At 47.6% G+C, this 280,193-nt stretch overlaps 13 protein-coding genes and 3 pseudogenes across 36 annotated transcripts in view; 9 read left to right on the forward strand and 7 right to left on the reverse strand.

Annotated features, from left to right (window-relative positions):
- Positions 1–504, forward strand: part of G6PC1 (glucose-6-phosphatase catalytic subunit 1) — a gene marked incomplete at both ends in the record, with an annotated part of 8,076 nt that extends 7,572 nt beyond the window's left edge. The window contains one exon of the mRNA XM_079905283.1: positions 1–504. This exon is cut by the window's left edge and continues 8 nt beyond it. Within this exon, the coding sequence (XP_079761409.1) occupies positions 1–504 (504 nt within the window).
- Positions 505–31,118: 30,614 nt separating this feature from the next.
- Positions 31,119–40,949, reverse strand: AARSD1 (alanyl-tRNA synthetase domain containing 1). Its single transcript, XM_079903811.1, has 12 exons — positions 40,866–40,949; positions 40,584–40,715; positions 38,651–38,810; positions 37,116–37,173; positions 36,553–36,709; positions 36,340–36,456; positions 35,934–36,064; positions 35,562–35,628; positions 35,279–35,370; positions 34,572–34,626; positions 33,343–33,437; positions 31,119–31,459 (listed from the first exon to the last, which is right to left on the reverse strand). Exons 1-12 carry the CDS (start codon positions 40,902–40,904, stop codon positions 31,324–31,326), a joined length of 1,239 nt encoding a protein of 412 aa, XP_079759937.1. The 5' UTR covers positions 40,905–40,949; the 3' UTR covers positions 31,119–31,323.
- Positions 40,950–40,975: 26 nt separating this feature from the next.
- On the reverse strand, positions 40,976–50,685 carry PTGES3L (prostaglandin E synthase 3 like). 6 transcript variants are annotated; one of them, XM_079903816.1, is made up of 8 exons: positions 50,557–50,685; positions 50,071–50,184; positions 49,884–49,950; positions 49,681–49,779; positions 46,436–46,525; positions 45,474–45,527; positions 44,942–44,969; positions 40,976–41,000 (listed from the first exon to the last, which is right to left on the reverse strand). In XM_079903816.1, the coding sequence occupies exons 1-8, from the start codon at positions 50,562–50,564 to the stop codon at positions 40,984–40,986; spliced, it is 477 nt and encodes a 158-aa protein (XP_079759942.1). In that variant the 5' UTR covers positions 50,565–50,685; the 3' UTR covers positions 40,976–40,983. The 6 variants fall into 6 exon arrangements, with proteins under 6 accessions (XP_079759942.1, XP_079759938.1, XP_079759939.1 ...); XM_079903812.1 differs by lacking the exon at positions 40,976–41,000 and adding an exon at positions 43,552–44,159; XM_079903813.1 differs by lacking the exon at positions 40,976–41,000 and adding an exon at positions 43,552–44,159 and having other exon boundaries at positions 50,071–50,363; positions 50,557–50,648.
- On the reverse strand, positions 47,995–48,650 carry LOC307177723 (large ribosomal subunit protein eL21-like; annotated as a pseudogene). Its single transcript has one exon. The product of its transcript is annotated as a large ribosomal subunit protein eL21-like (transcript).
- RUNDC1 (RUN domain containing 1) lies at positions 50,680–58,868 on the forward strand. Its single transcript, XM_079903808.1, has 5 exons — positions 50,680–51,591; positions 54,709–54,867; positions 55,869–56,067; positions 56,538–56,657; positions 57,050–58,868. The coding sequence occupies exons 1-5, from the start codon at positions 51,097–51,099 to the stop codon at positions 57,913–57,915; spliced, it is 1,839 nt and encodes a 612-aa protein (XP_079759934.1). The 5' UTR covers positions 50,680–51,096; the 3' UTR covers positions 57,916–58,868.
- A 4,232-nt stretch (positions 58,869–63,100) lies between these two features.
- Positions 63,101–65,624, forward strand: RPL27 (ribosomal protein L27). The gene is made up of 5 exons (XM_079905598.1): positions 63,101–63,175; positions 63,415–63,497; positions 64,461–64,630; positions 65,253–65,363; positions 65,476–65,624. The coding sequence occupies exons 2-5, from the start codon at positions 63,417–63,419 to the stop codon at positions 65,522–65,524; spliced, it is 411 nt and encodes a 136-aa protein (XP_079761724.1). The 5' UTR covers positions 63,101–63,175; positions 63,415–63,416; the 3' UTR covers positions 65,525–65,624.
- A 1,704-nt stretch (positions 65,625–67,328) lies between these two features.
- On the forward strand, positions 67,329–77,504 carry IFI35 (interferon induced protein 35). Of its 2 annotated transcripts, none has more exons than XM_079905450.1 (7): positions 67,329–67,480; positions 75,614–75,703; positions 76,068–76,215; positions 76,286–76,392; positions 76,494–76,680; positions 76,776–76,882; positions 77,124–77,504. In XM_079905450.1, exons 1-7 carry the CDS (start codon positions 67,478–67,480, stop codon positions 77,424–77,426), a joined length of 945 nt encoding a protein of 314 aa, XP_079761576.1. In that variant the 5' UTR covers positions 67,329–67,477; the 3' UTR covers positions 77,427–77,504. The 2 variants fall into 2 exon arrangements, with proteins under 2 accessions (XP_079761576.1, XP_079761577.1); XM_079905451.1 differs by having other exon boundaries at positions 77,119–77,452.
- Positions 77,505–77,623: 119 nt separating this feature from the next.
- Positions 77,624–84,546, reverse strand: VAT1 (vesicle amine transport 1). The gene is made up of 6 exons (XM_079905449.1): positions 84,038–84,546; positions 80,875–81,082; positions 80,302–80,472; positions 80,108–80,197; positions 79,308–79,549; positions 77,624–79,150 (listed from the first exon to the last, which is right to left on the reverse strand). The coding sequence occupies exons 1-6, from the start codon at positions 84,446–84,448 to the stop codon at positions 79,067–79,069; spliced, it is 1,206 nt and encodes a 401-aa protein (XP_079761575.1). The 5' UTR covers positions 84,449–84,546; the 3' UTR covers positions 77,624–79,066.
- Positions 84,547–86,659: 2,113 nt separating this feature from the next.
- RND2 (Rho family GTPase 2) lies at positions 86,660–91,431 on the forward strand. 2 transcript variants are annotated; one of them, XM_079905043.1, is made up of 5 exons: positions 86,660–86,773; positions 87,252–87,339; positions 88,154–88,263; positions 88,940–89,074; positions 89,283–91,431. In XM_079905043.1, exons 1-5 carry the CDS (start codon positions 86,672–86,674, stop codon positions 89,547–89,549), a joined length of 702 nt encoding a protein of 233 aa, XP_079761169.1. In that variant the 5' UTR covers positions 86,660–86,671; the 3' UTR covers positions 89,550–91,431. The 2 variants fall into 2 exon arrangements, with proteins under 2 accessions (XP_079761169.1, XP_079761170.1); XM_079905044.1 differs by lacking the exon at positions 88,940–89,074.
- Positions 91,432–102,022: 10,591 nt separating this feature from the next.
- On the reverse strand, positions 102,023–164,449 carry BRCA1 (BRCA1 DNA repair associated). Of its 9 annotated transcripts, none has more exons than XM_079904266.1 (23): positions 164,439–164,449; positions 162,923–163,035; positions 155,241–155,294; positions 147,333–147,410; positions 146,288–146,376; positions 145,684–145,823; positions 143,712–143,817; positions 142,721–142,766; positions 140,301–140,377; positions 135,764–139,168; positions 135,265–135,353; positions 129,040–129,211; positions 122,377–122,503; positions 120,553–120,740; positions 118,292–118,602; positions 115,895–115,982; positions 113,567–113,644; positions 113,034–113,074; positions 110,186–110,269; positions 106,171–106,225; positions 104,562–104,635; positions 104,123–104,183; positions 102,023–103,281 (listed from the first exon to the last, which is right to left on the reverse strand). In XM_079904266.1, the coding sequence occupies exons 2-23, from the start codon at positions 163,000–163,002 to the stop codon at positions 103,136–103,138; spliced, it is 5,589 nt and encodes a 1,862-aa protein (XP_079760392.1). In that variant the 5' UTR covers positions 163,003–163,035; positions 164,439–164,449; the 3' UTR covers positions 102,023–103,135. The 9 variants fall into 9 exon arrangements, with proteins under 9 accessions (XP_079760392.1, XP_079760399.1, XP_079760397.1 ...); XM_079904273.1 differs by having other exon boundaries at positions 122,377–122,500; positions 139,052–139,168; positions 143,712–143,814; positions 164,307–164,440; XM_079904271.1 differs by having other exon boundaries at positions 139,052–139,168; positions 143,712–143,814; positions 164,307–164,440.
- LOC307177260 (NADH dehydrogenase [ubiquinone] 1 alpha subcomplex subunit 6-like) lies at positions 122,822–123,561 on the forward strand (annotated as a pseudogene). Its single transcript has one exon. The product of its transcript is annotated as an NADH dehydrogenase [ubiquinone] 1 alpha subcomplex subunit 6-like (transcript).
- Positions 164,450–164,537: 88 nt separating the features above from the next.
- On the forward strand, positions 164,538–191,449 carry NBR1 (NBR1 autophagy cargo receptor). Of its 2 annotated transcripts, none has more exons than XM_079904275.1 (22): positions 164,538–164,785; positions 167,823–167,933; positions 170,753–170,815; positions 171,756–171,774; positions 172,562–172,584; positions 178,191–178,385; positions 178,714–178,791; positions 179,280–179,494; positions 179,968–180,135; positions 180,776–180,985; positions 181,630–181,789; positions 181,884–182,174; positions 182,835–182,984; positions 183,478–183,553; positions 184,081–184,191; positions 184,449–184,613; positions 184,855–184,932; positions 185,871–186,294; positions 187,062–187,156; positions 187,844–187,901; positions 188,650–188,755; positions 189,866–191,449. In XM_079904275.1, exons 2-22 carry the CDS (start codon positions 167,832–167,834, stop codon positions 190,037–190,039), a joined length of 2,961 nt encoding a protein of 986 aa, XP_079760401.1. In that variant the 5' UTR covers positions 164,538–164,785; positions 167,823–167,831; the 3' UTR covers positions 190,040–191,449. The 2 variants fall into 2 exon arrangements, with proteins under 2 accessions (XP_079760401.1, XP_079760400.1); XM_079904274.1 differs by lacking the exon at positions 164,538–164,785 and adding an exon at positions 165,029–165,134.
- Positions 172,609–177,563, reverse strand: LOC307177368 (thyroid transcription factor 1-associated protein 26-like; annotated as a pseudogene). The gene is made up of 2 exons: positions 177,558–177,563; positions 172,609–176,495 (listed from the first exon to the last, which is right to left on the reverse strand). The product of its transcript is annotated as a thyroid transcription factor 1-associated protein 26-like (transcript).
- A 380-nt stretch (positions 191,450–191,829) lies between the features above and the next one.
- Positions 191,830–198,182, forward strand: TMEM106A (transmembrane protein 106A). Of its 4 annotated transcripts, none has more exons than XM_079905887.1 (8): positions 191,830–191,920; positions 193,202–193,428; positions 193,967–194,030; positions 195,224–195,377; positions 195,887–196,027; positions 196,119–196,162; positions 196,681–196,734; positions 197,309–198,182. In XM_079905887.1, exons 2-8 carry the CDS (start codon positions 193,221–193,223, stop codon positions 197,427–197,429), a joined length of 786 nt encoding a protein of 261 aa, XP_079762013.1. In that variant the 5' UTR covers positions 191,830–191,920; positions 193,202–193,220; the 3' UTR covers positions 197,430–198,182. The 4 variants fall into 4 exon arrangements, with proteins under 4 accessions (XP_079762013.1, XP_079762015.1, XP_079762016.1 ...); XM_079905889.1 differs by having other exon boundaries at positions 197,292–197,405; XM_079905890.1 differs by lacking the exon at positions 197,309–198,182 and having other exon boundaries at positions 196,681–196,873.
- A 50,485-nt stretch (positions 198,183–248,667) lies between these two features.
- Positions 248,668–254,720, reverse strand: LOC307177724 (transmembrane protein 106A-like). Its single transcript, XM_079905102.1, has 8 exons — positions 254,630–254,720; positions 253,102–253,328; positions 252,505–252,568; positions 251,160–251,313; positions 250,511–250,651; positions 250,376–250,419; positions 249,804–249,857; positions 248,668–249,229 (listed from the first exon to the last, which is right to left on the reverse strand). The coding sequence occupies exons 2-8, from the start codon at positions 253,307–253,309 to the stop codon at positions 249,109–249,111; spliced, it is 786 nt and encodes a 261-aa protein (XP_079761228.1). The 5' UTR covers positions 253,310–253,328; positions 254,630–254,720; the 3' UTR covers positions 248,668–249,108.
- Positions 254,721–262,459: 7,739 nt separating this feature from the next.
- ARL4D (ARF like GTPase 4D) lies at positions 262,460–264,433 on the forward strand. Of its 2 annotated transcripts, none has more exons than XM_079905599.1 (2): positions 262,460–262,552; positions 263,114–264,433. In XM_079905599.1, exon 2 carries the CDS (start codon positions 263,209–263,211, stop codon positions 263,809–263,811), a length of 603 nt encoding a protein of 200 aa, XP_079761725.1. In that variant the 5' UTR covers positions 262,460–262,552; positions 263,114–263,208; the 3' UTR covers positions 263,812–264,433. The 2 variants fall into 2 exon arrangements, with proteins under 2 accessions (XP_079761725.1, XP_079761726.1); XM_079905600.1 differs by having other exon boundaries at positions 262,478–262,552; positions 263,118–264,433.
- The last annotated feature ends 15,760 nt before the right edge of the window (positions 264,434–280,193 follow it).

Consider the following 280,193-nt stretch of genomic DNA (forward strand, 5'->3'; position numbering starts at 1 on the left):
GTTGCTGAGACTTTCCGCCACATCCGGAGCATCTACAACGCCAATCTCAAGAAATACTTTCTCATTACCTTCTTCCTGTTCAGTTTTGCCATTGGATTTTACCTGCTGCTAAAGGGGCTGGGGGTCGACCTCCTGTGGACCGTAGAGAAAGCCAAGCGAAGGTGTGAGCGGCCAGAATGGGTCCACATTGACACTACGCCCTTTGCCAGCCTCCTCAAGAACCTGGGGACACTCTTTGGCCTGGGTCTGGCTCTCAACTCCAGCATGTACAGGGAGAGCTGCAAAGGCAAGCTTAGCAAGTGGTTCCCGTTCCGCCTCAGCTGCATTGTGGCCTCCCTCGTCCTCCTGCATCTCTTTGACTCTTTGAAACCCCCATCCCACATCGAGCTGATCTTCTATGTCCTGTCCTTCTGCAAGAGTGCGGCAGTGCCCCTGGCGTCTGTCAGTCTCATCCCCTACTGCCTGGCCCAGGTCCTGGGCCAGCCGAACAAGAAGACTTTGTAAAGGGATGTGGAGTCTTCAGAATTTAAAAGTCGATGACTGCACCAAGGATTGAAGGTGGCTAGGGCCTTCTGCCAGCCCGTTGTGAGGCCAGAGGTACTATAGAGTCAGCTCAGGCGACACCCCCTTCCCCCTTTGCAATTCTAATTGCATTGGGTGATGTTTTTTTGAAAAGCTAATAAGGCTCTTTGAGAAAAGCCTTATTGGAGGTTGGGTCATTCTGGCTTTTTTTCCACGAAGATATACTTACTCTTTTGTCCCATACACAAAAGCGAGACTTCTTGGTAGGGCCAGCTCATAAGGCCAGGCTGGGGATCACACTGAATTTTCTACTCATGCTCATCCTTACCCAGAAAAGGAGAAAGGAGCAGTGGATTTGATAGGGAAAGAAGGATTGATTAAGGAGGATTTTTAAATATCTTGCATGTCATGCAAATTGTATGTCAAACAATATCTTAATGGCTTCGATGATATACGAATCTTTAGGTAAAGGGCTCTCAACGGTGGGGGACCCACTTAAAGTACAATGGATAGGTCCTTAGTGGAGTAATTCTGCTTCTTGTATTTTTCTATTATATATCCATGGTCATTGTATTTACTGGGATTTCTGAATGGCTGCAGTGATCTGGGTATTGCACTAGGTCAGAATACTCAGGCAATGTCAGCTTCTCCTCTATAACATTCGATCTTCCTCCTTATTAGCCCAGCTCTGCTTTCCCCAGCATTTTCCACTGATTCCACAACCACCCTGCTGGATCCTCAGATGCCTAAAAGTGACTCTATAGTGGTGCTTTTGTGTGTTTCAGTTAAGCTCTGAAATCTTGGGCAAAATGGCAAGGAGAGGGCCAGGATTTCTCTCTCCAGAAGGTCACTCCAATGTTACTTTTGATTCCTGGAGGTAAATATGACTCCTTTCTCTATCCCAAGCCAATCAAGAGTGCATTCTTGGAGGAAAAGCCAACTCCTCCTCTTTGCCTATTCTCTAGTCTCAACTAATTTGCAGAATATGTCCTTTAAAAAAAATGTTGAAGCCTATTTATTTGAGAGTCCTTGTTTTTTCTACTCATTATATAGCTTACCATATAGTATCATTCACACCAACCATCCTGGTCATAACATCTTTGCAAAGAAAAATATATACGTGCAGTATTTTATTAAAACAACATTTTACTGAAGAATGAAGTCTTGCTGATTACTATATTTTAGAGACAACGTGATCTGAAGGTTCTCATTCTGGCTTAGCTAAATTTCTAGGTCTTTCTCTATTTCCCTAAACAAATAATTTGGTTTCTATATACTTATGTTTTCTTTTTGCAAGAGGAAGGTGCTTTGTCTTGGGTTGCCCAGGAGTCCCAGTAGGGCTGCTGAGACTTACAAAGTGTCCACAGGGGCACAGGTAGAGTCGAGCATATCAACAGAGTCACAATATCATATTCTAGTTGGCCAAGGCTGAACACTATTTACCAGACCACAGTGCAGCGTGAGTTGCTCTATGGGATCAAACTGTGACCGAGTCCAAGCTCGCTCTGCTTGCTACACAACAGGCCAATAAATCGGGAGACGAGGTGCTGGGGCAAGGAATACAAGTTTATTCGGAAAGCTGGCAGACAGAGAAGATGGCAGACTAATGTCTCCCAAAAAACCCATCTTATCAGGGTTTGGATGCCAGTTTCTTTTATAGAACAGAGGGGGAGGAGATGAGGAAGTAAAATTAAAAGGCCATAAGGTTTGCGAATGTCCCTTGGAATGGCCAGCCTTGGGGAGGGGATGTGTTAATTTCTTCTTTCTTGCCGCCATCCACAGGTGGACAGGGTCAGGATGTTTCCCTGAACAAAGGCACTTTGGTTTAACATTCAAGCAGAGGGGACAGGGTTCCCTAAGGCAGGCCACTGTGTATAGACAGTATCCTTTTAATGAACAAAAGCAACCGGAAGCAAAGGTTAAAATAAAAGAAACAGATCCAACATGGAGTCAGGATTGGCTCTCTCCTGTTACAAAACTGCAACTTGGGGGCAGACAGGCAAGATCATTACCAAACTAAGCAATCAGGGAATGTAAATCATAGCAGCAGAACAAGACTGAGCGGGGAATTCCCTGGAGGTCCAGTGGTTAGGACTCTGCGCTTCCACCTCAAGGGGCGCAGGTTCAATCCCTGGTCCTGGCCAAAAATAAACTGAGCAGACTGTGGAATCCGGTAACCCAGTGTCAGCAAGGTTTTGGGTTATAGTTAAAGAAAATATGAACAGGGCAAGTGATAGCACCGAGGGCTGCTCAAGGGAGCTACTGAAAGTATTTCTGCAGGATTTATTTCATCCTGGGCGCAGGGTCCCACCTCCAGAAGCCTTGACTCATCGGCATATCTCCGGATCTACTGAGAGTGAGTCGGATCATTCGCTTCAGAACTTTGGGATGTGAATCTTTAGGGAAAGGTGAGTCCTCCTACCGAATTTTATTTCTTCAGGGGTGGCACCAGGCCCCTCCGAGACACTAACGGTCTCACCAAGGATGAAGGGAAACAGTCTTGTTCTGTCTGAATTGAACCCCACTGCTTGGGCACGGCCTCCAGCATGGATGGTTTATTTGCCCTCAGGGACCAAGTCCAGGTTCCTTGCAGTAGGATTCTGGCAGAAAGTAAATAATGTCCCTGCCCCCAGCAGTTGGTGAGGTTAATAAAGACACATAATAAAAGATGAAATTTGGGCTTAATATATACCAGGCTCTGTTCTAAGTATTTTATTTATTTATAGAGTGAATTCCCTTAATTCTCCCAAGGTTTCTGTGAGGTGGGTGTTAGAATTTATGTTCACATTACATATGAATAGGCACAGAAGGATTAGGTATCTTGCCCAGAATAGAGGAGCCAGTTTAAGAGCTAGGCAGTCTGACTCCAAGTTCATCCTCTATCCTCTACCCCACAGATGCCAGTAAGACTAATGGCTGCATCAAACCATCCTTCCAATACCAGATACAACTCTTCATTCAGACCGCAGAGATTTTGATTTCTTGTGGCCAAAGGACAAATACCGTTGTTGTTGTTGTTGTTGTTTTAATTCTTGGCTATGTTAGGTCTTCTTGCTGTGTGCGGGCTTTCTCTAGTTACAGCAAGCAGGGGCTACTCTTTGTTGTGGTGCACGTGCTTCTCATTGCGGTGGCCTCTCTTGTTGTGGAGCACAGGATCTAGGCGTGCAGGCTTCAGTAGTTGTGGCACATGGGCTCGGCAGTTGTGGCTCGTGGGCTCTAGAGTGCAGGCTCAGTAGTTGTGGCACACGGGCTTCGTTGCTCCGCGGCATGTGGGATCTTCCCGGACCAGGGATCGAACCCGTGTCCCCTGTATTGGCAGGCAGATTCTTAACCACTGCGCCACCAGGGAAGTCCCCAAATAATGTATATTAATGCATATATGTGGAATCTAGAAAAATGGTACAGATGAAACTATTTGCAGGGCAGGAATAGAAACACAGACGTAGAGAATTTACGTGTGGACACAGTGGGGAAGGGGAGGGTGGGATGAATTCGGAGATTAGGTTTGACATAAATACACTACCATGTGTAAAATAGATAGCTAGTGGGAACCTGCTATATAGCACAGGGAGCTCAGCTCGGTGCTCTGTGATGACCTAGAGGTGTGGGAAGGGGGCAGGGGAGGGAGGGAGGTCCAAGAGGGGATTCACTTCATCCTACAGCAGAAACTAACACAACACTGTAAAGCAATTATACTCCAATTAAAAAAAAACACACACAGAGTGATCCTCCCAGCGAGCTAGTATTTATTTCTAAGTATGAAGATACCGTATTTCAAAGTTAATTTCATAAACTAGCTATTGGAACAGGCATGACCATGTTAGATTAACAGCAGTGTCTAAAACAACCTTAGCTATTTCTTTTCTTTCTTTCAAGGAAGAGCTTAAAAGCCATGCTCAGCCTATCTGTGTCAGACAGTAAGTAACTTATTTCTACAATCGAGATAGCACGAGAAGGTAGAATTACCACAAAGAACTTTTGGTATAGAACCATATACAGGAGTAGAAAGTAAAGAGACACCGTGGAAGATTATTTAGATCAGAGACTCCACAAATACAGGACTGCTACCTTTCACTGGGACAGGCAAAGTCTAGAAATGGACAGCCCTAAGGGCTAAGAATTTGTGACGGGTAAAGCCGAGCAGAGTGTCAGGCCATGATCAATTTGTAATATAGCCAATGTACCAGCACATTTTGAACACAGATCTTTTCTCCAAGTTACAGATGTATGTTTGCTTTAGAAACGACTTGTGAAACCTCAGGATGGAAGTAAGTTTAAGTGACCAATGACCGTTTTAAACCAAGGTCCATGTTATATTATAGCATAATTTGATAGATTGGTCTAGCAGTCTATCCGTTTTAGGGGAATAGGTTTGAGGATGATACACACACACACACACACACACACACACACACACACACACACACACACACACTATACAATTGTATTATTGCCCTAGGAAAACAGACCCATTAAGAAAATGCAACTTCTGGGACTTCCCTGGTGGCGCCACTGCCTGCCAATGCAGGGGACACAGATTCAAGCCCTGGTCCAGGAAGATCCCACGTGCCATGGAGCAACTAAGCCCATGTGCCACAACTACTGAGCCTGTGCTCTAGAGCCCGCAAGCCACAACTACTGAGCTCGTGTGCCACAACTACTGAAGCCCATGCGCCTAGAGCCCATGCTCTGCAACAATGGAAGCCACTGTAATGAGAAGTCCGTGCACCACAGCGAAGAGTAGCCCCTGCTCCCCGCAGCTATGGAAAGCCCCACGCAGCAACGAACACCCAACGCAGCCAAAAATAAATAAATAAATTTATTTTTTTAAAAAAGAAAAGGAAATGCAATGTCTGCTGCTTCACTGCAGAGAAACCAAGGGCATAAAATTTTTTTTACTTTTTTTTAACAAAACTTATAATAGCTTTAAAAATTTATAACAGGGCTTCCCTGGTGGCGCAGTGGTTGAGAGTCTGCCTGCTGACGCAGGGGACGCGGGTTCGTGCCCCGGTCCGGGAGGATCCCACGTGCCGTGGGGCGGCTGGGCCCATGGGCCATGGCCGCTGGGCCTGCGCGTCCGGAGCCTGTGCTCCGCGGCGGGAGAGGCCACAGTGGTGAGAGGCCCCCGTACCGCAAAAAAAAAACAAAAACAAAAAAAAATTTTATTGAGATATAATTCACATACTGTACAATTCATCTATTTAAAGTGAACAGTCCAGGGACTTCCCTGGCGGTACAGTGGTTAAGATTTTGCCTTCCAATTCCGGGGGTGGGGTGCGGGTTCGATCCCTGGTTGGGGAGCTAAGATCCCACATGCCTCGAGGCCAAAGAACCAAAACATAAAACAGGAGCAATATTGTAACAAATTCAATAACGACTTTCCAAAAAATGGTCCACATCAAAAAAAAATCTTATAAAAAATAATAAAGTGAACAGTTCAATGGTTTTCAGCATATTCAGAGAATTGTACAACCATTACCACGAATCGATTTTAGAACATTCATTCTCACTCCGTAAAGAAAGCCCACACTCATTAGAAGTCACCTCCATTTCACCCTAACCCATACAGCCCTCGGCAACCACTCATCTATTTTCTGACTCATAGAGCTGCCTATTCTAGACATTTCATATGAATGGAATCACACAACATGTAACCTTTTGGGTCTGGCTTCTCTCACTTACGATGTTTTCAAGGTTCATGTACGTTGTAACACGTATCAGTACTTCATTTCTTCTTATGGCCAAACAATATTTCAGTGTATGGATAAATCTTGTTTATCCATTCATTAGTTGATGGATATCTGGATTGTTCCCACACTGGGGCTCTTATGAACAATACTGCTAGGAACACTTGCGTACAAGTTTTCATGTAGATGCATGATTACATTTCTCTTAAGTATATCCCTAGTTGTGGAACTGCGGGCTCAAATGGTAACTCTATGTTTAAGAAACTAGTGGAAACTAGAAAAAGTTACTAGAAACTTTTAAGGAACGACCAAACTTTTCCCAAGGGGTTAGGAAGGAAAAGTTTTATAGTGTTTTTGGTGTTGCCATCTCTTTTGGTTTCCTAGGATCAGACCCTATATCAAAATTTTGTCTAATTCTTTGCTTTGGAAGAGTTTCAAAGCAAGATTGATCAGGTGCTTAGATTTACATGAAGAAATATCAGTGGGAGCCTCCTTCTTCTGTCGGCAGTGGCTTTATTGCTCCAAGAGCATTTCATTTGAAGACACACCTGGATAGTCGAAGTTCCAGTCCTTAACAATTGACTAGTTGTTTGTAACCTGTCAAACTTTGCTGAGCTGTTTTCTGAAAATCATTACGTTAGCTGTTAAATTTTTAATATTTATTGATTTCACTCTGTCATAATCGCCAAACTAAGACAGACGCCTTTAAGGCCTATATGTGTAAATCAAATAGCAGAATAGAATTTGTATCCAAGAGTTTTTCAAGAGCCTCTTGAGAACAGAAAACACGCTGGCCAAAGAGCCTTCTGATGATGTTGTTAAGGAAAGAATTGACTAGAAACAGTATGAGTAGCAGTCAATAAAAGTTACTTCCATTAGGGAACCAAGGACCTAATTTATCTGGAAGAGAAACTAGCAACAGTCTAGTCCAACGATGGGCAACCCAAAGTCCAAAATCTAATTTCAGAGTGAGAGATAAAAAAGCTGCCTCTGGGTTGCTGGCTTCTTAATAAAAAGAAAAAAGTTTTTAATATTTTTCTTTTTCCTGAATTGGCCCTTATTTTTTTTTAAGTTGTTCATTATTAATTCTATTCAAAAAAATTTTTCATTTCATAGATACAAAAATGCAGATCTACAGAGGTAAAACAGCCCTTCTAAGTCACATGAGTAACCTGTCCTCAGGTCTCCTGGTTCTTAGCAGAGAACTGTCTCCGCTTTGTCTGACTCCGGCATTTACCTGGGCAGCGGGGTCAACAGGCAGCTGTTGACACAGAAGTGAAAGACATAAGTGAATAGCAGAGCCAGCTTATTTGAACCAGGACCAGAGTCTGTTAACCAAATTAAGCCACAGCTAGAATAACTGTGTTCTAGGTAGCCTGTTCCTAATTATGTTATGTGCTCCTCTCTTCCTTTGCTTTCATAAATCTTTCCAGGGCAGGAGTGTAACTACAACAACATGAAACGACTTGATGTTTTTATGGGGTTTGGGGTTTTTTTAGCATGAGGGTATTTTTCCAGTCAGCAAATTTTCAATGCTTTCTTTTCTGCTGTCTTCTGGCTTTCTTCTTTTGATCTTCACATTCCATGGTCATTGCCTTCCGATCAGCTCAACTGCACTTCAACATTTGAAGGCTGGCCAGACTTCTCTCATTCTCTCATTCCGCGCCATCACAGAATTGGGATTCCAGCCTTCAAGAGCTGCAGTTCTTCTCTCCAGAGCAAAAAGAATGAAAATCTAATTCCTTCTCCTCCATGGTGAACCATTTTGGACTCTTTAGCTGAGGACTGCCACCAAAATTCCATCTTTGTTCCTCTGTCTTTCTCTATAATCTCCTCCTTCAACCCCAGCCCATAGGCAACCCTGCCACTGATCCCTACTTGATCCACCCTAGTAATGAACTTAAGTGAGCTTTTGTACAAATGTGATTTGGCTTCACTAACTTAAAAGTCCAAGTGGCATAAATTATTTTTGTTTATTTTGATCACATTGTTACCCACCAGGTTCTTGGCCTTCCCCAAGCAATAGATAATTGACTAGAGGTGAGACAAGAAATTCAGGCAAGGCTTTACTGGGGCCCCTGCTGCAGCAGGGGGGAGTGAAAACAAGTAACAGTTTCCCTTGCTCACTCCTGGAGGAAGGGAGAGTTGGTTCCCTATATGGGGTGAGGAGTAGGGATGTTTCCAGGGGTTGGGCCAGAGGGGCGGCTTAGGTGTTTGCCCACCCCTTTGGTGCTGTTGAGTGCAGGGGTCATGCCCAGTACCCTGCTTTTGCTCCAGACACCGTGTTGTTGCTCCCACCTCTTCAGAAGTGGCAGTTGAGTCTTTTTGGACTTTTTGTATCTTTTATATCTTGTTGTCCAGAATTTGCCCCAACTGCAACATGCACGCAGTTTTTTTAGTCCCTTATATTTTCCTTGTATTTTGTTTGCTCAAAGAGATGTTTGTCCAGGTGCAAGCATTGTAGCACTGCAGCAAAGGGTCTCAGGTCCCAGACTGCCTCAGTGTCTTTAGACTACCAATGCCCTCCTTACCAGTCCATTTTGTCCCACACGATGGCTGCAGTGAAATGACGATGGCATCGCGTCTCCCTGTAGACTGCAGTGAAACCACCGTGGCCACTGCTCCAGAGCCTCCAAAGGGCTCTCTTGCTCTGGGGAGCCTTAGGTGAGGTTCCTTAGGTGAGGCTCTCGACGGGTATCAGAGCTGATTCAGGAAAGGCTGACGCTGCAGCTCCAGGCTTTGATCTGGCTCCCCAAGCGTTGTCAGCAGCCTCCCTACTTACAGCGGCCGCCAAACAGTTATCTCCAGAACTCTGCCCTTTCTCGCTTCCTACCTACAAAGCTCCACACAGCTGCATGATACGCTTCTAAGAAATTCCAAAGGGCAAGTGACCCCAAACGTAATAACTGTCAGACTGGTGAGTTAATTCCTCAAGTTGCGGGGAGTGACTGAACTCGATCCATTTTAAGAAAAACAAAAGACCTGGGGAGGATACGGCTCACTTTGGGCTCTCTCACCTGAAACAGCTCAAGGTTTCCAAGTAGTTCCAAGTGTTCTTTGGAGGGAATGCCTATAATACTCAATCCTTGAGGAAGATTAACTGGGGGAAATGGATTTGAGGAAGAATAAAAAAGTGTTGGAGGGACTTCCCTGGTGGCGCAGTGTTTAAGAATCCGCCTGCCAATGAAGGGGACACGGGTTTGAGGCCTGGTCCAGGAGGATCCCACATGCTGCGGAGCAGTGAAGCCTGTGTGCCACAACTATTGAGCCTGTGCTCTAGAGCCCGCGAGCCACAACTACTGAGCCTGCAAGCCTAGAGCCTGTGCTCCGCACAAGAGAAGACCGCGCGCTGCCCGGAAGTGTAGCCCCCACTCTCGGCAACTAGAGAAAGACCACGTGGGGCAACGAAGACCCAACACAGCCAATAAATAAACAGATTAATTAAAAAAAAAAGTGTTGAGAAGAGCTTGATGAGGGGAAGAGTTAGGAATGAAAACAAGTTTTATTTTGGGCTGAGCCAGCTGGGAAGCCAAGGGCAGAGTAGATGAAGTTGAAATGTTCCATTCATTTCAGAGATGGGGGAGAATCTCACACTATTGCCCAAATACCATCATGTCCACACAAAATATCTAATCAACCAATAGTTCTCCACTGGGTGTGATTTTGCCTCCCAGGTGACATTTGACGGTACCTGGAGACATTTTTGGTTGTCATAATTGGATGAGGTGCTACTGGCATCTAGTACGTAGAAGCCACACAGGCCGTAAAAATCCTATAATGCACAGCTCCCCGTTCCCCCCACCCAACAAAGAATCATCCCGCCCCAAATGTTAATAACGCCAGGATTGAGAAACACTGTGACAAACCAGAGAAGAAGCAGTTCAATCACAGTTTACTTGAAAGAACTTCCCTCCAGTGAATGTTATCCAACTCGGCGTCAGAGCACCTCTGCGCCAAGGGGTGATTCTGGGGTGCCAGGCGGCCCCTCTTTCGGTTCTGTTCGAGGTGGGAGATTTATCACTCTAAATTCTAAAACCTTTCCCTCCAACGAGGTCAACTTGTGAAAGTAACAGGAGTCGTTGCAGCTGGGTTCCTATAAGTAAAACTACCCTTGACTCCAGGACTTTTGTAGAGACCCTGAAGCTGAATGTCTTTCTAGGTATTCATAGATGTGGCCGTCATTAAACACAGGACAAAACGTGTAGACGGGTTGAGAGTTTCAGCCAGCAAGAGGGGCGGTGTCTCGCAGGGAGCCACCAATTGCAAACGTTTGGGAGACAAACCCCACCCTGGTTCCAAAGGCTCTGGATGTACTTAACATTGTTGTTAAATCACCAGGGAGAGGAATGAGTAAAACAAAACACATTCTTAAGAGGGAAGAGGTATGGGAACATATGTATATGTATAACTGATTCACTTTGTTATAAAGCAGAAACTAACACACCATTGTAAAGCAATTATACCCCAATAAAGATGGTAAAAAAAAAAAAAAAAACACATTCTGAGATGAACAAAGACCTTGGTTAAGACACACTGCATAACACGGGCGCTTAACTCTGCTGAGCTTGGACTTGACTTCTTTGGAGAGGATAGAAGACATGGGATACTTTGATGTCTCATCGCTACAAAATTCAGTGTCCAATAGTGTTGGTACAAACTCCTGTTTTAATTTCTGTTAGTGGCTGATGGGAAAAAAATGCAAATTTGATTGTGTCTTACTGCCCAAGTTAAGGCTAAGAAAGAAAAAAATCCATCCCAGGCCAAATAGCCTTCGGATGATGATAAGGTAAAACTTCACTACAAAAAATGACTTTAAATGATGTGTAGGGCTTCCCAGGTGGTGCAGTGGTTAAGAATCTGCCTGCCAGTGCAGGGGACATGGGTTCGAGCCCTGGTCCAGGATGATCCCACATGCCACAGAGCAACTAAGCCCGTGTGCCACAACTACTGAGCCTGCGATCTAGAGCCTGCGAGCCACAACTACTGAGCCCGCACGCCTACAGCCCGTGCTCCACAAGAGAAGCCACTGCAATGAGAAGCCTGTGCACCGCAATGAAGAGTAGCCCCCGCTCGCCACAACTGGAGAAAGCCCGCATGCAGCAACAAAGACCCAGCACAGCCAAAAATAAATAAATAAAATAAATAGAATTTTTTAAAACTGACGTGTAAACTTTAATAACAATTCATTCCAGTGAACGTGTTTCCTTGTTTTCTAGTTGTTAAAAATTAACTCATATCCAAGATATATTATTAAAAAAAAACTCTATACGCCCCTAAAATTGCCACAAATATCTATCCATCACCTTCCTGTTTTTTACAGCGCCTTGATTAACGTCCTCTTAGTTTCTTGCTCTGACTGTCCAGTTTCCTATTCTGAACTCTTGCATTCCTAGTTTTTAAAAAAAGAAGTGAGAGTCTACTGTAGGCCTGAGTCTGTAAATAGTCATTGAAGAGTCTGTGTTACTTTTTGGTAAATGTTTCTTCGGCATGTCTCATACATTCTGGCCTCTGAAATCTAATTTTCTCCTCTCTCCCTGTTAAAAAAATAGGTCCCCTCCGCTCGCCTGGTTATTGGGGAGCCCTCAGCAAGGTCTGAGTATTGATCTGCCAGGGGTCTGATTCCAAACAGCTTTTAATACCCAGCATGTCTTTTCTGCAGCTCTCAGTGTCTCCAGATTCTAGAGCAAAGACTTCTGATGCCAGAGTTCATATTTTCCCAAGCCTTGGCACAGAACTATGAAGATGTTGCCTCCGTGCTTCCACCGCGGGGGGCAAAACATAGCCCACTGGTTGATTTATATTATAATTAGCTATGTTCTATGCTCTTACAGCTGTCAAAAAGGTCAGACCCCAGAAGGTACTGCAATAGATGTTTGCAACATTACGGCAGTTCACAACTTTCCAGTAATTCACACGCAGCTTTACAGCAGAGGTATCACTCAGCTCTGAACTACATTTTCCTTTCCTCAAAATTCACTTCCAAACTTTTCTGCACAACACACATTTTACACAGCTGCAAACTTTTCATTTGTTGTTCTTTGTCCCTTAAAATAATTTAATCTACGCATTCCCCAGAGCCAGCAGAGGCTATACTCCTGTCCTTGAAAATCGTTCCCTGGTGTCTCTCTCCATATGTCACTATACCATAATTTGCCAAGCCATTCCCTTATTTGGCATTTGGATTATTTCCAATTCTTCACTCTTAAAAATAGCTGCACACAAACATCTTTGCACGAGTTACATTTTTTCCCTTTTAGTTTATTTCTTTGGGGTATATTCCCAAAACTGGTAATACTGGGTCAAAGGTTTGAAAAGTTTCATAGCTGTTGTTACCCACTGACAGAATATTCTCTAGGCAGATTGTGGTATATTTGGGCATTTCAAATGACTAACCAGGTTTCCCACGCTCTACAGTAAGAGTAACTTTTATCTTCTCTTATTCTTCCATAATCTTCAGTAGGGGACGGCAGTTACAAAATTTCAAAACAAAACAAAAATAAGGATGGAAGCACTCTTTGTGTAGCCAGAGACGAGCTCTTTTAGGTTAACTTGATAGAATGCTACCCCACAGGTGCTGGAGTGAAGCAGCTGTATTCCAGGCAGAATAGAAAATGCCACCAAGGTTCTGGGAAGTAATGTCAGCTGACGATATCTGAGGCCGAGATAGTTTTGAGGAGAATTTAAAGCTGGCAAGTGACAAGCGATCAGGAAGACTTGGTAAGGAGGATAGGGGAGAAGTGGAAAATAAAAAGAAAGGAGGTAAAAAATTAAAAAAAAAAAAAAAGGGGAATTCCCTGGTGGCCCAGTGTTTAGGACTCCGCTCTTCCACCGCAGGGGGCACGGGTTCGATCCTTGGTTGCAGCCAAAAAAAAAAAAAAAGGAAGGACTTGCTCTCTTGTCATTGCTGCTTTTGGGGTGATGGCACAAGCAGAGAGAGAAATAAGCTGATTCTGTGCCTTTGAGATTCAGATTAATCACTATCTGTAGGTGACTTCTAAGGACTGTGAATGCTTGAGGACCTTGGTCTCTTTGGTTTAAGAATCAAAACCAAAACAAAACAAAAAATAACTTACTGAGTCATCCTTACCACCTGGTTCCTCGAGCTAATAATAGGGATGATGATGATGGTGGTGGTGGTGGTGAAGATGGTGGTGATGGTGATGGTGGTGGTGATGATGGTGATGGTGGTGGTGATGATGATAATGGTGGTGGTGATGATGGTGGTGGTGATGGTGGTGGTGATGATGGTGGTGGTGATGATGGTGGTGATGGTGAGGTAGCTGTCACTTTTCTAAAGACTTTGCACATATAACTTGCTTCATCCTCCCAACACCAATTATTATCAGCACTTTACAGATGAGGAAGCAGAATCATAAAGCTAAGAAACTTCCTCAAGGTCACAGAGCTAGTCTGAGCCAGATTCAAACCCAGGCAATTGACCACCATGCCTGGGCTCTGACCACTGCACCATACTGCCTCAGGTACTGCAATAGAAAAATGGCTCATACATGGTTAAATGATGCACTAGAATATCAAATTTTTTAGGTTCATTTTTTTTTAAGTATTCATTTATTTATTTTATTTACTTGGCTGTGTCGGATCTTAGTTGCCACGTGCAGGATCTTTGCTGTGGCGTGTGGGATCTTTCGTTGGGGCATGTGGGATCTTACCTGCTGCATGCGGGATCTGGTTCCCTGACCAGGGATCGAACCCGGGCCCCCTGCATTGGGAGTGCGGAGTCTCAACCTGTGGACCACCAGGGAAGTCCCCAATTTTAGGTTCTTTTAAAAACTTCTGAATGTTTAGAATTATTTCTGTTGCCTTCTACTCATCTAAATTGAAACAATGTGTTATTCAAATATGTCATTTAAATTTAAACTACCAGGGCTTTCCTGGTGGTGCAGTGGTTGAGAGTCTGCCTGCCGATGCAGGGGACGTGGGTTTGTGCCCCGGTCCGGGAAGATCCCACATGCTGCGGAGCGGCTGGGCCCGTGAGCCATGGCTGCTGAGCCTGCGCATCCGGAGCCTGTGCTTCGCAACGGGAGAGAGGCCACAACAGTGAGAGGCCCGCATACCGCAAAAAAAAACAAAAAAAAAAAAATTAAACTCTCAGTGGGTCTGTGTGTATATATAGTAACATCAAATACAGTTTCTAAGTGCCTAAGAAAAATGAAAGGAAATACACCAAAATGTCAACATTGACTATCTTTAGGTGGTGGAATCATGGGTATTTTCTTCTTTCGTGTTTCTGTTTTTTCTCAATTGTTCTATACTAAGCAGGTGTTAGTTTTTTCCCTACTTTTTATTTTGAAAATTTTTAAAATAAAGTGCAATGAACTTTTATATGCCCTTCGTCTAAATCACCAACTAGTCACATTTTGTCTTATTTGCCTTATCACTCTCTCTCACTAGATATATATACATCTTCTTATTTTTTGGTCATTCATTTAAGAGTAATTTTCAGACATCAGGACTCCTTCAATTCTAAGTACTTCACATAGCTCCTAAGAATAAGGACATTCTCTCTTTTTTAAAAAAATATTTACTTTCTGTTCTGCAAATATAACCCCTCCAGTTATGTACTTTTTTTTTAAAACATGCCACATTTAAATTTATTTTTTTTTATTTGTTTATTTTTGGCTGCTTTGGGTCTTCATTGCAGCGAGTGGGAGCTACTCTTCGATGCGGTGCTCGGGCTTCTTATTGCGGTGGCTCTAGGCGCACGGGCTTCAGTAGTTGTGGCGCACAAGCTTAGTTGCTCCGCGCCATGTGAGATCTTCCCGGACCAGGGCTCGAACCCATGTCCGCTGCATTGGCAGAAGGATTCTTAACCACTGCACCACCAGGAAAGTACCCGCTCTCTTTTTTATTTGATTTCCTTCAACCCTACAACAGCCCCTTTCTTAAACTCTCCTCAAAGCAAGCCGTTGGAGCATACATCTGTTTCCTGCAGGGCCTCTGCCTGTCTTCCGGTGACTGTCAAATTATCTCCTTCCAGACCAGTCTCCACTGCTTTCCAGAGCTGTTCATTCAACTACCCATTTAACCTGAATTTCTCACAGTGCCTCAAACTCAAAACATACCAGCCAGGTATACGATGTAATAAAAAATATACATGATGTTTGTCCCTGGTTTTTGGCACAGAGCTCCTAAAACCCTTGGAGTTTCTAAGTGATATGAGCAATAAAGGTGTCGATATTCATAACAAATTTCTTTCAACCACACCCGAGTTTATGTTAATGAAGTGACTTTTGGAAAGCGCCTAAGGATGGGGGCTGGTTGCTAGGGGAACCAACCACGTGATGAGAAGGTTGGAACTTTCAGTCCCACCCTCCTGACCTCCTGGGAGGGGAGAGGGACTGGAGGTTGAATCAACTGCTAATGGCCAATGATGTAATCCGTCATGCCTATGTAATGACGCCTCCCTAAACCCCAGAAGGGTGGGGTTTGGAGAGCTTCCGGGTTGGTGAACACAAAGAGATTTGGGCAGAGTAGGGTGTGTGGAGAGAGCATAGAAGCTCCACGACTTTTCGCCATACATTGCCCTAGGCATCTCTTCTATCTGGCTGTTTCTGAGTTTATATCCTCTTATAATAAATCGGTAATTTAGTTAAGTAAAATGTTTCTCTGAGTTCTCTGAGCCACTTAGCAAGTTAGTCGAACCCAAGGAGGGGGTCGGTGGAACCTAAGAATCTGCCCGCCAGTGCAGGGGACAGGGGTTCGAGCCCTGGTCAGGGAAGATCCCGCATGATGTGCCGCCAAAAAAAAAAAAAAAAAACAAGACTGGCCTCTGAATGGAGGGTTGGAGGGGAGGGCAGTCTCGGAGAACTGAGCCCTTAACCTCAATGTCCAGGTAGACGGTGTCAGAATTGAGTTGAATTGTAGGACGCCCAGGCTGTGTCCCCATAATTGCTTGTTGGATGTTTGGGGAAACACTCACATACACACATTGAAATTGGGTCCAGAACCCAAATGGGGAGAATGGAGATTACTGCCAAAGACTATAAAGTTTCCTTGGGGGTGGGGGGAGGGTGATGAAAATGTTTTAAAATTGGTTGTAGTGATTATTTAACTTTGTGGATCTACTGAAAACCAATGAACTGTACACGTTAGATAAATAAATTCTATGGTATGTGAATGATCTCAATAAATCTCTTACTACAAAAAAAGAAACAAATCTTTACGTGGCCTCCAGGAGTCAGCTTGAGCTGCGCCTTGGGTGGCGCCTTGCCACCTTCGCCTCGGTCTGTGTACCCCAGCCTGGTTCCTCGGGGCTTTTGCACAGCCCTCTTCTCAGAACACTCTTCCCCCACATCACAAGAAAATTCCTTCCCATTCCGTAGCAGTTTCTCAAGGAAACCACCCCTCACCCCCAGGCTAGATCAAGAGCCCCTGATAAGCCCATGCATAGCTCCCCGGTTACCCTTCCTCTCTAGCAAGTGCCAGGTGTGTGATTTATTGAGCCACGTCTGTCTTCCCCACTAGACCCTTACAAGCCCGGTGAGGGCAGCTCGTGCCTGCTCTGATCACCACCATGCCTCAGGGCCTAACACAGAGGTGGCCTCCGAAAGTCTCTGTTGACTGATACGTGAAAAATAGACAGCTATTTCCTGGAAAATAGTTGGAAAAACCAGCTAACAAATTATAAATTCGAGTTCCACAAATGACTCAATAAAAAGACATTCTTAGGTTCCCAACTGAAAATTAGAAAGAGGTTGAAAACCCAAAGGACAGGGTAGGTTATGGAGAAACTCTGGCCTCTGGGTTCCCAGGAGAGGTTTACTCCCCAGTAGGCGGGGAACAAACTCCTGAAGCAGCTGATGATGAGGAAGTCATGAGTAAGTTTTGCCTTTATTTATTTTATTTTATTTTATTTTATTTTATTTATTTATTTATTTTCTTGCCTTTTTTTTCAAGATAGATTGACTCCCGAAGGTTCTAGGCAGAAAGTGTCAACTGAATCCTGCTTCAACCCCAGGGCTTTCAGGGTGGGACTTTATCTTTTCATTGAAGGTCACAGATCTCTTGGTGTCTTAACCAGCAGTCACCACATTGCCTCAGCCCCTGTGACACTCCAGTTCCCTGTCCCCTTTGTGATGCTTTGAACATCATAAAAGCAGAGAAAACATCCACAGAACGCCACAGCGATAGCAGAACTCATTATTAGGCAGTTACACTTAAGTGGTTACATAAGTCATAATACTGTGGGTGTCAATGTTCACCTTCATCGTCGCTGTATATATTATTCTTACTCTCTTGGGTTCCCTTTCTAGGATTATTTGACACTCTCGTAGGTTCACAGCAATTTTATTTTTCCTTTGTCTTCGAAGGGTTACAGTGATCTTCAGAACCAAGACAGAAAAAAAATACTATCTCTGACCAGCCAAGATTAGGTTTCCACGTTCTAAACCTTCTGGACCAGTATATGGATCTGGTCGTACTTTCCAACCCAAGATCCCGTTTTCTACTTAAACTTGACTTGCTACATCGATAGATTGTACTAATTCATCCCTTGGAACTTGGTGTCTCCCACCAAAATAGTGCATTCTACAATCTTGCTTAGCCAAATCCCACTGTCTCATCATCTGTATGATACGCAGTACTGACCGGGTCTGTTGCAATTATATTTAAAATGTATGTGTGCTTTGTCATATCTCATTATGATTAACAGGGAGCTCCGGAAGTTTCCCCTCTCTCCCGTTTAGAATATTTGGGTAATTCTTCATCTTGGAAAACTTTGGAGTTGCTCCACTGTGAGACCCCCACACATATACTTTCTGTTTATTATGTGTGACCACTAGTCTTGATCAGTCTTTCCTGTTCTTGGTACAATTTCTACCTTTTTCCAGAACTATCTGTCTCACATTAATTTCTTGTAGTCACACTTTCCTGATTACACTGTAAAAAATGCATAAGGCTACTAATTTAATCTTAAAAGTCCAGATTTATTGACACTCTATTGATTAAAGGTAACATATTTGGCTGTATTTATCTTTTTAAGAAATCATACATCAACTTCTTTATCTTGAGGTTTTTCACACACTCAACTCATTTTAGTTAATCATAATTGGTTTTTCTTTTTTGGTGTCAAAATTGTTGCATTTTGGTCCATAGCTTCCTTATCCTTCCACCATTACCTGTCTGAAACCCTTGTTTTCTAAGCCCATCCTAAATTTTCCTTGCTCCAAGATGCAGAATCCTCCTTCAAGAAGTCTCAATTCCTTTCAGTGAGAGTCAGGGGTTGGCAGAAGTGCTGATATTAATGGGCTGCAGTCAGAAAAACATATTTCTGTTAAAGGTCATGCATTCACAATGATTTTCCCTATTAAGATTACATTTTTTTCTAATATAAAATCTTTCATCTATTTTATTTTACCTACAATATTTCTGCTTAAAGTTTTATTCCTTCACCCACAATATAATCGTACTTCCTTCTTCTTTTTATTCCTCATATTCCTTGGCAACTACCATCATGCTGTCTCTTTGTTGACAATGATGTCCACTGGGTTGGTCCCTTTGTTCTAGTTGATCAACCTGTCCTCTTTCCGTTAACAGCAGGAAACACAACCTCCCAACGCACACACACGCACACACGCGCACACGTGGGCGTATGCATTCACTGGCCAGGGCCAGAATTCTTACTGGAGGCAGCCTCCTGAAGCCAGCCATCCTTTTTTTTTTTTCATTTTTTAAAAATTTATTTATTTTTGGCTGTGTTGGGTCTTCATTGCTGCATGCAGGCTTTCTCTAGTTGTGGTGAGCAGGGGCTACTCTTTGTTGCGGAGCACGGGCTCTAGGCTCACGGGCTTCAGTAGTTGTGGCACGAGGGCTCAGTAGTTGTGGCTCGAGGGCTCTAGAGTGCGGGCTCAGTAGTTGTGGTGCACGGGCTTAGCTGCTCCACGGCACGTGGGATCTTCCTGGACCAGGGCTTGAACCCGTGTCCACTGCATTGGCAGGCGGATTCTTAACAACTGCGCCACCAGGGAAGTCCCAAAGTATGTAGCTTTATGAGAAAATGTCTCCTGAGTTACAACACCCTTCCAATCAAAATGTCAGGGTAAAAACTGTGGTGTCCAAAGGTTTCAGGCTTTCCCTAATTTTTTTCTTTTTTGTTTAGTATACTTTAGGTGTTTTTTTTTTTTTTTTTTCCTGTACGAGGGCCTCTCACTGTTGTGGCCTCTCCCGTTGCGGAGCACAGGCTCTGGACGCGCAGGCCCAGCGGCCATGGCTCACGGGCCCAGCCGCTCCGCGGCATGTGGGATCTTCCGGGACCGGGGCACGAACCTGTGTCCCCTGCATCGGCCGGCGGACTCTCAACCACTGCGCCACCAGGGAAGCCCTCGGTATTTTTTTTTTAATTAACTAATGTCTCTTAATGAGTAACATTTGTTTTCAGGTAGTTAAACTTAGTCAACTGTCCCCTAAAAATCAGAAGACCTCTCTGATATCTAACTGGAGAATCAAAAACCTATTTTTTAATTTAAAATAAGTTTAAGATCTAAGCCTACTTTTAGGTTCATTCTCCAAGAGAAACGAATGAGGAAAAGCTGAGCCGGAAGCACAACATCCAGGGCTGCCGATGGCGGGTAAGCACGGAAACAGACATGCGCAGATCTCCCCAAGTGCCCCTGCTGTCCTGGCGCCTCCCGCCCCCCAGGGGACTCCCCTAACACCGCCACAGCATTGAAGGGCCAGCAAGAGGCTCCCAGGGTCCTGCTCCAGCCCCTCTCGGATCGGCACCATCCTCCAAGCCCAGGAGTGGTCCTTCACCCCTCTCCCTCCCTCACTTCCACATCCAGTTGGTCAGGAAATCCCAACGGCTCTAACTTTCAAGTATATCCAGAACCCACCACTGCCCATCTGGATCCAAGGTGCCATCTTCTCTCACCTGGATGGCAGCATCAGCCTCCTGACAGACCCCCTGCTTCCTCCCATGCCTCCTACAGTCTTTTTTCATCAGAACAACCATTGTGATCATTTTTAAATGAAAGTCAGACGCTGGCCTTTGTGCTTAAGATGCTTCAGTGGGTGGGATGTCATTCAGAGTAAGAACTGCACTCCTCTCGGGTTGGTGGAGGGATGGAGGGACAAGGACACTTATCTCGCTCCTCTCCTTCCACTGCAGCCCCCACTCCAGCCACCGTGGCTCCTTGCGGTCCCTGCCGCAGACTAGGCACACTCCAGCCTGAGGGCTTGGCACCAGCTCTCCTCTGCCCCCACACACTGCCCTCAGATACCTGCTTGCCTGATGCCCTCATCTCTGTCAAGTCTTTGCTTGAGTCTCATCTTCTCAATGAAGCCTTCCGTGACGACCCGATTTAAAAGTTCCATCCACACTACTACCTTCCTCTCCCTGTTCCTACCCTCTGCGTTCCCAATCCTGCTTCTCTTTCCTGCTCCCTTTCTTTCGTCCTCTCTTACTGATTTATTGTTTCTGATGTGTCTGCATCACTATAAGGTAAGCTCTACTTGGGCAGAAATTGTTTTGTTCACTGATGTATTCCAAGCACCTAGGATAATGTCTGGCACATGGAGGCACTCAATAAATATTTGTTGAAATTGGTCAGGACTCATGCCATAGCAACTGGTAAATGATTTGAATACATCACCTAAAAAGATCCTATAAAACTATTCTATAAAAGGCAGTCAAAGTGAAAAGAAACAACAAAGTGCATCATGGGGAAACAATTGTGGTTAGCAACTATTATAAATCCAAAATGATGGTTCACAAAATTAGAGCACCCGTCAATCCCACTCCCCACTCCCCACTCCCACCCCGAATTACCTAGCTAACGGAGGCACGGCCTTCGTAGTCTGGAAAATGCTGCTCTTTCTGCTTCTTCAGTTCTCAGAGTCATTTAAAAACTATAGTTTGCTTTATTTTCAGATCGTGACTTTCTTGAACAGTGTGCCTTTGTGATTGTTTAGATGTTTCTAATCAGCTCTTCAATGTTCGTTGCCCCGTAAAGCAGCTTTTCTTTCCCTGCAGTTCTCAGTTTCAGTTTCTTAAATCCTATGTTTTCCTCTTTGTTGAATTCTTCTCTTGTCTGGCTGGAGTTTATCCAACACGTCAAATCAAACATTGTTTGTTCGTCCGGAAAGGGAGCACAGGCAATAACATTTCTGAGTCCTTGTCTGTCTAGCAGTATCTTTGCTTTGTTCAGGTCTAGAATCTTGACAAGTTTATATTCCAGGTGATTGCTGATGCCATCAGAGCCCAGTCTGCCACCACAACTTTTCTCACGCATTGCCCAAGTTCCCTCTGCATCCCCATAGCCCCTTCTCTCACTGTGGTTGTGAAATCGCATAGAAACAGTTGAAGCCAGCTCTCCACGATAGATATATTCTACACTTGTCAGAAATAGCAAATTGAGTGTGTCCATCAGGTTATTTTATGAACTTATCAGCCTATCTTGCCATGAAAGCCTGGTGTGAAGGGTTTTATAAAAATATATCTTATAAAGCAAATTTGCTTAGAGCAAAGGTAACTGAAATAGCCAGAAATACAAAACGTTGCTATTGCTTTCTGTCAATAATCAAGACATGACAGAATGGCCATCATCAAAAAATCTAGAAACAATAAATGCTGGAGAGGGTGTGGAGAAAAGGGAACCCTCTTGCACTGTTGGTGGGAATGTAAATTGATACAGCCACTGTGGAGAACAGTATGGAGGTTCCTTAAAAAACTACAAATAGAACTAGCATATGACCCAGCAATCCCACTACTGGGCATACCCTGAGAAAACCATAATTCAAAAAGAGTCATGTACCAAAATGTTCATTGCAGCTCTATTTACAATAGCCCGGAGATGGAAACAACCTAAGTGTCCATCATCGGATGAATGGATAAAGAAGATGTGGCACATATATACAATGGAATATTACTCAGCCATAAAAAGAAACGAAATTGAGCTATTTGTAATGAGGTGGATAGACCTAGAGTCTGTCATACAGAGTGAAGTAAGTCAGAAAGAGAAAGACAAATACCGTATGCTAACACATATATGTGGAATTTAAGAAAAAAAATGTCATGAAGAACCTAGGGGTAAGACAGGAATAAAGACACAGACCTACTAGAGAATGGACTTGAGGATATGGGGAGAGGGAAGGGTAAGCTGTGACAAAGCGAGAGAGAGGCATGGACATATATACACTACCAAACGTAAGGTAGATAGCTAGTGGGAAGCAGCTGCATAGCACAGGGAGGTCAGCTCGGTGCTTTGTGACCGCCTGGAGGGGTGGGATAGGGAGTGTGGGAGGGAGGGAGATGCAACAGGGAAGAGATATGGGAACATATGTATATGTATAACTGATTCACTTTGTTATAAAGCAGAAACTAACACACCATTGTAAAGCAATTATACTCCAATAAAGATGTAAAAAAATAATAATCAAGACATGAAAAACGTTGTAGGAAGTCAAGAAGCTGGAAAAAAAAAAAGAGTTAAAGATGCAGAATTTCAGGAAGACTGAGAAAAACAGAGATAACCTGGAGGTAGCAGTCAAGCCTCAGCTTACAAAAAGATGAAACAAAGAAAGAAATGTTCCCTGTTGTCTTACTGCAGCCATTGATAGCATCAGTATAGAGGAATTCAGCAGGGGTTTCCAGGGGGTGCTGGAAAATGGGAATCATGAATGCTGTATTCTGTTTTGTGTGTTTGTTACATAAATCAAGCTATTTATTATGAGCTAGCAATGTTTCAAATGGTGGAGCTCTTACTGGCCTTTGCATGTCTTCAGTCTTCTGAGGGCAGACGTTACTGTGACTGCAGAAGTGGGCTGGGAGGTTCCGGCACCACCAGCTACAATTTTCATGCAGGAACCCCAGTGCCTGATCCCCACAACTCAGCTCTTCATTTTGATTTCACCTCAGAAGGAACAAGTGTACTTGGCGTGCTGGCGGACTTCAATTTTCTTCACCATTCTCCTGAGGGAGGCATCAAAACAGGTCCCATGTTTACCCATGATTCTGACCTTAGTGCATTTAGCCTTGTCGTTGCAAACTAAGGCTGAGCCCAGAAAGCGGATGCTGTTTTCTGAATTAAGTTAGGATTCAGCACTATTCAGAATCTCTGGTCTTCATGGAGGTAAGGGCATAAAATATCAAGCATCAATTTGACCAGAGAAGGGTTAAAACTCTCAAAAACACAAATGACAAATCATTTCCAGAAGGCCACAACTTGTCTCTTCCTTCCCTGCTGGCTTTTCGAGAAACGTCTCACTACTCCACGTCCCCCAGGCAAGATCTTCAGTAGCCACAAGGGGCCAAGACAATGAGAAGCCTTCTTCCAGGCTGGCTGAATCAGCGGGGGCTCTTTTATCTTCTTTTTTTCTGGCGGAGGCCTGGGCAACCACAGGCTCACAGCACCCTCTGCTGTTAAATTACAGTCTTGATGTTGGGACTGAGACCACGAGAGAATTCTGGTCTGGGGCAAGAAGCAAATGACAAGAGCAAAAGAAACTCAAAATTAGTTTTCATGCAAAACTTCAGGACGAGTTAATCTTGCTGGTAACAGGCAGCAAAGACACAGCCAAGGAAAACGGGAGGACAGTGGAACTTTTCCAGCAAGACAGCTTTTCAGCCTTTTCCAAAGCTGAATGGAAATCCCTGACTCACCCACACCAAGGATCCAAACAGGCCAAGTACACTTTTTCGAGCACCATTTGTAAAACACATGGAATATTGTCTTCATAGAAATAGAGCCCAGAGTAACAGAAAAGGGGAGACAGACAGGCTTCGAATTAAATGTAGGGAATAAGGGGCTTCTCTTCTGGGCCCTCTGGCTTTCAGCATGATAAGGTATGTACCTGCCCTAACAGAGGTAAAATTAGAAGCTACATGGCAACAGTATAATGGAAGGTTTTCACTTCTCCTTATAGCTTGCTTATTTGATCTTTTTCCTTGCCAAAAGCACCAGACAGCCTTAAGATCCTTAAATGCCCCCGTCCTGAAATCACTTATTTAACCATGAGAGAGATGCTAGTTTATAAAAGAAAAGATGTTGGTCATATATATATATGTATTATACAAATATAATATATTTATATATATATTATATATAATTATATATAATATATTATACAAATATATTATACAAATTATATATATACATTATATATATGTATATATATACACACACATATATATAATTTGTGTGCTCTTTTAAAGTATATTACGAATACTTACATAACTACTTAAATATACTAGCTATGTTACTCAGAGGACACACAACATGGTGGTTAGGCAGATGGGCTCGGGAGCCAGATTGCTAGTTCAAAGTTGTGCCCTGTCATTAACTAGCCGTGTGACCCCAGCAATCTCCTTATCTCTCTGTGCCTCAGTATCCTCATCTGTAAAATGGGGATGACAATGGAATCCATCTCATGGGGTTGTTCTGAGAATTAAATAAGTTGATATTTATAAAGTGCTTAGAACAACACCTGGCAGAACTCTATATGTTTAACAGCAACCAATAATTAAGCAATACCAAACAATAATAAAATAAAAATTAGGCAGTGGCACTGAAATCTGCTTTTCACTGTTTGGAACTGCAATTAGTAGAGGGTTTTATCAAGTGTAACTTCTTTGCCTTTGTGAGGTCTTTTTCAGACTATGTTTTTGTCACCCTCTTCTTGCTGGGGTGTAACACAGGATTTACCTTCTGTTAATGGGGAGGGAGGTGGGCCTCTGGGGACCAGAAGAAATGGCCTAAAATTGGTGGGAGAGGTTCATTTGGGTGAAGAGCAACACAAGCTTCATGTCTGTCTTATTCTTCGCCTCCTTGTAACAGCCAAGTAAAAGGTGCCCAAAATATATGACTCACTCCATCAGCCTTTTTAAGACCCTGTTACTTTCTGGGGCTGAGGACAATTCGCAGTCCAGAATTTCTATAAAGAAGGGGCTTAGCAATGACCATCTGGTTGGAAGGGAAACCAGCAGCTGTCTTAGAATAAACTAGTTTTGTTTGCCTATTAAGCGCACTGCTGTATTTGAGATGGCCTGGATACTGGAGCCCAGGAGCGACTAAATTCCACTCAGTCCTCTGTTGTCTCTGCCACAATCCTCCTCTGCTCTCCTCCCCCCATTATTCTCTCACATCACCCTGTTCTTTTCCTGTTTGACTTAACAGAATGTATAATTTTACATTTATTTGCTTCTCTCTCCCCTTTCTTCTCCAGGACCTCAAATACCATTGAAAACAGTGACCACAGCTGTTTTATCCACCAGTATGGCCCAGTTCTTAGAACAGTGTCTGACGCACACTACACTCTCAATAAATACCTGTTGAATACATGAACAAATGAATTCCATGATGGTTTACCACATACCCAAATCAGCAATAACAACAGAAACAAGTTAGGTGACATGGAAGATAGAGGAACTTTTATTTTCACAGAAGAAAAGGTTGATTCTGAAACACTTGGCTTTGAGGATGTTTGAGGATGAACAGGGATGGTTTACAGGAGGCCTCGGCTGCGGGTGGCTTCTGCAGGGAGTTCACGAAAGGACTCAGCAAAAGAGAGAGAAGGCTCTCATTATCAGCGCCTCTTCTGCTCTGGACACCGGCCAGTTCACCAAGACCCACTCTTGTTCCTTGACATTGAGAGTCTGGCACTCTGCCAGCAGTAGTCTTCACAGAAGGTGCAGACCTTTCTGGAAAAAAGAAGAAAACTTTCCATCACTCTTTCCCAGATAGCCCTGGTTTCCCTCCATCGAAGGCACTTTAGTCATAGTTTGGATCCAATTCAGGAAAGGAATGGGAGACACAGAAGCTTTCTTCAAGAGCATTTCATTAGGGTATGTTGAGCTGTCTGTTTTCCCAGCAGGGCTCTGCAGTTTATTTAAGTTCTTATTAAGGAAAATACCTGGCATTCTAGCATAACTTGGCTGACTCTCTCGTTTCCACTCAGGACTAAAGGGTGGGGTGGAGCTACAAGACATTTAGGCACTACGCCTGCCTGAATTCAGGCTGTCTCCTGCTCTGTGTCCAGCTTTCATCTGATGTCGTTTGTCTTTCGTACTAAAACCTGATCCAGCACCTCCATGTACACACATAGTTACAAAGGAGACCTTCACCTTGGTGTGAGCCACAGCATTGTCTTCAGCAATTTATGGGTACTTAAGTCATAAAACTTTCTTAGCCAAGAGGGAGCCATTTCTCACTATTTCTATGCTGTAAAAGTGGATTCTAGCCATGTTCCAGAATATGCAATCTATGTGTGTATATGTGTACCTAAAACTCTACTACATTTTGTGCTAATTAATACCTATTATTCTCTTGGTCCTCATTTAATGTTACTCTAGTAAATGATCAAACTCACTCTGCTTGATTTTCTGGTGAACCTCACAAAAGATAATCCACCCCATCCCTTGAATACAAACTGTACCTCTCCCCAGGGCATTGGATTAGGGCCCCTTTGACAGGTGTGAATGACATCACCAGTTCAAAATGTGCTGCTTTATTTTCCCTTCCTTTACACAACTAGTTACTGTTTTCACATAATTAGCTCAAATCTTGATGCATTTTCCTAATTATTTCAGAAAATTCCTTCTTTCTTAGGACACCGTGTTCACATCCCCACTTGCCGGTTAAGAAATTGAAGGTAAGGGAGAGTCTCAGCAGGGAAACCATACACCCCGGATTTGCCCGAGACCAACCTGGTTTGTGGTTCTGGAGAGATGTGTGGAGCACCCCTTTCACTCTTAGAAGTCCCCAAGTTCGGGTAATAAATCATATGGTCATTCTAAGCCTACGTGACCAGAACCCACCTGAGTGGTGGCAAGCAAGGGTGGCCCCAGTCCACTGCTTTTTTTTTTTTAATAAATTTATTTTATTCATTTTTGTCTGCGTTGGGTCTTCATTGCTGCGGGCAGTCTTTCTCTAGTTGCAGCGAGCGGGGGCTACTGTTCGTTGCGGTGCGTTGGCTTCTCATTGCAGTGGCTTCTCTTGTTGCGGAGCACGGGCTCTAGGCACACAGGCTTCAGTAGATGTGGTGCACGGCTTTAGTTGCTCCGCAGCACATGAGATCTTCTTGGACCAGGGATCGAATTCGTGTCCCCTGCATCGGCAGGTGGATTCTTAACCACTGCGCCACCAGGGAAGCCCAGTTCACTGCTATTTTTATTACACCCCGATGAAACAGAAACACAGAGGGAGAGAGGGAGATCACACACACAAGAAAATGAACTCATGGGAATTCCTCGGTGGTCCAGGGGTTAGGACTCCACGCTTCCACTGCAGGGGGCCCGGGTTTGATCCCTGGTAGGGGAACTAGGATCCCACAAGCCATGCAGCCAAAAAACAAACAAACAAACAACTCCCTCCTCAAAAAAAAAGAATTCCCTTGGGTCTCTGTTCAAGGGAATCCTGCCTGAGTCCTTCTCTAAGTAGGAACCCTTCTGTGAAGCAAATAATACTTCCCCGTCTCTCATCAACGATTCCATTTTGTACTGCCTAACTTTTACACTATGGTTTTGTTTTAAAACACGATACTCATTTAATTGAGGAAAGCAAGATGCAGAGGAGTGTACATTATGTTTCAAAAGAGGGGAGATTTATACACATCTATGAAAAAAATACTGCCAGAGGATATATAAGAAATTAGTGGCTGTCTCTGGCAAGGAAAATTGGGCAGAGGCAGGGCTGGAGAAAAAAAATTTTTAAATACGTTTTTTAGGGACTTCCCTGGAGGTCCAGTTGTTAAGACTCCCTGTGTCCACTGCACGGGGCGCAGGTTTGATCCCTGGTCGGGGAACTAATATCCCGCATGCTGTGTGGTGCAGCCCAAAATTTTTAAAATACATTTTTTAATTTACTTTTAAAATTTAATTTATTTAATTAATTTATTTAAATTTATTTAAAATAAAATAAAAATACATTTTAAAAATATCTCTCGATGCCTTTCATACCCCCTCCGCAGCCTACTGATGCAACGTCAATGCCTAAATTTTGCCTCAGAAACTCAAATTTCTCTTCCCTCTGGCCACCTGCCTGCAGCCCAGCTCTCCCACTCATCCTCCTCCTGGCTCCAGCTGAAGTCTCAGACTCTGGACTTCTGTCCCTGCCAAGTAGGCTGCCTTGTGGCTTTCAGTCTTACCAGACAAGCTGTTTTAGCTTCTTTCACTTTGGGAGAAAACTAACTGGACACCGTCATTCTCTCCTTAGGAGCTCTTGACACAGGAGGAAAAAATGATTCCACACCAGAGCGGTATCCACCCTGAACTTCTATATCACATGCACATGTAAGCACATAACCTCATCCGGAGACCCAGGATTCAACCATAAGTTTGATTTATAGGACCAGCACAAACATCAAAGCTGACATGCCCTGTGAGGGAGAACACAGGGGCTATTGGGGAGAATTGGTCTATACTTTGAAATGGAATGGCACATCAAAAAATACTTGTTAAGGGCTTCCCTGGTGGCGCAGTGGTTGAGAGTCTGCCTGCCAATGCAGGGCACATGGGTTCGTGCCCCGGTCCGGGAGGATCCCACATGCCGCGGAGCGGCTGGGCCCGTGAGCCATGGCCGCTGAGCCTGTGCGTCCGGAGCCTGTGCTCCGCAACGGGAGAGGCCACAACAGTGAGAGGCCCGCGTACCTAAAAAAAAAAAAAAAAAAAAAAAAAACTTGTTAAATGTGAAGCTAATCTTTTTAACTACCTTGGATGCTTATTGCCCTATGGTACTATTACTAATCATATACCCATTGGCACCTACCTTCCCTGAACCTTCTCATCTATAAAATAGTTACACTACATCAGTGGTTTCCAAATGGTGCCCTGTGGCTCCATGGGGGTACCTCAGGGCCCTCTAAGCTCCTGCAAAACTCCAAGCCTCCACTCCTTTTTCCAACCAGATCAACACAGCTTTCATCCATTTCTGAATTGGGCTGTTATATGTAAGACTCATGAAGAAAAGCTTCCTTTAAATTGAAGACAAAAGTTTGAAAGCCACTACAGTAGGTAACCACTCAATTCCATCCAGCCAAATTCTATGAAGCCACGCTCCCTGCCTGCCTCAGTTTCTCCAGCAGGAACGCAGCAGAAATTCCTCATGTGGGAATTTTACCTGAATAAAGTCCTTGTGTGAACAAGGAGACAGACATCTAATCTGAAGCTATTCACCGGTAGCTGCTGGGTTCAAGAGACGCCTCCCTTGGCCTCAATCATAGCTCCAAAATAACCTGAGGAAGCATAGGAGGTGCCTGCACACACGTCCATCCACAGCGGCACTGCCCAGGGATGCAGCTCACCTGGAGGTGGCAGAAGTGCAGCCACTCCTGCTGTTACAACCCATCCTCGATTCGCAGGTAAAGAGGAACTGAACATTAGGTAATCAGAAATACCCATTCTAGGTCATCTCCAGGAATCCAGTGTTTTCTTGAGCACCTACAGTTGAATATGTTACTTCCCAACACCACAGAGATTGAGGCACCCCCATTACTGCCACGTCACCAGTGAGGAAAGTGAAGGTTGAAAAGGCAAGATAACTCTCCCAAGTGAGCAAACAACAGAACCAGATTTTTTTTAAGTTGTATTCTTACATTGTGAAATATAACCTCATGGAATAAATCATCAATGTAGACTACAGTGCGTAATCACAGAGCAAAGCCCGATGTTTACCTGTCACCCAAGTCAAGAAACAAAACACTGCGGGCACCCCGGAAACCACCCTCCCACCCCCATCTTGGGTCCCTTCTTCGTCCTGCTTCACTCCCCCCCAGAAGTATCAATAAATGTTGTCCTTTTAAAATCAATCCCTCGCTTTTTGTTATATAGTTCTACCACCTATAGATGCACGAAGCCAGGACTACTCAGGTCTGTGAAACTCCAGTCTATGCTCTTAACCTTGAGATAATGCTTCCTCTTGTTCTATCAGCTGCTGAAAGATGACTTTAAATCTTCCATCAACTATGGATTTGTTTCTCCTTTTAGATCTGTCAATGTCTGCTTAATGTATTTTGAGGCTGTTATTAGATACCTATAAATTTAGAACTATTTTATCTTCCTTTTATCACCACACGTCTCTCTTGGTCTCTAATAATGATTCTTTTTTTTTTTTTTTTTGGCCATGCTGTGCAGCTTGCGGGATCTTACTTCCCCCACCAGGGATTGAACCCAGGCCACAGCAGTGAAAGCACCGAGTCCTAACCACTGGACCGCCAGGGAATTCCTTTTTTTTTTTTTCTGGGGGGGCGGAGCCAATAATGATTCTTAAAGTGTTACAGCCTTAAAGTCTCATTTACCTCATATTAATAATGCCCCCAGCTTTCTCTGGGTTAGTCTTGCCTGGTATCTTTTTCCATCCTTTTCCTGCCTCAATAGCAGACTTGGAACATCTTTCAACTATATATTTTCGTGCCCTCTTGACCTATTTACAAAGTCATTGATACCTTTTAATTCTGAAACACAAGACTAGGAAAAGAAATAAGGAAAAAATAAGAGAAAACAAGGAGACGTGAGTCTAAGCCCTAAGCCAAGCCTCTGGTCTGACTCACATCTCCTTAGGCAGCTGCATTTCTACATGAAGAAAGACTGCAGCTGGGTTTAGATAAATTACTACAGTTCATCAACATAACACTCACGGATAGGGTGTGCCTAACAGAAGCTGAATTAGAAGGCTGTTTAAGACTCACAAACAGAGAGAACAGACTTGTGGATGCCATAGTAGGGGTGGGGGTGGGGGGTAGGTAGGGATGGACTGGGAGTTTGGGATTAGCAGATGCAAACTATTATATATAGAATGGATAAACAACAAGGTCCTACTGTATAGCACAGGGAACTATATTCAATATCTTGTGATAAACCATAATGGAAAAATTATGAAAAAGAACATATGTAGCTGAATCACTCTACTGTACAGCAGAAATTAACACAACATTGTATATATCAACTATACTTCAATAAAATAAATGTTAAAAAATAAAGCTGTTTATTCACAAAGACACTGATCACATAAGCACACTGGAATATACTGTATAAATTCAAATCCATCATGTAAATACACATGGTACCACAATCATTTCAAGTCAAACTATTTTATCGTCCAAGAGACTCCTTCTGTGGTCACAGGAGGCCGGCTGTCAACGGACAACCAGGGAGGCACCCGAGCCCTCACTCTTCTGCACTCTGCGTGCTGACGTAGTCCTGGAGAAGCGCCTGCACCTCTGCCCGACGGCTCATCTTGGTGGCCTTGCCCTGAAAGCGGCCTTTCTTCCCCGCTCCCTTGCCTTCTAGCACCTCAGCCACCCTGGGGAGCAGAGAGACAGTCAGGGAGGGTGTCTTTGAGGGAAAAGTCACAGGAAAACCAAGGGCAGCCCTGAGGCTTTCCCCTTGGGCTGGGGGGAGAGAAAAAGTAAATGGCTTCTAGAAATACTTGCACATGTGCACAAAGATATGGGTACCATATTTATTTAACAGCGAATAACTGGGGGCTTCCCTGGTGGCACACTGATTAAGAATCCGCCTGCCAATGCAGGGGACACGGGTTCGAGCCCTGGTCCGGGAAGACACCACATGTCACGGAGCAACTAAGCCCGTGCGCCACAACTACTGAGCCTGTGCTCTAGAGCCCACGGGTCACAACTACTACAGCCCATGCGCCTAGAGCCCGTGCTCTGCAACAAGAGAAGCCACCGCAATGAGAAGCCTGCGCACCACAACGAAGAGTAGCCCCGGTTCGCCGCAACTAGAGAAAGCCCGCGCGCAGCAACGTAGACCCAACGCAGCCAAAAATAAATTAATTAATGATTTAAAAATAAAAAGAGTGAATAACTGGAAACAACAGAAGTGTCTAGAAACAGGCTAAATTACGGCAACCTCCAAGGAACAGGATGAGCGTCATTAGGAGTAAAGAGCTGTAGACACAAAGGCCTGCGGGAGCAGCAGGGAAGCAACTGGGGCTGAGCGAGAAAGGTGGGCCTATGGCACTGGCCGGGCCCGTGCTATCTGAAGAAGCAGGCCCCACTCACGTCCTCGTAGATACTAACCTGCAGGAACGTCAGTCCGGTGTTGCAAGCGTGTGCCTTTTTCTCTTCCTTTTTTGAGAAAAGCTAAAACTCCCTATTTTTAAATAAAAATCTCCTAATTTTAAAATGTAGCAACTAATTTTAAAAATTTAAAGTTGTACACAGGCCAAACCAGTCTATAGGCCACAGCTGGCTGCCTGTCAGGAACCTCTGCTCTGAATACTTCTGTTTTCCTTCAGTGTTTTACAGTGAACACATATTCATCACAGCCAATCAGGACTTCAAAACCCTAAATGCCAGAAAGAATATGGTGCACTCCACCTCCATATCTAATTTAAAATAAGAAAATATAAACAATATAAGAGTAAAAAAGTCCAACACAATTCTAATTTTTCTATAATAACTACATCAATAGGTTTTTTGATTCAGTCTCAAAACCCTAATTTTTTCCCCCCAAGTTTGTCTGTGCCTCTGCTTTGCTGATGCCTTAAGCAGGTGCTTCATCTGCCTAGTGAGAATCCAGCACCTGTATTCATGTATCACTTATGAATCTCAATTTCTAAAAGAAAAAACACAAAGCACGTGAGATTTGGAGCCGAAAGTCCTGGGCTCGAGTCTCAGTTCTGCCACTTTAACCGTGAGATCTCAGGTACACAATGTGCTGTCCCTCATCTCTAAAACTGGGAATGACGGTGGTGATCATTATTTCCGCTAAGGCAACATCACATGACTGTGATGTGAATGAAAATGAGATGCAGGGGCTTCCCTGGTGGCGCAGTAGTTAAGAATCTGCCTGTCAATGCAGGGGACACGGGTTCGTGCCCCGGTCCAGGAAGATCCCACAAGCCGTGGAGCGGCTAGGTCCATGCGCCACAACTACTGAGCCTGCCCATCTAGAGCCTGTGCTCTGCAACGGGAGAGGCCGCGACAGTGAGAGGTCCGCGCACCGCGATGAACAGTGGCCCCCGCTCGCCGCAACTGGAGAAAGCTCTCGCACAGAAACGAAAACCCAACACAGCCAAAAATAAATAAATAAATAAATAAATTTATTAAAAAAAAAAAATGAGATGCAGATGCGGTGGCCCTTTGCATCCAACAAGGGTGCTATTAGTAGGTTAGGCTTACAGGCTCTTCCACCCGTGCAAAGCAGTCCACGGAAGATTACCTGGGCGCCAGGGTCTCCACAGCCTCAGCTGGCCCTGCCAGTAAGAAGAGTCCAGCACCTTTCTCTTCGCCCACAGTTAGGAACAGGAGGGTCTCCTAGGATGGAAGACAAGATGAGCCCTGACACTTAAAAGACGTGCAGTCAATCCCCCCTAAACTGCACTCTCTTCAGTCTCAGGAACAGACTTTTATCATATTGCAATATATAAAGATACCAAATCAACACAGTGTACACCTTACACAGTATTACATACCAATAACATCTCAATTAAAAGGAAAACAGGTTTTCCCTCCTAAACCACAAGTGATGTTCCTCATGAATGTAAGGCAGCCCCTCCACTCTGGGGCCCACTAGGGACAAGAAACTTTGAGAGTGGCCATAGGAACTTAGGTTGAATATTAAGAAGGGGGCAGAAGCCTGCTGACCATGACCAAGCATAGAATGTCTTTCACGATCTGACTCCCGCCAAACTCTGCAGCCTGGTCACCCCACTCCCACACCGCCCCTTGCACCCTGTGACTGCTATCGCCAAAACCTCCGTGTTTCCCTCTGCTTGGCCACCTCGGCTCCCCTGTCTGCCGATGACTGCTAAGCAGTCTTCTAGGCCTCTCCCCTGAAGCCTCCCCAGCCTTTCAGGGAATGCGCTCCTCTGCCTCTAGCACTGACCACCCTAAGTTATAAATGTCGGCATACACGGTTGTCTCCCAGACTCAAGAGTGAGCTCCTTGAGTATCAGTACTCTCTACACAGAAATAAGAGGAGAGATACACACACACTGCTTGGCCCAGAGTAGATATTCCCAAAGGTGTTTCCTGAGTGAATGCAAAAGAGAGACCTGGAAACCACTAAGCTCTGGTCAGGACCGGGACGGGTGGCTGAAGCCAGAGGCAAAGGAACACTGAACGGACGGCCTTCTAAGGGCCTAGCCGACCGCCGTATTTCTGAAATCAGCCCTCAGCACATATAAATGTGGGTGGCACGGAGGAGTTCCAGTTCTGATAAAAGGAGCTCTGAAGCTGGTAAGTGCCACAGCCCCAGAAAGGTCAATACCACTGACTGAGCTTGGCACCTAAAACAGAGTCTAGCTCAGAGTCAGTGCTGAGAAAATAGCGTTGAATGAATTTCTGTTCCCTATTCTTCATGTGTTCATGCGGAGGGACCTCAGCTAACCTGACGCCCCTCATTAGGTCTCCACCCGGGGCGGACAGAGAACCTCATGCTCCTCTTACCTCTGACCCAATCTCGTTGGCGATGATATTCATGAACTCAGAATCACCCTCCTTCCTAAAACAAAGGGCAAAGACATCAGATCCAAGTTGCAACGGGAGCTAGGAAACTGCAGGAAGCCCAGCTCCTCCTCGTGAGGCTGGCCACACCGCTGCCTTTTGTGCAGAGTCCCAGAGAAAGAGCGTGCTCTCTGAGGGCCAGCCTGGCATCTTTCTAAGCCTCGGCACGCTCTAACAAGTTTTGCGTTTGTTTCTGTCTCCCTTAAACAGGATTCACCCAGGTAAGTGGAGACCTGTTAGATGGCAAAGGAAATGAGGGAAGGCTCTAATGAAAGTTATAGTGAAGATGTTTATATCAAACCCAGGAAATCTGCAAGGCAACACACTTCTTCGGGTCTTCTCAGCCTTAAGAACACCGGGGGTGGGACTTCCCTGGTGGCGCAGTGGTTGAGAGTCCGCCTGCCGATGCAGGGGACACGGGTTCGCGCCCCGGTCCGGGAAGATCCCACATACCGCGGAGCGGCTGGGCCCGTGAGCCATGGCCACTGAGCCTGCGCGTCCGGAGCCTGTGCTCCGCAACGGGAGAGACCACAACAGTGAGAGGCCCGCGTACCGCAAAAAAAAAAAGAACTCCTGGGGCGACCCGCCTCCCACTCTGCACTGTGTACAGGGGAGGGGCTGAGCCCTAAGCCTAGCACCCCTGGCCTCACCTGTGTAATGTGACCACACCTCCCCAGTCTGGGCTGTTCCTGAGGCTGTGGGCAACGTGCACAGCCAGGTCTCTGAGCAGATTCAGGTTGCTCTGAAAAGGATGCCATAACTCAGTTGACAGGTGGGGAAAGGGTAACCAGAAAGAATACCGTCTCTCCACCCCTCCCCTCCCCAGTCACTGCCCACTAACATGCTGCACATCCAGTCAGGTGGAGGGGCTGAGTCTGGGGAGCCTTTTCCAGGCAGAGCCCACACCCTCGCCACCCTCCAAGGATAAATCACCTTCTGCAGGAGCTTGTTGGAGTTCTGTAGCTTTTTCACTGCTTCCGCATGATCCTCTGCTCCACACCTGCAAGAGGAAGGTTCATGGAGGCCTGCCCAGTTTTCCAACTGCTTTTGGTGTCAGGCATAAATCAATGGCGCCCTTCCTGATGGGACCCAGGGACATTTCCAAGGAAGCCTCAGGCTGTTGGGGAAGAGGATGTAAAGGAAGAAACCATTTTGTGTGCATCTGCTCGACCACCCAAAGCACCTTAGCATTTCTGGTTGCATCCTACCCCTAAAGATAGAGTATTCTGTCTGCCGCACAGGTGGGAAGGCTAAGCTCCGGGCTGCCCAGGCGCTGAGAAAAGGAGGCAGTGGAAGGGGGCGTACTTCAGCAGAGCTGTCAGTGCTTTCTCAGTGCTGTGACTCTTCTCCATCCACTTCAGCACCCGGTTCCCAGCCAGAAAGGTCACGTTGGTTTTGTTCTTTTTCCCCTTCTCAGAGCCCAGGATTTTAATGACCTACATGAGGCAAGGAAGTAAAACACACACAGACACACACAGACACACACAGACAGACACACACACACACACCCACCCACCCACCCACCCACCCTGCAGCAGGTGCTGGACCCAAGGGTAGGAGAGATCAAGACCTCCCTGCTGGCTCAGAAGCAATAAGGAGTGATTTCACTCAGGACCCCTCACGTGTCCCCCTCTATCACTCTCAGCCCTGTTGTGATCCCCCACCTCCGACACCCTCTCTCCCACCCACTCAAGAGCCCTTCCTCACCTACCTGAAGGTCACTGAGATTGCTCACGTGGGTCCCACAGCACATGTTGGAATCAACGCTCTTGATGGTGACAACTCGAATAGGCCCAGCATGATCATCCGGCAAACCCCGGCCCCTCACCTGGAACGCAAGGGAGGGAGGAGGGCTGTTTGAATTTTGATGAGGAGCCCTTGGAGGGCCACTCTACAGAAGCCAGCCTGCCGGCTCTCCCCTCACCTGCTCCACACCGGGATCATCCAGGCTCAGTTCTCGCACATACACAGGCAGCCGCTCTCTGATTTTCTCATTGACACTCTGCTCAATGGCAGCTACTTGCTCCGCAGTCACAGAAGGGCTGTCCAGCTCGATGACACTCCGGAGTCGCCCTAACTCCCTGCAAGAAGAAGCAGAGTGGTCACAGGATGCTGACGGGGACAATTAATAATAGAAGGAAGTTTATCGTTTACAAAGCATGTTCATGTAAATGCTGGTATTTAATCCTCACAAAAATGTCACAAAGTAGGGACTGTCATTTCCACTTTACAGGTGAGGGGTGATAAGGAACATGATCAAGGTCATGCAAGGGATTCACCCCCTACGTCACTGAGCTTCAAAGTCCATATTCTTTTTTAAGCAAAGGGAGATGTTTCTCAGGGAAAACACAAAGTCATCCACCACCCCATCTTCGAGGGGAACAGGTGAGCACAGATTTTTATCCTTCTACCCCTGACTCACTACTAGGAAAGGAGCCAGCAGTCAGGGACCCATGCCTGACAATTAGTCTTATGCCTCTTGCTCACCATGATGTTGTCTTCAGCCCAAACAGATGATCAGCAACCGCAGTGATGAGATGCTGCCCTGAGCAGAAAGAGGAGATGGGAGAAGAAGTGAGAAGTGATCATGAGTGACACGACCCCAATGCCAACGTCATCACAGAAATTCTACTGCTGAAGACCTGCCTGGCACTGGGTAATACTCTTGAGAGACACTTTATTGAAAACCCTCAGGAGAATTCTGCAAGAGGCTTTATGATGCCATTTCTTTTTTTTTTTTTTTTTGCGGTACGTAGGCCTCTCACTATTGTGGCCTCTCCCGTTGTGGAGCACAGGCTCCGGACGCGCAGGCTCAGCGGCCATGGCTCACAGGCCCAGCCGCTCCGCGGCATGTGGGATCTTCCCGGACCAGGGCACGAACCCATGTCCCCTGCATTGGCAGGTGGACTCTCAACCACTGCGCCACCAGGGGAGCCCTATGATGCCATTTCTTGAATGAGGAAACCAAGGTCTAGAGAAATCAAACAACTTTCCAAGGCAACAGTAGCTCGTCAGAGGCAGGATTTGAACTCGAGTTCTAATTGTGCCAGATTCATTCACTCAACAAAAATTTATCAAGTGCCTACCACGTGCAAGGCACAGGGCTTGGCACTAGAGATGTAGCGCCATCCCTGATCGATGACAGCGAGGAGGAGAAGGAATCAACTGTGAAGGCAAAGGGAACAAGACAGCCAAAGGCCTTGAAGGAGGAAAGAAGCAGGATGTGTTCAAGGAATGGAGAGAAGGCCAGCATGGCCAGGATGCAGGGAGCGGGAGGCAGGAGCACCGGGTGAGGCTGGAGCAGTAGATGAGCGCCAGCCCAGGCAGGCCTTGTGCCCCATGGCAAGACGTTTGCCTTCATCATGAGCTACAGGTAGCCTTTGAAAAGCTTTAAAGCAGGGGAGTGGCCTGATCAGCCTTTCATTTTTAAAAAATATTCTAGCTGCTTTGTGGAGAATGGGTTGCAAAGAGACAAGAATGAACATGGGGAGACTAGCCGGGAGGCTGTTACAGAGGGCTGGGGAGAGACGATGAGAGCTGGGATGAGGATGACTGTGTTGACAGTGGAAGCAGATAGAGAAGTATTTCGAAAATAAACCGACATGACTCAGATTGCCTGGCTATCCCTAAAGCAGTGTCTGAACTGACTTCCAGGATTTGAGCAACTGGGTGGATGCTGGCCATGCACTGAACACAGTGAAGGCGAAGAGAAGACCAGATCTGGGGGAGGGGGTGGCTTTTTAATTCCATTCTGGACATTTTGAGTTTAAGAAGGCTATGAGACATCTACAGATATAGATATCAAGTGGGAAGTTATAATACTTAAATCCAGCAGTTATTCTAATACTTTTACTTTAACTGCTCATTTTGCTTTTATAACATTTATCACATCTTGCCTGAACTGGAGCTGATTCTGAATATGTCTGTCTCTTCCAAAAGGTTAACTCCTAGAGGACCCAAACCACGTCTCAATCATCGTGACATTCCCACACGCAGCAACTGCCCCATCCCACCCCACCTACCTGAATGCTGCTGCATGTGGTCAAACCTCCGTTCCCAGTCCACCCGGACCTGTACCTCAGTCCCAGGGGTCAGAGGTGTCTGGGTGAAATGATCAGCCTGGGCGCCCCGGCGGGTCACTCTCAGCACAGAGATGTCATTGATTGTACCACGGTCATCAGGCTGGGGAAAGAAGTAAAAATAATCGATGGTAGCAGGTAGGGCTCACCCTAACTCCTGGATACAAAGACCCTCTAGCAGAAGTTTGTGAGAAACACACCCAGAATTTGAGATTCCCTAAGGGAGAAGAAGCAATGCCAAGTGAGGTGGTCCACTTTGCTCATGAGGGGACTCTCTCTATACTCTTCACTTGGAACACCTTTTGTTCTTCAGAACAAAATCACAGAATGAATACAAAAATTGTAACTACAGCATAAAATAGATAACTAATGAGAACCTACTGTATAGCACATGAAGCTCGAAAACAAATAAATAAATAAAATTTGAAAAAAAAATGTAACTACAGCAACGAAAATTTTAGTAAAACCCAAACAAACTTAATCCTCACTCTCATTGCCTTGGTTTAGATTTTTATCTTTCAATAGTTTCCAAACTGACCTGAATTTTTCTCCTTTCTTCCACTCTATCTTCTACACTCCTACTAGAATTAAATTCAAAAATATTCATTAAAAATATCAAATATTACAAAATATCAACTGCTTACAAGACACTGTACCTATCCAAGACTATAATGTAAATAAGACATGGTCCCTCATGGAACTGAAAAGTCTGGAGAAGAATAAAGACATGCTAACAGGCAACTGCAATATGATCTACAACATGCCATAGTTCAAAAAAGTACATTGTTTTAGAGGAGCTCAAAGAAAAGGAACCTAACAGTCTTGGGGAATCAGGGAAGACTTCCTGGAAGAGGTGATATATAAAATGAGACCTGCTATGGATACCTGAGGGCACATGTTTTCCTTCAGCAGATCAGAAAACCTCCATGCTGGGAAAAATTGGAAGTTTCTCACAATCAAGTTTACTGAATATGTTCTCTCACATCATTTCTTTGCTTAAGTACTTCCATGGCTCATCATAGCCTCCTGAATGAAGTCCACACACCTTAACACATCCTTCAAGGCCCTCTGAACTGGCCCCCACTTACCTTTACAAAACCATCTCCAGCCTGTCATCAACACACACCAGAGGCTCCAACTATATGGGACTATTTTGCAGTTAACTAGACTTGTCAGAGTCTTACAGGCTTCCCTGTTTCGGCTGGGAAAGCCTCTCCCACAATGCCCACCTTTGGTGTTATTATTCTCCTTTCCCATTTTCTCATTGGACCTTGCCCCTACCCCATCACAGCACTGATACGTCTGCCCTCTGTTGTGCTCCTTCATGGGAAACTTTTTCAGTCCATGCCAATCACCCTAATCGAATTCCTACCTCAGGTCCTTTGCACTTATTCTCCCTCCCCGGAATACTCCCCACCCCCCACCAGCACCACTAGATAATGGCAATGGCTTACCCCCTCACCTCACTTCGTTCTCGACAGAAATAACTTGCCCCCTACCTAGGAGGCCATCCCATCACTCTCTTTCCCTCGACCTTTAATTTTCTTTATAGCATTTATCATACTGATATACTACTTATCTATTCACCGTTTTGTCTGTTTTCTCCAATAAATATTCTACGTATGCAAAGACATTTTCTTGTTCAGCTTTTATCCTTAGGGCTTGAATTAGTACCCAGCATTTGTTACGGACAGATAGATAACCATTTGTTGATAAATACCTGCTGAATGAACAAATGAACTGAATTGAACTAATTTCCATCTGTATTCATTACAGCTAGGACTGAGGACCAGGAGAGCATTTCCGACCTGCTCGGAAAGAATTAGGGGCTTCCTCGGAGAGGGGAGAAGGAAAGGGGAAAGGATGGGCCTGGTACCTGTCCCCCGCCCTCGGGGAAAAGCAGCGTGTCTTCTAGCACCACGTGGAAACCGCTCAGCACTTCCTTCTTGCCGTTGCTTCCTTCGGTCTGCAGCTCCGCGGGACTGCAGGAGACCACGGTGGTGGTGAACTGGGTAAAGAGGGATGCGAGAGTAAGCCCCGACCCCAACCCTCAGCGCACCGGGACTGAATCCAGCTCGGTGCCCCCTCCACGCGGCGCCTTCTTCCCCGCACCGCCGCACCCGCTCGGAGCATCAGGTTTCCCGCCCGCCGGCCGCACCTCCCTGGCGTAGCTGTCCCGCTGACACTGGAACGCCATCGCTGCTGTCTCCCAGTACGCCGGTAACCTTGCACACAGAAACGCCTGGCGCCGGACGGAGAGCGAAGCGGGACAATCTTCATTCCGGGCGCGTCTCTGCGCAGAAGCAAAAGGGCTAAGAACGGCGTGTGGTTTGGACAAATTTATTGAAAACGCGAAGTGCAGGCGCTCAGGGTTGCTGAGGGACTATTTTAAGACTTTGAAGAAAACCAGAAGACAAGACAGAACAAAACTGCGGCCTAAACTTGTCATAGCACTTTGTTTGGCCCCGTTGGACCCCAGGGATGTACGTAATTCGGCCCCGCGGAAGCCTGCCTGATAGAAGTGGGGATGGTACTGGCTTGGATAGACAGCAACGCCGCCCAATGGAAATGTAATGCAAGCCACATGTTAATTTTTCTTTAAAGCTCTTTTTTTTTTTTAATTAAATTAATTATTTATTTGGTTGCACTCGGTCTTAGTTGCGGCAGGCGGGCTCCTTAGCTGTGGCATGCGAACTCTTAGTTGCAGCATGCGTGTGGGATCTAGTTCCCTGACAAGGGATAGAACCCGGCCCCCTGCATTGGGAGTACTGGGATCTTATCCACTGCGCCACCAGGGAAGTCCCTTAATAATGTTTTTATTTAAATCACCATATACAAAATATTATTTCATCATGTAATGTGTATTTTAAAATAAGTATTTTCCCCCCGTACAAGATTTTCGAAACCTGTTATGTATTTTACACTTACAGCACCTCTCAGTTCGGACTAGCAACATTTCAAGTACTCAGTAATCACGTGTGACCATTGCTACGGGATTGGACAGTGCAAATAAAGAGGTTAACAGAAGTTAACAAGTTTAACTGCAATCGGTGCCTTAAAACGTTAAATGGATTAAAAGTTAAGATTAACCTTCTGCTCTTTTAAATCAAGTAATAAAAAGCTTGAAGTTCCCAGATGTTTCAGAATATAGGGTTTTTCTGATTTTAGGCAGTAATGCAGACCATACCCATGTGTTACGTAATGTGTTCCATTTGGAACTCTGGAGCAACTCCGTATTGATATTTATGCTGAGAAATAAATACGCTAAATGGAATAAACAAAGACTATAAATAGCCTCACATCATTTTAGGTCATGTTTTGCTGCCGGATGAGTTTTGGTGTTAACTTTTTTTTTTAGGTCAGTTTTTAGAAATTTTCGGTTTTCAGAATTGTGGGCAAGGGGACATATGCTATAGAAGTTCAAGTCCCAGCTTTGCCACTTATTGTGACCTGTTTGAGCACCTATTAAGAGAAGACTTAATTATTTTACAAGGTTGATATGAAGTTCAAAATTTTTAATGAGATGATATTAAAATACTTAGTAAATTGCAAAGCACGATACAAATACAGATTTGCATTATGTTATTTTTTAAGTTTAAGAACTAATGTCAATATCAAAATGGGCAAAAGACATGGACAGAGCACATTAAAAGAAATATTAATCACTAATAAACAATGAGCCATCTCATAATTTAAAGCAAATTAAACCAGGGAATTCCCTGGTGGTCCAGTGGTTAGGATTCTGTACTCTCATTGCTGAGGGCCCGGGTTCAATCCCTGGTTGGGGAACTAAGATCCTTCAAGTCCCGCGTCATGGCCAGAAAGAAAAAAAATGAAGCAAATTAAACCAAGTATAATTTTATCTTGGCAAATATCTAAAAGGTTTTGGAGAATGGAGCACTCTTGGTGGAAGTGAAAATTGGTATGATTTCATCTAAAAGCAACTTGGCAACAGCTTTCAAAATGTTTATCTGCTCTTTGACCTAGCAATTCTACTTCTAGAAATTTACTCTATAGGAATTCCCTGGTGGTCCAGTGGTTAGGACTTGGTGCTTCCACTGCCAGGGCCCAGGTTCAATCCCTGGTTGGGGAACTAAGATCCTGCAAGCCACGTGGTGTGGCCGGGAAAAAAAAAGAAAGAAATTTACCCTACAGATATTCTTGCCAAACATGTAAGGATCTACTTTTTTTTTTTTTTTTTTTTTTTGTGGTACGCGGACCTCTTACTGTTGTGGCCTCTCCCGTTGCGGAGCACAGGCTCCTGACGCGCAGGCTCAGTGGCCATGGCTCACCGGCCCAGCCGCTCCACGGCATGTGGGATCTTCCTGGACTAGGGCACGAACCCGTGTCCCCTGCATCGGCAGGCGAACTCTCAACCACTGCGCCACCAGGGAAGCCCAAGGATCTACTTTTTAAACTGTTCCTTGCAGCCTTGTTTGAAAACTGAAAAAGACTAACAACAACTTAAATATCCCTTGATAAGGAACCAGTTAAATTATGGAAAATATATTCAACTGAATACCATGTAGCCATAAAGAAAAGTCAGATCTATGTATACTGATTTAGAAAGAGCTCCAATATATATTAAGTGAAAAAAAGCAGGGTACAAGATGCATATTAATAGTATGATTCCCATTGTGTACACACAGACGCATTGCATTTGCCTATATGCGTTAAATTTTAATATATTGATATATTGTACTGTATATAAATAATACATGTACTGTATATAAATAATACATGATTATACTGTATATAAATAATACATTATAAATAATAAATAATAATACTGTATATAAATAATACATAATACATATGTTCCAGATATGTTGTATGTTTTATATATAACCATATATAGTATTAATTATAGGTATTAAGAAATTTATAACAGGTATAAATATAGATATAAAGATCCAGACATAAATATATAAATTTATTGAAGAAATTGTTAACAGTGGTTACAGCTATTGAGGGAGTGCAAATTCTACTTTAAATTTTAGACCCTTCTATACTATTTAATTTTTTAAGCTATGTCCCTATATTACTGAAATAAACTTTAGATTTAATTTTTTTTAACAAATCTCAGTACTTTACCATGAATTCAAGGGCAAAGCCTGAGTGTTGCATTTTGTTTAAGTCACAGTTTAAGTACACACTGGGCCCTCAGAAAATGTTTATGGATAAATGGGGTAGCTGATGAATAGAGTAGTAAACAGACATAGGCATTAAGTAATGTAACAATTAGCTTTAAAAGTGTAAAGATAGGGCTTCCCTGGTGGCGCAGTGGTTGAGAGTCCGCCTGCCGATGCAGGGGATGCGGGTTCGTGCCCCAGTTCGGGAGGATCCCACATGCCGCGGAGCGGCTGGGCCCGTGAGCCATGGCTGCTGAGCCTGCGCATCTGGAGCCTGTGCTCCGCAACGGGAGAGGCCACAACAGTGAGAGGCCCGCGTACTGAAAAACAAAACAAAAAAAAAGTGTAAAGATATTTAAAGGAATGCTTTCTTAGTGCCAATAAATGGCCTAACTGCTTTTTAAGTGCCAAAAAAAAAAAAAAATGTAAAGATATTTCTGGAGTATGCAGGAAGCTAAGGTGGGTTTCTGGCTGGTTCTAGAGGTGGCAGTATTAGCTATACAGTGAAAGGCTGGTTTCTGCTCTGAAGATCTGGGCATGGGAAAGTTCCCCAGCTTGGTTACAAGTCTGCTCCCAATATCTTTCTTCTTCCAATCTCGACAGTAAGGGCCAGGATCTCTGACACCCACCTCTCCACTGGAGAGGAGCTATAGACAGGAAGAGGCTTGCCTCTAGGAGGAAGAAGTACAAAAAGGAAAGAGACACAGAACAGTTCCTACAGATTTATTATAAGCTATATGCTGCTTCTATGGCTTTTGCTCTTACACATACACACACACAGAGGCTCAAATACTCCAGAAAGCCCTGATGAGTGGCCCAAACACGAAGATTGCAGCCAATTGGTAGGAAGTCAGAAGCCCCACCTGTCTACTCCTCTCCTATCCTGTCATCTGACACAGCAGCCTTAGTCAAGTGCCTAGGAAATAGAAATAAAGCATGAAGGAGGACCCTTAATAAAGAGCTTCTAGGAAAGTTCGGAGATCCCAGAGGACCCTGGCACACAGCCAAAGAGCTGAGAAAGACCCAGGACCTAGCTTGTTAGAGTGACTGGAAGATAGCCACAGCTTCCTCCCCAGCTCTGCTGTCACAGAAAGTTAATTACTTGTTGCATCCGCACTGTCAGAATCATCCTGGGGGGAAAAAAAAGACAAAAGCCCCTGTAGAGTCTGCAAAGAGTGGACATTTATGTTCACAAATGCTGCTCACTCCCTCCAGCTCTCCAGGTTTTCTTTGGTAATTTTCTGAATCACACAACTTCTTGGGAGCCTAACACGGAAGGATTTAAATTTTGTATGATAAAATAAGACACTTGTATTCAGTAAAGAGCACTGTGCCATGCATCATTTAATGCCAGAATTACAGCGTATGCTACTGGTCCTTACAGCTATAAAGATAGTCAACAGGGCCAGGTCTGCCCTAGATTGGAGAAGCAGAAGGGGAGATGGAAGGGACAAGGGTCTTACTGGGGTTTTCTAGAGCATGGAGAAGAACATTTGACCTCCTGTGTCAAATTCAGATTTGGCTAACATGCACTGAGAACCACTATGTGCTAGAGACTGGGACAGGAGCTTTCTAGTATCTTATTTTTACGGGCTAAAAGGAAAGGGAAAGGTTAAGGAGCAGGCTTTACTTACATCCAGGTCGTCCATTGCAGGGGGAGGCCTCTTGGTCCTGACCTTCTCCAAAAGCTGGTGGGAAGAGAAAAGTAGTCACGAGAGAGAAGAGGGGCAAAGGAAGAGCAACCTGCATATTGACGGACCACAGGAAAATGGTCCCAGGCAAACAACTGCCCCAGCTTTAAAGTCCCTAATACATCACTGGAATGAACTGAAGAAAAGTAAATTGATACACCCCTTTTTAAAAAATTTTATTTTATATTGTAGTACAGTCGATTAACAATGTTGTGTTAGTTTCAGGTGTACAGCAAAGTGATTCAGTTATATCTATTCTTTTTCAAGTTCTTTTCCCATTTAGGTTATTACAGAATATTGAGCAGAGTTCCCTGTGCTATACGGTAGGTCCTTGTTGGTTATCTATTTTAATTATAGCAGTGTGTATATGAAATTGACCCCCTTTTTAAAAGGAAATTTAGACACACACATCTCCTTACTAATCCGGGTTACTATTAGTGTTTTTACAACTTGAATAAACAGCTGAAATTTGGAAACCAAATATCGTATAGCACGGTGCAATTTATTGGGGATTGGTGATTTATTTTGTGATGTGAATTTTTATACTGCGTAGTTTGAGCTTCCCATGAAGCTATCTGGCTCAGGAAAAACACACACACATACACAAAGAAAACAGAAGAGAGAACAAGAATTACAGAAAAGTAGGAAAAGCTTTTGCCAAACTTGTTCGGAACACAGGCTCTACTCTAAACAGTGAATGAATCTATGTATACAATTTCACTAGCAATATTCACTTCTCTCATCCCTACTAAATAAACATTGCACAAAACATAAAGACTATCAAACCATTGAGCAACCTGCCTGGGGAGATCATATCCCTCTGCCTAGCCCTGACGACAAGCCTCCAGAGCAATGTGTGCAGCGAGTCCCAGAGAATGATTGAGATAGGCAGAAAACAGCATTACCTCTGCGTAATGGTCCACCTGAGCCAGCTCCACTTCTTCATCCCCTTCCCAGTCTCTCCAGTTATCAAAATCCACGGACAACCACACTGGCTGCAGGAGGAAAGCACAGAGAGTCACAGGCCAGGAAGGCAGCAGCAGAAGTGCATAGATGAGTGTGGGTATGTGTGTGGGAGCATGCTTGGGGAAAAGAGGGTCAATGGGGGTATCATCTTCCCAACAGCACCCCTTTAGTTAACCCCCCTCCAGTCTGCCATGTCATCAGCAGCAGCAGCAGCAAAGATTTACCAAGAACTTACTAAGTGCCAAGCACAATGCCAGGCATTGTAGGGGATGGAAGAGCATAGAAACTCTGTCCTCCAGGAGCCAGCTGACTAGAAAGATAACACATCTAGAAAGATAACTGTATCATAAAGCATCCTAGGAGTCAACCAAGCAGCATTCCCTGGAATCAGGGACAACCCTTTGAGGCCCATATTCCAAGTTCCCACATTTAGACAGGGAAAGAAGTTATTTACTCGATCATTTAACAGGTATTTATTGAACACATACTGTGGTTGGCACTGGGATTTTTAAAATGTTCACTACACAGTCTCAGCCATCAAGAAGCAAGTAGGGGGGCTTCCCTGGTGGCACAGTGGTTGAGAGTCCGCCTGCCGATGCAGGGGACATGGGTTCGTGCCCCGGTCCGGGAAGATCCCACATGCCGCGGAGCGGCTGGGCCCGTGAGCCATGGCCGCTGAGCCTGCGCGTCCAGAGCCTGTGCTCCGCAATGGGAGAGGCCACAATAGAGAGAGGCACACGTACCGCAAAAAAAAAAAAAAGAAGCAAGTAGGGGACTTCCCTGGTGGTGCAGTGGTTAAGAATCCGCCTGCCAGTGCAGGGGATGCAGGTTCGAGCCCTGTCCGGGAAGATCCCACATGCCACGGAGCAGCTAAGCCCGAGTGCCACAACTACTGAAGCCCGTGCGCCTAGAGCCTGTGCTCTGCAACAAGAGAAGCCACTGCGATGAGAAGCCCGCGCACCGCAACAAAGAACCACTCGCCACAACTAGAGAAAGCCCGCGCGCAGCAATGAAGACCCAATGCAGCCAAAATAAGTAAATAAATTTATTTTTAAAAAAAGAAGCAAGTAGGGAAGGGAAATGTAAATAAATCATTATAATACAGTGTGGAAAGTGTGGCGGTGGGTTCTGTAGGGGATATTATAGGAAGCCAGCCTTCTTGGAGTAGCAGGGCCTTGAAGGATGAGCAGGGGTTAGGTGGGCAAAGGTAGTGGTGATGGAGACTTTCCAGGAAGAAGCCATAGCTTGAGCAAAGGTATTGAGGTGCATAATAGCCTGGTGTGTGGAAGACAGCTGCAAGCAGTTTGCTATGGCTGGAATGTGGCATTTGAGGCAGAGAGTAAAGGGGTATGAGGCTGCAGAAGGAAAGAACAGCCAAGTCATCAGCTTATACGCCATGCTATGGTCCTTAGACTCTAACCCAAATGGCAGAAGCTACAAGTTCAAATGCCTGAGAGTGTCAGGGAGATAACGAAAAGGAGTGAAGTGAAGTGGAATGCATGCCCCATTTCAAGCTCCAACTCTAGGCATTTGGGAATTTAGACCAGCGTGGCCAGAGTCTCCAGTTTCCAAGAGAAGCTGAGAATCTGGATTTTTAGGTGAAATCTCTACTTTTTTTTTTAAATTTTTATTTATGTATTTATTCATTTTTACCATCTAGATCTTTTATTTTCTTTATAGCTATCATGCCATGAATTCATAGGGAATGGGTTCCAACAGTTCAGGCTCCTTTCCATTGGTTCTCATGAAGTGTGCTTCTCTGGGTGGAGCAGGCTGGTGCTTCAGCTGAACCCAAGTACCATTCTCTTTGGCTTCCTTCTTTTTCTGATCATTTTCCTTCACACATTTCAGGAAACTATCTCGGCTCTCAAAGTGCTTAATATGCTAAATATGCACATTAATTCTCTTGGCAATAATCTTGCCCTTAACTTGTTTGTTTACAGTGATGCCAACAGCATGCTGGGTAATGCTGTAAACTTGCAATTTTGCCATGGTAACATTTGTGGGGCATTCCTTTTTGAACAGAGCCCATTCGCTTGATATCTACAATACCACCTTTCTTGTAGATTCACATGGAAGGAACAACTCCATGTTTTTTAAAAGGCCTAGGGAACATATAGTGGGTGGCCTCCTCTTTCCCTTTGTGTTGGTCATTTTGGTGAGTTACTGGAAAATGGCGGTTCCGGCTGAAAGGTGAAATCTCCGCATTTTAAATAATGAATGAATGAATTAATTAATTAATGGCTGCCTTGGGTCTTTGTTGCTGCGCGCAGGCTTTCTCTAGTTGCGGCAAGCAGGGGCTACTCTTTGTTGCGGTGCGCGGGCTCTAGGCTTCAGTAGTTGTGGCATGTGGGCTCTGTAGTTGTGGCTCACGGTCTCTAGAGCGCAGGCTCAGTAGTCGTGGCGCACAGGCTTAGTTGCTCCACGGGAAGTGGGATCTTCTAGGACCGGGGCTCCAACCCATGTCCCCTGCATTGGCAGGTGGATTCTTAACCACTGAGCCATCAGGGATGTCTGAAATCTCCACATTTTTAAATGTCAGTAGCCCATCAAAATAATTTTTAACACTTTGAAGACTGCTAAAACAAATTTGAGAGGCAGATCCAGCCAGCATGCAGCCAATTTTCAACTTTTAGGGGAAAAGAAGCCACTGGAGGGTCTTAAGAGGAAAAGTGACAGGGTCAAATGTGTGTTTTATTGTTTTTTTTTTTTGCGGTGTGCGGGCCTCTCACTGTTGTGGCCTCTCCCGTTGCAGAGCACAGGCTCCGGACGCGCAGGCTCAGTGGCCATGGCTCACGGGCCTAGCCACTCCGCGGCATGTGGGATCTTCCCAGAGCGGGGCACGAACCCGTGTCCCCTGCATCGGCAGGCGGACTCTCAACCACTGCGCCACCAGGGAAGCCCCAAATGTGTGTTTTAAACAGACCATGCTGCGAGGAATGCAGAGGATGGATTGAGGGTGGTGCTGAAAATATGCAACAAACCTCACCCAGTAATGGATAAGGCCTGAATTAGGAAGAGATTAAATCATGGATTCTATTTAAGAGGTCAAATAGGCAGGACCTGGTGAGTAACTGAATGTTGGTGGGAAAGGAGCCAAGGGTGAGTCCCAGACCCAACTTGTCAACCTGGGTACACAGATAGAGAGCACAGGAGAAAAAGCGGCCACTTCCCGCACACCCACCTTGATATCCTCCTTAGTGAGTCGGGGCCAGGCCACCTTCTCCTTCCATTTCCTCACAAAGCAAGTAATGGAGCGGCCAGAGCGCTTATCTCGTGAGTCCTGCCAGATAGAGAGCATCATTCTTAGGGTCTGAGGTTTAGAATGAATCTCCATTTCCCAAGCAGCCTTCCCATCCAGCCCTTACTGCCCCACCCCACCCTTACCTTGCAGTTCACCTTGGCATAGAACTCAATCTCATTATAAAACTCCATTCCATCGGCATTCTTGCAGCTGAGGAGACAATGCAGCTAAGGAGACGAGGAGGCTGAGTGTGGAGTGTGGGGGCATTAGGAGAAGGGAAAGGTTCCCAAGAAGCCAGGCCCTGGCAGCAGTGGAGGGGGAGGGGATTACCTGAACACAATGCGGTGGTCTTCGATGAGCACGTGGACATCGGTGCTGTCCTCAACACAAAACTCCATGAACACATACTTGGGCCTGTCGTACCACAGGGTCCGAGCATGCTGCCTGAAGAGGAGTTGAGGTGGGGCTTCATAGCGGTGCGAGAGGGAAGACTGAGGGCATTTGGGAAAGGTTGGGGAAAATACAGGGACGTTTTATGCTACAGCACGGTCAAAGCGGAGCTAAATAAGACAGAAGGGGGTGGAAGGGGAGTGACGAGACTGGGGTGTGCGGTGAAGATGAACCTGAGGAGAACCGAAAGTGCGAGAGTAGAGAGGTAGGGAGTTATGGAGAACATTCAGGTCACACTTCCCCTCAGCACCCCAAGGATACAGAGACCTGGGGTCCGGGGTTCCCATGGGACCTCGCAGAACCTGGAGCGCCCAGAAAACGTGGGGAAAGGAATCTCTAGTGAAAAAGGCAACCAGAAGCACTTACCGTGCCATGGCGGCTCCCGCTGCCCCGAGGCGTTTGGAATCCGAGGCAGGGGCCGCTATCTTTAGATCCTGGGGACGCCCCCAGCAGCTGCCTCTCCTTACATGGTTGGGGAAAGGGTTTAGAAGAAGTGGGAACGTGGCCTAAGCCAAGGGATCCGCACTCCGAAGAGACTCTGGGAGAGCATAGTCCCTGCAGCCCTTCACATCTTGGGGTCTCCAGAAATACACACGTTAGGAATAGACGACCCGCCCGCCGGGATTAGAGGTCGATACACATGGAAGGGCTTGTCCCGACTTCATTCGCCTGTTTCTCCAATGCTTAGCACACTCAGTGTCCGACACACAGCAGGCGCTCAATTAAAAAAAAAAAAAAAAAAAACTACTGGCCAGAATTAAGTCCCGAGGGAAGGCCGGCCCTGGATGACGTCTGAACTAGGTGACGTCTGGGCCCCGCCCATCCGCTCCTCTGGGTTTCCCTGCCAGCGCGCCGTTGCCATGGCAGCGGGGGGCGCGGCTGACGTCCGGCGGCGTTTCCTGAAACATGGCGGCCCTCGAAGCGGCTGCTGAACCGGTAACGGGGGTAGCGGCCGTTGGACCAAAGGCGAAGGACGAAGAGGAGGAAGAGGAGTCGCTTCCGCCGTGCGAGGCAGTGCGCTGGGCGCCGGTGGGGGCGGTGGCAGAGGCCGGGCCCGGGGCGGCGGCGTTCTCGGAAGAGGCGGCGGCCGAGGAGCCCGGAGCGGCCCCGGGCTCCCCACCGGACTCGCCGGGCCGGACGCTGCGGCGGCTGCGGGCCGAGCGGCGGCGGCTGGACTCGGCGCTGCTCGCGCTGTCCTCGCATTTCGCGCAGGTGCAGTTCCGCCTGCGGCAGGTGGTGCGCGGGGCGCCGGCGGAGCAGCAGCGCCTCCTGAGCGAGCTCGAGGACTTTGCCTTCCGCGGCTGCCCTCACGTCCTGGGTTACGGGAGCCCAGAGGACCCCACCAGCGATGATGGCGACGGGATGCCGGGGGACCGGCCACGGTTGCGGGGCGAGGACCAGGTGAACAGCTGGGGCCGCGCCCCGAGGGATATGGGAATAGAGGGGTAGGTGGGCGGCGATGCTAACGCGGACGGAGGTAGCACTGGTGAGAAGCCGGCTCGTCTAGGTGGCTATGCGTGTCCCAGAAGAGACCAGACAGGTGTTCGGGACCTGCTGAAAGGCAAGAGGACAGAGAGGCCTGGGAAGCTGACGGTGAGAGGTGTTCACCAAAGGTGTGGGAAGAGATGCAGGTGTGATGAGGTGAGAGGCAGAAGAGGGATGAGCGAGGAGAGTGTTCAGAGGGCAACAGAGCAGCCAACTGAAACAGTGCTGCTCCCGCTCACCTTGCCGTCGCCTCAAGAACCTAAGCCCTCAGCACATTTGCTGTGAGAGTTCTCCGACCCTGGAGATGGAGAAAATTGCTTAGAGAAGAGCAAGTGAATTGAAATCCATGGAAATTTAGATGTACTCCTTGTCTGTGCTTTCCTAGAATCTAGAGAATGTCTTTGATCTTCAGACTCTTGTCTGGGTGAGAGCTTTGGTAAACAGCAAGGTCTCTTAGTAATTGTAAGAAACACAAGTCCTAATTATGTGAATTTCCTAATGCTGGTATTTTGAAACTCCTTCCCCATCCTACTTAATAACTAGGTGTTCTAAAGGAAGCCCCTTTGGTAACTGTGACAAGATTCATTCAGTTAGTCAACACTGAATGCTGAGAATTTGTATGACAGCCCCAGGGGACGTTTCCTTACAGTCTTTGAACCTCTGGAAGTGCACAATTGTAGATAGCTTGTTGGAAGAGACTCGCTGTTTTTTCTCCACCTTCTTATTTAGGTTACAACCCATATGTGGCTTTCTTCCCACTTAAATTGATTTTAACCAAGAAGACTTATCAGCAGATATTGACTTGCTTATTTTAATCTGAAATGTTTCCAGTGCAGTCCTGTGTTTACTGTTCCACCCTTCTCTCCGTATACCCACAGCTCCTTGCACAAGTCCTCAAATTGCCAGACTTTTTTTTTTTTTTTTTTTTTTGCGGTACGCGGGCCTCTCACTGTCGTGGCCTCTCCTGTTGCGGAGCAAAGGCTCCGGACGCGCAGGCTCAGCAGCCATGGCTCACGGGCCCAGCCGCTCCGCGGCATGTGGGATCTTCCCGGACCGGGGCACGAACCCGTGTCCCCTGCATCGGCAAGCGGACTCTCAACCACTGCGCCACCAGGGAAGCCCAAATTGCCAGACTTTTAAGGAACAGGTAGGATAGAAAGAATTTCTGTGGTCAGGCCCTGTTCAGGAGTGAGGAGCACCAAAGGTTTGGTGTGTATGTGGTGCTCTTTTGGTTGTCCGTTTTTACTTTTAGAAACAGTGTACAACTTAAAAAAAAAAAAAACTGTAGCGCTCAAAACACCTAATAAGCAGCTGTAATCTTGTGTGCATATATTGACACATGAACAGGTGGTGCCAAAGTGGGGACAGTTAGAACCAAACGATTTACTACTTATCAGTTCCAGTTTTTTGTTTTTTTAACCAGTATTTTCTCTCGCTTCATACTGGAAATTATTTCTGTTATTTCCTGCCTTGCACCAGAGCTCATTGTTCTCACCTAGTAAACATGTTTGCCCACACTCCAGTAAATCGCATACTCAGTAATTACCATGGCAGGTAACAGCGTTCAGCAGGCACAGTCATGAAAATGGAATCAGGATCTATGGCTGGTTTCTTTCTTCTTTGGCTTCATGATGTTGGGATGGGATACAATGAAAACAAAAACAAAGTTTTCCTAGTCCTTTCCCTTTGGGCTGGTTAGACAACTTTTTCCGTAAGAGTTCATTATTTGGAATGTGGCCTTCTGAACCTGATTGCGTTCAGTAACATACAGCAAATGTGTACTGAGAGCTTACCCTGTGCCAGACACAGTGCTAGGCCCTGGGGGTAGTCAGGGCCTTTGCCCTTAAGGAGTTCATAGACTTGGGGAGACAGAATCCTAAACAAATCATTATAATGTGACATGAGCTAGAGTAGAAGTTTGTACAAAATACAGAGGAAGTGATTGGTTCTGCCTGGGGAAATCGAGGAAACCTCTTAAAGAATAGCTAGGCCACTAAGTTGGGGAGAAGAACAGGGTTCTAAGAAAAAACCACGACGCTGGGAAAGCTTTGGAGAGGCAGTATCCCCTGAGAAAAGGCTTGCTTTCATATTGAGCAAAGCTAAAGCAAGGGGATTGCTTTTTAAATAGCTAAACAAACAGTTAATTTGTTGTTTTTCATTTGTTCTCTCTCATACCTTACTTCTGGAGGCCTTGGTAAGTACCATTTTAAGATTAAATTTAATATCCTATAGACATCTAGTTTAAAATGCAGCCTTACACCTGTAAATGATTTGCTAGTTTTGCTTTGTTTTGTTTTTGATACTCAAAAAAGGCAAGGAAGAACCAGTATTTGAGAATACATTGGCAAGGCTTTACCTCTCCGAAGGGTTTTTCATCATTTAAATGTAGAAACTACTGGGTGGCCAACAGTGAGAAAAGGCGTCACTGGTCAGGGAACCTTATCGAACTTTTTTTTTTTTTCCTCAAACCTAATTACCTTCTCACCCTTATTACTTGGCTTTGAATTTTTTTCACTGCCCCAGGTACCTGTGTTTGTTTGATTTTGCAATACATTGGAGGCGCTTTGGACCTTAAGAAAACTGATATGAGTTATAAAGCCTCTCTGTACACCCTTACCTCCAGATTCTCTCGCAAAATTTGGCTGTAGCAAGTATTCGGGACTTGTTCTGTGGTAATTGGCTCTGGAGGATGGCATGTTTAATTCCAGGGAGGCTGTCTTGGCTGAGATAAATTGTGTCAATCTTAACTAGACCTGAGGGGGTGGGAAGCAATCTTAATGAAAGGCCCCATTGTACTTATATCCTATTTCCAATGAAGGATAAATACTTTCTTAAAGAAAACACGCATTTAATAAATTGCCCCGATGAAATAATTATTCTCATTTTTTAACGTGTCCCATGAATTCTGTATTTCATTCGGGTTACTTGGAAACATTTTATATTTTACTAGTCATTATTGGCTTAAGAGAATTCATAATGTGCCCTGACTTTTTCTTTTCCTGTGAAATCAACCCAAATCTTTTCCCATCTTAGAGTGAGCAGGAGAAACGGGAACATCTGGAAACCCAAAGGGAGAAGCAGAAGGAACTGATACTGCAGCTCAAAACGCAGCTCGATGACCTGGAGACGTTTGCCTATCAGGAAGGCAGTTACGACTCCCTGCCGCAGTCCGTGGTCTTGGAAAGGCAGCGGGTGAGCAGATCCAGAGGCGCCTCCTCCACTGCCTCGGGTTACCTTGTCCCTTCCAGCGTTCGCAGGACAGCCTTGTCCAGCTTGCTCACCCTCAGCCTCACTGCTGGCCCATATCAAAGGGAAATTTTGCTGCTACCTGGGACCAGTCTTTATTCACATGTGGAAACACACATGCCAAAGCTTTCTAATGTGATGATTGAGCTCTTTTTTGTTTTTTTGGTGGCTATTATTATTAATAATAGTAGTAATAAATAATAATAACAGCAATAATTTATTTCATTTGATCATTGAAACCGTTCTACTTGGGCACTTCATATGATGTAAACTAGTTTTCTCCCCCAGCACCAGTCAATAGATATTCCAGGAATCCTGACTTTAATGCTGTATTTATTAAAGCAACACCTGGGCAGACAGGTGAATCTGTTAGTCAAAACACAGTCTCAGTTACACGTTTGTCTCTCTGGAGCTGTGATGTGGCTGTTTTTCTGGCAGGGCTGGAGTTATACATTATCTGGTTTTCAAATTGTTCCTCATGTTGTCACTAGGATATTTTGGTTGTAACACGCCTGGATGTTTCATAGAGCTTTTCCTTTAGTTGCCTAGAGTAGTAAGGCAAGAAGGGATGAGAAGGACTAGAAACTAAGGGAAATCAGTATTTATTCTCTTGGAGGCCAGAGGGGAAGCTAACTATGGGGCTTTTGGGATCATCAGCCGCTTTGGATCATTTACACTGTTGTTCTCTTGAGTGAAATTTACCTGGCCTGGTAGAAAATTTGCAGTGAGAGGAGCCATTTCTGTCAGAGAGGAACCAGGGGTCCTTGTTTCTATAAGAGACGTAAAAGGCCTGTGCCCTCACCTTGATCAGCAGTTGCACCATTTTTCTCACAAATTTGATTTCCATTTAAGGGTAGAAGGGAGGCACACTAGTAAAGATTCTCCTTCTTCCTAACCCTCTCCCTGAAAATTCCAAAGGGTGTGCTCATGGCTTGTAGTCTTGATAGGTGATCATCGATGAGTTAATAAAGAAACTGGACATGAATCTGAACGAGGACCTCAGCTCACTGTCCACTGAGGAGCTTCGGCAGCGTGTGGATGTAGCTGTAGCTCAGATCGTCAACCCAGCCCGAGTGAAAGAACAGCTGGTTGAGCAGCTGAAAACTCAGATCCGAGACCTCGAGATGTTCATCAGCTTCATCCAAGGTCAGAGGAGGGATGGAAAGAGAAGGGTGGCTGGATGTCATCATAATTATATGTATTCTGAGTACTAACACCTAAAGGTGCCAGTCCTTGATGTATATGCAAGAGGTTTGATCACTCAGTAAGGGAGCCAGCATGATGGAGTAGAAAGGACATGGATTTTAAAACCAGAGAGTTAAAATCTCAGCCCTGCCCCTTACTGGCTTCGTGTCCTTCGTAGACTAATGAGGTTAGGCAGGTTCCTAACCACTTCAGTCCCGCTCTCCTCCTCCATAAAATGATGATTCATGCTTCCTTCACTCAGCAGTTATTTATTGAGCCAGCTAGTATGTGCCAGTCACTGTTCCACACGATGAAATACTATTTGTAAGAGTCTTGTCACGTGGTAGGCACTAGTAAATAGTATTTTGCCTTTAAAAATCTGCCAAAAAGAGGCTAAATAAATGTCTCCTCTTTGTAACCTCTGATTGCAGATGAAGTAGGAAGCCCATTACAGACAGGTAGTGGACACTGTGAGTGCAAGGCCAGTGGGAAGACAGGAAACGGCTCCTGCAGAACTGGCAGCAGCAGACCACCTCCAGGAAACAGCAAAAGTAAGTACAGCTTCCAGAATGCGCAAATCTATAGAGACAGAAAGTAGATTAGGGGTTGCCTAGGCTGGGGGATCGGGGAGAAGTAGGGAGTGGGAAATGCCAATGGTACACGGTTTCTTTGGGGGATGATGGTTGCCCAACTCTGTGAATATACTAAAAACCACTGAATTATACACTTTTAATGGGTAAGTTGAGTGTTATGTGAATCATATCTCAAAATAGTTATTACTAACCAAAAAAAGTAAGCCCAGCAACATCCTAGGTGGCTCTTGGCTTCATGTGGGACCCATGCTATGGCTCAGAAGCAAGACTGGATCTCAGCTTGTGACTTGCTGACTGTCCCTCTGACCACTATGGCCTCTCACTGATGAGTCGTTGTGTTTTCTACGCAGCGAAGGCAGAAGACATGAAGAGAGTTCGGGAGACAGGGCTGCACCTGATGCGGCGAGTGCTGGCAGTGCTCCAGATCTTTGCTGTTAGCCAGTTCGGTTGCGCCACGGGCCAGATCCCGCAGACCCTGTGGCAGAGGGACCAGGCTGACAGGGACTACTCTCCCTTATTGAAGAGGCTGGAGGTGTCAGTAGACAGGGTGAAGCAGCTGGCCTTGAGGCACCAGGCGCACGACCATTTCAGCAGCTCCGCCAGCCTCCAGGACCTCTCTCTGGGAGGCAAGGATGAGCTGACCGTGGCTGTGCGGAAGGAGCTGACTGTGGCCGTGAGGGACCTGCTGGCCCATGGACTGTACGCCTCTTCACCGGGGATGAGCCTCGTCATGGCCCCCATCGCCTGTCTGCTGCCGGCCTTCTCCTCGGCCCCCGAGGCCATGCACCCCTGGGAGCTCTTTGTAAAGTACTACCACGCTAAGAACGGCCGTGCTTACGTGGAATCCCCCGCCCGGAAGCTCTCACAGTCCTTCGCCCTGCCTGTCATGGGAGGCACTGTGGTGACGCCCAAGCAGAGCCTGCTGACAGCCATCCACGTGGTGCTGACAGAGCACGACCCGTTTAAGCGCAGTGCAGACTCGGAGCTGAAGGCCTTGGTGTGCATGGCGCTGAATGAGCAGCGTCTCGTGTCCTGGGTGAACCTCATCTGCAAGTCGGGGTCGCTCATCGAGCCCCACTACCAGCCCTGGAGCTACATGGCACACACGGGCTTTGAGAGTGCCCTCAACCTGCTCAGCCGCCTTAGCAGCCTCAAGTTCAGCCTCCCTGTAGACCTGGCTGTGCGCCAGCTCAAGAACATCAAAGATGCCTTTTGATGAGAATGCCCTGGCCCCAGACCAGCATCTTGCTCAGTAAGGATAGATGGTTAGTCTTCTCGGATAAGAGCAAGAATGAGGAGGAGGGGCTAAAGACATTTTCCCTAGCCAGATGATGCAAAGTCTCTCTCCCCCATCAACTTAGCATCTCAGAAAGATATGCTGGAGATCCTCTTGTTAAAAGGTTCTGCCCTGGCGTGTAACCACGGTGTGCATGTGAGCACATATACTTGAGCCTGTTGAAAAGAAGTCAGTCATGGCACACCCTCTTCACGCCATGTCTGATGTGTAGAAAATCCGGGTTGCTGTAACCATTCTCTTCACGGTGGTGAGGGACAGCATGAGTGAGTTGTTGGTCCTGGAAGACATACAACTTAAGGCTCCTGTCAGTCAAGTTGCGAGCCATCTTCCTTCACTTGAAGCAGGTTTGAGAGAGTCCTAGGTCAGAATTCAAACTCCTTTTGTGAATACTGATGCCTCCTTCTTCCTGACCCCAAGGTCAGGGGAGGCCCTGTGTGTTCCATAGCTGCCTCTAAAACCAGGAGTGGGAATATCTGAGAACAGCATTTCTAAGGGTGTTTACCACAGTTGGTTTTTTTTTTTTTTTTTTTAATTTGGCTGCGCTGAGCAGCTTGCGGGATCTTAGTTCCCCGACCAGGGATTGAACCCCGGGCCCACAGCAGTGAAAGCGCCAAGTCTTAGCCACTGGACCGCCAGGGAATTCCCCAAAGTTGATTTTAATATGAGCCCTTTTTCGTGTAGAGGTAAGAACTGAAATCTGTCCCTGACCACGTGGTCCTTTCCTCACAGCCCAGATGATGGTCTTTCGGTTTTGGAGCTGGTTTACCAGGACAGCCACCGTCTGGTACCATGTCCTCTGGCGAGTAACCTTTCCTCTGCGCACCTCCCAGCTTCTCAGAAGGAAACGTGTCCAAGGTGTGTTCCACGTGTCCTGGAGGCTGGATGGTGGAGGAGGTCTGACCACGTGATCATACTACAGCGTGGGTAGGAACTGTGGCAGATCACTGGTAACAAAGAAGGGCCTTGGCATTTCCTTGTAGAACTGACTCTAGACTGGTCCTATTGGGTCTCTTTTAGCCTTTTTAGTTCATATTTGCCATTCAGCTTGCATCCTGCTCTGGGACTGACCAAAAATGAGCAAAGTATATCACCTTCTGGAAGGCCAAATGGGTTCCCAACACTACTGATTTACCATCGTTCATGTATTTAATTGCCAGCTGCGCTTCGTGACTGCACTATTATGTAGTGCATTTTAACTTAATGTTTTCAGTAAGATATTATTTAAGATCTATTCTTGATAATTCATTAGAATTAGTCCTCCTTCACGTGAAACAGGATAAGTGTAAAATGTTGTGAAAAATGGTATCTGTGGTTGCTAATAAAATCATAGCATTTTGTGTAGCTTCTCTGCAAAGACCTTAGAGACTGTTGGCTTTGGTTTATAAGTCTGGGCATTGTCAGCGTATCTGATCCAGATCAGTATTTCCTTGAGCAATGCCTGGCTCCTGGCATTTCTGCCTCTTCTCTGTCCCCTGCACTGGATCAACTCAGCTTTGGTGGTGTTTCCCCCACTATCCCCCTTGAACAAATTCATGAGAAAGTGTCGTTGGCATTATCATCCCGTCTTGCCCAGACCTACAGTCCTATCCCCACAGCATATCTCACCACACATGCCACTTTAGGAACTGACGCTTGTGAATTCACTTGTCTGGATACCATTTAGGGTGGGTGATAAGTGCTCTAGTCGTATGGCATAGCCCTGGATCGCCCCAGTGTGTTTCCAGTCCTCACAAAAAGTGGTATTAAGGCTTTTATGCTAACATGATGAGAAGCATTTTGTGTGTGTGCCATCCTAATTTAATTCTCACTACATGTAAGGCAGGACAATATTATCTGCATTTTATAGCTGAGGAAACTGAACTGCAGAGGTTAAATATTTTGTCCACGTTTACATGTTGGAAGAGCTGGGATTTGAACCCAAGTTGCCTGAATCCAAATCCTATGGTCTTTATACTGTTAATGTTACCTCATTGTATCATGCTGCTTCTAGATATTTTGTTCCTCTCTCTCCTTTATCCACACCCTCACTTCACCATCACTTTGTGGATGAACAGGTATTTTCCACATGCCTGCCAGAAATTTCAGCTGCCAAAGGACTAGGCTGCAGGGAGATGGGCAGATAGCCATTGCTCTGCCAAGTTCTTCATGAAACTTAGAGACATGCAGAGACAGAGACAAGCCTGCCAGCAGGCCAGCAGTCACGTAGCTGCTAGTCACTGATAACATCTGTATTATAACTGAGGACAGAGGTCTGTGCTTGGCTTGGAGTGAGGCAGACAGGATGAAGGAGGAGAGGAGGGACTGTCAGCCGAGGTCTAAGGCTATGCAAGAACAGAAGGAAAGAGAGCCGTGGATATGTATCCAATGAAAGTGCAGGGTCCATTGTATGATCTGCAAGGCATCGTTAAAGATTTCCAAGATGCTCTGCCTTCATTCATTCACTATTGAGCACCCACCAACTGCTTGGGCCAGGCTAGGTGCTCAGAACTTATCTCTGCCTGCCTTCAAGGAACACAAAGTTTAGCAAAGGAGGTAGCAAGCCAATTGGAGATTTGAGTAGCTTGTTAAAACACAAATTGCTGGGACTTCCCTGGTGGTGCAGTGGTTAAGAATCCGCCTGGCAATGCAGGGGACACAGGTTCAATCCCTGGTCTGGGAAAATCCCACATGCCACGGAGCAACTAAGCCCGTGCACCACAACCACTGAGCGTGCATGACACGACTACTGAAGCCTGTGCTCCTAGAGCCTGTGTTCTGCAGCAAGAGAAGCCACCACAATGAGAAGCCAGAGCACCACAATGAAGAGTAGTCCCCCTGCGCGCAGCAAGGAAGACCCAATGCAGCCAAAAATAAATAATTAAAACAAACAAACAAACAAAAACAACCACAAATTGCTTGGTTCCATCCCCAGAGTTTTTTATTCAGTAACTCTGAGAATTTGCATTTCTAACAAGTTCCCATGCTTGTTATGCTGATGCTGCTGGTCTGGGGACCACACTTTGACAACCACTGATCCAAACCAACTGAAATATGTTCTATAGTAAAATGAAGTGTGGATTGGATTGCTGAGGGAGCATAGAGAAGGAAGAGATGAATTCTGCCTGGGAGAATTCTAGAGTGGCCTTGAAGGATGGATAGGATTTTGCCCAGCTACAGTGGAGGAGAATAACGAAACACGGAACGGCTTGCGTGAAGACCCTGGTGCTCAGAAGGGGTCGGATCTTTGAGTAGTTGAGCTGGCTGGAACCCAGGTGGTATGTGAAGGGTGTGGAGGAGACAGGAACTTATACTGCAAGGAAGATAGGAAGGGAGTGAGAGTTCAAACTTTGGTACAGAGAGCCAGCGAAGGATTTCAGGCAGGTAAGTGGCGGACTTAAGAGTTGTGTTTAGAGAACTTTCTAAAAATAAGATCTATAGCTCATGGCTCCACACCAGACCTGAACTGGAGTCTCTTCAGTTGGCAATGCATATTTAAGCATCCCAAGCAATTTTTGACCCACCCAAAGTTTTGAGGAGGGACTGGAGAAAACAAAGAAGTGAAGCTGGATCAGTTAGGGAGCAGGTGTAAAAGGATAGAAAAGATTTAAAAGACATGAGGCAAAATTCACAGGATTTAGTTACTAATTTGATTTGGAGAGTTTTAGTATGTGATAAGAGTTCAAGGCAATGATAAGATTTCAGGGTTTGGTTTCTGTTTTCCAAGAGAGAAACAGCAAAAGACACAAAAGCAGATAAGGAGGGTGAAAGAAGACCATGGAGGTGGACATGGACAGGGTCGTGTGGTGCAGTGGCAAGAGCGGCTTGGGAACAGGGGAACCTTGATCTGCGCCACCAACTCCGTGACTTTGCTGCTCTAGAACTTTCCTCCCATCTTTGAGAGGACAGAGTAGACGATTTCTGAGTTCCTTTCCAACTCTACAATGTCATATTACAAATTAAAACATTTTCATTAAATATAGAAATATAAGTACATATCAGGGTGATAAACTATTGGAATGAAGTCCTGAGGGCTGCGGGGGAAATTGGTCCTTGGAGAGCCTGAAGAAGAGAAATGATGAAACCCTGATTGTTCCCACGTCTTGCCCAAGACCAATCCTATAGATTCGTCAGTGTTCAAATGAGCAAAAACTATAAGATGGTTTCTCTTTCTCTTGAACTCGGAAGACACCTAAGGACCCATCTAAAAACACTCTTCCAGTAAGTGATGGGAAATAATTCAGTTTGAGAGCCAACTAGACCTGGGTTCAAACCCAGATTTGATGATCAGAGCCTTAGGCTCTCTAAATCTCAATTTCGTCATGTCTAAATGGGAGGAAAATACCCAAGATGCAGATTCCTGAGAATTAAATAGCAGTTGACTTACCTAAAGTGCCTAGTATCTTGCCTGGCACAGAGTGGGTACTCAATTTGGTGACTGGGTAAACAGTATGGGCTCAGGAGGACTGCTTGAATCTGAGTTCCCAGCTTGATCACGTACTAGCTGTGGATTTGGGGCAAATTACTTAACCTTCCCAAACCACAGTATCTTCAACTGTGGAATGGAGATAACATTACTTATCTCTTATTGTCGTTATGAGGATCAAAAGAGATAATACACGTAAATAGATTAACTTGGCCTGACACAGCGTACAGAGCTGCTAGTATCACCATAATCGTCCTTCATCTCCCTCCTTTATTCTGGTCGGAAATGTCTCTGACATCATTAGCCTCTAAATGTTGAGGGCAAGTTCCCTTGTTTGATTGATCTTCGTCTCTTCCTTATGCGTAACTGTACACAGTTGGTACTAATAAATGTCCTATTTTGTTTCTTACTCTTCCAAAGCAAAAGAAGTAAATTTCAAACTGTGCCTCCCCCACCCGCTAGCGCCAGAGAAAGGAACTACAACCAGGGGGCAGAGGAGCAGCTGCGTCCACGTAAAAGCCTTCCGGGGGAGGCAGAACTCCTTTGCCCTTTCTACTGCTGGAGCTGCTCATAAAGTTTGATTTGAATAAAAAAACTGCCAGGCCTTCCTTTCCCTTCAAGAGCTTCTTCCGCCCTCAACACAGATTCTGAGCGCCACGCAAGAGGCGGGAAGAAGCCCGAGGGGGCGGGGCAGGAAGTGAGGTCACCCTCCCCGGGGTGAAAGGTAAGCGGAAGTGCTCTTTCTTTCTCTGCTGTAGGCCCGAGAGGTTGCTGCCGGTGAGTAGCGGCTGGGGCAGGGTATTACAATCCGCAGCCATCCGCGGACTGGGGGTTGAGTTGCGGGGTGGTGCCGGGTGCTTTTCATTCCTCGGTCTCTGACGGTTTCGTAGCGGATCCTGTCTTGAGAGCAGTACGTGCGGGCGGCCTGAGCCGAGACGCAGTGAGCGCCGCTGAAGTTCCGGGCCCACAGCCTGAGCTGGCGGGTTTCTGAGCGGCCGTTTCTCTTTTCTCTGCAGACATGGGCAAGTTCATGAAACCCGGGAAGGTGGTGCTGGTCCTGGCCGGTCGCTACTCCGGACGCAAAGCGGTCATCGTAAAGGTACCAACCTCGCGAACCTGTGCCCCTTTGTATCCCGTGAATGGGGCGGGCGGGCGACTTGGAATTCAAGACCTAGTTTGGGGGCATTACCCACTGAGCATTGCGAATGTTGGGGGGGGTTGAATGCATGAGAGCTTTTGAGAGAGAAAGACGCATAATAACAAATGCGAGTTGAATTGGACAGCTGACACCCAACGCGTTTTCTATCAGAGAGGTTTTAAGTGATACTAATGGCTGACGTTTATTGAATGCTTGCTTGGTACCTGGCACTGCCTTATAGGTGTCGTCATGTGCAATCCTTGCGGTAACTATAAGGTTACTTTCTACTGCGAAGGTTTAGAGATGTTAAGTTTAACCTGAGGTCAAACAGGTAGTAAGTTCTGCAGCTGGGACTCCGTAAAAAGAGGAGAAATTGTTACTAGTTAAAATGGTCACTTAGCGTAATCTAGCCGTTCACTGTTTGCCTTTTACCTACGTCTTTAGCCTTTTATGAGATTTTCCTAAGCTCTGGCCACATACACCACTGCTGTTGACTGTTGGGGACACCGGGGCACCCTTGGTTCCCTTTCCTCCGTCTGCCTGAGGCTGGTTTTGGAGTTAGGCAGCCAGGTTTGGAATCCTGCCTCTAACCATTCCTAGCAGTGCAATCCTGGAGGAGGTTAAGAGATGTAAAGTCCTGAGAACTAGTGCTTGGCATATAGCAATCACTTCATAATTGTTAACTGTTGTTACATTTTAAATCTCTTGCCTCCCAGGAACCCTTCCGGATTTTTCCTGGTGGGAAGGAAACCACCCTTTTCCCTGTTACTCTTTGGGCATCTAGCATAGCACTTAGAATGTCTGCTTTGTGTCGTTTTTATAATAGTGGGTCTCAGAGGCCTAGGGGTTGACAGTGTTCTTTCTATACACGCCCTACATCTAGCAAAGGGCCTCAATAGCAATAACATGTAATTGCTCACTCAGAACATTGATGACGGCACCTCAGACCGACCCTACAGCCATGCTCTGGTGGCTGGAATTGATCGCTATCCCCGCAAAGTGACAGCTGCCATGGGCAAGAAGAAAATTGCCAAGAGGTCAAAGATCAAGTCTTTCGTGAAAGTTTATAATTATAATCATCTCATGCCTACAAGGTGAGCGTTTCAAGAATGGGAATGAAAGTGACTTTTTCTAACTTTTCCCACTCTCTGCCCTGCTGAATAAGGAGACAACCTTGTAGCCGCTCCAGTGGAAGCGACATCATTTTCAATTTGTCATTTGGCCGTGGTTTCCAGTGTCGCCTCTTTAATCCATCTTGGAAGTGTTCACTTTCCTGTTGTTTTCTATTGATTTCCCTGACTTGGCAAAGCCGGATTGAAAAACCTCTTCCAAATTTGCTCTTGGTCTGTCTCTCTCCTCACCTGAAAATTCTTTGAAGTGTTGAGTAAAGGTTGTTCCATTTGTTTCCAGCCACAGTAAACACAGGCATAGAATCTGGCCTGCCTTCTTCCACTCTCAAGGATAATAGTTATTATAGGGTAGGGTAGTTGTGGGAAACTGAGAGTGAATTGTGAAGTTTTTCAGTGGCTTGAATCTATGTAAAAGAGTTTGTTAAAACTGGGCATTTCCAAAGAATATCATCAGGACTTTAGCACAGTTTTGATGATAGCTCCTGTGGAGTCAGACCTTAACGTGCCGATGTCCCAGGAGTGGGGCGGAGGGGTGAAGGCCCTGGCAGCATGTGGGCTGCTCCTACCTTCCTGCCATTGTTCCCAGGTACTCTGTGGATATCCCCTTGGACAAAACTGTTGTCAACAAGGATGTCTTCAGAGACCCTGCTCTCAAACGCAAGGCCCGACGAGAGGCCAAGGTCAAGTTTGAGGAGAGGTAAGTAGGCTTTGGTAGTGAATGCTGGAGTATGGTTTCACTGTTCTCCATGAAGACAGTTTTGTCTTCTGTGATTCCTCCCCTCATTAGTGTCCTTTTTTCCCCCCTCTAGATACAAGACCGGCAAGAACAAATGGTTCTTTCAGAAGCTGCGGTTTTAGGTCTGTCTTGTTTGAGTCATTACAAATACAAAAATACAAAAAAAAATCCACGTGTCTGCTTTCTTCTTGTTATTAGACTGGGAAAGAACATTCATACGATGAGAGACACTGGGTGGTGGATGAGGGACTGTGGGAAAATATAAAATAAAAGGTACATCTGCCTTTGTGAGACATGGGCTACTTCTGTCCATAGCCTGATAATCCTTTAATGGTCTAACTCAGTGGGTAAAATGTCATATTGAACTGTTTCCCCAAAAGAGCTACTCTGGACATTTTTAGGTGTGGAATTGTTTAAGCATCCCTGGCTTCAACCCATTACATATCTAGAGAACTGTTCCCCCACCCCCACCCCGTGTGACAACCAAAGGCCCCTCTGAGTGGACACCATCTACTTTGGATTAAGAGTCACTAACTTGAGGTGGTTTGTTAAACCGGAGTGCCAGATTTGGTAGGTCAGAATTCAGCATCTTGTCAAGTGATGTTGGTGCTGCTTGGACGAGGACCACACTGGAGAACTGCTCTAGATGGGGATGGACACCAACAATGAAGGCCTGAGCCACAGAGCAGCCATTCCTAGTGGGACCAAGGAGAGGTCCCCAAGTGGTCTGTCTAGCGGAGACAGGCAAGGAAGGGGGTGGGGCTCTGGATTGTCACCACTGTGTTACAGGAAAGGCGTTTGGCCCTTCTATAGCATTTACTGTGACTGGTGTTACTGATGAAATAGGTTCTCCAGGCAAGCTAATACTAAGTCACTAAATGGAACTAGGATTCAAATGGCCCTATTTGCCAAGCTTCACACTTGGCACACTTTCAGCTGGGGTGAGGAGTGGGGGCATGAGAAAGGGGCTCAGTAAGTTACTCTGAGTGGGAAGCCCTGGACTAGGTGAAAATAGAAAACTTATATCCTGCACTTAAGTGTGTTTTTTTTTTTTTTTTTTGGCTGCGTTGGGTCTTCGTTGCTACGAGCAGGCTTTTCTCTAATTGTGGTGAGCGGGGTCTACTCTCCGTTGCAGTGCGCGAGCTTCTCATTGCGGTGACTTCTCTTTTTGGAGCACGGGCTCTAGAGCGCAGGCTCAGTAGTTGTGGTCCAGGGGCTTAGTTGCTCCGCGGTATGTGGGATCTTCTCAGACTTTTGTCCCCTGCGTTGGCAGGCAGATTCTTAACCACTGCGCCACCAGGGAAGCCCCTCACCCTTAAGTGTTCGATGTCTCCAGTAAGTCACACTCACAGTCACAAATGGAACTATATTTAAACCCTCCTTTAACTAAAAATTCAAGTTCAAATACTGTTCCAACCAGGTTTGGATACATGCATCACTTCCTAGCAATGTGACTTTGGGCAGGTTTCTGCACTTCTGTGCCTCACAAGTTTAGAATCTCATCGGGAAAATGGAACCACCTTCAAGTGGTTGTTGAGTTAATTCATGGGAAGCAGAATTGGTATTGGGCACATAACAGCTCTCAAGTGCTGGCTGTTGCTACAGCTTCTTCAACTTGATGGGGCTTTATCTGTCCTGGTTGCATTTCTCATTCAGTTATCAACATCTGCATGTTCTGGGCAACATTCTAAGCTCTTGGGAAATAGCCATTAACAAAGCAGACAAAATTCTACCAATAGGCCTGTGCTGGGATTGCTAGGTTGGGAATGAATGGCTGATTGGGGCCAGCATTCAGTTTGTAGTTGCTTGTGGGGTAACTTCCCCTGAGGCCTCACAGCTGGGGGAAGTTCGAAGACCAGGAAGCCACCCAGGGGTGGAGTACGGAAGGGCAGGGACTTTACTGAAATGAAAGTGAAAGCAAAGAGCCTGCGTAAGAACCATAAGAAGTGTCTTTCAGGCTCTGCTGGGGAGACCAAAACTCCTCAAAGTGCAAGCAAGACTTTAGTCGCGTTGGACCCTGCCAGTTTGTGCCAGCTCTGAAGCTTCAGCCCTTGCTAACTGGACCTTAGACCGTGATGGTGAGAGGAGGGTCTTGGGGGTGGGGGGAATCCAAGAGGAATGCTCCTCTTGGCCAGGAATCTACAGGTATCCCAGGGCCTGGCAGGCAACCCTCTCCCTACCCACCTCTTAGACCTGCTACAGGTCTGGGGAGTGACGGCTGGGATGACCTCTCTGCAAGGGAGTTGGTCCCCTAATCCACTGCCTCAGAGACGGTTCTATAACCTGCATCTCGGGATCGTGAATTCCTTGTGTGGATGTGCATTTTTCTGGAGAAAGAATCCATCGTTTTCATTAGATACTCAAAGGGTTCTGTGACCCCAAAAAGTTTAAGAATTGCTCCAACCTTTATCTCCTGAGATCTTCCTCAACAAGTTCCTCCCCTCCTTATATTTCCATCTAAATGTCACCTTGACCTCTCCTGAGGGCGAGGGGAAGAAGTGTTACCCTGTCTGCTGTGGTCCCTGCTTTCCCAACCCCTGATCGCCCCTGCTCGTGCTAGACTAAGCCCTCTGCGGGCTGGTCCTCTGTCTCAGCCTGTTCACCCTTGATCCTCGGTGCCCAGCACAGTGCCTGGCATGCAGTAGGTGCTCAATAAACAGCTGTTGAGTGAATGAATCTCATTTCCCTAGTTTCTTCAGTATTTCTCCCTGATACTAGCCCGTCTGTTACAAATATATAGGTCTCTTGCTTGGAAATTTTTCATTTGCCCCTCAAATGTTGAAGGAAGACACAGGCTGTAGAGGCCAGCCTGCCTGGTTCCAAATCCTGGTTCCTCCAAATGTGTGGCCCTGGGTAAGTTATTAGCCTCTCTAAAGTTTACGATCTAAGCCCCATTTCCTTATCTATTTGGTGGGAATGATGGTAACACTTCCACACAAGAATACCTACCTGCCACAATTAAACTAAACAATCCCTAAAATACACAGTAAAAACTGAGCACGCTGCTTGGCACATACTGAGTGCTCAATACATGTTCATTATTGTTAATACTGCCAGTTCCCCAGTTCAGCCACCCCTCACTCCTCCCACTCTGGTAAAGGTGCTCTCTTAAAGGGCCTTTACATATTAGAAAGGAAAGAAGGAAGGTGGATTCAGGAAACTGTAGTTTTTTTTATATAAATTTATTTAATTTATTTATTTTTGGCTGTGTTGGGTCTTTGTTGCTGTGCGCGGGCTTTCTCCAGCTGCGGCGAGCAGGGGCCACTCTTCGTTGCGGTGCGCGGGCCTCTCATTGCGGTGGCCTCTCGTTGCGGAGCACGGGCTCTAGGCACGCGGGCTTCAGTAGTTGTGGCATGTGGGCTCAGTAGTTGTGGCTCATGGGCTCCAGAGTGCAGGTCCAGTAGTTCTGGCGCACGGGCCCAGTTGCTCCGCGGCACGTGGGATCCTCCCGGACCAGGGCTTGAACCCGTGTCCCCTGCATTGGCAGGCAGACTCCTAACCACTGCGCCACCAGGGAAGCCCAGGAAACTGTATTTTTTAAATATCACCCTAAATTCATTATTGAGAGACAGAGTCTATTAATGACATTGTGATGTCTATCTTCCCAGAATTTTTATGCATTAATAAATATCCTCATGAATTAAAACATTTTAAACCATCAGAATAGGGAATGTATAGGCAGCTTTATATTTTGCTTATTGTGAGCATTTTTTCATGTTAAATGTTCTTTATTACTGTCTTTTAATTGCTAAATATTTTATATTTAGCTGTTTCTTGTTGGACGTGTAGATTTCTTTTTTTTTTCCATTGTAAACAAGGCTACTGTAATCATCCTTGTACGTGAACTGACCATCTCCTTAGGATAAGCAGGACTGTTTTTTGTTGCTCAATCTCAGCAGTCATTCTCATGCCTCCTGGCAGAAGGCTTGTTAGCAGCACTGGGCACAGCTGCGGGCTCCTCTGCCTTAAACGTGTTGTTCTTCATGCCTGCTCTCCCTCAGGTTTCACTAGCCCCTCCTCTGCATTCTCCTTGGCTGGTTCTTCCTTGTTCCCCTGATCTCTTAGTGTTGGTTGCCCCAGAAATCAGCCCTTGGACCTCTACATGTTGATCTCATTTAATTTTGTGACTTTAAGTATCTCTGCTTGGATAATTTTCAAATTTATACTCATGGCCTGGACCCCTTCCCTGGATGCCACATCATAGAGGCAACCACCACTTTACATCTCTACTGGGATGTCAGATAAGCACTTCATCCCTAATATGTTCAAAGTAAACCCCAATCTCTTCCATCCAACGTATTTCCCATCTCGGCAAATGGCTCTCCTTCCCCTCAGTTGCTCAAGCCTAACAGCTTAGTGTCATCACAGACTCGTCTCTTTCTTCCACATCCTACTTCCAATCCATCAGCAACTTGAATCAATCTAAACTCTTTTTTTTGTGTGTGTGTGGCACGCTTGCGCGGCTTGCTGGATCCTAGTTCCCCAGCCAGGGTTTGAACCCGTGTCCCCTGGAGTGGAAGTGTGGAGTCCTAACCACTGGACCGCCAGGGAATTCCCTCAATCAATCTAAACTCTTGACTACGCCTCACCACCTCCACTGCTACCACCTGATCCAGGCCATCAGCATTGCTCACATGGACACTGTCATGACCTCCTAAGTAGTCTCCCTGTTAGTGCCCTTTCCCCACATCAGTCTGTTCACACAACAGCCAAGTTATCCTGTTAGCATTTAAGCCTGCCTGCAGCCTCCCACCTCACTTTATGTGAAAGGCCCTTCATGGCCCCACTCTGTTTTCTCTGTGACTTTATCTCCCACCACTCCGCCCTCACTCGCTCTGCTCCAGCCACATTGGTCTCCTTGATGTTCCTCAAATACATACAACAAACTCCCACCTCAGGGCCTTTGCACTTGCCGCTCCCTCTGCATAAAACTTTCACCCACATATACACACGGCTGACTCCTTTATCTCCTTCAAGTATATGATCAAATATCTCAACGAGGCCTACTCTGATCACCCCAGTTAAAACTGTACTCCAACATTCTCTGTCCTCCCTTCTCTGTTTTTGTCCATAACACTTACCACTAACATACTGCAGATTTTACTTATTTATTGTGTTTATTATCTGGCTCATCCCCTAAAACGTAAACTCCACAGGAAGTTTTGTCTGTTTGGTTCACTACTGTGTCCCCAGAGCCTAGAACAGGGCCCGACACGTGGTAGATGCCTGGTAGCTGATCGTTGCATGAGTGAATAAGGAAGCAAATGAGGGAGGGGACTTCCTGTAGCCCTCCTTTTCTTTTGCCTCTGTTTCATCACTCCTCTTCCTTTGTGTCTATGATGCTACCTAATCCTGGCCCTGGCCCTGACCATGCCTTCTTTTTCTTTTCTTTTTTAACATTTATTTATTTATTTTGGCTGCACCGGGTCTTAGTTGCGGCACATGGGATCTTCGTTGCGGCATGCGGCCTCTTAATTGTGGCATGTGAACTCTTAGTTGTGGCATGCATGTGGGATCTAGTTCCCTGACAAGGGATCGAACCCAGGCCCCCTGCCTGGAACACGGAGTCTTACCCACTGGACCACCAGGGAAGTCCCCATGCCTTCTTTTTCTTCTCTGCATTCCTTTATCTTTCCTGACCCCTGACTAGGTATCTTCAAAGATCACATTTTTAAGGGCTCTGTCCCTGAATGAGTTCTTCCATCCTCTTGGCTTCTACTATTACCACATACTGTTCTAACCCAGAGTCCAAGCCACCAAGTCCTGTCCCTGACACTCTGTGTCTTCAACAGCCTTGGGTTTGACTTACTTTGGCCCATTAGGGCCAAAGTTTTTTTGTTTGTTTGGTTTTGTTTTTTGTGGGTTTTTTTGTTTTGTTTTTGGCCACACCACGTGGCTTCCAGGATCTCAGTTCCCCGGCCACGGATTGAACCCAGGCCACAGCAGTGAAAGCCTGGAATCCTAACCACCAGGCCATCAGGGAACTCCCACCATTAGTTAACCTTGATGAACCTCAGGTTCCTCAACTATCAAATGGGGATTATTAAAATACAAAACATTTAACATAGCACTCATCATATGCCGGGAACTACTTTTCCAAATAAAATTATACATAGGTAGAAATTGCTGTTCCCACTTTACAGATGAAGAAACCAAGGCACAGGGAGTTAAATAACTTGCCCATTGTCTTGGCAGTAGTAAGAGGAGCTGAATGTAAACCCCGGAGTTTTGGCCCCAGAACTTGTGCTCTTAACTGCTATATTACACTGCCTCTCAGTACTGCTATGATGAACACAGATAGCATGAGATTTTATCTTAGGGGTTGTTAGGTTCTAAACTTGGCAAGTAAGGCAGAAGAATGCATGTAGTCAAATGAACCTCAAATCATTAACTCACCCCTGAGTATCCAGAATTTACAGTCTCTCAGTGAGCTCAGTGTAAAACGGATCCCTTTTCTTTTTTCAGTTGAGTACCAGATGGATACTGGCTTGCATTTAGAGACCAAGTTATCATGTTAGTTAAGTAAATAAATAGCATGTGTAGTTGAATTCAAGTAAGTGACTACAATCAGCCTGTGTTGTCCTTAAGAAGTCTGTGATAGAGAAGTTTCAGTTGGGAGTTGGAGACAGGAGGCAGTTTTGTGATACTTAAATGGGATGGAGTCCAACTGTGCCGATCACTTAGCAGGTCCCCAGTAACTACTGGCTCTCTTCCCTTGCCTGCTGGGTCAATGACATTATACCAAATCCTTGGACACCCAAGTCTGCAACCTCAGTGTTGCATCGCCTCTCCAGTCTGTCCCCTCTGTCGCTTTAATACAGCATCCGGAGTCTGGCAGCTTTTCCTCTTGAGATGTACTCATCTGTGTGTGCTCCTTGTGCCCAGTGCCAGAGGTTCAGGTCAGCTCCTGTCACGTCTGTGAGAATTAGAGCCACAGATCTGGGCTTGTTCTCCCCACTCCCCAGTTCCTGCTGCTCCAGTTCATCCTGCCATCACTGCCAGCTTTTTTTTTTTTTTTTAAGTATAGTTGATTTACAATGTTATGTTAGTTTCAGGTGTACAGCAAAGTGATCCAGTTATACATATATGTATTCTTTTTCAGATTCTTTTCCATTATAGGTTATTGCAAGATACTGAATATAGTTCCCTGTGCTATATACAGTAGGTCCTTGTTTATCTATTTTATACATAATAGTGTGCATCTGCTAATCCCAGACTCCTAATTTATCCGTCCTTCACCCCTTTTCCCCTTTGGTAACCATAAGTTTGTTTCCTATGTCTGTGAGTCTGTTTTTGTTTTGTAAATAAATTAATCTGTCTTTTTCTTTAGATTTCACATATAAGTGGTATCATATGGTATTTGTCTTTCTCGACTTACTTCATTTAGTATGGTAATCTCTAGGTCCATCCATTGCTGTAAATGGCATTATTTCATTCTTTTTTATGGCTGAGTAATATTCCTCTGTGTGTGTGTGTGTGTGTGTGTGTGTGTGTGTGTGTGTGTACACACACAGATATATATATATAACATCTTTATTCATCTGTTGATGAACAGTTAACTTGCTTCCATGTCTTGGCTATCGTAAATAGTGCTGCTATGAACATTGGGGTGCATGTGTTGTTTTGAATTAGGGTTTTCATCTTTTCCGGATATATGCCCAGGAGCAGGATTGCTGGATCATATGGGTAATTCTATTTTTAGTTTTTTAAAGAGCCTCCATACTGTACTCCATTGTGGCTGCACCAATTTACATTCCCACCAACAGTGTAGGAGAGTTCCCTTTTCTCCACACCCTCTCCAGCCTTTATTATTTATAGACTTTTTAAGGATGGCCATTCTGACTGGTGTGAGGTGATACTTCATTGTAGTATTCATTTGCATTTTTCTAATAATTAGCAATATTGAGCATCTTTTCATGTGCCTGTTGGCCACCTGTATGTCTTCTTTGAAGAAATATCTATTTAGGTCTTCTGTCCATTTTTTGATGACCGGATTGCGCTCTTTTCAACACTGTGTCCATCACCTCACTCCCCCTTTCAGAAATCTTCACCAGTTCCCCATTTTCCCACTGATAAACTCTCTGGCCTGAATTGTTTTGTTTGTTTGTTTGTTTTTCCTTGTATCCCTTCACCAGTGGATGGACGTTTTTGAATGTTTTTTTTAAACTGTAATTATGAAGCTTTTAAAACTAAATTTACTTATTTATTTATTTAAAGCTATTTATTAAATAGCATTGCCAATTACTACATTTTCAAACAATATGTATAATTAGATCAAGATTTAAAGCAGAAGTAAAAAGAGGATGGATTAAAGACTGAATCCAACTTTTATTTTTCATATTTATTTAAAATCAAGCCATCTAGGCTTCCCTGGTGGCGCAGTGGTTGAGAGTCCGCCTGCCGATGCAGGGGACACGGGTTCGTGCCCCGGTCCGGGAAGATCCCGCATGCTGCGGAGCAGCTGGGCCCGTGAGCCATGGCCGCTGAGCCTGCGCATCCAGAGCCTGTGCTCCGCAACGGGAGAGGCCACAACTGTGAGAGGCCCGCGTACCGCAAAAAAATAAAATAAAATAAAGCCATCTTTTTCAAATAAAAATCCAGATTTCTGGTTTCCCTTAGAAATGGGAAGATATAGGATACTGAGACCACATTCCATGTGAAAAAACTTGGCTAGAGCCGAGAAGGGGTTGTCACTTTAGTTGGGACATGCTGTCTGCAGGATGTAAGAGTCCCCACCTCTCCATATCACACTGTACCTGCTCCCCTGACTCATTGATGTCATGTAACTGACCCTGAAAGTCACTGATTATTTCTCACTACTCATTAATTGGCATTATTTGGTCAAGCCCTAGTTTTCTTCTGCTTAAAATAGAGTGAACTCACACTGAATTATTCAACGCCCACTGTAATATGTTCCCGTTCTGTCATTCGTTCACTTCATTCATTCACTCACTTCATTCATTCATTCAACACGGGTTTACTGAATGCCTGTTTTGTGCCAGGGAATCTGCTGAACACTTGGGACACAGAGATGGCCAGGACAGAGTCCCGTCCTCCCCAGTGAGCTCACACTTCCCTGAGCTGACCTTATTTATCAGGCTTCCAACCACAGGGTGAGCTCTCCATCCCACAAACAAAGGTGCATTTATTCCCATCCCTGGTGTCACTCCCCTGCCCATTTGTCAGCTCTCTCTGGATCTGCTCCAAATCACACCCAGCCTGAAAGGCTGCTTGGTACAGCAGAAAGGGTGGCAGTCATGGGACAAGCTGGGAGATGTGGGGTAAATTACTCCCCTACTCTGAGTTTGATTTCTTCACTGTAAAGCATAGACTAAGAGTCGAGAGTCAGACTGCCTAGGGCCAGATGACTTCAGGTAAGTCACTTGATCTCTCTGAGCTACTGTTGCCTCATCTGCAAAATAAGAAGAGGGTGTTTATTTCATAAGGTTGTTGCAAGACATGAGTGGTATAATCCATATAAAGGGCTTAGCACATGTTAGCTGATAGTCTTATGACATCTTGCAACTGTAAGCTCCTACTACTCCTCGAGGCCTCCCTAGTTGTGTTAACCCCTTTGGGACGGTCCCTCCTCCAAATTCCCGCTGTCCTCCACCATCAGCCTCTCCTCCACCATCAGTCGTGTGATTGTGCACTGTCTTGAGTACTGTTTGTTTGTCTGTTTGAAATATTTATTTATTTATTTTAGCTGTGCTGGGTCTTAGTTGCAGCATGCAGGATCTTCGTTGCAGCATACGGACTCTTAGTTGTGGCATGCATGCGGGATCTAGTTCTCCGACCAGGGGTCGAACCCAGACAGGCTGCATTGGGAGTGCAGTCTTACCCACTGGACCACCAGGGAAGTCCCTTGAGTACCGTTTTATACGGGCCTAAGCGCTGGACCCTTTTCATCCACTGCCTGTGTCGTGCCCAGTACCTCATAGCAGGAGCTCAATCAGTGTTTGTTAAACTCTGGTCTCCAGGAATGACCCAGCCGTGGCTGCTGCAAAGGCTCCTGCCTTTCAGAGCAGCTGCGATGGGGGCAGCCAGGCTGGGCCAGGACAAGCCCAGGGCAAGGTAAAGGGGTTGGGCTGTTCTTGGGCTGAGCACCAACTCTGCTCCTGGAGTGTCCAGAATAGCGGCCCCCTTTCCCTGGGTCATTCATTCTCTGGAAAGGCAGGTGGATGTCTGGTTGTTCCCCTCTGCTCCAATAGGCCCTCCAAGCCCTTCAGGAGGAACAGGCCAAACTAAAGACCAGGCTACAGGAGCTGAAAAGGAAGCTCAGGGACAACCCCCAAGACAAGGTAAGCTGGGAGGGGGTATGGCCTGGTAGAAAGAGCTGGGGAGGTCTTGGTTTCACTACTGCCTCTGCCATTTCCGTGCTGTGTGACCTCGAGTGTGTTACTTGAACTCTCTGAACCTGTCTGCTGCTCTGTAAAGTGGAGCTACCTACCTCACAGGCTTGTGTGAGGACAAACTAAGATTTTGTATGTAAAGTGCCAGTACATGCTTGGCCCACATTCATCCGCTTAGTTACCCAGCTCTTCTTTCAGTGTTCATCCCTGGCACTCAGCATCAGTGGCATGTAATTGGGGGTGCTTTCCTCCTGGGAGTGGGGCGCTCTCCCAACCCTGAAATCTGCATCAGCCTCTCCTCCCCCACCTCCAGATCCCATTCCCAGTGCCTGAGACCCCCCTGGTGTTCCGAGGAGACATTCAGCAGGGCAAGGAAACAACCAAGTCTGTGGTTTCTAACCTGCGGATCTGTTACCCTCTGCCTGGAGGCTCTGCTCTGGTCACCTTTGATGACCCCAATGGTGAGCTCCAGGAAACCTTGGGAGGGAGGCTGGGAGGCTTCCTAAGTACTGACCCTGCTCCCCCACCCAGTGGCCAAGCAGGTGCTGCAGCAGACGGAGCACACGATCGATGTGGAAGAGTTCCGACTGCGGGTGCAGGTCCAGCCCTTGGAGCTGCCCATGCTGACCACCATCCAGGTGACAGAATGGCAGGGCCCTGGGATCTGCACGGGGCCCCATGCACCTGGGCACAAGGGAGTGGGGTGTGCCTGGGATGACTCCCTCCTGCCTCCCCCTAGGTGTCCAGCCAGATGAATGAACAGAGAGTACTGGTCAGTGGGTTTCCTGCCGGGCTTAAGCTAAGTGAGGAGGAGCTGCTGGACAAGCTGGAGATCTTCTTTGGCAAGAGCAAGAACGGGGGTGGCGATGTGGAGACGCGGGAACTGCTGCAAGGCAGTGTCATGCTGGGCTTCGCTAAGGATACAGGTAAGGGCCTTGTCTGCGAGATGAGAGCAGAGGCACCAGGCCACAGGAGGGGGGAGCCCTTGATGCTGAAGGTCCCCTGCTCCCTGTCCCTGCAGTGGCCCAGCACCTGTGCCAGACGGGCCAGTTCACAGTGCCACTGGGTAAGCAGCAGTTCCCTCTGAGAGTCTCTCCCTACGTGAGTGGAAAGATCCAGAAGGCTGAGGTAAGTGGGAAGGTGGAAGATGGGGACTGGACCCGGTAACCTGTCTGCCTGCCAGAAACTTGCCCAAGGAAGGACCACAGCCCTGAAACCCCACAGACCTACCCGCTGCCAACCTCTCCAGGCCTCCTGCCCCCTCCCATACTCCCACGGTCGCCACCTGCCCCGACCTCTGCCCCGCCCCGACCCCCCAGCCCAACCTGCACGAGCCCTTGCCCAGCTCCTGGCTCCTTTTCCAGATCAGGTCCCTGCCAGTGCCCCACTCGGTGCTGGTGCTCAACATTCCCGATGTCCTAGATGGCCCGGAGTTACAAGACGTCCTGGAGATCCACTTCCAGAAGCCCACCCGTGGGGGTGGGGAGGTGGAAGCCGTGGCAGTCATGCCCCTGGGACAGCAGGGCCTGGCAGTCTTCACTGCCAAGTTGGGCTAGGAGCCTGCCCTGCTCATCACCCCCCGCCCCTCTGCCAAGGTTCTCAAACCAGGCTGGGGTTGGACGCATATACAGGAGAGAGAGATCATGCTGGTCAACGGCAGGAGGGACTATGAATTGTGAAACGCTGCCCCGAGAACAGTAAAAGCGCCTGCATTGCACGATCTTCTTCCTCATTTCATTTCAAGAAAGGAAACTCGATTAGGCCATGGAAGAAGGCTAGGGGGAGGGAGAAACCCTAGCCTTCCACTAGCAGCACTGGCCTTCCACAAGCTCCCCTTCCCGTCCACTATCAGAGGCAACATCCAGCACCCAGGGTTTGGCTTTTTATTGACACAAACACAAAGGCAGCTTCGGTAACCATAACGGGGTGGGTACACAAAAGTGAAAATCGCACTTCACACATTTAGGCCTCGTTCAGATGAAGAGGCTGAGCCCCTCCCCCCACCTCCCAATGGCAGTGGCTTGGGCAATCACCCGCCCTAATTCCAGATCCAAGGGCAGAGGGACTTACACCCCTAGCCCCGGGAAGTCCCCACTTTGGTTCCAGTGGCCCAGGTCCTAAACCTCCGCTTTGACCCCCTGTTCCATCTCCCCACCCCTGTAAACAAAGTTTGGGGCTGAGTCTGAAAAGCTGCCTCCCTGCTCTGAGGAGACAGTGGGCCTCCGTGACTACATGGGGAACGTGCTTCGATTTTTACTTTGGTCCCAGAACAAGAGGCAGATGGCATCGCCTCTCAGAGCTCTGGCTGGTAAGTGGCACACTTAGCTGCAAGGCTGAAAAAGCTTCCCCGCCTCTTCCGCCTCAACCACCATAGAGAAATGACAGCCCCAGAAGACAGGACATGGCACAGGCCCCCGGAGGCTAGGGGCTGGCCCCCCACACACCGGCACACACACAGATTTTTGGCAGTGCTATGGGACTGGGGAGCAGCGAAACCCCAGCTCCAGCAGAACAAGGAAGGCACTGGGGAGGACGGGGGCAGGAGGTGTGAGGCAGGGACCCCTACACACACAAGCAAGCTTTCCATTGCTAAGGCACTGAGAACAAATCCAGAGAACTCAGTGAAGAGGAGGGGGCTCCGTGTCCCTCCCATAGAGTGGTGACCTAGGGCAGCAGGTCTGACTCCCGCCCCTGCTGGAAGGGGCGCCCCTGCTGGAGAGTGGCAGAACCCCTGGAGGTGGGAGAAGCCGATTGTGCTCGAGAAATTGGGGACAAGAGGACGAGGCCTTACAACAAGGTGGGCGCTGGCTGGCCCGGGTTGAAGGGACACTAGGGCGACACAGGGACATGCTGGACTCACACAGATTGGCCCCATATCCTGAGCTGGCATTTCGATTCTTTGGGGAGGTGTGGGGCGGGGGCAGGAGGGCAGACGAGGCGGAGGCGGAAGCACAGGGAACAGGACGGGAAGGGATTGGCTAACCTTGGCACAAAAGCAGCACAGCGAGGCCCGGGGAAAGGGTGGGGGCAGGAAGTGGCCGGCCTCTCTCTGACCCTCCCTGTCCCCTTGGCAGGGCCCAGACATCCAAGTGGTCACTTCCCAACCTCTTCAGAGGGCAGGAAGCGGGGAGGGGGAAGCCCTGACTAAAGAGGAAGAACAGGACAGGGGAGAGGACATCACCGCAGAGACCTTGGGGGGAAAGAGGGCAGCGCATTGTGATAGAGGATGAACCGCGAGGGTCTGGTGGCCAACAGCACATGGCTTCCCAGCTTCTCTCTTCCCCGGGCCCTGAGGGTCTCCCAGCCCCCTGCCTAGTTCTCCTTCTCCGGCCCAGGCACCAGGAGGACTTTGCCCACGTTCCTCTTCTCCTGCATCTGCCTCATGGCATCCGCCACCTGGAGAGGAAGACAAGACTCTGCTCCCAGCGCCATTCGGCCCATCCAGGGAGCTGGCCTAAAGGAGTCAGCCCTCCTCCTCCCACGACTCCTCCCCTAGGGACCCCAGCCTTCACGGCTCCTATCCAGGCCCTCCCTGCAGGGCCATCACACTCACCTTCTCGAAGGGCCACACGGAGTCGATGTGGGGTTTGATGTGGCCCTGGTTGTACAGAGCCACGAGGCGGGCCACCACACCGCTGACCAGCTCCGTCTCGCCCTCCAGGTAGCCCAGGTGGAAGCCACACACGGCTCGGTTGGCCGGCAGCAGCTGCAGAGCTGTCACACTGAACTGATTCCACCATGTGCGCGCCACGGCCATCAGGTTCCGCTTGGGGCCCGTTAGCAAGTTGGCCATTCCTGAGGGACGAGGAGACACATCCTGTGAATCCAGGTGCCAGGCACATCCCTGTGTGTCTGGATCCAAGCTCATCTGCCCCCCGCGGGCCCCTTACAATTATCCATACCGGCACCCGGGAGTGACAGGAGCACCTCCCACCTGCTGGCTACCTGGCCCAGATGGACTCTAGCCGACTCAAAGATTGCTCTAAGCTTTATATACTTGTTTATTTTTGGTGTGAAGTAGTTTTTTAAATGGAAATGCAACTTGCCCAAGAAGCCCAGGAGGTAGGACAGAGGAAGGCAGACTGGTTGACACTGCATCAGGAATAATCCCCAAACAAGAACACAGAGAGAACACAGAACTTGCTATGACTCATGAATGAGAAGGCGAGTAGCTACACCCAGGAGGGAGCGATGTGAATGCAACATCCAGCACCAGGCTAACCGTGATGCTTCCCACAGAGCGCCGGAGTCTCTGTCCGTTCTGCATTCAAATGCCCCGGGCCCCTATATCCTACCCCTCAGACCCCACCCTGCTTCCCCTAACTCCCCCTCCAGCCCGGCCCACCAACTCACCATAAGTGACTACTTTGCCCATGGGTTTGAGGAGGTTGTAGCCCTTGGCCGTATCTGACCCGCCCAGAGGGTCCAGGACGATGTCCACTCCTGTCAGAAAGTAGGGGGCCCAGGAAGAGCATTAGGATTCACAGATCTGGAGACGCCCCTCCCTGTCCCATGCCATCCTAGCCCTTCCCACTCCCTGACCCCACCTTTGGGAGAGATCTTCTTGATCTCCTCTACGTAGTCAGTCGTGTGGTAGTCGATGGGGTGTGTGACTCCGCTCTCCTTCAGCACCTCATGCTTGCCGGCTGAGGCCGTTCCGAACACCATCACGTTCTCTACTGTACGGCACAGCTGCACGGCAGCCATACCCACACCCCCTAAAGCAAGACACTTTCATAAAGGGGGGATATAGAGTCGTCCAGCCACCACTCTCCATTCTCACCTCTCAAGGATCCAGCCCATCACCTTCATTTTGCCTGGGCTCATCTTGAGGCTTCCTCTCCCATCATTCCATGTCTAATTTCCAAGATTGAGAATTGGGGGGAAGGTGGCTGGGAAGGAGGGGGTGCTGGGCAAGGGCACGTTGCTATGGGTAGCACACCAGGCTGGACCTGGTGGCTGAATGCTACCACGGCAACAACACTGCAGAGGCCTCTGGGCACCATAGGCCGAGGCAGCTAGTGTTGCCATGACAACAGTCCAGACAAGCAGCAGGGAAGAGGCCCGGAAGGAGATCTGGGTGGGGTAAGGAAAAGGGATAAATGGAGGGTGCCTGTCACCTGCAGCCATGTGTACCAAGACGCTGTGGCCAGGCCGTAGGTTGCCAAAGTCAAAGAGGACCATGTAGGCTGTGATATAATTGACCAGCAACGCAGCAGCTTCTTCAAAGGTCATGGCCTCAGGCATTAGGAAGGTCTGGGCCGAAGGCACAGTCACCTCCTCCTGCCACATGCCTGACCGGATCAACACCATCACCCGGTCCCCGACCTTGAAAAATGGAAAAAGAAACTGATTCACTTTGCTGTACAGCAGAAACTAACACAACATTGTAGATCAACTATACTTTAATTAAAAAAATTAAAAAAAAGAATGGAAAAAGAGCATCATTCATTCACTCATTCATTCACCCACTGGTAATTTATGACCTTCTACTATGCACAAGGCCCTCTTCCTGGCAATGAAGTAATAGTACAAGCAGCAGCAGTACTCGTGGTAATGGTTATAATAATAACAATAGTAATAATAATATCATCAATAACAACTTATCTTTATTGACTGCTTACCAAGGCCAGGCCCTATTGTAAGTGCTCTACATATAAACGCTCAATCCTCACGTCAGCCCCCTGAGGAAGATACTATCCTTATCTCCATTTTACAGATCTTACACTTTATTATTGTGTAAGATCCCTGAATGCAAGAAGCTTACAGTTAGGGCAGCATGAAATATTGAAGAGACCAAACTGCTTAGGTTTAAAAAAAAAATGGGCTCCACTGTTTACTGACACTATGACCTTGGGCAAATAAAAATTATCTAACCTTTTTGAGCCCCAGTTTTCCTATCTGTAAAACAGGGCAGTTAATGAGGATTAAGTAGCAAAAAATCAGTGGTTTTTAGCCTAATGTCTGACACATAGTAAGAACTTCGTAGTGTTAGCTGATAATAAGGACAACAATGATGACAATATCAGAAGCAAGGAGGGGAGGTCACCAATCCATTAACTGAAGGAAGAGGGCCGTATGCTGTAAGGGCCAGACCAAAGTGCAGGTAAAGGCCTCTGAGCAGTTAGGGCTGTTACCTCAGGAGAAGGATCTGAGCCGCCATTGGGGGCTCAGAAAGAAGCTTCACCCAGAGACTGGGGGGAGGAGTGATGGCCAAGGAGAGCCACACAATCCCACCTACCAGGAAAAGGCATCCCCCCTCCCCTTCCCCATACCCTCAGCCACCTGCACAAGAGCCTCCTTGCAGGAGGGAAAGGGAGCAAAGGAAGCAGAACCTTCCCCTCCAGTTTAACAACTGGGGTCAAGGGGAGGATAGGGGAAAGGGGTCAGTCTCCAGAGGAAGGCCTCTCATGGTCCTCTGAAGAGCATGGAGAGGGAGGTGTGGGTGCTGTTCCAGGACAATCCGAGTCTGTCTTGGTCCCTGCCAGGAATGATGGGAATTCTGTACATTAACGAGACTTGGGATCCATGGGGCAGGGGGATGGGACTCCCACACATACCCTTTTTCATGTCCACACTCCATTGAGGAGGAGTACTGAGGGCAGAGTAGGACCCTTCTCTGCAAGCACTGGCCTGAGACGAGGTCTGAGCAATGGAAGCATCCCACCCCAGGACTCAGGACTAGTGGACTCAGAAATAACCCAGGAGAGCTGGGGAAAGTGTAGTGGTCAGTCCAGGTGGTGGCCAGTCGCAGATTTGGCCCAGAACAAGGTCCACTTACCCAGGCTAATGCTCACCCCTCAGCCCATTACAGGGCAGGCCCATGACCCTTCCCCAGCCCAGATATCAGGAGGGAGCGGGGGCTCTCCCCTCCGAATCCAGCCTCTTACATCATATTCTTACCCTGGACAGGATATCCTGTATTTACGAAGCGGAAAGTGTGGGGAGAAGAGGTTAGGTGGTTGGCCTTCAGCAGTAACATGAACTATTACTCCCCCAACCAAAAAAAAAAAAAAAAAAATTCTTCTTAGCACCTTCTTAGAGTAGGATTATTTAGAAGTCAGTGGAAAGGGTGGGGCCAGAGCTGATTCCACAGAGAAGCCCCTTAAGGAGGAAGAAGACGTATGCCTGTACAATAAATCCAAAAATTCCAGCTCTGAGCTCTGGGACCCGCAGGTCTGGCAAGAAGAAAGTCTGCATTTGATGAGTCTCTCTTGCAGGGGCCAGATTTGAAAAGAAACCCCTAAACAAATGACGTGCAAAGGCCTCACCCCAAGTCTCTCAAAAAGTTGACCATTTGAAACTCTCCGGTGCCTGGGGCTGTCGCCAAGATTAATGATAAACAAAAAGGAGTCACAGACCGGCAGAGCTGGGCCAACCTGCTCCCGGTGCCACACCCCCCCTCCCCAGCCCAAATGGGCACCGGCCCGGTTTCTCAGTAGAGGGTCCTCTACGAGAAGACAGAGGTGGGTTCCGCCCAAAGTTCCCAAGGGCAGCCCGGGGTCGTGGTCCGCTGGCTGAGTCACCGGAGGAGGAGACAGTGCAGTCACGGGAGACAGAGAGCCCAAGACAAAGATCCAGACACCCAGTCTCGCCCCCCACCCCACCCCACCCCGTCCCCACTCTCACCCCCACCCACCCCCGATCAGACTGGCAGTATAAGGCCGGTGCGCGGGAGGAAGGGGTGGCAGACTCCCTCTCCTCCATGATGGGCGTGCCTGTCTCTAAGGCCCTGCTCTGGGAGGGGCCGCCTCACACCCCCACAGACCACGGGGCTGCATGTGACTAGGGCTCTGGCACGGCCCTGCGCCCCCGCCCAACCCCGACTATATAGCTCTTCAGGCTCCCTCGCGGGAAAAAGGTACCGACCGTCACTCAGAGTCACAGAACACAATTACCCGCGGAGTGTTTAGTGGGCAGGGGTACAGGATAGGTTTCACGGGTGGTGGGAGGGGGCCTTAAAGGTCATTGTGCGCATGCGCATAGGCTCCTTATTGTTTCCCCACCCACCCAGCACCAGCACCGTTTCGGGGCGGCGGCCACAATTAAAATGTTTGGGGAGGGGGCAATTACTTCATCTCAACCTCCCACCCCCAAATATAAATCCAGTTTTCCAGGAGCCTCAGAGCGCAGGCTCCTTTCCTACGTCTTCCATGCCCGTCTACCCGGGTTCGTGCCAGTTTTCCCCGGCTCTGCCACACCTATGGCGCCCGCCCACTCGTGCCCCACTGCCCCGTGGCCCGCGCAGCCTCTCCCTGCCCTGCCCTGCACTGGCCCGCTCACCTTGCGGTCGTTAACTCCCTCTCCCACAGCGATCACCACGCCCGCGCCCTCCATGCCTGGAGTGAGGGGCAGCGGCGGCAGCCGGTCGTACAGCCCCTGCCGGGCCATAAGGTCGGCGAAGTTGAGCCCGCAGGCCTTGACGCGCAGCGTCAGCTGGCCGGTCCCGGGGGCCGGGGGAGCGGCCGGCCGGGTCTGCAACTTCACCTTGTCGTAGCCACCGAAGCCGGTGAGCACCAGGCAGCGCAGCGGCGGCGGCGAAGGGGCGACGGGCCCCTCGGAGGCCGCGGGTGGCTGGGCGTCGCCGCCTGCCTCCTCCGCCTTCGGGAGCTGCGAAGAGGCATCTTCTCCAGCCTCTGCCTCGGCCACCGCCACCACGGTGGCCGCCTCGGCTACCTCTCTCTCGGCGGACATGGCTGGGACGCTCGACGTGCGCGCACAGCTGGACCGAGAGTGCACCGCTGGGGAAGGCGGGGCGCGAGTCAGGACTTGCTAAGGCTGCCGACTCGGAGCGGGCGGGGCGGGGCGCCGGGACGGGGGCGGGGCCTCGAGCGCGGACTTAAAGGGCCAGGGCCACCGTGCAGGTGCGGCGCGAGCGCGAGAAGTGGAGAGGAGGCGCTTATTGGGTACGGGCCCACGCGAGGTCCTTCTTGGGATCATGAAGGCTGCGAGTTAATTTACTTATTTATTCATAATAATTAAGCTAAAAATATATTAAGGGACAGTCTGAAGGACGATCCCAAAACCTGAGCTTACATCAGATGTGGGGAGCCAGCCACCTGTGGAGCGGAACCCAACCGAGTTGTTCCTCAGGCTCTGACACGACCCATATGAGACCCATTCTTTGCTTGCAGTGGCAAACTTGGAGCAGGGTGACCGAGCCATCTGACTTTGTTAAAGCTCTGTACTTCAATTGTCCTTTCTGTAAAATGGTGATGGTGTTGCTTGCTCTAATTAATCTAATTAATCTTCGGATGCTGTGCTCATCTGCTTTGACATTAGCCGACCAGAAACACTGGACAGTGTCCTCAAGAAGGTGGGAGCCTAGGGAAGCAGGACGGCTAGACTGACGGGGACCAGAAAACACATGGGCCAGGAGGAGGGAATTACAGCTGAGCATGGCCATCAGGGAGAGTGTGTGTGAAGCTCTCACCCTCCCCAATCCCCCCCTGACTTCCTGGAAATCAGTCCTCAGAGCTGGATATGGCATCTGGGGGAGATGGGGGACAACAGGGAGGAGTACTCAAGGGACTTCTCGTCCACCCTCCCCATCTCCTTGGGTGTGGGAGCCCCAGATGGAGGGGATAGGAATGCTGCTGCTGGAGCTCAGGAAAGCCCTGTGGTCTCCTCTCCAGGCCCCTATCTCCATGAGAAAAGCCCATGGTGAATGGACAGAAGTCGGCTAAGGCAGCCCCAGTTCCCAGGGAGGGGAAGGGAGGGCGGGATTGGTCTGTTCCCAGGAGCAAATTTGGGAAAGGGGATGGCAGACCCTTCATGGCCACTGAGGTAGAAGCAGGGCCCCACCCCTGCCCTCTCCTCCCTTCCCTTCTCCCACACCCTTCCTGCTTTCAGCCCAAGCCCACCACTCTCACCTCCTTGCTTACTTACACGGGAGAGCCCAGAGAGGTGCATGGTAAAGATAAAATTAAATCGAGTATCCTCTATTTAAAGAAGCGCTTTTAAACGGTAAAAGATGCTATGCAAATGCAAAACAGAGGTTTGATTATTGTTAGACTCCGAATCAAGCCTGAAATCACTTTAGAGCTTGTCTCTGGCTCCAGAAGGGCTGTCACCCTGGGCAGTTCTATCTTCCTCTTCTTTGTCCCCGTCTCCGTCTCCCCGAAGCATCCACCAGAGGACGCAGCTTCCCCAAAACTTTCCACCCTGCGCTTGGCTGGAGAAACTCTGTCCTTGCTTCCCAGATCGCCCGGGCCCGCGGTTAAATCACCGCAGCCCCAGGCCAGGCCGTCCGTTGCCATGGTAACGGAAAGCCAGGGCGTCACCATTGTCCGGGTGGGTGTGTTGGAGTCCTTGCCTATACATCCCCAAGACTCCCTGCCGGGACTTTAGAGTGGGGGAGGGAGACCGAACCAAAAAGACGCCCTTTTTCCCCCTACCTTCTCGCGCCCCCTTCTGTTCAGAAAGTGGATGGCTTCCCCCGCGCGTGTCCGCACTAGCACACCGGCGTTCACGCGTGGTACGCAGAAGGCCCAAGCCTCGCGCTTGTGCAGCTCCCACCCTACCCCTCAGAACTTTCCCCGAACTCTGCCCCTCCCCCATCGCTAAGGAAGTCAACTCAGTCTAATAACCCGGTTCAGCACTTCCCAAACCCGCAGGGGCCCACTAGACCAAACCCGCGCGCTAGAACCCTTCTCCTGAGCCCCCGTTTCCCCGGGGCTCCGCCCCGCTCCTCTGGGCCCCGCCCCCAGGCAGTGCGGGGCGGGAGGCGGGGCCGGGGGCGCGGCCGCCGGGCTGGGGGCGGGGCGCAGGGGGGGCCGAGGCCCCGGGCGGGGGCTCGGCGCGGGCCCGAGAGATGCCGGTGTCGGCGGCCCGAGCGGCTGCAGCTGCAGCGGCGGGGGAGGCGGCAGCGGAGCCCGGGAGGGGGGCTGCGCGGGGGGCCGGCGCGTAGCCGGGACTATGGAGGGGCAGAGCGGTCGCTGCAAGATCGTGGTGGTGGGGGACGCGGAGTGCGGCAAGACGGCGCTGCTGCAGGTGTTCGCCAAGGACGCCTACCCCGGGGTGAGGAACCGGCGTCTTGGGAGGGGGGCGCTGAGGCCGCGGGGGTGGGTGACTGGGGCCTGGGGGACGGACGGAAATGGGTGCTGGGGTAACCAGGGATCAGAGAGAGGGGCTTGGAGGACTGGGGAAAGCGTTGGGGTTTCTGAAAGGACTGCAGAGGTTTTGGGTGGGAGGCATTGGGGAGCAGGGTGAGATGAATGGGGTTTGGGAGAACCGGAGGATCCCGGAGGGGGCGCTAGGGGAATGTCGGGGGTCTTGGGCATTGGAGAGGGGAAGAACTAGGGCCTGAAAGGACCGGGAGGGGGTCCGGGAGCCTAGCAGAGATTCCGCTGAGGCAGCTGCTCCCGGGATCTCCCCTTTGCCCAACACCGGACCAACTTGTGTCCTCGGGCTGGGCTGCACGGGGTGTAGGAATGAGGAGGGCATTTGTCTGGGGTGAGCACTGGAGGATCTCATCTTGAGCCATTCGTGTCTGCAGAGTTATGTCCCCACCGTGTTTGAGAACTACACCGCGAGCTTTGAGATCGACAAGCGCCGCATTGAGCTCAACATGTGGGACACTTCAGGTAGCCAAGTCCCTCGGGGTCACCCTGACTTCCAAGGCCCCCACCCTGCTCCCTCCCTGGACTAGACCCTTAGGCTCCAGGTCAACCCAGCCCATCCATCCTATTCTAGGAGGAAGGAAAATTAATTTTCTGCTTAAAGCCAGGAAAACTAGGCAGAGCTTTCAGAGACACATAGAAACCTTGTCCTGAAGGAGAAAGCCCAGTATCCCATCCCCGCAGCTCGATTCTGCATACCTGGGAAAGTTGGGAAGGAATGGCTTTTATTTTGGAACATGTTTCTTAGGAGATAGGCCTGGGTTTAGGAAAGACATTTAGAATTTCTTTTGGGGGCAGGAAACTGCTTCTCTAGACTGAACTATAGAAATCTGAGATCAAGTCCCGGGAGGGTGGGAGGGCTCTGCCCCTGCCCCTTCCCCTACAAAAAGGGAGGAATTTTTTGTTTTGTTTTAAATTTTTACTTGGCTCCCCTGGAGAGCTTTAGAAAATGTCTGTCAAAGCCCAGAAGGCGCATGCAAAATTTTGTGAGAATGTTGAGAGATTTCATGAGCTTCTCAAAGACTCAGAAAAGATTAAGAATGATTACTTTTAGAGAACCCCCTAGGGAAGTGGAGAGCTGTTTTCTGCCATCTAACCTCCCCTCTGTCTACTCCCTTCCTTGGAGAAACACAGACTCCTTGATGGGTATTAATACCTGCTCTTTTCCATTCTCTGCTCAGAATCCCTTGACCAGGATTGCTAAGGTCTCCCATTCCCTTCCAGGCCTTCTGCACACTCAGGACCCTCGTCTGTCCCCTCCCTCCCTGTCTTCTCTCAGGTTCCTCTTACTACGATAATGTCCGGCCTCTGGCCTATCCTGATTCGGATGCTGTGCTCATCTGCTTCGACATTAGCCGACCAGAAACACTGGACAGTGTCCTCAAGAAGGTGGGAGCCTAGGGAAGCAGGACAGCTAGACTGAGGGGGACCAGAAAACACATGGGCCAGGAGGAGGGAATTACAGCTGAGCATGGCCGTCAGGGAGAGTGTGTGTGAAGCTCTCACCCTCCCCAATCCCCCCCTGACTTCCTGGAAATCAGTCCTCAGAGCTGGATATGGCATCTGGGGGAGATGGGGGACAACAGGGAGGAGTACTCAAGGGACTTCTCGTCCACCCTCCCCATCTCCTTGGGTGTGGGAGCCCCAGATGGAGGGGATAGGAATGCTGCTGCTGGAGCTCAGGAAAGCCCTGTGGTCTCCTCTCCAGGCCCCTATCTCCATGAGAAAAGCCCATGGTGAATGGACAGAAGTCAGCTAAGGCAGCCCCAGTTCCCAGGGAGGGGAAGGGAGGGCGGGACTGGTCTGTTCCCAGGAGCAAATTTGGGAAAGGGGATGGCAGACCCTTCATGGCCACTAAGGTAGAAGCAGGGCCCCACCCCTGCCCTCTCCTCCCTTCCCTTCTCCCACACCCTTCCTGCTTTCAGCCCAAGCCCACCACTCTCACTTCCTTGCTTACTTACATGGGAGAGCCCAGAGAGGTGCATGGTTTCTGCATGCTGTGAGCAAGGATTCACCCTGTGCTGCCTTCTACCCCTGCATAACTCTGTTTTCTTCCTCGAAATAGTGGCAAGGGGAGACTCAGGAGTTTTGCCCCAATGCCAAGGTTGTGCTGGTTGGCTGTAAACTAGACATGCGGACCGACCTGGCCACACTGAGGGAGCTGTCCAAGCAGAGGCTTATCCCTGTTACACATGAACAGGTGGGACCCTTGATCTCTGACCTAGTCCCAGCCTAGACCTCTCACCTCTGCCCCTCTCAGCCTCTGATTTGAAAACACCCTATTTGGCTAATCCCTTGCCCTGGCCTCTGACCTGATCCCTTGACCACCCCCTGCCCTCAGCTTCCTTGCCCCTTGCTGAGCTGCAGGCTAAGCCCTGTAACTCTCTCCACTCACTCCATCCTTCCAGGGCACTGTGCTGGCCAAGCAGGTGGGGGCCGTGTCCTACGTGGAGTGCTCCTCCCGGTCCTCTGAGCGCAGCGTCAGAGATGTCTTCCACGTGGCCACAGTGGCCTCCCTCGGCCGGGGCCATAGGCAGCTGCGCCGTACTGACTCACGCCGGGGACTTCAGCGATCTACTCAGCTGTCAGGACGGCCGGACCGGGGAAACGGGAATGGGACCGGAAACGAGGGCGAGATACACAAGGATAGAGCCAAGAGCTGCAACCTCATGTGAAGGGCCCCGTGGGCAGACTGAGGAGGGAAGGTGTAGGCACAGTTGTCCCCCTGCTGGCCCCCGGCCTCCTGACCTCCTGACTCTGGCTGGGACTTTAGGGTGGGCGAGTGAGCAGTTCTCCTGGGCAGGGAAGCTGGAGGCAGAAGGGTACCGCCATTCCCCACATCCTCATTCAGCTCCTCTCCAAGGCAAGTTGAGGGAACTAGCAGAACAGGCATCTGGGCTGGGAGCTGGGATGGGGCCAGGGGGTTGGGGAAGCTGGCATCAAGCGGTGACCTTGGTTGAGTCTCAGTATATGAAGGGTGCCTTCCCTCCCCACCTTCAGTTCCCATATCCTGGTCCTGGCTTCCTTCCCCAAGGAAAATGTCCATTCTCTGACCTTCCCTCTTCCTCTCCTCTCACTTCTACAGCTGTTCTCACTCATCCTAACCTCCAGGCAACATGCACTAAATTAAAAAGCAAGTTGAGAAGCCTCTCCCCCAATTTACCCACCAGTCTTAGCTCCCTCCCTCCCTTCCCCCAAGAGTCCCCAAATAAAGCCCATGTCCATGGAAAACGACTGTGGCTTTAGTTTTGTTGCTTTCTAAGAAAACAATCTACCAGTCTCTAGCAGCAGGAGGGAAAGTTAGACTTCAGTAAGAACTTCCCTGTCGATGCCCACAGACGGAGCAGAGGAAAAAGCTATGGGTTGGATCAGCAGTGTCCTTTTCGGAGCCAGAGGCGGGAGAGAGAGATATCTTGGGAATATTCATGTCAGTTAATGAGCCAGACGATCCTAAAGCCGTTAGGGGGTTTTAAAGTGGACTGATGTGCAATTCATTACTCAGCCCAACTGGGGCCCCTGCTAATGTGGGAAGGATCCGGCTGAAGTGGTCCAGGCCGCTTGCTCACCATGTCCAGCCCCAACTTGGAATCTGCTGGTGCCCTGGGAGCTGTGGGTGTAGGGAGGGCACCAAAAGCCTCCACATCAGGGTGACCCTGTACAGAGTGGTTTCCCAAGGGAACAGTAGTTTGATTCTGGGGTCTCCTTGGAGGCTGGGGCAGGGGCTCTCTCCCTCTTTCCATCCTGAGCTCCTTGATGATTTTGGAGGGAGCACAAGATGTGAGTTGAGGGTCACACCTCCCCAACCCCCTACAGAAGGAAAGACGGTGGAGGGGCCGGCCAGAGCACTTGTTGTCTGGAAAGACAGTGCTGGTCTGTTTTCTCCGGAGTCTGGTTTCACATTGTCCTGTATTCCCTCCCTGGCTCTGATCCCACTGGCCTCTTTTCGGTGACATTCTCCCCCAGGAACCATCCGTGGCTCTCCCCTCCCCCAGCCCCAGCCAGTTCTTCAGACACACTCTGGGAGAGAACACAGACCTTACCCTCCCATCTGCTGGGATCCCCACCTAATTCACAGCCCATCTTTCCCTCATTCATTCAGCAAATGTGTACTGAGCACCAACTGTGTGCCAGACACTGGCTTGGGATTCTGAAAGGACCAGTCTCTGTGCTCTGGAGGCCAGCCCGGTGGGGAAGAGAGGTACCCCAGGTGTGATGGTTCCCTGGTTGTGGAAGCTCCTTACAGCCTCAGAAGCCCATCCTCTGAGCCAGGTTCTTGAGGGTTGAAGAGGAGTTTGCCAGGCAGGGAAGGGGCGGGAAAGGCACTCTGAGCAGAGGGTACAGCATGTGCAAACACGTGGAGATGAGGAAGAGCATGGCACCACTGGGGCTGCCATGGCAGGGAGGGCGGAAGACAAGGCTAGGAAGGTACAGGGAGGCCGCTGCAGGGCCCACAAGGGAACCAGGGCTTCATGCGGAGGATGTGAGGCAGCATGAGGGATTTCAAGCAGAGAATGAAGGGACCAGATTTGGTTTTTGGATAGATGGTTATCTGGATGAGGTGATGGGGGGCTGGGGTGGGGGTGGGGGGGGGGCGCAGGGAGGGTGTCTAGGGGGTTTGGCTCTGTGATGTGTCATTTAAAATAGCATCTCCCTCGGGACTTCCCTGGCGGTTCAGTGGTTAAGACTCTGTGCTTCCACTGCAGGGGGCACGGGTTCAGTCCCTGGTCAGGTAACTAAGATCCTGCATGCCAGGCAGTGTGGCCAAAAAAAGAAACAAACAAATAAAATAGCTTCTCCCTTCCCTATGCCAGGGCCCAGTCTTGAGAGGAAAGGAAATCCCCACCCACTCCTGCCTCATCAAACACTCCTTATCCTCCCTCTTCCTCCAAGACCCTGTCCTGGTCCATCTCAGCCAATCTCCTCAAGGATTCTGGGACAGCTTCAAAGGCACCGGGCACCCTACCCTCTTAAACTGAGACCTGGTTAGGGGCTGACTCCAGCATCCTCTGCAAGGATACTGAGTCCTGGATTGAGGGTGCTGGAGAGCGCTGGGGCTCAGCTAGGTGGACCTCAGTCTGGTCCCAGAGGCCTGACCCTTCCCCCACAGGGGCCTGATATACCACTGTCTTGGGATTTTGTCTGTGGCTTCTCATCTCCACTTTGAACTTTGGTACAAACCAGGCTCAAAGTACGGAGTGTTTGCACCCCCTCTCTTCTCCCAACCTCCCTCTCCTGCCATGCTCAGGGAATGCAAACACATTTCAGTATTTGCCTAAAACAAACATAATTAGGAAGATAAATCAGCTGGAGGAACCCCTAAAGTTTATAATACATTTCCAGTACCACCGGGAACAGATATTGGTCCCCTCTGCAGGTCTGGGTTGCCAGACGTTTTATTTCCTCTACAGAGGGGTCTGTGCCTCTGGGCTGAGGAGCCCAAAGGGTGAGAGGAGGGAATGGGGCTGTTCCTAGATCCTCAAAGGCCCCTGCAGGCTGGAAGGAGGGGACCTTCCCCTCACCCCAGATGCAGGAGTCAGACCCAGCTTCCTCCTCTGCAGCTGTTTCCCCCACAAATTGGACACCCCTTTGGGAAACAATGTAGCCTCGTTAATCATTTAATGAAATAAACAACTAATCACATTGTGTTGCTGCCAGTGTTTCTTAACCTCAGCAGTCAGCCTGCCCTGGAGGGAGGAGGCGGAAGGAAGGAATGGGGTAGGGGCGGGGACTTGGTCTAACACCTGAAATGCTTCCGCTGACAGAGGGTCATCCCCTTATGACTCCAGCCTTTCCAGGAGGGACAGTCATGAAAAGCGCTTAATATTTGGAGGCAGAGGTCCGAGGGCCTGGGTCCTAGCTCTGCTGCTTCCTCCCTGGGGAGCCTTTAGTGAGGCCCTGCAGGCATCTGAACCTCAGTTTTCATACTTGGAAAAGGGAGCTGATTGCCACATCTGCCTCACTGTGTTGCTGAGGATTCAGAGAGGAGAAAGGATGTAGAAAAGTTGTTTGAGCCTTTAAAGGGGGCTGAACTGATACCGACCTTCATTTTTTACAACTTGCACATCCAGGCTTGAGTGCCTCTGAACTGGGCCTGATGGAATAAGGAAAGGCTTCTTGGAGAGGGCCTCTTGGGATTCAGACTGGAGGAAGGCCAGAAGACAGGAAGGGGCAGGTCAGGTGTCTCGTCCCCATACCTATCCTGAGGGCTAGAGAGAGAGGTCTAGTGACTCCTCCAAAGGACATCTTTTGGTCCCCCATTTTTCTGAACTCCCCCATTACCTTTTCTGAAGTCTGGGTGAGGGCACCAGGTTGCCATAGTGACCCCACTCCAGATACACGCAGACTGGTCCTGCAGGCTGTGGGAGGTGGGGGGAAGGGGTCATGTCCCGCAGGTTCCTGGTGGACACCAGGACCCTGGCAGGCAGTCCTGGTACAGCTGTCCCCTACACTACTCTCTCTTCCCCAGGAAAGGGGTTCAGCTCTTCTGAGTATCCCCCCTCCCTCTCTGCCAACAAAGGAGTTTCTTCTACACAGTGCAGCCCCTCTCCCCCCTTTCCCCCTTTCAGCTGGGTTCCCAGGTCTCTCTCCATTTCTAGCCAATCCCCAACTCCCTCTCCTCAAGGCTGGGGGTGAGGGTCAGAGAGAGGGGAGGCACCAGGTCCAGGCATGTGGGGTGATTCCCAAGCAGCTACCCCCGCCTGCAGCCGAAGAGACAAGAGGGACACGTACATAAGTGCCCCTCCCCCCAAGAAAATGCCTCTGCTGTTGACTCCTAAATAACAGATGTCTGTCTGCATATTAATGAGATTGGACGAATAATTGGTGAGTTTTTCATTCAGTGTCAGAATGAACCCAGAGGCCTTATGTTCATGCACACAGACACCCACTCACTGACTCTCCCCTTCCCCCAGAGCACAATGAGACAGAGGCAGTGGCTGGCAAGCTTGAACCACAAAGGGGAGGGGCAGACAGGGAAGTGGGAGGGGGCGTCAGCAGGAGGGAGACTGCCACCGTCTGGGTCTGTCAGGTTTCTCCCTCTTGACTGCTATCTCCCCAGTCCCCCACTCCCACCAGGGGCAAAAGCTTGCATTTGTGCGATTTCACCACCATGCAGAAGGGGCCCAGAGGAAGGTGGGAGCCTGAAGGTAGGGAGGGGGGAGGCAGGTGCTGCCCAGAGGGGAGCAACAAAGCAGTGGCCTCCTTCAGCAAGGTTGTTGCCTCCCATGAGCCTGGAATCAGGGGGCCCTTACCCTGCTTAGCCCCTGCGCCAGGGTGTGAGGTGGTTTTTGAATCAGATAGCTGCCATCTGCCAGCTGGGTGCTCCTGTGCAAATTACCCAACCTCTCTGAGCCTCTCATTTTCCCGTCTCCAAGAACACCACCTTGCAAGACTGAAAGGAAGAAATGAGATAAAATGTGTCATGTGTCTGTCTTAGTGCCTGGTTTACAATAGGCCCCCACACATATTTGTTTTCTCCCCACCTATCCCTAAAACACACCAAGACAGTTTCAAAATTGCTGCCTCTCCTGCCAGACACACGCTCCTTAGGGCAGGGGCGAATTAGAAGTTTAGTAATTATCGCGGCTGCCTAGAAACCTGGGGGTAAAGATACAGAGAGGAGCAGGAACAGAGAAAGAGATTAGATAGACAGAGGAGAGAGAAGTGATGGAACCCAAGGCCTGGAACAGAAGGATAGACCACAGAGACACAGAGACGTAAGCTGGGAATGGAGAAGGTACTGCAAGCAGTGGAGTGAGCCCTGGAGTGAGAGTCTAGAATCTACACTGTGGATTCCGGAAGCCCCGGCTCTGCCATGCTCGCTGTTTGACCTTAGCAAGTCTCATCCTCTCTTAGCATCTTAGTCTCCTCATCTGTAAAATGAGGGGTTGATTTGCCCTCTGGGTCCCTTCGCACTGTGTGGGAACAGGAGTCCCAGTGGCAGCGGGTTGGTGGGGGGAGCAGGGGAGAGGAGGCGGGATCGCCCCCGCCCCCCCCCCCCCCCCAGCAACTTACTATGGCCCATCGGTCACTCTTGCTCTGTGTCCTCCCTCCCTTGGTAAATAGATCTGCTGCGCCAGCAAACAACTGTCCATTGTGTCCTAATGAGGGACGAGCAGGGAAAACCAATCACTTATGATGCAAATGAGCGGCGGCTGCGGCCTCCTTGCTTTCACTGAGTGCCTCTCTTCAGCGCTGCCCCAGTTGGGCCTTTCTCCTTAGCCCCAGTTCCCATCTGGTCCTGGAGGAGGAGGGGGCAGGCCCAGACTGCCCTTCCCATTGTCCTTCATTGCCACTCCCAGCAAGGGGGCTCTACCCTCACAGCTTCCACGAGGCCCAGCTTCTCTCCCCACCCCCACAGAGCTCCCAGGGCAGCTCGGTTTTTGTTTTTAATTAAGGTGAAATTCACATAACATAAAATTAACCATTTTAAGGTGTACAGTTCCGTGGTATTTAGTGCATTCACACTGTTGTGCAACCACCACCCCTCTGGGCGTGGGTGTCATGCCCTTCTGCCCATCTCCACACCCTACAAGCTCCAGTGGCACAGGGAAGCTGCGGAGGCCTCAGCAAAGGGTCGAGGAGTAATGGAGGTTGGTGTTGGGCTAAAGGCTGAGAAAAGCCCAGAGCTGGCCTGGGGTGAAGAGGACAAGGCCTGCTCTTTAGAATGGAGCCCAGGGAGAAAGCTCGGGCTTTGGTGGGAAGGGGAAGATCATCACTGCTTTCCCCAGCACAGCCCTGGGGCCACATCTTTAGGAAATGGCCTCTTGAATTGCTGTAGAGATTTTTCTTCCTTAATTTTTCTGACATTTGGTTGGAAACCAGAGGAGGTTCCAGCACAAATCTTGGCTTCCATGGCTGTCAGAGTCTCTGGGCACTTGGGGATGGCCCCACCAGCAGGCGTCTCACCTCTGCAGCTGTGGACGCCGTGAGACGGCCCCCAAAGCCCTTTGCCTCCAGGAGAGACCTCTCCTCACCAAGCTCCAGGCTTCACCAAGGGAAGATTTTCTGCCCACTTGGCACTAGCTTATTGCAGAAGTCCTATAGCCTAACAGCTGGGAAGACCCACATAAATTGTAATTTGAGTTTCTCTTGCCATTTGGTTTTAGATTGTTTTCAAAAGATGGCAAACATCTGATTACCTGTGTGTCTGTGTTACCTCTGGATTCACCTCTTTTTCCCTCCTCCCTAATCTGGGACATGTAGTAATGCTTTAAACAAACAAACAAACAAAAAAACCCCACAAAAACTCTTTTGGAATTAACCAGTGCCAACTGCTGCAGTATTGCAGAGAAAAAACTTTACAGGGTCACAAACTTTCTTTTATCTTCCCTGGCCCCTACCCGCACTCAACTGGATTCCACACTCCCTCTCTCAGACAAGACACAGCCCAGACACCATAATGAGAGCATTTTCATCTGTGTTCTAATGAATAGGGAGTCCTGGGCTAGTCAGCTCCAGGTCTGCCATCAATTCACTGGGTGACCTTTGACCAGGCCCTGGACCTCAGTTTTGTTTTTGCTTTTGTTTTTTTTGCTGTGTGGCTCGGCTCGCGGGATCTTAGTTCCCCAAACAGGAACTGGACCCAGGCCCTTCGCAGTGGAAAGCATGCCAAGTCCCAACCACCGGACTGCCAGGGAATTCCCATGGACCTCAGTTTTATTACCTATAAAATGGGGATAACAATCTCTACCCTAGTGATCTCCTAGGGAACAAGCAAGGAGAGAGAAATAATGGTTGTGCCAGGGCTTTGAACTTGCAAAGAGATTATCATGAGCATCCTAATTATTTCTCCAGTGATGATGGCATAGCAGTTTATCTATCTTGAGTATCTAGCCTGGAGGAGGCCCTGCTGGAGGACACATGGAGAGAGGAAACACCTTCTCTGTCTGCGTGGGTGCTGGTTTGATTCATCACAAAGCAGTAGGCTTCTAGATAGGCGAAAGAGAATCAAGGAGGAAATCTGTAGGTGTGGGCTTAGAAGAGGAAGAGTGATTCTTGGATGTTTAGATCTCTCGTACTGCTTTTGGAGTAAATTTGGGTACTAGAAAAATGGGTGGGAGGGATTGAAGGGAATTAGCACTCTCAGTGGCAGAACGTGGCTTGTTTTCCAGGACTAAAGTTCTTGAGGGTGGGGCTAGCAGCTGGATAAGGCCTTTACTCAATGAGTCCATTCATTCATTCTTTAACTGTTGCATTCAGCAAATATTCATTGAGTACCCATCAGGGTGTCTGCCAGGAACAGAGCTGGGTTATAACAAAGATAAAATGATACTAATCCTACCCATAAGGACCTTCTAGTCAAATAGAGACAATAGAGTATGTGCAAAATAACTTACTGAGGGAAGAAAGTATCATAAATAAAGCAAAGCTTCTGGGATGCTCAGAGCGGGGAGATTCTGGCCTGGAAGTGGGGAGGGCTCTGTGGAGGAGGTGGGGTGGGCAGTATTTGGGCCTGCAGAGTTGGCAGAGCAGGACTCACTGAGGATAAGACAGAGTGTGAGCAAAATCTGTGGGTCCCCATATTTGGTGGCCAGGGTGCCTGAAAGGAAACAGCAGGTGAGGCACTGGTGAGGATGGATTTCGGCTTAGAAGGGACAGCCTGGGGAGACTGGCTGGGTCAGAGAAATAGATCCTTAGAAGATTCTCCCAAATCTTCTTCTGGATCCTCCCCCTAATTCTGCTAGCTGGGGGCTCTTAACTGGGACTTCTGGAATCTCCCGGCTTTTCACCTGGCCAAATCCTACCCAAGAGCCAGCTTGAGATGCTTTGCCCCTTATACTAAGCCAGTGGTTCTCAAACTTGAGCTTGTTTCTCGGAATCACAGATTGCTGGCCCCATGTCCGGCTTCTGATCAGTAGGTCTGAAGTGAGCCCCTGGAATTTGCTATCTAACAAGCTCCTAGACTATGTCGTTAGCCCCCACTTCCATTCCCCATCAGGGGACCATGCTTTGAGAATCACTGCGTTAAGCTGTACGTCAAAACTGCCTTAGCATTCTGGGTGCTGACACTAAGTCTCAAAGCTCTTGTTTGTCGGCCCCCATAATATGGAGGCGTGAGGTGCCTCCACAGCAGGCAGAGCCCACCACACAGCCCACAAGGGGCTTCTGAACCAGAAGACACAATTCTGCAAGGGTTATCGGTGGCCTCCTTGCTCCACCCATTGAATAGTAAGCTCCTCCTCCCTCCCTTCCACAACCCTAGCATACAGAGTCCACTACGAAACCGGGCACGTAGTGGCCCCGTCAGTCATTAACCTTGTTGTTATCACCTCCTAGGACTGGTTCCCAGCACAGTTTAGCCTCACACAAATCTTGTTTGCATCAAAGTCTTGCCACCTCCTTTTGTGGTGTGATCTTGGGCAAGTTGCCTGACCTCTCGAAGTGCCATTTCCCTTACTGGTAAGTTGGGAATAGTGCCTGGCACTGAGGAGTGTGGCACGTGACAGTCGCTTATGATTATTATTGTTGTTGCTCCTGAGAGCTGGCAAGATCGATGGTCCACAGACCCCATTTCTCTTCCTTTTTAATTGAGTCATCTCCCACCTGCCTCCTGTTTTGCCCTCCTTGGGCCTTTCCTGTCATCACTCCGTGTCTCCCTGCCTTTCTCCCTCCAGGCCAGCTTTCCATCCTCCCCTCACAGGGCCCGCTGGTGGCCGACTCTCGCTGGGTAAGGATTGTCTGTACCTTGATCTCCATCGGTCAATAAAGGTAAATTACAAAATCATTTGTTTTACTTGTTCTCATTACCTGGAGGGCTGTCTGAAATTGCCTTTCTTTGGAAAGCCACATTTGCATATCTCTATGCTGGAGTCAAAAGCTACAGCTGTGGTTTCACTGCAATTTAAATATTAATAAAACCTCCTAAACCTCTAGCTGTTGTTTTAAGCAGTCTGGCTCTTCTCCTAGGTTGCTAATATAATTTAATCTTTGTCCTTTGCTTTGTATTTGTTTAAAGAGCCATTCTGGAGTCAACTGGAGCTAGCTGCTGCAACTTTGTAGATAAGAACCACTCACCAGCTTGGGAACCTTAGTTTTCCTTAACAGGCCCAAGATCTTCCTAGAGACAAAAGATAGACAGTAGGTAACATTTTATACCAATTAGCAGCCCCTTACGCTAAGCCAGTGGTTCTCAAACCTGAGCTTGCTTCAGAATCACAGACTGCTGGGCTCTTCCCCTAGTTGTGATTCAGTAGTTCTGGAGTGAGGCCCTGGAATCTGCATATCTAACAGGTTTTGCCCGCCCCCACCCCCTCCACCCCATTCCCCATCAGGGGACCACGGTTTGAGAATCACTGTCCTAACCTGCCTTATCATTCTGGGTCCCTGAAACTAGGTCTCCAGAGCTCTTGTTTGCTGGCCTCCATAATGTGCAGGGAGTCTCTCCTGTTTTCCATTTCTTCTAGCCCCTCAAACCATTACTTAGATTTTCCTGATCGTTGAGACTCATTTCAGGATCTGCTTCCTCCTGCACCTCCCTAATCCGTGCTCTCCACAGTTCTCAATTTTCTCTTCAGTTCTCCTTAATTTTCTATTTGCCCAGATCCATTTCTTTAATTTTCTCCTCGGTATGGGCAGATTTAAAGCCTGTTGGAGGGAGCTAGGCAGCCCTGAAGTACGGTACAGGGGCCTCTGGCTCAGTCATCTCACAGCCGTTGATAAGCAAGCTCCCACAGTCCCTGGCCAGTGAGCTCCATTCTCTCTCAGGTTCTGTGGGTAGATCTGCAGTTCCCCCTCACCCGGCCCTGCTCTCCTCACTGCCTGCCTCTGGGGCTGCCCTTATCTGCTCCTCGCAGCCTTCACAGGATACACTCTGGGCAGCCTGGCTCCTTCCACTCCAACCCCCCAACACTGATTCCTTTCTTCTTCCCCCGCATGTTTTTGAGCCGATACTTTGTGGATGATCCTGGTTGCACTTTTTGGGAGGGAGATAATCTAGGAGCTCTTCTCTAGGCCCCCCTCCCTGCACCTGCATGATAACCCCTCCTCTTCTCCTTCTTTCCAGCTTCTTTGCAGAAGTTCATTTCGTGAAATGAGATAAAGACAGTACAGGAACTAGTTCCCAAAATGCAGCTGTGCCCAGAAAGGGCTGAAGACTGTGGGATGGAAAAGTGGGAGGATATCTTAAAGCAGAGGTCAAAAAAGCAGGTAGCTTTACTCCATCTTCAGATAGGACTCTTAAGCTCTGCCAATCATCCTGAGGCCAGGGCCAGAAGCTGACTTCTGGGAGAGGTTATGCAGAGCTGGAAAAACAGACTGGGTGGACATTTGTTGGGAGACCTTGAGAGACAATTACAGAAAACTTCTAAATGTGTCTTAGTTGTCTCTGCTTTCACCCAGGATTCCTGGGAAGGCAGGATGTACTACATAGATGTTGTTTTTTCTATTAACCCATCAGTGATGGGGGCAGCAGGATGAGGCCTAGCTTACCCCCAGGGTCCAGTAAGCCATGGCTTGTCACTGGAAATGAGACATTTTTGACCGAAGACTGGGAAGCACTTGCTTCTTGCCTGCCTTTACGGACTCCCTGCTAGGTGGACAGGAAGCTGGCGTGGGCCCGAGAGAGGTCACACAGTGGGCAAGGCTGAACTGGCAGGTCCTGACAGCTGAAAGATAAGAAACCCTAAGCTGGAAAGCTGGATGGGAGTGGACAAAACAAGTAGCCGTGATCCAAGCCTGTAAATCCCCTTGCCTAGGGCTGCTTTCCCAGGGAGAGCGGCCACTTGGAGGCAGGAACTTTCTACCGCCTCCCACCACAGGCCATAAAGCCAGAGTGCTAGTTCCCCTCCCAGTCCGCTCCTCTCCCCAAATTCCCTTGAGGCTTGAACCAGTGCCTTCTGACCTGGGGTCAGTGACGGATGCAGGTGGAAAGCTGAATGATGGGATGGAAGGGGCATGGGTTTGGATCTTCGCATTGTCGTTTATTAGCTGTGCAAACTCTGAGCAAAATCCTGTATTTCCAGTTCCTATTCTTCAAATGAGGTGACAAATACCCACTTCACAGAGCTGTGATGAAGACTAAACGATATGAAAATGTAATAACGGCAGTTAGTCCCATTTTCTCTACTTCTCCCCTCACCTACCCACCACCCTCCTTACAAGGAAGGCAGTATTGAATTGTGCAAGGATTTCATCCTCTTTGCCTGAAAGAGAATTCCAATCTCTGAACAGAGTAAAGACCAACAAAAGATGATACAGACTGTTATCAGTGGATTAAGCATGTTAAACGGGAGTGGTTGTCAGAATTCCAAAGACGTCCTCCCTAGATTTCTGGCCCCGGGCGTTATTCAATCAAACAGTAAGCTAGGTAATGCTGTGAAGGGACTTTGCAACTGTAATTATGGTTCTGGACCTTAGGATAGGGAGATCACCCTGGATTACCTGGTGGGCACAATCTCACCACTTGAGCCCTTAAAAACAGAAATTTCTTTGACAGGAGTTACAGAGATGAGGCAGAAGGGGAAGTCAGAGAAATTCCAAAAGTGAGACGGATTTGATCAGCCATTGCTGGCTTTGAAGATGGAGGTATGGGGTCATGAGTCCAGAATGTGGGTGGCCTCTAGAAGCTAAGGATGACCTCTGGCCGACAGCCAGCAAGGAAACAGAGAGCTTAGTCCTAGGAGTGCAAGGAACAATTCGGACAACATGAAATGAGCTTGGAAACGGATTCATCCCCAGAGCCTCCAAGAAGGAACACAGGCCTGCCCTGCTGGCACCTTGATTTTGGTCTTATGAGACCCGAAACATAATAGATGGATGTAGTTTTAAGCCACTAGATTTGTGACAATTTGTTATGGCAGCAATAGAAAACAAATATAAAAAGGGTTTTTTTTTGTGGTACGCGGGCCTCTCACTGTTGTGGCCTCTCCCGTTGCGGGGCACAGGCTCCGGAAACGCAGGCTCAGCGGCCATGGCTCACGGGCCCAGCCGCTCTGCGGCATGTGGGATCTTCCCGGACCGGGGCACGAACCTGTGTCCCCTGCATCGGCAGGCAGACTCTCAACCACTGCGCCACCAGGGAAGCCCTATAATGTTTTGAAGTCCCCTTGATAACCCTAGGAAGTAGGTACTATTATCATCCCCGTTTTACAGATGAGGAGATGAAAGTACAGTGAGAAAAGGCTCTGAGAAAGTCTGCAGGTGTGAGCCTTCAGAACAGTCATACTCGGTGGAAGTGTTTGCTACCAAGTTTATTTCCAGGTGAAAAGCACATTTACAAAACATATTTTGTACAATCAAGTCTTTACTGCCTGCACACACTGGGGGGCTAAGGAAGACCTAGTCCTTCCAACAGCTATAAACAGTCCTGGATAATGAGTTTATGAAAAACACTTTCTCTTCCTTAAGCAAACAAAATTATTTATGAATCTGTACAGTTCAGCAATAGGGAGCAAAGGGAAAAAAATTACCTCAAGGAAAGCAAACAGCTCCTTTCCTGGTGGGATCCATCATCTTACAGACATGAAATATTCATATCAGAGATCTTATATTTCAAGAGGAATGGGTTACATATCAGAGCTACAACAAAAAACATTTTATTTGTCACTAATGGGGAATTAGAAGATTCTCTTTGGACACCAGAATTCTTGAAAAGATTCTGCTGTTTCAGAGCACATGAGTGCTAAGAAATTCTTTAGAAGCCCAGCAACTATAGCCCAGACTTTTGGAGATCAGGGTCAGCAAGACTCCCCTCTCCTCTAATTAACCCTCAAATTTCATATTATATCCATTACCGCCTCTGGATTTCCTCCCCAATGCTCCACTCCAACACTTGAGAGCTGTCCAAGGACTGTTCTGATTATAAGTCACAGCACAGATCCCCAAGTACTCACCTTCCATTGAAGGATCTGACTCCTGGACTTTAAGAACACAAGGGTTTTGGGAAACAAATTTAGGGAAACCAGCTTTTCTCCTGAGACCAACCACTCTGCCTCCAGCTCGAAGCCGACAGCCCCAGGACGAGGAATAAGGCTGATAAATAATGAATCAGCATCTTGCTCAATTGGTGGGGTTTAAATGGTTTTAAATTCTTTTCAGGTGAAAAGTTGCCACAATTTTGTGCTCATGGCAGATTTCAAAGGGAGACTTGAAGCAGAAAATCTTTAAGGGACCCTTGCAGAGCCAGAAGTTCTTTTCAGGCTGATGTACATAAAATATTTAGGAATCGGGGCTGTGGAAGGACTGAAGAGGCCTTTCCCTGGGCCTGGAAAAAGGTCATTTCTTAAGCTCATTCTTGAGGTCCTGCAGAGATGGGCCCTATCCCCTATATACATGGCAGGCTGGAATCAGCAGCAGCTCTGGGGACCTGGGGTATCAGGTAGGTGTCCAGCTCCTGGCACTGGTAGAGGGCTACGCTGTCCAATACCCACTCTCGGGTCACCACAGGTGCTTCACACATCTGCCCGATGACTGGAGACAGAGAACACAAGCAGAGATTAGTGTCAATTCACATTTCCCCAGACCAGACTGTAGTCAATCTACTCGGGGCAACCAGTTGGATGAGTTCTTAGAGTGACTTAGGCAGGAGCAATATCACTGATCTTCAGCAGTGCTTCAGGACATAAAAAGCCTGAGGACTGACTGCTGGTGAAAGCCTATAGCCTCTGGCAACTTTATTAACATGAGCTCCAATCTGTTAAAGGAAAAGTCACCAGAGAGAGCAAAACAGCATTGCAATTTAATGACGTGGAAACATGTTTGCCATATCTTAAGTGAAAAAGCAAAACAGTGTGATGAGCATGATCACATTTGTATAAAATATATGTGTGTACATACATACACAACCAGGCCTGGTAGAATTTTCTGGTGATCATCTCCAAGTGGTGGGATTGCTGGGATTATTTTGCTGTGTTTGTGCTCATTTATATTTTATGTGATGAATTTTCATATTTAAGCACATCCCCCCCTCCCGGAAACAGTTCATGCAGTACTTTTATAATGCAAAACAAACAACAAAAAAGTTTTAAAAGGACATTTTAGCCATTCATTCAACAAATATTTATTGAGCGCCTAGAATGTGCTGAGAACTACATTAATGAAGCACCGGGTGACCTGTGTTGAATCAAACTCTTCCCACCCCATATGACGCAGGTACGTGCCTATGGCCTTCCGGAGCCCCACACAGGTGCACCATCCACTCCAGTTGATCTAAACAGGACATTTAGGCCTAAAATCACCACAGTAATCTGCACGCTTAACCTGGGTCCTCTACCCCATACTCCTCTGGATGAAGGCTTACAGCAAGACTCACCATGGAAGCCACCGCCCTCTGTCCAGGCATCTGGCTGCACGACCACAACTGGTTGAGTACCCTGTACCCCCAGAAAGGAAACAGCATTGAGGGTATCAGAGCAGGACTTTTGCGACAGTCACTTCACCATTTCTTGATAGCTTGCTGAAGCACACTACTCTGGGGGCAACCATGCAAAGGAGGGGGAAGGGCACATGTCAAAAAGGAAGGGTCAGAGGGAAAGAGCCTTCCCTGGGTCTGTTTAGTATTTGTAGCTCTCAAGCCCTTACTTATCCCTTACAGATGGAGTCTTCTGGCACAGGTACATGGGCAGAGAAGGGTGAGGGTGAAGTGAGGCTTCCAAGGCTACACTGGGGGGTTCATAGGGACTGAAAGGTGCTGCCTCGCTCAATCTCAGGACAGAACAGTGTCCTCCCCCGACAGGGCACCAAACACTTACCTGGCTGAGGGTGAATGATGAGGGCTCCTTCACCACAGAAGCCCCACACAGATGCACCATCCACTCTAGCTGATCTAAATAAGACATTTAGACCTAAAATCACCACAGTAATCTACATATTTAACTGGGCTCTCTACCCCACGCTCCTCTGGATGAAGGCTTACAGCAAGACTTCTCAGTGGAAGAGTCCCTGTTTCTCTGCTCCAAAGGGACGGAAAGGCCTTAAACTACAAATTCTAAGTCAATTTGCTACGGATATGCTACCTACTTTGGTTATCAGTCCCCATAAGGCCACTTGGTAGATAAGGTCTGAAAGTCAAATGAAAGAAAGAAAAAAAAAAATCGAAGATCTCATTTCCATTAATTTGCTAAACTGCTGGCTAAGACACTGTGAAAAACTACCTACCCACCATCCCTCCTTCCTTGCCTAATTCTGTGTTGGTGATTGATAATCACAGCCACTGACAGCACCATACTTGGTGGTAATTATTGTAAATGTCAAGAGATAGGAAGATAATTCATTCAGTCAAGAGAAAATACAAGTCATCCTGGACAGAGACTCAGCACGTCAGTGGGGAAAGGCTATATGCTGAGCTGGAATCAAATCACTTGAAAAAATCAGAAGAGATGTTCCACTTGGACCTGGAAAAGCAGCAGAACTGACCACTGGGTGGCTCCTGGTCACCTCTGGGTCTCTTTACCATCAGCCCGTTTCTGAGGATTGCTGAGGTGCTCCTGTTTGGCTGAGTGAACCGAGGTCAATTAACTTACCTCCAAAATGACAGCTGCTAGAGACCCTCGTTCTCATTATACCAAAGTACAAAAACCCTGAGAAACCTTTGAGTGGCGCTTGGAAATTTCATGAACACCCAATCAATAACCAATACAGAATCAAAATTACTTTGCCAGGTTCTTTTGCTGCCACTCATCTGTCCCTGACCAGATGCCAAGGCTGACTTCGGGGGAGTAAGAGGACCTGATCCTGGGGGCAGAAGTGGGTACAGAGGAAAAGGTGGGTAGCCTTTGTCTGGAAAAGAACGAACCAAATCTAGGCACACCCCAGGGCCTCAGTGCCTCACAACTTCCGAGCTGAGCCACATAGCACTCCTCAACATAACATCACATTCAGTGTCAAATTTAATTAGAAAATGTTCATCAAGAGTCTCCCTCTGCTCTGGGCCTATGTGGGGCCCCAGGCCCACAGGGCTTATGCAGCTGTTGTGCTCTCATCTCTGTATCAAATGGAGATGGTTTAGGAGGAGCAGAATTCCTTCTTGACATTTACAAACCCAAAAGGTATCTTCTCCCTAACTTATTATTTCCCCCCTTTCTTAGACCAAAGGGCAGTAAAAGCAGCTCTACCCCACTGAGCACAGAACATATTGTGTCCTAGATCCTAACTCTTCACTGCCTTCTAGCTCTTGAGAAGGGGCACAGGGCTAGTTTTTTTGCCATGGGCTAATGTTTTGGTGTGGTTTTGTCTGACAAGTGCTAGAGAAATAGAATAACCTCTGGAATATCTCACCCATATGAGGAAACCCCCATTAAGATGATGACATAGGGGAAAGGCTGGTGCTGGATTCGGCAGTTCTCCCAGTCAGTCTCTTACCTGTGGGCATATTGGTAAACGGTCCATAGCAACAGATTTCTAAGCCCTTGAAGATCTGGGAGAAGAGAGGGACAGAGGGGTGGAGAGAAAGAAACATTAGTTATAAAAGATATGGGTTTTTATAAAAAGCAATATAGAGACTCTCAAAAATGAAGAACTTTCCTTTTTTTAAAAAAATTTTAAAATTTTTATTGGATTATAGTTGATTTACAGTGTTGTGTTAGTTTCAGGTGTACGGCAAAGCGAATCAGTTATACATTTATATATATATCCACTTTTTTTTTTTTTTTAAGATTCTTTTCCCATATAGGCCATTACGGAGTATTGAGTAAAGTTCCCTGGGCTATACAGCAGGTTCTTATTAGCTGTCTATTTTATATATAGTAGTGTGTATATGTCAGTCCCAATTTCCCAATTTATCCTTCCCCCGACTTACCCCCTGGTAACCATAAGTTTGTTTTCTATATCTGTGACTACTTCTGTTTTGTAAATAGTTCATTTGTACCCCTCCCTTTTTTTACGATTCTACATATAAGCGATATCATAAGAACTTTCCTTTTCTTTTCTTTACCACCTGATAATTTCTGCTGCTACTTCCCAGAGACAATCAGCCCAATGTCCAAAACACTGATGGATTTTAGACTTTTTTTCATGTGTGTATGTATCTGATCTACCCTATAGTCATACTTTGTCATTCAAGGGCTGGGCATCCCACCTTGCCACCAATCAGGTCCAGGCTCTTCCCTGATGACCTCTGCAGGTAATTTTACTTCTCGTTAGAGACAAGAAGAAAAAAATTGGTCCTCCTTTATGTTTAATAAAAGGCTTGGATGGCAAGAGATTCAAACTATCAGCTGAAGTTTGATGTTTATCCAGATTTGATATATACATCAATACTAACCCTGACCCTAACTGGCAGAGAGGTCTATGTTTATTTTAGTGTACCTGCTCCTTTTCTCCTGGCCCCAGAACATCTGTTCCTGCCTTCACACTGCTCTACGAATGGCCCTTGTTCCTTCAACAACCTAAGTTGTTTTTAATCTAGAAGGGAAGCCTGGTTGTGCCTCTCCTCACTGAGCTTACTGCCTAAATTTTCAGGAGACACAGATCACAATGCACCTTGCAGGTACCTCTTCCACTTAGAGTGCTCAACAGACTGTCCGAAAGATCTTTCTGTTTTGGTGGAAATATTCTATATTTGCTTTAATAAGGTGGCCAGGAGTCACATGTGGCTAATGAGCACTTGAAATGTGGTTAGGGTGAGTGAGGAACTCAACTTCCTATTTTATTTAATTTTCGTTAATTACAATGTAAACAGCTTTGTGGCTGGTGGCTACTCTGTTGGACAGGCAAATTCTTACACATGCTTTGGCATGAATTCTTAGGGAAGGACTTGGGTATCGTTTCAAAGAACAAATCTAACTTTGTGTCAGTTGGCTGGATACATACCATTTAGGTAACCTTTGTTCTCTTGGCCCTTTTTCTTTCTCCCCATTCTACTAAAATGAAAATTGTCTAGGCCTAGAACTCACCTCCCTTCAAATAAGAGAGACTGGGGTAGAGAAAAATCAGGAAGCTAAAAATACAAGATGGCCTTTTAGCAAATGCCCACTCCCCCCCCATCCCATTTCAATCTCAGTCAGAGGAACAAGGACAGACAGCAGGACAAGTCTGTTTCTGTTGTATGTGACAGCCTCCACCTGTGCCATTCTCACTATCTGTATGAATAAACTGCATCTCCAACCTGTTGGCAGGATCTAGATGCTCATAATGCTAAAAGTTCTCCTCAGGTGGCCAGCTGGAGCCAAATGTTGACACAAAAAGTACAAAAGATAAAGAATTTTTTAAAAATTTTATTTATTTTTGGCTGCGTTGGGTCTTCGTTGCTGTGCGGGCTTTTCTCTGGTTGCAGCGAGCGGGGGCTACTCTTCGTTGTGGTGCGCGGGCTTCTCATTGTGGTGGCTTCTCTTGTTGCGGGGCATGGGCTCTAGGCATGTGGGCTACCATAGTTGTGGCAGGTGGGCTCTAGAGCTCAGGCTAAGTAGTTGTGGCGCAAGGGCTTAATTGCTCCACAGCATGTGGGATCTTCCCGGACCAGGGCTCGAACCCGTGTCCCCTGCACTGGCAAGCAGATTCTTAACCACTGTGCCACCAGGGAAGCCCAAGATTAGGAATTTTTACATCCAGGCTGACACTCACTGATGAGGATGTCTAGTTATGAGATCAGAAATTTGAAGTTTCACCTCTACAAATACATTTCTCTTCCACAAGAGAACGCTACAGTGACACGTGGTGTTTTCAGAATGACACTACTTTGACCAGGCACGTTCCACAACCGCCACCCCAAATGCAGGGCGAAACTCCAAATGCCGGAACTTCCTTTCAAGGAGGGAAGAATCTGGTGCTGATTCTGCCTTGTATCCAGTGGAATAAAACATAGGACTGGCTCACACAGAGCTCCCCTCAGGTGCAGGCAGAAGGAGAAACAGGGCCAGCAGCTTTTCTTGGCATCTAGAAGTTACTTGATAGGCTCAGAGGGTGAGGGTGGGCTGACCCCAAGGGTTCAGAGCTCCAGGGCTTGATTCGTGATCATCTCCCAAAGCAGTTTTCCTTAGAAAATCATCTCTGTTGGTTCTCTCTCAAGTTCTATAAAGGAACAGGAGGTGCTCCGTATGTGGATGTTCTGACATGCCCAGTGGTACACACTTGAAAAAGGAAGAAATGCAGACCAGGAGCATAAGCACTCAGCCAGTGACCCAAGAGCAGCCAACTCAGGCCTGACAGGCTGGTGTGAAATCTTGCCTGGATTTCTCCTTGAGAGAACAACATAATTTTGGCTACATCATCTGTTACAGTATGATCTGGGGAAGAAGGTCACTGAATCTTCCTGGGCCTCTAGTCTTTCATTTGTAAAGTTGTTAGAATAATCAATTTTTCTCCTGGGTGAAAACTTCTATAATGTGCCAGGAAACTATGGTATTGTCATTAAGAGCTCAGATTCTGGAGGGAGACTGGTTCTAGTTGGGTTCAGCTCCTAGTTGGGTTCACAACTAGCTGTGTGAGCTTGGGCAATTTACTCAACCTCTTTCATCCTTAATTTTCTCATCTATAAAATAGGCATAATTATAGTACACGCTTCCCAGGGTTGCTGTAAAATTGTTTAGTTAAGATAGGGTCGAGTGTTTGGAGCAGTCCCTGGATATAGTGAACATTACACAGATGTCAGCTATTGATTATCAATCACTTTCTCTTCTGTGCTTCCACAGACAGCCTGGGTACATCCCCCTCACAGCACTTACCACACTGCTGTAGAGAAAGACACCATCGTGAAGTAGAAAGAGCAAAGGTTTTAGATTCACATCTGTCTCAAATCCCAGCTCTGCCATTTATCAGCTAAGATTTGCACCCTAGAATGAAACCCAAATTATATAACTTCTCTAAACCTCTAAGCTCCCTCATTCATAAATCGGATAATAGAGTTGGCCCACTGGCCTACTGTATCCAACAAGTTCCGCTTCCGCAGATTCAACTAAACTGCCAATGGAAAATATTTGAAAAAAAAACTGCCAATGGAAAATATTTGAAAAAAAAATTTTTCTTCCAGAAAGTTCCAAAAAGCAAAACTTGAATCTGCTTTTTGGCAACTATTTACATAGCATTTATACTGTACTAGGTCTTAGAATTAATCTAGAGTTGATTTAAAGTATGTGGGAGGATGTTACATGCAAATGCTATACCATTTTATAAAAGGGACCTGAGCATCTTTGGATTTTGGTATCTGCAGGGGGTCCTGGTACCAATCCCCCAAGGGTACTGAGGAATGACTGTACTTATTTACTCTGCTGTTCCAGAAGAACTAAAAAAACTATATGAATGCACCTACTTGGTATTCTAGCAGTGTAAGGGGCCATCTTGTAAGGCCCCTTACAAGATGAATGAGACCATCTCCACGAAGTGGGCAGGAATGCAGAGGGGTGGGTAGGTTTTTTGCCAACATGGGGGAGGAGGGCTTTACCTTCCTGTCCTGGGATTCTCTTGCTCGCTTTGGGCCTTGATGGTTTCTTCCATTGACAACATCGCCTCTGACTTCAAAATCATGCTGAAAGAAACCCAAGCCCAAACCACAGGGGTCAGAGAAAGAGAAGCCTCCTTCAATGGAAACAGAGGAGATACATCATATTTAAGGAATCAGATATTGCCAGGCAGTTTTGAACCCTATCTCCCCCAAATCATCTTTTCTGGTGGACTGCATGAAATGACCAGCATCTCAGCTGCTGAAATCAATTCATTGAAGCAAATCTTTGTGGGCAGAAACTAACAATTGGCTTTTCACCTCACTGGGACTTAACGTATTTTAATTTGCAACATCTATCTCCTCTCAGAACATTCACTTAGCATTTAAACTGCTAATAGTCTGCTGTTATAAAGATAACTGGAGAATTCCTGATCTCTTAAATTAATGTGTATTACCACCTAAAGAAATAAGGGTTTCTCAGATTTCCATTGAGAGATTTACAGTTAATGAAACCAAAATAATAAAATATACATTTAATACTGAAGAAAGTAAGAGGCTTTTCATAATCACTATTTGGACTAGCCAAGGCTGGGGGAATAAAGAATAATAGGATTAGGGAGGTTAGAGGTTTGGGGAGAATTCTGGGGAAGAATGCTTAGAAACAATTCTTACTGAAACTCAGATTGCAGGGGAGACCACATCTGTTGCCAAGAGAATTAGGAAGAATAATAAAGTCATGGGTATAACCACAGGTTGTTATTAGGTGAAAGAACTCTTAGTATTTCCTAGTCACGTGAGTGAGAAGAGTCTGGTGATAAACATGTCATCTATTTGAAGATGACCCTCAAATTTATAGACCTGATTGTACCCCTGTGCCTACTAACCTCTCTACCCGGAGGTCTCCTATAAATCCCCAAATCCATGCACCTAAAACAGAGCTCTTGATTCTACTCCTGCCTCCTGCTCCCCGGCCTCCCAGGATGCTCCTCCCCCATGTCTTCCTTATCTAATTAACATCACTAACATCCACTTCATTGTTCAGGCCAAAAATCTAAGCATTACCCCAATTCCTGTCTTTACCTCATCTTCCAATTTAACCTATTAGTAAGTCCTATCTTCCAAACATCTCAAACCAAATTCTTCTTACCATCTCCAGGCCTCATTACCCTATGAATAAAATTCAAATTCCTTACCACGACTTACACCAAATCCTACCTGATCTGGCCCTTGTCTATGACCTTCTCCAACCCCTTGTCTAACCTCTGCTGCCTACATATGATTCACCAATTACAACTCTCTGGCTATACTGGCCTGTTTTTCTTTAATAAACCAAGCTCATTCCCATCTTAAGACCTTTATGCTTGCTGCTATTCTGCCTATACCATTGTTCCCTACATTTTTTTTTGTTTGTTTTTTAAAATTTTTATTTATTATTTTTATTTATTTATTTTATTTTTGGCTGCATTGGGTCTTTGTTGCTCCACGCGGGCTTTCTCTAGTTGCGGAGAGCAGGGGCTACTCTTCATTGCGGTGTGCAGGCTTCTCATTGCAGTGGCTTCTCTTGTTGCGGAGCGTGGGCTCTAGGCGCGCAGGCTCAGTAGTTGTGGCGCACGGGCTCAGCTGCTCCGCAGCATGTGGGATCTTCCTGGACTAGGGTTCGAACCCGTGTCCCCTGCATTGGCAGGCGGACTCTCAACCGCTGAGCCACCAGGGAAGCCCCCTACATTTTTCAAGGCCAATTCTTTCTTGTCTTTTAGGTCTCAGCTCAAGCTTTTCAGAAAGCCTTCTTGGGTCTCCTTACCTAAATAGTCAACCTCTGTCCCCGGCCAACCGCCAGTCTGTTGTTCTATATATTTCTTCATAGTGTTTATTGGTATTTTAAACACATCTTTATTTATTATGCATCTCCCCTCCACAGAACATGAATCCCACCACAGCAGGGAACTATCAGTCTTATTTACTGCTGTATCCCTGGTGCCCAGCACATAGTAGGCTCCCAATAATATAAGTCACTGAATGAAACCAACAGAAACATCAATTAATTAATTATGAATATGCTGACTAGTGCATAATAGTTTAAAACTGCTTTCGCTAATTTTATTTTGCCTGATCTGTTGTCACCAGCAGCTCTAAGATGGCTGTTCTAAAATTATTCCTCCTCCTACGCTCTATCTTATTTACCTCTCGCTGGTCTCAGTATCAAAGAGTAAAATAAAATCTCTTTGAAGGAATCAGATTTCTAAACAGATACATTTGCATATTAATATGAAGGATTCTTTTCAACTGTGAAAGAGTTTTCTACAAAGGTGTATGTGTGTAAGATTTAGGTGGGCCTGTTTCTCTCTAGTTGTGGCGCTCAGGCTCACTAGTTGCAGCACACAGGCTTAGTCGCCCCGCCGCATGTGGGATCTTAGTCCCCCAACCAGGGATCGAACCTGCATCCCCTGTACTGGAAGGCGGATTCTTAACCACTGGACCACCCGGGAAGTCCCTGCTTGCATAACTCTTTTTTTTTTTTGGCGGTACGCAGGCCTCTCACTGTTGTGGCCTCTCCCGTTGCGGAGCACAGCCTCCAGACGCGCAGGCTCAGCGGCCATGACTCACGGGCCCAGCAGCTCCGCGGCATGTGGGATCTTCCCGGACCGGGGCACAAACCCGTGTCCCCTGCATCGGCAGGCGGACTCTCAACCACTGCGCCACCAGGGAAGCCCTCGCATAACTCTTGATGATCCACATCATCAAGGAAAATCTTCAGAAAGTAGTGCAAGGCAGGAAGCAGATAAATTTTCGTGACTCAGTATGACTCAATGGCACCAAGTCTTTCTGATTAGTTTGTAAAAGTACCTACCTCATCCAGCATCTTTCTTTCTTTAATAGACTGGGTCACCCCTAAAGAGATCACAGAAAAGATAGGTCACACAAGAGCAGAAGACCTCCCTTCATGGGGGTAGATGGTGCAGTGATTCACATAAGTGTGTGGGAGAAATAACACTGAATAGAGGTCCTCTCTCTATAAAGCCACAGCTCCTTAATAGATTTCCTTCTGGAGACACCGTTGATGATTAATTTAAACATTATAAAAGTGCCTGCTGCACATGGATTTCTGCCTACCATTAAATAAATCCCTAGTTCATATGCTAACATTACCAGGAGCAGATTAGGTCCTATTAGTTATAAAAAGAAATACATTTTCCCCCACATCACTAGCTATCTGAACAAAGAGCTATGCATTAAAGATAAAGCTAGTTTAGTGTTACCACTAAAGACCTTTTCGTAATTCAGATTCAGCATCAGCAAAAATCTTAGGTGTTAAAATGTTAGGTGTCAAAATGCAATTCTGAGGTGTTAAAGGGAGGATGGGAGAAATTATATGGTACTTACAGAAATAGCTAACTACCCATTTTCCTCCTGCAATTCCCAGAAAATATTTCAGTGTCCGTTCACACACAAACTCAGCATCTGCAGAATGGAAAACATCCAAAGGATTAGAAGTTGAAAACAAAATCAGGAAGGGCTGCCATAAGAAGCTAGAGCGCCCCGCTCCTTATGCTACTTGAGATCAATCTGGATTGATGATTCCAACACCCCTGGTGATAGACTCAGAGGCTGGAAGCACCCCTAATTCTAACCAGCAGGTGTGGATCTTTGGAAGTCTGGAGAAGGCTGATACGAAGTTAAGACCACAGGAAGTGTCTGCCCTATCTTCTAGATGCCAAGGCCAGCTAAAGATGTCTGTCAGCGTGCTCAGGGAACTACCCATGTCGGTAGTATTGATACACGTGGACGGGCAAGATCTATTTTACTGGATGACGACATGTGAAAGGAAAAGAAAACAGTGTTGTTGAAATCCTAAATTTGAAATGTCAATGATGAATTTTCACTCCCAGAACTTCTACTTGGGGAATCCTAACCCCTAATTCTTAATTCCCTTGCAAGGCATAAAAATATAGTATTTTCATAGTTTTTCTCTTTTCAATGTATTTCAGCAAGCAGTAGCTGAAGAATCACTTCTGCTTATTTTTTAGTGGTTTTTTTTGTTTTGTTTTGTTTTTTTTGCGGTACGCGGGCCTCTCGCTGTTGTGGTCTCTCCCGTTGCAGAGCACAGGCTCTGGACGCGCAGGCTCAGCGGCCATGGCTCATGGGCCTAGCCGCTCCGCGGCATGTGGGATCTTCCCGGACCGGGGCATGAGCCCGCGTCCCCTGCATTGGCAGGCGGACTCTCAACCGCTACGCCACCAGGGAAGCCCCTCTTCACAATTTTTAAAGCTTTTTGTTTAACTGTTGTGAAGGTTGACTTAATAATATGCTTTAAACTCAGAAATCTTAGCTCATTTTTAGTTTTAAAGTAGCAAGTGTATTGCCTTTGAGTTTAAACACTGAACTACTTTAGATTTAACTTGCATTTTAAAGTTTTCTTTTCACCTATCAGCAGCCTTGATCCAAACCCATAGCTTAAGATATATTCAAGTTTAATGACATTCATCTCTAAAACAGTTTAGTTCATGGTAACTTGTTTTGGCATCGGATTCCTGTGAGCATTATCCCCTGACCCTGTAGTATGAGCTTTACACAGTAGAAACCTGAGCTCTTAGAAGTTCTAAGGCAGCATGTGCCTGCCGAGAAGTCTGGACCCTGTGCTCAAGAACCTTCAGCTGTATGAACAGAAACACCCTGGAGAGGACCAGGGAGTCCATTTTGTTAGGAAGGTTTTAAGAGTTGAGCTTCAATCTGTATCTTCTGTGTGCCATAGGCACCAGTCTTTGCTTTCTGGAGCCCATGAGTGAACCTAACTCCTCCTCCAGATAACAACTCTTCAGATATTTCAAGACACTTGTCTTGTTCCCTTAAGTCTTCCCATTCCTTCATTTGTCCTTCAAATGACTTGCTTTGAATTCCTTTTCCCCATTCTCTTCATCTACCTCTGGATAAACACTCTCCAGTTGTCAGGGACCAGCATGAAAAGAAAGCATGGTGCTCAAAACAGAGCACACACCTTCCAGGTGTTCGCTCCAGTGGGAGTGGGGTAGGGTGTCGGGATCATCACCTCACTTGCTCTGGACATTAGGCTTGTATCAATAAGGCCCAATTTCAAATGAGCTTTGTTAGCAGTCCTGAAATGTTTACTCAGATTTAGCTTACAGTCAACTAAAAGCCTCTGAGGTCTCCCTTGTCATCACACAAGTCATACTTAAGATTTAAAAAGGGGAAGGTGTAGGACAAATGAATTTTTCCCTTCACTTTTTTCTTTTTCATATGCTAGGCTATCTCAGAGCTGATAACTGGACTTGTTTCCTGTAAAACTCTCAACCACACTCAAACTAGGTGTTGGAGTGGAGTGAGGTCATGGAGCTAGCTAGGGTTTCCAACCACCCAGATTCTGAGTGAAGACTCACTTCTGCTCATTCCCCTCTTTGCCCCATTTGTTCCTCCAGGACTCGGGCTCTGCCTTCCCAGAAAGCCCTCACACAGTGTAGTCCAGGCAGGGTGGACTAGGAGAAGTGATTCATCGTTCTGGCTCATCACTCTCCAATCTTAACACAAAATAAAAGGGGGTCAGGAAATAGCAAAACTATTATTTTTCTTTCATCAAGCAATAACTGATTGACTATTGGAAGACGGTCACCCATGCTATGCTTAACAAACACGCCCATTTCTTCATGTAGTTTTATGCAACAGATGCAGCATATTCTGTAAAGGTTCTTGGTGTACCTGTTTTCATAATGACATGAGTAGTCTCTTCAGTAATTAGATTAGTTAAAGTGATGTGATGTTTTCTGGCAAACTTGTGCACAAGCACCTGAAATCAAATCAAATATCACATTATAATAAATTACATCTAGAACACAGCTTGCGTATTAGTTATCCCAGCTTTGAACCTCCATTTTTCTCACAAAAGGTACATCCTTTTTATTCTAATATGAAGTTTCAAAATAAATAGTAATTTAATAAAAATTATGTACAAATCAGAGGAAGAAACTCTAAAATAGTCTGTGCTAACAGACATGGAATTATAACCAAGGATTCAAAATAATATTAATTTTCCTTTTAATAACAGATACCATTTGATTCCCTAAGACAGTTTCTTTGCAGAGTGACACCCTACTATACTATAATTTAGATTTATCAGCCTACACTTTATAAGCTGAGAGGTAACTTGCCTATACAGAAAGTTATGCTCAGATATGTCACTTAAGAACAAGATTCAACCTGCTGACAGTTTTAAAACGTTCAAGTCAAGATGCTTCTAAAGGTCAGTACAAAAACTATCAATTCCTCTTAAGGAGAAGGATTGGAAGAGACTCATATTCTTCCCCAAAGAAATCTAGAGTCTTCTAGCTATTATCTATCAACCAAATAAAAAATCAATAGGCAGTAAAAGAAATTAACCAGATCCATTATAGACACATTTGACATAATCAGCAGCTACTTCTTGGTAAATTACTTTGTTTACCAAGGGCCATCATTTACTAGCCATCACCACCCACGCCAGTATTTCCATCATTTACTAGTCATCACCACCCACGCCAGTATTTATGTGCCCCACGAGATTGCAATGGAGGGTGGGCTGTCTTTCTTTCATGCTGCCTCACTCCATACTGCCACAGGGCACTGAAAAAGGCAAGCTGGAGAAGCTAATGACATCCTCCCCCCACCCCCCGGCTTTTGCCACTGCCCTTTGCCAGGATCATTAGCAATTCTGAACTGATTAATTGCTGAAATCCCGCCTTGAAACAGCGTTCAGTTAGAAGAGCAACTGCTGAAAAGATCATCTTAATATAGGCTTCGGAATTAATCATGCGTAATACAGTCAGCAGCTTTCATGATAAATTTACCACACTTCGGCAAGTCTGAATAGAGCTGAAAAGTTTTCTTCTTTGCTTGTTTAGAGACAATATGTACCCAAGCCACTTAGAGTCTCATTTGCAGTTCAGGATTGCCCATGGCAAGAAAGATTAGATCATTTTAGCCTTCTCGGAAAAGCTGATCTCACAAAACAAAGGAATAAGGAACGCTAATTTTCAGTGAATAAATGGGAATTTTAGATGTGTTGGCAAAAGATCAAGAGCAGTATAAACAGACATAGGTATGAATTTTTAGAGCAAATAGCTGTTCTGGGCACATGGTTGTGAGATGAGAATTCTGGCATTATTGATGAGAATTTATTCATTGTATCTACTAGGGTAGACAAGGCTTACTTTGCCCTTTTAGTAGTGGGACACATCTGGTCACAGAGGTCATGCTGAGCTGCTAACCTATAGAGAAGCTAGGATGAGAAATGGTTTCTATTCCAGGAAGGATATATTAAGAAAGATACTTAAGAATGACTGAATCATTTCTCAGTGTGCAATAAATAGCATCCACTATTGAATCTGTTTGATACTCTGGTGTGTTATCATGGTTTTAAAGAAATCTTCACTCAATTAATGATTAATTAATGGTGATTAATTAAGGGGAGATAAATTTCCTATGATGTCTGAAATCTATGCTCAATCCAAGCAGAAACAAAGTTTCAGTGGTCTTAATATTTTAATGGGTATTTTTCCACAGCACAAAACAACTCCTGTTTCTAGCAGGAGATGTCAAAATCCTAACAGGGATGGGTTATTGTAGGGTAGAACTGACAGGGCAAGCTACTGGATAACAGTGTTACAAGCCAGGATAAAGATAAATAAACACTGGAGAAATGCCACTATCTGGCCATGTACTTGGAACCAGTTTAAATTTAGTTAATCATGCTGGCAAGTTCACTCAGATGTGAACAAAGGTGGGGAAAAGATGCCTTCTGGGGAGTAGAGCTATACCTCCTTGCTTTTTTAGATAGAAAGAAAATTAAAATAAAAAAGCTCTGGATTATACTCAAAACCATAACCTTTCTGCCAAATTTAATAATTATTTCCTTTACTAAATACATACAAAATAATCCATGCTATAGCTTTATCTAGGTATAAGTTTTCAGAAATTAGTAATGGAAATTAAATTACATAGTAATGAGCTCGTTTGCCAGATTTCTTCCTATAGGTTATTCACAGCTAGTACCCATTTAAAGCCATTGCGGTATGTCAACGAAGGCTCAGTCATTAGGGAAATACATATGGATACACTCACAAATTCTTTTGGGGTCAAGCCTGATGCCACCATAGAAATTCTTTTGTTGCCTCTTTGTGTTGAAGGTATCAACTCTGGCTTCTCCCTGCTCACACTTTCTTCCCTCACATTACACCCTGCAGTATTAGTAGTATGAGCTGCAGCCGGACTCCTGGGAGATTCTTCTGCTTGAAATTGGGGTAATTTCAGTGCAGAGGCTGAGGGTGGCATGCTGCAGACATGAGCTGGCTCTGGGGCTCTGTCTTCACAGGGATCAGACTCAGGGTCATCAGAGAAGAGGCTGATTCCAGATTCTAGGTAAGGGGTTCCCTCTGAAAGGAATGAGGAAAGAAATTTAATATATATGACAGTGAATTCTGAATTATAACATCTAGTCTCTGCTAAAAATTAAAAAGACAGATTAAGTTAAGAGAAAAATGGGTACATTAATAACACTGTTGGTAGATGTGCAAAGCAGCTTAACTTTTCTAAAGCAAATTTGGTATTATGTAGCAACAGCCTTGTGTGTTTATACTTGCAGTCAACAATTCTAGTTTTAGAAATGTATCCTAAGGACATAAAAGAGGTCTGTAAAAGTGTAGTCATAGGAATGTTCACTGCAACATTGTTTATAACAGTAAGGTTTTAGAAACAAACTAAATGTACATTGAGATTAAATAAATTATGCCACATCCATTCCAATGAACTACTCTTCACCTGTTACATTTAATTACAATAAAATGGAGAAATGCACACACTCATGTTTGTTGTAGCATTATTCACAATAGCCAAGAGGTGGAGGCAACCCAAATGTCTGTCATTGGATAAATGGATGAAGAAAATGTGAGATACGTATATATCTATATCTATCTACACACACAGTGGTTTTAAAAAAGCTACCAACATGGATGAACCTTGAGGACAGTATGCTATATGAAAAAAGTCAGTCACAAAAGGACAAATACTGCATAATTCCACTTACATGAGTTATCTAGAGTATCTAAACTCTTAGAAAGTAGAATGCTGACTCCCAGGGGATAGGGGGAGGGGGAAATGGGGAGTTGCTATTTAGTGGGTACAGAATTTCAGTTTTACAGGATGAACAAATTTTAGAGATCTATTGCACAATAATGGGAGTATACTTAACATTACTGAGCTCTTAAAAATGGTTGAGGTAAATTTTGTTTTTTTACCACAATTAAAAATAAAATTAAAAATTAAAAAAAGATACCATTGATTTTTAAGATGCTACTCTATTTCAGTTTTAACATGAAATATGTTTGCATCTTAGATATTAAATGCAATATTATAAGAAAGCCTGCTTTCTATAATTTCTGTCGTTTAGTTCTTAGGGGATGGTTTTGATTCAAATGTATACTTCTTTAAAAAATTTTTATTTTATATTGGAGTATAGTTGATTTACAATGTTGTGTTAGTTTCAGGTGTACAGCAAAGTGATTCAGTTATACTCAAATGTATACTTTAATTTTTGGGCTGCTTGTGAATATTTTGGCACTTCCTATATCACTGAAACTCTAAAAAAAAAATACCAAATACAAATAGTTGACTAAATACAATCAAAATGATTTTTGTTTCTTCATCCATGATGATATCATTAACTTTTTCACTTAATAAATCATCAGATATCATTACCAAATTAAAAACAGACCATCCCTGAAACATTTTAGAAAATGTCACTCCATCAGCAAGTAAGCACAGCTAAGTAGAATGTATGAGATCCCTAAAATGACCCTAGTGAACATGGCCAAAAATATTTAGTTGTCTAAGAGCACCTTTTATGACAATGTGTTTTTCAGGATTAATTTAAAACTTTCTTTACTGATTAAAACCTTGATTTACAAGCAATAAAGCACACCATTCAGTTACAGTGATTTATAAGGCATAAAATATATAGTAATTTATCTTCATTAATTCATAAAACAAGAGCTTACTTTAGAGATTTGACTCATTTTTCAATAAAGGACAAGCCTAAAACTTTACCCTAGGGCCCTAGAACTCTTATCTAACAGTTGAAGTAAAATATTTAGAGAGCACCAAGACTCTCCCATCCTCCAAACTGTTAGAGTTAAACCAATATAGACCGATTAACAGCGGCAATAATGTTCAACTTGGATTAACATTCAAGCTAGTTTTCTAATGGGTTTAAGTATAACAGATGCGTTCATGATAGACTACCACATTTGAAAGCTGATTCATCAGAATATCTTTAGGTTAAGAGTAAAATAAAAGTGTTTTCTCCATCAGAGCAGATAAAATATTACCTAGATCTTGTCTTGGCAAAGAAGACTGCTCCATTAAATCCTGGGCCTCAGACTCTGTCAGCTGTTGCTCCTCCACATCAACAGCCTCAAGCTCCTTTTGAGGTGGGCAGTTTCTGCTCTGAAGACTCCTTGAGTGGCTGTGCATATACCAACTATTATCTGACAACTGCGATTTAGAAGGGGAAGACCTAGAAAAAAGGATGAAAGGAGAAAACCATCACTGTAGCTTGTGAAAGGACTAATCATACTTCCCAGGCAGCCAAGGCATAAGTGAAAGAGCTCACTGTCAGAGATCGGGAATGACTAGCAAGAGAGAACACAAGAGATGGCTAGGAGTCTGGATTCACGATGTCTGCCAACATGTCAGGGCTGACATATAACATCTCTCCTTAGGGTCTGGCCTGAGGCAGTATATCTCCTAGCTATTTAAAAGCATGTCAGCAAATTTCACCAAATTATCCACTGCCACTCACTCAAATTCTATACACTATTTCAAATGAATGTATGAGAATCAGCTCTCTCATGAAAATAAGTTGATTAATTTTGACATTGCTACACTCATTCTTTCTACCCAATTTTAGCAGAATTCATAGAATCATCCCTACCTCCTACCTTTTCAATGTCCAAAGTCATTCTAAAAATAAAAGCCAGCTATAATATATTGTTAGAAGAGCATATGCACACAGTAATTCCTCTGCTCTTTCAGGTGTTTAGAACTTTGCTGAATACGATACTTATCAACAGATTTAAAGGACCTCAGAGATCAGATAACTGATTCAAACAATTATTGGATATTTAGTATGAGTCAGGCACTAAAGCTAGGCTCCACGGATTAAAGATGAGCAAGACCTGAACTGTTCCTCAAGCAGTCTAGTAGAGGAAGTTCAATCAATGTGTAGGTTTTTAATAGAAGTCTCTACAGGGTATACTGGGGTGGGGGAAGAGGAAGAGGAATATTTCATCTGAATATTAGACAGGTGGTTAGCTCAATCGGTTAAAGCACAGCAATGAGGTCATTACCTCTAATCATGGGTTTAGGGCCTATGGAGGTCAAGTCTTTTCATTCTCTATCACAGCCATCAGGCCATTATCACAGCCTCAAAAATATATCCTCAGTCCAATCCAAGATGCTTGGAAAAGATGGTGTGATTAGATTATTGACAACTTGTCACTATTTCCAGAGAGATAAGTGAAAATATACATACACTTGGTAGAAACGCAATAAATATGAATTCCTTTTCCTTTCTAGAGTCATGAGATGTGTGACTCTATCAGTTCTGAGACTCTATCCTGAACTATCAATTTGGAATAATAGTCCAGAACTTGTCCTTTTACTTTCACTGTGTTTTTATAAAGATCAAATGAAGAAGTAGATACAGTATTTTTAAAACTATAAAGTGTTACATAGTCTTATATCAATAGTGATGTGAACAACATCCTTGGAAGATATTCTGAATATTTACTGGGGTAAATCAATAGCTAAACTTTTTCTAGGAAGGCAAAAACTTCAATTAGGGCAAGGGCGGCCTTGGAGAAGTCTACCATCAGCCTCCAGGCCTGCTGAGGTTTTAGTTCTGTATTTTATTCTGACTTTGAAAAGGGACAGATCTACTGTCCATTTCTCATGTTGTAGCTCATGCCTTGTACAGGTCCAAAGAGCCTACATACAATTAAACAAAAGCAATGTCCTAGGGCAATGAGAGGTTAGATATGTCCGTGTACAAAAAACTAGAGAAAGTATGGTGAAAAAAAAATTAACACTAAAAGTTTAATGTAAGTACAGGTGTTACTTAGCTACCAAACTTGACATTTATTACTTCTTACCTTTCCATTCCTGGTTCTTTATTTTTACTGGTGGAAGTATCCGGAGATACTTGAAACTTGTCAGCAGAAAGGCTTTCTGGATTCTGGCTTATAGGATATTCACTACTTTTCTCTGAAGTTAATACTGCTTTAAATGGAATGAGAAAACAAAGAAATCTACTTTACTGCTTTGTCCTGATGGTGATAATTCAGGTGAGAATATCATTTTTTTTCAAAAGCAGCGATCTGTGACAATCAAATTGTTTTTTTAAAAAAATAATTAATTTATTTATTTTTGGCTGAGTTGGGTCTTTGTTGCTGTGCTTTCTCTAGTTGAGGCACAGGCTCGGTAGCTGTGGCACCCGGGCCTAATTGCTTCGCGGAATGTGGGATCTTCCTGGCCCAAGGGTTTGAACTCATGTCCCTTGCGTTGGCAGGCGAATTCTTAACCACTGCACCACCAGGGAAGTCCCAATTAGATTGGTTTTTAAACAGGTATATCAGACAGAATTCTATAAACACAAGTGATACAGCACCAAATGGAACTCAATGACTAAAAAATAATAACAACAATAAAAGGAACACTTTAAAACTGGGTAAATAAAGATACCCAGCTGAGACAAGGCTGAAAAAATAATATATTTATATTTTTTGGCCCTGAATGATAAGGACATAAGAATAGGAAATGAATTTTTATCTCTGCAGCAAACTAAATTATACTCAAATCACCTCAGACAACAGGGAAGAGAAAGTACTGGAAAGCACAAAGCACACTCCCTTTTCCATCCCTATTGCCTCCACATCAAAGACTGTATAGGGCTTTAGCAAGATGAGTGGCCTCCGCCCGGCTGCTGCTGCAGCCAGCACCTCGCTGAAGCCCATTTTCAATCGGGACATGAACGAGGCTAAGCGAAGGCTGCGTGAGCTCTACGGCGCCTGGTATCAGGAGGTGCCGAACACTGTGCATTTATTCCAGCTAGACATCTTTGTGAAACCGGGACGGGATAAAGTCCGAGAAATGTTTATGAAGAATGCCCACGTCATAGACCCCAAGGTGGCTGATCTTCTGGTCATTAAGGGAAAGATGGAACTGGAAGAAACGAAGTGTGGAAGCAGCGGACACAGGTCATGTGGTTTTTCCATGAAACAGAAGCACCAAGGCCAAAGGACTTCCTGTCCAAGTTCTACGTTGGGCATGACCCGTGACATCACTCAATATTAAGGTGCATGTCGATATTTAAATATTTTAGAGCACAAATAAACTCAATATATGATAAAAAAAAAGATTGTATAGGATGGGGGTTTGAGTTTTTGCATGTGTGTGGAAACAAGGGAGGGGTCAGATGAGAAAGAAAAAAGAGGTGACATTTTGCTTCACATTTTCAATTACTAAGAAAATAATAAACCGAAAAACCAATACAAACAAAAAAACAAGGTGCCGACTGATAAGGAACCTGGAAGTAATACATGGAACTAATGATGAACTGGCACAAGAAAGGAAAAAACACAGAACAGACCCAAGGCAAAGTTCTAGCACGTTAGTACATCCTTTTTATTTATTAATTCCTCCAAATGTATTAGTGTGCCACTGCTTTCTAGGAAGTGGCTTAAAGGCAGAAATATTTAAAAAGCAAAAACAAATACTTAAAAATTACACGTCTTCTATCCATTACAAAGTCACTGATGACTATAATTTATTTTGAGCTTTTATTAGAAAAGCGAAAATCCATAAATAAAGGCAGAAAAATTTAAACAAAAGGCTGTATTAATTAAACTATTTTTTTAAGACACTGGGTAGCCTGGGGGGAAATAATCATTGATTTCCTGAGTTAATCCTCAAATACATTATTTATAGTTTCCTTTATAGTCTTCTCTTCTGGACCTGTGAGTTTCTAGGAACACAAGAACCCTGCCTGGAGCTACTGTAAGGTGCTGAAACAAAGAAGGGTCTAACCATGCACCAGCAGGTTTTTCTTCCAACTGGAATGTGAAGTTTTTAATATAGGCATCATTTCCCCCCTAAATACAAGGTGATCACTGATAAAAGGTAATGTGCAATGTCTAAGGAATCACACCAAACAGAATTAATTATTTTTTTAATTAAAAAAAACTTATTAAAGTATAGTTGATTTACAATGTTGTTAGTTTCCAGTGTACAGCAAAGTGACAGAATGAACTATTGGAAAGGGCTTTTTTATTTTTTTAAGTGGAAGGGTGGGGAGGGAAAGGCCTCAGACACAAAAATAGATATTAAAAAGGTCATTCTACCACCTGGACATTTAACATACAAGTTCCTCTTTTCACTACAATGGGGCCCAAGCTACAAAGAAAATAAGCTAACCTGAGTTAGGACTCAATAACTCAATAGTACCTAAAAAATACAGGGAAAAACTTTCCTTCTCTTCTTTTTCCTTAATCTTTATTTCATAGATGCAGTGATCCAGAGCCCAAGTACTGGAACAGTACTGTAGTCCCCCCGAAATCATTCCTTCATCTGTGGGTCTTAATATGTTATATTCTTCATGGGTAGGGAATACGGGCCAGACCAAACATTTAATAAATTTACTGACTGCCTATTAGGTGCTAATAAGCATTGTTGAAAAGTATTGGGAAGAATCAAAGAGAAAGACATTGAAAAGGAGGAAAGAGATATTGAGAAATGATAAACTATAAGCTTTCAGGAATGAACGTACTGTAGGGCAGAAAAGCTCAGATGTGTCTGAAAATCATTTCAGCTGTAATGGACTACGATGTTACAAATGCTAATGTTTGCTTTATGAATGACAGGTAATTCAGGAGGAAAAAAACAAAACAAAAATAAAAACAAAGTGCCTGATATGAAATAGCTTTACCTGCAGAGGGAGGTACACATCATTCGTAATGGGTAAGAATACACGTTTGCTCAAAAATATTATGCAGGCTTGGGAATGACCCTTAGGCAAACAGTAGGGCAGATCTAGGCTGAGGGCAGGACATCTGATGTAAAGATCCTGGAAAAGGAGCTTTCATCATCATTAAGAATACGGATTCTTAAAAAATAAAAACTGGGGCTTCCCTGGTGGCGCAGTGGTTGAGAGTTTGCCTGCCAATGCGGGGGACACGGGTTCGAGCCCTGGTCTGGGAAGATCCCACATGCCGCAGAGTAACTAGGCCCGTGAGCCACAACTACTGAGCCTGCGCGTCTGGAGCCTGTGCTCCGCAACAAGAGAGGCCGCGATAGTGAGAAGCCTGCGCACCGTGATGAAGAGTGGCCCCCGCTTGCTGCAACTAGAGAAAGCCCTCCCACAAAAACGAAGACCCAACACAGCTAAAAATAAATAAAAATAATAATAAAATAAAAATAAATTAAAAAATAAAAACTGGTGAAATATGATTAAGTCTAGAGTTTCGCTTATTACTAGTAATGTGCCAATGTTGGTTTCTTCGTTCTGACAAAATTACCATGGTAATGTAAGATGACAACATTAGGGGAAACTGAAACTAGGTAAGAGGTAGAGTTCTTGTAGGAACTCTCTGTACTATCATTGCTGCTTTTCTGTAAATCTAGAGTTATTCAAAAATAAAACATTTATTTAAATAATAAGTCATTTTAGTACAGCTGAAGGTAAACAAAACTCCTTTTCCCAGGATTAAGTTTGCTTGAATTTCAGTTAGACTCACACCAATTTAAGAGGGAAAAAGGCACAAAACTTGAGCTGCTATTAAGTAGATGCTCAAATTGTTTCAGAAATAAAGCCACAAAATTCCAGAATCCATACCCAGAAATTTTCTTTCAGTAACTCTAGAGTGGGCTTCAGAGTTTTAATCATGTGAATTAAAATATTTATTGAGCGCCTACTGTGTTCCAGGCTCAGGTGTAAGGGTTCTCTGCCCAGATGGAGCCTACATTCTAGTGGGAGGTAAGGAGGAACTCTAAACAACATGCAAAACAAATTGGATATTGTTAAAAGTTAAGGGCCGGGCTTCCCTGGTGGTGCAGTGGTTGAGAGTCCACCTGCCGTTGCAGGGGACACGGGTTCGTGCCCCGGTCTGGGAAGATCCCACATGCTGCGGAGCAGCTGTGCCCGTGAGCCATGGCCGCTAAGCCTGCACGTCCGGAGCCTGTTGCTCCGCAACGGGAGAAGCCACAACAGTGAGAGGCCCGCGTACCGGGAAAAAAAAAAAAAAAAAAAGTTAAGGGCCTTCCCTGGTGGCACAGTGGTTAAGAATCCACCTGCCAATGCAGGGGACACAGGTTCAAGCCCTGGTCCGGGAAGATCCCACAAGCTGTGGAGCAACTAAGCCCATGTGCCACAACTACTGAGCCTGTACTCTAGAGCCTGTGAGCCACAACTACTGAAGCCTGTGCACCTACAGCCTGTGCTCTGTAACAAGAGAAGCAATTGCAATGTGAAGCCTGCACCCCAATGAAGAGTAGCCTCCGCTCACCGCAACTAGAGAAAGCCCGAGCCCAGCAACGAAGACCCAACGCAGCCAAAAATAAATTAAAAAAAAAAAAAGGTTAATAAGGGCTATTGAAAAAATGTAACAGTATAACAGGGTAAAGTGGGGCTGGAAAAGTCAGAGACTTAAAAATTACAATAAAAAATACCGTGGTTGGGCTTCCCTTGTGGCGCAGTGGTTGAGTCTGCCTGCTGATACAGGGGACACGGGTTCGTGCCCCGGTCCGGAAAGATCCCACATGCCGCAGAGCGGCTAGGCCCGTGAGCCATGGCCACTGAGCCTGCGCGTCCAGAGCCTGTGCTCCGCAAAGGGAGAGGCCACAGCAGTGAGAGGCCCGCGTACCGCAAAAAACAAAAAAAAACAAAAAAAAAACCATGGTTATAGGTGATCTCCTTGAGAAGTAGCATTTGAGCAATTTGAAAAACATATTCAAGTTGTGCAAATATAAGTGGGCATGGCAGACACTCTCTGTGGAGTTGGGAGAGGGGACACTTTTTTTTGTTTTTTGGTTTTTTTTTTTGCAGTACGCGGGCTTCTCACTGTTGTGGCCTCTCCCGTTGCAGAGCACAGGCTCCGGACGCGCAGGCTCAGCGGCCATGGCTCACGGGCCCAGCCGCCCCGCGGCATGTGGGATCTTCCCGGACCGGGGCACGAACCCGTGTCCCCTGCATCGGCAGGCAGACGCTCAACCACTGCGCCACCAGGGAAGCCCGGGACACTTTTTTTTTAAATGGAGAAATTCTCATAAGCCTCTCCTCCCTCCTCTCAACATTTACCCACCTACCTCAAAACTCTGAGGATGTTATAATTTCATGAGAAAGTAGACCAATGAGTAAGTTTACCACAAAGGATAGAGTAAAGGCTCTTTCATAAAAAAAAAGTTTTATATAGAAATTCAGAAGAAATTTTCAGAGTTTTTCAAATCCATAGTAAAATAGAATATATAAAAGTATAGCACTTATGAAAAAAGAAAAGCCACAAAGAAACATTTTGTGTACAAATCTTCAGGAAAAAATACGCCCCCCAACAAAGATGAGATAGTAGATTCACACATATATTCAAAGCCAGACAATAACATTTTATATCTGGTGCATTAAAATTGAAAGTCTAGTCTGTTTTTAGATTGAAGGTGGTGAAAGCACCAACAAGAATTGTGATGGTGGTGAGACTTGGGGCTACTTTATCTGGGAGATGAACTAAATGAAGATAGTTACAAAGAATGCATTTAAGGAAATACATTTTGAACCACTGCCATAGCAACAGAGTTCCTAGCTTCTCATGCATGAGCTACTTATTGTTTCTCTCTGAACATAAAAACACTACAAGGCACACTCCGGGACCAACGCCACTCTCTTGAATAATTAAGAGTAGAGTTCCTAGAAAGACTCAAAGGAAGGCCCTTTGGCCCCCTGTAGGCCTGAGGAAGGGAGGGAGAACGAAGAAGGGACTTTAACACTAAGTTAGCTGGGTAGCTAGCACTCTGGGAGTGCTAGTTCCTGAGCACCAGCTCTCTCCTGGAACCCAGGCCTATGCCTAGCCTCTCACGCGTGTCTGTATTTGCCCGTTTAAAACCCTGCCTGATGTGTTGTTTTTCACAGGCTTTTTCCAGTTAAAACTCAAATTTTCATCTCACTTTCCTTCCTTTATGCCAGGTTATTTCTCAGCTCGGTGCTCACTTCTTATAGGGAGTCAGCTCAGAGCAGCTCCACCTGCCCAGTTACTCCAAATGCCTCGTCTTGTTGATAACAATCATGTTGTTATAAAGCACCTGTCTCTGCCACATAATTGGGCTTTCTGTGGATCAAGGTGCAGTTCCTGAAGTATACATAGACGTCTCTCTCTATAAACCAGAAAGTGATTAAATAGGGCTTTGTGATCTGACACCAGTGCTATAAGAAACATGTCTGAGTGGTTTTTTTATAAGCTTTCTAAAATGATGGGGTTACCTGTTTCCAATCTGCCCCATGACACTCAGCTTCCTGTGGGCGCCCCATAGCATTTGCTTACTGTGGGTACTCAGATGACGATGCTTACTGACTGTCTTGGGCCCTCTGAATGGTAAATTAGTTGTAAGCAGGGACTAGAAGCAAGGCTCTAAGATTTCCCAAGGAGTGACTCGGCAAATATATGCTGAGCAAAGATATAAAATGTTGGAGCTGGGTCCATACTTTTCAGAAAGAGATAAAGGCTTAGGGAGGGAAGAATTTTGCTTAAGGTAACAGTTTGGCCAATATTACAAACCTTTTTCTGATGTGTTTTGTTCCAGATTTAGCAGGTCCTCAGAGGCACAAGAATCGGCTATGAGGGAAGGGGAGCTGTGAGAAGGCTGGCTCCCGTGCTGCTCTAACACAGCTTCCAGTTCGGCCATTTCCTGCTGGATCTTTAGCAGGTTATCTTGCATGGTATCCCTCTGCTGCAGACACGAGAAACGACACCAAGAAAGTTATACTCTTTTAGAAACTTGCCAGAGATCAAGAATATGTTACACCAATTAATTTTACCGTGGGACTTGAAATCACTTTGTATGGAATTATAAGTTCTGCCTGACCACCTTTTTTAAAATTTATTTATTTATCTATTTATTTATCTATGGCTGCGTTGGGTCTTCGTTGCTGCACGTGGTCTTTCTTTAGTTGCGTTGAGCAGGGGCTACTCTTCCTTGTGGTGAGCGGGCTTCTCATTGTGGCAGCTTCTCATTGCAGAGCACGGGCTCTAAGCATGCGGGCTTCAGTAGTTGTGGCACGTGGGCTCAGTAGTTGTGGCATGCGGGCTCTGGAGCGCAGGCTCAGTCATTGTGGTGCATGGGCTTAGTTGCTCCGCGGTATGTGGGATCTTCCTGGACCTCAGCTCAAACCCGTGTCCCCTGCATTGGCAGGCAGATTCTTAACCACTGCGCCACCAGGGAAGCCCTGAGCACCTTTTAATCTGACCATATTCATGCAGTTAATGCCCATGAAATTATTTCAGAAAGATGTTAGAAGGGGAGAAAAAATTCCTCAAACTCTCCCAAATAGGCTTGTTTTATTGTGATGTCCTTTTGAAGTTGGTTATTTTCTTTTAAAGCTAGGGGGTGAAAAAATAAGGTACTTAAAACACTTTTGGTATTTAAAATTAGCATGATTCTGTTAACATCTTCCAAAGGCTGCATTTCAAAAATTTGGTATTGTGGCACTCATAAGAGATTTGGGTTAGTCCATATAAAAATGTCTAATCTCTGGCTTGTGAGGTCACTTCCTTTTCTGGGATTCTTTGAACATTTAGTTTCTAACAGAACAAGCAAAGAGCTAATTCATTAATTTATCTATTTATTCATTCAACAACTATTTGTTGACCACCTATTATGTGTGAGGCACTGGGGATACAGCCCTAGAATGGTGCTGCCATTCTAGATGGGGACGGGGTACCTAGAGATCGCTGCAGAGAAGAACCGGCTATATGGAAGGATCCAGCAGAAGGAGCCCTCAGAAAGCCTGTAAGGTCAGTTATTGTTCTCAATTCAAGATAATGGGCTCCTCTTGCTTATGAGGCTCCTGATGTTTATTTCTCCATATGAAGAAGAAATCTGCTAAGTCTAAGGTTTTTTTTTTTTTTTTTTAAGTCTAAGGTTTTTGATAAGCGAAGTATTTCGTAAGTAAGGAGCTCTCCAAAATATACATTTCTTCACTACTTTTAGAAGGAGCATGTATGGTTGCCAGCAAACCCTGGGGAAACAGATTGTTTCACCCTGTTTCTTCTGATCCTCGCAAATGACTTTGCCCTCTACTAAAAACAAGCCATCTAGTTTCTCCTGCTACACTGAGTTCACAGTTTTTAGGAGGTTTTTATGACTGGGAAATGCACTCCCTGCTCCACTAAGGCTTCCACTACTACCCTGAGACTGCTTTGTTGCCAATGTCCACAGCAGCACCATTGCCACCACGTGGTGTCTTGTGAGTAGTTCCATTACTGATCAAATCCTAGCCAAGGGCTCACCTCAGTAAATCTGGAATGAAACCAGGATACCTGATAAGCTTCAAGGAGCTCTATCAGTCACTACTGCCACAACCATCACATCTAACTTCTGTGGCCATTAAATAGGTTAGAAAATCGGAAAAGTAATGGGAGAATTATAGGTACATAACTTTCCTTTGGGTTCTCCCAAAGCAGTTACTTTATAACTTGGACAAATTCCCCTGCAGGCAATTGGCCTGATACATTTGGGAGACTAAACCCAAATTGGTTACCAAGTTTTCTTGATTCTAATTCTTGTGTTTCTTGAATTAGTCCTACTTTTCTTTTCTATTCCCACTGTGCTACCCTGATATCTACTTTTAATACCGCTAAAGTTCCCTAAAAGCCATGTTTATCATGTCTCTTTTTCCATTAGGAGCTTAGTTGTATACAACTGCTCATATAAAAAGTTAACACTTTCTGAATACTGTATAATTATTACTCGTTATTGATCTCATGATAAATTCCAAATTCCTAAGCACAGCATTCAAAAGGGCCTTCACGGGCTTCGCTGGTGGCGCACTGGTTAAGAATCCGCCTGCCAATGCAGGGGACATGGGTTCGAGCCCTGGTCCGGGAAGATCCCACGTGCCGCGGAGCAAGTAAGCCCGCGTGCCACAACTACTGAGCCTGCACTCTAGAGCCCGTGAGCCACAACTACTGAAGCCTGCGTGCCAGAACTACTGAAGCCTGCACACCTAGAGCCTGTGCTCTGCAATAAGAGAAGCCACCGCAATGAGAAGCCCACGCACCACAACGAAGAGTAGCCCCCACTCGCCGCAACTAGAGAAAGCCCGCGTGCAGCAACTAAGACCCAACTCAGCCCAAAATCAATCAATCAATCAAAAGGGCCTCCACACTCTGATCTTATCTCTTGTTTCTCCCCAAAACCACCACGTATGCCCTGTTTTCCAGTCACATGGGACAACTTTGTGTTTCCTGGGCATGATTTCACGCCTCCATGCCTTTGCCTTGATTTACTGCCTCTCTTCTCTTTCCACCTGGAAAAAATTCTCATCTTTTAAGGTCCAGCTTGAATATCTCCTTCAGAAGTCCCCACCAATAGTACATCTCCTGTCAGGAACAGATGACCCCTCAGTGCTTCATTTATACTGCTAGTGCATTAGTATACCGAAGTGGAATGTTCCTCCCAGATGGATGGAATCCTTCCTTAATCATTTTTGTATCCCTAACACCCAGCAGGCAGTAAGCATTTAGTAAATGTTTAATACAGAAATGAATTAATGAATAAATATAGTTAATCAGTCTTTGATAAAGCACAGATACTAATGATACCAAATTAGGATTTATCTCCTATATATGTCTCCCCAGTTCTGTGTAAACAGACCTTGGGAAAAGATCCCACTTCAATCATTTTGCTTGTTGGAGCTACTCTAGATTTAAGTTAGCCCTGAAATCTGACTTTGGCTCTGTTTTGGGTAGATGCTTGATAAAAACAGGTTATAAAATGAATCTTGAACAAATAGACATATATCTCTGGGAACAAGATCAGAAATATAGAAAACAAGGAGGTAGTTTATTGAATGTCAAATATTATACAATATGGCTAAGGCAGATGGAATCAGAAACCGAACACTACAACTCTAAAACACAAGGGATAAAAAGGTGAAAGTCACGTTGACAGAGCCCCAAATCCACACTGAGAAAGGATCATAGTAATTGCAAACAGAGAAAAGCCCTCCTAGGGAATTCCCTGGCGGTCTAGTGGTTAGGACTCTGCACTTCCGCCGCAGGAGGCACAGGTTCGATCCCTGGCTGGGGAACTAAGATCCTGCAAGCTGTGCAGCACAGCCAAAAAAGAAAAGGACTCCAAAATCTTTTCATTAATTTAGTCACCATGGCAATCCTGCAGAAGTGGAGAATACAGGTGACAATTCAGGCACAGAACAGGCAGTGGTCTCAGAGGTTTCTTCCTGACTCCAGCAGGCTTCAGTCCTGGAGGGATTTGCTCTGTGTTGAAAACAGGCAGTAGAAGACAAGCCCTCTATCTATAGTCCTCACAGCAATGCCAAGACTCAGAAGTTTAGAACTGGATACTACCCAGTGTTGGCAAAGGTATAGGAAAATGGGAGCTACCAAGTACCACAGGGGCTAGAAGAGCACAGCTTGGTTCAGTCTTTCTAAAGGACAATTTAATAACATGTACCAAACAGAAAAATTCCAGTCCTAGGAATTTATACTAAGGAAGTCATTGGGGATGTGGGCAAATATTTAGTTATCAAGATAATACTACAGGGACTTCCCTAGTGGTGCAGTGGATAAGACTCTGCACTTCCAATGCAGGGGGCCTGGGTTCGATCCCTGGTCAGGGAACTAGATCCCACATGCATGCCACAAATAAGAGTTCGCACGCCACAACTAAGGAGCCCGTGTGCTGCAACTAAGGAGCCGGCAAGCTGCAACTAAGGAGCCCGCCTGCTGCAACTAAGACCCGGTGCAACCAAATAAATTTTTTTTAAGATAATAATACAGTGCTGTACATGATAGCAAACTGTGTCTCTTGCCCTGAAACCCTCATATTCAGCAATAGGTTGAATAAATCATGGTGTACACAAGGAAAGAATACTATATAGTAGTTAAAAATAAATTCATTGAAGAAAATTTAGTGACATAGTAAAAACAATGTAGGTATGTAGAGTACCATCTGAATGTTTTTTAAAGATAAGGTATACACACACACACACACACACCCCTGTGTACAATAGGAAGAAGAAAGAATATATACCAATAAGTTAATAGTAATGATTTTTAATGCATAGAATTTAATTTTAAAAATAATTAATACAAGTTCATGGTATAAAATTCAAGGCACAAAAGGATATTCAGAGAAAAGTAAGGCTTCCTCCTTCTCCTTCTCCCAATCATCTATTTCCCCACCTGAAGGCAACAACTATTACCTATCTTTTGTATATCATACCAGAGATAAATGTTAACATTTACCAAACCAATCTCTCTCTTTTTTTTTTTTTTTAAGTTTTGGTTGTGTTGGGTCTTACTTGGGGCATGCAGGATCTTTCATTGTGGCAAGTGGGCTCTCTAGCTGTGCTGCGCAAGCTCAGTAGTAGCGGCGCACAGGCTTAGTTGCTCTGCAGCATGTGGGATCTTAGTTCACCAACAGGGATGGAACCCGTGCCCCTGCAGTGGAAGCACGGAGTTTTAACCACTGGACTGTCAGGGATGATTTTTATTTATCTGTATTTTCTAAGTTTTTTATGATGCACATATACAATATTATAAGACTATCGGTTTTTCTCAGTTTTATCTAATCTGGAATTTCAGGAAGTTCAGGAAAAAATGTCACTTTTTGCTAGCAGCTGAAGGTGTATTTAAGGTTTAGGTGAGAAAAAGAAGTCATGGCAGGATGATTCAAGGTGGTCCAGGTATCTCCATTTTAAGAATGTACATACTATAGTTCAGAGATGATAAGTAAATTGCCTAGAGTAACACAGCCAGGTACAGAACTCTCACCATTACCACCAGCAACCACTGTGTCAATATTCTAAAAAAATAAGTTGAGGGTCTTCCCTGGTGGTCCAGTGGTTAAGACTCTGCGCTCCCAATGCAGGGGGCCTGGGTTCGATCCCTGGTCACGGAACTAGATCCCACTTGCTGCAACTAGAAAATCCCACATGGCACAACTAAAGACCTGGCGCAACGGAAGGAAGGAAGGGAGGAAGGAAGGAAGGAAGGGAGAAAAAAAAGCTGAATGAGCCTGAAGTTTTGAATGTGAGAACTTAGAAAATTTTGGTGCCACTCCTACAACATAAAAATTAGGAGACAGAGCCAGGTTCTGTGAGGAATATGATGTTAATTTTTAGATGCTGTGGTAGAGAATGCTTTTTCTAGGAGACTGTTCTGCCTGGAGTACTGAAATATTCATGTTACCAAATGTTGTAGATATGACAAAGCTGTTACCCCCCTCACAAGTCACCAAAATATTGGATATTGACCACTAGGAGCAAGAAGTAACATTGTGTACTTTTTAAAGAAAAAAGATGACTTACAGGCACTGAAGAACAAATAACTATACGATTTAAAAAGAAAAAACAAAAAGAAGTATCCACCAAACAGTGAAAGGCTAGACAGTGTCTAACAGGAAGAGAACTCTGTAGGTGTCAATTTGGTACTGAGAAGAAACACACCCCTCTATTTGATACAGTAGTGCTTTCATACGTGTTTTTGCTATAGGGCAAATGGGTTTTGAAGGTTTCACTTATTCATTAAATTCAGTATTTAGTGTTCTGCAGTGAGCATGTTGGTACGTACATGTGTGTATGTGTGTGTATGAAGTAGGAGGTAATGTGTTCCATCTCGGTGCTTACAATCCAATTTGAGGAGACAAGGTCCCACACACAACTGTTATACCATTAATTCTAAGAGGTTATATAAGCAAATGTAAGAATGCGGGATGCATAGCACTGAGAACACCACACACACATCCCCATGTGCTTTTACCTGAGTGGTTAAGATATCGCTCTGAGAGGACAGCCCCAAACAGTCTTCAGAGAGGCTTGTTTCACTCTCATACTCGGATGCTGCTTCACCTTAAATGATAATAAAAATAGATTAAGATGTAAAAACAGACAGCCAATACTCCAACTTGCAGTACCTGTTTCTTCTCATTGACAGGACAAACTTCACTTTCATGTCACACAAAATGATTACACTCTTTGTTTAGGGACACCAGATTTCCTCTTAGGAATCGTAAGGATGAAAACCAGAAGCAAGTCCACCAATAATTAGGGCATTAAATCTCATTCAAATAGAAAAGATGTTCTAGCTGAGTAAAGGACTTTTGAGAAAAAGCACCTTGGGAGGAACATGTTTAAAGTTTAAGAAGCAGTTACTTTCATTGTACTTGGAAACTCGTAAAATGTGCTCCCCCAAAGGCATAAACATTTAGTTCATTTCTATAAAATAGACGGGGGCAAACACAAAAACCTGGTTCCAATACCTAAGTCTGAATCCACACTCTGCTCTTCTTGGTGATTATCCTCTTCCCAGCCAGTTTCCCTTTCGTCATCATCTGAAACCAATTCCTTGTCACTCAGAACTTCCTGGTTGTCAGACTGATGCCCCACTTGTTTGGAAAGAGGATCAAACATCAAGAAAGGATCCTGGGTGTTTGTATTAGCGGTCAAGTCTTCCACTGCACTGCACCGTGAAGAAAATAAGCTATCAGAACATCTCGCTTCCTCATGAAGGTGATGTTCCTCGGATGCCTTTGCCGATGTTACGTGGTCACTACAGTCATTTAAACTATTCTTCAATGATATTAGGTTCTCCTCTGTTTCCTTAGATAGACCCTCTGTGGCAACAGCATTATGTCTGGTAGATGGAGACAGTGTATTGGTTACTTTACCAAATAAGTGTTGGAAGCAAGGAAGCTCTTCATCCTCACTAGACACATTCTCTTCTGAGGACTCAGCCCCTCTTTCGTGACCCTGAACCAAAGATGTATGATGGGCTAAAGGGCCAGGGCTCCTTCTGAATTCTCCTTTTTGGACACTTTTGCTAAAAACAGCAGATCTTTCCTCAATGTCACTTTCAGCAAAGTTGCTTTCCTTTATTTTGTCATCATTTAACAACTCATCAGGTGTCTCAGAACAAACCTGAGAAGCATGGCTTCTTCCCATAGGTTGTTCTAGGTTATCTGGATTTAGACATGGGGAGAAATCTTCATTAACAGCCTGAAGTGTGCCTTCATTTTCTCCTTGCCTTTTTATTTCAGGAAGTTGACAGTTACTTACAGGAAGACTTTGCTTATAGACTTCGGGTTGCATAAGACCTAATCTGAGCGAAGCACTTAATTTAGGTCCTCTGTTTCTATCTAGTTTTGCTTGAATGTTTTCACCACTGGAACCTACTTCATTAATACTAGAGCCTACTTCATTAGTACTGGAACCTACTTCATTAATACTGCTTGAGTTGACTTCTTTAAAAGTGCTTTCTCGACTGTTATTTTGGCTAATTGTGCGTACTGTACTTTGAACGATGCTCTCGTTTTCCATTGCTCTTTCAGGTGACATTACAGGTTCCTCAAACTTCTCCTCTGACAGGTTTTTCTTACATATAGTTTTAACAGATGACCTGATGGGAGAAAGTGATGGTATAAGATATGGGTTGTGTGAAATCCCATGTTTATTTGCAATAATGAGCTCAGTTTTGTTGCCTCTGAACTGTGATGACTGACAAAGCCTAGTTACTCTTTCTGGGCTACGTTTGGCATGATCGCTCGGCTTCTTATCTTTTTGACCAGCGACAGGGAAGTCCACAGTTGTATTAATTGCCCACACATGCTTGATTTTAGACTCACTCTTTCCCTGATTTTCTTCTTTTTGTCTGCATTCAAGAGGGACTCTTGGACTTTGTTCCCTTAAGGACCCAGAGTGGGCACAGACTGTTGCACATTCCTTTTCTGGATTTGAAAACAGAGCAAACGTCTGACGCTTTGAAACCTTGAACATATTCTGCAAATACTGTGTATCAAGTTCACTCTCTTCCATTTCTATGCTCGCCTTCTGAATGTGGTTAACGTCATGTCCCAGTGGATCCTGAAAGTCCTCTGTGTCGTTTCTAATATCTTTAGAACAACCAGGGATAAGTTCCTTGGGGCTTTCAATTGCTGCACACAGACTCACATGTTGATTTGGTGCTGTCTTTGCCTTCCCTAGGGTGTCAGCTTCCAGTAATGAGATACTATCCTGAGTGCCATAATCAGTATCAGGTACCAAGGAAATACTGGTACTCTCTACAGCTCTTTCAATTTGCAAACCTTTTCCTCTACTTAATGTCAGATCTTTGGGGTCTTTGGTATTATTTGACACTTGAATTGTTCCTAGGCTCTCCTCTCTTTGAAGGCTAGGATTAACAAACTCTTGAAGTTTATTAGAACCAGAACAGTGAGTAAAAAAAACAGGTATGTTTGTTAAATTTAGTTCTGGGTAAGTGTCACTGGCAAGTCTCTTAGTTATTTGTTTGTGTGGCTTGTCACTCTTCTTGGCTCCAGTTGTAGGTTCTTTATCTCCCATGAATTGAAGCTTTTTGCCGTGCCTGACTGGCATTTGGCTGGAATGTTTTTTCTTCATCTCTTCACTGCTAGAACAACTATCAATTTGTAGTTCAGTATGATTAGGTGGGCTTGGGTTTCTACTGACTGCTAGTTCAAGTGCATGAATGTTCCTGGTAGAGGACTTCCTCCTCAGCCTATTTTTAGGTGCTTTTGAACTATGGATATTCAATTCTAGTTCCATATTGCTTATACTGCTGCTTATAGGTTCAGCCTTAGTTCTGAAAGCAGATTCTTTTTCCAATGATTCTGTTAGGTTAGCGTTTTTCTCTTTCTGAACATAACCACCTTTCATTTCAGTCTCATGACCATTACTAGTAATATTTATCCCATGACCATTCTGCTCTGTTTGGTCAGTTCCCTCAATTATTTTTTCAGGAGTCTTTGGAAGAACTGCCAAATCGACTTTCTTGATAAAATCCTCAGGATGAAGGCCTGATGTACTTCTCCTTTTACGCTTTAGTTTTTTTGTGAGGGGGCGCTCTTGTGTTATCTGAGGTTCTACAGTAGATGCTCCTATAATTAGATCTTCAGCTATGCGGCTCAAGTTAGGGAGGCTTGTCTTCCTCTGATAGGTTTTCCCAAATATTTTATCTTCAATATTACTCTCTACTGGTTTGGAGTGGACTCTTTCATGTATTAAAGCACCATGAGGATCACTGGCCATTAAGTCTATTTTCTCTGAAGAACCCAAATATCCATCAACTTCCTTTGGAACTTCCACTGCACGAGCTACTTCAGTGTTTGATTCAAATGCCCCATCACGTGAGTCGTAAGAAGTTAGCATTTCGTCACTTCTGGAAAACCATTCATTAACTCTCTGTATGCTGCTATTCAGTGTTATCCAAGGAAACTCTTGGGAATCTCTAGGACTGTCAGAGGAGGCAGGTTTCTGCTTATTCAGTTCTTTTCTCCCATATAGGGGATCAGCATTCAGAACTACCTTTTTCTCTGTACTGGGAGTCTGCCTATCATTACATGTGTCCTTACTTTCAGCCCATCTGCTCTGTTGGCTCTTTCCTAAGACAAGCTGTTTGCTTTTATTACAGAATTCAGCCTTTTCTACATTCATTCTGTCTTTAGTGAGTAATAAACTGCTGTTTTCATGCTGTAATGAGCTGGCATGAGTATCTGTGCCACATGGCTCCACATGCAAGTTTGAAACAAAAATACCCTGATACTTTTCTGGATGCTTCTCAGTTTCATGCTTCTCAGTGGTGGTCAAATCTTTATTACTGAATTGATGATGTTCAGCCTTTGTTATGTCCTTCTCAGAAAACTCACAAGCAGCTGGAAAAAAAAAAACAAGGTGCTTAAAAACTGAATTATTATGAAAAAAATAGGTACTTAATACAACTTGGTTGAGGGGGAATGAAGGAACTGGCTATTCTTAGAGAAACCTCAACTATCAAGTGTACTGAAGACGTAGCTCATACTCTTCTGCTCAATTCCTATGTATCTAGACTCTCATTATTTCCACTCAAAATAATTAGAGTTTTAATTTCAGAATTCTCCCTACTCATAAACCATACCTCCTATTTTGCTAAACTCTAACAGTGAATTAAAAGCACAGTTTGAGACTCACAGACATGGAGAACAGACATGTGGTTGCTAAGGGGGAGGGAAGGTGGAGGAGAGATGAAGGGGGAGTTTGGGGTTAGCAGATGCAAACTAGTATATATAGAATGGATAAATAATACGATCCTACTGTATAGCACAGGGAACTATATTCAATATCCTGTGATAAACCATAATGGAAAATAATATTACAAAACATGTATATATGTGTAAAACTGAATCACTTTGCTGTACAGCAGAAAACACAATATTGTAAATCAACTCTACTTCAATCAAAAAAAAAAGCACAGTTTGGGCATCAGACATATAGTGCTTCTGTTCTATCTTCAGACTCATACTCCCTCTATCTAAATACCAGTATGCAAAGTATGAAATAAAAACACAGCAGTTAAAAGTAAAGGCAGGGCTTCCCTGGTGGCGCAGTGGTTGAGGGTCCGCCTGCCGACGCAGGGGACACGGGTTCATGCCCCGGTCTGGGAAGATCCCACATGCCGTGGAGCGGCTGGGCCCGTGAGCCATGGCCGCTGAGCCTGCGCGTCCGGAGCCTGTGCTCCGCAACGGGAGAGTCCACAACAGTGAGAGGCCCGCGTACCGCAAAAAAGAAAAAAAAAAAAAAAAAAAGTAAAGGCAACAACCAATTACATAGGGTACTATTATAACCATATCAGTCTAGTGTCATTGTCAGGCTGTACCATGACATCTGAGAAAGAACGATATTCTAACTCTGCCAAGAAATGTTGTGAATTATAAACGTCCCAAATGGTTCTTCAGAATAATCTAATTACAGTACCGCATCTACCTATTCTTTCTTTAGTGCCCGTTAAGTTGGAAGACTTGCCATTACCCTTTTTTGCACGATTCAAACTGGCTTCAGCCTTGGCTCCTTGAGGGGTGATTTCTAACAATTCATGGTCTCCTACACTATAGGGAAAAGACAGAAGCCTTAGTGAGAAACAGTGGTTTATATGCGCAAATAGCTGTCACATGATCAAGTATTTTAGCTCCTCTAGGTAGGGTTGCAATAAGGGTTATCAATTTGATTCACTTTTTGAAATCTGTGCTTTAGTAACTTCTAGTCAAAATGAAACGGTCAAAGACTGAGAACATACAGTCACAAAAATCACAGCAGTAACATAGAACATTGCTTTATGGACATACAAATGAGAACTAAAATTTAAATGATGGCCAAATAATAGCTAAAAGACAGTAAAGAGAAAACCAACAAAACTTAAAATATATCTTAATGAGAATACAAGTACAAAGTTATCTAAACAAAGGGAGCACTGGGATGGAACAGACATTCCAATAGAATGCAAAAGCACACCACTTTGCAGCACTGCCTTTTGTGCTTCTTTCCAGGCTAAAAACCATTTTCTCCCAATTGAGAGATCAGGAAAAAGTAATTTGCAAACAAAATCTGATTGGCAATGACACCATCACAGATCTTAGGGTCAAGCAATAATTCCTAACGAAAGCAATTTGACAACCCAGTTGGGGGCTGCTTGTAGATTATGGTTTAATTTATGTAGACAAAGTTTGAGTTACAGATGGAATTAAGGAACAGAGGAAGGAAAGAACTGAAAACTGAGTACTCTAATGTTTTCAACAGCCACAATTATCACTGAGTCAACACTATCATACACGACGAACTAAGCTAGGGCACAACCATCTGCTGGAAGCAAGTCTGTGCATAGTTCTACTGTTACTTTAAACTCTTTCAAACTCTTTACTAAGAAACCAACCAGCGAAGCAAAAAGGATATTTTCTGGACTTCCCTGGTGGTGCAATGGTTAAGAATCTGCCTGCCGAAGACCTAAATAGACATTTCTCCAAAGAAGATATACAAACTGCCAACAAACACATGAAAGAATGCTCAACATCATTAATCATTAGAGAAATGAAAATCAAAACTACAATGAGGTATCATCTCACACCAGTCAGAATGGCCATCATCAAAAAATCTACAAACAATGAATGCTGGAGAGGGTGTGGAGAAAAGGGAACACTTGTGCACTGCTGGTGGGAATGTGAATTGGTACAGCCACTATGGAGAACAGTATGGAGGTTCCTTAAAAAACTATAAATAGAACTACGATATGACCCAGCAATCCCACTACTGGGCATATACCCTGAGAAAACCATAATTCAAAAAGAGTCATGTACCAAAATGTTCATTGCAGCTCTATTTACAATAGCCCAGAGATGGAAACAACCTAAGTACCCATCATCGGATGAATGGATAAAGAAGATGTGGCACATATATACAATGGAATATTACTCAGCCATAAAAAGAAACAAAATTGAGCTATTTGTAACAAGGTGGATGGACCTAGAGTCTGTCATACAGAGTGAAGTTAAGTCAGAAAGAGAAAGACAAATACCATATGCTAACACATATATATGGAATTTAAGAAAAAAAAATGTCATGAAGAACCTAGGGGTAAGACAGGAATAAAGACACAGACATACTAGAGAATGGACTTGAGGATATGGAGAGAGGGAAGGGTAAGCTGTGACAAAGCGAGAGAGAGGCATGGACATATATACACTACCAAACGTAAGGTAGATAGCTAGTGGGAAGCAGCTGCATAGCACAGGGAGATCAGCTCAGTGTTTTGTGACTGCCTGGAGGGGTGGGATAGGGAGGGTGGGAGGGAGGGAGACGCAAGAGGAAAAAGATATGGGAACATATGTATATGTATAACTGATTCACTTTGTTATAAAGCAGAAACTAACACACCATTGTAAAGCAATTATACCCCAATAAAGATGTTAAAAAAAAAGAATCCGCCTGCCAATGCAGGGGACACGGGTTCGAGCCCTGGTCCGGGAAGATCCCACATGCCACTGAGCAGCTAAGCCCGTGTGCCACAACTGTTGAGCCTGTGCTCTAGAGCCCGCGAGCCACAACTACTGAACCCGTATGCCACAACTACTGAAGCCTGCGCACCTAGAGCCCGTGCTCTGCAACAAGAGAAGCCACCGCCATGAGAAGCCCGTGCACTGCACTGAAGAGTAGCCCCCGCTCGCAGCAACTAGAGAAAGTCCGTGCGCAGCAACAAAGAACCAATGCAACCAAAAACAAACAAACAAATAAATATTTTAAAAAAGGATATTTTCTCAGCTATAAAATGAGGAGATTAAAATAGATGGTCTTTAAGGTCTATTCCAATGCCATGATTCTAACCTAAAGAAATATCAATCCTTAATATTAACTAGATACAAAAATGCCAGCTTCATAGAAAAAGGCTCTCTTTGACTCACCTGAAATAACTGGCCTTATTAACTGTATCTTCAGAAGAATCAGATCCTAAAAAAATTCCCCAAATACCCCCAAATAACAAATCAATAAAAGGATTTTTATTGAAAGGCTTAAACTCAAAAAATACACTTGTTGCAAAACATATCTTCAAGAAATATTTACTGAGCACCCACTACATGGCAGACACAATGATACATGTCAGGCAATACAGAGAAGTGGTCATAAGCACAGGTTTGAATCATGACCCTTTCACTTACTAGCTTTACAACCTTGGCAAAATTTCTTAACCTCTCTGTGCCTTAACTCCCTCATCTGTAAAATAAGTATAATAGTAGTAATCATCTCAGGTTTGTCATGCATCTTAAATGAGTTACACAAGTAAAACACACCAGTGCGTGCACTACAGTAGGTGCTCCTAAATATTCTCTCCTATAATTATTTTGATTATTTTTATGAGGCAATACCTGTTGTCTAGGAACTTATGATCTTAAAAGGGGAAAAGACACAAGAAATTTTGAAAGAATATGACACGTGCTATGTCAAACATTAGTGCTTGGGAGCTCAAAGGAGGGCCGTTCTTTCCAATTATAAATATACTCTAAACGATAAGACATAGAGAGACCTGCTTGAACTGAGCTCAGCTGTTCTTAAGTCTTTCTCGTCTAGTACAAGTTATCTTAGATCCCTCCAAATGCTGTAGCCCACTCATCACATTCTTTCTTAGCCCTACTCTCCATATTTCCAAAGTATATTTACACATACTTATAACCAGACACCCTTTCTTTTGCTCTCTTTATAAAGGAAGGTTCTTCAAGGTGAGACCTGCATCTTTTACATTATTTATAACACATCATAAGGCTAGTAAAATTATTTTATTTTCACTTCCCAGAGCTCCCTGCCACTGTATAAATTGTGACCACGGTTTTTGGTAAAACTCCTAGACAAGGAATCCAGCAACTATTATTCTAAACTTACAAAATCTGAGACTCTTACCCAATTCAATGTAGACGGACTTATTCTGAGGTTGTATCTGCTGCTTTGTCCTCAGAGATCTCACAATTCCAAGGTTAGAGAGCTGGACACTAAGACTGGTTTCCTGCTAAGCAGTAAAGAATGATCAACAAATTGTTGGCCAGTTCTGTGCTTTTTTTTTCTTAACAGAAACTCAAAGCCATGGACAAAACAAATAGACCATTATCAATTAGCTAACATTTATGACACCTCAGAAAAAACATTTCGCAGACTACACACCAGAATGTATGAGTTTTGTGTGCTTTGAATACTTTTCCCCTCTCTCTGTTGTTCTAAATTTTTCTAAAATAAATATGTATTATCTGTGTAATATTTTTAAAGATAAGGAAAGCTTTTTTTTCTTTTTGATTTTGTTTTTGTCTTTCTTTCTTTTTTATTTATTTATTTAGTTTTGGCTGCATTGGGTCTTCGTTGCTGCGCTCGGGCTTTCTCTAGGTGCGGTGCGTGGGGGCTACATGGGCTACTCTTCGTTGCGTGTGCAGGCTTCTCATTGTGGCGGCTTCTCCTGTTGCGGAGCACGGGCTCTAGGCACGGGGGCTTCAGTAGTTGTGGCATGTGGGCTCAGTAGTTGTGGCTCACAGGCTCTAGAGCACAGGCTCAGTAGTTGTGGCACACGGGCTCAGTAGTTGTGGCTCACAGGCTCTGGAGAGCAGGCTCAGTAGTTGTGGTGCACCGGCTTAGTTACTCCGCGGAATGTGGGATCTTCCCGGACCAGAGCTCAAACCCGTGTCCCCTGCATTGGCAGGTGGGTTCTTAACCACCGCACCACCAGGGAAGCCCCAAAGTAAATTTTTAAAAAGGATAAATGAAAATAAAGAAAACCCAGCAATGGGCTTCCCTGGTGGCGCAGTGGTTGAGAGTCTGCCTGCCGATGGAGGGGACACGGGTTTGTGCCCCGGTCCGGGAAGATCCCACATGCCATGGAGCGGCTGGGCCCGTGAGACATGGCCGCTGAGCCTGCGCGTCCAGAGCCTGTGCTCCGCAACGGGTGAGGCCACCACAGTGAGAGGCCCGTGTACTGCAAAAAAAAAAAAAGAAAACCCAGCAAGCCTAAGAATATTCAGTACAGGAGAGAATATTTAGAAACGGGACCTTACTCTGTTGAAGCTTTCCTTCTTCTTTTTAAGCCCTTCAACATCTACCGAAAAGTGAATGCTGGTACTATGAGAACTTTTTTTTTTTTAATTAATTAATTAATTTATTTATTTTTGGCTGCATTGGGTCTTTGCTGCGCGTGGGCTTTCTCTAGTTGTAGTGAGCGGGGGCCACTCTTCGCTGTGGTGCCCTGGCTCCTCATTGCGGTGGCTCCTCCTGTTGTGAAGCACAGGCTCTAGGCTCGCGGGCTCTAGAGTGCAGGCTCAGTAGTTGTGGCTCACTGGCTTAGTTGCTCCACAGCATGTGGGATCTTCCCAGACCCGGGCTCGAACCCATGTCCCCTGCATTGACAGGCAGACTCATACCCACTGCGCCAGAGAACTATCATTTTTAAGATCTTCATTATTCATTCACATATGAATAACAGTGCAAATCTCTGCATTTTCTTTGACAATTACACTTTTAACTTGAAGCAATTTTCAAATGTTAAAAACCGATTTTTTTTTTCCAGGCAACTTTTCAGAGGAAATAAAACAGAAGATATGTCCTTGTCCCTGGAGAACTGCCATAAGATGGTTATTTTAAAAACTAGCAAGCTGACCATCAGTGTCCTTGTGTCTATCTTAGACAGATATGAAGAAAAATACGTTCATCAGAATGAACAAAGCACTAAAACCGGGGACCTTCTCTCGTCTCCTCTAACTCTTGTTTGGCCCCTTAATTTACCATCTTCCCTTGTTTACTGACTTTTTATGTAAATCCATAAGCATCTAGCACACTCACCAACTCACAGTGCTCAATAAAGAGATGTTATCAGAATACACAAAAATGGCCTTACCAAGGTAGGATTTTCAGGTTCACTCTGTTGAAGTTTTTTGGCCCGGTTTCGGTAGCCCATACTTTGAATGATAGAAACTTCCTCCTTTAGATGCTCAGAAGAGTTATTTTCCTTTTTTGAAAAGTTATAACTGTTTGCAACTGTGAATTACAAAGGAAAACATTATTTTTGCAGTTAGAAAAAAATATTAATTGTAAGCAAAGAACCAAGAGAAAGCCTGTGTATGCTCTTTGTTGTACAATATTAAAACAATGCATTAGGGCTCCCCTGGTGGCGCGGTGGTTGAGAGTCCGCCTGCCGATGCAGGGGACACGGGTTCGTGCCCTGGTCCGGGAGGATCCCACATGCCGCGGAGCGGCTGGGCCCGTGAGCCATGGCCGCTGAGCCTGCGCGTCCGAAGCCTGTGCTCCGCAATGGGAGAGGCCACAACAGTGAGAGGCCCACGAACCGGAGGAAAAAAAAAAAAAAAAAGATTACAGATAAAGAGCTAAAGTTAACCTAGACCAAAAGGTCTTACCACCTATTCAAATAAAATAATTCCACCAACTTCCATTTTAATAGATGGCCACTTGAGCATTGGCCCCTGGGGTTATGCAACACTTACTCTGCAATCCTGTGTCAAGCTCAAAAGCATGAATGATCTTCAATAGCTCTTCAACAAGCTGACTAAATCTTGTACTTTCTTGTAGGCTTCTGAAAGTAAATTGTTTGAAAGACACACTTAGCAAAAGATTACCAACTTTTTAAGGACACTAAAATAAGGAAAGACATGTGAACAAATAAAAAAAGAAGTAGCAACAGTTAAAAAAAAAACTATATGGAAAGAACAGAGCTATTAGTGACATTACACTAATCAAAACATCACTGACAGCAGAATAAACCACATAGCATATTGATTGTTTTTATAATTATTTTTGGCCATTCAAACTTACCAAAAGCCTATAATTATCTAAAATAATAGTACTTTGAATCCACAGTAGATATAAATCCACTGCATAGAGAACTTATTATTCTTAACATCTGAATCCCATCTACCCAAAGTGCCACTTCTAGCTCTCAGGGATTTCTGCCAAATGATGATTACATTATTTCAAAATCACAGATAGATAACAATGTCCAAAGAGAGATTTTGGTTTAGGACAGTTGTAGGACAATATAATTTATTTATTCATTTACATATCTGAGTGACTACTATGTGTCAAACATTGGAAAAACAGTGTTGACTGAGACAAAGCCAGTGCCCTAATAGAACTTACATCCTGGCCAGAGGGACACACAATGTATAAATGCATTGCGTATGTGTTTGTGTAAATAAGTAGAAATATACGCAAGGAAGAAAAATAAAAGCAGGATCAGGACAATGGGGGCAGGGTGGTACAGTCCTATATTAGATAAGACTGCAAGTTCTTGCATCATATAGAAGGATTAGAAAAAGGCAATGAATTGCTAGTACCTGTATAAGGCAGATGTACTGTCAAATTTTCAGAAAAATGACTTTAGAAATAATTTACCCTGTCAGCTAAACACCCTTTTTTATATATTTTTCTACTGATGAGTGGTTTGATAGGAATACCAGCTATGTTATTAAGGAATTTCTACTTTTTCCTGTTGTTGTGACTTCCAACCTCCCAACTACCCAAATTATATACCTTTTGGTTATATGATTCTTACACAAAGGACACTGTGAAGGCCCTTTCTTCTGGTTGAGAAGTTTCAGCATACAAAATCTATACATTTTAAAGAATGAAAAGAACAACTCAAGTTACATTTTTTTTTTTGCAGAGAGAATATTCAAAAAGCAAGTAGCCATGAAAAGATAGTCTCACAACTGCCCTTAAGAGCCATTTTAAAGGTAATGGCAGGTGAATTACAACCAATGACCTTCTTTAATTGTTTTTAGATGCTGTAAAATCAGAAAACAGACTATATAAGCAAAGATCTATGAAAACTGAACTTACATGCATATGGCTTACTATTATGATCAAATAAAACTTATTAAAAGTTAATATGGCATATTTAATGATATACTCATAATTATTTCATGCTGCATAATCAGACATAAATGGTAAGTGGTTCAAGTAAAATGATTATAATTAGTTTAAAAACTCAGCACCTCAATACAAAAGTTACAGTAATCAAGACAGCATGATACTAGCATAAGGATAAACATATACATAAATGGAATAGAATGAGAGTACAAACATACATCTATGCTATTGTTGATTTTCAACAATAGCACCAAGACAATTAAATGGAAAAGGAATAATCTTATCAACAAATAGTGCTGGGACAGCTAGACATCCACATGCAAAAAAATGAAGATAGACTCTTACCTCACACAATACAGAAAAATTAACTCAAAATGGATCACAGAACTAAATGTAAGAACTAAAACTATAAATGTCTGTGACCATGGGTTAAGCTATGATTTCATAAATAAATAAATGGCAAAAACACAAGCAACCAAAGAAAAAATGGGTACACTAGACTACATCAAACTTAAAAACTTTGGTGCTACAAATAATACTATGAAGAAAGTGAAGGGACAATCCACAGAATGAGAGAAAATATCTGCTAATCATATATCTGATAAGGGACTTGTATCCAGAATATATGAAGAACTCTTAAAATTCAATAAAAAAGAAATAACCCAATTTAAAAATGGGCAAAGGATATGAAGAACTATATTTTCCAAAGGAGATATACAAATGGTCAATAAGCACAGGAAAAGATGCTCGATATCATTTGTCATTAGGAAAAAGGAAATCAAAGCCACAATGAGATGCCACTTCATGCCCACTATGATGGCCCTAATTAAAAAGACAGATAATAATAAGTATTGGCGAAGATGTGGAGCAACTGAAATCCTCATTCATTGATGGTGGAAATATAAAACAACGCAGTCACTTCGGAAAACTGTTCGGCAGTTCCTCAGGATGTTAAACAAAGAGTTACCATAAGACTCTGCAATTCTACTCCTAGGTTTCTTTCCAGGAGAAATGAAAACATAAGTCCACATAAAACTTGTACACAGGACTTCCCTGGTGGCACAGTGGTTGAGACTCTGCCTGCTGATACAGGGGACATGGGTTTGAGCCCTGGTCCAGGAAGATCCCACATGCCACAGAGCAACTAACCCCGTGCGCCACAACTACTGAGCCCACATGCCACAACTACTGAAGCCCAGGCGCCTAGAGCCCATGCTCCGCAATGAGAAGCCACCGCAATGAGAAGCCCATGCGCCGCAACGAAGAGTAGCCCCCCCCCCACTCACCACAACTAGAGAAAGCCCACGCACAGCAACGAAGACCCAACGCAGCCATAAATAAATACATAAAATAAAATAAAATGAAATAAAATAAAAAACAAAACAAAACCCCTCAAGGCTGGAAGAGAACATGCTCCTTTTTATATTCACAATGCCCAACAGAGTATCTGGCATAACCACACTGCTCACTAGACATCTAAGGAATGAAGGAGGCTCATTCAGGGTTTTAGAATGGCTTTGGATAAAGAACAATTTTGTTGTTTGTCTCAGATGCTGAATATGGCTAAGAAGACTTGAAGATCATATGCAACATGTTCAGAGTCAGCTTCCTTTTTTTTTTAATAAATATTTTAACATTTATTTATTTAGGCTGCGCCGGGTCTTAGCTGCAGCATGCGGGCTTCTTAGCTGCAGCATGTGGGCTTCTTAGCTGCAGCATGCTGACTCTTAGTTGTGGCATGCGGACCCTTAGTTCTGGAATGCATGAGGAATTCTAGTTCCTCAACCAGGGATCGAACCCGGGCCCCCTGCATTGGAAGCACGGAGTTTTACCCACTGAACCACCAGGGAAGTCCTGAGTCAGCTTCCTTAAGAAAGGAAAATACTGCTCCCATTGGCTGGTGGTGTCCATGAAAATCAACATTCCCTTAGGAAGAAGACAAAAGAAGACTCAAAAGAGAGGTAGAATGGAAAAAAGGGAAGAGGGCAGAAATAGCTGTGGTGATGATTATTAAAAGCAGTGATTCACACTGATACAACCAATATTTACTACATGTCCAGTATTGTTCTAGATGCAAGAAATTCAGTGGAAAAGGAAAACAAAATCCCTGCTATCATAAAGGACATAATATTATGGCAAGGGAGGTGACTGGGGAAGGGAGTAGAGAAGATACCGACATTGAAGAGAGCCAGGAAAGAAGATTTAGGGAGCTGAAAAGGCAGTGGGAATGGTGAGCCAGCAGACACTTAGAGAGCACTTTTTACTGGCCAGGTCCTTTAACATGCATTGTTCTCTCTGTCTACACAACCCTGAAGTATTACCTTCATTTTACAGTAGAGACTTGTCCCAGATCATACAGTAATCAAGTAACTAGTAAAGGTGATATTGGCTCTAGAATTGAACTGTAGCAAAGCCCATGGTTTTTCCACCAGAGAAAGTAAATGTAGGTAGGTTTGGTCAAGGAGACCCAGGGGTCCTTCTTCACTTATATAGTTGCTTGAACTACCACATTGCACTTGACAACAATTCTATAGTTTAGGGGACGGGGGTATCAAAAAGCTACCTGCTCTGTATATAAAGCCCATTTAAACATTTATTTATTTATTTGGTGGTGCTGGGTCTTAGTTGTGGCATGGGGGATCTTCGTTGCCATGTACAGGACCTCTGTTGCGGCATGTGGTATCTTTAGTTGCAGCATGCGGGAGGCATGCGGGATCTAGTTCCCTGACCAGGGATCGAACCTGGGCCCCCTGCATTGGGAGCACAGAGTCCTAACCACTGGACCCAGAGAAGTCCCATAAAGTCCATAAAGAGCCACAAAATAGAGGCTACCACTCCTTGAGAAGATGCAACTACTACCTGCACTCTACCATAATGGCTCTAGGAGGCATCAATGCATCACACTGGCAAATGGTACAATTCAACAATTCAGAGTAGAGGTAGTGATTAGGTAATTCCCTAAACATAGTACTGCAGAATACAGCAGCTAAGATATTGCGTGATAAGCCAAGCTATAGATGTTGCAGCCTGTACAATAATTACATAAGTAACACAGGAGAACCAGATACGTAGAAATCAACCAAGATATTATGAGTTCCAATCTTTCTTTATGCTAGAAAAAGAACAGACTCATAAAGGTTATTAACTAAACTCAAAAGAGAAAATGAACTTGTACATGACTTGAAAAGACTGAGCTAAGGAAAATACTGACAGATCAACAGAACAGTGGCATGTTTTTCAGGGCTCAGAAGAATTTATTAAACTCTGTTTTAGAGCCCTGGGTAATCTATGTGATGCACTAATTAAATGAAAACATATATACAAGTTCTACATAAGGTTCTTAGTGAAAAGGTCCAAGAAAAGTTTTGGGATTCTTGGGTTTCTAAAGCCCAATGGTTAAGGAAAGGTAATACATTTTTAAAGAAAATGCAGTATGCTTTCTAAAGGGCAGCTTCAGCTTTTTAAGAAAATGCTGATGGAGAATAGTAAAATCACAGTGCCACAAACAATCTTGGGGGACTTTTCAGAGTACTCATTTTTGAGCACATCTACACCCTGCACAGTTTAACAAGTTATGGAAACTCATCTAATTTTGAGTTGCTTGTCCAAGTCTATCCTGGCAGGAAGCAATGAATTAATAGTTCTAACTATAGGCAAAATAAAGGCAAGCTGACTTTTGGCTACCTTCAGTTATACTGGGTGCCCTGGCTTACTATCAACAGAGCTAAGATAATAGACAAATACGGTATCTTGTTAAAGGAAATAAAGACCCTGAGAGCTCCACAGCTTAGCATCTCAGCATCCACTTATGTTGCTGGTCCCACCAAACCTTGTCAGTTTGTATAAATAAGGTTCTGTTTTCTTTTCTTTTAAATTTTATTTATTTTTGGCTGTGTTGGGTCTTTGTTGCTGTGCGCAGGCTTTCTCTAATTGTGGCAAGCGGGGGCTACTCTTCGTTGCAGTACATGGGCTTCTCATTGCGGTGGCTTCTCTTGTTGCGGAGCACGGGCTCTAGGCGTGTAGGCTTCAGTAATTGTGGCACATGGGCTCAGTAGTCGTGGCGCATGGGCTTACTTGCTCCATGGCATGTGTGATCTTCCCAGACCAGGGCTCAAACCCGTGTGCCCTGCATTGGCAGGCCGATTCTTAACCACTGCGCCACCAGAGAAGTCCTAAGGCTCTGGGTTTTTTTTTGTTTTTTTTTTTTGCAGTATGCGGGCCTCTCACTATTGTGGCCTCTCCAGTTGCGGAGCACAGACTCCGGACGTACAGGCTCAGCGGCCGTGGCTCACGGGCCTAGCCACTCCGCGGCATGTGGGATCTTCCCGGACCGGGGCACGAACCCGTGTCCCCTGCATCGGCAGGCGGACTCTCAACCACTGTGCCACCAGGGAAGCCCCAAGGCTCTGTTTTTTTAATCAAACCTCTGGTTTGTACTTTAGTTCCAACAATTAAGAAGCTATCTTTTTTTCTTTTTTTAAATTTTTATTGGAGTAGAGTTGATTTACAGTGTTGTGTTAGTTTCAGGTGTACAGTAAAGTAAATCAGTTATACATATATCCACTCTTTTTTAGATTCTTTTCCCGTATAGGCCATTACAGAGTATTGAGTAGAGTTCCCTGTGCTATACAGTAGGTCCTTATTAGTTATCTATTTTATATATAGTAGTGTGTATATGTCAAGCCCAATCTTCCAATTTATCCCTCCCCGACCAAGAAGCTATCTTGAGCTCTTCATCTGGAAGATTCTGCCTAGTTTCCTTGCCCAGTATCCCAGTCCCCTGAGTCAAGGCTCTTGTCTCCTAGGGATGAGAATCTTACCACTAACCCTCAGCCTCCTATGGCTGGGTCCCTGCTACTTTTCTTGCCTTATAACTACCACCCTGAACTTCTCATTTCTGCTGCTAGACTCCTGAGAGACTGTTCAATCTACTTGCTAGATTATCCATCTCTTGCCTATTTCTGGACCTCTGACATACCGACCTACTACTAGATTACAGAATTCCCTGGTGTCATGATCTAATGTATCCAGCCGTGAAACGTCCCCAACACTGATTCACCACTTATCTGGATCTCCTCAGTTAAATGACCCCAAGACTTGCCTTATTTGGTCTATCTGGTCTTTAAACCTCAGCCTTCCTTGGTCTAGTCCCTCTTAGTATCCTCCATATAAGTGTATAGAAAGGTTATCATTCCAGAGCACCGCTTCTCAAACTTTAATGTACATAAGAATCTCCTGGGGATCCTGTTAAAATGCAGATTCTGATTCAGCAGGTTTGGGGTAGGGCTGAGATTCTAGGAAGTTCCCATGTGATGTGGTTGCTACAGACCCATGAGTCCCACTTTGAGTAGTTAGTTTCTAGAGCTGTGTTGTCCAATACAGCTGCCACATGTGGCTATTGAGCACTTGAAACATGGCTAGTCCGAGCTAAAATGTACGGTAAGTATGGAAAAACACAAGCTTTCAGAGACTTACTACAAAAAAAGAATGTCAAGGGCTTCCCTGGTGGCGCAGTGGTTGAGAGTCTGCCTGCCAATGCAGGGGACACGGGTTCGTGGCCCGGTCTGGGAAGATCCCACATGCCGCGGAGCAGCTAGGACCGTGCGCCATGGCCACTGAGCCTGCACGTCCAGAGCCTGTGCTCCGTAACGGGAGAGGCCACAACAGTGAGAGGCCCGCGTACCGCAAAAAAAATATATATATATATGGCTGGCTATTCTGCTTTTCCTATCCTCCATGTTAGGAATTGCAAGCCTTTTTCACTCTCCTCCAGTTGCCAACTTTAACCTTCTCAATCTCAACAGAAGTCTTTACCTCCAACTTCACTGAATAACAACTATTTCTCTTTCTAGCATCCATTTTCTAGTTCCAATCCCTCTGCCTCCTCTTGGATCTTTCTCTCTTGCAAATATCTCCCCTCTGAGGGTTCCTTCCTTTTGTAATACAACTTCTCTCTATATATGAAAAGTTAGTTTCTTTTTCCTGAACATATTCTTTCTTCTCTTCATACCTTTGCTCATATTATTTCCTCTCCCTGTAAAACTGCCTTCTTCCACAAGCTCTCAAAGTAATGAATGTTCATAATTTAATCTCTTCTTTACACACTATAATACCATATATTCATTATTCAAGGTGACAGGAAAGCATACAGTACATTTCAGAAAGATTCTTGTCAAGAAACAGTGAAAGTCCCAGCATTTAAAAGGTTAGTCTTCAGCTATCTGTAACCTTTTAAATAAGGGGACTTTAAAATTTTGTTTTATAAAGGTATTGATCTACAAAGAAAATGGCCCTATACCACAGACAGTTTGAGAAGCTTCCCTCTAGAGGCCACAAAACTAAAAATTCTTGAAGGAGAGATAAAGCCGTGCTGCCATGACACGGAAGAAGGGCCTGAAGAATGAGAAGGAAATTGTTGGGAACAGATCTAGGCCAGTGGGGTGACCTGGAAAAGGGGTGAGAGACAGTGGAAATGGGCTCTGGATCCTTGTTGGGACAGATAAATAGCAAAAAGGTAAAATTCAGAGGAAGGAAGGGGCTGGCCAGCTGGCAGACTTGTGCTCAAAGGATATCCCTCCAAAGGGAACAGGTTTCCTCCAGCTTCAGCCAGCCCTCATTATCCTTAATGCAGAAGCTTTTCATGTTTTTTAGGTTACAGAAACGTTCCAAGCTGATGAAAATTATGAACTGTCTTCCCAGAAAACTGCACAGGCCCATAGTTTTTAATACAATTGAACTTAAAATTCAATATAATTCTAGGAAATTCATGAAAACCATTCATGAATCCCAAGTTACAAACTCTTGAATCTAAAAATTCCTTAGAGGATACATAAGAAATTGATAATTGTGGTTTTTTTCTGGGGAGGGAAGGGAGAGGCAGGGGTTTGAGGTAGGAGGGAAAAATATTTTGCATCATATATGCTAGTAAACTCATTACCATTGACATGGCTTACCTTTTCAATTAAAAAGAAAAAAATGCTTAAAAAGAAATAAGTTGGCATTCAGGGCGAGCCTCAGTCATAGCTTAACATCAAGGAAAGGAGAAAACCCCCTGTTCCACAACATTATCTACCAAACTTTTTCTGAAATTCTTCCATCAAGAAACATATCCATTTCAAAGGGCAAAATCCTTAAAAATGTAAATATAACTTGAATCATTGGTATGAATGAATTTCAGCCTAAATATAAACTGATATCAGGTCCTTTCCTATTTTCACAAGGATTATGAAGCAGGTAAACACTGAACCTTAGAGGGCAGAGAGCAGAAGGACATGCAGAAATGAACAGAAAGGAGAAACTGGGACAGTTGAAACATAATTTGCTTATTTCGTAACTGCTTGCAATCTGCTTTCACCCATGGACACAAAAAACAAACAGCTGTTCAAAGTGATTTCATATCCCACTAGATAAATATGCCAATATTTTACCACAAACTATGGCTACAAAAACTTACAATTCTTTTTCACATAATTGAAGAAGCTAAAGCTTTAATAAAGCTAGGTGTTTCCTGTGTTATGAAGGATAAGCACAAAAGCTAATAACGGAGCCACATAAAACATTCAAACTTACTTGCAAAATATGTGATCACACTTTGTGGAAACAGGCTCTTTGATCAACTCCAGACTAGAAGGGTAGGGGAAAAAAAAAGAAAAGAAAAGAAATGAGGTTCAATAATTCATTTAAAAGTAAATGAATAAATGAATTCTTAATAAAGAAGTTCAACTTTAAGCTGCTATAACTGAGTCAAAGTAAGGCTTTAAGTTCATTCAATAAATATTTATTAAATGTCTGCTGTACTAGGAACCAAAAATACAGCAGAGAATATGATCCTTACCCTCAATGAGCTTTCAGACATCAAAACAGAATATATCATTCTTTTCTATATTCTATGTTATCTTTAGCATTTAAAAAATTAGCTGATATTATTTCATATTAGTTTTCACTGATACCTTTTTTGAGCTATCATTGTGGGTGCACATCCTATATGTTAACTAAACTTTAAGCTCCACAAAGACAAAAACTTCTTGTATTTATTTTGAATTCCCTCATAGCACTTCTTTGGCATGTGATTGCCTTTTTATTTTTTCTTTCTTTTTTTTTTTTTTTTTTGTTTGCGGTACGCAGGCCTCTCACTGTTGTGGCCTCTCTCGTTGTGGAGCACAGGCTCGGGACGTGCAGGCTCAGCGGCCATGGCTCACGGGTCCAGCCGCTCTGCAGCATGTGGGATCTTCCCGGACCGGGGCACGAACCCATGTCCCCTGCATCGGCAGGCAGACTCTCAACCACTGCGCCACCAGGGAAGCCCCTACTTTTTATTTCTTAATATGGAAGGCTTAAAGCATTTACACAAATAAAACAGTAAAATGAACTCCATGTACCATAACCCAATTTCAGCAATTATCAGCTCACAGCCAATTTATTTCATCCATACCAAAATCCACTCAAAGGCAAGATTATTTTAAAATAAATCCCAGGGGATTTCCCTGGTGGTCCCGGGAGTAAGACTCCACACTCCCAATGCAGGGGGCCCACGTTCAATCCCTGGTGGGGGAACTAGATCCCACATGCATGCCGCGACTAAGAACCTGCATGCTGCAACTAAAAAGATCCCGCATGCCACAACGAAGATCCCATGTGCCGCAACTAAGCCCCGACGCAGTCAAAATAAATTAAATAAATATTTTAAAAAATCCCAGCTGTCATAGCATTTCATCTATAAATATTGCAAAATATATCTTTCAAAGATAAAGACTTTTTTAGTTTAACCATGAAACCATTATTACTCCTAAAAAATAATTTCCCTAGGGCTTCCCTGGTGGCGCAGTGGTTGAGAGTCCGCCTGCCGATGCTGGGGACACGGGTTCGTGCCCCAGTCCGGGAAGATCCCACATGCTGTGTAGCGGCCTGGCCTGTGAGCCATGGCCGCTGAGCCTGTGCATCCGGAGTCTGTGCTCCACAACGGGAGGGGCCACAACAGTGAGAGGCCCGCGTACCGCAAAAAAAAAAAATAATAATAATAATAATAATAATTTCCCTAGTATCATCTAATATACAACTAATGTTCCAATTTCCCTCACTGTCTCATAAAAATTTAATAATTAAATTCATTTAAATCAGGATCCAAATAAGATCCACACATTGCATTTGGTTGATATATCTCAAGTCTCTTTTACAGATTTCTCTTTTTTTACCTCGTCATTTAAAAAACTACGTCATTTGACCTCCAGAATTTCCCACATTCTAGATTTTGCTGATTATAACCCTATGATGTGGTTTAACTTGTCTCTCTAACCTCTATTTCCTATAAACTAGACCTACAGGCAGAGTCAAAATTGGGTTCAATTTTTTGGCAAGAACACTTTACAGATGGTTCTGTGTACTTTTATTACATCACTTCAGGAGGTACATGATGTTTGGTTTGTGATTACTTTGTAAAAACAGTGTAATAAGTACTCACTGAAAAAATTTAGAAAATAATAAACTTAGAAAAATATTAAAACCTCCAGAAAAGAAAATACATCACTCAAATTCTCATCCCTACCCATCTAACCACAAAATCTCAAGGCCCTCCTGAGATTAATTCATTTACTAATATAACAAGTATTTATTGTGCATCTACTATGTGCAAGCACTGCTCTTGGAGATGCAAATACAGCAGCAAACAAAATAAAGCCTGCCCTCACAGAACTTACATTCTAGTTGTGGTAGGCAGTTGATTGAGAAACAAACATATATGGGAATAAGTGCTAAAAAGAAAAATAAAGCAAGGTAAGGGGACAGGAAGTGCAGTGTGTGGGGAGAAGGGTATATACAGGGTAGTCAGGAAAGGCCTCACTGAGAAGGTGACACTGGCAGACAGCTGAGCAATGTGAGGAAACAAGCTGTGCAACAGTTGGGGGAAGAACATTCCAGCAGAGGGAGCAGAAAAGACAGACTCTGAGCAGGACCATGTCCAGGGTTTTTGAAGGACACCGAGTAGGCCAAGGTCTAGGATGAATAATCAAGGGGGAGGTACTAGTAGAAGAGGTCAGAGAGGTAGGTGGGAGCCTGAGCACGCAGGAACCTACAGGCTATTTTAAGTCTTCAGTGTTTATTCTGAATGAGAGTTCCAGAAACTGATTCTTGGTAAAGTTCAGGCAAGACATCAAAGAACAGGTAACCTGTGTATGTGATAGGAATGTGGTTCATTAAATGTTTAACTCTTTAGAAAAGGATCACAAGAAAAGCTGGGGGACAATAGCCTCCTTATGAAGGGTTTGGTAACACAACTCTCGCAATCATGGGGTTTCTGACGCAGCACAGGGCAATGAAAAGAAAAATACCAGAGTAAGTCAGAAGACTGGGTTTCTACTACAGTTCTCTTTGTTAGCAGAGTGACCTCAGGCCAACCACTCTACCTGAACCTCAGTTTCCTTCTCGGTCACCCACTCTACCAGTCTCTTGAGGCTATTCTGAGAATAAAATTAAATGCTACTTGGGAAAATGTTTACAACCTGAGATGACTTGTACCAATGTTAGTATTATTATTGGGACTGAAAGTGATTTTAAAAAGAAAAACAAAGAAAACTCTGATTTGTTAGTAAATCACTATTCCTCAGATAGGCTAGACAGCAAAAGAAATTCTCAGTAAAAGAGAAGTTGGATTTAGCTATGATACCAGATGGCTTTCATTCTCACCACTGACTCAATTCTGAGATAATTATATTTCAGTATAGTAATTAAAAACCAAGCTATACAAACATACTGTAAACACAAACTTTGAACAGATGAAAACTCCAATACATAAAAAAGTAATTACTGTTGAAGGAAAAGCTTGAAGAGAGAATGGGAATGAAAAGAAAAAAATTAAAATGTTCTCTTCTAGGTCCTGATGAAAGTAAATGTTTACTATAAAAGTGATTCAGGGACTTCCCTGGTGGCATAGTGGTTAAGAATCCACCTGCCAATGCAGGGGACATGGGTTCGAGTCCTGGTCTGGGAAGATCCCACATGCTACAGAGCAACTAGGCCCGTGCGCCACAACTACTGAGCTTGTGCTCTAGAGCCCGCGAGCCACAACTACTGAAGCCCATGTGCCTGGAGCCCGTGCTTCACAACAAGAGAAGCCACCACAATGAGAAGCCGCACACTGCAATGAAGAGTAATCCCTGCTTGCTGCAACTAGAGAAAGCCAGCACGCAGCAACGAAGACCCAACGCAGCCAAAAATAAATAAATTAATTAATTAAAAAAAAAAAAATAGGGCTTCCCTGGTGGCGCAGTGGTTAAGAATCAGCCTGCCAGTACAGGGGAAACAGGTTCAAGCCCTGGTCCGGGAAAATCCCACATGCCGCGGAGCAGCTAAGCCCGTGCACCACAACTACTGAGCCTGCGCTCTAGAGCCCACAAACCACAACTACTGAAGCCTGTGTGCCTAGAGCCCGTGCTCCACAACAAGAGAAGCCACCGCAATGAGAAGCCCGCGCACCGCAATGAAGAGTAGCCCACACTCGCCGCAACTAGAGAAAGCCCGCACAGCAACAAAGACCCAACGCAGCCAAAAATAAATAAATAAATAAATAAATTTATATTGAAAATAAATAAATAAAAATAAAATAAAAGTGACTCAAATATTTTAAACTTTTGAAACCAGGAAATATTTTAGGTCTACTGCATATTTATATTTAGAGCTTCCAACATGGTAAGTGATTGGAGAAAGAAGCTAGGTTAGGTTCAAAAAACAACCACCACCCACTGGGGTACACATTTCAGCAAACTCTTCGAAAGTCAAAGAATTTGTATATTCACGTGTAAAGAGTTAGAACTACCAGTTATCAGAAATAAATGCCAATAATGACTCAGGGGCCAGGAGAAGGAATTTTAGCTTGAGACCTCAAAGAAGCTGGAAACCTACCCTATAGTTACCATAAATAACATTGTTTCCATTCACAGTCAGGAATCATTTAAGACATTAACTGCAAATTGTACTGTTCTAGGCAATGTTAAAAAAAAAAAAAGTGAACTAGGTATGAGTTTAAGGTTTAACAACCAGGCAGAACAGTCTTAGTTTAAAAACCAGGTCTATTTCTAATAGAAAACAGATTGAGGACTTCCTTGATGGCACAGTGGTTGAGAATCCGCCTGCCAGTTCAGGGGACATGGGTTTGATCCCTGGTCCGGGAGGATCCCACATGCTGTGGAGCAACTAAGCCCGTGCGTCACAACTACTAAGCCTGTGCTCTAGAGCCCGCGAGCCACAACTATGGAGCCCACATGCCACAACTACTGAAGCCTGCATGCTCTAGGGCCTGTGCTCCGCAACAAGAAAAGCCACTGCAATGATAAGCCCGTGCACCGCAAGGAAGAGCAGCCCCCGCTCACCACAGCTAGAGAAAGCCTGCGCACAGCAACCAAGACCCAACACAGCCAAAAGAAAACAAAAACAGATTGAAAAAATAAATAAATATGCAGCTGGAAAATACACAGTAGTTGACTGAAAATAAAAATTTAACATTAACTTTCATTCTCACATCTTTAATTTTTATGTATCTGAGTTTTTTTTGGTTTTTTTTTTTTGCGGTATGCGGGCCTCTCGCTGTCGTGGCCTCTCCCATTGCGGAGCACAGGCTCCAGACGCGCAGGCTCAGCGGCCATGGCTCACGGGCCCAGCCGCTCCGCGGCATGTGGGATCCTCCCGGACCGGGGCATAAACCCGTGTCCCCCGCATCGGCAGGCAGACTCTCAACCACTGCGCCACCAGGGAGTCCCCTGTATCTGAGTTTTTTTATTTGATAGTTTACTTTGCCAGAATGAGAAAGAACATTACATTATTATGACTGAGTCCCATGGAAATGTAAAATAAATGGACCCAAATGCCATACTATTAAGGACTTTTTGATCACTCTTTGTAATCATCATGAGTAAGTTTTATGCTTTTTCAAAAGCAATTTTTTTTCCAATTGTCATTTCCTGCTTGCCTGGCTCTGATGTTTCGTAAATTAGGCTGTAAAGCTCATTTAGCTTTGGTTCTTGTTTAGCTGAAATGTTGAGAGGCAGGGGAGCAGAAGGTAGGTTACTTACAAATCTTGTTTCTCTCTGAAAACACAACTTGCATTTTTTAAAATCTTATTTGACTCCAAGTATGAAAAACAACTTTCATGAAGCACAAAGCAAAGGTAAAACTTTTCAGTTTACTTTTTGAATAATACCCACCACTATCACCATGTTAAAAACCACTAAATTATCAAAGAACCAATTTAGTTTATTACTTAATACCTTCAACAAATGTTTACTGAGTGGCTACTATGTCCCAGATACTGTTCTAACTACTGAAGATAAGAAGTAAATAAAACAAATAAAAACCTCTGCCCATGGGAGTTTATATTCTGTGGGGGTTGAGAAAAAGGATAAATAAATTATACAGAATGTCAGATAGTTTTAAGTTATGTAAAAAATAAGCATTATGGAAACATAGGGGGATAAGGGATGTGTTGAGGGTTGGAGTGTTACAATTTTAAATTGGGATCGTCTGCCTCTTTGAAAGATGGTATTTCAATCAAGATTTGTGAGCCATGCAATTACCAGGGGAAGAATGTTGCAGGCAGAGGGTGTAGCAAGCATAAAAGCTCAGAGGCAGGAGAATATGTCGCATGTCTGAAGAGCAGCGAAGAGGCCAGAATGACCAGAATTAAGAGAACAGAGGGAAGAGGGTAGTCAGTAATCCTCCTAAATTGCCTTTCTGGCTTTTTACCAAGAAATTCTGAGGTATGGTTTTTAATTTATTTTATAGATTTAAGAGATACCATTGAGGTCAGCTAGTGACTACCTGGGGTTCATAACCTTTGTTGTACCATGGACCCCCTTTGGCAGTTGGTAAAGCTCATGAACCCCTTTCTTAGAGCAATGCTTTTAAATATATAAAATATAAAATTACATAAGAAACTAATTATATAAGAATACAGTTCTATCTATAGGCCTCCAAGGGTCATGGAGGGTCAGCAAGTTAAGAGCTCCTGAATCCACACAAGATAACTTTCTGGGGTGATGGAAACGTTCTATATCATTCATTCATTCATTCATTTATGGCTGTGTTGGGTCTTCGTTGCTGTGCGCAGGCTTTCTCTAGTTGCAGCGAGTGGGGGTTATTCTTTGTTGCGGTGCGTGGGCTTCTCATTGTGGTGGCTTCTCTTGTTGAGGAGCACAGGCTCTAGGCGCATGGACTCAGTAGTTGTGGCACGTGGGCTCAGCAGTTGTGGCTTGCGGGCTCTAGAGCTCAGGCTCAGTAGTTGTAGCGCATGGGCTTAGTTGTCTGCGGCTTGTGGGATCTTCCTCGGCCAGGGCTCGAACCTGTGTCCCTTGCCTTGGTAGGCAGATTCTTAACCACTGTGCCACCAGGGAAGCCCGGAAATGTTCTATATCTTGACTGGGTTACTCAGATATATATACACTTGCCCAAACTCATAGACTTGTACACTTAAGCTCTCTGCATTTCACTGTATGTAAATTACACCTCAATCTAAAAAAACCTTTACTACTCTAGTCCCCTCCTTATTTTGTAGATGAAGGAAACAAAGGCTCACTCAAAAAGTCTAAGAGGGGCGAGGGGCAGTATAGGGGTGGGGGGTGAGAGGTACAAACTATTAGGTGTAAGATAGGCTACGAGGATGTATTATACAACATGAGGAATATAGCCAATATTTTATAATAACTGTAAATGGAGAGTAACGTTTAAAAATTGTATAAAAAATAAAAATTTTTAAATAAGTGAATAAATCTGGGGGGTGGGGTCAAAGAAACTTGCTAAAGGCTTTGAGGACTCACAGTATTCTTATTTAAATATAGTACAGGGCTAGTTTCAACCAAAGGTTCTCCCAAGACCTACCCACTCACTGACACCAAGCATTTGTGATTTTATTTTGCCATTATTAACTATGTCCATTCCAAGTGATCAAGCTGGTTGTAGAGATGGATGAAATGCCCAAACGCCACTTAAGCCAAACCAGAGCCTTGCCCCAATGTACAGCCAATCAAGACAGTCTGTGGACATTCAAGACAGGGGACTGTGTGTGTTGAGGTGACACAGAGGGAAGGTTAGAGTGGAGAAAAAGGAGTAATTTCTTATATTCCTAAAGCTCTTCATTTAAGAAAAGCAGCAACTTTAATAGCTTAATCTTAATAAACATTATAATTTTTTCTCCTTTCTATCTACGGTCAATTCTATTCATTTGCATCGGATATAAGGAAGAATCTCAAATTAATAAACTCTTGACTTACCAGATTGGACACTCTAAGATTTTCTGCATAGCATTAAGGACATTTTGTACTTCTTCAACGTGATTCGCAGAAAAATCCATTTCTTCCTGTTCCCATGAACTTTAACACATGAACTTAAATATATATGTAAATAAATCACGTTAAAAGGTTTAAAAGCTTGATTTCATTAAGTGCCACTTAAAATTGGAATGCTTTAGTATCAGATCAACCATAGAACTAATGACAAAAACCTTATTTTAAAAAAATTCTACAAGTTTTTTTGTAATTAAGACCATTTAAATTCTCTATTTTTTCACATCTAGCCTCCAATCACTTCCTTTTGGTCTTTTCCTTTCTCCAAGAACGGGAAAGCCACAGTGGGGTGGACTGACTGGGTGAGTGGTGGTAGCCACCTAATTCTCCAATCATCCCGGCTGTTTTCTTTTTCTCGCTTAAAATCAAAATCAACACCAACCAATGCTCCCCACCCCTGTCCTTCCCCAGTGTTTTCCCACTGGCCTGCACTCATCTCAGGATCCTCCTCAGGCACATCCATGCCAGCAGCGTATATGCCAAGGGAGGCTCGCCCCTCTACTTCCTTCTTGTCCCTTCTCAGAAACGCATATGAATCCAGTTCTTAACGGCTCTCCCTCCCACAAAATTCTGTTTCCTCCTCTTCCCAGACACATTCCTGCACCCCGCTTTCCCTCTGGGTCTCCATCTCACATATACCAGCCCATCTTTGTATACCATGATGTCCCCCTCAAGACCCATTCCAGTTTCCACCATCAGGATTCCCCCTCGGAGACACCCTGCCCCCTCCCTTATCTTCAGCGCCTCCCCCCGACCCCGTGACCCACAAATTACCCCCCTCCCCACGATTTCCCCAGATTCAACGTCTTAGGCTTCTCAGGTTCCATCTTCCGCCCGCCCCTTGGCAGATAACACCCATCTTGCTCGCCTTCAGGAGTTACCTCTCCCCTGCTGTCTCCACACCTGTTTACTGCCTGTCCCCCGGAGCACCCTGTAGGCCCCTCTCCCTTCCCCAGGGTTCTCTCACATTTATCCAGAGCAAAGCGTCTGTGGTTCCCGGGCCCAGAGGCCCACTTCTCTGAAAAAACCCCCCGGACCGCCCTGGGTCAGGAACGCTCACACCGCGCAGTCGCAGTTTCAATTAATCTGTAATTCCCGCGCTTTCCTTTTGCCACGGAAACCGGCCGCTGCGCCTAGCGAGAGCCTCTCAGAACGCGAGAACGAAACACGTTACGGAAGGGCGGAACAGAAAGAGCTGAGCCTCTCGGGGTTCCTGATTGGTCACCCATTCTTTCCCTGAGTTACGTAATTAGAAAGAGACGGGAGAGAACGAATTCTGCTCGAGTTTTCTAACAGGCGCCTGACCCCTTACCTCTACGCTTCCAGGTGCGGCTTATTATGTCACAGTGATTGCTGTACTAGGGTCGGAATCGCTACCTGAGGCCCGAATATGAGCGCAAGATAGTGCCTAAAAGAGTCGAAGGAAGAGGGCCCATTCCCTCACCCTTTCCGTCGCAATGGAAGTCTCCAGTTTTGGTAAATAAAAGGGCTGTGGGGGGAAAACTACGATTTCCAGCATGCATTGCGGATCGAAAGGCCTTGGCCACAGTGTCCCTTGGAAACTGTAGTCTTATGGAGAGGAACTTCCGACACTGGAAGCGGGCACGAGTCTCGCGACAGCCCAGTTGACAAATTGAAGAGCTCCGCCCGCTTATGCACGTCAACAGATATGGATTGGAGTGTTATGTTTTAGTATCTTGAGAGCGGATAATAGGCTAAAGAACCTACAAATCCGAGGAAGACTACAATTCCCATCCATCCCCGCGAGTCTCCGGCAAGTCGTCCTCTAAGGTCGGTGACCTAACTAAGGTCCGGCGCAGCTTTTACCTGGGAAGGGGAAATCGGCCCACGGCTGCGCACTCGTAGTTCCGCCCCTTTGCCCCAGTGTTTGTTGTTGTTGTGAGGTTCTGGCCGCTCCTGACCCGCCTCCGCCAACTCATCTTCGACCAATCAGTGGGGTGGTAGTTTTGAGGGACAAGTGGTAGGAACCAATCATCTTGTCGGAAACTCAGAGACGCAGGGGACTAGGCCCTGTGTCTCTCCGCCATGTTAGATTCACCCCGCAGGGATAGCCCGAGAGCTGGCTGCGGACGGTTCTTGCACTGGCCTCGGGCAGGCGCCCCCCGGGGGCGGGAAGCTGGTAAGGAAGCAGTTGCGGTTACCTAGGGGTGGTGTCACGTCGCACTGAGAGGGCTTGGGGAAGTTCAAGGGAGGAAACCTGCAAAGAAGAGGGGCGACTTTTTCCGTGTCTGGGGCCAGTCGATCTTTTCAGTGACCGGATGGGAGAGCAGTTCGTGTTCCGAGGGGCCAAGGGGGCGGATACCACCGGAGGGATGGCGGGTCCGTGGCTTAGAACGCCTGGCTTCTGCTGAAGGACGCCGAGACTCCCCAGCACAAAGAGGGCCTAGGCAAAGAAAACGAGAGAGAGTCTTCAGGGGTTGGTGATACTGTCTTGGGGACATGGAGTGCCAGGAAAAGTTAAGTGGAAGACTAGGATGAAGTTTCCAAGGAAAAAAAAAATGACACTACCCACACAGCCTCCTACTCCCCCTCATCCCACTTTCGGGGAACCTCATAAGGAAGTCTCCTTGGTCAGGGACCTCTGGTATTGGAAAGACACCGTTTTTCCTTTTTATCGAACACGCAGCTTTCAGATCACACATTTTAACTCCAGGATAGCTTGTACAGGCCTCCGGTGGAGACAGTAATGAAAGCTCAGGTTCCCAGGTCAGATTCATTAAAGGGATTTTTGATATCCTGGAAAAATCGACATAGAGGAAAAGCTGATCTATGCCAAGCAAAGATGAGCCAGTGGCATGAACTTAATATAATGCCAGTTAATGAAAGCTGAAGGCCGAGGCCCCAGCTACCTGACTTTACTAACTACAGGGACAGAGAGTACTAACGATAGCTTTGGTATTTCCACAAGTTCAAGACTAATGCTCTTGCTAAAAGAATTTTCACATATAAGGCAAACCGAAATAGGCAGCTCTTTATGAAGACCTGGATATGGTCCAGCTAAACTAGAATCTCCCACTTCCTGTTTTCTCCTTGCCAGCCAACTAGTTGGATGAGCTCCAAAGTATCTAAACTAATTTCCAACTGTGTAATTTGAGAAAAGGCAAAGAAGATTAGTTTCCTTTTGGACTTTAAAAAGTGTGGAAGTGTGTTTCTCAGAAGTTGAAAAGTGAGAATGTGTTTTAGAATATCCACTTTTGGCTGAGTGAATCAGTCACCTAATCTCCCTGATTTTTTGCCCAAGATTCTGGGGAGTTGCCAGGAGTTCTGTCCAAATTTTAAGGACCCCAAGAATTGCATTCCATATGAATGAAATACTAGATGTCAGCAGGATTGGTGCTAGAAACTATTTTGGTGGTGAACTTGGTTCTAGGTAGAGAAAAAGGATGGAAAATGTTGGAGGATGATTGTCTTTGGATTAAAAAAAAAAAATCCCTGATCCTCAGAGAATTGAATCCTCAGAGAATTCAAGATCGTTTTTAATGACAGTTGTATTGTTTCACAGGGCAGTTCCTTACACTGTGGAAAACAGGACTATTTCAGGCCCTGATTTATTATGATAATAACTTTTATATTTGAGTACCGTTTTCAAAGAAATAGCATACACATTTTTACTTGATCCTTGTGATAACATCCTTGTGAGGTTAGCAAAGCAGAGGTCTTAGACCTATTTTACAGATTAAGGAACTGAAGCTCGGAGGTTAAAAGACTTGCTCACACTTATATGGCTAGTAATGTGCCAGAGCTGTGTCTGGAACCCAGCTCTTCTAAACCCCTGTGATCCCTCCCCTCATTACACTGTAAACTCCTGAGACTTAATCTTGTTCCTCTCCAATGTCCTGTGCCTGGAGCAGAACCTGGCTCTTTGTAGATGCTTAGTCAAGATTTATTGATGAATATGTTTTTTAGAAAACATATAAACATATAAAAAAGCTGGCCTTTTTCATTACAACTTACATTTAGATTTAAACAATTTTTTCATAAAGTCAAAAAAAACCAATCTAACAACTCATAAGTAATCAATCCTTAAAATTCTTACCTTTTAGAGGTAAATATTCAATTATTTTGTGGATGAAATGAGTTTGGTTAAAACAGTTGACTACAGTCAATCCCTATTGGGGGGATGGAAGGGTATAGATGAAATGAGGGTAGCTTTGAGTTGATCATTGTAGTTAGATGTTCACTACTCTCCACTTTTATGTATGTTTGAAATTCTCCATAAAAGAAAAAAAGTAGCCTACAAAAAAAACAAAAAACATGAACTTCGATGAAGGTTGTTGAATGCTACCCCTGTATAGTTTCTTGGCGAGTGGTTCAGCCTCTAACTTGTTGTTAAATGGATCTAATAGAGAACTTTGGTTGCTCAATTTAGGAAAGGGCTGCTTTTCCAAGAAAAATATAGATCATCACTTTCAGGCTTTAGAAATGTAAATTCCCCAAGGGTAGAGACCTACGCTTACTCATCTTGGTAACCTACTAGTAAATATGTAACAGTAGGTATCTGTTTAATTAAGCAATCATTATAAAGTTCATAAAATCCTAAAGGATTTTACAAATGTTAGATGATTTCTGTGAATGTGGCCAAAATTTACATTCTCTCTGCAAACATATGGCAGTGAGATTCGTTTTAAGCCACCCACTAGACTGTAAATAGCAAAAGAGCAGGGACATTATCTTCACACCCACTGCTGTGTCCTCCTAGCCTAGCCTGTATTAGGTCCTCACAAGTATTTGTTGAATGAATGTTTATGCAGTTTATAGAACTCTTTCTAATGTGTTTTCTCTCTCTCATCCATCCTCTCTTCTCTAGCCCCACAGCATGGAACCACAGGTTACTCTAAATGTGACTTTTAAAAATGAAACTCAAAGCTTTCTAGTTTCTGATCCAGAAAATACAACTTGGGCTGATGTGGAAGCTATGGTGAGTGTTATTTTGTTTTGTTTCTCCATCCTTTAAGCATAAATATTTTTTCCAGAGATAGCTGTTTTTAGCTGTGTCATATTTACCATTTCTGGGCCTTTTGGAAAATTATTTTTGACAGGGGCTTGGGATTCATATAGGAGATGTGCCCTGGTAGAGGAAACAAACAAATTCTTTCTGAGGCGTTTAGAAAGGAAAGGTAAATTTATTTTTTTAAGTGAGATAGGACTTAGAAATCCTGTTTATTTTAGAAACAGGAGGCCTGAGGAATGAATTGGTGTGGACTCCACCCTAACGAGGCCTGAGGTGAATGTTCTCTTGCTTGAGAGCAGATAGGTTACTGTGGTTTTTGAACCACCAAGGATATAATTTGTGTTTTGCAAGAGCTGATCGATTGCTTTTATTGCTAGGTCAGAGGATGAATATCTCAAAGTTGAGCAGGAAAAACTCGCACGGGTGTTCAGATAGCAGCTCATCTATCACTTTCGTTGTTGTTAGTGCTTTTCCTCTTCTTGGTTTGCCCTTTGTACTCTTCTGTTTTTGTTTGATTTGCAGTAGTGAATGTTTTACTTCCTGTGTAACTGTGTTTATCTAATGAAACTCTTTGGTAAAAACCTAGTTTTACCTGGTTGGTAAAAACCTACTTTTCTCTGGTTATGTGTTATGGTAACCAAAAAGGAAAAGAAATGGTGGAGAGACCTCAAAAGATGATCTGATCTCATCCTTTGTCTTCCAGGAAAAATATTTCCTTTAGGGCTTCCCTGGTGGCGCAGTGGTTGAGAGTCCGCCTGCCGATGCAGGGGACGCAGGTTCGTGCCCCGGTCCGGGAAGATCCCACATGCCGCGGAGCGGCTGGGCCCGTGACCCATGGCTGCTGAGCCTGGGCGTCCGGAGCCTGTGCTCCGCAACGGGAGAGGCCGCAACAGTGAGAGGCCCGCGTACCACAAAAAAAAAAAAAAAAAAAAAAAAATATTTCCTTTATACTACCCTGGACAGATGGTTATCCAGAAAGTTGGATCTTGTTTGTCAAATGATCTGAAAATCAAACACAGCTATCTTTTTTTTCCTAGTAGTTAAATGAACTGACAGCTTGCCTTTTTTCTTTATTGTAAATTTTAAATTATAAAAGTGTAATACCTGCCCATTATAAGAAGTGAAACAATCCAAACATATATAAAGAAAATGTTAATATCCCTCCACTCCCCATACCCTCCACCCGCTATTCTAGCCTCTTTGGGGGCAACCAGTGTTAACAGCCCTGTGTGTACTTCCCACATTTTCCATGTTCATACAGTTATCATACCATACTATGAACATTATTCTACAACTTGCTTTTTAAAAACAAAACAAACAAAAAAAAACAGGAGAAAAACAAGTAGTGGTTTACTAACATGCATACCTCCTGTATACATGAGTGATACCCAGGAAAACTGAGTAACTCCACAGCTTGCTTTTTTTAACCCAGCCTGTATTATAGACACAGTTCTCAGTGAATAGACAAGGATCCAAGCTGCTGTTGGTGTTATACAACAATTTAACCATCCCTTATTGAAAGATCGTTTCTAGGGTTTTTTGTGGGTTTTTTTCAATTGAGATATAGTTGACATATAACATTATATTAGTTTCAGGTATACAATGTAATGATTCTATGTTTTCGTGTATTGCAAAATGATCACCACAGTAAGTCTAGTTAATATTCATTACCACACACAGTTACATTTTTTTTTCCTTGGGATGACATCTTTTAAGATCTATTCTCTTAGCAACTTTCAAATATACAATATAGTACATATTATTAACTGTAGTCACTGTGCTGTACATTACATCCCCAGGACTTTATTTTATAATTGGAAGTGTGTACCTTTGACCACCTTTACCCATTTTATCCACCTCCCATTCCCTGCCTCTGCAACCACCAATGTGTTCTCTGTATCTATGAGTTGATGAGTTGTCTATTTGTATTTAATATTCCACATATAAGTGAGATTATATGGTAGTTTTCTGTCTGATTTATTTCAGTTAGCATAATGCCTCAATTTCCAAAAGGTTGGGTTTTTTTTTCCTTTTACCACTATAAAATAAACTACAGGAGATCCCTCTTTGTATATATAACGTATACACTGTTCTATAGGATAAAGTTTCCCAAAGTGAAATTAATGGGTCACCAAGCATGTGACTTTAAATTTTCATAGATACTACTGCATGCTTTGCAGAACAGTGGTAGGACCCCACAGAAGCACATGACAGTGCCCTGGATCTTTATCCGCATTGGATGTCTTTTTGTTTTTGGCTGCAATGCGTGGCTTGCGGGATCTTAGTTCCCCAACCAGGGATTGAACCTGGGCCCTCGGCAGTGAAAGCCCAGAGTCCTAACCACTGGACTGCCGGGGAATTCCTCAACATTGCATGTTACAGCTTTAAAAATTGTGTTGCCATTCTGTTGAGATGACATCTCATTGCTTTAATTTAGGTTGTTCTGACTACCATTAAGGTTAAACATCTTTTCATGTATTTGTTAGGCATATCTGATTTCTTCAGTGAAATTTCTGTAGATTTTGGCCCACTTTTACCAGTTAAGATCTTATGATTAGCAGTTGCTTTTTGTGTATTGCAGATATTAACCCTTTGTCTCTCGTGATTTGCAAATATTTTTCCCAGTCTATTGCTTGTCTTTTGACTTTGGTTTTTTTTTAACCATGTAAAATGTTTAATTTTTATGTAGTGAAATATGTCAGTCCTTTATTTTATGACTTCTAGGGTTCTATTACAACCTGCCTTTTTGATAACTTGATCATATAGTGTATACATTTCATTTGCAGGTAAAAGTTTCATTTGATTTGAACACTATTCAAATAAAATACCTGGATGAGGAAAATGAAGAGGTAAAGTATATTATGGTACCCATGACCAGGTATCCAGAATAGGGATCTTATTTCTCAAGAGGGATGTGGAGCTCAAAAAGTTCAGAATAGTGTTTATCTCATTTGTGTAGGAGTTTAAACATATTTGATAATTGTATGTTCTAAGCTGATTTGTGCCATCTGAGATGGAGTTGAGAAATAAGGAAGCGACATTGAAGAAGAAAATCTGAGAGATAACTTTTAAAACTATATAGTGGGGCTTCCCTGGTGGTGCAGTGGTTGAGAGTCCGCCTGCCGATGCAGGGGACACAGGTTCGTGCCCCGGTCAGGGAGGATCCCGCGTGCCGCGGAGCGGCTGGGCCCGTGGGCCATGGCCGCTGAGCCTGCGCGTCAGGAGCCTGTGCTCCACAACGGGAGAGGCCACAGCAGTGAGAGGCCCGCGTACTGAAAAAAAAAAAAAAAAAAAAAAACTATATAGTGATCTTATGTTCAACTGTATCACAAGCTGCTATTTAGTTTCTAGTAATAAAAATAATAATGACAAACCCTTATTGAGTGGTTACAATGTGTCAGACTAACAACAGTACTATTATCATTATCTCTGTTTTACGCATGAGAAAACTGAGGCGCCGAGAGTTTAAGTAACTTGCACAAAGGCACAAAAGCTTGGAAATAGCAGAGTAGGGTACTACTCATACCCTCTGATATACATACTTTATACCCTCTGGCTCCAGAGCCCAGGCTCCTAGCCACTATATTATGCTGCTTCTTAACTACCTGAAACAAAGGAGGATATAATAGTTAAGCAGTAAAATTACTTAATTATTCACATTTAGTTCAGATACTGGAAAAGCTGAATGCCTGACCTGAGGTTTTGTATCTATCCTGTGAGGCTGGATATGCTGAATTGCTCAGTTGATGAGAGGTTTATAATTCACTGTTGCTTTTTTTCCTTTTACAGGTATCCATCAACAGTCAAGGTGAGTCCCTGAGAGAACCTATTCAGGTTTATTTAAAAGCCTTAATCTGATCATAGGCATTGGCATTTCCATTTCCATTCAAATCTTGTTGCAGTATTTATTTTAGAGTAGAATTTGGTATGCAATAAATGCACTCACTTACCCATAGGCATTAGTTACATAGGAGAGCTTTATTTTATAACAGTTTTTTGTGTATAGGTTGGTGCCTTGATTGGACCCAAAGGACAGCTTTAATGAGAGGTTCTCTTATATTTAAGATGCTAATGTTTTGAAAAACATGTTTCCCAATTCAACATATTTAACTTGTTTTCCTGGTATTGCTTTTGTCCTTGACTTGGTATATATATTAAAGTCAAGTTATAAATAAGATGGTTGGTTTTTGAGAGCATGGGGTGCATTTTCCCACAGGAGCAATGTTATATTTGAAGATTAGGTTCCCAGGATAGCCCCCAGAACCTTATTTTAACCAGCTGAAATGATAGTATTAACACCATCCTTTAACTTCCTTGAGTCCTGAGCTTCACTAAGCCTAGAGTGAGGGAGCTGGATTGAGTTTTTGTAACTGGAAGACTCTAGTAGCAGAGAGAGGGATTTAAGGGGGAGAACTAATTTGCAGGTAGCTTCTGTTTATGATGGGATAAGAAGGGAATTTGTCAGCAAAAAGGTAGTAGCTGTTCATATATAAGGACTGTAAGCTAAGAATTCTTAAAAGTAAGAATTGTCCATGCTTAATAGAATCTTTTGGGCTGGTAAAAAAATCACAGTATGTATATTTTTGTCCTTCTAGGAGAATATGAAGAAGCACTTAAGGTAATGATCATTTCATCTTATTTTCAAATAATTTTTTAAATGTTTATGGACTAAAACTTGAGCCTGAATTCCATTAGCCATGTGGAGAAACTAATGACTATAAACACAGCAAAACCCATTTTTAAGGAGACTGTGATGAGTTCAGCATACCATGCAGCAAAAGGTACCTCCTAATATAAAGATTCTTTCCAGTATCATTGCATCTCATTGCTGGTCTTGATGCCACTGTACTGGCATTTCAAAATTGAAAGAACTCTCTGAAATGATGCTTTCTGGTTCACATTTTTTATCTCCTTCCTTCACCTTGTTCCCTGTCAAATGTTACACTATAATGTGGAAGAATTTAAGGTATAAACCATCCATTTACAATCTCTTGTATGTCAGTGATGAATTAGAGTATTCCTCAAGGTCACTTATTTAAGGTGTGCTAAGCTGACCTTTCACTGACTATCCTTTTTGAACTTCTAATCCAGGCTGAGCCATTTTCCATAATCACTTTTTGTCTAGGGAGGGAAAGGCAAGATTTTTTTTTAAATCAGGAGCTGGATTTACCCTTCCTGGTTTTTGATCAGAATTGCTATTCTGAGTGCCACTTGTTTCAAAAGTTTAGCCAATGTCTTCTTGGTTTTTACGCAGAAATCCTCATTTACCAGCCAGTCTCTTGGTTTTAGGCATTCAGGCCCTTTCCTGGTTTCTCTTAGTTGAAATACCCGTCTCTGTTAGTAATTTTTCATGCTTCGTAATTTCCCTCTGCAGGACTTGGGATGTGTGTGTATATATAAATATATAATATATATAAATATATATAATACTGACTTAAAAATCAGATTCTGCAAAGTACATTTTTTTTAATCTGTGCCAAAAATGTGTTTTCAGAGAAAATCTTATTTTCATACTCAGACTTTGTATTGTCACTCATTTGTATAGGTGCGCTTCGTTACAGCACGGGCCCTGCCCCCACCATTTGGAAGTGTCACACACACACACACAAAAAGCCTGTACAAAGGACTGGCTTCCCTTCTTCCTGTGACCTTGACCTGTCCCACAACTTCCTAACACTTACTAATTTATGAAACTTTTTCTCAGCACAGTTTTGTTTTGCATGTCCATTGGATTACAAACTTTATTAAAAAATATAGAACAACAACAAAAAGAAATTTCCCTCTGCCCCAGTTTTCACGTGATCTTCCTAGTTCCCCTTTGCTTTTTTTTTTTTTTAATTTATCTATTTTATTTACTTATTTTTGGCTGCGTTGGGTCTTCGTTGCTGCACATGGTGTTTCTCTAGTTGCTATGAGCGGGGGCTACTGTTCGTTGTGGTGCATGGGCTTCTCATTGCAGTGGCTTCTGAATTCTGAATTCCATTAGCCGTGTTGCGGAGCACAGGCTCTAGGCGCTTGGGCTTCTGTAGTTGTGACTCACGGGCTCTAGAGCACAGGCTCAGTAGTTGTGGCGCACGGGCTTAGTTGCTCCTCAGCATGTGGGATCTTCCTGGATCAGGACTCGAACCCATGTCCCCTGCATTGGCAGGCGGATTCTTAACCACTGTGCCACCAGGGAAGCCCTTCTTCTTTGCTTTTAAGCTGTTCTAACATGATGTCTCCCAACACCCCTTTACTCTTCTCCAATCTTCTGGCTTTTCTTTTTCCATATTCAGAAGCTATAGTAGTTTCATTAAAAAAGTCATTTAAAAACTTCATAATTCTTCTACCTTTCTCACAGCCACTATTAGTTTACCTATTCTGTCAGAAATCTTGGATCTCAGCAGTCTAGAGTTTATATAAGCCTGTCTTGCCCTAGGAAGCAAGACTTTTTCTACATACATTTTTTTCTGTAGTAACATATAATACTTAAAATTCCATGTTTATATTTTGACACAGTTCGTTGTAGTTGTTTCTTGAGCAATTTTTTCCACAGACTCTACCAAATATTTTAGAAAAAGCTTCTTGGTTTGTGGTCTAGAGTAGGAGTTGGCAAACTATAGCTGGGAAGCTGGCCATATATGTATGTGTGTGTATATATATATATATATTTAAAATTTTTTGTAAACATTGTATTTCATCTGAATTTAATATGATACAAAAGTATTATGTGCTTGAACCTGTCACCTAAATAGAAGGTTCTTTCAGTTCTCCAGGCCAGCCTTCCTTTAGAGGCAAATAAGAAACAAATCACCTCACACCTGTCAGAATGGCTATCATCAGAAAGACCACAAATAACAAATGTTGGCGAGGATGTGAAGAAAAAGGAACACTTTTACACTGTTGGTGGGAATGTAAATCGGGGTGGCCACTGTGGAAAACAGTATGGAGGTTCCTCAAGAAACTAAAAATAGAGCTACCATACGACCCAGCAACTCCACTCCAGAGTATATATCCAAAGAAAACAAAAACATTAATTTGAGAAGATATTTGTACCCCAGTGTTCATAGCAGCATTATTTACAATAACCAAGATATGGAAGCATCCTAAGTGTCCATCAACAGATGAATGGGTAAAGAAGATGTGTGCGCGCGCGCGCACACACACACACACACACACACACACACACACACACACACACAGGAATACTACTCAGCCATAAAAAAGAATGAACTTTTTCCACTTGCAACAACATGGATGTAACTTAGAGAAATAGGTCAGGGAGAGAGAGACAAGTACTGTATGTTATCACTTATATGTGGAATCTAAAAAGTAAAACAGGGACATCCCTGGTGGTCCAGTGGCTAAGACTGCACTCCCAATGCAGGGGGCCCAGGTTCGATCCCTGGTTAGGGAACAGATCCCACACAGTGCAACTAAGACCTGGCTCAGCCAAATAAATAAATATTTTTAATAAATAAAATAAACTAGTGAATATAACAAAAAGAAACAGACTCATAGATACAGAAAAGAAACTAGTGGTTACCAGTGGGGAGGGACAAGAAGGGTAGGGGATTTAGAGGTGCAAACTATTATATATAAAATAAATAAGCTATAAGGATATATTTTACAGCATGGGGAATTTAGCCAATATTTTATAATTAAGAAAGGAAGAGAAATCACATTATGTAGCGTATATATAGATAATTTGCTTTTACAAAAACAAAATATTTGGACATTTTATATTCAGTATAGCTTAGCAATCCAGTTTCTGTTGACAAATTTAGTTAACTGTTAGGAGGTATAGTACATATTCAAGAGAACTTAATAGCCCACAGATATTTTAACCCTTAAGGATGACATGTCTGATTTAATTTTGTTTCTGTTTTTAAAGAAGATACTGGTAAGAATTTGCTGGTGGTCTAGTGGTTAGGACTCCGAGCTTTCACTGCTGAGGTCATGGGTTCTGTATCTGGTTGGGGAACTAAGATCTCGCAAGTCACGTGGTGTGGCCAAAAAACAAAAAAGAGATAATACTGGCCCTTTGTAGTAGAGGCTTTGAGCTGCTTCTCTCTCTTTTTTCCTCCTAATTCTTGTTCTTTAACAGCATGCTTAGCTTGTACCTGTTCACATTCTTCCTGTGCTGTTTGATTTGATGTTTTCTTTTTCTTTGGAATAGCAAGAGAATTTACTCTTATGCTACATTGTTCTTCTGGCCGAGGCTGCTCAAAGCTACCGTGTTCTTCAGACAAAGTCTGGTCAATACTATATTGCTCTTCTGGCAAAGGTTGATCTACGTATTCTTCTTACAAAGGCTGGTCAACTTGTTCTTCTGATAAGGACTGGTCAACTTTTCTAGGTGGCTTCCTGAGTCTTTCCTCTACAACTAAGTAGAGGTGCTTCAGATGATCAGGATATAAATCTGTGAACTGTGATTCCTGTGAGGTTTGAGCCTTCATTTCCTGTCGTAGCAATTTCTTATAATTTTTCTGACTTTTTAGTTTTCTTCAAAATTTAAAGCCTTCCCTCACGAACTTTCCCCACGAAGGCCTACGGATGGTTGATGGTTAGGTTGCCATGTGCTCTGTTTCACATTCTTATTTCTGAATCCTGCCAACAGCTCCTTTGTTACATGTCCCAAAAATCCGTGTCTGCCACCTTGCTGCCAGCATCACCCTGGCCACATTTTTTTTTTTTTTTTTTTTTTTTGCAGTACGCGGGCCTCTCAACTGTTGTGGCCTCTCCTGTTGCAGAGCACAGGCTCTGGACGCGCAGGCTCAGCGGCCATGGCTCACGGGCCCAGCCGCTCCGTGGCATGTGGGATCCTCCCGGACCAGGGCACGAACCCGCATCCACTGCGCCACCAGGGAAGCCCCACCCTGGCCACATTTTTATAAATAAAGTTTTATTAGAACACAGTCATGCCCATTCATCATGTATTGTCTGTGGCTACTTTTGTGCCACAATGGCAGAGTTGAGTAGTTGTGACAGAAACTGAATGGCCTGCAAGCCTAAAATATTTATTATGTGGCCCTTTAAGAAAGTTTCCTGGGTACTTTCTTGGTGGTCTGGTGGTTAAGACTTCACCTTCCAATGCAGTGGGTGTGGGTTTGATCCCTGGTCAGGGAGCTAAGATCCCACATGCCTCACAGCCAAAACACCAAAACATTAAAAAAATAGAAGCAATATTGTAACAAATTCAATAAAGACTTTAAAAAAAAAACTAAAAGTTTGCTGAACAACAAGGATGTACTGTATAGCACAGGGAACTATATTCAGTGTCTTGTAATAACCTATAATGGACAAGAATCTGGAAAAGAATATATATATGTATATATATAAATAACTGAATCACTTTGCTGTGTACCTGAATCATTGTAAATCAACTATACTTCAATTAAAAAAAGAAAAAAGAAAGTTTGCTGATCCCTGACCTAAGATAATAGCTTTCAGACTTTTTGGACGTGGAATGCTGTTTTTAAGTGGAATCTTAAGAAGTCTAATGTGTGAAAATAGATAAAGGAAGAACAAATCTTGTCACTGGGTAACAAGTGGGAGGAGCTAGAACCCCACGGACTTAACCCCTTAATCTCTTCTTGGACGCTGGAGTACCTTCATGGAATCTCAAATGCTCCTTGAAGTAGAGTTTTCAAAATAGGATATTTAAGAAGATGCTCTTCAAAAAGAGGTGACCACTTAAGCATGCTTTCCAAAATACTATTCTTAGTGGGAAGGTAGACGCTTAACTTTGGACATAGCTTTAAGTTTCCTGGGTCTAGAATTGACTTTTGAAAAGTTGAAATTAGAATCCGTAAGTGGAGTCCTACGTAAAAACCAGTTAATAGATGGTAACTAGACAAACTGTGGTGATTATTTCACAATGTATATTTGACATTTTCAAATGTCAAATCATTATGTTTTAACCTGAAACTAATATATGTCAATTACACTTAAATTTAAAAAGTTAAACAGAAAAGTAGTAACCCAATTAATGAAAACATCTCACCTAATGAAGAGCTACACTAAAACCCTTTTGTTTTTAACAAAACCATTCCTAGTTAACATTCTTGGCCAAGAAACAGCAGACTGTTAACATATTTGTTATTTGATTTAATAAAAGAAGCATGAATCTGATATTTTCCAGCATATTTTACCACACCTCTTCTGTTTAGGTGTCTTTGAAATTTTATTTAGGAAAGGAGAATCACACAATATTGTTTTTAATTTCATAACGTATGCTCTCAGATGGCAGTTAAGCAGGGAAACCAACTGCAGATGCAAGTCCATGAAGGCTATCGTGTTGTCTACGAAGCCCCACCCCCAGTTGGAGCAGAAAAACGACCAGTTGCAAGGACAGGGAAGAAGCCACTTGCACATTATTCTTCACTGGTGAGAGTCTTGGGATCAGACATGAAGACCCCAGAGGAGCCTGCAGCACAGGTACAAAGGGAATGGACCTGTCTCTATGATTTTTCTAACCTATGTTTCATTGTCTCTAGTCTAAGATTTGAGCTGTTCATCAAAGATTTGGGAGTTGTTTTGACTGTCTCCGTCTGACTTTTTGAAACTAGTAACAGTGGTTACTTCTGGAGAGGAGCATGAATAGTTTGACATAAAGACTTCGGTTTTTCCTATACTCTTTCATGCTCATTTTTTTTGACCATATATTTATATTATTTGGCAACAGAAACCTCAAAGTAATACATTTCAGGAGATTTACTTTAAACAGAAAAAGAAAAAAACTATCTCCGATTGTGTTTACTTGCAGCAGTTTCCACCTGCTCCACGTGACGCAGACCAGCCTCAAGACAAGCCCCCAGACTGGTTCACAAGCTCCCTAGAGACAGTGAGTGTCTTTCTGGCTTGGGTTCTAATGGCAGTGTTGGAACGGGTGGAATGTGGAAGAAACAGAAAGCTAAATCCAGATGGCTGCTGCCTCTGGTGCAGGTGAATGAAGAGTAGTAGCTAATAATATCCAAACTAGAGTAGTTCCAGTCAAGAAAGTTCCTAGCTTTTGCAATAATGTACTAGAAAAAGGGGGGAGTTTAATTCTAAGGATGTAAGGGAAAGGGACAAATTTCTGTGCTTGAGAAGGAAGAGTTAGAAATTTACTCATCAATGGATTTTTTGGTATTTTATTTGAACCAGTTTAGCTATGGAAGGAATAGACCTTTTTTGCTTTGTTTCTGTCCCTTCATTTAGTAGCTATTATCTGTTTATTATGCTCTTATGTTATACCAGAGGTGGTGAGGTTTCAGGTCTATTTGATATTTTCATGCCTTTTTCCAGTCTTGGAACTGAGGGGTTTTTTCCCCCATCTTCTCTGTATTCTAGTTCAGAGAGCAAGTGGTTAAAGAAACGGTTGAGAAGCTTGAACAGAAATTACGTGAGAAGCTTATCCTCCAGAATCCATCCTTGGGTTCCTGTCCTTCAGAAGTCTCAATGCCTATTTCAGAGGAAACACTGTTTTTGCCAGAAAACCAGTTCAACTGGCATATTGCTTGCAGCAGCTGCCAAAGGAGGATCGTCGGTGTGCGCTACCAGTGCAGGTAAAGCAGTAACTGGGTAGTGAATAGCTCTTAGTAGAACTTACAGCAGGCGGGCCTTCTAGCATTCTGGGAGGTACCCTCTGAGCACCATCCATAGCAGCTCTGGATTGGAAACAAGCTACTCTTCACCCACAAGATAAAATAACTATTTGAAGGGTATTCAGATTGTGGTGTTCATATATACTTTCGAATTAAAAGAGCCAAAATTAAGTTCCCCAAAACAAAATTGGATCCCCAAGGATTATCTCCGTATTCCAAATGCTTTCATATCTCGTTTTCTCCCATAGATTGTCCTTTGAAATAGGTACAGGTGAAGTGTTACTATCCTCATTTTATTCATGAGGATTGAGACATGGCATGGATGGGTGATGTGCTCAGGTTCCCACCTAGCTGGTAATAGAGCAGATAAGGAAGTCTGGGTCCCTATCGCCCAACCTCAGGTACTTCCCACTGTTCCTTTCTTTTCCTCATAGCCTCTGCCCATCCTACAATATCTGTGAAGATTGTGAATCGGGGCCATATGCCCATGACTCCAACCATGTCCTGCTGAAGTTGCGGAGACCTGTTGTGGGTTCCTCTGAACCCTTCTCTCACTCGAGGTTCTCTACTCCTCGTCTTCCTGCTGCTCTGGAACAGGCCAGGTAAAGCCATATGTGCATGGGATGCTTGTTCTCTGTTTGGTTTCTTGGTTTTGGTGACAGGGTGTGAGTCACAAAACTACAAATAGTCTCCTGGGAATTCCCTGGCAGTCCAGTGGTTAGAACTCCACGCTTCCACAGCAGGGGGCACGGGTTCGATCCCTGGTCGAGCAACTAAGGCCCCACATGCCGCATGGCACAGCCAAAAACAAAACAATAAAAGCACATAGTCTCCTTAGTTCCCACTCCTTTCCAGTTGATGTGCAATGACGGGGATAATTATCCTCCAAAGCTAATGAGATGGAAATGAGAACTACAGAAAGAAATTAAGAAATTAACCTAGAAGCTGACGCTGATGGAGACCACAAGTGGCCCAAAATAGCTTCAGGATTTTTTAAATATTTATTCATTTATTTATTTAGGCTGCACCGGGTCTTAGTTGTGGCACTCAGGATCTTCATTGTGGCATGGGGGATTTTTTTTTTTTTTTTTTTTGCAGCATGCATGCACAACCAGGGATTGAACCCGAGCCCCTGCATAGGGAGCGCAGAGTCTTACCCACTGGACCACCAGGGAAGTTCTGAATAGCTTCAAGATTTGTTTGTGAGATTTGTTTTTTAAGACTGTGTTTTTTGTCTCACAGGCTCCAGAAACAGGTTGACAAGAACTTTCTTAAAGCAGAAAAGCAAAGGTTGCGAGCTGAGAAGAAACAGCGTAAAGCAGAGGTCAAGGAACTTAAAAAGCAGCTTAAACTCCACAGGAAGATTCATCTGTGGAATTCGATCCATGGGCTCCAGAGCCCCAAGTCTCCTTTGGGCCGACCCGAGAGCCTGCTGCAGTCTAACACCCCAATGTAAGCCCAGGGCCAGGGCGGGAGCCAGGACTTTAGGTCCAGCCCTCTAAACTGGAACTTAAGCCAACTTCTCTCTTATTTCTTGGTAACCCATAACACCCAAACCCTTAAAACTTCCCGTTTTCCGATCCTAGTGTTCTTAAAGGGTGGTTTGGTAGTTATCTTTGACACTTGCTTTGTTGCCTTCTTCAGAAAAACAGAAACCAGTAAGGTTCAGAAACTGGCTGGTGTGACCTCTCTTCACTGGAGGCAGTCTGGATTTGAAGCAAAAGAAGCAAATATTTTAAGAGCCCAACTCTTTAGTTAATTTATGGTCCCTTTTAGTTATCCTCACCATAGTTTTTTAGCTTAGGAGTCAGGTCCCCTTGGGTTTTTTTTTGTTTTTTGAGGTTGTTTTTTGGGGTTGTTTTTGGCGTGCGGGATCTTAGTTCCCCAACCAGGGATTGAACCCGCGCCCCCTGCAGTGCAAGCACGGAGTCCTAACCACTGGACTGCCAGGGGATTCCCATCGTTAGTATTATTTTTAAGGCAAATGCATTGGTGCATCCTCCAGGGTCACTGTCTGTGTCTCAAACCACAGTATTGGGTATTCAGAAGACATCACACCCAGCAGCAAGTGACTAAATATTTGAATTTCTGTTCAGGCTCCCTTTGCAGCCCTGTGCCTCAGTTATGCCAACCCTCAGTGCAGCATTTGTGGATGAGAATTTGCCTGATGGGACTCACCTCCAGCCAGGAACCAAGTTTATCAAACACTGGAGGATGAAAAATACAGGAAATGTAAAGTGGAGTACAGACACAAAGGTATTTTTCCCCACAAAACGTGAAGATGAAGTGATTTGAGGTGGCAGTGTGTTTAACTGACAGGCTTTCTTTCTCTTGTCACTATTCTTTTCAGCTCAAGTTCATGTGGGGAAATCTGACTTTGGCTTCTACAGAAAAGAAGGATGTTTTGGTTCCCTGCCTAAAGGCCGGCCATGTGGGAGTTGTGTCTGTGGAGTTCATTGCCCCAACCCTGGAGGGAACATACACTTCCCACTGGCGTCTTTCTCACAAAGGCCAGCAGTTTGGGCCTCGGGTCTGGTGCAGTATCATAGTGGATCCTTTCCCCTACACAGAGAGCTCTGATAACATTGAAAAGAGCATGATCAGCTCAAGCAAAGGTGCTGATCTCACCTGCCAGCAAGAGGTGAGCATTGGAAGGGTGACTAAAACCAAAAGAGCCCACTCACAGCTGGTGGTTCTTCAGAAGTCTGGAGAAGCCAGCTTCTCCCCTCCTTCGAACACATCGTGTGCTTATATTGGGCCTAGTCCTCAGGGGCTCTGTTTGCATGTCCTTCGCATCTTGGTGCAGGCGTCCCTCAGTGCTTTCGTATCTCTCTGTAGTGATGTGTGGCTAGCCTCTGTGCTGCACGAGGGAAAGCAGAGCTGCCTGGCCTGTGGGCCTGCTGAGCTGATGCCTTTGCTGCTTAACAGTCATCTCTCCTGTATATCCCTTGTGTATGTTTCCTAAATACTAATGAAGTCTTACCCTGATTGTTACTTGGTGCACAGTTTTTTCAGGCAGCTTCCCTGTTTACTACTTAAATTTAGTTACCCAATGTTAATGTCCTGGTTTCGACTGTTGTTTTTATGGTTAATCTAAGCTATTGTCATTAGGGGAAGCTGGGTGAAGGGGGTAATTAGTAAACTCTCTATACTGTTCTTGTAACTTTTCTATGTCTAAAATTATAACAAAACAAAAAGTTTTAATACATGGAGTGCTTTTGTTTTTAGGGAGGCAGCCGTCAGCTTGCCTTTTGAGTTCTGTTGAGGGCCTAAAATGTGTCCCAATGGTTTATCTCCATAGGAAGCTCTTCTTCCGGCTAAAGAAGAAATTCCACCTGGTGAAACAACTGAGCAGGCAGAAGGGACAGGAACCTGCATCCCACAGAAGGCCAAAAATGCTGCCAGCGAGAGGGAGCTCTATATCCCATCTGTGGACCTTCTGACTGCCCAGGTGGAAGACTGAGCACTTTGAGGGGCGAGGGACAGAAAGCCCTGGGGAAAGAGTTCTGAACTTGTTGAAGAAAAGGCGGTAGAGCCATAGGTGGTGCTCAGGAAGTTGGAGATACGCCCACTCTGATCTAGTCAGATGCACTGAATGGCAAAATCATCACCAGTGGGAGCAGGCTTCTAAACTAAATGTTTCGTCTTTGAATTGGGAACTTACCTTGTGCTTCCCATCACTTCCCTCTAGTTGCCTCTTCTTTTCTGCCTAACTGGTTCACCTTCACCCCCACTGCATTTGCTCTCTTTCCTGCCATTTGGTTATTTGAATGCCTACTTCCCATTTAACTCTTCTTGTTTTCACTTGACTGATGTGAGGCATGAATTTGAACAGAGTTAAATCTGGGATGATACAGAACTCAATGGCCTGCAGGACCCATCAAGACAAAACATGGCTCTAGCGTGTGCTGCGAGTAGTCTAACCTTGTGCCTTTTTTTTTCAGGACCTGCTGTCCTTTGAGCTGTTGGATATAAATATTGTCCAAGAGTTGGAGAGAGTGCCCCACAACACCCCTGTGGGTAAGAATGTCACTCGGTCCACCTTGCTTATTTTATTAACAGGCCCCAAAATACTGCAGCCCTGACTCTGGTAGTTAGTATTTTATTCTGAGGAAATAGTTGGCAAGGATTTCTCCCACAATGTGATATTAAAACTGCACCCATTGGTTCATTTTCCTTCCTCTCCCTGTTGTCAGAGGCAACAATACCAGTTTGTGCAAAGTTTCCCCACCATAAAGGGACCCTCTTCTCCATTTTTCTCTGGATATTTGTGTCCCTTTGTTCTTTTGCATTCATGGCTCTGTGTCTTGGCCATGGTCTCCCAAAGCCAAACAACCGTTTATGATCCTTCCTGCATTGATGGATCTGTCTGAGATACTTGTGTGCCTAATGGTCTGGAGAAATTCTTTAGAACGCCTTGAAGTGTACCTGGGTTTATTTTAGCCATGCAGGAGGCAAGAAGCCTATGAGCTGCTGTTTCTGGACACTGACTGTTGATGATGTGAAGCTTTTTCATGGCTGATGGTTCTCCTGTCTTCATTCTCCAGATATGACTCCCTGCATGTCTCCTCTGCCACATGACAGTCCTTTAATAGAGAAGCCAGGCTTGGGGCAGATACAGGAAGAGAGTGAAGGGGCGGGATTTAAAGAACTTCCTGGTAAGGGGTTAAATATTTGTAAAGTATTTGCATCCTCCCCTTCCACACCACACCCTGTTGTTACACATACCCCCTACTAATCTTACCTTGCTGTGTGAGCGGGTTTTCTGTAGGATCTCATTTTTTGAAGTCTCCTCACCTGCACATGGCACCAATAGCAGCTATTCTGTGGCATCGCATCAGCATGGGTACATGACTAGAGAAAGATCTTCAACACTTTAAACGCTAATTGCAGACAAAGTTCATGTCTTTTTCAGATTCCACAGTGTCAGTAAAGAAGAGGGCTGAGAACATTTCTTCAGTGGAGGAAGCAGAAGATGACCTGAGTGGGACCCAGTTCGTGTGTGAGACTGTAATCCGATCCCTTACCTTGGATGCTGCCCCGGATCACAAACCACCTTGCAGACAGAAGTCCACGCACAGTGAGCGTCCCTGAATTCCCCACCCACCCACCCCCCAAAACTGAGGTGACGCCTGACTTGTGATTGCCAGACCTGAGCAGATAGAAGTGCTCTTCTTTACTGAGAGTAGTGGAGATAGCGGGATCTTTGTTAGAATTCGGATCATGGTTGTTTCTTTGGGCTCTACATATGCTACCTGACCATTTTATTTATAGCATCAGGAGCAAAGCAGCTACCATAACTCATTTCTGTACTTCTTCAGGGGCAGAATTTCAGTTGCACACCACAGAGGAGCAGCAGCCGGTTGTGCTGCCTGGATTCTGCAGCAAGGAGTCTTCTTGTAAGTTGACAGAGCCCCTCAGCAGAGACCCCCACTGGCAGCTGAGTTGTCTCCTTTCTCCAAGGGCAGCAGTCAGGAAATAGTGGGCAGAAACAGGAGCACCAGACTAAGTTTCTCACGGTTAAATTCTGCTGTAATAAATTTCTTTGTGGCAGAAATTTTTAGATGTCAGATAGGTAGAACCACTGTCATGTATTTCAAGTACTATCCAAAAACTCAAATTCTACTCCATCAAAATAATGTGAAAAAATGTCTTGTGTTTATTATAGTGAAATTTGACCTATACCTTTAAGCATGATTTATCTCACTTTTTCATTTATGTATCTATATTTAAACTGTATATTTTTTAAAATATATGTATTTCCTCACACATACTTGTGTACAAATGCATAACAAAAAAGTCTGGAAGGACTTACGCCAAAATGTTCACAGTAGTTATCTCTGTTAAGGTTATAGGTACTTTTTTATTTCCTTTTTTTTTGTCATCCATGTTTGCCAATTTTCTATCATGACTACTCATTACTTCACAAAGAAGAGAAGGAAAGTAGTCATACAGTCCTGAAGTATTTACCACCAAACATTTTCTCTTCTTATAGCACTGTTAGCTAGTATATCAGTTTTGATTTGAACCCGTCTCAGTATGTTAACCATCACGTGAAGAGGAAAAGGGATGAGGCCTCCTTGTTTTAAGATTCATAGTGTTCTCAGAAGCCTCGATGTTTCTGCCAATGTTGTTTTTGTGAACTTTGGTTCTATGTGGCTTTGCGTAGGTTTAGAATATGGCCATGACCATGGTTTCAGCAGCCCTTCCCTCTGGTTTGTCCCTGTCCTCTGGGTTTCATAATTATAGCTCATGACCTACAAGGCTTGGTGGGGTAAGGGTAGCACAGGGGCTGCTTTTAGCTTATACCTTAAAATTGGTTGCTTTCATCCTTTAGTGAAATTTGCTCCACCCGAAGAGGGACCACTTGGAGACGAGAGGGAAGAGATTGTCCGTATTGTTGAAGAAGAAGCTGTCATGGAGGAGGAGGAGGAGGATGAGCTCAGAGATGAAGTTCAGAGTCAGTCCTCTGCTTCTTCGGAGGATTACATCATCATCCTGCCTGAGTGCTTTGACACCAGCCGCCCCCTGGGGGACTCCATGTACAGCTCTGCCCTCTCACAGCCAGGCCTGGAGCGAGGGGCTGAAGGCGAGCCTGGGGTTGAGGCTGGGCAGGAACCAGTCGAGGCTGGGGAGAGACCCCCTGGAGGGGAGAACCAGCCACAGGGGCACAGCATCAATGATATCCTTATGACCTCACAGACTCTGGACACAGTGCCCCTGACCCCAGAGGTGGTAGGGCCTTCGCCACGGCTGCCCAGGTACCATCCACACCCCGCTCTGCTGGGCTGTTCTCCAGAGGTGGAATAAAGAGAGAGGACTCAACCTGATCTCAAAACCTGTTTCTTTGTCAGCAAGGGAAGAGTCTATTTCCCATAGTAAAGTCTGATGAATAAAAGTTGTACTTCCCAGTATTTGTGTATTCTGGATTTAAAGAAATACTTGTTTCAGTTAACCTTAATTATCTGAGTATAATCTATCTACTTATGTTTTGATCATTGAGAGCCAGTTTTTAAACACAAACATCCCTGGACCTTCCTCCCTGTTCTGTTGACTCATGGGCAAAGGCAGCAAAAACTCTTTCTCATACTAATCCAAACAAAGTAGAATAAGAAGTTTAATCTGTTATGGAAACAAATATACTACAAAACCCAGATAGAAGTTACTGTTTTTCTCTACTGGTTCTGTCTGTATCACTGCTCTCTCACAGTATGGAAAATGGTGGAGGCTTGACTATAATTTAAAGCATTCTCCCAGGGAGCTAGATATTTTCTTTTATCAGCACCACTTGATACAGGGGGAAGTGACCAGACTGAAGCCAGTCTTTCTAGCTTGACTGTGGCTGAAGAGGAAAACCAGAAGAAGAATGAGCCCTTCTCACCTGATCCCTAAATTCAGACATGTGATCTGGATCAGAAATGTGAAGCCTCTGTAGAGAATTTGGCACTGCTGTGCTCTGTTTACTGTTTCTCCACCGTTACTGTAGGCGCCTTTTCAACTTACTTTCAATATTGTGTCTTTCTGAAAGGAGTCCTGCGTATGCACAGCATCATGGTTCCCCAGGAGTGGATTTACCAGTTACCGTACCAGAAGTTTTTTCAGTCCCTGATCAGAGCAGAGGAGGTAATGACCAGCCTGAGCTTTCTCTTTTTCTGTGCTCCTTTCTAATGGAACCAGGTATAAATAGGCACTCTATCTTTGTGACTCTTGGCAGTTTTTAGAAACTTGCCCTATGACTTTTTCTGTGCTCCTGCCTCATACTCTTTTGTTCTATCTTCTAGCTTAATATTTATTAAACGAGATCCCATAGAGGTTGGCATTGTGCTGTAGTGGAAAGAACACAGGCTTTGGGGCCAGACTAGTCTAGGCTCCAGCCTCAGCTCCACCTTTCTTCACCGTGTGACCTTGCAATGGTTCAGCAGGGTTCTAAGACCTGAAGGTCTGTTTCCTTACCTACAAAATAAAGAGACTAGCACTTTGAAGTTGTGAGTAGACCCTCAAAGTCGCTTTCCTCTCGTCCTCAAAAAACAAAACCTGAAAGTACTTAAGAACTAATAAACTATTGTGATAGGATTATAGAATTAATTTTTCTGATTCACTAAACAGTCACCTTGCATTGCATTCTGGACAGTTTTCTTTAACATTTACTTAAACCACCTGCAAAATTTCTCAAATATTTAAAAAGAAAGAAAAAGAGACTTTAATCGTTGCAATCAGATTGCCACCTGCCTCAAAACTAGCCTTGCTGTGATTAGGAAACACCAGGGGCTTATGGGTGCTGTGTCTAACCAACAGCTCTTTTGCTTGTAGAGCTCAGAGGCTCATCAGGACTTGCAAACAGCAGACAGAAGAGCTCTGACCACTCAAGGTAACGGGGGCTTCCTTGTGCAGCCCCTCCTTCAGAAGCAGAGGGATATCCTAGTATTGCCTCCGCTTAAACGAGCCTCTCAGAGCATGTGCCACCTGCCGAGAGCGGAGGAGAGCCATCATTCCTTCCTGTCCTTATTTCCTCCTAAAGCTTGCGAGCAGCACTGAGCAGAGGACTCATGTTGATGTTTAATAAGAGTGTTCACATTCCAGACCAGGAGGAAGTTCCCTCAGATTCACCTCCTGCTTAGTACCAGAGAAGAAGGCAGGAAGGCCCAGCCCGCTGTGCATCCTTGTAACTTTTTCGTAGACACACCTGCCTCTCTGCTCCCAGTCATCTCAGAGCAGTGTCACGGTGGGCTCCTCCCTACGGAGAGCGTTCAGAAAATCACATTTCCTTTGGGAGGTGTTTCCTCTGGGATGATAACTGAGCATGCAGACTGCCAGGTCCTCAGTGTGCTGCTGAGCACATGAATTTCCAGCCGGGGCTGAAAGCTGGCATGCTAACCAGAGTGAGGTGCTTTCTGCAGTGCCCTGCCCATATCTTGCAGCAAGCAGTAAGAGCTGGGCCCTGCATCAAGCCCAGATCTGTAGCTATAAAACTGATAGGAAAATAGGCCCACTCTCCTTTTACGTCTGACTTTTTTCTCGGGGAAATCTCATTTTCTTCCCAGGATTAGAGCCCAGGTTCTCCGTAGGAAGATAATGATTCACGTTTCTTTAGGGAGACAAATTGGCTTTCCCCGCAGGCACCACCACGGGAGCAGCATTGCTGGAGGGCTGGTGAAGGGGGCTTTGTCTGTTGCCGCCTCTGCATACAAGGCCTTGTTTGCTGGACCACCGGTCACTGCACAGGTCAGTGTATGTTTTATTTTCCTGAACCGAATCCAAGTCACCAGTGAAAACAGTGGCGTCTGCCTGGGTTGGAGAGAGTAGCATGGCATCGTAGCGAGCGTGAGCTTTAAGTTTAATCTTTAACACGCAGCTCTGCCACTTTCCAGCTGTATGACTTTGGCTAAGTCACTTGAGGGAGGAAAGAAAAAAGACCTAACGTTGGTTGCGGACCTACTGTGTGGGGGTCACTCTCCCAGGTACCAGCACTACGAGGTGAATCAGACACCAGTTCCTGCCCAGAGACAGTGGGAAATAAGCAAACGGACATTTATCTGTGAAACTTTTGAAAATTGCAAAGCACTGTAGAATGTAAAGAATCTTCCCATTCGATTAAGGAAAAAAAAAAACGTTTATTGTGCAGTGTAAGATACTGTGCGAGTGTTCTCAGACCAGTGGAACACCTCAGCCTGGTGTCGGCCCCACGGCGGGGCCAGGGAAGGCGTCCTGGCAGATGACGCCCGAGCTCAGTCCTAAAGGACAGAATGAGTGTGTGCCAGGAGAGAGGGTTAGAGAGGGCACTGTAGACAGAGTAGCCAGTACAGAGACTTGGAGATGTGAACCTGGAAGGTGAATTTGCACCAAGAAGAGAAAAGACCAGTGATGTAGGTGGGATGCTGTGTTAAGTGATTTTGGCTTTTATTTTTAAGACCCGTGGGAGGGACTTCCCTGGTGGTCCAGTGGTTAAGACTTGCGCTGGCCATACTTTCTTCCAGTTTCCCATGCTTTCTTCCAATTACCATCTCCTCTCTTGCTCCTTCTTGCCCCATCGTCATGATTACCTTTAACTGCACAGGGTTTCCAGAGTTCGTTAGCATCTTTTCCTTCATCTAGTTCTAAAGACAGTTCGCCAGTCACCTGGCTCAGGGTGCAGACGTACCCAGTCCAAAGCAGGGCCTTCCCAGTCCTTCCTTATCCCCTCAGAAGACCCATTAGTATTGGGTGGACAGGAGTGCCGTAGCCCGGCACCTGATTACCTAGTATTTTGAATAAATCTGGAAGATGAGCATGCCTTAACAAGATAAACACAAATTATACAAAAAACGTTGTTCCGCTTTTCTTGACTCTACACAGCCAATAGTTTCCGAAGATCAGACAGCAGCCCTGATGTCCCATCTCTTTGAAATGGGATTCTGTGACAGGCAGCTAAACCTAAGGCTGCTGAAGAAACACAATTACAACATCCTGCAGGTTGTGACAGAACTCCTTCAGGTCAACAGCGACGACTGGTGCGGCCACCGCTACTGAGGAGTGACCTCGTATTCAGTAACTTTGCCTGCTGCTCGGAGACGATCTTTATTCTGTCTTGGGGGTGTGGGGTGGAAGCCCTTGCTTATTTTTTAATCTGATGAATCTACATACAGCCCATCATTGAACTGTCAAGACAATACCTGCCTTGCGGTATTTTTTGGAGCAAATGAAAGGCCGGAACTTAAACCTTCCCTTTAGACGTTAGATGAATTGTAGGAAGAGCATTTTTCACTTGATCTGGATAAAACTCTTCTCCGTTTTAGTGCACTGAAAAGTGCAACTTAAACTCCCTATAGAACCCTTTTTCTTCCTGCTTGTACTGAAGTTGAGTATTTTTCTTTGCTTAATTGTGGATGTTTTCAATGAGGATATCTGTTCATTGTCAGCTTATAAAAGAAATTAACCTTGGACGTTGTTTTCAAGAATTACTCTCATAATTTTTCTAACCTATCCCAAGCTTCATAGCTGTGTGGTGTTAAAATAACACCCAGGGCGCGCACGATAGGAGTTTTGTTCCTCTTCCCTTCTCAAGGAGAAAGTCGTTCCCCTGCAAGTCTTAGTAACGGGCACTGTTGTTTTTCAAAAGACCCCCAGTGATGCGTTTAGAGTACATCCACCTTCCAGTCTCTGCACTTCTGAGAAAGGAGCGGGGAGTGTGCGCATTAACCCAGCAGCACCTGTTGAGCAGTGTCTGTCGTAGCAATTTTGCATACATTTTATTTTATTTAAGGGAAAAAATGTAGGTAGTGTGAAATATTTTGCTAATGCTACAAAGAAGGAAAGAAACTCTTCTATTAAAGGGAAAAGTAAGTTTAATAGTTACCCTTTTTCTTTATGTCGGGGGGGCAGGCCTTTACAGTAGAGTGGGCGGGGGTGTATAGGAACATGAGAAAAGTGAAAGGCAGGCTCCTGTGTGAATCATGTCAGTGAAGTTCAGGGGTGGGCAAATGAGTGGGTGTGAGGCTTAGGCCATCCTGATGGCCTCCTGAATGTTTGCAATCTGTTCAGGAGAACCTAGAACAAGAAAAAGAGGCTGGTGTTTTGCAAGACTTGGATGGGAGCAAACTCACTGAAAAAGTTTTGGTTTAACCCCAGGGTACGCGAGCGGGAAGGAGCTCGCTTACAGGGTCCTGGTCCTCGCGCTGTTTTACAGAAGGGAGTCTTGGGTACAGCTAGTAAAGAGGTGTGACAAAGAACACTACAGATTTTAGTCATAAAAATTACTTGCAGAAAAAGAAGACTCTGACCCCCAGCCTGAAGGGGGAAGGATAGTAAAATAGTATTACTTAACCTGGTTTGGTATTATAATGAATGGTGATTTAAATGAATCATGGGCCATAATGATGTTTATTTACAGTATAACTCTTGAATGCTGTGAAATAAGCCAGGATTCAGACTGCAAGCCAACCAGCCTGTTTATTATTTAAAACGTTTTTGTGGGGGGTGGGGGTGGGGGTGGGGGGTGGGCTTCTGGGTAGAGGCTGAGCGGCAGGGTGTGTGTAATTAATTCGGTTGATTTGGGACGGGATCTTGTCTTGACCATGTGAGTTGTATTGTAGGGGTCCAGGAGGGCCCTGGGGTCCAGTCGTCTGTCCCATTGTACTTGTACCTAACCGCTTCAAGAATGGTGAAATAAACTTTGAAACCCCTACTTGGACTGGCCGGTCCTTTCGTCGGGAACCTCGCGTGGCCTTTGAAGAACCGAGAAGTTTTCTGGCCGCTGGGTCGAGAGAGGCTGGCCCTGGGAGGGAGGGGCGGGTCCGGAGGAGCCGGGGCGGAGCTTCCCAAGGCTTTGAGCCGAAGCTTGGGGCGAAAACCCCGGCTCCCGCGCTTTCGATTCTGCTTTGCAGGCGTTTCTGTCGCTGCGGTCGCCCGGGGGTAAGGCGATTCCTTAGAATCGGTTCCTTAGAAAGAAGGGACCCTCCTTGCCTTCTTTCCTTTTGGCATGCAAGGGCTCAGGCCCCTTCTGTGCCTCCTCCTAGCCCAACACGCAGGTTCCAAGTTCTGCTAACGGCCTCCCGGGGTGTGTGGTGGGACTGAAAATCCTCGTTCATTGAATTCCTAGCCTCTCAGTCCGCTCCGACCCCGCAGCCCATGGCCGAGCCCCAGAGTAGGGCGTGAAGGCTCTGGGGAGGCCAGGGTCGCCGCTCCCCACCTCCTCCAACGCGGTGCAGTCGGTCCCCAGGACTCCGGGAAGGGGACTGGCGGCCCCCTGGAGCCACCCTGCCTTACAGGCCCTCCTCCCCAAAGACGTACTCCAGCAATCTCTAGCCCTCTTGCAGCTGAGAGGAGCCCAGGATCTCAGGCCTAAACCAGGTGAGGCTCCCTTTATTTTAAACCTCAGACCTAAACCAGGTGAGGCCTCCTTTATTTTAAGCCCAGAAGGTCTGATTGGGGCTCACCTTGCCCACTCATTTGCCACCAGTCTTTTGGGAAGGATCTGGAGTTCGCTGTGACTCGTCCTAGTGAAGGACTGACCCTGAAATTGCTACCACCCTCGCCCAGACATTCTTTCCCACCCCGACTCAGAAAGCAAGCGGAAGAGGTTTATGCTCCCTTCTACAATCATTTTAGGGTTCTCAGCCCCATCTGTGGCCAGCCTAGCCGCCTTTTTCTTTTCTTGTCCCAAAGAATCCCTGCCTTCCTATTACGCCAGCACCTGTCCAGGCTCAGGAATGGAAACTTTCCTTCCACACCCAGGCTGGAGACCTCGGGCATTTCTGCCCGGGTGCTCTAGAGACACGTTCAGAGTCGTCTTGTCGCAGAGGATGAAGGGGCTCCCCTGGCTGCTGCCCCCATGACCTATCTAACTTCCTTCCCTTGCAGTGAATGACAGCTCAGCAGCTTTTCCAGAACAAAATTAAGCGCTCTGCCTTTCACTTACGAAAGTCCCTTAAAGTGAAATAACTTCTGCTTTGCTTTTCCCTCTTGTAGGCCGATTGAGCTCTCCCTACAATAAAAACAAAAACAACAAAGAGTTGCAATGCATTGAGATTCCCGATCCAGGAGTCGTGTGTAGCTGCTCGAATTCCCACCCCCTCACTGGCTTAGGCTCGAGCTTGCTGAAAGCGTGGTGGGGCTCCTTGCCAATCTCAAGAGCCTAAAACCAGAGGGACACCCGGCATCGGTGCTGACTGGACTTTGTTCTTCTCTCATCAGTGAAAAATACCCCTGAACGATGGGTGAGACACTCTCCCAGCTGGGCTCTCGGGAGGATGAGAACAAGTCGATGCTGCCCTCCGGCCCAGCCTGTGGCAGCGAGGCTGCCAGCTACTCCAGCACCACCAGCAGCAAGCCTTCTTGTTCCTGTGCGCCTTGTGAAAGGGCTGCTGGCGGCAGCTTTGCGACTTGTCCCACCTGCCAGGGCAGTGGGGAGATCCCTCGAGGTGAGTGGCCCCAGGCTCTGGAAGTAGCCCGGGCTCCAGGAAAAGCTCTTAGCAGCCAGCTGGCCAGTGCCAGGCCCCTCTGAGTCTCCTTGGATGGGGTTGGGTCTCCCAGCTCCTAGTCCCTGAGTTTCAGGGCTAGCCAGGGAGATGCTGACCCTCCCTGGGCTCGCTGCAGAGACCCCCTCCTGCCCTGGTGGTACCGCCCGAACCCAGGGGATTCCCAGCCTCTCTGCCCTCTTAGCAGCACTGCCTTCGGATGCAGGAAGCTACAGTGACGTCTCCAAAGAAATTGGGCTTCTCGGATTTGTGGTGACGTGCAGGAATGCTCCACACCTGTTAATGAAACTCTCGCCTCCGTTCTAGAGCTGGCAAAGCCGAGCTGCCAGCAGCCCGGTGTCCCCAGTCAGTCCTGCTCTGAGGCAGAGGTGGCGTGCTTCTGACACTGCTCTGTGGGACGGAGGGGTGCTGCTGGCAGGCTGGCACAGGGAACACTTGTCATGGACACTTCCCGGCCCTCCCTCTCACCCTCTTTCTACAGAACTAGAGAAGCAGCTGGTGGCCCTCATCCCCTATGGGGACCAGAGGCTGAAGCCCAGGCACACGTAAGCCCCTCTTCCTATCCCAGCTCTGTAGGCGTTGCCCCTGGGGGCTCTTCCTCTTTGTCTCCCCCAATCCCCCTTCCCACCCCACCCCCCAGCTTTTCTCCATGGGTTCTCCCCCAGAGAGCCTGAGCCTCACTGGCCTCAGACGTATTAGCTCCCTGTTTCCAAGGATTTTACTAGTTTAAGAAGCTCGGGGCACAGCAGATGCCACCTGAGGCCTCTTGGTGTCCTGAGCACCGCTGCCTCCAAGAGGCAAGGCTCCCTTTTGAAGACGGAGAGGACCTCTTGACTCTGCAAGTCCTTCCAGGAGGGAGGGAGTGGCTGTGGTTGCTGTTGGTTTGGGGAAGTGATTTTTCCTAAGAACTTCCTTTGCTACGGCAGCTCAGACCTGCTTGTTCTTTTCCCCGTAGAGATGGGAAACCAGCTGCTCTCTGTTCTGGGACACTTGAGAACCTCAGAGGAGGCAGCCCTGAGTTTCACTGGGGGGCCCATGACCCTGTTTGTCATCTGGGTCCTTTGACATAGATCCCTGCAACCTCCTCCCAGGGTCCTCAGCTTCCGTGGGGGAGCCCACCACCCAACCTGCCCCCGCCAGTGCACCAGAAGCCGAATCTGGCAGTGCCCCTTAGGAAATGCTAACAAGGTGCTCTCTCTCTAATGCATATCTCAATTTTGAACTAGATGGACAGATGATGTCTTGTTCTGAATATGAATATGAAAATTCAGAACTGTCAAAATTCACATGGGCTTACTTCTTCCAGTGAGAATAGCTAGCGTTGGTTGAGCCTTGGCTATGTGCCAGGGCCAGGGATGGGTGCCTTTTCATGCATTAGCCCATAACAGATGGTATGAGGTAGGTACCGTTACCCCCATTTTATAGACAAGGAAACGGAGGCTTAGGGCGGTTAGGCGGGTTGTTCAGAGTTGCTGGGCCAGTGGCTAACACAGAACTGGGAATGGAAGCCGGGCTGCCAGCCTCTCAGTCCGGTGCTCCTACCCACCCTGGGCCACCTCTGAGCCTAGGTTGGTCCTCCGCATCTGGGGAGCTAAGTGTACAGTTGTGTGTGTGTGTTGGGGTGGGGGCTCGGAGGAGAGCCTTACGTAGAGAGAAGAGTGTCTGAACGCCCCCGGCCCAGGCAACCTTGGTGTCCAGACTTCTCCACTCCTCTACCCCGGGTCCTGTTCTCCCACAGGAAGCTCTCCGTGTTCCTGGCAGTGTTCATCTGCCTGGTGACCTCCTCCCTCATCGTCTTTTTCCTGTTTCCCCGGACTATCGCCGTGCAGCCTGTAGGCCTCAACTCCTCCACGGTGACTGTTGGCGAGGCCGACATCCACCTCAATATAACGGTGGGTGGGTGCCTGCGCCCCTGGGCTCCGACCCCACCTTCCTGGCAACACTCCTCTGTACAGCCCTTGTCCGGTGTGCTCACCCCGGGCATCGGTAGCCGGGGATCTTATGGCAGCCAGAGGATGTCGGGAGCCTAGGGAGAAGCAGGAGCAACCATGAGCCCCCTAACAGACCGTGCAGGATTGGAACAGTGAGGGGTTAGAATTGACGCCAGAGCCATAGATCACTGGGTGCAGTCGGGGTGGTGTGCCTGAGACTCCCCGGGTGGGCAGGACTGAACAGAGAGAGCCTTGCAGGGTGAGACTGGATTTTGAGCCAGCTTAATGTCTCAGTTAAAGGCGACCCCTCGCCGCTAAGAGCCCCTCCGAGGGGCTCCTGGCACTGGGCCTCGGCAGCTGAGGCCCGCGTTGGGGGTGGTCTCAATCAGGCTGCGGGGTTTTGAAACTGTTCGACTTCTTGCCAGGATGGTGCTACCCTAACCCCTTCCTTTCCCTGTCTTGCTCGCCAGAATATCTTGAGCATCTCCAATAACAACTACTACCCCATCGCCGTGACCCAGCTGACCATTGAGGTTCTGCACCTGTCCCTCGTGGTGGGGCAGGTCTCCGACAGCCTTCTCCTCCACGTCGGCCCTTTGGCCAGTGAGCAGGTGACTCCCTCTTGCTGGCCAGACCTGCCCACAGGTGTGTGGACGCGGGTGGCTGGAGTTGGGGCTAACCCTATACCCATTTGGTTGACAGATGTTGTATACGGTAGCCAACAGGATATGGGATGAAAACACATAGTGAGTAGCCCTTGATCAATCCCTTCTCCCTTAGCCTCTGTCCTGATTGGAAACCCAGGTCGAATTCCCACCAGATGTTCTGATTGCTTAGCAGACCCTGCAGTCAGCACGTGGCCTGCACTCTGTGGCCAAGACTGCAGTGTACAAGCATTCAGGGTCCCCAGCCTCTGCCTGTTTGGACCTGGCCTGGAATGAAAACCAGCCTAGAATCTGGTTCACACTTAACGCTATATGACCTTAGGCTCTTCAGCCTGACTCACCGTCTTCTACTAAGGGAGAGGCCAGCCCGTGCCTGGGCCAAACCAGTGGGGTTTGGAGGAGCGATATTGCAGCAGGGGCGACGTGCTCACCTTGGGCAGAGGGAGGGGGAAGGGGTGGGGGCGGCATGTGGGGCCCCTGATGGAAAGGAGGCAAGGGGGGGGCTGGGACGGCAGGTCTCGTCCGAGCTGTCCGACAGGCTGCTCAGTGTGTGAAAGGTGGGCCCAGGTTCTCTGTCTCTCTCTCTCTGTCTCTCTCAGCAAGATCTGTACCTGGCTGAAAATCAAAGTCCACCATGTGCTTCTGCACATCCAGTAAGTAGGGCTTGGAGCCCTGGGACCCTCTCCCACTTCTGCCCCCCGTGGGGGGAGAGTCGTCGCAGCGAATCCCGTGAGTCTGTGCCGGCTCTTGGCAGTAGCAGATCCAGCCCCTCCCCTAAGGCCCACCTTAGGAGCCACTGACGTGACAGGCACAGATCTGCCCAGAACCCGGTGGGGGGTGGGGGGCAGCTGTCCCAGGTGCCTCGGCAGAGTGGGGAGCAGAAGGAAGGGCCGGGTCTGGTCTGAGGAAGCCAGCCCTCCCCAGAGAGCAGAGCAGGGCCAGGGCTTTCCTCTTCTTCCCAGACCCTTGTGGTGTGGAGGAGTAAAGACAGTGAAGCGCAGACCTAGGGTGGCGGGAGCTCTCCAGCCGCCATCTTACTCCTTTCCTCTGCCGCCACCAGGTCTCTCCCCTGGCCTCCCTACTTCCTTCTCTCACTCCTACCCCAACTGCATATCCTTAGATCGGTGGACGTGGAAGTTGGGTAGGGTCAAGGCTCAAGTTCTGTAATCTTCAAAATAAAACTGGTGTGGGTTTTTTTGGAAAAAAAAAGCCCTGTTTCCTCTCCAGGGGCACCCTGACCTGTTCCTACCTGAGCCATTCAGAGCAGCTGGTCTTCCAGAGCTACGAATATGTGGACTGCCGGGGAAACGCATCCAAGCCCCACTTGCTGGTCCCTCGCCCGCCGTGACCTGTCTGCTGTCGTCGAGCTGCGGGCACCTGCCGGCCTGGTCTGCATCTCCCACCACTCCATGGCACCCAATAGGACGAGAGTGACTCTGCCGAAGGAAAAGCCCTGCTTTATCATACCCTCCCCCTGTTCACCCCCAGCAGAGGAAGCTTTCTGTGGACGTTAACTTCATACGCACACGCACACGCACACACACCCTCACGCCCTCTCTGATTTCCACAGGAATGGAAGCTTGGTTCTTCTAGAAGCCAGCACCAGATATTCCCCTTGGTCTGTCTTGAGGAAAGTCTGACCTGACGTTTCCTCAGAGCTGCCTCAGCGGCACGGAGTGGCTCCCACACTGTCTGTGCTGAGCACCTTGGTTGCCCAGCTCGTCCAGGGAAGACCTTTGTCCTGCCTGAATGTGGAGAAAGCTTTCATTTTGTCTGGCTTTTAATACATGGATCCTTTCCAAGTTCTCCACCTGGTAATGAGAAGGTGACTTGGGGGACAGCCAGTGTTGTCCCCAGGGCCTCTTAGGGAACCGTAGATGCTCTCCTATGCCGCCCTGCTTTGGTCGTGTGACAGAGTGATGGTGATGGCCTGCTTCGAGAACGCCTGGTACCTTGTCTCCCCACCCCACCCATCTGACAGCAAGATTGGCCAAGGCCCTTTGGCTCCGCAGCCTTCCTGGTTAGACTGTCTGGGTCCCCAGGAAGTCAGAGCTGTTCTGCAGCTAAAGCTTCTCTCCCGAAAACAGTTTTATCGTTCTCTTCAGAGCAGGAACCAAAGTGGGAGGGGAGGGGAGGGGAGGGGAGGGAAGGAAAGGGAAGGGAGGCACCGGGCACCCCCCTGGGCCTGCACAGGAAAAACAGAGACAAAGCCAGAGTCATTTTAAAAGGTTTTTATTGAAGGAGGCCACAAGCCTGAGCCCACGTGAGGGGACACAGGCAGGTCAAACGGTGGGCGCAGCCGCCCTCCCGCTGAAAACCTGCAGAGGTGAGGCCGGACTGCTGGGTCCCGCTGCACCCCTGGCCTAGTCCCAGGGTGCCCTCTGCTCCCAGAGGCCTCTGCTCTCCTTTGGGCGCTGACAGTATGGAGCTGCCTATCAGTCGGGACTGGTCCAGGCCGTCCCCTCTTTGCTGTCACTCAGATGAGAAGCCCCAGGCAAACCCCAGGTTCTTTAGGCGAGCAGGAATTGTGTTTGCTCACTAAAGGCGGTTCCCGGTTTCCGTCACTCAGACAGGCAGAGAGGTGAGCTTGAGTAGCAGGGAAAGCTGAGGTTGCAGTAGGAAGGGCGGAGAAGGGCACGTGGGGCCAGAACCTGGTGAGGCGCCGGCCGGGGGGGATGAGGGGAAGGAAGGAGTTCGTGCTGTCCGCACGCTTTCACGCCTGGGTAACTGGCGTGGAGGTGGTGCTGGTAAGAGCACGGAAGTCCACGGGGGCCAGGCTGGAGCTCACGCTGGGTGGAGTTCGCCAAATGTAATGGATTTATATTGGAGTCAATCAGCTGTGCTTAACCGTGTTTAAGGAAGGAAAATAAAAGGCTCCTGTGAGTGGGAAGGGAGCCGGTGGACGCTCCCCATCTCACAGCCTGTTTCTTAATATCCAAGTGGGCATCAAGGTCTCTTCCCCAGTCCCTGAGCCCCTCGGGAACACGCCCGGCCTCTCTGCCTTCTGGGAGACCGCTCCCAGGAGCTCGCTCGCTCCCCTTCCCTCGTTGTGTGTCTCCGAGCCCCTCCCAACTTTAATGCTCCTGTTCTGTGTGCCCCCGCTCCTTCGCTTCCCCCAACTGCTCCTCTCAGGAAACACTGCAGAGAGGCTCCTTCAGTCTCACCCAAAGGTGAGACGCTACAGTGAAAGGACCCAGGCATCCCCCTCACCAGTCAAGAGTGGCAGAGGGAGCAGGGCTGGGGGACCCCAGGTGTCAGTTTCAGGAAGAGGTGAGGCGGCTGCCTGGGGCCTCCAGAGCCTCTGGGTTGTCTCTGCTACGTGGAAAGGCTGAGACCCAGGGAGGAAGAGGCCTGTGGATTTGGTGGGGGCGGGGGGCGAGTCCCCCTCTTCCCAAGGTCAGGTGTCCTGTGCCTGAGGCTACAGTCCTCCTTTCCTCCGAGTTCTTTCTCTCCATCCCTTCCAACCACCCTCCGTTCAACAGCGGAGTGCCCACCGTGGACCAGGCACGACACAGGACTTGGAGGAGGCCCCTGCGTGCCACTTCTTCCTGATGCTGCCCCAGGTCCCAGGTCTGCTCTGGTGTGATGCCACCCACGCTTCCCCAGGTGCATCTCGATAAGCATCGGCCAGGAGGAAGGGCTGGTGGCTCCAGCGAGAGTCGTAGACCTGAGCCCCCAGCAGGCTGTGATATCACTGCTAAGTAAGGGCCAGTAGTGGAGCTGTAGAGCTGGGGGCCCAAGGCCAAGTTCTCCCGTTGGCTTTGCCTGGAGAAGCATGGAATTGCCCTCCACTGTCTTCTCGCACCCTCTCCATCCTCTTCGTGGGTCTTCCTGGCCCCTCCCCCTCATCTCTGTCTCCTGGAGCCCAGCCAGTCTCTTGATTCTTTGCGGGAAGAAATCACACGTGATTCCCAGCCAGCCTCCCTGCCAGAGTGGATCAGGAGGGCTTGGCTTTTGAAGTGGAGATGCTGCTGGGAGGTAGGAAGACGGGGCTGCTCATCTGATGTTTGCTGATGGCCGGCCAGTGGGGTCTCGGGGGTCTGTCTCTGAATCACCACTGCTGGATGTAGTTCGTTGACTGAGAAGAGGGAGAGACAGGAGGCAGAACAGGTTAGTTAGCAGCTCCCGGGCCTGCTGGTTTGAGAACATTGTCTTAAGGCCTCTGAAGCCCGAGTAATCAAAGTGAGATGATGTAGCAGCCTAGTCCTCGTCTTAAAGGGCCGGGATCAGGTTCTCCCATCCTTTGCGCCTGAGTCAGAGACAAAAAAAAAAAGCTTCTTTCCAAAGCGTATCCTGTTTCATGTAATTCTCAAGACTCTCAAAAAAGCGTCTTCCTGGGTTTGACAGTCTACAAGGAGCCAGGCCGTAAGCTAAGTGCTTTGGATGCTTTCCCTTTTAATTCAGTCCTCGTGACACCTCTGTGGAGGAGGTGGGGTATTATCAGTCTCATTTTACGGGTGGGGCAGCTGAGGCTCAGAGATCTGAGTCCTGCTACCCGAGAGTGGTGATCCTGACGGAGACCACAAGCCCTGACTTCACGTCTTACCGTCCTCCCGCTGCAGCTGGCTCTACCCCATCCGCGTTGCAAACGGCCCCCTTGATTTTGCTTCTCTGGCACCCGTCCTATCTTTCCAACTAGATCGTCAGCTCCTTCACTTATACTGAGTGCTGAGCAACAGGGCCTACAGAGACATCTTTATGGGGGCGTGGAGTGGAGGAACGGGCCATCCAGAAGTGACGGAATAACTTCAGTCCCCTCTCCCGATTCCCGCCGAGGAAGCCTTTCTAGACTCCACCTGCACTAACACGCGAGCGCGGGCAGACACGCAGCCAAGCCGTAGCTGCCTCTCGCACTCTGAGTCCGTCTCACCGTGAATCGTGGGTACTTGGTGTGTGTATCTGGGCTAGATTTCCCGAAACCTGATGATGAAACGAAGCACACGTCACTCAGCTGGCAGTTCCTGAGAATGGCACATGCCACAGCCGGACTCTTTACCACGTTTCTGGGGGGCAGGCCAAGGCCCCTAGCTGGGGCAAGGCAAAGTCCCAGCCCCCGCTGAGCATTCTCCACTAGGAAGCCGACCGGGGCTTCCCTGTTCCAGACCCCCCAGGGCTCAGGATATCCGTTGCTAAGCCTACACCTCCTGCCCCACCCTCTGGCCGCCCCGAGCCGACCCCGACCCCGACCCCGTCTGTCACCCTCACCCTGGAGAAGGGACTGACCACTTCTGAGCCACGCTCTGCGGAAGTCAGCGGGTTTCTCTGCAGCTCTCGCTTGGTGCAAATCCACTCAGAGAGTGTGACCGCCCCCACCCCCAAGTAAAGGTGAAGGGTGCCAGGGAGGGTCAAAGGGTGGGGTGACAGATGTGGCTTCTGGACTATAGCCCGGGGCTCTCTCCTCACCATCTCCCGCTCCCGGGCAAGTCACTCACCTGCACCTTGAGGGTTCATCACCCGTCCTTGGAATCTGTCCTTGTGGGCGCCTGGCCTTTGGGAATCCTGGAGAATGTACCGGGAGGTGCGCTCAGTAAGAGGGTCTTGGGCATTTTGTGGCTTTGGCTGAGGCGGCGGCGGCGGCGGCCGCTCGGGTACCTGCGGAGGCTGCGGCTGCGGCTGCGCGGGTGGCGACCGTGATGGCGCCGGCGGTGGCTGCGACTCCCGCGGCGACTCCCGAGATGGCTGGGTTCTTTTTTCAGATTGCCGTTTCTCTTCTTGGAGTTTCTCCAGTTCCTGTCAAGAAGCCACCCGCAAGTGGCATCCTCCTCCCTCCCCACCCAGCCACGCCCCCCTGCCGGAGACACTGAGGGGAGCAAGGCAAGGGAATCCAGAGGCGGAGGCGGCTGGAGGGCCTCTGTTCCCTGGAGTTGGAGGCTGAGGCTGGGGCCTGAGCTCTCTCCCCTCACCCACCCACACCCAAGGACTGTTTCTATAGCAACAGTGCGCCCCCCCCACCCCCACCCCCGCACAGCCCCCTGCCCAGGAAACAGCCGCCTCTGGCCACCTACCTCCGCGCACTGAAAATCGTTTGCAGTGCCGGAGGGTAAAGAATAATCTCTTGCACATGCTCTGAAACAGCACTGCCCAGTGGAAGTATAACGAGGGCCATGTATCATTTAAAATGCTCTGTTAGCCACGTAACAGAGTAAGAAGAAATAGGTGAAACTGGGTATAATGATACATTTTATTCAACCCAATACAGCCAAAACGTAAAACCAATATGAAAATATTAATGAGGTAGTTTATAGTCTTTGTTTTTGTATTAAGTCTTCAAAACCCAGAGGGCATTTTATACTCAGCAGCACATCTGAATTTAGACACTACATTTTGATTTAAAATATTTAGAGTTCAGATAATTTACAGTCGAAAAAGTAGGTTCACATATCCACGTTGTTCCAAACATACTTAAAAGTGTTTCGGTAGGTAAAACGAAAATTTGTCTTAAAGAGTATATTTAAATAAATTAGATGTATGTAACGTTTAAAATGCAGGTCCTCGGTCTCACTAGCCACGTCTCAAGGGCTATAGCACACAGGCTGGTGGCCGCCCTACTGGACAGAGCAGCTTTAAAACCTCCCGAGCCTGACGCTTCAATCCCACGTGAGGCCTCGGCCTAGTACAACAGCAAAGCTGAGTCACCCCAATACACACACACACACACACACACACACACACACACACTCACAAACACACACGGTCCATCCAAGACATCCAAGGACCTTGCTTTCCTACGGTCCATCCAAGACATCCAAGGACCTTGCTTTCCTCCAGCCCAAGCAAAACAACATTCACCAGGTAATGGACAGCTTCCTTGGGGTCCGTCGTCTCCCCTCCCCATCCCCTCCGTGTCCCCGGAAGGACCCTGGTGAACGGGGCCCCTCTCATGCACCTGCTCTTGCTGCTGCTGCTGCTGGGCCATCAGCCACCTCCTCCGGCCCAAAGCCATCTGCCGGCGACTGGCCTCCCAGTGGTACGCACTGCCCATGATGGTGGCGGTGACAGAAGGCCCCAGGCAGGGGCTGGGGGCAGGCAGAGCCCAGGAGGCTGCCACTGCCCCCACCACTTCCGTCTCCTCCCACCTCAACCCCCTGGCCTGTGACCAGAACCACCTCACAATACGGCCGGCGGCCGCTACCGGGGGCAACTGGGCAGCCCCTCCCCGCGACCCACCCCCGCCACCCCCCACCCACCACCCCCGCCTGCCCTGGGAAGGAGGGGGGTGGTCTTCCCACGCCTCCTAGAGAGCATCTGTAAAGTACCTTTCTCTCCAGGGCCCCGGGCAGATAGAAGACACCTTTCCACCTAAGCCTTGAGTTTCAGTGGGCCCCGGGGGACGATCCCCCGAGTGGTCTGGCTTTCCTCTCCGGTTTCTTTCTCCCACCCTTCCCAGGATTCCAGCCTCCTCATCTGGCCCTCTGCTGACCCCTCCCTTCCCTCCTCCCTCAGTCCTCCGTCTCCCCCGCTGTGCTGACTCAAGAACAAACAGGGACTTCCCCGGTGGTCCAGTGGTTAGGACTCCACGCTTCCACTGCAGGGGGCACAGGTTCCATCCCTGGTTGGGGAACTAAGAGCCCGCATGCCGCGTGGAGCGGCCACAGAAGACCCAAAAAAGGAAAAGAAGATTCGAGACCCGGCCAGCTCTCACTGAGGTGTGAGCTCTGTGAAGGCAAAGCGGCTTATTAGAAAGCACCCTGGTTCCGGGGATTGGATGCGCCGGGCTCAAGCCTACCCTCCCTCTCTTCCTCTGACCCGGGACTCAGCTCACCTCTCTGGGCCTCAGTTTCCTTGCCCGGAAAACCAGAAGGGTAGCACTTGTTACCTTCCTCACGGGGTTCACACAGGACCACGTGGGTCAATGGATGAGAGGTATGTGAAATGAAATATAAAATCGCTCAGCTACAGGTTGGTATTATTTATTATCCTACCCGATTTGCGTCCCGTTGGGGAGGAAAAATTCGTCCTCTAGGCTTCTAGGTTCTGTGGGCTGGTCTAATGACCAGATTGACATCGGACAGACTCATAGGAGAAAAACAGGTATAATTACGTATGTTCAGGGATCCCATAAGGATACGAGACCCAAGGGCAGCTGAGGCTTATATGCCCTCCTGAGCTAAGGAATGCGATAAGGGCCTGGGCTTCAAAGCAGAGAAGGGTGAGTCACCGGGACAAAAAGAAGGGCAGACCAGACGTTTGCCCTTCTTGTAATGGGATGTTTGCCCTGCTGTGCAGGTGGGTCTCTCAGATAAAAGTTGTCTCTGATAATAACTCTCTCTGAGCCAGGCCCCCTATCTAAATTCTTTAGGCAGTTGAGGGGGAGGTAGAAAGCTCTTCCTGTGTCCTTGGGGCCTCCACGGCCTTCAACGCAAATAGCCCCAGGCCGAAGTGGCACATTCTGGGGAGAGTCATTTTGAACTCCTTGGGTCTTCAGGAGGCGGAGTGGCCAGGGGAGGGTGTCATTTCGTGAAGCCCGGGGGAAGGCTTCTGGGGGCAGGGACTGGGTGGACTGTTGGTCTTTCCCCAAAGATATAAATTTTTCTAGAAACGGCAGAGGCTGAGTCCAACTGGAAGCAAGAGGAGGGTATAGGTGAAGAAGGGGCTTCGACCCGGCCTCAGCCTCAAGCACTGTTGATGGTGGAGGGAGGGTGCAGGGTGCAGCCCTTGAACCTGAAAACGGGTTCAAACAGAGAGTTTGAACCTCAAACAGAGAGTCTGTCTGTCAGTTCAGGCAGCCAGTCTAGTGGAGTCATCTAGCGCTCTGGAGTCAAACAGACTCGGGTTCAATCCCGCCTGTGTCACCGACTACCTGGGGGAACTTGGGCAGGTCACTCAGCGTCTCTGAGCCTTTCCTCTGAAGGTTGTTGGAAGACACTATAGGATGCTTGGGAAGTGCCCGCCGTCACAGTGGGCACCTGGCTATGGCCAGCTGCTGGGGGCGCCCCAGCTCTGCTGAGGGGCCAGTGGGACCTGAGCCTTGCCGGAAAGCTTTCTCCCTTTTTCAAAGAGGTGCTATACTCCCTTCTCCTCGTCCTAGCACCCAGGGATGTCATTTGCAACGACAGATACACAAGGGTTTCCAGATACAAAAAATGAAATGGAGGCTTGTCACTGGACATTTATTTTCACAGCACATTTATCTTCCTATAAACGAATTCTGCGAATATTTAGGTGGAAAGTACCTATTTTAAGAGAAAGAGAAAGAGAAAGGCACTTGACTGTCTCCGTCATTAAATGGGCAAAAGAGGAAGCGGGTTCCTGTTGGTATCTCTTCCTCCCTCGATTTCCCTCTTCCTGTCCTCCTACCTTAGGAGGACCAGGGCTCAGATGTGGAGACGCTCAGGGTAGGGGAGGTGGGCTGGGCTGAATCTGGGGAACTGTTTCCAACCCTCTGAGCCAGTCCTCCCGCGAGAGGAGGGATTTTCAGGGCAAATCTGCCAAGGCTGCGCCCTCCCGATTCTCATCTCCCTTTCCGAGCCCCTCTCGTGCCTTCCCCCTGTGCAAGCTGCCTCTCCCGACCCCACCTCTGACCTCAGAACTCCTTCCAGCTCTCGATTCTACTCCGTAGCCCACTCCGCCCCCTGTCGATTTGGATTTTCACTCATATCAGCCCTCGGGGAACTTCCCGTGCTGTTAACTGATTGTAGCCACTCGCACATTGCATTTTTAATAGAGCTGGTTATTATAGAGACCCAGAATCCTTTGCTGCGGAGAGAACAGGGTACAGTTAGAAGCGTGGGCCAGGTAAATCTTATGAAATACCGGCTGCGTTATTTAACAGGCGTGCGAATGCGATCTAGCGGCTCCCCCAGCTCTGATCAGCCTCCTCCCCTGCAGGGTAGGGGTCATGATACCTCCATCCTGGAGGTGTTGTGATGCTGGGAGGAAATAATCCACGTCACACATCGGGTTCAAGAAACAGAGGCTTTTATTGTTATAGTAGTTCACGAATTTAAGATGCCATCTTTTGTGAGAGGTACCGTTCTTTTACCTAGCCCTGAAGAAAGACAGGACGAAAGAAACAAAGAAAGACGTGCTGCGATGTTAAACGGCGAGAGTGCTTTCTCCTGGCGTCGAATGTAAGACGCATGCTGGCTCCTGAGACGTAAAGCTGTGAAAACGATGGGCATCTTGGAATGGACAAAATCAGGCATCACTGTGGAGTGTGACGCCTTCTGTTGGGGGCTGTTGAAAGGCCAAAAAGAAAATGTGGGGATTTGCTGGCCTCCGTGATGGCAGCCAAGTTGCGAAAAGCCCAGTTCTTGGTTGAGTCTAACTAGTTTGATGGATCCAGTCTAGCCGGGCAGGAAACTTGCTCTCCAAGCACACAGACTCTTACGTTGTAGCGCCAGGACCCCGAGCACATTCGGGGCGGGGGCAGGGGGGTGAGGAGCAGAAGGTCTGCTGGTCCACGCGCACCCCCTGATCACGTGGCTGGGAAAAACCATCTCCCTTTCCGACTGCGAAGTCAGACAGACCGATCCAGTTCTGTTGCTAGTCATAAAAGTGAAAGCTTTTGTTCTGTGACTGGGAAAAGGGAGAAGGCGGGAGAAAGGAGAATTGAGGGCGAGAGGGCGGGGTCAGAGAGAAGGGAGAGGAGGTCAGAGAAAACAAAATGGTACCTCCCTCCCTGTCTCTTCAACTAGGGCAAGCTGACAAGTGATGAAAAGAAACCTGAGGGAGCTGTCCAAGGGGTCAGGGTAAAACTTGAGGGGAAGGCAGCGCTGGTGCAGGGCCAGGAAAAACAGATACAGTGAGGCCTGGACTTGAAGAGGCTGTCCTCCCCAGCTGGCAGGGCACCCAGCAGGCTTCTGATGCCCAGGGATGGAACACTTAGAAGCGCTTGGAGTTGGCAGCCTCGGCACGGGCAGACCTTATCTGAGCGTGCAAGGCTTCCTCGGCAGCAAAGAGCAGTGGATGTGGTTGAGTGGCAGCCAGAGGAGAGGAATGGAAGAACACGGCAGATGCCCCTTGCTGACCACAGGGACGAGGTCACGTTCACCTGTGTGATCCCAGGACCCACACGGTGACAGGCACAGAGTTAGGTGTGATACCAGAGAATCAGTTGAATCAAGACTCTTAAAAACAGGATATCAGAAGATTTTCTAAAAAAAAAAAAGAGAAGTCATATATATGTGTGTGTGTGTGTGTGTGTGTGTGTGTGTGTGTGTGTATACACTCACTTTTTAATATGATAAAGTTGGCATCTGAAACTGATGAGAAGATGGACTATTTCATATATGATATTGGGACAACTGGGTAGCCATCCAGACAAAATAAAATCAGATCTATACCTGAACTCAAATACTAGGACAAATGTGAAGTAGGTCAGAGATGGAAACGCAAAAAGATCAACAGTTCAAAAGACGGTGGGCAGGGGATAGGAACGCGCAGTTCACAGAAAATAATAATGGATCTCAAGCGCATGAAAAGCTGTGCAACCTTGCTCATAGTAAGAGATAACATTGGGTAGTATGCAAAAGTTTGATAACATGGTGGTTGGGCAAGGCTGTGGGAAACGCACTGGTTGAGAAGGCTATCTGTGCTCTTCCAGTCTCTGTCTCTGGCTTATCATTTCCAGCTCCCTGGCAGCAATGATAACTGGGTCCATAGTGAGATTGTAGGACGCTTGGACAAAGGAAGGCTCACCAGCCAGCCACGTCCTGGTGTTGCCTGAACTTTTATAGGCACTTTCGTCTGTACACATGGATGTGAGCTGGCGGAGGGGCACTGACTCACGTTAACCGAACTCACAAGAAGCTGGTGCGTGAATTAGAATGCCAAGTCGTTAATTGACAAAGGGAGATACGGCTTTGCAATGACAGAACATGCATGTCTGCAATCCAAGGTACCTCATTCTAAAGATCAAAATACCTAGGAAGCTAAACTGGTGAGCACAAGATGACCTGATAAACATGGAAGCAAGCAGAAATGTAGTGGAACACAGTGAGGGTCGTAATAATTACCGCGAGCCAGGAGGCCTGCTAATCTCTTTCTGTACGGACAAATCGCATTATTTAATATTTACACATTCATGTGTTCAACCAGATTCATGTGTTCATGTGTCTAGTATGTGTCAGGCCGTATTCTAAACACTGAGGAGATAAAGTTCCCTGCTCTGGAGCTTACTTACATGCTATTAGGCTAGAAGGCAATAAACAAATAAATGTGTAAGATGTCAGGTGACATGTGCTATGGAGTAAAATAAAACCAGGAGAATGAGGGAAGATTAAGCACAGGACTATATGTTAATATTCTCATTTTTCTAGATGAAGAGGGTAAGCTACAGAGAAGTGAGTTGCGATATTTTCCCTTACATTTGGTACTTACAGGAATACCATATTCCAGGCGTGTCTCGTAATTCTTAAGATCGTGTCTAATAATTTCTCATTTCCTTATCTCCAATTTACAGATAACGTGGCTACATCGAAGACAGACGGTTAAGCGGGGAGGCCAAGTCACGCACCAGGTCACGTGATTATTAACAGGTGGAGCGGGATTAGAGACTAGGTGTTCCGAGTCTCTGCTCTTAACCGCTGCACCAGACAGCTTGTTCCTGTCTCTCTTCAGACAGACCTGTGTGTCAGGCTCAGCAACACTTACTCTCATAGTGGGCGGGACACACAAGAACCACTTCTCTTTCTTTTGGTGCCCTTTTCTAGGTCCCGTGCTCTTCATAGATGGATCCGACCTCTTCCGCTAAGTAGCTGTGTAGTCTTGGGCAAAGTTGCTCACCCTCTCTGCGTCAACCGCTCCGTCTGTAGGTAAACTTTGAAAGTCTGATATAAGGAAAGCACTTAGCGCAAAGCCCGGCCCAAGCAATAAATGTTTCCTCTTGTGTTGTTACAGGCAACACAGCTGCTCAGTTGTTTCAGTGTCACAGCCATGACGCCTTCACTGGAACCTCGTTGGACACTAGGGCCCACATTCTAGACTACCAAACCAAGGTCGCCTCACTAGCTCCCTTTATAGCCCCTCAACCCCACACGGTAGGCACTAAGGTTTCCACTTCTCAGCTGGGGAGTTAAGGCTCTGGAGGTGAAGGAGTTTGCCCTAGTGGCCTGCAGCCGCGGCAGGGCGGGGGTCCTGACAACCAGGGCAGCAGTGCTCGCAGGGAGCGATCTCGGGTCCCCAGTTCTCACCGCAGCCCCTGCCAGGCGACACCGGACAGGCACTCCTGGACTCCCAGCCTTCGACTGGGTCTTCGGCCTGGACAGAGCCAGCCCGTGGGACCCTGTCGTCTTCACAGTGAAGACCAGATGACGTTTTTCGTACTCGGACCAGTCTGCTGCGAATCAATTGCGCAGACGCCCTCCTCTATTCTCCCACCCCCAATTCCCCCGAATTCTGTCTACGCGAGAGCTGGTGCCAACGAAGAGGTCCGCCCCGGCCCAGCCTCCGCTCATGCGCGCAGAGGCGGTGCCGAGGACTGGGCGGATCAACCCGCGCGGCTACACCTACCCGCGCGGAGAGGGCGGGGCATGCAAATTTAAAATGGCGCTCCAGCCCGAGGACGGCGAAGCTACCGCAGGTACCGAATTCCTCTTCTACGGTGTAGAGAATAAAAAATCTTCCCGAGAGTGTGGTGTGGTGCCACCCACAGTACTGTCACCGAAGCAAAGAAAGTGAGACCTCGAGTGAGCAGTGACAGGGGTCACACTGAGTCGAATATGGATGCGAGGAGGACGGAGACAGCGATGGCAGGTCGCTGGGTATCGCTTCTCGGCCTTTTGGCTAAGATCAAGTGTAGTATCTGTTCTTATCAGTTTAATATCTGATACGTTCTCTACCCGAGAACATCATATTAAACGGATTTTTGGATCCCGGAGTCGGGGTGGGAGCTTGCTCCGCCCGCTCCACGCATCGACCTGGTATTGCAGTATTTCCAGGACTGGTGCACCCTTCCCGGGGAAATAATTGAGGTTTAAAAAGTAAGAGCTGTGGTTTATGTTTTTTTTATCGCCCAGTTGCAGGTTTTTTTTTTTTTTTTTTACGTTTGCAAGGTGTAACACTGCTTTTCTGTGGAAGTTCTTTTTGTGTCTGCTGTTCATCTTGTGGACCTAAGTGGCTAGGTTATGGGTGTTTACGAAGCGTGACTAGTGGGAGAGAAGAGAAGGGTACTTTCTGCGGAACCTTGTCCCCGACTTTCTACGGGCCAGCCTGAGGAGATGAGAGTTCGTGTTCGGGTTTGAAAAAAGAGCCCACCGCGCGGAAGTTGCGGGACCTGCTTCTGGTGTGAGTCTTGTGCGGTTTGAACGAAAGTTCACCACGCGCGAGGAAGAATAAAGAGTGGTCTCCGTCCGGGTTTAAATACCTACCTCATAGTGTTACCAGGAGAATTAAGTAAGATGGAGTGTGTGAAGTACTCAGCCAAGGGACTGGCATACAGTGAGTCCTCTGTGGCTCGTAGCGGTTAGTTTGGCCCGGGAAGCTAGTTTAATCTTCCTCGGGAAACGCACAAAGTAACACATCAACTTTGACCACCAAAACTCACATTGTTTTCCAGTGTGTGTGACTTAAGAAATCAGTGCTTCTCAGTCTTCTCAATCTAAGGTGCACGGGGGTCGCCTGTGGACCTTACAGGAATGCAGGTTCTGGTTCAGTAGGGGTCACGGACTGAGTTGTGCCCCCAAAGTTCGTATCTGTAAGCTCTATCCGGAGGGGAGGCCTCTGGGGCCGGTGAGGTTTGGAAGAGGTGATGGGGGATGGGGTCCTCTTGTTGGGATTAGCTCCCCAATGAGAGGAGGCACGGGAGAGCTTATCCTTTCCCTCTCTCTAACACGTGAGGAGAGGGAGGGGAGTCCACCACGTGCAAGCCAAGCCAAGACTATCCCCAGAACCCTGCCAGGCTGGCGCCCCGATCGGGGACTTCCAGTCTCCGGAACTGTGACAAAATCCATTTACGTTCTTGAAGCCACCGGCCTGTGGCGTTGTATTTTGGCAGCCCTGGCAGCCCTCTCAAACTAAGACCGGAGGTGTGACTTGGTGCCTGCGTCCTGCATTTCTCACCGGCTCCAGGGCGATGCGGATGTTGCTGTTCACAGACTCGCGCTTTGAGCAGCAAGGGCCTAGAACAGATTACTAGGAAGTGACCCTAAACGCTGTATGTTTTCCCTGACGATGAGTACTTTCAATGTTCTCCTGTACATCTACAACAGCGATCTGTTATGGTAACTCCGAACCCCTAACAGCTCTGGCCTGTCAGAGGCACTCAGCAAGTCATTGCCAGAGAGAAGAATGGGTGAGCGAAGGGCTGTGCCTGACAGTTGGCTGCCGGGCCTCGGGGGAAGACCTCTGCCCTTGGAAGACCTTTGGAAGCCCCGGGGGTGAGTCAGGCTGCCTCTCTCCCCTCTGAGGTTTGGGGGTGATGACACTTCCTCAGGGTCCTGTAAACGTAAAATGAGATGGTGACCAGGAACGTGCCGTAAGCAGTGCCTGGCTCACACACGGAGGCACTAACAAACCGTCGGTGAGTAGATCTGAGCCCCACGAAAGGTTTCTCGGCCTCTGGACTGGAACTCCTTGATGCAACGCTCATGTTGGCCTCCTGACCTGGAAGCTGACCAGACTGTCCCGGTCAGGGCAGCCAGCGGGCCCGGGCGGGAGGATAAGAATGGGGGTGGGGGTGGGGGTGGCGGGACCGGGTTTGATTCCTGGTCGGGGTTACGGGGAGCTGCGGCGCGGCCACAAAAATAGAACAAAAAACAAAAACAGATATCTGAAACACCACTTCAACACGTAATTAATGCGGAGCTATTTGACAGTTTTTAATACCAAGCCTTTGCGATCCCGTGTGTATTTCACACTTAACAGCACACGTGGATTAGGAGGAACCACCTTCCTAGCGCTCCCTAGCTGCGAGCGGCTAGTGGCTGTGACAGCGCAGGTCAACAGAATGGGGATGAGAGTGGAGGGAAACGAGTGAGGCGCTTGCCTTGGCCAAAAAATTTCAGGGAGCACCAAAAACCCAGTAATCAAAATAAATCTCTCGATTATCTTAGGATCCAGGTAAGATGCACTGTATCAAAATATTCCTTATCTTGATTGCTGAAGAGCGTTTCGGGGCGGCACTCCCTTAAATGTTTCGCCCGCCCGCCCCGAAGACTAGTTTCTCACTGGCCTCACCTAGTCCTGGCCCCGGATAATAATACTGATACCCACCCCGCGGAGTTACGGGGAGAATCAAATGAGTTAATACACACGGAGCGCTCGGCAGAGGGGCGGGCACTGGGAAGGGCTCAGGCAGCACCCGCCATCAGGCTTTCCCTGCGGCAGGGTGAAACGACCCCATTGGGTTTCAGTCCTCCATCAGTGATACCTTCTAAGAGCTCTTCTGAGATCCAGTGAAAGAAATAGAAACTCCCCAACTAAAGTGAAGCTCTGTTAGGAAGGGGGATGGAAAAGGTTTACGCTGCCTGGGCAGCCTGCGGCCTTTGCCACAGAGAAGCGTTGCCGCTGCGAAACTTCATCCCCACTTTGCCAGAGGCCTTAATTTATTTACGGGCCTTGATGCCCAGAGCGTCCCTGGCAGTCACTCTCCTCTCTGGTGTCCTGCCACCCCAGGCCAGATCTTCCCCTCTTCACCCCTGGATCGGGCCAGGACCCTCCTAAGCGCTTCTCCGATTCAGTCTGTTTTGCACACCTTCTGTTCACTCAGCAAACGTTTACTGTGCACCTCCTACAGGCCGGGCCCTGGGCTAGTGCTGGGACACAGAGGTTAAGGGCTTGCTGATGAGGGTCGCCGCCCTCAAGGATCTCAGATTTCAGTGGCGGAGATACAGGACCGCCCCCAACGAGTGGTGAATGGTGGACTCGAAGTCTGGGGTGGGATGAAACACAAAGGAGGGCCGCAATCATCCTGGGGTGGGGTGGGGTGCGGTGCGGTGCGGTGCGGTGCGGTGCGGTGCGGTGCGGAAGAGCCCGTGAGGAAGGCTTGCTGGGGCAGCTGAAGCCGAAGCGGAGCCCAGAGGCTCTGCGTAAGAATTAGACAGGTGAGGAGGAGGTGGAGGGAAAGGAGGTCTCAGGCAGAGGAAGCTTTCTGTAGGAAGCCCGGGATCTGGGTTCATTCGTAGAAGCACCGACCGACGCAGGCGCTTGAGTTGGAGAGAATCCCTCCAGCTGCTCAGCCCGGCCCTCTGCGTCCACACACCTCCTCCCTTCCCCACTGTGGGCCATCCGCCTTCCGCCTGGCAGGGAGATTACCCCACCGGCCCTGGGAAGCCCCCACTCTAGACCTTCCGCTCCCCGGACTCAGAATGAGCGCCCCATCCGACCCTACGAAGCGGAGGCCTATTTAACACATTGCAGTCTGGACGTTTCCAGCGAAAGTGTCTTGCGACCTCGTCTTCAGGAAAACTCTCAGCCAACGGCTCCTCCCACAGGCCCCTCTAGCCGCCCACCCCGAATCCCCTACGGTTCGGTCTTTTGTCTCCGCTCGCATTGATGCCAAAGAGGAGCTCCCCCGCAGCAGCCCAGAGGATAAGGTCAGCCCGCCGGAGCCACGCCCCCTTGGGCGGGCGGGGGCGGGGCATGCAAATATAAAATGGCGCTCCAGCCCGAGAACGACGAAGCTACAACAGATCCAGAATTCCTCTTCTACAATGTAGAGAATAAAAACTCTGCACGAGAGTGTGGTGTGGTGCCACCCACAGTACTGTCACCGAAGCAAAGGAAGTGAGACCTCGAGTGAGCAGTGACAGGGGTCACACTGAGTCCAATATGGATGCGAGGAGGACGGTGACAGGGATGGCAGGCTGTTGGGTATCGCTTCTCGGCCTTTTGGCTAAGATCAAGTGTAGTATCTGTTCTTATCAGTTTAATATCTGATACGTTCTCTACCCGAGAACATCATATTAAACGGATTTTTGGATCCCGGAGTCGGGGTGGGAGCTTGCTCCGCCCGCTCCACGCATCGACCTGGTATTGCAGTATTTCCAGGACTGGTGCACCCCTCCCGGGGAGATAATTGAGGTTTAAAAAGTAAGAGCCGTGTGTCGTGTGTCGCTGTGCGCTCCTTTAGCGAAGCTTTTTCTGTCGGACTGGACCAGAGCTTTTTCCCCTCTCGATAGTGTTTTTAAAATCTTTTTGCGTCTGTTTTCCTTGTAGATTTGTTTGTATAGATAGGTTGTACGTGCAGAAAAAGGAGCAAGTTCAGTTGGGTAGAGGAAAGAACCGCTGTGACTGAGAGAGCTCTCTCACAGTTTCCCGTTCTTCAGCGTTGGGAGGGCTTTCGTACTGGTTGGCGGAAGGACCCACGACCACAAGGTGACTGCCCTGTGTGCTCTGACTGTTTTCGCATTCACCTTGCCGTCTCTCTCCTTCTGTTAGGTAACTGAACGTTCCTTTCTCCATTTTTCTCTCATTTTCCCCCAATTTTAAACCGTGTTCTTGCGCTAAGCATTTCTTCTCTTTTCTGCCTTCTCTCGAAGTGCAGCTTTGTGCTTTTGCTCAAACTTGGCGTCCTCTGGAGGACATAGTTTCTGCCCCACAGTCTTCTCAGGGGGCCTCTCTCCCACATTCCTCCGTCTGTGGAAACTAGGAAAGGAGCGGAGAGGGTATCCAAGCTTCGTCTCGAGGCTCCCAGACCGTTTCCACGTCACCCTCAAAGCAGAAAGAAAACAGTAGCTTGAGTCTTCTGTTCTTCCGTCTCTACTTCCCCCGACTTCTTTTGGTGCCTCCAGCATTACTTCTGTCCTAGTGTTTCCTGATGTCGATATCCACAGGCAGGGCTTCCCTGGTGGCGCAGTGGTTGAGAGTCCGCCTGCCGATGCGGGGGACACGGGTTCGTGCCCCGGTCCGGGAAGATCCCACATGCCGTGGAGCGGCTGGGCCCGTGAGCCATGGCCGCTGAGCCTGCGCATCCGGAGCTCCTGGGCCACCACAGTGAGAGGCCCGCGTACCGCGGGAAAAAAAAAAAAAAAATCCACAGGCAGAAAAGGACCGAGCGCGAGGGCAGCTCCCGCTGAGAGCCACGAGGATCCACCCGGAATGGAGGTTTAAATGATGGGCTTTCCGGGCTTCTCTGGTGGCCCAGTGGTTAACAATCCGCCTGCCAGTGCAGGGGACACGGGTTCGAGCCCTGGTCCAGGAAGATCCCACAGGCCGCGGAGCAACTAAGCCCGTGTGCCACAACTACTGAGCCTGCGTGCTGCAGCTACTGCAGCCCGCACGCCTAGAGCCCGCAACAAGAGAAGCCACCGCAATGAGAAGCCCGCGCACCGCAACGAACAGTAACCCCCGCTCGCCGCAACGAGAGCAAGGCCCCGAGCAGCAACGACGATCCAACGCAGCCAAAAATAAATAAATTTATATTAAAAAAAAAAAAAAGTGATGGGCTTTTCACTTAGGTGCGTGTGTTGGTTGTACTGTATACAGCTGACTGACAAGGAGAGGTCAGTGCCACTGAAAGGAGTTTTATTACTTACAGTTCCCAAGAGAAGAGGGCACGCCACACCCTGCAGCGAGCCACATAGGGACTCGGCCTGGCCTGCTCGGTTGGGAGGCAGGAGCGGAGAGTATATGGCCTTTATCGTCCTGGGGAGGGGAGGGGAGGGTGGGGAGAATGGGCAGAGGCATCAAGGTAGGCCAGTTTGAGCAAGGTTCGGATTGGACCATTAGAATAGCATTCGGTGAGCTTTGGGCTACAGGGCTGTTCTCTAGTTGTGAGGTACCGGGCCCTGGGGTGAGAGAGGGCAGGGGAAATACTAGCTGGAGTGTGAGAGTAACTAGAGGAGGCAGTTGCAGATACGGGTGTTGGAAGATTGCTTTGCACGTGAACAGCAGGCTCCCAAAGCAAGTAGGTTGCACTTCTAGGAATTAGTTAGTCCTGCGAGGGGCAGTCTCTTCCAGGCCAGCAGGCCCTCAAGACGTCAAAGCATCGTAAATTATAGAAAAACTTAAAACATGATTAATCCAGTGGATGATCATTTTACTTGAACTTTCCAGTCTCGGGATTACCTAGGGGTAGAGGGTGGAAAGGCAAAGAGGGCGCTAGGAGAAGCATTCGACATACACCTCTCCTACCAAGGCATCCCCCCCGCAGCACGAGATCAGATTCCAATGAACAGTATGCATTGGGGTTTATTCATTCAAGAAATATGGATTGAGGGACTTCCCTGGTGGCGCCGTGGTTAAGAATCCGCCTGCCGATGCAGGGGACACGGGTTCGAGCCCTGGTCCGGGAAGATCCCACATGCCGCGGAGCAACTAGGCCCGAGTGCCACAACTACTGAAGCCCGCGCGCCTACACAACAAGAGAAGCCACCGCAATGAGAAGTCCGCGCGCGGCAACGAAGAGTAGCCCCCGCTCGCCGCAACTAGAGAAAGCCCGCACGCAGCAACGAAGACCGAACACAGCCAACAATAAATAAATAAATAGATAGATAGATAGATATTTAAAAAGAAGAAGAACAAGAAGACCTAGAGGAAGATTTAGGAAATTATTTTATAAATCCTTTCGACTCAAAATCTGAGTATTTTTTAAATTGATAAATATGATGATATAAAAAGAACTTTCCATGAAACCTTTAAGCAATGGAATCATCGCCTTAAGTAAAGCCAAAGCCAGATCTCCAACAGGAGAAAATGTTCACCGCTTCCATTACAGACAAAGCGCCAGTCCCCTGAATGTGTAAATTGCAGATCCACGCCCTTAGGATAAAGCCCAACCGAGAATCCAGGAGGAAAAGGGCCGAAGACCCCCAACAAGGAGTTAGTTCACGGAGAGAAAATAAAGGCGTCTCTGCAGCAGGAGAGGACGCTCAACCTTATTTACCCAAGATTAGAAAACTGCAAATCCAAACTACGCCGAGGTACCATTTTCACCTGTGAGATCGACCCCTCCCCCCTTTCCCCACCCCGCACCAAAAAAGCATTCGCAGGTTTGATGCCACGTGGGGTTGTTGGCGAGGCTGGGGCAAGAGGCGGGGAACGCCTGCCGTGCTCTTCCGGTCACCGTCCGTGATCTCCCGAGCTTCAAGGCTCCGTTTCAGTGAAGATGGCTGGGACCGCGACGGCCCTGCACCACCGTGAGGGCACAAGGGCACGCGACCGGCCTCCGCAGAGCGCCGTGCACGGGGGCCGGGCGCGATTCGCAGGCCCTTCAGTCCGTGCACGTCGATTTGAGCAAACTCCGCGGGGGTGAATCACGCTGCGAAAACGGAGATGCTAAGTTACTGATTTGCGACGGGCACTGTTGCATTCCAACGACTGTCACCCAGGGCATCCCTTCTCAGGACGACCCGTCCCCCCAGGGGACCCGAACCGTCGGGCAGAAGCCGGGCGGGAGAACACCGACGCGAGCAGACCGGCCCCGAGCAAGGAGGGGCGAGGGGGTGTGGTGGTGGTGGTGGTGTGGTGGTGGTGGTGGTGGTGGTGGTGGCGGTGGCGGCTGAAGAGCCGCCTTTAATCATGGCGTGTGTCGGGCACTGGCTAAGCGTGGAGGAGGCACTCTTACTCATTGAACGGTTGTTGAATGTGCCGTGCGTGTGGGGGGGGAAGAGCGGTGGACAAAAGGCAAGTTCTTGATTGCTGGGGCTCGAACCGTGACAGCTGCTACCGTGTCAGCGCTCCCCTCGCATTCTCCGGCTGCCGCCCCTGCCTCTGGTCTGCGGCGGGACGTGCACCGGCCAGGAGGCCAGGAGGCGGGCTCCGGGTCTGGCCTGGGCTCCGGGTGCGAGGAGCCGGTCCGGAGGGTGGAGTCCGCCCGCGGCAGCCGCGCGTCCCCGGGCGACAGAAGGCGGAGCATGCAGATTAGAAACGGCTGTTCGGCGCGGGAAGGACGGGACAATCAAGTACACAGACTTTCTCCTCACAAAGGTAGAGAACAGAAAGTCTGCACAGGAGTCTAGTGCTAGCACTGTGGACGAGGCAAAAGGAGGCAGACGAGGCGTGAGGATGAGGGCGCTCACCGTGGCTTGAATAGGGATGAAGGGAAGAGGGCAACGGCCAGAGGCGGAGAGGTGGTATCGCTTCTCGGCCTTTTGGCTAAGATCAAGTGTAGTATCTGTTCTTATCAGTTTAATATCTGATACGTCCTCTATCCGAGGACAATATATTAAATGGATTTTTGGAGCTAGGAGTCGGAATAGGAGCTTGCTCCGTCCGCTCCACGCATCGACCTGGTATTGCAGTATCTCCGGGAACGGTGCACCTCCCCTCACGGGGACTAAACCACTGGTTGAAAAAAGAAGATACCGCTCTCCGGATTACTGTAGCGCGTGTGTTGTCCGTTCCCGTGCAGTGGCGGGGGAGGCTGTGTGAGCTTTGGCTTGTGACATCAGCTGGGTTCCTGCAGTTCTTGGAAGGCCCGCTTCTTCCCCCCCCCCCCACCGTGTTTCTTAAGCTGGCGGTTCTGACTTGTTATGCGGGGCGGGGGCGGGGCGCAAGTCCTCTGATCCAGTCTTTGTGTTTCACGTGTTGGGGAAAAAAAGGGCTCCTTCTGTCGCCTGCCCTGCGGCGGAGAGGGGAAAACTCCTGGCCCTGGATCTTGACTGGTTTTTCAAGTGGAGGCGCGGACCACTAACGTCGCCCCAGCACCGGGGAAGGGAGAGGAGGCAGAGAGGAACTTCAGGGGTGTAGGATCTTCTCCTACCCTGGCCCAGTTGCCCACCGTGCGGTAGCCTCTGCCGCCCTACGCCAGATGGAGGCAAGTACGCGTTCCTCGTATTTGACCGCAACGTCGCTGTTCGGGCCTAGAAACAGGCGCTGTTTGGAGAGGCAGTACTTTTAATACCTTCGTTTTGGGAAGACCCACCTCCTCATGTGAAATGGGTCGTTTAATCCCACCGGTGCAGACGGGAGCCAGGTACATCAAAAACCGCTTTTACAGGGGTCACGGAAAACAAAAAGGTGACTGGAAGCGCGAGAAAAACAGCCCCCAACCCCCTTTCCTCCTCCTTAAGTGCCTTGTTTTTTTTCCTCCCCCTCTGCGGGGGAAACCGCTCTCTAACACCCCAGAGCTGTGCCATTGTTGGGGAGCGCGCGCGCCTTTCCGGATCGCCCAGCACCGCGGTAGGCACCGGTCTCGGTCCAACTGCAGCTCCAAGGGGGCGCCCTGGGGCCTAAATTAGAGCTCCCCTGCTACAGCCGGTGGTGGTGGTCCCCCGTCCTTCCAACCTACCCCTCCCCGCGCCGGACCACGTGCGTCTGAGCCCCACTGGGTCGCCCCGGGGGGGGGGAAGCTGGATCCACCCCTGGCCGTCCTCCGTTCCTGTCTCCGATCCGCAGTGTCGTAGGTCCCCGTACTACATGTACTAGCGCAAGGGATACAAAAGAACCGCTCCATGGATCTCCATCGAAGGCTGGCCACGTGGGCCAGGTCTTCGGTTTGTACACCCCGGTAGCGGGCGCTCTTCCCTCTCACGCGGCACGCGGCGAGACTGTTAGCGGGCCTGTGTCAGCAGAGTAAGTGCGACGCCCTTGCACTACTAGTACGCACGACGGTGGCCAATCAGAGCCTGGCTCGCGGTAGGATGGGCACACCAGTGGAAGGACGAGGCCCCGGCCGCAGCCCCGAAAAGCGCAGGCTGCTGGGTCTACGGGCCCACTCACCGTGCGGAGAGAAACGCTCGCTCTCCGGCACGCCGCCTCACCCAGCGAGGCTGGGTGGGCACAGTCCCCAGCCTGCCGAGTAGCAATCAGCAGCGAAGCTGAAATGAACAGCAGCGAAGCTGAAATGAAGCGGGGCGGAACCGCTTCTCCCGACGTCTCCACCTCCAACGCAGACCTGGTTGATGCTTGCGGAGCAATCGCTTGCTTACCGTGTTAGAATCTTCGTCATTCCGGGCGGCTGCTAAGCAAATACTGACGGTAAACGTCCCCACGCCACAAGAAAATGCGTAGGAGCGAGCAAAGTAGCAAAACCCAACAGCAAGCACCCGTGACAACGAAAAAACATGCGGAAACGCGAACGCAGTGACCAACACGTGGACGCTGAACAGACCCGGCCCAGTAGCGCGAGACACCAGCTACGCATCAGCCCCATCTTTCTTCTTTTTCCAGGGCTTAGTTTCTCCCCAGAGGGAGGTGCACCGTTCCTGGAAGTACTGCAATACCAGGTCGATGCGTGGAGTGGACGGAGCAAGCTCCTATTCCAACTCCCTGCTCCAAAAATCCATTTAATATATTGTCCTCGGATAGAGGACGTATCAGATATTAAACTGATAAGAACAGATACTACACTTGATCTTAGCCAAAAGGCCGAGAAGCGATACCGTTGTTAGCTCCTTCGCCAGCACACCCCTCTTCTCCCTCGCCTTTCAGCTCACGGTGAGGAAACTCATCCTCAAACGAAAGCCCGCCCTCTTCCCTAGACTTCACGGCGTCCTATTGCCACAACTTGTAACACACACCTAGTTTGTCAGATCCTTTAAACTTATTGGGGGCTTTTAGGCTTTCTATTCTCCCATGCCTCCCCCGGACAAACTGCCAAGTAATTTGCATGCCCCGCCCACAAGCGCGCACGTTTCCTGCTCCCCGTGTGCGCCCTCTCGCGGTGGAACCGAAACAAGCGAGTACCCGGAAAGTTCCTTCCGCCTGCTTTGCCGGGAAACGCCCAGAGCGAGAGAGACGCACAGAGTTCTACCAGGTTTTGCTTTCCAGCATTTCTTTTGCTTCTCATTTTTTTTCCCCAAACATACAGCTACCTTGAAAGAGTCTTACAAGTGGACACCCACCCACCACCTAACGTCGTCTTACTGTTGTACGGACGCATACGCACATGCGTTGGCTATGTTTAAGTTCTAAGGTCAATTTTTAATAACGTCGTTTCCCACAGTCCTTTATTTTCCCTTCTATCAGTTATTCACAAAAAGACTTAAATATAAGGAAAAACAAGACGAAACAAAGCAGGTCCTTCTTGTGTCAGGGCCTACTGGGTCCCGGAGAGCAAATGTGCCTATTTTTCCCTGGATACTGAGAGATAAGGGGAGCCCCATCAGCCTGGCTGTGTTTTTTGCCACCTACGGTCAGTTCAGTGGCACAGGTGCAGCCCAGAGTGGTTAGGAGGTGGAGGTTGGCCGCGTGAGTCTCACAGCGCGGGCACGGGGCGAGGCAGCCGAGGGGGGGTGGGGGAATCTTCGTGCGGGGGAAGTTGTCTGGATGAGGGGTGGGGGTGAAGGGACGCTGAAAGGTGTGCCGACAAAACAATGACTCAATAGTCAATCTAAGAAGGAAACGGGAAATTTTCTTCGAGCCCACCTGAGGGTTATAACCGGGGAGACGGTCCTTCCGAAAGCTCTGAGGACCGTTGCGAAGAGGTAATGTACTTTTCTCCCCCGCCCCACCCCCGGGCCGCGTGGCTTGCGGGATTGTGGGATTTGGGATCTTAGTTCCCCCACCAGGGATTGAACCCGGGCCCTCCGCGGTGAGAGCGTCGAGTCTTACCCACTGGACCGCCAGGGAAGTCCCACGTGATACTTTCTGTTTTTAATTGAAGTATAGTTGATTTACAATGTTTCAGGTGTACAGCAAATTGATTCAGATATATTTATTTGCTTTTTATTATATATTCTTCAGATATATAATATATATTCCTTTCCAGATATACATACACGCTGCATATATTATATAGTATCATATAGTCTTTTCAGATTCTTTTCCATTATAGGTTACTACAAGATATTGAATATAGTTCCCTGTGTTATACGGGAGGTCCTTGTTGTTTCACTCTTTTATGTATAGCAGTGTGTATCTCTTAATACCGAATTCCAAATTTATCCCTCTCCTCCTCACTTTCCCCTTTGGTAACCATAAGTATATGTGATTTTAGGGAAGGGGTAAGTGCAATCAAGCACACATCTTGGTAAAAGGCTACAGCTACTCAGAAGGAACAGATACCTTAGGTAAGGGTTTTAGTGCTTTTCTAAGTCTGGGAAGCATGCAAGTAACTGGGTGCATAAAATTTTCTCTTGCAGATATCTAACTCTCTGAGGTCTGGTTCTGTCAGTTTCCTCCTCATCCTGATCTCCACCCTGAATCCCTTTCGGGGTGGGTGGGAGGTAGGTCAGCAACTATAGAGACTAATGACTTGATCCTTGTAGAACTGCATGGTGGGTAATTCTTTATTTTACAGTCCCTTCCCTTTCGGTCTTAATTTCCACCAGGGCCAAGGGGGCATTTCGTAACCAAGCTGTGCCACTCGCTAAGAATGCTCGTTCCCAGGTCAGGTGAGGGTTTCGTTGATAGGCCACTCAATGTGCTATTGGTGGACTAGGCCCTGTTAACAATAACCAAAAGCCTCTGGACTGCCTGTCTTACTAGCCTGTTATGGTCCAGGAAACAGTGCCCTCTTGTCGCTCCTTCCCTCATCTAGAGGTACACTATCGCATTCATTGCTCTTATAGAACTGGGTATTCGATCTATCATTGCAAGTCCCCAAGTCATCGTTATTTCTGATCTCAGATGGCCGCCAGGGAAGTCCCAAAACAAGAAAAATTTAAACAAAGCTTTTTTCCTCTGTTCATTTGTGCCTCCTCCCTCCCCTCTAGTGTGCATTGCGCACCTATGTTATGCATGAACAGACCTCCCTAAGAGCAGAAATACTTCCTGGACCATAAAGATCCATATTTTTTTTGTCCTTCTGGCACTAGCCAGATAACTCCTTAGAAGATAACATTCCTTCCTCTATCATTTCAGGGGTCAGGACTGTAAGGTCGGATCTTAACAAACGGCACCGCGAAACAGAGGAAAGCTACAAGTGATCTTTATTAGGGAGCGCTCCCGGGCGAGGTTCACTGGTCCGAGAGAAAGGGGCCAGAGAAGTCGCGTCCAGTACTGGATGAGGGGGATTTTTATTGGGGTAAAAGCAGAAGGCGGCTTGCAAGGGGAGGGGGTGGTTTGCTATACAGGGTAATTCCTTACTTGGTGAGGATACAGCAAATTCCTTATTTGGTGAGGGCCAGGTGTTGGTTGGTCTGTTGTGGGGCGTAAGCCCATTTTCCCTTCCCGTCAGCCCCATTGTTTTCTGGGCAGGAAGTTAGAGTCTCTTGTTGATACCCATAACAGGTGAGGTCGTTATGTACCGATGCCTCTCCTTCCTCATACTGGTCGATGTTTTCTCTCATCCCCCGGGCCTCCTTTCACCCGGGCCAACAGACCTTACAAGGATAACCCACCACTCACCTTGTATGTGCACACACCCTCGGTGAACTTTATGTAAAATGCCAATTAATCATTTCCCTCAAAGATAACAATTGCTGCAGGGACTTCCCTGGTGGTCCAGTGGTTAAGGATCCTGCTCCCAATGCAGGGGGCTGGGTTCAATTCCTGGTCAGGGAACTAGATCCCACATGCATGCCGCAACTAAGAAGTCCACATGCTGCAACAAAGATCCTGAGTGCTGCAACTAAGACCCAGTGCAGCCAAAATAAATAAATATTAAAAAAAAAATTTCTTGCCTTAAAATATGAATTTTATTTCATCAGGTGGCAGGTACCAAAGGGTAGCTGAGGGAGGGAGAGGGGGAGGGAGAGGGAGGAGGGAGGGGGAGGGAAGGAGGAAGGTGATTGGAGAGTGTGATGCTAGAAGCAGAGGGGTTAAAGCACTTGGTAAAGACTAGATCTAGGGGGCTTCCCTTCCCTTCCCTGGTGGCGCGGTGGTTAAGAATCTGCCTGCCAATGCAGGGGACATGGGTTCGAGCCCTGGTCCGGGAAGATCCCACATGCCGCGGAGCAACTAAGCCCGTGCGCCACAACTACTGAGCCTGCACTCTAGAGCCCGCCAGCCGCAACTACTGAGCCCGTGTGTCACAACTACTGAAGCCCACGTGCCTAGAGCCCGTGCTCCGCAACAAGTCACTGCAACTAGAGAAAGCCCCCACACAGCAACAAAGACCCAATGCAGCCTAAAATAAAATAAAATAATTTAAAAATTTAAGAAAAGACTAGATTTAGGGTTAGACCAGGCGAGTGAGTGAGGGGAGGGAGGAGGCACAAATGAACAGAGGAAAAAAGCTTTGTTTAAATTTTTCTTGTTTTGGGACTTCCCTGGCGGCCATCTGAGATCAGAAATAACGATGACTTGGGGACTTGCAATGATAGATCGAATACCCAGTTCTATAAGAGCAATGAATGCGATAGTGTACCTCTAGATGAGGGAAGGAGCGACAAGAGGGCACTGTTTCCTGGACCATAACAGGCTAGTAAGACAGGCAGTCCAGAGGCTTTTGGTTATTGTTAACAGGGCCTAGTCCACCAATAGCACATTGAGTGGCCTATCAACGAAACCCTCACCTGACCTGGGAACGAGCATTCTTAGCGAGTGGCACAGCTTGGTTACGAAATGCCCCCTTGGCCCTGGTGGAAATTAAGACCGAAAGGGAAGGGACTGTAAAATAAAGAATTACCCACCATGCAGTTCTACAAGGATCAAGTCATTAGTCTCTATAGTTGCTGACCTACCTCCCACCCACCCCGAAAGGGATTCAGGGTGGAGATCAGGATGAGGAGGAAACTGACAGAACCAGACCTCAGAGAGTTAGATATCTGCAAGAGAAAATTTTATGCACCCAGTTACTTGCATGCTTCCCAGACTTAGAAAAGCACTAAAACCCTTACCTAAGGTATCTGTTCCTTCTGAGTAGCTGTAGCCTTTTACCAAGATGTGTGCTTGATTGCACTTACCCCTTCCCTAAAATCACATATACTTATGGTTACCAAAGGGGAAAGTGAGGAGGAGAGGGATAAATTTGGAATTCGGTATTAAGAGATACACACTGCTATACATAAAAGAGTGAAACAACAAGGACCTCCCGTATAACACAGGGAACTATATTCAATATCTTGTAGTAACCTATAATGGAAAAGAATCTGAAAAGACTATATGATACTATATAATATATGCAGCGTGTATGTATATCTGGAAAGGAATATATATTATATATCTGAAGAATATATAATAAAAAGCAAATAAATATATCTGAATCAATTTGCTGTACACCTGAAACATTGTAAATCAACTATACTTCAATTAAAAACAGAAAGTATCACGTGGGACTTCCCTGGCGGTCCAGTGGGTAAGACTCGACGCTCTCACCGCGGAGGGCCCGGGTTCAATCCCTGGTGGGGGAACTAAGATCCCAAATCCCACAATCCCGCAAGCCACGCGGCCCGGGGGTGGGGCGGGGGAGAAAAGTACATTACCTCTTCGCAACGGTCCTCAGAGCTTTCGGAAGGACCGTCTCCCCGGTTATAACCCTCAGGTGGGCTCGAAGAAAATTTCCCGTTTCCTTCTTAGATTGACTATTGAGTCATTGTTTTGTCGGCACACCTTTCAGCGTCCCTTCACCCCCACCCCTCATCCAGACAACTTCCCCCGCACGAAGATTCCCCCACCCCCCCTCGGCTGCCTCGCCCCGTGCCCGCGCTGTGAGACTCACGCGGCCAACCTCCACCTCCTAACCACTCTGGGCTGCACCTGTGCCACTGAACTGACCGTAGGTGGCAAAAAACACAGCCAGGCTGATGGGGCTCCCCTTATCTCTCAGTATCCAGGGAAAAATAGGCACATTTGCTCTCCGGGACCCAGTAGGCCCTGACACAAGAAGGACCTGCTTTGTTTCGTCTTGTTTTTCCTTATATTTAAGTCTTTTTGTGAATAACTGATAGAAGGGAAAATAAAGGACTGTGGGAAACGACGTTATTAAAAATTGACCTTAGAACTTAAACATAGCCAACGCATGTGCGTATGCGTCCGTACAACAGTAAGACGACGTTAGGTGGTGGGTGGGTGTCCACTTGTAAGACTCTTTCAAGGTAGCTGTATGTTTGGGGAAAAAAAATGAGAAGCAAAAGAAATGCTGGAAAGCAAAACCTGGTAGAACTCTGTGCGTCTCTCTCGCTCTGGGCGTTTCCCGGCAAAGCAGGCGGAAGGAACTTTCCGGGTACTCGCTTGTTTCGGTTCCACCGCGAGAGGGCGCACACGGGGAGCAGGAAACGTGCGCGCTTGTGGGCGGGGCATGCAAATTACTTGGCAGTTTGTCCGGGGGAGGCATGGGAGAATAGAAAGCCTAAAAGCCCCCAATAAGTTTAAAGGATCTGACAAACTAGGTGTGTGTTACAAGTTGTGGCAATAGGACGCCGTGAAGTCTAGGGAAGAGGGCGGGCTTTCGTTTGAGGATGAGTTTCCTCACCGTGAGCTGAAAGGCGAGGGAGAAGAGGGGTGTGCTGGCGAAGGAGCTAACAACGGTATCGCTTCTCGGCCTTTTGGCTAAGATCAAGTGTAGTATCTGTTCTTATCAGTTTAATATCTGATACGTCCTCTATCCGAGGACAATATATTAAATGGATTTTTGGAGCAGGGAGTTGGAATAGGAGCTTGCTCCGTCCACTCCACGCATCGACCTGGTATTGCAGTACTTCCAGGAACGGTGCACCTCCCTCTGGGGAGAAACTAAGCCCTGGAAAAAGAAGAAAGATGGGGCTGATGCGTAGCTGGTGTCTCGCGCTACTGGGCCGGGTCTGTTCAGCGTCCACGTGTTGGTCACTGCGTTCGCGTTTCCGCATGTTTTTTCGTTGTCACGGGTGCTTGCTGTTGGGTTTTGCTACTTTGCTCGCTCCTACGCATTTTCTTGTGGCGTGGGGACGTTTACCGTCAGTATTTGCTTAGCAGCCGCCCGGAATGACGAAGATTCTAACACGGTAAGCAAGCGATTGCTCCGCAAGCATCAACCAGGTCTGCGTTGGAGGTGGAGACGTCGGGAGAAGCGGTTCCGCCCCGCTTCATTTCAGCTTCGCTGCTGTTCATTTCAGCTTCGCTGCTGATTGCTACTCGGCAGGCTGGGGACTGTGCCCACCCAGCCTCGCTGGGTGAGGCGGCGTGCCGGAGAGCGAGCGTTTCTCTCCGCACGGTGAGTGGGCCCGTAGACCCAGCAGCCTGCGCTTTTCGGGGCTGCGGCCGGGGCCTCGTCCTTCCACTGGTGTGCCCATCCTACCGCGAGCCAGGCTCTGATTGGCCACCGTCGTGCGTACTAGTAGTGCAAGGGCGTCGCACTTACTCTGCTGACACAGGCCCGCTAACAGTCTCGCCGCGTGCCGCGTGAGAGGGAAGAGCGCCCGCTACCGGGGTGTACAAACCGAAGACCTGGCCCACGTGGCCAGCCTTCGATGGAGATCCATGGAGCGGTTCTTTTGTATCCCTTGCGCTAGTACATGTAGTACGGGGACCTACGACACTGCGGATCGGAGACAGGAACGGAGGACGGCCAGGGGTGGATCCAGCTTCCCCCCCCCCGGGGCGACCCAGTGGGGCTCAGACGCACGTGGTCCGGCGCGGGGAGGGGTAGGTTGGAAGGACGGGGGACCACCACCACCGGCTGTAGCAGGGGAGCTCTAATTTAGGCCCCAGGGCGCCCCCTTGGAGCTGCAGTTGGACCGAGACCGGTGCCTACCGCGGTGCTGGGCGATCCGGAAAGGCGCGCGCGCTCCCCAACAATGGCACAGCTCTGGGGTGTTAGAGAGCGGTTTCCCCCGCAGAGGGGGAGGAAAAAAAACAAGGCACTTAAGGAGGAGGAAAGGGGGTTGGGGGCTGTTTTTCTCGCGCTTCCAGTCACCTTTTTGTTTTCCGTGACCCCTGTAAAAGCGGTTTTTGATGTACCTGGCTCCCGTCTGCACCGGTGGGATTAAACGACCCATTTCACATGAGGAGGTGGGTCTTCCCAAAACGAAGGTATTAAAAGTACTGCCTCTCCAAACAGCGCCTGTTTCTAGGCCCGAACAGCGACGTTGCGGTCAAATACGAGGAACGCGTACTTGCCTCCATCTGGCGTAGGGCGGCAGAGGCTACCGCACGGTGGGCAACTGGGCCAGGGTAGGAGAAGATCCTACACCCCTGAAGTTCCTCTCTGCCTCCTCTCCCTTCCCCGGTGCTGGGGCGACGTTAGTGGTCCGCGCCTCCACTTGAAAAACCAGTCAAGATCCAGGGCCAGGAGTTTTCCCCTCTCCGCCGCAGGGCAGGCGACAGAAGGAGCCCTTTTTTTCCCCAACACGTGAAACACAAAGACTGGATCAGAGGACTTGCGCCCCGCCCCCGCCCCGCATAACAAGTCAGAACCGCCAGCTTAAGAAACACGGTGGGGGGGGGGGGAAGAAGCGGGCCTTCCAAGAACTGCAGGAACCCAGCTGATGTCACAAGCCAAAGCTCACACAGCCTCCCCCGCCACTGCACGGGAACGGACAACACACGCGCTACAGTAATCCGGAGAGCGGTATCTTCTTTTTTCAACCAGTGGTTTAGTCCCCGTGAGGGGAGGTGCACCGTTCCCGGAGATACTGCAATACCAGGTCGATGCGTGGAGCGGACGGAGCAAGCTCCTATTCCGACTCCTAGCTCCAAAAATCCATTTAATATATTGTCCTCGGATAGAGGACGTATCAGATATTAAACTGATAAGAACAGATACTACACTTGATCTTAGCCAAAAGGCCGAGAAGCGATACCACCTCTCCGCCTCTGGCCGTTGCCCTCTTCCCTTCATCCCTATTCAAGCCACGGTGAGCGCCCTCATCCTCACGCCTCGTCTGCCTCCTTTTGCCTCGTCCACAGTGCTAGCACTAGACTCCTGTGCAGACTTTCTGTTCTCTACCTTTGTGAGGAGAAAGTCTGTGTACTTGATTGTCCCGTCCTTCCCGCGCCGAACAGCCGTTTCTAATCTGCATGCTCCGCCTTCTGTCGCCCGGGGACGCGCGGCTGCCGCGGGCGGACTCCACCCTCCGGACCGGCTCCTCGCACCCGGAGCCCAGGCCAGACCCGGAGCCCGCCTCCTGGCCTCCTGGCCGGTGCACGTCCCGCCGCAGACCAGAGGCAGGGGCGGCAGCCGGAGAATGCGAGGGGAGCGCTGACACGGTAGCAGCTGTCACGGTTCGAGCCCCAGCAATCAAGAACTTGCCTTTTGTCCACCGCTCTTCCCCCCCCACACGCACGGCACATTCAACAACCGTTCAATGAGTAAGAGTGCCTCCTCCACGCTTAGCCAGTGCCCGACACACGCCATGATTAAAGGCGGCTCTTCAGCCGCCACCGCCACCACCACCACCACCACCACCACCACACCACCACCACCACCACACCCCCTCGCCCCTCCTTGCTCGGGGCCGGTCTGCTCGCGTCGGTGTTCTCCCGCCCGGCTTCTGCCCGACGGTTCGGGTCCCCTGGGGGGACGGGTCGTCCTGAGAAGGGATGCCCTGGGTGACAGTCGTTGGAATGCAACAGTGCCCGTCGCAAATCAGTAACTTAGCATCTCCGTTTTCGCAGCGTGATTCACCCCCGCGGAGTTTGCTCAAATCGACGTGCACGGACTGAAGGGCCTGCGAATCGCGCCCGGCCCCCGTGCACGGCGCTCTGCGGAGGCCGGTCGCGTGCCCTTGTGCCCTCACGGTGGTGCAGGGCCGTCGCGGTCCCAGCCATCTTCACTGAAACGGAGCCTTGAAGCTCGGGAGATCACGGACGGTGACCGGAAGAGCACGGCAGGCGTTCCCCGCCTCTTGCCCCAGCCTCGCCAACAACCCCACGTGGCATCAAACCTGCGAATGCTTTTTTGGTGCGGGGTGGGGAAAGGGGGGAGGGGTCGATCTCACAGGTGAAAATGGTACCTCGGCGTAGTTTGGATTTGCAGTTTTCTAATCTTGGGTAAATAAGGTTGAGCGTCCTCTCCTGCTGCAGAGACGCCTTTATTTTCTCTCCGTGAACTAACTCCTTGTTGGGGGTCTTCGGCCCTTTTCCTCCTGGATTCTCGGTTGGGCTTTATCCTAAGGGCGTGGATCTGCAATTTACACATTCAGGGGACTGGCGCTTTGTCTGTAATGGAAGCGGTGAACATTTTCTCCTGTTGGAGATCTGGCTTTGGCTTTACTTAAGGCGATGATTCCATTGCTTAAAGGTTTCATGGAAAGTTCTTTTTATATCATCATATTTATCAATTTAAAAAATACTCAGATTTTGAGTCGAAAGGATTTATAAAATAATTTCCTAAATCTTCCTCTAGGTCTTCTTGTTCTTCTTCTTTTTAAATATCTATCTATCTATCTATTTATTTATTTATTGTTGGCTGTGTTCGGTCTTCGTTGCTGCGTGCGGGCTTTCTCTAGTTGCGGCGAGCGGGGGCTACTCTTCGTTGCCGCGCGCGGACTTCTCATTGCGGTGGCTTCTCTTGTTGTGTAGGCGCGCGGGCTTCAGTAGTTGTGGCACTCGGGCCTAGTTGCTCCGCGGCATGTGGGATCTTCCCGGACCAGGGCTCGAACCCGTGTCCCCTGCATCGGCAGGCGGATTCTTAACCACGGCGCCACCAGGGAAGTCCCTCAATCCATATTTCTTGAATGAATAAACCCCAATGCATACTGTTCATTGGAATCTGATCTCGTGCTGCGGGGGGGATGCCTTGGTAGGAGAGGTGTATGTCGAATGCTTCTCCTAGCGCCCTCTTTGCCTTTCCACCCTCTACCCCTAGGTAATCCCGAGACTGGAAAGTTCAAGTAAAATGATCATCCACTGGATTAATCATGTTTTAAGTTTTTCTATAATTTACGATGCTTTGACGTCTTGAGGGCCTGCTGGCCTGGAAGAGACTGCCCCTCGCAGGACTAACTAATTCCTAGAAGTGCAACCTACTTGCTTTGGGAGCCTGCTGTTCACGTGCAAAGCAATCTTCCAACACCCGTATCTGCAACTGCCTCCTCTAGTTACTCTCACACTCCAGCTAGTATTTCCCCTGCCCTCTCTCACCCCAGGGCCCGGTACCTCACAACTAGAGAACAGCCCTGTAGCCCAAAGCTCACCGAATGCTATTCTAATGGTCCAATCCGAACCTTGCTCAAACTGGCCTACCTTGATGCCTCTGCCCATTCTCCCCACCCTCCCCTCCCCTCCCCAGGACGATAAAGGCCATATACTCTCCGCTCCTGCCTCCCAACCGAGCAGGCCAGGCCGAGTCCCTATGTGGCTCGCTGCAGGGTGTGGCGTGCCCTCTTCTCTTGGGAACTGTAAGTAATAAAACTCCTTTCAGTGGCACTGACCTCTCCTTGTCAGTCAGCTGTATACAGTACAACCAACACACGCACCTAAGTGAAAAGCCCATCACTTTTTTTTTTTTTTAATATAAATTTATTTATTTTTGGCTGCGTTGGATCGTCGTTGCTGCTCGGGGCCTTGCTCTCGTTGCGGCGAGCGGGGGTTACTGTTCGTTGCGGTGCGCGGGCTTCTCATTGCGGTGGCTTCTCTTGTTGCGGGCTCTAGGCGTGCGGGCTGCAGTAGCTGCAGCACGCAGGCTCAGTAGTTGTGGCACACGGGCTTAGTTGCTCCGCGGCCTGTGGGATCTTCCTGGACCAGGGCTCGAACCCGTGTCCCCTGCACTGGCAGGCGGATTGTTAACCACTGGGCCACCAGAGAAGCCCGGAAAGCCCATCATTTAAACCTCCATTCCGGGTGGATCCTCGTGGCTCTCAGCGGGAGCTGCCCTCGCGCTCGGTCCTTTTCTGCCTGTGGATTTTTTTTTTTTTTTTCCCGCGGTACGCGGGCCTCTCACTGTGGTGGCCCAGGAGCTCCGGATGCGCAGGCTCAGCGGCCATGGCTCACGGGCCCAGCCGCTCCACGGCATGTGGGATCTTCCCGGACCGGGGCACGAACCCGTGTCCCCCGCATCGGCAGGCGGACTCTCAACCACTGCGCCACCAGGGAAGCCCTGCCTGTGGATATCGACATCAGGAAACACTAGGACAGAAGTAATGCTGGAGGCACCAAAAGAAGTCGGGGGAAGTAGAGACGGAAGAACAGAAGACTCAAGCTACTGTTTTCTTTCTGCTTTGAGGGTGACGTGGAAACGGTCTGGGAGCCTCGAGACGAAGCTTGGATACCCTCTCCGCTCCTTTCCTAGTTTCCACAGACGGAGGAATGTGGGAGAGAGGCCCCCTGAGAAGACTGTGGGGCAGAAACTATGTCCTCCAGAGGACGCCAAGTTTGAGCAAAAGCACAAAGCTGCACTTCGAGAGAAGGCAGAAAAGAGAAGAAATGCTTAGCGCAAGAACACGGTTTAAAATTGGGGGAAAATGAGAGAAAAATGGAGAAAGGAACGTTCAGTTACCTAACAGAAGGAGAGAGACGGCAAGGTGAATGCGAAAACAGTCAGAGCACACAGGGCAGTCACCTTGTGGTCGTGGGTCCTTCCGCCAACCAGTACGAAAGCCCTCCCAACGCTGAAGAACGGGAAACTGTGAGAGAGCTCTCTCAGTCACAGCGGTTCTTTCCTCTACCCAACTGAACTTGCTCCTTTTTCTGCACGTACAACCTATCTATACAAACAAATCTACAAGGAAAACAGACGCAAAAAGATTTTAAAAACACTATCGAGAGGGGAAAAAGCTCTGGTCCAGTCCGACAGAAAAAGCTTCGCTAAAGGAGCGCACAGCGACACACGACACACGGCTCTTACTTTTTAAACCTCAATTATCTCCCCGGGAGGGGTGCACCAGTCCTGGAAATACTGCAATACCAGGTCGATGCGTGGAGCGGGCGGAGCAAGCTCCCACCCCGACTCCGGGATCCAAAAATCCGTTTAATATGATGTTCTCGGGTAGAGAACGTATCAGATATTAAACTGATAAGAACAGATACTACACTTGATCTTAGCCAAAAGGCCGAGAAGCGATACCCAACAGCCTGCCATCCCTGTCACCGTCCTCCTCGCATCCATATTGGACTCAGTGTGACCCCTGTCACTGCTCACTCGAGGTCTCACTTCCTTTGCTTCGGTGACAGTACTGTGGGTGGCACCACACCACACTCTCGTGCAGAGTTTTTATTCTCTACATTGTAGAAGAGGAATTCTGGATCTGTTGTAGCTTCGTCGTTCTCGGGCTGGAGCGCCATTTTATATTTGCATGCCCCGCCCCCGCCCGCCCAAGGGGGCGTGGCTCCGGCGGGCTGACCTTATCCTCTGGGCTGCTGCGGGGGAGCTCCTCTTTGGCATCAATGCGAGCGGAGACAAAAGACCGAACCGTAGGGGATTCGGGGTGGGCGGCTAGAGGGGCCTGTGGGAGGAGCCGTTGGCTGAGAGTTTTCCTGAAGACGAGGTCGCAAGACACTTTCGCTGGAAACGTCCAGACTGCAATGTGTTAAATAGGCCTCCGCTTCGTAGGGTCGGATGGGGCGCTCATTCTGAGTCCGGGGAGCGGAAGGTCTAGAGTGGGGGCTTCCCAGGGCCGGTGGGGTAATCTCCCTGCCAGGCGGAAGGCGGATGGCCCACAGTGGGGAAGGGAGGAGGTGTGTGGACGCAGAGGGCCGGGCTGAGCAGCTGGAGGGATTCTCTCCAACTCAAGCGCCTGCGTCGGTCGGTGCTTCTACGAATGAACCCAGATCCCGGGCTTCCTACAGAAAGCTTCCTCTGCCTGAGACCTCCTTTCCCTCCACCTCCTCCTCACCTGTCTAATTCTTACGCAGAGCCTCTGGGCTCCGCTTCGGCTTCAGCTGCCCCAGCAAGCCTTCCTCACGGGCTCTTCCGCACCGCACCGCACCGCACCGCACCGCACCGCACCGCACCCCACCCCACCCCAGGATGATTGCGGCCCTCCTTTGTGTTTCATCCCACCCCAGACTTCGAGTCCACCATTCACCACTCGTTGGGGGCGGTCCTGTATCTCCGCCACTGAAATCTGAGATCCTTGAGGGCGGCGACCCTCATCAGCAAGCCCTTAACCTCTGTGTCCCAGCACTAGCCCAGGGCCCGGCCTGTAGGAGGTGCACAGTAAACGTTTGCTGAGTGAACAGAAGGTGTGCAAAACAGACTGAATCGGAGAAGCGCTTAGGAGGGTCCTGGCCCGATCCAGGGGTGAAGAGGGGAAGATCTGGCCTGGGGTGGCAGGACACCAGAGAGGAGAGTGACTGCCAGGGACGCTCTGGGCATCAAGGCCCGTAAATAAATTAAGGCCTCTGGCAAAGTGGGGATGAAGTTTCGCAGCGGCAACGCTTCTCTGTGGCAAAGGCCGCAGGCTGCCCAGGCAGCGTAAACCTTTTCCATCCCCCTTCCTAACAGAGCTTCACTTTAGTTGGGGAGTTTCTATTTCTTTCACTGGATCTCAGAAGAGCTCTTAGAAGGTATCACTGATGGAGGACTGAAACCCAATGGGGTCGTTTCACCCTGCCGCAGGGAAAGCCTGATGGCGGGTGCTGCCTGAGCCCTTCCCAGTGCCCGCCCCTCTGCCGAGCGCTCCGTGTGTATTAACTCATTTGATTCTCCCCGTAACTCCGCGGGGTGGGTATCAGTATTATTATCCGGGGCCAGGACTAGGTGAGGCCAGTGAGAAACTAGTCTTCGGGGCGGGCGGGCGAAACATTTAAGGGAGTGCCGCCCCGAAACGCTCTTCAGCAATCAAGATAAGGAATATTTTGATACAGTGCATCTTACCTGGATCCTAAGATAATCGAGAGATTTATTTTGATTACTGGGTTTTTGGTGCTCCCTGAAATTTTTTGGCCAAGGCAAGCGCCTCACTCGTTTCCCTCCACTCTCATCCCCATTCTGTTGACCTGCGCTGTCACAGCCACTAGCCACTCGCAGCTAGGGAGCGCTAGGAAGGTGGTTCCTCCTAATCCACGTGTGCTGTTAAGTGTGAAATACACACGGGATCGCAAAGGCTTGGTATTAAAAACTGTCAAATAGCTCCGCATTAATTACGTGTTGAAGTGGTGTTTCAGATATCTGTTTTTGTTTTTTGTTCTATTTTTGTGGCCGCGCCGCAGCTCCCCGTAACCCCGACCAGGAATCAAACCCGGTCCCGCCACCCCCACCCCCACCCCCATTCTTATCCTCCCGCCCGGGCCCGCTGGCTGCCCTGACCGGGACAGTCTGGTCAGCTTCCAGGTCAGGAGGCCAACATGAGCGTTGCATCAAGGAGTTCCAGTCCAGAGGCCGAGAAACCTTTCGTGGGGCTCAGATCTACTCACCGACGGTTTGTTAGTGCCTCCGTGTGTGAGCCAGGCACTGCTTACGGCACGTTCCTGGTCACCATCTCATTTTACGTTTACAGGACCCTGAGGAAGTGTCATCACCCCCAAACCTCAGAGGGGAGAGAGGCAGCCTGACTCACCCCCGGGGCTTCCAAAGGTCTTCCAAGGGCAGAGGTCTTCCCCCGAGGCCCGGCAGCCAACTGTCAGGCACAGCCCTTCGCTCACCCATTCTTCTCTCTGGCAATGACTTGCTGAGTGCCTCTGACAGGCCAGAGCTGTTAGGGGTTCGGAGTTACCATAACAGATCGCTGTTGTAGATGTACAGGAGAACATTGAAAGTACTCATCGTCAGGGAAAACATACAGCGTTTAGGGTCACTTCCTAGTAATCTGTTCTAGGCCCTTGCTGCTCAAAGCGCGAGTCTGTGAACAGCAACATCCGCATCGCCCTGGAGCCGGTGAGAAATGCAGGACGCAGGCACCAAGTCACACCTCCGGTCTTAGTTTGAGAGGGCTGCCAGGGCTGCCAAAATACAACGCCACAGGCCGGTGGCTTCAAGAACGTAAATGGATTTTGTCACAGTTCCGGAGACTGGAAGTCCCCGATCGGGGCGCCAGCCTGGCAGGGTTCTGGGGATAGTCTTGGCTTGGCTTGCACGTGGTGGACTCCCCTCCCTCTCCTCACGTGTTAGAGAGAGGGAAAGGATAAGCTCTCCCGTGCCTCCTCTCATTGGGGAGCTAATCCCAACAAGAGGACCCCATCCCCCATCACCTCTTCCAAACCTCACCGGCCCCAGAGGCCTCCCCTCCGGATAGAGCTTACAGATACGAACTTTGGGGGCACAACTCAGTCCGTGACCCCTACTGAACCAGAACCTGCATTCCTGTAAGGTCCACAGGCGACCCCCGTGCACCTTAGATTGAGAAGACTGAGAAGCACTGATTTCTTAAGTCACACACACTGGAAAACAATGTGAGTTTTGGTGGTCAAAGTTGATGTGTTACTTTGTGCGTTTCCCGAGGAAGATTAAACTAGCTTCCCGGGCCAAACTAACCGCTACGAGCCACAGAGGACTCACTGTATGCCAGTCCCTTGGCTGAGTACTTCACACACTCCATCTTACTTAATTCTCCTGGTAACACTATGAGGTAGGTATTTAAACCCGGACGGAGACCACTCTTTATTCTTCCTCGCGCGTGGTGAACTTTCGTTCAAACCGCACAAGACTCACACCAGAAGCAGGTCCCGCAACTTCCGCGCGGTGGGCTCTTTTTTCAAACCCGAACACGAACTCTCATCTCCTCAGGCTGGCCCGTAGAAAGTCGGGGACAAGGTTCCGCAGAAAGTACCCTTCTCTTCTCTCCCACTAGTCACGCTTCGTAAACACCCATAACCTAGCCACTTAGGTCCACAAGATGAACAGCAGACACAAAAAGAACTTCCACAGAAAAGCAGTGTTACACCTTGCAAACGTAAAAAAAAAAAAAAAAAACCTGCAACTGGGCGATAAAAAAAACATAAACCACAGCTCTTACTTTTTAAACCTCAATTATTTCCCCGGGAAGGGTGCACCAGTCCTGGAAATACTGCAATACCAGGTCGATGCGTGGAGCGGGCGGAGCAAGCTCCCACCCCGACTCCGGGATCCAAAAATCCGTTTAATATGATGTTCTCGGGTAGAGAACGTATCAGATATTAAACTGATAAGAACAGATACTACACTTGATCTTAGCCAAAAGGCCGAGAAGCGATACCCAGCGACCTGCCATCGCTGTCTCCGTCCTCCTCGCATCCATATTCGACTCAGTGTGACCCCTGTCACTGCTCACTCGAGGTCTCACTTTCTTTGCTTCGGTGACAGTACTGTGGGTGGCACCACACCACACTCTCGGGAAGATTTTTTATTCTCTACACCGTAGAAGAGGAATTCGGTACCTGCGGTAGCTTCGCCGTCCTCGGGCTGGAGCGCCATTTTAAATTTGCATGCCCCGCCCTCTCCGCGCGGGTAGGTGTAGCCGCGCGGGTTGATCCGCTCAGTCCTCGGCACCGCCTCTGCGCGCATGAGCGGAGGCTGGGCCGGGGCGGACCTCTTCGTTGGCACCAGCTCTCGCGTAGACAGAATTCGGGGGAATTGGGGGTGGGAGAATAGAGGAGGGCGTCTGCGCAATTGATTCGCAGCAGACTGGTCCGAGTACGAAAAACGTCATCTGGTCTTCACTGTGAAGACGACAGGGTCCCACGGGCTGGCTCTGTCCAGGCCGAAGACCCAGTCGAAGGCTGGGAGTCCAGGAGTGCCTGTCCGGTGTCGCCTGGCAGGGGCTGCGGTGAGAACTGGGGACCCGAGATCGCTCCCTGCGAGCACTGCTGCCCTGGTTGTCAGGACCCCCGCCCTGCCGCGGCTGCAGGCCACTAGGGCAAACTCCTTCACCTCCAGAGCCTTAACTCCCCAGCTGAGAAGTGGAAACCTTAGTGCCTACCGTGTGGGGTTGAGGGGCTATAAAGGGAGCTAGTGAGGCGACCTTGGTTTGGTAGTCTAGAATGTGGGCCCTAGTGTCCAACGAGGTTCCAGTGAAGGCGTCATGGCTGTGACACTGAAACAACTGAGCAGCTGTGTTGCCTGTAACAACACAAGAGGAAACATTTATTGCTTGGGCCGGGCTTTGCGCTAAGTGCTTTCCTTATATCAGACTTTCAAAGTTTACCTACAGACGGAGCGGTTGACGCAGAGAGGGTGAGCAACTTTGCCCAAGACTACACAGCTACTTAGCGGAAGAGGTCGGATCCATCTATGAAGAGCACGGGACCTAGAAAAGGGCACCAAAAGAAAGAGAAGTGGTTCTTGTGTGTCCCGCCCACTATGAGAGTAAGTGTTGCTGAGCCTGACACACAGGTCTGTCTGAAGAGAGACAGGAACAAGCTGTCTGGTGCAGCGGTTAAGAGCAGAGACTCGGAACACCTAGTCTCTAATCCCGCTCCACCTGTTAATAATCACGTGACCTGGTGCGTGACTTGGCCTCCCCGCTTAACCGTCTGTCTTCGATGTAGCCACGTTATCTGTAAATTGGAGATAAGGAAATGAGAAATTATTAGACACGATCTTAAGAATTACGAGACACGCCTGGAATATGGTATTCCTGTAAGTACCAAATGTAAGGGAAAATATCGCAACTCACTTCTCTGTAGCTTACCCTCTTCATCTAGAAAAATGAGAATATTAACATATAGTCCTGTGCTTAATCTTCCCTCATTCTCCTGGTTTTATTTTACTCCATAGCACATGTCACCTGACATCTTACACATTTATTTGTTTATTGCCTTCTAGCCTAATAGCATGTAAGTAAGCTCCAGAGCAGGGAACTTTATCTCCTCAGTGTTTAGAATACGGCCTGACACATACTAGACACATGAACACATGAATCTGGTTGAACACATGAATGTGTAAATATTAAATAATGCGATTTGTCCGTACAGAAAGAGATTAGCAGGCCTCCTGGCTCGCGGTAATTATTACGACCCTCACTGTGTTCCACTACATTTCTGCTTGCTTCCATGTTTATCAGGTCATCTTGTGCTCACCAGTTTAGCTTCCTAGGTATTTTGATCTTTAGAATGAGGTACCTTGGATTGCAGACATGCATGTTCTGTCATTGCAAAGCCGTATCTCCCTTTGTCAATTAACGACTTGGCATTCTAATTCACGCACCAGCTTCTTGTGAGTTCGGTTAACGTGAGTCAGTGCCCCTCAGCCAGCTCACATCCATGTGTACAGACGAAAGTGCCTATAAAAGTTCAGGCAACACCAGGACGTGGCTGGCCGGTGAGCCTTCCTTTGTCCAAGCGCCCTACAATCTCACTATGGACCCAGTTATCATTGCTGCCAGGGAGCTGGAAATGATAAGCCAGAGACAGAGACTGGAAGAGCACAGATAGCCTTCTCAACCAGTGCGTCTCCCACAGCCTTGCCCAACCACCATGTTATCAAACTTTTGCATACTATCCAATGTTATCTCTTACTATGAGCAAGGTTGCACAGCTTTTCATGCGCTTGAGATCCATTATTATTTTCTGTGAACTGCGCGTTCCTATCCCCTGCCCACCGTCTTTTGAACTGTTGATCTTTTTGCGTTTCCATCTCTGACCTACTTCACATTTGTCCTAGTATTTGAGTTCAGGTATAGATCTGATTTTATTTTGTCTGGATGGCTACCCAGTTGTCCCAATATCATATATGAAATAGTCCATCTTCTCATCAGTTTCAGATGCCAACTTTATCATATTAAAAAGTGAGTGTATACACACACACACACACACACACACACACACACACACACACATATATATGACTTCTCTTTTTTTTTTTTAGAAAATCTTCTGATATCCTGTTTTTAAGAGTCTTGATTCAACTGATTCTCTGGTATCACACCTAACTCTGTGCCTGTCACCGTGTGGGTCCTGGGATCACACAGGTGAACGTGACCTCGTCCCTGTGGTCAGCAAGGGGCATCTGCCGTGTTCTTCCATTCCTCTCCTCTGGCTGCCACTCAACCACATCCACTGCTCTTTGCTGCCGAGGAAGCCTTGCACGCTCAGATAAGGTCTGCCCGTGCCGAGGCTGCCAACTCCAAGCGCTTCTAAGTGTTCCATCCCTGGGCATCAGAAGCCTGCTGGGTGCCCTGCCAGCTGGGGAGGACAGCCTCTTCAAGTCCAGGCCTCACTGTATCTGTTTTTCCTGGCCCTGCACCAGCGCTGCCTTCCCCTCAAGTTTTACCCTGACCCCTTGGACAGCTCCCTCAGGTTTCTTTTCATCACTTGTCAGCTTGCCCTAGTTGAAGAGACAGGGAGGGAGGTACCATTTTGTTTTCTCTGACCTCCTCTCCCTTCTCTCTGACCCCGCCCTCTCGCCCTCAATTCTCCTTTCTCCCGCCTTCTCCCTTTTCCCAGTCACAGAACAAAAGCTTTCACTTTTATGACTAGCAACAGAACTGGATCGGTCTGTCTGACTTCGCAGTCGGAAAGGGAGATGGTTTTTCCCAGCCACGTGATCAGGGGGTGCGCGTGGACCAGCAGACCTTCTGCTCCTCACCCCCCTGCCCCCGCCCCGAATGTGCTCGGGGTCCTGGCGCTACAACGTAAGAGTCTGTGTGCTTGGAGAGCAAGTTTCCTGCCCGGCTAGACTGGATCCATCAAACTAGTTAGACTCAACCAAGAACTGGGCTTTTCGCAACTTGGCTGCCATCACGGAGGCCAGCAAATCCCCACATTTTCTTTTTGGCCTTTCAACAGCCCCCAACAGAAGGCGTCACACTCCACAGTGATGCCTGATTTTGTCCATTCCAAGATGCCCATCGTTTTCACAGCTTTACGTCTCAGGAGCCAGCATGCGTCTTACATTCGACGCCAGGAGAAAGCACTCTCGCCGTTTAACATCGCAGCACGTCTTTCTTTGTTTCTTTCGTCCTGTCTTTCTTCAGGGCTAGGTAAAAGAACGGTACCTCTCACAAAAGATGGCATCTTAAATTCGTGAACTACTATAACAATAAAAGCCTCTGTTTCTTGAACCCGATGTGTGACGTGGATTATTTCCTCCCAGCATCACAACACCTCCAGGATGGAGGTATCATGACCCCTACCCTGCAGGGGAGGAGGCTGATCAGAGCTGGGGGAGCCGCTAGATCGCATTCGCACGCCTGTTAAATAACGCAGCCGGTATTTCATAAGATTTACCTGGCCCACGCTTCTAACTGTACCCTGTTCTCTCCGCAGCAAAGGATTCTGGGTCTCTATAATAACCAGCTCTATTAAAAATGTAATGTGCGAGTGGCTACAATCAGTTAACAGCACGGGAAGTTCCCCGAGGGCTGATATGAGTGAAAATCCAAATCGACAGGGGGCGGAGTGGGCTACGGAGTAGAATCGAGAGCTGGAAGGAGTTCTGAGGTCAGAGGTGGGGTCGGGAGAGGCAGCTTGCACAGGGGGAAGGCACGAGAGGGGCTCGGAAAGGGAGATGAGAATCGGGAGGGCGCAGCCTTGGCAGATTTGCCCTGAAAATCCCTCCTCTCGCGGGAGGACTGGCTCAGAGGGTTGGAAACAGTTCCCCAGATTCAGCCCAGCCCACCTCCCCTACCCTGAGCGTCTCCACATCTGAGCCCTGGTCCTCCTAAGGTAGGAGGACAGGAAGAGGGAAATCGAGGGAGGAAGAGATACCAACAGGAACCCGCTTCCTCTTTTGCCCATTTAATGACGGAGACAGTCAAGTGCCTTTCTCTTTCTCTTTCTCTTAAAATAGGTACTTTCCACCTAAATATTCGCAGAATTCGTTTATAGGAAGATAAATGTGCTGTGAAAATAAACGTCCAGTGACAAGCCTCCATTTCATTTTTTGTATCTGGAAACCCTTGTGTATCTGTCGTTGCAAATGACATCCCTGGGTGCTAGGACGAGGAGAAGGGAGTATAGCACCTCTTTGAAAAAGGGAGAAAGTTTTCCGGCAAGGCTCAGGTCCCACTGGCCCCTCAGCAGAGCTGGGGCGCCCCCAGCAGCTGGCCATAGCCAGGTGCCCACTGTGACGGCGGGCACTTCCCAAGCATCCTATAGTGTCTTCCAACAACCTTCAGAGGAAAGGCTCAGAGACGCTGAGTGACCTGCCCAAGTTCCCCCAGGTAGTCGGTGACACAGGCGGGATTGAACCCGAGTCTGTTTGACTCCAGAGCGCTAGATGACTCCACTAGACTGGCTGCCTGAACTGACAGACAGACTCTCTGTTTGAGGTTCAAACTCTCTGTTTGAACCCGTTTTCAGGTTCAAGGGCTGCACCCTGCACCCTCCCTCCACCATCAACAGTGCTTGAGGCTGAGGCCGGGTCGAAGCCCCTTCTTCACCTATACCCTCCTCTTGCTTCCAGTTGGACTCAGCCTCTGCCGTTTCTAGAAAAATTTATATCTTTGGGGAAAGACCAACAGTCCACCCAGTCCCTGCCCCCAGAAGCCTTCCCCCGGGCTTCACGAAATGACACCCTCCCCTGGCCACTCCGCCTCCTGAAGACCCAAGGAGTTCAAAATGACTCTCCCCAGAATGTGCCACTTCGGCCTGGGGCTATTTGCGTTGAAGGCCGTGGAGGCCCCAAGGACACAGGAAGAGCTTTCTACCTCCCCCTCAACTGCCTAAAGAATTTAGATAGGGGGCCTGGCTCAGAGAGAGTTATTATCAGAGACAACTTTTATCTGAGAGACCCACCTGCACAGCAGGGCAAACATCCCATTACAAGAAGGGCAAACGTCTGGTCTGCCCTTCTTTTTGTCCCGGTGACTCACCCTTCTCTTCTTTGAAGCCCAGGCCCTTATCGCATTCCTTAGCTCAGGAGGGCATATAAGCCTCAGCTGCCCTTGGGTCTCGTATCCTTATGGGATCCCTGAACATACGTAATTATACCTGTTTTTCTCCTATGAGTCTGTCCGATGTCAATCTGGTCATTAGACCAGCCCACAGAACCTAGAAGCCTAGAGGACGAATTTTTCCTCCCCAACGGGACGCAAATCGGGTAGGATAATAAATAATACCAACCTGTAGCTGAGCGATTTTATATTTCATTTCACATACCTCTCATCCATTGACCCACGTGGTCCTGTGTGAACCCCGTGAGGAAGGTAACAAGTGCTACCCTTCTGGTTTTCCGGGCAAGGAAACTGAGGCCCAGAGAGGTGAGCTGAGTCCCGGGTCAGAGGAAGAGAGGGAGGGTAGGCTTGAGCCCGGCGCATCCAATCCCCGGAACCAGGGTGCTTTCTAATAAGCCGCTTTGCCTTCACAGAGCTCACACCTCAGTGAGAGCTGGCCGGGTCTCGTATCTTCTTTTCCTTTTTTGGGTCTTCTGTGGCCGCTCCACGCGGCATGCGGGCTCTTAGTTCCCCAACCAGGGATGGAACCTGTGCCCCCTGCAGTGGAAGCGTGGAGTCCTAACCACTGGACCACCGGGGAAGTCCCTGTTTGTTCTTGAGTCAGCACAGCGGGGGAGACGGAGGACTGAGGGAGGAGGGAAGGGAGGGGTCAGCCGAGGGCCAGATGAGGAGGCTGGAATCCTGGGAAGGGTGGGAGAAAGAAACCGGAGAGGAAAGCCAGACCACTCGGGGGATCGTCCCCCGGGGCCCACTGAAACTCAAGGCTTAGGTGGAAAGGTGTCTTCTACCTGCCCGGGGCCCTGGAGAGAAAGGTACTTTACAGATGCTCTCTAGGAGGCGTGGGAAGAACACCCCCCTCCTTCCCAGGGCAGGCGGGGGTGGTGGGTGGGGGGTGGCGGGGGTGGGTCGCGGGGAGGGGCTGCCCAGTTGCCCCCGGTAGCGGCCGCCGGCCGTATTGTGAGGTGGTTCTGGTCACAGGCCAGGGGGTTGAGGTGGGAGGAGACGGAAGTGGTGGGGGCAGTGGCAGCCTCCTGGGCTCTGCCTGCCCCCAGCCCCTGCCTGGGGCCTTCTGTCACCGCCACCATCATGGGCAGTGCGTACCACTGGGAGGCCAGTCGCCGGCAGATGGCTTTGGGCCGGAGGAGGTGGCTGATGGCCCAGCAGCAGCAGCAGCAAGAGCAGGTGCATGAGAGGGGCCCCGTTCACCAGGGTCCTTCCGGGGACACGGAGGGGATGGGGAGGGGAGACGACGGACCCCAAGGAAGCTGTCCATTACCTGGTGAATGTTGTTTTGCTTGGGCTGGAGGAAAGCAAGGTCCTTGGATGTCTTGGATGGACCGTAGGAAAGCAAGGTCCTTGGATGTCTTGGATGGACCGTGTGTGTGTGTGTGTGTGTGTGTGTGTGTGTGTGTGTGTGTGTGTATTGGGGTGACTCAGCTTTGCTGTTGTACTAGGCCGAGGCCTCACGTGGGATTGAAGCGTCAGGCTCGGGAGGTTTTAAAGCTGCTCTGTCCAGTAGGGCGGCCACCAGCCTGTGTGCTATAGCCCTTGAGGCGTGGCTAGTGAGACCGAGGACCTGCATTTTAAACGTTACATACATCTAATTTATTTAAATATACTCTTTAAGACAAATTTTCGTTTTACCTACCGAAACACTTTTAAGTATGTTTGGAACAACGTGGATATGTGAACCTACTTTTTCGACTGTAAATTATCTGAACTCTAAATATTTTAAATCAAAATGCAGTGTCTAAATTCAGATGTGCTGCTGAGTATAAAATGCCCTCTGGGTTTTGAAGACTTAATACAAAAACAAAGACTATAAACTATCTCATTAATATTTTCATATTGGTTTTACGTTTTGGCTGTATTGGGTTGAATAAAATGTATCATTATACCCAGTTTCACCTATTTCTTCTTACTCTGTTACGTGGCTAACAGAGCATTTTAAATGATACATGGCCCTCGTTATACTTCCACTGGGCAGTGCTGTTTCAGAGCATGTGCAAGAGATTATTCTTTACCCTCCGGCACTGCAAACGATTTTCAGTGCGCGGAGGTAGGTGGCCAGAGGCGGCTGTTTCCTGGGCAGGGGGCTGTGCGGGGGTGGGGGTGGGGGGGGGGCGCACTGTTGCTATAGAAACAGTCCTTGGGTGTGGGTGGGTGAGGGGAGAGAGCTCAGGCCCCAGCCTCAGCCTCCAACTCCAGGGAACAGAGGCCCTCCAGCCGCCTCCGCCTCTGGATTCCCTTGCCTTGCTCCCCTCCGTGTCTCCGGCAGGGGGGCGTGGCTGGGTGGGGAGGGAGGAGGATGCCACTTGCGGGTGGCTTCTTGACAGGAACTGAAGAAACTCCAAGAAGAGAAACGGCAATCTGAAAAAAGAACCCAGCCATCTCGGGAGTCGCCGCGGGAGTCGCAGCCACCGCCGGCGCCATCACGGTCGCCACCCGCGCAGCCGCAGCCGCAGCCTCCGCAGGTACCCGAGCGGCCGCCGCCGCCGCCGCCTCAGCCAAAGCCACAAAATGCCCAAGACCCTCTTACTGAGCGCACCTCCTGGTACATTCTCCAGGATTCCCAAAGGCCAGGCGCCCACAAGGACAGATTCCAAGGACGGGTGATGAACCCTCAAGGTGCAGGTGAGTGACATGCCCGGGAGCGGGAGATGGTGAGGAGAGAGCTCCGGGCTATAGTCCAGAAGCCACATCTGTCACCCCACCCTTTGACCCTCCCTGGCACCCTTCACCTTTACTTGGGGGTGGGGGCGGTCACACTCTCTGAGTGGATTTGCACCAAGCGAGAGCTGCAGAGAAACCCGCTGACTTCCGCAGAGCGTGGCTCAGAAGTGGTCAGTCCCTTCTCCAGGGTGAGGGTGACAGACGGGGTCGGGGTCGGGGTCGGCTCGGGGCGGCCAGAGGGTGGGGCAGGAGGTGTAGGCTTAGCAACGGATATCCTGAGCCCTGGGGGGTCTGGAACAGGGAAGCCCCGGTCGGCTTCCTAGTGGAGAATGCTCAGCGGGGGCTGGGACTTTGCCTTGCCCCAGCTAGGGGCCTTGGCCTGCCCCCCAGAAACGTGGTAAAGAGTCCGGCTGTGGCACGTGCCATTCTCAGGAACTGCCAGCTGAGTGACGTGTGCTTCGTTTCATCATCAGGTTTCGGGAAATCTAGCCCAGATACACACACCAAGTACCCACGATTCACGGTGAGACGGACTCAGCGTGCGAGAGGCAGCTACGGTTTGGCTGCGTGTCTGCCCGCGCTCGCGTGTTAGTGCAGGTGGAGTCTAGAAAGGCTTCCTCGGCGGGAATCGGGAGAGGGGACTGAAGCTATTCCGTCACTTCTGGATGGCCCGTTCCTCCACTCCACGCCCCCATAAAGATGTCTCTGTAGGCCCTGTTGCTCAGCACTCAGTATAAGTGAAGGAGCTGACGATCTAGTTGGAAAGATAGGACGGGTGCCAGAGAAGCAAAATCAAGGGGGCCGTTTGCAACGCGGATGGGGTAGAGCCAGCTGCAGCGGGAGGACGGTAAGACGTGAAGTCAGGGCTTGTGGTCTCCGTCAGGATCACCACTCTCGGGTAGCAGGACTCAGATCTCTGAGCCTCAGCTGCCCCACCCGTAAAATGAGACTGATAATACTCCACCTCCTCCACGGAGGTGTCACGAGGACTGAATTAAAAGGGAAAGCATCCAAAGCACTTAGCTTACGGCCTGGCTCCTTGTAGACTGTCAAACCCAGGAAGACGCTTTTTTGAGAGTCTTGAGAATTACATGAAACAGGATACGCTTTGGAAAGAAGCTTTTTTTTTTTTGTCTCTGACTCAGGCGCAACGGATGGGAGAACCTGATCCCGGCCCTTTAAGACGAGGACTAGGCTGCTACATCATCTCACTTTGATTACTCGGGCTTCAGAGGCCTTAAGACAATGTTCTCAAACCAGCAGGCCCGGGAGCTGCTAACTAACCTGTTCTGCCTCCTGTCTCTCCCTCTTCTCAGTCAACGAACTACATCCAGCAGTGGTGATTCAGAGACAGACCCCCGAGACCCCACTGGCCGGCCATCAGCAAACATCAGATGAGCAGCCCCGTCTTCCTACCTCCCAGCAGCATCTCCACTTCAAAAGCCAAGCCCTCCTGATCCACTCTGGCAGGGAGGCTGGCTGGGAATCACGTGTGATTTCTTCCCGCAAAGAATCAAGAGACTGGCTGGGCTCCAGGAGACAGAGATGAGGGGGAGGGGCCAGGAAGACCCACGAAGAGGATGGAGAGGGTGCGAGAAGACAGTGGAGGGCGATTCCATGCTTCTCCAGGCAAAGCCAACGGGAGAACTTGGCCTTGGGCTCCCAGCTCTACAGCTCCACTACTGGCCCTTACTTAGCAGTGATATCACAGCCTGCTGGGGGCTCAGGTCTACGACTCTCGCTGGAGCCACCAGCCCTTCCTCCTGGCCGATGCTTATCGAGATGCACCTGGGGAAGCGTGGGTGGCATCACACCAGAGCAGACCTGGGACCTGGGGCAGCATCAGGAAGAAGTGGCACGCAGGGGCCTCCTCCAAGTCCTGTGTCGTGCCTGGTCCACGGTGGGCACTCCGCTGTTGAACGGAGGGTGGTTGGAAGGGATGGAGAGAAAGAACTCGGAGGAAAGGAGGACTGTAGCCTCAGGCACAGGACACCTGACCTTGGGAAGAGGGGGACTCGCCCCCCGCCCCCACCAAATCCACAGGCCTCTTCCTCCCTGGGTCTCAGCCTTTCCACGTAGCAGAGACAACCCAGAGGCTCTGGAGGCCCCAGGCAGCCGCCTCACCTCTTCCTGAAACTGACACCTGGGGTCCCCCAGCCCTGCTCCCTCTGCCACTCTTGACTGGTGAGGGGGATGCCTGGGTCCTTTCACTGTAGCGTCTCACCTTTGGGTGAGACTGAAGGAGCCTCTCTGCAGTGTTTCCTGAGAGGAGCAGTTGGGGGAAGCGAAGGAGCGGGAGTGCACAGAACAGGAGCATTAAAGTTGGGAGGGGCTCGGAGACACACAACGAGGGAAGGGGAGCGAGCGAGCTCCTGGGAGCGGTCTCCCAGAAGGCAGAGAGGCCGGCCGTGTTCCCGAGGGGCTCAGGGACTGGGGAAGAGACCTTGATGCCCACTTGGATATTAAGAAACAGGCTGTGAGATGGGGAGCGTCCACCGGCTCCCTTCCCACTCACAGGAGCCTTTTATTTTCCTTCCTTAAACACGGTTAAGCACAGCTGATTGACTCCAATATAAATCCATTACATTTGGCGAACTCCACCCAGCGTGAGCTCCAGCCTGGCCCCCGTGGACTTCCGTGCTCTTACCAGCACCACCTCCACGCCAGTTACCCAGGCGTGAAAGCGTGCGGACAGCACGAACTCCTTCCTTCCCCTCATCCCCCCGGCCGGCGCCTCACCAGGTTCTGGCCCCACGTGCCCTTCTCCGCCCTTCCTACTGCAAACTCAGCTTTCCCTGCTACTCAAGCTCACCTCTCTGCCTGTCTGAGTGACGGAAACCGGGAACCGCCTTTAGTGAGCAAACACAATTCCTGCTCGCCTAAAGAACCTGGGGTTTGCCTGGGGCTCCTCATCTGAGTGACAGCAAAGAGGGGACGGCCTGGACCAGTCCCGACTGATAGGCAGCTCCATACTGTCAGCGCCCAAAGGAGAGCAGAGGCCTCTGGGAGCAGAGGGCGCCCTGGGACTAGGCCAGGGGTGCAGCGGGACCCAGCAGTCCGGCCTCACCTCTGCAGGTTTTCAGCGGGAGGGCGGCTGCGCCCACCGTTTGACCTGCCTGTGTCCCCTCACGTGGGCTCAGGCTTGTGGCCTCCTTCAATAAAAACCTTTTAAAATGACTCTGGCTTTGTCTCTGTTTTTCCTGTGCAGGCCCAGGGGGGTGCCCGGTGCCTCCCTTCCCTTTCCTTCCCTCCCCTCCCCTCCCCTCCCCTCCCACTTTGGTTCCTGCTCTGAAGAGAACGATAAAACTGTTTTCGGGAGAGAAGCTTTAGCTGCAGAACAGCTCTGACTTCCTGGGGACCCAGACAGTCTAACCAGGAAGGCTGCGGAGCCAAAGGGCCTTGGCCAATCTTGCTGTCAGATGGGTGGGGTGGGGAGACAAGGTACCAGGCGTTCTCGAAGCAGGCCATCACCATCACTCTGTCACACGACCAAAGCAGGGCGGCATAGGAGAGCATCTATGGTTCCCTAAGAGGCCCTGGGACAACACTGGCTGTCCCCCAAGTCACCTTCTCATTACCAGGTGGAGAACTTGGAAAGGATCCATGTATTAAAAGCCAGACAAAATGAAAGCTTTCTCCACATTCAGGCAGGACAAAGGTCTTCCCTGGACGAGCTGGGCAACCAAGGTGCTCAGCACAGACAGTGTGGGAGCCACTCCGTGCCGCTGAGGCAGCTCTGAGGAAACGTCAGGTCAGACTTTCCTCAAGACAGACCAAGGGGAATATCTGGTGCTGGCTTCTAGAAGAACCAAGCTTCCATTCCTGTGGAAATCAGAGAGGGCGTGAGGGTGTGTGTGCGTGTGCGTGTGCGTATGAAGTTAACGTCCACAGAAAGCTTCCTCTGCTGGGGGTGAACAGGGGGAGGGTATGATAAAGCAGGGCTTTTCCTTCGGCAGAGTCACTCTCGTCCTATTGGGTGCCATGGAGTGGTGGGAGATGCAGACCAGGCCGGCAGGTGCCCGCAGCTCGACGACAGCAGACAGGTCACGGCGGGCGAGGGACCAGCAAGTGGGGCTTGGATGCGTTTCCCCGGCAGTCCACATATTCGTAGCTCTGGAAGACCAGCTGCTCTGAATGGCTCAGGTAGGAACAGGTCAGGGTGCCCCTGGAGAGGAAACAGGGCTTTTTTTTTCCAAAAAAACCCACACCAGTTTTATTTTGAAGATTACAGAACTTGAGCCTTGACCCTACCCAACTTCCACGTCCACCGATCTAAGGATATGCAGTTGGGGTAGGAGTGAGAGAAGGAAGTAGGGAGGCCAGGGGAGAGACCTGGTGGCGGCAGAGGAAAGGAGTAAGATGGCGGCTGGAGAGCTCCCGCCACCCTAGGTCTGCGCTTCGCTGTCTTTACTCCTCCACACCACAAGGGTCTGGGAAGAAGAGGAAAGCCCTGGCCCTGCTCTGCTCTCTGGGGAGGGCTGGCTTCCTCAGACCAGACCCGGCCCTTCCTTCTGCTCCCCACTCTGCCGAGGCACCTGGGACAGCTGCCCCCACCCCCCCACCGGGTTCTGGGCAGATCTGTGCCTGTCACGTCAGTGGCTCCTAAGGTGGGCCTTAGGGGAGGGGCTGGATCTGCTACTGCCAAGAGCCGGCACAGACTCACGGGATTCGCTGCGACGACTCTCCCCCCACGGGGGGCAGAAGTGGGAGAGGGTCCCAGGGCTCCAAGCCCTACTTACTGGATGTGCAGAAGCACATGGTGGACTTTGATTTTCAGCCAGGTACAGATCTTGCTGAGAGAGACAGAGAGAGAGAGACAGAGAACCTGGGCCCACGTTTCACACACTGAGCAGCCTGTCGGACAGCTCGGACGAGACCTGCCGTCCCAGCCCCCCCCTTGCCTCCTTTCCATCAGGGGCCCCACATGCCGCCCCCACCCCTTCCCCCTCCCTCTGCCCAAGGTGAGCACGTCGCCCCTGCTGCAATATCGCTCCTCCAAACCCCACTGGTTTGGCCCAGGCACGGGCTGGCCTCTCCCTTAGTAGAAGACGGTGAGTCAGGCTGAAGAGCCTAAGGTCATATAGCGTTAAGTGTGAACCAGATTCTAGGCTGGTTTTCATTCCAGGCCAGGTCCAAACAGGCAGAGGCTGGGGACCCTGAATGCTTGTACACTGCAGTCTTGGCCACAGAGTGCAGGCCACGTGCTAAATGCAGGGTCTGCTAAGCAATCAGAACATCTGGTGGGAATTCGACCTGGGTTTCCAATCAGGAAAGAGGCTAAGGGAGAAGGGATTGATCAAGGGCTACTCACTATGTGTTTTCATCCCATATCCTGTTGGCTACCGTATACAACATCTGTCAACCAAATGGGTATAGGGTTAGCCCCAACTCCAGCCACCCGCGTCCACACACCTGTGGGCAGGTCTGGCCAGCAAGAGGGAGTCACCTGCTCACTGGCCAAAGGGCCGACGTGGAGGAGAAGGCTGTCGGAGACCTGCCCCACCACGAGGGACAGGTGCAGAACCTCAATGGTCAGCTGGGTCACGGTGATGGGGTAGTAGTTGTTATTGGAGATGCTCAAGATATTCTGGCGAGCAAGACAGGGAAAGGAAGGGGTTAGGGTAGCACCATCCTGGCAAGAAGTCGAACAGTTTCAAAACCCCGCAGCCTGATTGAGCCCCACCCCCAACGCGGGCCTCAGCTGCCGAGGCCCAGTGCCAGGAGCCCCTCGGAGGGGCTCTTAGCGGCGAGGGGTCGCCTTTAACTGAGACATTAAGCTGGCTCAAAATCCAGTCTCACCCTGCAAGGCTCTCTCTGTTCAGTCCTGCCCACCCGGGGAGTCTCAGGCACACCACCCCGACTGCACCCAGTGATCTACGGCTCTGGCGTCAATTCTAACCCCTCACTGTTCCAACCCTGCACGGTCTGTTAGGGGGCTCATGGTTGCTCCTGCTTCTCCCCAGGCTCCCGACATCCTCTGGCTGCCATAAGATCCCCGGCTACCGATGCCCGGGGTGAGCACACCGGACAAGGGCTACAGAGGAGTGTTGCCAGGAAGGTGGGGTCGGAGCCCAGGGGCACAGGCACCCACCCACCGTTATACTGAGGTGGATGTCGGCCTCGCCAACAGTCACCGTGGAGGAGTTGAGGCCTACAGGCTGCACGGCGATAATCCGGGGAAACAGGAAAAAGACGATGAGGGAGGAGGTCACCAGGCAGATGAACACTGCCAGGAACACGGAGAGCTTCCTGTGGGAGAACAGGACCCGGGGTAGAGGAGTGGAGAAGTCTGGACACCAAGGCTGCCTGGGCCGGGGGCGTTCAGACACTCTTCTCTCTACGTAAGGCTCTCCTCCGAGCCCCCACCCCAACACACACACACAACTGTACACTTAGCTCCCCAGATGCGGAGGACCAACCTAGGCTCAGAGGTGGCCCAGGGTGGGTAGGAGCACCGGACTGAGAGGCTGGCAGCCCGGCTTCCATTCCCAGTTCTGTGTTAGCCACTGGCCCAGCAACTCTGAACAACCCGCCTAACCGCCCTAAGCCTCCGTTTCCTTGTCTATAAAATGGGGGTAATGGTACCTACCTCATACCATCTGTTATGGGCTAATGCATGAAAAGGCACCCATCCCTGGCCCTGGCACATAGCCAAGGCTCAACCAACGCTAGCTATTCTCACTGGAAGAAGTAAGCCCATGTGAATTTTGACACTTCTGAATTTTCATATTCATATTCAGAACAAGACATCATCTGTCCATCTAGTTCAAAATTGAGATATGCATTAGAGAGAGAGCACCTTGTTAGCATTTCCTAAGGGGCACTGCCAGATTCGGCTTCTGGTGCACTGGCGGGGGCAGGCTGGGTGGTGGGCTCCCCCACGGAAGCTGAGGACCCTGGGAGGAGGTTGCAGGGATCTATGTCAAAGGACCCAGATGACAAACAGGGTCATGGGCCCCCCAGTGAAACTCAGGGCTGCCTCCTCTGAGGTTCTCAAGTGTCCCAGAACAGAGAGCAGCTGGTTTCCCATCTCTACGGGGAAAAGAACAAGCAGGTCTGAGCTGCCGTAGCAAAGGAAGTTCTTAGGAAAAATCACTTCCCCAAACCAACAGCAACCACAGCCACTCCCTCCCTCCTGGAAGGACTTGCAGAGTCAAGAGGTCCTCTCGGTCTTCAAAAGGGAGCCACGCTTCTTGGAGGCAGTGGTGCAGGACACCAAGAGGCCTCAGGTGGCATCTGCTGTGCCCCGAGCTTCTTAAACTAGGAAAATCCTTGGAAACAGGGAGCTAATACGTCTGAGGCCAGTGAGGCTCAGGCTCTCTGGGGGAGAACCAATGGAGAAAAGCTGGGGGGTGGGGTGGGAAGGGGGATTGGGGGAGACAAAGAGGAAGAGCCCCCAGGGGCAACGCCTACAGAGCTGGGATAGGAAGAGGGGCTTACGTGTGCCTGGGCTTCAGCCTCTGGTCCCCATAGGGGATGAGGGCCACCAGCTGCTTCTCTAGTTCTGTAGAAAGAGGGTGAGAGGGAGGGCCGGGAAGTGTCCATGACAAGTGTTTCCTGTGCCAGCCTGCCAGCAGCACCCCTCCGTCCCACAGTGTCAGAAGCACGCCACCTCTGCCTCAGAGCAGGACTGACTGGGGACACCGGGCTGCTGGCAGCTCGGCTTTGCCAGCTCTAGAACGGAGGTGAGAGTTTCATTAACAGGTGTGGAGCATTCCTGCACGTCACCACAAATCCGAGAAGCCCAATTTCTTTGGAGACGTCACTGTAGCTTCCTGCATCCGAAGGCAGTGCTGCTAAGAGGGCAGAGAGGCTGGGAATCCCCTGGGTTCGGGCGGTACCACCAGGGCAGGAGGGGGTCTCTGCAGCGAGCCCAGGGAGGGTCAGCATCTCCCTGGCTAGCCCTGAAACTCAGGGACTAGGAGCTGGGAGACCCAACCCCATCCAAGGAGACTCAGAGGGGCCTGGCACTGGCCAGCTGGCTGCTCAGAGCTTTTCCTGGAGCCCGGGCTACTTCCAGAGCCGGGGGCCACTCACCTCGAGGGATCTCCCCACTGCCCTGGCAGGTGGGACAAGTCGCAAAGCTGCCGCCAGCAGCCCTTTCACAAGGCGCACAGGAACAAGAAGGCTTGCTGCTGGTGGTGCTGGAGTAGCTGGCAGCCTCGCTGCCACAGGCTGGGCCGGAGGGCAGCATCGACTTGTTCTCATCCTCCCGAGAGCCCAGCTGGGAGAGTGTCTCACCCATCGTTCAGGGGTATTTTTCACTGATGAGAGAAGAACAAAGTCCAGTCAGCACCGATGCCGGGTGTCCCTCTGGTTTTAGGCTCTTGAGATTGGCAAGGAGCCCCACCACGCTTTCAGCAAGCTCGAGCCTAAGCCAGTGAGGGGGTGGGAATTCAAGCAGCTACACACGACTCCTGGATCAGGAATCTCAATGCATTGCAACTCTTTGTTGTTTTTGTTTTTATTGTAGGGAGAGCTCAATCGGCCTACAAGAGGGAAAAGCAAAGCAGAAGTTATTTCACTTTAAGGGACTTTCGTAAGTGAAAGGCAGAGCGCTTAATTTTGTTCTGGAAAAGCTGCTGAGCTGTCATTCACTGCAAGGGAAGGAAGTTAGATAGGTCATGGGGGCAGCAGCCAGGGGAGCCCCTTCATCCTCTGCGACAAGACGACTCTGAACGTGTCTCTAGAGCACCCGGGCAGAAATGCCCGAGGTCTCCAGCCTGGGTGTGGAAGGAAAGTTTCCATTCCTGAGCCTGGACAGGTGCTGGCGTAATAGGAAGGCAGGGATTCTTTGGGACAAGAAAAGAAAAAGGCGGCTAGGCTGGCCACAGATGGGGCTGAGAACCCTAAAATTGTAGAAGGGAGCATAAACCTCTTGTAGAAGGGAGCATAAACCTCTTCCGCTTGCTTTCTGAGTCGGGGTGGGAAAGAATGTCTGGGCGAGGGTGGTAGCAATTTCAGGGTCAGTCCTTCACTAGGACGAGTCACAGCGAACTCCAGATCCTTCCCAAAAGACTGGTGGCAAATGAGTGGGCAAGGTGAGCCCCACTCAGACCTTCTGGGCTTAAAATAAAGGAGGCCTCACCTGGTTTAGGTCTGAGGTTTAAAATAAAGGGAGCCTCACCTGGTTTAGGCCTGAGATCCTGGGCTCCTCTCAGCTGCAAGAGGGCTAGAGATTGCTGGAGTACGTCTTTGGGGAGGAGGGCCTGTAAGGCAGGGTGGCTCCAGGGGGCCGCCAGTCCCCTTCCCGGAGTCCTGGGGACCGACTGCACCGCGTTGGAGGAGGTGGGGAGCGGCGACCCTGGCCTCCCCAGAGCCTTCACGCCCTACTCTGGGGCTCGGCCATGGGCTGCGGGGTCGGAGCGGACTGAGAGGCTAGGAATTCAATGAACGAGGATTTTCAGTCCCACCACACACCCCGGGAGGCCGTTAGCAGAGCTTGGAACCTGCGTGTTGGGCTAGGAGGAGGCACAGAAGGGGCCTGGGCCCTTGCATGCCAAAAGGAAAGAAGGCAAGGAGGGTCCCTTCTTTCTAAGGAACCGATTCTAAGGAATCGCCTTACCCCCGGGCGACCGCAGCGACAGAAACGCCTGCAAAGCAGAATCGAAAGCGCGGGAGCCGGGGTTTTCGCCCCAAGCTTCGGCTCAAAGCCTTGGGAAGCTCCGCCCCGGCTCCTCCGGACCCGCCCCTCCCTCCCAGGGCCAGCCTCTCTCGACCCAGCGGCCAGAAAACTTCTCGGTTCTTCAAAGGCCACGCGAGGTTCCCGACGAAAGGACCGGCCAGTCCAAGTAGGGGTTTCAAAGTTTATTTCACCATTCTTGAAGCGGTTAGGTACAAGTACAATGGGACAGACGACTGGACCCCAGGGCCCTCCTGGACCCCTACAATACAACTCACATGGTCAAGACAAGATCCCGTCCCAAATCAACCGAATTAATTACACACACCCTGCCGCTCAGCCTCTACCCAGAAGCCCACCCCCACCCCCACCCCCCACAAAAACGTTTTAAATAATAAACAGGCTGGTTGGCTTGCAGTCTGAATCCTGGCTTATTTCACAGCATTCAAGAGTTATACTGTAAATAAACATCATTATGGCCAATGATTTAAATCACCATTCGTTATAATACCAAACCAGGTTAAGTAATACTATTTTACTATCCCTCCCCCTTCAGGCTGGGGGTCAGAGTCTTCTTCTTCTGCAAGTAATTTTTATGACTATAATCTGTAGTGTTCTTTGTCACACCTCTTTACTAGCTGTACCCAAGACTCCCTTCTGTAAAACAGCGCGAGGACCAGGACCCTGTAAGCGAGCTCCTTCCCGCTCGCGTACCCTGGGGTTAAACCAAAACTTTTTCAGTGAGTTTGCTCCCATCCAAGTCTTGCAAAACACCAGCCTCTTTTTCTTGTTCTAGGTTCTCCTGAACAGATTGCAAACATTCAGGAGGCCATCAGGATGGCCTAAGCCTCACACCCACTCATTTGCCCACCCCTGAACTTCACTGACATGATTCACACAGGAGCCTGCCTTTCACTTTTCTCATGTTCCTATACACCCCCGCCCACTCTACTGTAAAGGCCTGCCCCCCGACATAAAGAAAAAGGGTAACTATTAAACTTACTTTTCCCTTTAATAGAAGAGTTTCTTTCCTTCTTTGTAGCATTAGCAAAATATTTCACACTACCTAAATTCTTTCCCTTAAATAAAATAAAATGTATGCAAAATTGCTACGACAGACACTGCTCAACAGGTGCTGCTGGGTTAATGCGCACACTCCCCGCTCCTTTCTCAGAAGTGCAGAGACTGGAAGGTGGATGTACTCTAAACGCATCACTGGGGGTCTTTTGAAAAACAACAGTGCCCGTTACTAAGACTTGCAGGGGAACGACTTTCTCCATGAGAAGGGAAGAGGAACAAAACTCCTATCGTGCGCGCCCTGGGTGTTATTTTAACACCACACAGCTATGAAGCTTGGGATAGGTTAGAAAAATTATGAGAGTAATTCTTGAAAACAACGTCCAAGGTTAATTTCTTTTATAAGCTGACAATGAACAGATATCCTCATTGAAAACATCCACAATTAAGCAAAGAAAAATACTCAACTTCAGTACAAGCAGGAAGAAAAAGGGTTCTATAGGGAGTTTAAGTTGCACTTTTCAGTGCACTAAAACGGAGAAGAGTTTTATCCAGATCAAGTGAAAAATGCTCTTCCTACAATTCATCTAACGTCTAAAGGGAAGGTTTAAGTTCCGGCCTTTCATTTGCTCCAAAAAATACCGCAAGGCAGGTATTGTCTTGACAGTTCAATGATGGGCTGTATGTAGATTCATCAGATTAAAAAATAAGCAAGGGCCTCCACCCCACACCCCCAAGACAGAATAAAGATCGTCTCCGAGCAGCAGGCAAAGTTACTGGATACGAGGTCACTCCTCAGTAGCGGTGGCCGCACCAGTCGTCGCTGTTGACCTGAAGGAGTTCTGTCACAACCTGCAGGATGTTGTAATTGTGTTTCTTCAGCAGCCTTAGGTTTAGCTGCCTGTCACAGAATCCCATTTCAAAGAGATGGGACATCAGGGCTGCTGTCTGATCTTCGGAAACTATTGGCTGTGTAGAGTCAAGAAAAGCGGAACAACGTTTTTTGTATAATTTGTGTTTATCTTGTTAAGGCATGCTCATCTTCCAGATTTATTCAAAATACTAGGTAATCAGGTGCCGGGCTACGGCACTCCTGTCCACCCAATGCGAATGGGTCTTCTGAGGGGATAAGGAAGGACTGGGAAGGCCCTGCTTTGGACTGGGTACGTCTGCACCCTGAGCCAGGTGACTGGCGAACTGTCTTTAGAACTAGATGAAGGAAAAGATGCCAACGAACTCTGGAAACCCTGTGCAGTTAAAGGTAATCATGACGATGGGGCAAGAAGGAGCAAGAGAGGAGATGGTAATTGGAAGAAAGCATGGGAAACTGGAAGAAAGTATGGCCAGCGCAAGTCTTAACCACTGGACCACCAGGGAAGTCCCTCCCACGGGTCTTAAAAATAAAAGCCAAAATCACTTAACACAGCATCCCACCTACATCACTGGTCTTTTCTCTTCTTGGTGCAAATTCACCTTCCAGGTTCACATCTCCAAGTCTCTGTACTGGCTACTCTGTCTACAGTGCCCTCTCTAACCCTCTCTCCTGGCACACACTCATTCTGTCCTTTAGGACTGAGCTCGGGCGTCATCTGCCAGGACGCCTTCCCTGGCCCCGCCGTGGGGCCGACACCAGGCTGAGGTGTTCCACTGGTCTGAGAACACTCGCACAGTATCTTACACTGCACAATAAACGTTTTTTTTTTTTTCCTTAATTGAATGGGAAGATTCTTTACATTCTACAGTGCTTTGCAATTTTCAAAAGTTTCACAGATAAATGTCCGTTTGCTTATTTCCCACTGTCTCTGGGCAGGAACTGGTGTCTGATTCACCTCGTAGTGCTGGCACCTGGGAGAGTGACCCCCACACAGTAGGTCCGCAACCAACGTTAGGTCTTTTTTCTTTCCTCCCTCAAGTGACTTAGCCAAAGTCATACAGCTGGAAAGTGGCAGAGCTGCGTGTTAAAGATTAAACTTAAAGCTCACGCTCGCTACGATGCCATGCTACTCTCTCCAACCCGGGCAGACGCCACTGCTTTCACTGGTGACTTGGATTCGGTTCAGGAAAATAAAACATACACTGACCTGTGCAGTGACCGGTGGTCCAGCAAACAAGGCCTTGTATGCAGAGGTGGCAACAGACAAAGCCCCCTTCACCAGCCCTCCAGCAACGCTGCTCCCGTGGTGGTGCCTGCGGGGAAAGCCAATTTGTCTCCCTAAAGAAACATGAATCGTTATCTTCCTATGGATAACCTGGGCTCTAATCCTGGGAAGAAAATGAGATTTCCCCGAGAAAAAAGTCAGACGTAAAAGGAGAGTGGGCCCATTGTCCTATCAGTTTTATAGCTACAGATCTGGGCTTGATGTAGGGCCAGCTCTTACTGCTTGCTGTAAGATATGGGCAGGGCACTGCAGAAAGCACCTCACTCTGGTTAGCACGCCAGCTTTCAGCCCCGGCTGGAAATTCATGTGCTCAGCGGCACACTGAGGACCTGGCAGTCTGCATGCTCAGTTATCATCCCAGAGGAAACACCTCCCAAAGGAAATGTGATTTTCTGAACGCTCTATGTAGGGAGGAGCCCACCGTGACACTGCTCTGAGATGACTGGGAGCAGAGAGGCAGGCGTGTCTACGAAAAAGTTACAAGGATGCACAGCGGGCTGGGCCCTTCCTGCCTTCTTCTCTGGTACTAAGCAGGAGGTGAATCTGAGGGAACTTCCTCCTGGTCTGGAATGTGAACACTCTTATTAAACATCAACATGAGCCCTCTGCTCAGTGCTGCTCGCAAGCTTTAGGAGGAAATAAGAACAGGAAGGAATGATGGCTCTCCTCCGCTCTCGGCAGGTGGCACATGCTCTGAGAGGCTCGTTTAAGCGGAGGCAATACTAGGATATCCGTGTACAACTTCACTCCTCCACTTTTCTTCAGGACGCAGGCAGTGACAGACACGTCCACCAGAGGGCAGCATCTGCCACTTTCCAGCCCTTGCCTTGGCCCTGGGTGGTTTTGGGTGAGTTGCCTCTGAAAGGGCCCCTGGCATGGGAAAAGGGTACCTAAAGGCCCCTTTCCCACATTTTTTCTTTTCACACTCATTCTAAGTAGTAGGCTGTGTTTCTTCCATTTGATGCTTGAGGAAGCAAAGCTGGGATTTGAAATACGGGTCTTTGTGATTCCCAGGCCAAAGCCGTTCCTGGGCATCCACTCCCCCAGCCCATCCCTGCTCCTGCAGACTCCTCTCCTCCCTTCATCTGTGCACTCAGACAGGTACTCGGTTGGGATGCTGTGGAGACAAGGATGTCCTCAGCTGCTTTCTAGGTGAGCTCCATCCATCCTGTACCCTCCCCTACTCTAGAGCATGGGCTGTCCTGGGGAAAGGGACCTGGGATCATCTAAGTCCCTAGTTACATGCTGAGGAAACTGAGGCTCCCGGGGGAAAGTGGCTTTTCCAAGCCAGTGTACTTGGGAGGACAGGACTCACGATGACTCTCAGCCCAGGGTTTCAGCCCACCAGGCCTTGAGGGGTCCTCTCTCTCCAGTGTCATCTGTCCCATGGCCTCTGTTTTTCTCCTCCAAGAAATCCCTCTTCCCCAACAAAGGCCTGAGGGTTGAGTACTGCCCAGACCTTGCCTAGAAGTGCAGGGTTTTACAGGCATCTCTGCCAACCCCCAAGGACCCCAGACCAGGAAACTCCCAGCTAAGGCTGGACGCTTGGTTCTCATACTCAGGGAACCGCCTTGAGTACCTTTAATCATTCCATCATGCAGTCATGAATCATGCAAGATTTCCTGATTGCCTATTGGGTAGCAGGCATAGTGCTGGGCACTGCAGAGCTGAGGATGAGAAGAAACGGCTCCTGGGCTCAGCGTTTAGTCTGGTGGGGAGACAGCTCTGAGGAAGAATAATCATTCAGCAGCTGCAATCTGACCCAGGTCAGGGAGCCAATGGGAGGAAGCAGGTAGGTCCCCGCTAGTTTGTCCTTCTGTCTGGAATGCTTACTTGACTCTTTGCCACTTAAACCTTGGCTTTAATGTCACGATGGAAAGGCCTTCATGAGCAATCCCCCTCCCCCAGGTAAAGCAGCTCTCTCCGCAGTCACTCTCTAACACATTTCTGTGTTTTATTTTCCTTGACGGCATGCATCACCATCTGACATTAACCTCTTTAGCCATTCCCTGTCTCTCCCCACTCTTCATTATAATGTCCACTCCACAAGGGCAGGTCCTAAGCCATTTCACTCAGGCCTTCAACCTAGCAGGCAGTCCATAAATGAATGCTCAAAGTAAGAATGTTCCAGTGTTCTCTGTAGGGAACCCTCCAATGCACTAGGTCCTGGGCTGTCATCTTGTGGAGAGAAAGGGCTGCAGAGGTGAGGCTTCCAGGAAACAAAATGGTCATTAATGGAGGAAGGCTCCCTGGGCTGCAGGCTGTGTGTGGAGGCGGGGTTCCCATTTAAAGGAGACTGGATTGGGGTAGGCCCACAGCCTGGTGCTGCCCTGACAAACTGGGCCCCTTCCTTCACTCTCACCTTGCCCCACCTCCTCCTTCCCATTTGTTCATCAACACCTTTCCTGGCAAAGGCAAAAGATGAAGGGTGGGGAGGTTGCCAGTTTCATCTCCCTTATCAGGTGATCAAGTGACAGTTTCCCTCTTGGGTGTGAGGCCCAGGAGATGTAGGAGAAATGTTAAAGAAATTTCAAAGACTGTGGAAAACAATGTGTGTCTGTTTTCAGTTTCCATGTGCTCTCCATTTCTCTGTGTTTTCGGTTTCACAGCCATTGTAGCATGTGATCAAAGCCAAGTTTGGCCAATTTCTAGCTGGATGACCTTGGACAAGTTACTTACCCTTTCTGCCTTTGGTGTCTTCTTTTTGGAATAACTATACTTACTACATGGTTTGCGTTGTGTATTAAAAAAAGGAAAAGTGTTGGGAATTTCCTGGCAGTCCAGTGGTTAGGACTCCGTGCTTTTACTGCAAGCGCGTGGGTTCTGTCCCTGGTCATAGAACTAAGATCTTGCAAGCTGCAAGGCACAGCCAAAAATAAAAATTAAAAAAAAAAAAAAAAAGGAAACGTATGCAAAGTCCCTTGACCACAGCTTAGCATGCATCGGCCACTCAATGAGCTAGTGGTTCCCAACCTCTCGGCTTGCTCTGACTTCCCCTCTCCTAACTCAGTTCCACCCTTGTGCCTTAGCTCCTGCTGCATTCTGCCACCCCACAACATGGGGTGTAACAGACTAATTACCTAAGGTTTTGATCTCTTAAGGGATTTGGGGAAGCTCCCTGCATTGCTGGGGAAAACCAGGTGGCTGGTTTTGTTGCGGGGAGGGGACGAGGAGGGTGCAAGGCAGGCTGGTGCTAAACAGATGGGAAGCTAGTGGGCAGGAAGGGCTAGACCCTCCTGTCTGGCAATGGCTTCCCCCCCACCCCCTTTTACAATTCCCCTCATAGACAGCCTTTTAAAAAGTTAACACTGAATTATATAATAAATGCAAGCATCCAGCTTCCTGGTAAAAATGGAAAGAGTAGAGTTAACATTTCATTCTCCTTTGAACCCCCTCCCCACCTTCAGTTTTACCTTCCTCCCTGCAGGTAATTACTGTTACCCTTTGGTCACACTGCCCGTTGGTGACATCTCCGCCTCTTCAGTGCTGCCCAGACTGTATCAGGCTGTAATGACTGGGGAGATGCCACTCAGTCCTGCCCACCTCCCAACCAATCCTACGCACGACTAATTAACTTCTGGAAACCTTTCCAGAAGCTTCTAGTTGACATGTTCTCTCCCTCCTCTGAAGTCCTGTAAGTGCTTATCTCATGATTTACAAAGTCGCTATGTTCCCTGTCAGTGGCCAGTCTTGTCTCTCTCACTAGAGTAGAAGCTGTCTGAGGCCAGGCCCCGTGGTCTGCTCATCCTCTATGTCTCCACAGTCTCTTTGGCTCATGCAGAGCAGACAGTATTAATGAGGTCAGTAAACACCCTGTGAAGTGAAGGATTTTGTCTTTATCGATTTGAACAAGGGAGGCCCTCAGGGGGCCTGCTGCTGGCAGGCACTCTGACCAACAACGGGCGGGACTTCTGCTGAGAATCTCCCTGAGGAGAGAGATTGGATAGATAAGTGGTGAGGGGCCAAGGCACTGGATTCAGACACATCCTTGCTCAGCCACTTACTAGCTATATGTGACCTTAGACAAGTCATTGAGCCCTTCAGAGCTTTCTTCACCTATATAATGCAGACGACACCAGTCTCTCATTGGTTCCCCCTCTTCCTGTTCATCCTCTGGCTGTTACAAAGATCAATAGGGGTAATGGGTTTAGGCTGTTTTATGGGGTTCCATGTTCACACAGGTTAAAACATTGAATTAGGAAGGATAAAGGAGGAAGCCTTGTCAGCATCTCTCGAGTGGACCCGGCCAAGGGAGCGTATACGTGGGGTGGATACCTCTGCCTGGGTGAGGGGGATGTGGTGGTATTGAGAGTGTTACGCTCTTCACCTCTCCTCCCTAGTCAAACGCTGCCACGCGTGTTCCTTTTGCCCCTCCCACCTTCCATCCCGGATTTATCCCGAGTTTAATTCCAAATATTAGATTATGGTAGAAAAGATCAAATAAAACGGTCACCAATTGACCAGACGTCCATCACAGTGTGGCCCGGGTTCCAGTCCGCTTATCTCCACGCCCCGCCCCGCCCCGCCTCGCTGCCGCAGGGCTGCTGATTGGCCCGCGCCACGTGACGTCACGCGCGGGTTTTAAGGCAGAGTGCCCCGGGCCGCTCCGCAGTGCCAGCGGGCTGGAAGCCGGCTAGGAACCTCGTGGGGCTGGCCCGGAGGGGAGCGGGGAGAGCGCGGCTGTCGGAAGGTAAAGGGGCTGTTCAGGCCGAGCCGAGGCGATCCGGGTGCGGGGCCGGAGGAGCTGGAGTCAGCTATCGCAGGAAGGCGGGCAGTGGAGTGTCGCGGGGCAGTGGGGAGGGGGTCTCGTGTAAGGAGGGTTGTGTCAACCGCCTAGGGATGTGGAAGGCGGGTGGGAGTGGGCCTCACTCTCCGGTCTCAGCGCCCGCACCCTGATTCTTAATTTGGGCCCTCTGCCCCCCAGCTGCACTTTCCCCAAGGATTCTCTCCTGGGGAACGGGTCGCGATGCCTGCTACCTCGCCACAAGCGCAGAAGCTGACTGTCCGGCGATCGAGGTCTCTTCCCCCAACCTCAGTGTCCTGGGACCTGGGGGTTTCTGTATGTCTCATCGCCCTTGTCAGGGCCCCCAGGGAGGGGGGAGAGCCTCTGTTATACCTGCAACTGCTTTAAGAAAAAAAAAAAAGGAATTAAAAAAATGAGCAGCTGATTTAGGAAATGATCAAGAAGTTGCAAATTTCATGTTTATTATTAAACATCTCCTCTTTTCTCGCCTGACCTTTCCCTGTTCAGATAGCCCAGCTGTGGTCTCCAGAGCCTGCAGTTTCAAGGCCTCCTCCCTGCCTGTACTGTGAGCCCCAGGACCTGCACCTTAGCCAGTGTTCAACATGGGGAACCACTTGACAGAGATGGCGCCCACCGCCTCCTTCCTGCCTCACTTCCAGGCCCTGCACGTTGTGGTCATTGGGCTGGACTCGGCTGGAAAGACCTCCCTTCTTTACCGCCTCAAGTTCAAAGAGTTTGTCCAGAGTGTCCCCACCAAAGGCTTCAACACCGAGAAGATCCGGGTGCCCCTGGGGGGGTCCCGTAGCATCACCTTCCAAGTGTGGGATGTGGGGGGGCAGGAGAAGCTTCGGCCACTGTGGCGCTCCTACACACGCCGGACCGACGGGCTGGTGTTTGTGGTGGATGCCGCTGAGGCTGAGCGGCTGGAGGAGGCCAAGGTGGAGCTACACCGAATCAGCCGGGCCTCGGACAACCAGGGTGTGCCTGTCCTGGTGCTGGCCAACAAGCAGGATCAGCCTGGGGCCCTGAGCGCAGCCGAGGTGGAGAAGAGGCTGGCAGTCGGCGAGCTGGCTGCTGCCCCACTCACCCACGTGCAGGGCTGCAGTGCTGTGGACGGGCTGGGCCTGCAGCCAGGCCTGGAGCGCCTGTATGGGATGATCCTCAAGAGAAAGAAGACTGTCCGGACAGGCAAGAAGAGACGGTGACCTGAGGCTGCCCCCTCCTCACCAGTAGGGGTCTGCACACTTGGACAGCCAGGTGGAGCCTGTGGCCCCTCACTTAGCCCCAGGGTGCAAGGACCTGTTCACCTCGATGAAGGACCGAGGAGCACACCGCGGGGGTCCTGTTTTGGGGCAGCACTGGGGTGGGCGATGGGAGATGGGATGTCTTCTCGCATCTCTCCCTCATCCTCGCTTCTGGAGAAGTGGAGGCTGCAGGACTGTGGAGGCTTAAATGTAAACTGACTCTACCTCGACCCTGTTTCCTGTTTTTCTTCTCTGGCTTTTTGATTAGATGTGTTTGGGGGTGAAGGAGAGTTTCTTGGAGGATGCATGTGGAATAAACGAGAACTAGCTCTTGCCCCTCCCCCCAGCTGAGGGGTCTCCCCAGGTTGCTTTTCTAGGGGTGCCAGTCGTAATAGTCTATATTTTTCTCTTTGTATGAAAGTGCCGAGAACTCCTCCCCACCTTTGTAGACTCACAACCATTTTTATAAGCCACGTGTGTCCTCTGTATTATTATTATTAACGATTTTTTAGCATTTGCCTATAAGTTATTAAAGACTGATGATGTTGTAGCTCTAACCTTGGTCTGGCATTTTCCTCTCCTTACCTAGCCTCAGGGTTAGTCCAAGATTTCTATATGCGCAGGCAGGGGTGGGGAGGAGGGACTTATCTTGAAGCTGAATTTGCAAAGCAAGCACTTTTCTAAAAAATTAGATTGTGTGTTTACGGGCTGGTGGGGATTATAGAGAGTTGAAATAACCCTATGCTATTGCCTGATCTCTGCCAGGTTTTTTTGGGTCCCTTCTTTCTTCCACTTTCCTCCCCTCCCCTCCTCCTCTGGCTCTGACTTGCCCCCGATCCCAGCTGGTCCCTGCAGATTTAACTTCAGGTTTTGCTGGTGTGAGCTGCTGCTAGGTCCTTGCCCTTGGGGACACCTCTTAGGTCTATGTAGGTAGGTCTGCCCCGTCCGCAGCACTCAGGTGGTTAGTCTGATTTCCTCTCCCAACCCCAATACACATCTTGGGGGATGTGGAGAGAATGGAAAGTAATTTCCTCCTGGCCTTAAGCCACCTCTGTGTGCTCAGTCCTGCTGACTGCAGCTCACTGGCAACGGTGGCAGTGACTGGTGCTGGGGAGGCCTGGGCTGGATTGAACCAGCCAGGCACTTGTGACTAAGCCATGAGTCGTCTAGCTATTCCCAAGAGAGGGGAAGTCTAGTAGCTGTTTGAGCCTGGTGCGAGTGAGGACGGCTGGATATCCACATAGACCACCAATGTTAGCAGTGATCGTAAGAATAAAATGCTAGTGTCGCGAGAGCCTGAATACCCCTGCCCAGACTTTCAGGGCCACGCCCACCTCACCAGCACTTGAGGACAATTAGATCTTCCTAATCTGAGTGGGAGTCGTAAGTAAAAACCAAGCACCATTTTTTCCAGTCCCCCGGTCCCATGCCCACCCTTTGTGCAAACATGGGATCCCCAGAGCATGTTCAGAGTCCCTGCTCCAGAATCAGATTAAAGGACCTGGGGAGGGAGGGGAGGTGCTGGCAACCCCATCCTGGGGGAGCCTTCCTAAGGAACTCGTTTCTTCCTAGCCAGCCGGCAGAAGCTGAGTTTGCTGAGTCCGGGCCAGGTCAGATTTGCTAACACCCGTGCACGCCCCTTCTCCCGGCCCTCGAGGTGGCTGGCAGGACGGGGGTGGATGTGCATCCATCCGGAAGGGTGCCCAGGTCTGCGTCAGTGCTGGGGCCTCCTCGACAGAGCTGCCGGGCTGGTTCTGCTGGGGACACGTGCTACCTGGCTGCCCTCTACCCACACCTGTGACTCATCTCTCCCAGTCCTCAGGGTAGAGTCCTCCTCTGCAGCCCAGGAACAGGCTGGGGAGGACCTGGCTGGAAGGATCCTAGGTCTTGCTGGGAGATCTTTCTTCCCCATTCCACCCCAGTTTTGCTCTTTTGTCTCAAAATCTCCAAGGACACGCTCTCTCCATTTTTAGTCACCTGGGGGACTGAGGTCTCTGGATTTGGGGGGCTATGTGTGTAGAGGTGCTCCCCCATCCCTAGCAGAGAGGCATCCATGATGCCATGGTTCTGCCAATCAACCTCCCTCCCTATCTTATTAGAACTGTCTTCTGCTCCCCTCTTCTCCCCCAAACCCCTCTCCAGCCCTGGGTGGGGACCATGGTCCACAGGAGACCTGCGAATGTCCTGGCTCGTGCCCTGACCCCCTGGGGGGTGGAGGAAGGGGGGTGCTGGCGACAAGTGAGATGGAGAAGCCAGTTGCTCTGAAGCATTGTGGGGAGAGGGGAGCACGGGGGCATTCTGATTAGAAAGCCACATTCTGGCAGGGTAAGGGTCTGGAGCTTTGTAATAATCCTTAGTCCATCAAAGGGATGGAGGGCTGGGAGGGAGGGGACCACGTCAGGGGTTCGGCATGTTGAACTCTGGGCCAGTTGCTTGGGATGCGGGTGGGATCAGGATCGCAGGTAGGTTGTAGTTTCTTTGTCTCAGCTTCTTTATTTAGGAGAATTTCTTGGAGACCCTGAGATGGGTGCTGAGGAAGAGGCTCCTTAAAGGCCGAGGGTGTCTAGGGGCTAAGAGTGGCGGCAGGGGCTGGTTGCCTGTGAGGTGAAGTTGAAGGAAACCAGTGGTCCCAGAGTTGGGGCTCCCTTCTGAGCGGCACCCCCCCAGTCACAGCCCCCCTAGCCACTGCCCCCCCCATCCCAGCCACCTCTTCTTCTTGCACAGTTTGGATGGTAAAATCCAGATGGAGTGCCCTGGGTGCCCTGTGCTTCCCCAAAGCCCTCGTGAGGGCAAAGATGGCCGTGGTCCCTCACCTTCCCACACCCCCTCCAGTCCTCCCATGCTGCATGTGCTCAAGGAAGAGAAAAAGTAGCAAAAAGGGAGGAAAGAAGTCCCTAAGGGGGTAGCAACTTGCCCGAGGACACAGCTACTTAGTGGTGTGTCCAGATCCTTCCTCCCAGGCCAGCTCTTTGGACTCCCTTGGGCAGACAGCCAGGAGGTTGGAGACAGGGAGCAAGTCCAGGACCTCAGAGCTCTGACCTCCCCCTCCTTCCCTCCCTCCCTGCCTTGATTAGATTAGGGACCAGCTTTCCACTCCCCCACTCCCCTTCCTGAGGCGCGCAGGGGCTTTATCTTCAAAGCCCAGCAGAGCTCTGGCCTCAGATCTGGCCAGAAGTCCCCACCCTCCTTTCACACTGACCATGTGTCATAACAAGTCTTTCTGGAGATGGACACCTCCAACCAGGGCCTGGGAAGCACTGAGTTCCACTGAAGCACTTAGGAGCACACAGGACAGCCTGTTCTCCAACATGGGCATTTTCTGAACGGAGGCCAGTGGGAGGGGAGGGAGCAAAGGCAGTAAGGAAAGCCCAGGCCCGCACTGGGCTGTAGGGAATGGGCAGTCCGTAGCCACACATCGTTTCCAAGGCCATCTGCAGGACCACGGCTGGGGAGTTTGTGGGTGGGTGTCATGGAACCTCTTCCTCTGGCTAAGACAGAGGAGGGTGTTTGTTCTTCCCTCCTTCCTTTAAAAATTTTTTTTTAAAAACAGTTCCCCCCTTCCTCACTTGATTATAAAAGTAATAGGTCTTCGTTGTAAAAGAAACTTAGAAACTTAGAAAATGGAGAGCCCCATAGTCTAAACTTCAGAGCTAGCTAAACATTGTGAACAGGTTTTTACATATAATCTTTCAGATATTTTTTCTCTGCGTATATTACAAATAGTGTATATATATATATATATATATATATATATATATATATATGAATGACACATGGGGTTATCTCAGGCATATTGTTGTAGTTTTGCTTTTCTCATTTATATCTTGGGCATAATTCAATGTCAGGACATATGGATTTTCGCATTCTTTTTGATGACTACATGAGATTCCATTGTATGAATGGGCCCTCATTTATTAATTAAGTCCACAGCATGTCCCCAGCAATGGACTTCCTTGTACATATTTCTTTGTACACTGTGGGGAGATTTCCTGTAAGATGATTCCTAGAAGTGTAATTGTTGTGTCAAAGGGTACACTTTTTTTTTTTTTTTTGCGGTACGCGGGCCTCTCACTGTTGTGGCCTCTCCCATTGTGGAGCACAGACTCCGGACGCGCAGGCCCAGCGGCCATGGCTCACGGGCCCAGCCGCTCCGTGGCATGTGGGATCTTCCTGGACCGGGGCACGAACCCGTGTCCCCTGCATCGGCAGGCGGACTCTCAACCACTGCGCCACCAGGGAAGCCCTGTTGGGATGAATTTAATTCAGCCCCATCATCCTCCATCCTCAAATTTCAAGGCGTCTTCAAGCCGAGGGGTGTGTGTGGGGGTTAGGGTGTGAGAGTAGACATCACAGTGCTCCTGCTTTATGGCAGGTAAGAAAAAAAATCACCAGCGATACGGTAGAGGATTTGCAGGCCTGGGGATTGAGCCCCACCCGGGGCTGCCTGGTTGATGGCGGAGGTGGGCAGATGGTGAGGACTCCCTTAGCACCCAGCTTCTCACAGATGGCAGGCGGAGTGGGCGAAACAGCTCCTGAAATAAATCCCCGGGACTTGGCTCAGGGAGGGAGTGCGGCTGAGATTAGGAGCGTGGGCTGTGAAGGGAACATGGAGAACAGATCTGAGCCTGAAGGAGGGTGGCTGGGGACCTGGACCTCCCCCACTCCCCTAGTGGGGACCCCCATCAGCCACTATAGCTCATGGACTCCTGGAACAGGAAGCAGAAGCGTGAAGTATCACATCCCTCGGCCACTCTGGGTTGTTGGGGCTCCATCTCTGTTGAGTTCATTCAGGCCTCTGGGCTAATCCTGGGTCTATGCCCCTCCTGGGTGGATCGGGATGGTGGGGAGTGAGGCAGGCAGGAGAGTGTATCTCTTTAGTACCTCCCATCCCCTCCTATGAAGTCTGGTGGAGATTGGTGGAGGAGGGTGGGGCTGACAGCTGGCTTTTAAAGATTGCTGAAAGTGAAGTTTTGCGATTTTGATTGTGTTTGTTTTTATAAGATCACTCACTGCTTTCCAGATGCTGACTCTTATCCCTCGGGAGAGAGAAGGCAGAAGTGCTTGCTCATTCCCTGGAATGCTCCCAGTCTAATGGGGGAGGAACAGAACCACCACTCTGACCAGGCAGCACCTCAGAAAGTAACCTCAGAGTAAGACGTGGCTCTGCCACCAACTTCTGTGACCTTGACCAAGCCCTTCCTTGTCCCCTGGCCTCAGTTTACCCATCTATAAAGTGAGGGGGTTGAGTACACAATATCAGATCTTTTCTGGTTCACTTTCTGTGGTCCTCAGTACAAGGTGGGTGTGGGGAACTCCTTAATGATCTTTCTCCCTTCATCTTATCACTCTCTGAAATTACCTTGTTTTGTTTTCAAGTTTGTTTACTGTCTGCATTCATTTCCACGTCGTGCAGGGCAGCCCTCATCCATTTTGCACACCACTCTATCCCCAGGACAGTGGTGGGCACACAGTAGGTGATCATCGCATATCTATGGAATGTGGGGTGCCCACTCAAGGATTGGAGGGTTGGGGTGTCACCGCATTGAAGAAGTGGTTTTAGTCTATAAATGCTGACAGCACTCAGGAAAGAAACTATCAAATAAAATTGGGGAGTTTATCTGGGAAGACTTCCTGGAGGAGGTGGGGAAAAGAAGCAGATTAAGGAACTGGAATTAAGTATTCTGATTAACTAGGGACTTGGAGGACCTTGGGCTTGGAAGTACTTTCTTGGCCCTACCTACTGTTCAGGAGGAAAGATCTGAGGTTGAGGTTTAATAGACACAGCTTCCTTCCTCCCTTCCCAGTAATTAGTTGCCTGGCCTGGGATGCTCCCTGGAGTCTGTTCACCACTCCCCTCTCCCAGCTCCTCCCAAGGTCACCCCAGGATAGTCGAACTGTATCTAGATTCCCATTCTCTGCCTCCCACCCCAGAGGAGCTGAGTGCAGAGCAGGTGCTGGGGAAGGGACTCCCAAGGTCTGGACTTGTGCTATCCCATATGGCAGCCACCAACCACACGTGGCCACTGAACCAGGGAAATGTAAGAGAACTGAACTGGGACATGCCGTAAGTGTGAAATACACAACAGATTTTGAAGCCTTAGTATGAAAAAAAGAATGTAAACATCTCATGAATACTTTTTTATATAGATGTGTTGAATTTTTGGATATATTGAGTTAAATGAAATGCTTCATTAAAATTAATTTCATCTGCTTCATTTTACCTTTAAAAAATGTGGTTACCAGAAATTCTAAAATGACATTTGCTGTTCGCATTCTATTTCTATTGACAATGCAGGTCTAGATATTTGGGGGAAGGAGCATTATGGGTAAAAGAAGGGGAGAGCCATTGTTCTTCCTTTCTGCCGAAATCAGAAGAGAAACAGACCAAACTGCGGCAATCTGGAAGAAGGAGGGGAGGTTACAGAAGGGTCTTCTCGACAGGGAGGACTGAACAGCGTGAAAGATCTGCTCACCTCCTTTCTGGAAAGCTTTCAGGATAGGTCAAGACTTTGCATATCTCAAGTTATTATTTATTTATTTACTTTTTTGGCCTCGTGGCAATCTTAGTTCCCCGACCAGGGATTGAACCCAGGCTCCCTGCAGTGGAAGCGAGGAGTCCTAACCACGGGACCACCATGGAAGTCTCTCAGATTATCTTAAAACACCTTATCAAACTATGAGTCTCACTGATCCAAACCTGATTACTTTGCAGGTGATTCTGTAGCTCCATTTAGGGTGTTTTCACTCTATAAACAGCTCTTTAACTGTCTGTTTCACGATAAGCCCAGTTACCTGGAGTCCACAGAAAATTCCTATCCTGATTTTACCCAATAGTTTCTGACCTTTCATCATACTGCTGAGATAGCAGCAACAGTGTTGACAGACTAAAGTTTCATCATCTTGCCCTCCTCTGCTGCCTTCCTCTGCCCAACCCTCTCCCAACCCCCAAAAGGTGTTGGAGCAGAAAGAGAACTCAAGCAGGAGATACTGAAGGGGAAGATGCCAGCTGGGGGTCTGGGTAATCCACCAACTAGATTATCTGCTCCTGAGTTTGCACAAACATAAGCAGGTGGCCTATATGCAGACGGGATGAGCCACGGGGATCAGGTTAACACTGCGTGTGTGTGAGTGTGTGTGTGTGTGTGTGTGTGTGTGTGTACGTGGGGGAGGGCAGTTCTGCAATAAAAACCCTCACCCACTTATCTCCCACCCAGAGCATTAGTTCAATCAGTCATGTATTTTTTCAATTAATCACCTATAATATCATAAGATTTAGCCTTATTGGGCACTGACACACCATCCTAGGTGCTGGAGCTAAAGGTGTAACCTGTGCACGAAATTGTTCTAGATCCGGTTTCCTTGATGCCGAGCCTGAGACAGGGATTCAGGGGCATGTGGTTTATTGAGGGCAAAGTCTCAGGAGAAGGGGAGGAAGGGAAGCAGGATGGGGTAGGGGAGGGGCTAAGCAAGGACCCCCTCTCACAGCCGGAGTCTAATCTGGCCTTCACCCTGTAGGAAAGCTCTGGATGGAGACTGGGACCACAGTAAGGAGCTCCCTGAGGTAGGTACCCCCACCCCCATACCCCATCAGTCAGCTAATTGGCTGCTGGTTGCTCAAGTCTCCAGAGAAGGGGCCACTGGGAGCCTTTGGAGTCATTGGAGCCAACACTCACAGCCAGCAGAGGGGCCTGGGCACCACTCAGAGTGTAGACCGAGAGACAAAAAAAGTCACTGACCTGGGCAGGCCAGTGCCCTGGTTGCTGTCCTTGTTTGGCAATCCAGTCCTTGTTCTACTCTCACTCTGGACCTCAACCTCAGCCCTTAACTGCCCTTGTCGCACCTTGTTTCTCCCTCCATCTGTTTCTTGGTCCCGTCCTACCCCCACTGTCCTTGGTTCCTGCCTTTGATCTGCCTTCTCTCTTCTGAAACTCAGGATGAAATGCTGAGTTTCTTCAAGAGTCTCCAGGAAGCTGGGGTACTGGGTCACCCCTGTTGACCTCTTCCCTTGCCAATGGGTCACTTGAACCCCCGTTCCCCTGGACAGAAAGCTTTGGTGTCCCAGGGGACATTTGACTCAAATCACTTCTGTTGTGTGACTTCTTTACTGGGTGTATCCATCCCTGCCTCCTCTTGTGGAGCAAGGACAGTTCAGGAGAAATTCATTCTCAAGGCTTGACTCCTACTTAAACATCACAGGATACATTCTCTGGAAGGGAAGTGGGGGATCTGGGCTGGCTTCCTTAGAAACTTCAGCACTGAAAAGAAACCTCCTTTCCTTGACCCCTCCCAAATTCAAACAGGGACTGGGAGAAAGGAAGAGATGATTGTTTCTGGCCAGAGGCTGGGAGATGGATGGACTGACCTCTGAAATTTCCTTTTCTCTGGCACAGCCCTGTTTGTAGAGATGCCAGAATTCTCGTTCAAAAAGCAGGGGAGAGAGGGAACTTCCCTGATGGTTCAGTGCTTAAGACTCTGTGCTCCTAATGCAGGGGGCTCCGGTTCAACCCCTGGTCAGGGAACTAGATCCCACATGCATGCCACAACTAAGAGTTTGCATGCCACAGCTAAGGAGCCAGCAAGCCGCAACTAAGGAGCCCACCTGCCGCAACTAAGGAGCCCATGTGCCACAAATAAGGAGCCCTCAAGCCACAAGTAAGGAGCCCGCCTGATGCAACTAAGACCCGGTGCAGCCAAACAAATAAATAAATATTAAGAAAAAAAAAAAGCAAGGGAAAGAGTACTCTCTGAGGGCATTTGGTTGTTCTTTCATACCCCAGGTCACACAGAGGGATCCAGTGTCATGCCCTCCACATCCTCCTGTCCCTAGCACGTGGATTTCCTGTGGTATGTGTTTCTCTCTGACACACACACACACACACACACACACACCTTGTTGAAACCAGGATTGCTAGTTCCAGGGAGGGGAGTGAGGAAGCAGCTGTGGACAGGTGAGTGTGGTCACATGTTTATCCCTCTGGGAGGTGACACTTGCACTACACCTCCACAGGTTTCATCTGAACCTCACCCTAACCTGGGCCCTGTGTCATCAAGGAGGGCAGGAGGGATGGAGGAGTTGAGTTGGCCCTCTGGCAACAAGGAAAGCATTCTTAACAGGCCCTTGAACTGTCAGCAAATCAATTCTCTCCAGGACCACATCTGGAGGAAAGTCAACTTAAAGAACAGCAGCAGGTGGGACTTCCCTGGTGGCTCAGTGGTTAAGACTCTACGCTCCCAATGCAGGGGGCCCAGGTTCGATCCCTAGTTGAGGAACTAGATCCCACATGCATGCCGCAACTAAGAGTTCACATGCCACAACTAAGGAGCCCTCGAGCCACAACTAAGGAGCCTGCCTGCCACAACTAAGACCCGACACAACCAAATAAATAAATAAAATAATATTTAAAAAAATAAAGAATCTGCCTGCCAATGCAGGGGACACAGGTTCGATCCCTGGTCCGGGAAGAGCCCACATGCCACAGAGCATCTAAGCCTGCGAGCCACAACTACTGAGCCCATGTGCTGCAACTACTGAAGCCCACGCGCCTAGAGCCCATGCTCTGCAACAAGAGAAGCCTCCGCAATGAGGAGCCCGCGCACCGCAAAGAAGAGTAGCCCCCACTCACAGCAACTAGAGAAAAGACCCCCACGCAGCAACGAAGACCCAATGCTGCCATAAAAAAAAGAAAAAAGAAAAAAAGGACAGCAGCGGGAATCGGGCCTAGATTGCTGGGTGAACTTCAGTTGATAGAAGCATCCCAGAGAAGTTTGGGGGAACATCCATCCTTCCTGATGTATTGGTTGAAGGCAGGGTGTAGGGCCAGGATAAAGTGTGCGGTCTGGATCAGGGAAAATGACCCTGGCATTCCAAAGAATTTGGCTGCTCTGAATCAGAGGAAGGGACCGTCTGACCGGACGAGTCGCCCCCATTAGGCTGGGGTTGAGGCTGTAACTGCGGTAATTCGTTGATGAATGCAATTTGCAGCTGGCTTCTCTCCCTGTGACAGGCCTCAATTAGAGCTGCTAGAGGGAGCCGAGGTGGGAGGAGGAGCTGGGATGTTGTTTCCGACTGCTTCTCCTGGTCCCCTTTCAGCTCGCGGCCCCACCCCGAAGAAACAAGAAGGGATTCTTTAGGCTGATTCATTGTCTCCCAACTCCTGAACTTACCCCCTGAGATGTAATTTCAGAACCAGTGGTACTGGGTGGAGAGGGAGAAAGGTATAAAATGAAGGATGCCTTCCGCAGGCTGGTTTGGAATGCTATGGATTTTAAAACTCAATGTTAATTTAGCTTAGTATTTTCTCATTTATTTTATAGCCTCTAAAAGTCCTATAGGAAGGAAGATTTTTGAGCCAAAATACTTATATCTGTCTTATAGTCCCCTGTGCATCTCATCAGACAAAGGGAAAAAATACGAGGTGGAATGATGGAAAGAAGTGAGAGAGAGAAAAATCAACTCCCTCCCTACCCTCCCCCAAAATATATATATTTTGGCCATGCCGTGACGCTTACAGAATCTCAGTTCCCCGACCAGGGACTGAACCCGGGCCACGGCAGTGAAAGTCCAGAATCCTAACCACTAGGCCACCAGGGAACTCCCATATAGATAACAGAATTTTAATTTCAAAAGACTGCAGGGACACTAGAGACCATTTAGTCCAATGGTTTTCAAGCCGTTTTAAAAAGTAGTTGCAATGTTTCTTCCAACAAAATCTAACAGAGAAACTCAATGTGCAAAAAAGTTGTGACTGATACAGTGAGAGTGACAGTGGGGGCTCTGAGCCCCCTGGACTGTCCGCTGCCCTGAGTCCTGCTTTCCCTACTTCCTGCCTCTGTGACCTCCCTATGGTATCTGTAAGGGTCACCCTTCAATTAGGGTGACCAACTCATCCTGGATCTGTCCTGTTTTAGCATCAAGAGTCCCAGATCCCAAGAAATCTCTCAAACGGGGGCAAACTGAGACAGCTTGTTACTCTACATTCAGTGGAGCATAGCTAGAAAACCACATTACAACCCTTTTGATATAATGATGAATATACTGGGGTCAAGAGAAGTGACATGGTTTGAAGTCCCGTGGTTCGATTCCCCATGCCCAGGTGTAGCCTATATATTGGGGTGTAAGTCTTGCCCCCTGCCCTGTATCCCTGCGAGAGGTAAAACTGTGCACCTCCAAGTTTTTCTCCTCCTTCAAGACCCTTTCCTAGGAAGCCTTCCCTGATTCCTCTAGAAAGAGTTATGTCTTCTAATTCTTCTTTTAGAACATTTCTAAGATTGAGTTATTTTTAATCTTGGGTCTTTTCCCACATTTGGATTGGAAGATTCTTGGTTCCAGGTCTCATTTATTTTCATATCCCTCAGCATCTAGTGCAGTGTCTGGAATACAGCAGGCATTCTAAAGATGTTTTTAGATAGATAGTTGGATGGGTGGACAGACAGATAGATTTGGAGGACAGATGGATGGGAAGATGGATAGATGGAACGGATGGGTGGATAGAAAGGTGGATAGATAGAAGGCTGGGTGCCACGTTGAAGGCCTTGGGATGGAACAATTGGTCAGTTTCTAGGCAAGTTCCTCTTGTATCAATTTCCCTAATATGGCCATTTTGCTTGAATTTGACTTTTGCATTATCTAACCAACCCATATTCAGATGCAAGGACTGAAGCAGCTTCCCAACCCAATTAGAAGTCATTTAAAATTGATCATTTTTGGATTATTTCTGTCATTGCTTTCCTCTATGGAAAGTTATGATTTAACTACACAAATACAATATTCGATGAACATACCTCCAATAGGCAGCCGATGGCTGTGACGAATACTGTCTGAAAATAAAACAGTTTAAAAATAACAGCAAGGGGAGCGTGTAGGAGGCAGGGAAAGAGGGTGAGCAGCTGGTGAATATAGCTAGCAAGATGATCAGGACTCAAGGGCTGGAATCTGAAAGGAGGAATGTGTGTGAGGTGCACATTAGAATAACTTCCCAATTCTCAGGATCCCGAGACAATAGGATTAAAAAAAGAGAGAGACAATAGGATAGAAAGTTTTGAAAGAAAGAGGGGGATGATGTTGATCGTGTTTGGAAGCAGAACATTAGACTAAATGATTATTCCTGATTATTGACCTTCTATTCATTCAGCTGCGATTTACTGAGCCTCTGTTCTGACCCACGTGTCAGGCCAAGCAGTTTCATTTACGTTATCTCTGCCCATTTTGCCTGGGGACAGGAAGACAGAGTCTACACATTCTCAGATGTGCAAATTCTTCTCAGCGATCACATCCACACACATGGTTTTAACCACAGCAGCTACGCTGCCTCCCAAGGGTTCATCTCTAGCCCCACACCTTACCTCCACCCCGATGGTGAATATCCCCCCCAGATGTCTGCAGGAGACATCGTGTTAAACTCAAGAGACTCTGTGTTGAACTCGTCTGTTTCCAGTCCAAACTTTCTCCTCCGTCCAGATTCCCCATCTCTGTCCAAGGTCTCCTCATCTGATTCACTGAACACCCAAGTCAGGACCTGGGCCTCATCCTCTTCTCCCTTCCCCCACCCTCATCTCCCCATGCTGGTCACCACCTCCAATAAGTCTACTTCCTAAATACCTCTCAGATCTGTGTCTTCTTCTTCCTCCCCTCAGAACTGCCCTAAATTCAGGTCCTCACCGTTTTTTTTTTTCTTTCAATTCCATGACTTACTTTACTAAATGAGTAGGAAATAGAAAAATTAAGACATAGATATTTGGGTGTTTTTTTTACATTTTATTTTGATTAATTTTTATTGGAGTATAGTTGCTTTACAATGTGTTAGTTTTTTTTTAAAGGTTGCTCTTTTAAAATAATTAATTACTTTTTGGCTGCGTTGGGTCTTCGTTGCTGCGCGCGGGCTTTCTCTAGTTGCGGCGAGCGGGGGCTACTCTTCGTTGCGGTGCGCGGGCTTCTCGTTGCGGTGCTTCTCTTATTGCCGAGCACGGGCTCTAGACGTGTGGGCTTCAGTAGGTGTAGCACACGGGCTTAGCTGCTCCGCGGCATGTGGGATCTTCCTGGACGAGGGATCTAACCTGTGTCCCCTGCATTGGCAGGGGGATTCTTAATCACGGAGCCTCCAGGGGAGTCCCTGTTGTGTTAGTTTCTACTGCACGGGGCCTCACCGTTTCTCACTGGACTATGACCGTAGCTTCCTTAGTGGTCTCTCACTTTCCCATCTTGCACCCTGGGAACCTCTTCCCCACTTGGTTACTAGACTCATTTTTCTAAAATGCAAATCTGATCAGTCACCTCCTCCTCTTAAACCTTTTGATGAAAGCCCAGCTGTCTTTAAAAACAACATCCCAAGTCCTTAGCATCTGTGACAAAGGCTTTCCTACTTTGACCACTCCTCTGCTTCTCTCCTCACTCAGCTGTACCAGATCATGGCCCGTGCCAGCAGGGTTCTCTCTGTGTCAGCCCCAGGCCTTTGCACAGGCTGTTCCCGCTGCCTAGGAATGCCTCTCCTTCCATGTTCACTGATCTAATTCCTCCTCATTCTTCTCAACTCAGGGTGTTGGGTGTGACCTCCTCCAGGCCGACTCTCTGACTACCTCTTCACTCCTGAGTCCGGTGAGGTGCCCCTCCTCTGACCTCTTATTGTGTCCTGTGCTTGTCTCTTCCTTTCCTCTCATTGCACTGTAGCGCTGTTGCCTGTTCACTTGTCTGTCTCTCCCACTCCAGTGCGACATTTCCCAGGACAGGTATGCTGTCTTTCACAACTGCGTTCCTGTACTACTTGGCACGTAGTATGCCCAGTAAATGTTTGTCGAATGAATGTATGACCTCTTGTCCTTCATCATGGGTGAGACTTTGATCTCATCCTCCCTCTTGGGGAGGCCAGTTCGGGACAGTTTAAGATAGGGCTCCGGATGTGCTGTAGGAATCAGTACATTTCTCTCTCTCCCCTCCCCCGTCTCACGCAGATTTTGCCAGTGGCCACACCCTTGGCACAGATGCAGGCAGCTCGGTCTGCAGAACGTCAGCTGGCAGAGAACAGCCCTTCCCTTCCTCCCTGGCTCTGTCTTCACTCAGCACAAATCATTTTTCCTTTTTGGGTGTTCAGAGCTCTGATAGCAGAGGGTTGGGTGGGAGGGTGGCGGCAGCCGGCAGTCTGCAGGGAGGTGGAAAAGGGGGGGGGCGTTGTGGGAGAGCCAAGGCGTGGGTGGAAGTGTGCTATGTGCGCCCTTTTGAGGGAGAAAGAAAATTTAGCTCTTTGGGGCCGTCTGGGGTAGAGCAGCTGGGAGGTACTTGTCCTCTTTTGTTCTCTGAAAGTTGAGATTGCCCTGTTGATATTTAAGCCTCCTAGATATCAGTGGACTCAGGACTTCCCAGGTGGTCCAGTGGTTAAGACACCGCGCTTCCACTGCAGGGGGCGTGAGAACTAAAATCCTGCATGCTGCGTGGTGCGGCCAAACAAACAAACAGCTCTAGAAAGGAAAAGAGGATCTTCTGCATACCTCATTCATTCAGTCACTACCTGGGTGATGCCAGATGCTTGGGGACACAGAGATGAACAGGGCTTGCTGCTCACAGTCCAAGGGGGTGAGTCTGTAAGTAGATATAACACAGAAGCCAGTGTGGTCTGGGATGACTGCCAGAGCTAGAGCTTAGTGAGCTTTGAGGGCAGATCACTCTCTCCGTGATTGCCCTCCAAGTCATCGGCTAAGAAGGTGACATGCCTGCACTGACTTGTTCTTACTACTGCTTCCAACTTCCCTTCCTCAGAGGAGACTCTGTTTAATTCTTCACGAGGAGAGTAGCATCATATATGGTAGAGAGAGTAACTGAGTTCCGAGACAACAACATGGTTTCAGATCCTGGCTCCCCAACTCATTCATTCATTCATTCATTTATTCAGTAAATGCCCTTAATCAGTTGTGAGACCTTGAAAAGTTGACATTAACTCTCTGAGAGTCAGTTTTCTCATTTATATAATTGGGATTCCGGTGACACCCACCTCATCATTCTTTGGGGAGGATTATATGAACTGGGGTACGTGACAAGGGTTTGTAAGCTGTAAAGTATTTTGCAAATATGATCAGTTATTTGTCCTTCCACTTATGCACTCATTCAGCCAGCCAGTAGCTATTGAGGGTCCTCTTCTAAGGAAGGTCTGACAAGCACCTGAGGCAGAAGCCTGTTTCGTGTGTGTGTGTGTGTGTGTGTGTGTGTGCGTGTGTCTGTTGAGTGACTATAGCAAGCCTTCACCAAGCAGCAACCGTCTGCCCCGTCTGAAGGGAAGTCCTAGCTTCCATAGCCCCCAGCCCTCACTCCCAGGTGCAGGCGGTCATATGCTCTCCCGTCTTTCCCTAGGCTGATGGATGCTGGTACGTGGAGGAGGCTGGCAGGGTGCATGACTCCCCAGCCTTAATCACCCTGCCTACAGGACTTCTCTTTCTACAGGATGATGACCCCAAATAAAAACATGGGTGAAGAGCAAGGTAGTTCCCAGGCTGTGTCCCTGTGGGTCATCTGAGCCACCATGAAGGGAGTCGGATTCACTATTTTGCACGTCCCCCAGCCCCTCACCACTCACATCGGGAGCATCCCGGAGAATTCCAGAGCTTGAAGGGGCCTCGTGGTGAGCAGGAGACTGGAGGTTACTTTCCCACCACGGTCATTGCCTTAGCAGACCCTGGCCAACCACACCATCAGCTCCAGCATGTGTACAGTGCTTTACAGTTTACAAAGAGCTTTAATGCATTTCTCGGCTTAGATTCTCACAAGGACCTTGTGAGGCCGTTACTGGAGAGGCAGAACAACGCAGAGGTGGAGGGTGTGGCCTCTGGAGCCAGACAGCCTGCATTTGAATTAGTCTCTGTTGCTTCCCAGCTGTGGGACTGAATTAGTCTCTGCTGCTTCCCAGCTGTGGGACAAATCCCTTCACCTCGCTATGCCTCAGTTTCCTCATTTAAAAAAAAGAGGCTAGGGCTTCCCTGGTGGCGCAGTGGTTGAGAGTCCGCCTGCCGATGCAGAGGACACGGGTTCGTGCCCTGGTCTGGGAAGATCCCACATGCCGCGGGGCGGCTGGGCCCGTAAGCCATGGCCGCTGAGCCTGCGCGTCCGGAGCCTGTGCTCCGCAACGGGAGAGGCCGTAACAGTGAGAGGCCGCAAAAAAAAAAAAAAAAAAAAAAAAGAGGCTAATAATAGTACCTACTCTGTACAGTTTTTGTAAGGACTAATGGTTTACTTGTTTATCGTCTGTCTCTCCAAATTAAACCATAAGCTATAGAAAGGAGGGAATCTTCGTTTTGTTCGCTGAGTGCCTGGAGCATTTAGAAAAGTGCGTGACACAGAGGAGTTGGCCAAAAAATATTTGTGC

Source organism: Stenella coeruleoalba (genome assembly GCF_951394435.1).
Source record: "Stenella coeruleoalba genome assembly, chromosome: 19".
NCBI classification, from domain to species: domain Eukaryota; kingdom Metazoa; phylum Chordata; class Mammalia; order Artiodactyla; family Delphinidae; genus Stenella; species Stenella coeruleoalba.

Bases quoted from the DNA above. Each gene is read 5' to 3' on its own strand.
- AARSD1 (XM_079903811.1), bottom strand. From the start codon at position 40,904: ATGGCGTTCCAGTGTCAGCGGGACAGCTACGCCAGGGAG. The intron at 37,174-38,650 runs GTAGGTGGGGTG...CTTTCTGCTCAG, and splicing joins CCACATGCAGCAGCATTCAG to GGCAGCATCTCATCACTGCG. The intron at 31,460-33,342 runs GTAATCTTCCGT...TCTGCTCCCCAG, and splicing joins GTGGAGACCCTGGCGCCCAG to GGTGGCTGAGGTGCTAGAAG.
- PTGES3L (XM_079903812.1), bottom strand. The intron at 44,970-45,473 runs GTAAGTAAAGCC...TTTTCCCCCCAG, and splicing joins CTGCAATGGACGACCTGGAT to GATGATTCTGACAGTGCGGA. The intron at 44,160-44,941 runs GTAATTAACTTT...TTTGTTTTTCAG, and splicing joins TGACAGTGCGGATGCAACAA to TACGCGGGCCTCTCACTGTT.
- RUNDC1 (XM_079903808.1), top strand. From the start codon at position 51,097: ATGGCGGCCCTCGAAGCGGCTGCTGAACCGGTAACGGGGGTAGCGGCC. The intron at 51,592-54,708 runs GTGAACAGCTGG...TTCCCATCTTAG, and splicing joins GGTTGCGGGGCGAGGACCAG to AGTGAGCAGGAGAAACGGGA. The intron at 56,658-57,049 runs GTAAGTACAGCT...TTTTCTACGCAG, and splicing joins ACCTCCAGGAAACAGCAAAA to CGAAGGCAGAAGACATGAAG.
- RPL27 (XM_079905598.1), top strand. From the start codon at position 63,417: ATGGGCAAGTTCATGAAACCCGGGAAGGTGGTGCTGGTCCTGGCCGGT. The intron at 63,498-64,460 runs GTACCAACCTCG...TTGCTCACTCAG, and splicing joins GCAAAGCGGTCATCGTAAAG to AACATTGATGACGGCACCTC. The intron at 65,364-65,475 runs GTAAGTAGGCTT...TCCCCCCTCTAG, and splicing joins AAGGTCAAGTTTGAGGAGAG to ATACAAGACCGGCAAGAACA.
- IFI35 (XM_079905450.1), top strand. The intron at 76,393-76,493 runs GTGACAGAATGG...GCCTCCCCCTAG, and splicing joins CCATGCTGACCACCATCCAG to GTGTCCAGCCAGATGAATGA. The intron at 76,681-76,775 runs GTAAGGGCCTTG...CTGTCCCTGCAG, and splicing joins GGGCTTCGCTAAGGATACAG to TGGCCCAGCACCTGTGCCAG.
- VAT1 (XM_079905449.1), bottom strand. From the start codon at position 84,448: ATGTCCGCCGAGAGAGAGGTAGCCGAGGCGGCCACCGTGGTGGCGGTG. The intron at 80,198-80,301 runs GTGGGGTCAGGG...ACTTTCTGACAG, and splicing joins CAAGAAGATCTCTCCCAAAG to GAGTGGACATCGTCCTGGAC. The intron at 79,550-80,107 runs GTGAGTTGGTGG...CTCGTCCCTCAG, and splicing joins GGGCAAAGTAGTCACTTATG to GAATGGCCAACTTGCTAACG.
- RND2 (XM_079905043.1), top strand. From the start codon at position 86,672: ATGGAGGGGCAGAGCGGTCGCTGCAAGATCGTGGTGGTGGGGGACGCG. The intron at 87,340-88,153 runs GTAGCCAAGTCC...GTCTTCTCTCAG, and splicing joins CAACATGTGGGACACTTCAG to GTTCCTCTTACTACGATAAT. The intron at 88,264-88,939 runs GTGGGAGCCTAG...TCCTCGAAATAG, and splicing joins TGGACAGTGTCCTCAAGAAG to TGGCAAGGGGAGACTCAGGA.
- BRCA1 (XM_079904266.1), bottom strand. From the start codon at position 163,002: ATGGATTTTTCTGCGAATCACGTTGAAGAAGTACAAAATGTCCTTAAT. The intron at 147,411-155,240 runs GTAAGTTTGAAT...TAAAATGTATAG, and splicing joins TGTGATCACATATTTTGCAA to ATTTTGTATGCTGAAACTTC. The intron at 146,377-147,332 runs GTATATAATTTG...ATTTACTTTCAG, and splicing joins AAGAATCATATAACCAAAAG to AAGCCTACAAGAAAGTACAA.
- NBR1 (XM_079904275.1), top strand. From the start codon at position 167,832: ATGGAACCACAGGTTACTCTAAATGTGACTTTTAAAAATGAAACTCAA. The intron at 181,790-181,883 runs GTATTTTTCCCC...TATTCTTTTCAG, and splicing joins AGTGGAGTACAGACACAAAG to CTCAAGTTCATGTGGGGAAA. The intron at 183,554-184,080 runs GTAAGAATGTCA...TTCATTCTCCAG, and splicing joins GCCCCACAACACCCCTGTGG to ATATGACTCCCTGCATGTCT.
- TMEM106A (XM_079905887.1), top strand. From the start codon at position 193,221: ATGGGTGAGACACTCTCCCAGCTGGGCTCTCGGGAGGATGAGAACAAG. The intron at 193,429-193,966 runs GTGAGTGGCCCC...CTCTTTCTACAG, and splicing joins CAGTGGGGAGATCCCTCGAG to AACTAGAGAAGCAGCTGGTG. The intron at 195,378-195,886 runs GTGGGTGGGTGC...CTTGCTCGCCAG, and splicing joins ACATCCACCTCAATATAACG to AATATCTTGAGCATCTCCAA.
- LOC307177724 (XM_079905102.1), bottom strand. From the start codon at position 253,309: ATGGGTGAGACACTCTCCCAGCTGGGCTCTCGGGAGGATGAGAACAAG. The intron at 250,652-251,159 runs GTGGGTGGGTGC...CTTGCTCGCCAG, and splicing joins ACATCCACCTCAGTATAACG to AATATCTTGAGCATCTCCAA. The intron at 250,420-250,510 runs GTGACTCCCTCT...TTTGGTTGACAG, and splicing joins GCCCTTTGGCCAGTGAGCAG to ATGTTGTATACGGTAGCCAA.
- ARL4D (XM_079905599.1), top strand. From the start codon at position 263,209: ATGGGGAACCACTTGACAGAGATGGCGCCCACCGCCTCCTTCCTGCCT.